The sequence below is a fragment of the Panulirus ornatus genome, chromosome 7, assembly GCF_036320965.1.
Source record: "Panulirus ornatus isolate Po-2019 chromosome 7, ASM3632096v1, whole genome shotgun sequence".
In the NCBI taxonomy this organism is placed as follows: Eukaryota; Metazoa; Arthropoda; class Malacostraca; order Decapoda; family Palinuridae; genus Panulirus; species Panulirus ornatus.
In genome coordinates this window covers 4,562,022-4,850,379 of record NC_092230.1, presented here as the reverse complement: position 1 = coordinate 4,850,379, position 288,358 = coordinate 4,562,022, and the positions used below count along the sequence as shown (strand labels likewise).

At 39.3% G+C, this 288,358-nt stretch overlaps 7 protein-coding genes and 1 pseudogene across 28 annotated transcripts in view; 5 read left to right on the top strand and 3 right to left on the bottom strand.

Moving 5' to 3' along the window:
• The window catches only part of LOC139749653 (uncharacterized), a 913,398-nt gene extending 903,589 nt beyond the window's left edge, over positions 1–9,809 (top strand). Inside the window, exons 24-25 of the mRNA XM_071663824.1 lie at positions 1,404–1,541; positions 6,961–9,809. Of these exons, the coding sequence (XP_071519925.1) occupies positions 1,404–1,541; positions 6,961–8,145 (1,323 nt within the window). The 3' untranslated portion in view covers positions 8,146–9,809. The remainder of the gene's footprint in view (positions 1–1,403; positions 1,542–6,960) is intronic.
• Positions 9,810–46,618: 36,809 nt separating this feature from the next.
• On the top strand, positions 46,619–53,656 carry LOC139749390 (centromere protein S-like). 2 transcript variants are annotated; one of them, XM_071663194.1, is made up of 4 exons: positions 46,619–46,698; positions 48,879–49,036; positions 49,837–49,903; positions 52,810–53,656. In XM_071663194.1, exons 1-4 carry the CDS (start codon positions 46,660–46,662, stop codon positions 52,924–52,926), a joined length of 381 nt encoding a protein of 126 aa, XP_071519295.1. In that variant the 5' UTR covers positions 46,619–46,659; the 3' UTR covers positions 52,927–53,656. The 2 variants fall into 2 exon arrangements, with proteins under 2 accessions (XP_071519295.1, XP_071519294.1); XM_071663193.1 differs by lacking the exon at positions 46,619–46,698 and adding an exon at positions 46,702–46,831.
• Positions 53,657–55,552: 1,896 nt separating this feature from the next.
• On the top strand, positions 55,553–181,633 carry Prp39 (pre-mRNA processing factor 39). Of its 13 annotated transcripts, none has more exons than XM_071663169.1 (17): positions 55,744–56,173; positions 57,549–57,627; positions 59,143–59,376; positions 60,867–61,103; positions 125,205–125,365; positions 128,532–128,744; positions 129,198–129,323; positions 130,432–130,580; positions 135,112–135,237; positions 139,447–139,621; positions 144,510–144,779; positions 151,128–151,260; positions 159,674–159,891; positions 165,474–165,533; positions 166,184–166,365; positions 170,283–170,414; positions 172,208–181,633. In XM_071663169.1, the coding sequence occupies exons 3-17, from the start codon at positions 59,163–59,165 to the stop codon at positions 172,470–172,472; spliced, it is 2,661 nt and encodes an 886-aa protein (XP_071519270.1). In that variant the 5' UTR covers positions 55,744–56,173; positions 57,549–57,627; positions 59,143–59,162; the 3' UTR covers positions 172,473–181,633. The 13 variants fall into 13 exon arrangements, with proteins under 13 accessions (XP_071519273.1, XP_071519277.1, XP_071519270.1 ...); XM_071663170.1 differs by lacking the exon at positions 55,744–56,173 and adding an exon at positions 56,525–56,831; XM_071663172.1 differs by lacking the exons at positions 55,744–56,173; positions 57,549–57,627 and adding an exon at positions 55,553–55,571.
• On the bottom strand, positions 69,308–87,266 carry LOC139749388 (uncharacterized). The gene is made up of 4 exons (XM_071663189.1): positions 87,204–87,266; positions 76,740–77,648; positions 74,913–75,028; positions 69,308–69,689 (listed from the first exon to the last, which is right to left on the bottom strand). Exons 1-4 carry the CDS (start codon positions 87,219–87,221, stop codon positions 69,542–69,544), a joined length of 1,191 nt encoding a protein of 396 aa, XP_071519290.1. The 5' UTR covers positions 87,222–87,266; the 3' UTR covers positions 69,308–69,541.
• On the top strand, positions 87,532–108,067 carry LOC139749389 (uncharacterized). 2 transcript variants are annotated; one of them, XM_071663191.1, is made up of 3 exons: positions 87,532–87,606; positions 106,936–107,086; positions 107,319–108,067. In XM_071663191.1, the coding sequence occupies exons 1-3, from the start codon at positions 87,564–87,566 to the stop codon at positions 107,611–107,613; spliced, it is 489 nt and encodes a 162-aa protein (XP_071519292.1). In that variant the 5' UTR covers positions 87,532–87,563; the 3' UTR covers positions 107,614–108,067. The 2 variants fall into 2 exon arrangements, with proteins under 2 accessions (XP_071519292.1, XP_071519291.1); XM_071663190.1 differs by lacking the exon at positions 87,532–87,606 and adding an exon at positions 106,181–106,684.
• LOC139749352 (putative nuclease HARBI1) lies at positions 108,775–109,924 on the bottom strand (annotated as a pseudogene).
• Positions 181,634–191,441: 9,808 nt separating the features above from the next.
• Positions 191,442–247,724, top strand: Marf (Mitochondrial assembly regulatory factor). 8 transcript variants are annotated; one of them, XM_071663181.1, is made up of 18 exons: positions 191,510–191,543; positions 196,802–196,822; positions 197,047–197,081; positions 203,828–204,120; positions 204,833–204,942; positions 207,256–207,366; positions 210,112–210,414; positions 212,570–212,677; positions 216,706–216,726; positions 225,447–225,600; positions 228,172–228,310; positions 230,852–231,029; positions 232,883–233,090; positions 234,603–234,724; positions 240,406–240,507; positions 242,318–242,467; positions 243,396–243,592; positions 245,100–247,724. In XM_071663181.1, exons 4-18 carry the CDS (start codon positions 203,847–203,849, stop codon positions 245,302–245,304), a joined length of 2,382 nt encoding a protein of 793 aa, XP_071519282.1. In that variant the 5' UTR covers positions 191,510–191,543; positions 196,802–196,822; positions 197,047–197,081; positions 203,828–203,846; the 3' UTR covers positions 245,305–247,724. The 8 variants fall into 8 exon arrangements, with proteins under 8 accessions (XP_071519285.1, XP_071519289.1, XP_071519282.1 ...); XM_071663186.1 differs by lacking the exon at positions 216,706–216,726 and having other exon boundaries at positions 191,513–191,543; positions 245,100–247,723; XM_071663183.1 differs by lacking the exon at positions 197,047–197,081 and having other exon boundaries at positions 191,518–191,543.
• Positions 247,725–262,550: 14,826 nt separating this feature from the next.
• Mlh1 (DNA mismatch repair ATPase Mlh1) overlaps positions 262,551–288,358 on the bottom strand; it is a 39,310-nt gene continuing 13,502 nt past the window's right edge. Inside the window, exons 5-13 of the mRNA XM_071663165.1 lie at positions 286,207–286,483; positions 281,724–281,950; positions 277,335–277,492; positions 274,131–274,214; positions 273,758–273,931; positions 270,680–270,743; positions 266,988–267,186; positions 265,364–265,518; positions 262,551–262,923 (exon numbers count right to left, since the gene is read on the bottom strand). Of these exons, the coding sequence (XP_071519266.1) occupies positions 262,771–262,923; positions 265,364–265,518; positions 266,988–267,186; positions 270,680–270,743; positions 273,758–273,931; positions 274,131–274,214; positions 277,335–277,492; positions 281,724–281,950; positions 286,207–286,483 (1,491 nt within the window). The 3' untranslated portion in view covers positions 262,551–262,770. The remainder of the gene's footprint in view (positions 262,924–265,363; positions 265,519–266,987; positions 267,187–270,679; positions 270,744–273,757; positions 273,932–274,130; positions 274,215–277,334; positions 277,493–281,723; positions 281,951–286,206; positions 286,484–288,358) is intronic.

Below are 288,358 nucleotides of genomic sequence, written 5' to 3'. Positions count from 1 at the left end.
TCTTGTTTTATTGTGGAATCTGAGGGAATTTCTTATGGAGCAGTCAGATTTTTTGTGATGATTGGATTAAGACTGGGGTAGCATGATTGGGATCTTTGATTTTTTTTATCATACAATGATGGATATGCCAATAAAGGAAGGGGATATAAAATTCAGGGTATTTATGTGGTTGATTATTTGAAAATTAGTTGAAACTGCTGTAGAAATTTGCAGAACTCATGAAAACCTCACCCAGCATCCCAATGGAGCCCAAATTTACCATATTCTTAATTTTATTTGCAATATTGTGATTCTTTTGATTCTGTGTTTATAATCAGTTGCTGTAGGATTGTATTCTGAGAGATTTTGCTCCTCTAACTAGATCCAGCCATCTCCAGCAAATACAGTAAGTGAACAAACCTCTCAGTAACTCTGTATCATCATACCTAAAGAAGCACAAACATATGGTTGAGAGTGTACATAGAAGAGCAACAAAAATTGTGCCTTTAAGAAAATTGAGCTGCAAGGTTGTCCACCATGGAGAGGAGAGGAGAGAGAGAGAGAGAGAGAGAGAGAGAGAGAGAGAGAGAGAGAGAGAGAGAGGGAGAGGGAGGGTGGGGCAGGCCTGAGACAAGCCTTAAAGTTTCCAAAGCATCTGGATGATAGTGATAGGGAATAGTTCTTCAGTATAGGGAATAATTCTTTAGTAGATGGAGCTCCACAGTAACCAGGGGCCATAAGAAAAAGCTGGGTAACAAGCTTGTGAGAAAGAATGTTAATGACTGGACTAGTGGTAGGGTGGTGGATGATTGGAATAAAGTAACTAGTGAGATAATGAATGCTGGCAATTTACAAAGGTGTTATTAAAATGGTACTTGATGGTTTAGAAAGTCAGGAAACAGGGCCCAACAGGTGTCATACTCTCTCCCCTAAGTCTACAAATAAGTAATTACAAGTCCTAAACCATCTTGTAATTTTTGAACAGTATCAAAAAGAAGTACAGTTTGATTGCTAGGGGGGATTAAGTGAGGTTTTCATTTCTATAACTGTTTCACTTTCGCAATATTTTAACAGAACATTTTCTTTGATTTACATAGCCCCCACTACAATTGACATTTATTATCAGGATAAAGAGAGATATCCCAATCACACCACAATTTGTAATTTATTCTCCACAATAAGTCTTTCATTGCATAAGAAATTTTATGGGATTCCATTGTAAATAAGGTTGCAGCACTAAAGTAAACATTTATTATAATCATTTTAATTAGTATCATTACATTATACTATGATTTTTTTTTCTGTACTTGAGGTTATGTATTCAAACGTGAATGTGTCCCCCATCCTTGCATTTTCTGCCATTTACGTGCCCCTTGATGTCCTCGTCATGACCTTTGGTGACCTGTCCATGACATCCTGTGAAGGCGAGTGTGGGGGGCGATGTCAGTGTCACTGAAAGCAGCCAAGTCAACGGAAGCACAGCCAGGTGTCCAACGATTATCAGATCGTCATCGTCTGATGCCAGCAGCGATGGCTCAGATGATGATGAGCCACTCTTTATGGTAGGTGAAAAAAGACAAAAAAAATCAGGTATTTAGAATGTTAAGTATCTTATTATCACTTTATTAGAGTTTACACATAATTCAGGATACACTTTGTTGGTAAACAGCAACACTGTGTATATTTTAATCTTTTTGTGTGATATTAGATTTTATGAATGGCACAGTGTAATATTAGATTTCACAAATAGCTGCCTGCACTGATACACAGTTAATATGAGCACAATAAGATTTGATTTCTGTAGGTTCCCTGTCTGTCTTTGTGTATGAAGAGGATATGGCCATAAGTAACACTGTGTTTATATTTAACCTTTAACTCCTTACTTTGGTTTCCTCTCCAACCAGTAAAAAAAAGAATAACCAGAATTATATTTCATCCTTTCCTTTCACTCTGGCAATGTGTATTAGTTTTGTAGATGTTTCAGTACAACATGCTATAAGATGCTGGAGTAAGACTTGAGTGTCAGGTGAGTTGCCACTGCACATGTTTCATCATTTATTTTACCCATGCCAGAAAACTTAATGTGGATTATTTCTATGTTTCATCTTGTATTATAGATCTTTTTCTGTTATAATCAGTGTATTTCATTGATGATATTTTTCATAACAGCAAAATTCTGAACTTGTAAAATTACCATCCACACCAGTCTTATGCAGTGTTGTCAAGATCAGGTGAGTGCTGAGAGTAATGCCTTAATTTTTGCTAGAAATTCCTTCATCTGCCTTTATCTTAGTAAACTTCCAGTGCTGGAAGAGTCAGTATCCATTATCTCACTTTCCACACACCGAAAGATACATCTCCATCATCAAGTAATTTAGCTATCTCTCTAGAGGAATTAAGGAGTTAAAGGAGGAATTTTACTGGAACAGAAAGAAAACATGATATAGAAAAGTATGAATGTCAGGATAGGATGTTATAGAAGAAATAGGCTATATTAGAGATTATTTCAGAGAAAGTTATGACAAAGGAATGCATTACTGGAAAGTTGGTGAGTACATGAAAGAACAGAATTGCAAGCACTGTTATGAGACATTGGTAATTACACAAGGTGGTGCAAACCAACCCCTTTTTCTATAATACTGTGTATGATACGGTTGCAGTTGCTGTGGCCTCAGGAAGTGATGATAGCATTTGGCTTAGGGTGGTGTGTGTGTGTGTGTGTGTGTACATACATACTCAGGAGTAAAGACAATGTGCATATATGAAGGTTTAAGAGTTGAGGAACACGAGTGTAAAAACCTCTCCCTGTAACACAAATAGTTATCACAGCATGGTGATTTTTAAATACATGCACAAGAAACATTAAATGACTTCATAGTATGAAATTCATTCTTAAAAAATAAAGCTGATTCCATGATTTTTTAGGCATGATTTTTAGTTTAGAATTTGGTGTCCTTTACCTACCCTCATAATTCAGGATTATTTGAAAGTTAATTACATTACAAAAAGAGAATACCTGTAAGAGTACATTTAGGCCACAGACATCCTTTTGAGAATGTGTAGAAGTTTAGAGTGCATCAAAAGTGCAGTTCAAGATGTTGCTGGAGAGAGGCAGAATGCTAAGAGAATGGTAAAGGGCAAACATAGCACAGTACCTATCTATAAGAAGTGAGACCAGGGACAGGCACTGAACTGTAGACCAGCCTCACTGATAAATGTGGTCTGTAGAGTTATGGGTAAGATAATTAAAGATAAAATGGATGACTTACCATAAAAGAGAAATTACCCTCTGGGAGACAGCAGTTTTAGAGAAAGGGGTCACATTTAACAAACCTCTCAGATTTCTAAAAGAGAATAAGTTCTATGTAGACAAAAGGGAAGGCTGGGTAGTTTTTTGTATCTGGATGGACAGAAAGCATTTGATGCAACCACATGGGAGGCTTATTAGGAAACTGGATCACTAGGCAGGAATAATGGGAACACTTTCTTGATGGATAGATTATCTACATGGAAAGAAACAAAACATGCATGCAAGAGGAGCCTTTTCAAAATGGACCAAGGTCACCATTGGAGTGCCACAGGGTTCTGTTCTGGGACTGTTATTCTTGATTTATGTAAGTGACTTGTCTAAAGATATGGACTTCCACCTGAATATTTTTACAAATGATGCAAAGGTCATTAGGAGTGTGAAAAGGGTGGATGATTTCATCAAGTTAAAAGGGAATCTTGAGAAATTCCAAAGTTTTTCTGCTACATGGTTGATGAAATTCAACCCAAGCAAATGTAAAGTTATGAGGATGATACAAATTGAAAGATGGCCTCAATATTTTTTTATTAGTTATATAGCAAGAAATAAGCATCAAAATTCTGTGTAAGGACTTGGGAGTCAACATTCATCCTAACATGATATCAGAGTCCCACATTAGGTGAACATTTAAGGAAACCAACTGACTGATGGCAGGTATTTGAATAGCTTTCAAATGAATGGATAAGGGAGTAGATAGCAAGCCATTCGTATCCCACATAAGGCCAGAACTAGAATATGTTTCACAAGTTTGGTCACCACACATAAAGAAAGACAAAGAGCTAATAGAAAAGGTGCAGAAGAGGACAGTGAAGATGATAGCAAAATTAAGAGAGCTAATTTACAGGGAAAGGCTAGAAACTTTATTTTTGCCCACATCGGAAGAGTGAGGGGTGACCTGATCACCTTATAATTTTTTGAACTAGGTTGATGAGGTAAAGGGTGAAGTTTTTCAGATGTAGGTTTAGGACCACCAGAAGCCATAGCATGAAATTGAGAAAGAAACTAGGTGAAAAATGCAAAGAAGTTCTGTTATAAGAGTGATGGATTTATGGACTCCTGTTTCTTTTCTATGCCTCTGCTTAGAGTAATTGACTGCTTTGTTCTTCCTTATCATAAAATGAATTATTTTATTTAACAAACTGTATGAGTCATGAAAATATTTTGTTAGTAACAGCATTTGGAAATTTGTATAGAAATATTTGGTTACATGTGGTTAGCATCCTTTGTTACATTTCCCTGTGCTGCCATTTAGGCTCTTCAGGCACATGTCCTGAAAAACTTATTAGTCGAGAGAGAGAGAGAGAGAGAGAGAGAGAGAGAGAGAGAGAGAGAGAGAGAGAGAGAGAGAGATAAGTAAAGCAGGGAAGCCAAAAGATGGGAGCTTAAAAATGATACTCTTATACCACATACTGTCAAAAGCTACATAGGATTCCCAAAAAGCATTCAGGGATAATGACCAGACATTAGTAAGATGAGAAAGAATATCACCAGTGGATCTTGCCTTATGAAAGCCATACTTGTGGTCAGAGAGAAGACTGTGAGATTCAAGACATCTAAGGGTATGGGAGTTGAGGAAGGATTCAAAGACCTTAGAAATGGTAGATGTCAAGGCAACAGGACAGTAGTTAAAGGAGTTAGAATGGTCACCTTTCTCAGGGATGGGATGTGCCAACGCATTCTTCCAAGAAGGAAAAGTTCTTGTTTTAAAACAGAGATGAAAAAAAAGAGCAAGCACTGGTGCAAGTTCAGAGGCACACTCTTTCAATACACAGGCATGAATGCCATCATGACCATAAGGCTTGCTTGTGTCCAGAGAAAGAAGCGGTTTTTGTACAGTTTGAAAAGAGATTATGGAAAGGGGCATAGGATGGTAAGAGGAGCATCAGTGGATGAAGGAATGTTAGAGTCATTGAGGATGGAGTCAGATGAGATATAGGAACCAAAGAGAGTTGTTTTGCTTATGGGAGAGACAGCTATGGTACCACAATAACAGATAAGTGAAGGAAAGATAGAGTGACAGAAGTTGTTAGCCATGCCCTAAGCTAAAAACCAGGAAGACCTATCAGTGGATGACAAGGAGAGGTTATCACATTTCCTTTGACTAAAGGAATGCTTTGCCTCATGGCTGACATACTTGCAATGATTACATGCAATGATTAATGCTGAATGGGAGTCTGTATGTAAAGAAGCTTTTCTTAAGTCAGTATTACATCTTTTAGTTTTAAGTTTTATTCCATTTGTTGTGATAGTTGTAGTATTGTGTAGTGCACATAAATCTTTGTGATTTATATTGTTTGATATATGAAAAGTTTTGAAAACTTGTATGAGGTCTCTGCAAAGACTACACTTAGTAGAGAAGATGATGTTATCCTTTCAATCTGTCTTCATATGTCAGGTTTCTAAAAGTTGGAATCAGTTTGTTGCCCATCTTTGTACTTATTCTAGCTTTGCATTTATCTGTACAGTATTTTAATTTGGGAACCACAATTGAATATTCAAGGTGTGATTTTACAAGGGCGTTAGAATAGATCAGCATTTTTTCTGGTGTCTTTTAGTTGATGTTCTTAGCTGTCAAACCTAGCATCTGGTTTCCTTATTTAGTTGCTGCTGGACACTGTTTAGTATACTTCACGTTGTCACTAACAACAAATCCTAGGACTTGAATATATTTTAAGGCTATAAGGAACTTTAAACAAAGGGAATATGGTGTGCAGTAGAGGTAACATTGATAGCGTTTTTTAGGGCCTTGGAAAACTTCACCTGTACATCATATAGGAACAATTTTTGACTCGTAATTCAGGGGGTAATATAGAAAAATCTTGTATCCCTCCCTCTCCTCCTAGTGAGCCTCATGCCACCCCATCTCACTCCAATGCCACTTCAAGCCCTCATCACAACATCTGGTAACTATTTTTTTTTTTCAGATATCAAATAGATTACTGGATGATAGAGTATGATGTATTGTTCTTAAGCAATACCATGTATATTCCATACTTAAGAGTTAGATATGGAATAGGTTTGCTCGGGAATATAACTCATAAATTTACAGTGCCCTGAAATGCAACAGATTTTCCAGAAACTTAACCTTGTAAACCAGGTGATACCTGTTGAGAATAAGGGCTGTGTTAGGATTTTTACCAAAGCAGGAGGACAGAAGCAAGAGAGCATCAATATAGGTTAAAGTAAAGAGAAACTATAAGATAGAGAAATTAGAAAATGACAGTATCATTGCTGGAGAATGTGTAGCAGACCACCAAGGAATTTACAGTGTAAATGTAAAAGAAGATACCATTGTGGAACAAGAGATCCTTAAGTTTCCTCCCATTATTAAGGGGCATGTGAGGCATACTGGTCTCCTCCATATGATTATGTTGTAGTATTTATCAGTTGCCTTGAGAATTCCTGTCAAGTCATTGACACATAAGAGTGTGTAGATGATTAGTGATCAATATGATTGGAAATTGTGCATGAACCATCGTTATAAGAACAAAAAAATGTGTAGAAATACAAATAAGTAGCTAAAAGGAATTCCAGCACACTGTGGGTTGTCAGAAACTCCATTGGAATCAGTGTCAGAAACCACTTTAATCATTTATAACTCAGAAAACTCATTAGAATCAGTGTCAAAAAAAAAAAAAACATTTACCATTTCTAATTCAGTTTTTCTTCTGCAGAGATGCAACTCCATTGAGTCCATCATCCACCAGTCACCAGAAGGATCTCCAGAAGGTAGACATGCTTCACTGGGGACACGCCGGTCATGGCCACAGCAGGTGTCGGTAGAACAGTTCTCAGTTCAGCAGAATCGTCTAGCAAGATCTCTTGAAGACTCTCGTGTCCGTGCTGACATCACATTAGATGTTGGGTCATCAACTGATGATGACATTTGTTCCTTTTCTTCAGATGATGATCATGTTATATATGGAAATGTAGGAATCAGTGCCACAGAAAGTGATCCAAATGATCTTGAAGATCAGTTGTCTGATGATATATTTCCTATTGAAGATGAAGATGATATTGATGAAGATGACTGTGATGCAGAGTGTGGTGAAAGTGGAGAGGCAGAGTTAAACTCCCAGGACTGGGAGGTTCAGTTGTTAGCAAGACAGTTAGCAGAGGATCAGCGTGGTTTTGCTCGAAAGGTAGACAGAGACATTGCTGAGGGCCGTTTAGATTCAGCTCTAGCAGAACTCCATGAGGCCTTAGCAACTGACAATTTAGGTCCACTTACAGAGGATGATCTCGTTAGACTAGAAAAGGCTGTGAGACGTGAACGTGAGAAACTACGTAGATATGCACGAATGTATAGCTTAGATGAAAGGCCACTTCTTGAGGATCAGTTCACATCTTTATACCGCAGTCGATCTCAATTACTGATAAATCGTAGCTCAGAACTGTGTCGTGCTGGGCCTGCCCAGCGCCGCCTTTCATCACTGCTGGATCAGCTTACTAAAATGACCCCTGCAGAACAGTTCCTATTGGACCGTTTGGTATACACCACAGACCGCAAGCGCAAACTCTCCCGCCAACGATCCTTATGTGATGAGCACCTTGCCTCATATGGCTCTGCTCGGGTACCAATTAACAATAGAGCAAGACTGTCTATGGCAAACCGTCGTTCACTGAGTGTTTGCTCTCCTCCTCCTGATGCTGCTCCCCCAGCTCCCTTGAGAGAGACTACCCTATCAACTCCTGGGCCAGTGAGGGAGCGTGGGCCTGAGGGTGAGAGTGGTCCACCTACAGTGTCAGCCATGTTAGTGTCATTACAGCGTTCAGTTGCTGCTATTCGAGGACGTAGTTCTAGCAGCAACCAAAGCTCACATAAAGAAGGGACTCCTCTTTTACAGCCACCCAGGTAACATTACTGTAGCAATATCATGGTCACTTGGCCTTTCATCCAGAGTAATAACAAACAGAAAGCAATAGCAGTATAAACATGCCTGTCTTCTGCTGCTGCTATAAAATATCTTGACAGTTTCCTATGAATATCAATTTACTTGACTAAACTAGCAAAGCAAAGCATCTCTATCAAAGCATTTCTTATATCTTTTGGTCCCAAATTAGTCCGTTAGTCCATCTGAATGGACAGTAACCATGAAACCATATTTTTTCATGTTTTCATAAAGCCAGCTGTAGCAATTAGGAGTATGCTGTTGCTGGTTATACTTAATAACATTGATGCTGCTTGTATGCAGCTGTTTGCTTAGGTAGATTATCGTTTCTTGGAAACAGGGAAAACATATTCAAGTACAGACAGATGGGTAGAATTGAGATTTTACCCTAGTTATGCAAAGTGCAAGGCATCTCTTATTGTAAAAGTTTTCCTTAGCTTTTTTTTTCTTCTCTCTTGCATGTATTTGTATTCATACCAGTTTCCAATTGAAATTAGATGATTCAGATAAAAGTACCATAAATTTGCGATCTTTTCTCTTTGTTATAAACTTTTGGAATTTCACATGATTGTTCATGCATTATCGAGAGTATTCCAGTTGTAAGAACTAGCTGATATCTGTAAGTGAATATGGATCCACACTGGTTGTGCAGTTTTTTAATTTTTTATATCATGTATCTTCATTTGTGGCCAAAAATTGTCCCGACTGTATATATTTTGGCCTTGAGGAAACATAATTAAATCCAGTGAACAAAAGTATGTTGTATAGTGTAAGACCAGTTGTGCCTGCCTTCAAACGATTATCTAACCTACAACTGTGCCAGCCTCATCAGCTTCCTGGTTTTTTGCACTCTTAGCTTGCATTATATATTTAAAAGTCTGTATTCACATACCATAAACTCTTATAAAGATCCAATACAATGGATTATGAGAGAAAGGCTCGCGAAACAAGTTTGCATCTCCGTTTCGAAATTTAACTTATAGTAAGAATCCATTTCATCCTCCTTAGAAACATTTTGATATTGTACAAGAATCTTAGTTCTTCCTAGTTAATTTTACTATAGATGCCAAATATTGCATTGATGCACCTTAAAGGCTTATATATATATATATATATATATATATATATATATATGCTGAAGCCAGTAGCTTTACACTTAAAATTACTGTAATAAACACAATGATAGGTGAAATGCTATACACTGCAAAAATTACTCGAATCATGTCAGTAATTATCATACTAACCTTTGATGTGTTGCTGCAGACACATTGTACTGTATGGGTTTTGAAAAATGTTGCATGGGTTTTGTAACATAAAGTTGCATATGATAAATATGGCATCATAACATTATGCAGATGGGCACACACAAGAATTCACTGTAAATAACTGCATATATTGTAAATATGACTCATAGAATCATTATATTTCCTAACTTATCCACGATGAAATTTTTGTAATTGAAATGTATGTATTCATATTCACAAATAGTCTTAGCTTTGCATAATTTTTTCATTTACAAATTGTCAAATGTACATTCACTAACCTGCATTGTGGTTAACAGGGAAAGTAACTTGTATTCATTAAAACATTTTGTAATGCACCTCATAATAAATCCATTTTACCTTTCTCTATTATAAGTTTATGTACATGAATTAGGATGTTTATATTTATATATTTTGGCATTTTTATCACATACATACACAAACACACATCAGTAAGACGTGATTGATAAAGATCAGCATAGCTAGATGAAGTTTGGAAAACCACAAAAAGCTTAATCATGATTATCATCATGTAAGAGACTAGTTACAGGAATTTACAAGTGAAGGGTTCTTGATGGTTATTTAGGTACTCAGCCTACTGGCAGAGCATCAGATTTTATGAATTATTTGGAGAATTAAAGGACTGAGCCTTTCAAATTTAGTGGGGTTCCTGAGGACCAAGGTTTATCAAAAGATTTAAAAAAGTATTTTAGGTCTCACCTAATGTAGAATATCAAAAGTTAAAGAAAAATAACATTCTGGTAAATTAACTGTATTTGTTGCTGTACAGACATTTGGATTTGATATACATCCCATATCATACCCTCTCCATCAGGGTTTATGGGTAACTAACTTTTTAGGAATAGGATTGTTTCCAAGTGTTAAGTGTAGTTACTTCTGATTTAAGGTATCTCTACATACTCATAAAGCAAGCCATCCAGTTTAATGATGACAGGAAAAGGCAATCCATAAATGTATGGATAGGTCCCCCCACAGGTATAGACTCATTCCCCCTTCTTGTTATGTTGGTAATTGAAACTAAAGGATTCTGTCCAGTGAGAATTATAGTTGCTCTTGATATGAAGCACCTTTGCATACTGATGAGTATAACTTCTACTTTAAATGATGAAAGGAAGAGGCAACCTGTACAAGTATGGATATGGTTCCCTCGGGGAAACCCATACAAGTATGGTCTTGATCCTTTAAAAGTTAAGGAGGCAAATAATCTTTTAGGTAATATTAAATCGTACTTATATAGGGGATAGGAGAGAAAGAATACTTCCCACACATTCCCTCTGTGACATAGAAGGCGACTAAAGGGAGCAAGAGCGGGGGGCTAGAAACCCCTCCCTTCCTTGTATTTAACTTTCTATAACTTTCTAAAAGGGGAAACAGAAGACATCAATAATGATATATTTGATAAAATATTTACAAGTCTCTTCACTTGAAAATTCTAGTTTATATGTTAGAGAAGGTCCAGCAGAAGTCATTGAATATAGAGAGCTGATGTATAGTAATTTAAGTTTTTAAATTGAATTAGTGATGTTGAAAGTGGACAGGTCTCGGGAATTCGCAAAAATGCAATAAACAAGTTAGAAAAGTTTTGATGGACTTCTACAGTAAGAGAGCAGTGGATGAAAACAATTAGTTGGGTAACTATGAATGCAAATATTATTAAAAGTTATTAAGATCTAATACCAGACAGAAAAATTTATGATTGGACTGCCTGAGCATGGAGCAACCACTTCCTAACTTTACCTATAGATTATTGCATACTATCATGCCTATCACTAGTACATATAAGACACATATGCTGCATAGTATGAGGATAGAAGTGAAACAGATGCATATGAGGGCAGATAGATTATTGTCACTAGAACTGTGTGGTAGATGGAATGTGGTCAGTTAAAAACCATCCAGGATGCTGAGTGATTAAGAATAAGTGAAACTAAGGGACTGGAGGATTAGTGGAAGCTACTTAGGGCAGCAGTATTTCGATGTACAAGTGAAATGCATGACATGCAGGAGGTGGGTTGGGGAAGTACAAGAAAGGGTAGCTTGGTTGAATCTTATGTGGATCAGTTCTTCAAGAAGTCTGGATAGTGATAACGGTAATATATTGATATGAAGGGGAATTAGATGATCACCGTTTCCCACGTCAGAGAGGTAGCACCCAGAAACAGACAAAGAAAGACCCATCCACACATATACACACATATATACATACATCCACATACACATACATATACAAATATACATATACACATATACATACATATAAACAGATGTATACATATATATAACTGTGTACATATTCATACATGCTTGCCTCCATCCATTCCCAGTGCTGCCACGCCCCACAAGAAACAGCATCACCATCCCCTGTGTCAGTGAGGTAGCACCAGGAAAACAGAAAAAAAAGGCCACATTTACTCACACAGACTCTAGCTGTCATGTGTAATGCACTGAAACCACAGCTCCATTTCAGCATCCAGGCCCACAGACCTTTCCTTGGTTTATCCCAGACATTTCACATGCCCTAGTTCAGTCCATTGACAACTTGTTGACCCTGGTATACCACATCATTCCAGTTCACTCTATTCCTTGTACACCTCTCACCCTCCTGCATGTTTAGGCCCCACTCACTCGAAATCTGTTTCACTCCAACCTTCCACCTCCAATTTGGTTTCCCACTTCTCCTTGTTCCCTCCACCTCTGACACATATATCCTCTTTGTCAACCTTTCTTCACTCATTCTCTCCATATCTCCAAACCATTTCAACACATCTTCTGCTGCTTTCTCAGCCATACTCTTTTTGTTACATCTCTCTTACCCTTTCATTACTTACTTGATCAAACCCCCTCACACCAGCTGAAATGATGTGGGATTGCAGTTAGATTTTCCAAGAAGGGGGTCATTGTGCTGTTGATTGGCCAGGTAGGGTTTTCAGTGTATGCTTGGCTCATGGGAAGGTGCTTGCATAGTGACATACAAAGATTAAGGGAACAAAAGTGAATGTTTGACCTACAGAGATAAGTTTGTTGAGTGTACTTGGTAAGATGTATGGGAGAGTGGTCATTGAGAAGGTGGTGGCACGCACATGACATCAGATTGGGAAGTGTTAGAGGATGTGTGGATCAGACATTAGGTTTGAAGAATTTGTGTGATGAGGATTTGTATGTGGCATTTATGGATCTGGAGAAAGCACATGAAAGGGTCGATAATACTGTTTGTGAAGGATTCTTATATGTTGTTGGAGGAAAGCTACTAGAAAGCTACTAGATTGGTTGGTGTTTTGGTCAGAGTGAGTTTGTCCATTCTGGGTGACTGGAGGGTGTAAGCTGGAATTGTGTCTCTGAGGTTAAACAAGTGATTGAAGAATTCTATACAGAAGCAAGCATTTGGCTCTGGGTTAACTGAGTTCTGATAGTGTAATGTAGTACTGCATGTGTGCATGTGCATTTATATATGCACATTTGCCTCACACCCTAAGGAGGTAGTGTCTGGAACAAAAGAACAATGGACTCACTCGCACTCGCCCAATTTCTAGTTGCCATGCATAATGACCCAAAACCATAGCCTGTTATTCATTAAGCCCCACTTTTTCCCTTGATAGCTTCATAACTCTTGGTTCAGCCAGTACATACATCTTCCCCTTGAATGTTCATCCCTGATACTCCATGGCCTCCTTCATTCCATCCATCCATTGCCTTCTTAATCTCCTTCCTACCCCTTGCTTCCTCTACTTCTGACACAAAGATCCTCTTAATCAGTCATTCTTTGCCTATCATTTCTGTATGTGTGACCCATTTCAGCACATCCTTGCCAACCATATCGGTAACACTTCATTCACTATAACACTGTCATAGTCCCAGTGATCACTTCTCCTCATGCCATATATTATTCTACAACATTTGTATCCACCCATCCAGACTCCAACTGCATATAAGAATATCCTAAGCCTGACATCCCCATTAACTAAGTTTTATTAATGTCAGCACATGGAAAAGCATACATCATCATTGAGAACCTTCTTACTCCAAATAAGCCCACATTACTGTGCTCCCATTTGAAACAGTCTCAGAGTTAGAATGGCCCAATAAATGGGGTCAAGGGGTTGCTAATTCAGGTGGGAAATTGCATTAGTTGATGACTGAGATTGGTAAAGTGTGTGGAAGAAGAAAACTGAGGCTAAATGTGAATAAGAGCAAGGTTATTAGGTACAGTAAGGATGAGGGACAAGTCAATTGGGAGGTAAGTTTGAATGGAGAAAAACTGGAGGAAGGGAAGTGTTTTAGATATCTGGGAGTGGATTTGGCAGCAGATGGAACCATGGAAGCGGAAGTGAATCATACGGTGGGGGAGGGGGCGAAAGTTCTGGGAGTGTTGAAAAATGTATGGAAGTCGAGAACGTTATCTTGGAAAGCAAAAATGGGTATGTTTGAAGGAATAGTGGTTCCAACAATGTTATATGATTGCGAGGCGTGGGCTATAGATAGAGTTGTGCGGAGGAGGGTGGATGTGCTGGAAATGAGATGTTTGAGGACAATATGTAGTGTGAGGTGGTTTGATCGAGTAAGTAATGATAGGGTGAGAGAGATGTGTGGTAATAAAAAGAGTGTGGTTGAGAGAGCAGAAGAGGGTGTTTTGAAATGATTTGGTCACATGGAGAGAATGAGTGAGGAAAGATTGACAAAGAAGATATATATGTCAGAGGTGGATGGAACGAGGATAAGTGGGAGACAAATTGGAGGTGGAAAGTTGGAGTGAAAAAGATTCTGAGTGATTGGGGCCGGAACATGCAGGAGGGTAAAAGGCGTGCAAGGAATAGAATGAATTGGAACAATGTGGAATACTGGGGTTGACGTGCTGTCAGTGGATTGAACCAGGGCACGTGAAGCATCTGTGGTAAAGCATGGAAAGTTTTGTGGGGCCTGGATGTGGAAAGGGAGCTGTGGTTTTGGTGCATTACACATGACAGTTAGAGACTGAGTGTGAACAAATGTGGCCTTTCTTGTCTTTTCCTAGCGCTACCTCACACGTGCGCGGGGGGAGGGGGGTGGTGCCATTTCATGTGTGGCAGGGTGGTGATGGGAATGGATGAAGGCAGCAAGTAGAATATGTACATGTGTATATATGTATATGTCTGTGTATATATATGTATGTATATGTTGAAATGAAGAGGTATGTATATGTGCTTGTGTGGGCGTTTATGTATATATATGAGTATGTGGGTGAGTTGGGCTATTCTTTCATTTTCTTTTTTCATACTATTTGCCATTTCCCACATTAGCGAGGGAGCATTAAGAACAGAGGACTGAGCTTTTGAGGGAAATCCCCACTTGGCCTCCTTCTCTATTCCTTCTTTTGGAAAATTGAAAAACGAGAGGGGAGGACTTCCAGCCCCCCTGCACCCTCCTGTTTTAGTTGCCTTCTATAACACGCTGGGAATATGTGGGAAGTATTCTTTCTCCCCTGTCCCCAGGGATATATATATATATATATATATATATATATATATATATATATATATATATATTTTTAAACTATTCGCCATTTTCCGCGTTAGCGAGGTAGCGTTAAGAACGGAGGACTGGGCCTTTTTTGGAATATCCTCACCTGGCCCCCTCTGTTCCTTCTTTTGGAAAATTAAAAAAAAAAAAAAGAGAGGGGAGGATTTCCAGCCCCCCGCTCCCTCCCCAATTAGTCGCCTTCTACGACACGCAGGGAATATGTGGGAAGTATTCTTAATCCCCTATCCCCAGGGATAATATATATATATATATATATATATATATATATATATATATATATATATATATATATATATATATATATTTTTTTTTTTTTTTTTTTATACCTCGTGGTGATGTGAGAAAGAGATGGAGTGAGTATTTTGAAGGTTTGTTGAATGCGTTTGATGATAGAGTGGCAGATATAGGGTGTTTTGGTCGAGATGGTGTGCAGAGTGAGAGGGTTAGGGAAAATGATTTGGTAAACAGAGAAGAGGTAGTAAAAGCTTTGCGGAAGATGAAATCCAGCAAGGCAGCAGGTTTGGATGGTATTGCAGTGGAATTTATTAAAAAAGGGGATGACTGTATTATTGACTGGTTGGTAAGGTTATTTAATGTATGTATGACTCATGGTGAGGTGCCTGAGGATTGGCGGAATGCGTGCATAGTGCCATTGTACATAGGCAAAGGGGATAAGAGTGAGTGCTCAAATTACAGAGGTATAAGTTTGTTGAGTATTCCTGGTAAATTATATGGGAGGGTATTGATTGAGAGGGTGAAGGCATGTACAGAGCATCAGATTGGGGAAGAGCAGTGTGGTTTCAGAAGTGGTAGAGGATGTGTGGATCAGGTGTTTGCTTTGAAGAATGTATGTGAGAAATACTTAGAAAAGCAAATGGATTTGTATGTAGCATTTATGGATCTGGAGAAGGCATATGATAGAGTTGATAGAGATGCTCTGTGGAAGGTATTGAGAATATATGGTGTGGGAGGCAAGTTGTTAGAAGCAGTGAAAAGTTTTTATCGAGGATGTAAGGCATGTGTACGTGTAGGAAGAGAGGAAAGTGATTAGTTCTCAGTGAATGTAGGTTTGTGGCAGGGGTGTGTGATGTCTCCATGGTTGTTTAATTTGTTTATGGATGGGGTTGTTAGGGAGGTGAATGCAAGAGTTTTGGAAAGAGGGGCAAGCATAAAGTCTGTTGGGGATAAGAGAGCTTGGGAAGTGAGTCAGTTGTTCGCTGATGATACAGCGCTGGTGGCTGATTCATGTGAGAAACTGCAGAAGCTGGTGACTGAGTTTGGTAAAGTGTGTGAAAGAAGAAAGTTAAGAGTAAATGTGAATAAGAGCAAGGTTATTAGGTACAGTAGGGTTGAGGGTCAAGTCAATTGGGAGGTAAGTTTGAATGGAGAAAAACTGGAGGAAGTAAAGTGTTTTAGATATCTGGGAGTGGATCTGGCAGCGGATGGAACCATGGAAGCGGAAGTGAATCATAGGGTGGGGGAGGGGCTGAAAATCCTGGGAGCCTTGAAGAATGTGTGGAAGTCGAGAACATTATCTCGGAAAGCAAAAATGGATGTGTTTGAAGGAATAGTGGTTCCAACAATGTTGTATGGTTGCGAAGCGTGGGCTATGGATAGAGTTGTGTGCAGGAGGATGGATGTGCTGGAAATGAGATGTTTGAGGACAATGTGTGGTGTGAGGTGGTTTGATCGAGTAAGTAACATAAGGGTAAGAGAGATGTGTGGAAACAAAAAGAGCGTGGTTGAGAGAGCAGAAGAGGGTGTTTTGAAATTGTTTGGGCACATGGAGAGAATGAGTGAGGAAAGATTGACCAAGAGGATATATGTGTCAGTGGTGGAGGGAACGAGGAGAAGTGGGAGACCAAATTGGAGGTGGAAAGATGGAGTGAAAAAGATTTTGTGTGATCGGGGCCTGAACATGCAGGAGGGTGAAAGGAGGGCAAGGAATAGAGTGAATTGGAGCGATGTGGTATACCGGGGTTGATGTGCTGTCAGTGGATTGAATCAAGGCATGTGAAGCGTCTGGGGTAAGCCATGGAAAGCTGTGTAGGTATGTATATTTGCGTGTGTGGACGTATGTATATACATGTGTATGGGGGTGGGTTGGGCCATTTCTTTCGTCTGTTTCCTTGCGCTACGTCGCAAACGCAGGAGACAGCGACAAAGCAAAAAAAAAAAAAATATATATATATATATATATATATATATATATATATATATATATATATATATATATATATATATATATTTATATATTTATTTATTATACTTTGTCGCTGTCTCCCGCGTTTGCGAGGTAGCGCAAGGAAACAGACGAAATGAAATGGCCCAACCCCCCCCATACACATGTATATACATACGTCCACACACGCAAATATACATACCTACACAGCTTTCCATGGCTTACCCCAGACGCTTCACATGCCTTGATTCAATCCACTGACAGCACATCAACCCCGGTATACCACATCGCTCCAATTCACTCTATTCCTTGCCCTCCTTTCACCCTCCTGCATGTTCAGGCCCCGATCACACAAAATCTTTTTCACTCCATCTTTCCACCTCCAATTTGGTCTCCCTCTTCTCCTTGTTCCCTCCACCTCCGACACATATATTCTCTTGGTCAATCTTTCCTCACTCATCCTCTCCATGTGCCCAAACCACTTCAAAACACCCTCTTCTGCTCTCTCAACCACGCTCTTTTTATTTCCACACATCTCTCTTACCCTTACGTTACTCACTCGATCAAACCACCTCACACCACACATTGTCCTCAAACATCTCATTTCCAGCACATCCATCCTCCTGCGCACAACTCTATCCATAGCCCACGCCTCGCAACCATACAACATTGTTGGAACCACTATTCCTTCATACATACCCATTTTTGCTTTCCGAGATAATGTTCTCGACTTCCACACATTCTTCAAGGCCCCCAGAATTTTCGCCCCCTCCCCCACCCTATGATCCACTTCCGCTTCCATGGTTCCATCCGCTGCCAGATCCACTCCCAGATATCTAGAACACTTCACTTCCTCCAGTTTTTCTCCATTCAAACTCACCTCCCAATTGACTTGACCCTCAACCCTACTGTACCTAATAACCTTGCTCTTATTCACATTTACTCTTAACTTTCTTCTTCCACACACTTTTCCAAACTCAGTCACCAGCTTCTGCAGTTTCTCACATGAATCAGCCACCAGCGCTGTATCATCAGCGAACAACAACTGACTCACTTCCCAAGCTCTCTCATCCCCAACAGACTTCATACTTGCCCCTCTTTCCAAAACTCTTGCATTTACCTCCCTAACAACCCCATCCATAAACAAATTAAACAACCATGGAGACATCACACACCCCTGCCGCAAACCTACATTCACTGAGAACCAATCACTTTCCTCATATCAGTGGAATATTTCATTCTAGTCACACCTGATATCCATTCTCTACTCATGTATTTCACTTTTTTTAAGTAGTGTACTTTTTTTTCACTGTGGTTCCTTATCTTCTAACACCAAATCTGCTTCATTAGAAATTTCAACAGCTTGCACTTTCCTAGCATACACAGTGCTATAGATAGAATGTGAATTCATTTAAAAGTTCTTAACACCAGAAGTTGCTCAGAGGTACTCAAAACATCGTTTATTGGTCATGCAGTCCCCATTCCTTTCCAAACAATCATTTAGCATCAGGATTTATGACATCAATAGTGGTACACACAGTATTTATAAAACAAGAGTGTTCATATTGTGCTCAGAAAGCAGTAGCAGATCTTTCAGTATTCACACCACCATCAGACAAATTAAATGTGCATGTAACACCATCAGTTGTTAACACAAAGCTCACATCATCATCATCAGTGGCTTGCACTTTGTTTATTATGTTATTATTTGTCTAAAATGGTTAGAGCAATAGGTAGAAGTAGTAGGTAGGAATATTAGGCAAGAGAACTAGATAGAAGTAGTCAATAGAAACATTAGGAGCTTATGCAAACAGTGCACAAGAGTTCTGTTCATATCGTGCTACATCATGTATGGTTCATGCCGTACTCACATCAACACCTCTGGGTAACACAGTACTCCTTATATTACTAGTGGTTTGTAGAGTGCTCAGGACACCACCACAGGACCTCATATAGATTAGGATACCACCAGTGGCTAACACATTGCTCACACCAGTCTTTACGGTTATCACAACTACATTATGGGATTATACAATAATTATATCATGACACCACCATCAGTAATGTTTTTTGCTTAGTGGCTTGTAAGTTAAGCATTGATGGCCACATATTTAATTGTAAAACAAATCGTGTAAAATCACTTGCAATGTTGGAATAACATGTAAACCATTTTTGTGTCTTTTAATCATTGTTTTTTAGAAACTAAGCTCTTTGTTATAAACATATATTACTTGTGAATGTATGTCAGAGATAATCATGTTTGTTTGTGGATGAAGTTGATTATCGACTTTGGATATATTCCAAACACCTTCTCCCATAATAAATTCCAGTATAATAAACTCATCATCAACAAATATACACATAGAGATACTTGTCTCTTATTCTCTTGCTTTGTCTTTCATCATTTTTGGGTTTCCACTCATTTTTTTTTTTTTTTTTTTTTTATACTTTGTCGCTGTCTCCCGCGTTTGCGAGGTAGCGCAAGGAAACAGACGAAAGAAATGGCCCAACCCCCCCCCCCATACACATGTATATACATACGTCCACACACGCAAATATACATACCTACACAGCTTTCCATGGTTTACCCCAGACGCTTCACATGCCTTGATTCAATCCACTGACAGCACGTCAACCCCGGTATACCACATCGCTCCAATTCACTCTATTCCTTGCCCTCCTTTCATCCTCCTGCATGTTCAGGCCCCGATCACACAAAATCTTTTTCACTCCATCTTTCCACCTCCAATTTGGTCTCCCTCTTCTCCTTGCTCCCTCCACCTCCGACACATACATCCTCTTGGTCAATCTTTCCTCACTCATCCTCTCCATGTGCCCAAACCACTTCAAAACACCCTCTTCTGCTCTCTCAACCACGCTCTTTTTATTTCCACACATCTCTCTTACCCTTACGTTACTCACTCGATCAAACCACCTCACACCACACATTGTCCTCAAACATCTCATTTCCAGCACATCCATCCTCCTGCGCACAACTCTATCCATAGCCCACGCCTCGCAACCATACAACATTGTTGGAACCACTATTCCTTCAAACATACCCATTTTTGCTTTCCGAGATAATGTTCTCGACTTCCACACATTCTTCAAGGCCCCCAGAATTTTCGCCCCCTCCCCCACCCTATGATCCACTTCCGCTTCCATGGTTCCATCCGCTGCCAGATCCACTCCCAGATATCTAGAACACTTCACTTCCTCCAGTTTTTCTCCATTCAAACTCACCTCCCAATTGACTTGACCCTCAACCCTACTGTACCTAATAACCTTGCTCTTATTCACATTTACTCTTAACTTTCTTCTTCCACACACTTTACCAAACTCAGTCACCAGCTTCTGCAGTTTCTCACATGAATCAGCCCCCAGCGCTGTATCATCAGCGAACAACAACTGACTCACTTCCCAAGCTCTCTCATCCCCAACAGACTTCATACTTGCCCCTCTTTCCAAAACTCTTGCATTTACCTCCCTAACAACCCCATCCATAAACAAATTAAACAACCATGGAGACATCACACACCCCTGCCGCAAACCTACATTCACTGAGAACCAATCACTTTCCTCATATCAGTGGAATATTTCATTCTAGTCACACTTGATATCCATTCTCTACTCATGTATTTCACTTTTTTTAAGTAGTGTACTTTTTTTTCACTGTGGTTCCTTATCTTCTAACACCAAATCTGCTTCATTAGAAATTTCAACAGCTTGCACTTTCCTAGCATACACAGTGCTATAGATAGAATGTGAATTCATTTAAAAGTTCTTAACACCAGAAGTTGCTCAGAGGTACTCAAAACATCGTTTATTGGTCATGCAGTCCCCATTCCTTTCCAAACAATCATTTAGCATCAGGATTTATGACATCAATAGTGGTACACACAGTATTTATAAAACAAGAGTGTTCATATTGTGCTCAGAAAGCAGTAGCAGATCTTTCAGTATTCACACCACCATCAGACAAATTAAATGTGCATGTAACACCATCAGTTGTTAACACAAAGCTCACATCATCATCATCAGTGGCTTGCACTTTGTTTATTATGTTATTATTTGTCTAAAATGGTTAGAGCAATAGGTAGAAGTAGTAGGTAGGAACATTAGGCAAGAGAACTAGATAGAAGTAGTCAATAGAAACATTAGGAGCTTATGCAAACAGTGCACAAGAGTTCTGTTCATATCGTGCTACATCATGTATGGTTCATGCCGTACTCACATCACCACCTCTGGGTAACACAGTACTCCTTATATTACTAGTGGTTTGTAGAGTGCTCAGGACACCACCACAGGACCTCATATAGATTAGGATACCACCAGTGGCTAACACATTGCTCACAACCAGTCTTTACGGTTATCACAACTACATTATGGGATTATACATTAATTATATCATGACACCACCATCAGTAATGTTTTTGCATTAGTGGCTTGTACAGCTATAAGCATTGGATGGCCACATATTTAATTGTAAACAACGTGTAAATCACTTGCAATGTTGGGAATAACATGTAAACCATTTTGTCTTTAAACATTGTTCAAATCTCTGGTCCTTTGAGAAACATTGTATGGACTACTGATGATTTTAACAGCATGTTAGCCACAGATGATAAGCACTGTGTGAGGTACTACTGTATTAGCATTGTTTTATATTAATCATATTGTAATAAGTATGCAAGTAATTTAGAAACCTCTGCTTATATGAGCAACCCATGATCCACTGGAGGTATTATAGACCATGCAAACCACTTTTGCTTTGTCAGTTACTATATGTGAAGGGGTGTGTGATGTCACCATGGCTGTCAAATTTTTTTATGATTGAGGTGGTGAGGGAGGTAAATGCAAGAGACTTGGAGAAAGGGGTGGGTATGCACTTTGTCGGGAGTGAGAGGGCCTGGGAAGTGAGCCAATTTTTGTTTATTGGTGACTCAGCACTGCTGGTAGGTTCTAGTGAAAAACTGCAGAAGCTAACATCTGAGTTAGGATGGGTGTGTGAAAAAAAGGAGGTTGAGATTAGATGTGAATAAATGCAAGGTTATTAGATTTAGCAGAGCAGAGAGGCAGGTAAGTTGGGGTGTGAGTTGATTGAAGAAAAATTGAAGGAAGCGAAGTGTTTTAGATACCTTTGAGTGGATATGGCAATGAATGAGACCATGCAAGCAGAGATAAATCATTGGATGGGTGGGGAGTGCAAAGGTTCTGGAATCACAAAAATGTGTGGAAAGAGAAGTCACTATTGGGAAGGGTGAAAATGGGAATATTTAAAAGTATAGTAGTCCCAGCAATGATATATGGATGTAAGGCATGGGCTATGGATGAAAATGTACATAAGATGGTGGGTGTTGAAAATTAAATGTTTGAGGATGATAAGTGGTGTGAGTGGTAATGAAAGGGCAAGAGAGATGTGCAGTAATAAAAAGAGTGTGGTTGAGAGAGCAGAAGAAGATTTGCTGCAATGGTATGGACATAAGGAAAGAATGAGTGAGAAAAGGTCGATAAAGAGGATATATGTTTCGTAAGTGGAGACAACAGGGAGACTCCATTGGAGATGGAAGGATGGAGTGAAAAACATTTTGAGGAATTGGGGCCCAAGCATGCCAGAGGGTGAAATGCATGCATGGGATAGAGTGAACTGGAGTGATGTAGTATATGCATTTTGAATTGCTATCAGTAGACTAAAGTAGGTCATGTTAAACTGCTGAGGGAACCATGGAAAAGTCTGTGGGACCTGGTTGTGGATAAGGAACTGTGGTATCAGTGCATTACACATGAAAGCTGGAGAATGGATGTGAGCAAGTGAGGCCTTTTCTTCATCTGTTCCTAGTGCTCTTCACTAGAATGAGAAGTGGAAGGCAAATATGAAAGAAAATAGGAAGAAAGTTGAACCCCTTTAATAGTATTCTTAGCACTGTGAGATCCAAGGTTATGGATACTGTGATCCACTTGATGGTAATGTGAGCACTGCAGGAGCTACTGGAAGTGTTGCAGTTTCTGTGTAAGGGAATCTACTTGACAACTTTGTTTGAGAAAGTGGTGGTGCTGTGATTGTTGCAAGAGAGTGAACCACATATGAGCATTCTGTCACCTGTTAGAAGTGTGAGTAGTATGAGCCATTGGTGGTGGTGTGAGTAGTGTGAGCCACAGAAAGTAGTGAGAGAGTAATATGTAAGACACAAATGGTATCATGGGCTTGAACAGTGAATTAAGCAGTCACTGGTGTCTTTGTAGGGTCAGTATCAGCCACAGGTTTATTATGAATATTGTTTGATATTAGCTAGTGATGGTGTTGAGAACTTTTTTATTATTTTGTTTCCATTTTTACTTCTCTTTGGAGCACTTCATGATTCATTAAGCAGTGACTGCACCGCTCTTCCTGACCTACCCTTCCACATCTAGTTGCTAATAGTTACTTTCACCATTCTTAACCCTTTAGGTGCTATGGATATCAGGCTACTGGTATGTAACTGGGTGCTGTGAATGCCATCCTACAAATTTAATATTGAACTTTGCATGCATCATAGGCCTTATTGGCAAGCCAAACAAAGAATGAGTTATCAGAACTGCCTGGAAGCCTCAGAAACCCATTAGTACCTACAGTGCGTGGTCAGGTGCCTTTTCAAGGGACTCGTGTCTGTGGCACCCACCACCGTGCCCACACTGCCCTTATTTAGGATTGGCCAGTCTGGTAAATAATGTATGTTTTTCTAAGCCAGGTATGCTTGACTGTTAATTTATAAGAAAATGATAATGGTTTTGATAGTTTTTCTTTTTTTGCACCTATTCATTCAACCCTCTAACATTCATAAATTTTATCCTTACCCTAAACATGGTTGGAGTAACAGATAGATAGAAATTAGTAGATATGAACATTAGACAGGTGCTTTAAGTAGAAGTAGTAGGTAAGAGCATTGTCTAGGAGCATTAGGTAGAAGTAGTACGTTGTAGCATTAAGCAGGATTTTAGGTAGATGCATTAGGTAGTAGTTGGTAAGAACACTAGGTAGGAGACTGAAAATACTGCACTAAAGTTGCCCTATGCCAGTGGCCTGTTGAGGGTGAGGCACTAAAGGCTATGAAGTGACACTGGAGTTTAACAGATATAGAGAATCCTTTGCAGAGGCCACCCCCTTGAAGGAGTTCCCATAAGGAACGGGTATTAGAGATGTAGTTAGATTTTTTCCCTCTTTTAAAGATGTTTTTATCCTTACAGAATAATAAAACACAATTTGAAATTAAACTTATCCTTGTCATACCCAAGGAGGGGCTACTACTCCAATGCTTTCAGAGATAAGAATATACAGTGTTGCTAAACTTATCCTTGTCATACCCAAGGAGGGGCTACTACTACAATGCTTTCAGAGATAAGAATATACAGTGTTGCTAACATGGATGGCTTAGTATATATTTTTTCTACATTTCATATTGATCAAAGGATTGCCATTTTGTTTTTATTCCTTCATAAGCAAAGTAATAAATAAATGTGCTTTATTGGTAACATTTGATAATATGCTGTATGTATATCAGCAGAAATTCGCAAGTGTAGCAACATTGGCTCAAATGTGTTCTGTCCTCCCCCATCATGTCTGCAGTTAATTGAATGTCAATGTCGTGTGCAAATATTTGGCAATAATACATGCCTCACTCTTTGCCCCATCCCAGAATGTAGCTTTGAAATTGTGGATGTTGATCATGTGGTGAAAATCTTTGTGAATATTAAAGTTTTAAAATGTGAACTTTTTGAGGTTTATAGAATTGGCCAGTTCACTCAAAAATGATTTTCCTAAACTAGAAATGGTCAGTTTTTAATTCAAAAGAAAAGATATGTTTTTATTAAATTTTTTATCTGCCTTTTCATAACTAAAGAAATGATTTTACTGTTTTTGTCACACTGAGACAGGCAGAGAAAATCAGTTACTCATTGTAAAATGGTTAAAGCTTCAGTTGTTGGTAATTGTAAAATGGTTAAAGCTTCAGTTGCTGGTATGCCTTTTAACACTGCCTCTGACATTATGGTTTTATTCTTGTCTTGATTCAAGAACATAAATTCAGAAGCTCACTTAATCAATCTTTTTCCAGGTAATCAAATTTCAGTGATTCTTGTTTCTCTAGTACAATCACCTTCTACTTTAGATGTTATTTTAGATTTCCATGTGATGCATAAGATGCATACCTCCATTGCTAACTTTGCCACTTTTACTGCATCATCTTATCAAGAAACATCTCTGACTTCCTACAATCTTTAATTCTACAGCTGTTCTTTTAATAATTACTTAAATGTATTGCTAACATTTAAGCTTATACAGTAACAGACACAGGAACAAATGTATATCCTTTTCTTACTCCTGCTATTTTTTTTAACTATACCTTGTCCCATAGTCATTTTTTATTTTCTTTTATCGTAAGTGTTTTTGTTCAAAGTAATTAATACATTCACATTTTATTTGATTTCAGTTATTTCATTAAATGAATTAGTGAATCTCAGGGTGACTATAAAAAAAGTTTTTACTTAAACCTTTGAAATCAAAGAAACTGATGTATATGCATTCAAATTTAGCTGAATTACTCCTGTGCAGAGAACAGACTCTCTCTGTATTACCAGTAATGCTATGATCTGGTTACACATCCTCACTCTACAACTGAGTAGCATCTTTCCATCTTCCTGTTTCTGTGGGTATCAACACAGGACTGACCAGTTTTAAGCATACTATAGTTGGTGATACCCAACATGCACAGGCTGACATGTTGGTCTGCTAATTTAGGAATTGAGGATGTTACGCCTGAAGTATGATATTGATAAAAGCTTTTATTTGATTTAAGCAGATTCTATAAGATTTGTCTAGTTCAGTTTATGCATGATCAATAAAGTTTTTATTCAGTTTATACATTTATTTATGTGGAGTTATGACATTTATTTTGTTTCATATCTATTAAAGTTGTTCTGCAATATTGTAAATCATGAAGTTATCCATAACAGGAATGTTAAGTCAGTAAAATCTTCATTTTTTTAAGGAATTTAGCAAACTTCCAAAGTTTTTTAAGTTATCATATCTCTAACAAAAATCTATTTTTGGTGAGGAAAATGCACATAATCGGGGTTACCAGCTTAGAATTTTGATGATTACTTGTTTTTCATTTTTCATAGTTATTTTGATTTATGTCCTTAAGAGGAAGTGCCTAGCTTATTGTTGAATGCGATCCATTACTACTCTATTTTCAAAGGAGTGAATGTACCTAACATTAAATCCAAAATTTTCAAACTTCTGCTGCTTTTTTGAATAGTTCATGCATTCACAATTACTGTTACCTAGATAAGGAGAGATCATACTATCTTTCATAACAAACTCACACGAATCACTCGCTTCCGTCCACCTTTTATGACTCCTTGGTCTTGATGTCTCTGAAAGCTTTGGCTAAGTCTTGGACAAATATGGCTGTGGGATAACTATCACTTAGTCTACTGAGCCTTCACCCCTGTACATAGATTCATCCATACATCAAAATGGGTAGAATTCCTTTTCTCTTTTTTTTAAAGATATTTAAGACCATCTATACATGATATATAATAGCCTGTCTCTGATATTGAAAGCTTTGTTTTGAAAGACTAAACACTAACTTTGTGCTTCTTTTGGGGGAAATAATGCAATGATATTTAAGTGTTATTGAGTGATAGCATTGAGTTGTTGCAAGTTTCTAAGGAATCAAGGAAATATCATATAGAAGTATATGATAGATTATGCTTATAAGATTAACTTCTACCCAAAGCAAACAGCACTCTCCGCACTGGAATACATAAGATCGAAAATGCTATCACTCCTGTACTTCATGTTACTTAAAGAATCATCTTGCCTATATATCTGATACAAGCCTGCTTTCATGCTATGTTTAGAGAAAGATGCCACATGCAAAACTTTTTTCCCAACATTAGTCATAAAAGATTTGCACACACTGTTGAACATCCAACTTCATTGTTTGAGATTTTATTCTTAGAGTTTAATATTACCAATATCATCACTTATAGAATATTTAAGTAAACTACTTAAACCTGTTGAAATGATTATAGCATAGAATAGAAAAATGAAAAATGGGTAATACAATTGTGTTGACTTTGACATTTCATAAATAACACCAGGTTCCACTAAATTTTTTGTGGTTGACTTCAAGAAGCCTTTATCAGAACTTTTATGTGAGGCAGATGTAAAATATGGATCTTCGATAACTAAATTCTGGTTAACCAGGCCTTAGATAATGAGGCTTCGGTTTTACAAAATTGTAGTAATATCAAACTAGTCTGTTCAAAACCTATTTTCATGGCACTGCAATATGGACTGAAAGACATGAGGGGAGTAAGGTAATAACTTGGAAGGAAGGTTTATGACATCTTTATATTAGTAAGGCTATTTTTTTATTGCACTTCCATTTTTTCTAACTACATGAAATATATATACTATTAATGATAATAATAAAATGATATCGAGGCTGTAAGGCATGTGTACGAGTAGGAAGAGGAAAGTGATTGGTTCTCATTGAATATTGGCGGCAGGGGTGTGTGATGTCTCCATGGTTGTTTAATTTGTTTATGGATGGGGTTGTTAGGGAGGTGAATGCAAGAGTTTTGGAAAGATAGGCAAGAATGAAGTCTGTTGTGAATGACAGAGCTTGGGAAGTGAGTCAGTTGTTGTTCGCTGATGATACAGCGCTAGTGGCTGATTCATGTGAGAAACTGCAGAAGCTGGTGACTGAGTTTGGTAAAGTGTGTGAAAGAAGAAAGTTAAGAGTAAATGTGAATAAGAGCAAGGTAATTAGGTACAGTAGGGTTGAGGGTCAAGTCAGTTGGGAGGTAAGTTTGAATGGAGAAAAACTGGAGGAAGTAAAGTGTTTTAGATATCTGGGAGTGGATCTGGCAGCGGATGGAACCATGGAAGCGGAAGCGGATCATAGGGTGGGGGAGAGGGCGAAAATCCTGGGAGCCTTGAAGAATGTGTGGAAGTCGAGAACATTATCTCGGAAAGCAAAAATGGGTATGTTTGAAGGAATAGTGGTTCCAACAATGTTGTATGATTGCGAGGCGTGGGCTATGGATAGAGTTGTGCGCAAGAGGATGGATGTGCTGGAAATGAGATGTCTGAGGACAATGTGTGGTGTGAGGTGGTTTGATCGAGTAAGTAACATAAGGGTAAGAGAGATGTGTGGAAATAAAAAGAGCGTGGTTGAGAGAGCAGAAGAGGGTGTTTTGAAATGGTTTGGACACATGGAGAGAATGAGTGAGGAAAGATTGACCAAGAGGATATATGTGTCGGAGGTGGAGGGAATGAGAAGTGGGAGACCAAATTGGAGGTGGAAAGATGGAGTGAAAAAGATTTTGTGTGATCAGGGTCTGAACATGCAGGAGGGTGAAAGGAGGGCAAGGAATAGAGTGAATTGGATCGATGTGGTATACCGGGGTTGACGTGCTGTCAGTGGATTGAATCAGGGCATGTGAAGCGTCTGGGGTAAACCATGGAAAGCTGTGTAGGTATGTATATTTGCGTGTGTGGACGTATGTATATACATGTGTATGGGGGTGGGTTGGGCCATTTCTTTCGTCTGTTTCCTTGCGCTACCTCACAAACGCGGGAGACAGCGACTAAGCAAAAAAAGAAAAAAAAAAATATATTTATCTTTATCATACTTTGTTGCTGTCTCCTGCATTAGCGAAGTAGCACAAGGAAACAGTCGAAAGAATGGCCCAACCAATGCACATGCACATGTATATACATACACATCCACACACGCACAAATACATACCTATACATTTCAACGTATACAAATATATACCTTCACAGACATATACATATATACACGTACATAATTCATACTTGCTGCCTTTATTCATTACCTTCACTACCCCGCCACACATGAAATAACACCCCCCCTTCCCCCCTCCCCCTGCGTGCAAGGTAGCGCTAGGAAAAGACAACAAAGGCCACATTCGTTTACACTTAGTCTCTAGCTGTCATGTATAATACACTGAAGCCACAGCTCTCTTTCCACATCCAGGCCCCACAGAACTTTCCGTGGTTTACCCCAGACGCTTCACATGCCCTGGTTCAATCCATTGACAGCACGTCGACCCTGCTATACCGCTATTCATTCTATTCCTTGCCCTCCTTTCACCCTCCTGCATGTTCAGGCCTCGATCACTCAAAATCTTTTTCACTCCATCCTTCCACCTCCAAATTGGTCTCCCACTTCTCCTCGTTCCCTCCACCTCCGACACATATATCCTCTTGGTCAATCTTTCCTCACTCATTCTCTCCATGTGCCCAAACCACTTCAAAACACCCTCTTCTGCTCTCTCAACCACGCTCTTTTTATTTCCACACATCTCTCTTACCCTTACATTACTTACTCGATCAAACCACCTCACACCACACATTGTCCTCAAACATCTCATTTCCAGCACATCCATCCTCCTGCGCACAACTCTATCCATAGCCCACGCCTTGCAACCATACAACATTGTTGGAACCACTATTCCTTCAAACATACCCATTTTTGCTTTCCGAGATAATGTTCTCGACTTCCACACATTCCTATTATTTTGCTTTGTCGCTGTATCCCAAGTCTGCGAGGTAGCGCAAGGAAACAGACGAAAGAAATGGCCCAACCCACCCCCATACACATGTATATACATACACGTCCACACATGCAAATATACATACCCATACATCTCAATGTACACATATATATACACACACAGACATATACATATATACACATGTACATAATTCACACTGCCTTTATTCATTCCCATCGCCACCTTGCCACACATTGAATAACATCCCCCTCCCCCCTCATGTGTGCAAGGTAGTGCAAGGAAAAGACAACAAAGGCCCCATTCGTTCACACTCAGTCTCTAGCTGTCATGTAATAATGCCCGAACCCACAGCTCCCTTTCCACATCCAGGCCCCACAGAACTTTCCATGGTTTACCCCAGACGCTTCACATGCCCTGATTCAATCCATTGACAGCACATCTACCCCAGTATACCACATCAATCCAATTCACTCTATTCCTTGCCCGCCTTTCACCCTCCTGCATGTTCAGGCCCCGATCACTCAAAATCTTTTTCACTCCATCTTTCCACCTCCAATTTGGTCTCCAACTTCTCCTCATTCCCTCCACCTCCGACACATATATCCTCTTGGTCAATCTTTCCTCACTCATTCTCTCCATGTGCCCCAACCATTTCAAAACACTCTCTTCTGCTCTCTCAACCACGCTCTTTTTATTTCCACACATCTCTCGTACCCTTACATTACTTACACCACATATTGTCCTCAGACATCTCATTTCCAGCACGTCCACCCTCCTGCGCACAACTCTATCCATAGCCCACGCCTCACAACCATACAACATTGTTGGAACCACTATTCCTTCAGACATACCCATTTTTGCTTTCCGAGATAATGTTCTCGACTTCCACACATTCTTCAAGGCTCCCAGGATTTTCGCCCCCTCCCCCACCCTATGATTCACTTCCACTTCCATGGTTCCATCCGCTGCCAGATCCACTCCCAGATATCTTAAACACTTTACTTCCTCCAGTTCTTCTCCTTTCAAACTTACCTCCCAACTGACTTGACCCTCAACCCTACTGTACCTAATAACCTTGCTCTTATTCACATTTACTCTTAACTTTCTTCTTTCACACACTTTACCAAACTCAGTCACCAGCTTCTGCAGTTTCTCACATGAATCAGCCACCAGCGCTGTATCATCAGTGAACAACAACTGACTCACTTCCCAAGCTCTCTCATCCACAACAGACTTCATACTTGCCCCTCTTTCCAAAACTCTTGCACTCACCTCCCTAACAACCCATCCATAAACAAATTAAACAACCATGGAGACATCACACACCCCTGCTGCAAACCTACATTCACTGAGAACCAATCACTTTCCTCTCTTCCTACACGTACACATGCCTTACATCCTCGATAAAAACTTTTCACTGCTTCTAACAACTTGCCTTCCACACCATATATTCTTAGTACCTTCTACAGAGCATCTCTATCAACTCTATCATATGCCTTCTCCAGATCCATAAATGCTACATACAAATCCATTTGCTTTTCTAAGTATTTCTCACATACATTCTTCAAAGCAAACACCTGATCCACACATCCTCTACCACTTCTGAAACCACACTGCTCTTCCCCAATCTGATGCTCTGTACATGCCTTCACCCTCTCAATCAATACCCTCCCATATAATTTACCAGGAATACTCAACAAACTTATACCTCTGTAATTTGAGCACTCACTCTTATCCCCTTTGCCTTTGTAAAATATATATATATATATATATATATATATATATATATATATATATATATATATATATATATATATATATATATATGCGAGGTAGCGCAATGAAACAGACGAAAGAAATGGCCCAACCCACCCCCATACACTTGTATATACATACGTCCACACACGCAAATATACATACCTACACAGCTTTCCATGGTTTACCCCAGACGCTTCACATGCCTTGATTCAATCCACTGACAGCACGTCAACCCCGGTATACCACATCGCTCCAATTCACTCTATTCCTTGCCCTCCTTTCACCCTCCTGCATGTTCAGGCCCCGATCACACAAAATCTTTTTCACTCCATCTTTCCACCTCCAATTTGGTCTCCCTCTTCTCCTCATTCCCTCCACCTCCGACACATATATCCTCTTGGTCAATCTTTCCTCACTCATTCTCTCCATGTGACCAAACCATTTCAAAACACCCTCTTCTGCTCTCTCAACCACGCTCTTTTTATTTCCACACATCTCTCTTACCCTTATGTTACTTACTCGATCAAACCACCTCACACCACACATTGTCCTCAAACATCTCATTTCCAGCACATCCATCCTCCTGCGCACAACTCTATCCATAGTCCACGCCTCGCAACCATACAACATTGTTGGAACCACTATTCCTTCAAACATACCCATTTTTGCTTTCCGAGATAATGTTCTAGACTTCCACACATTCTTCAAGGCTCCCAGAATTTTCGCCCCCTCCCCCACCCTATGATCCACTTCCACTTCCATGTTTCCATCCGCTGCCAGATCCACTCCCAGATATCTAAAACACTTCACTTCCTCCAGTTTTTCTCCATTCAAACTCACCTCCCAATTGACTTGATCCTCAACCCTACTGTACCTAATAACCTTGCTCTTATTCACATTTACTCTTAACTTTCTTCTTTCACACACTTTACCAAACTCAGTCACCAGCTTCTGCAGTTTCTCACATGAATCAGCCACCAGCGCTGTATCATCAGCGAACAACAACTGACTCACTTCCCAAGCTCTCTCATCCCAACAGACTTCATCCTTGCCCCTCTTTCCAAAACTCTTGCATTCACCTCCCTAACAACCCCATCCATAAACAAATTAAACAACCATGGAGACATCACACACCCCTGCCGCAAACCTACATTCACTGAGAACCAATCACTTTCCTCTCTTCCTACACGTACACATGCCTTACATCCTCGATAAAAACTTTTCACTGCTTCTAACAACTTTCCTCCCACACCATATATTCTTAATACCTTCCACAGAGCATCTCTATCAACTCTATCATATGCCTTCTCCAGATCCATAAATGCTACATACAAATCCATTTGCTTTTCTAAGTATTTCTCACATACATTCTTCAAAGCAAACACCTGATCCACACATCCTCTACCAAGGCAGCAGGTTTGGATGGTATTGCAGTGGAATTTATTAAAAAAGGGGGTGACTGTATTGTTGACTGGTTGGTAAGGTTATTTAATGTATGTATGACTCATGGTGAGGTGCCTGAGGATTGGCGGAATGCGTGCATAGTGCCATTGTACAAAGGCAAAGGGGATAAGAGTGAGTGCTCAAATTACAGAGGTATAAGTTTGTTGAGTATTCCTGGTAAATTATATGGGAGGGTATTGATTGAGAGGGTGAAGGCATGTACAGAGCATCAGATTGGGGAAGAGCAGTGTGGTTTCAGAAGTGGTAGATATATATATATATATATATATATATATATATATATATATATATATATATATATATATATATATATTTTTTTTTTTTTCGAAAAGAAGGAACAGAGGGGGCCAGGTGAGGATATTCCAAAAAAGGCCCAGTCCTCTGTTCCTAAGGCTACCTCGCTAATGAGGGAAATGGCAAATAGTTTAAAAGAAAAGAAAAATATATATATATGTGTGTGTGTGTGTGTATTTTTGATCGACGTTTCCCATGTCAGCAAGGTAGCGCTAGGAAACAGACGAAGAAAGACCCATCCACTCATACATACATACACATACATATACATATATACACTTGTACATATTCATACTCACCTTCATCCATCCCTGGCGTCACCCCACCCCACAAGAAACAACTTTGCCATCCCCTGCGCATTGGTGTAAACATGCTCATCATGACCAAAATTCCTGAACCTTGAAATCCCAGTACACAGCATGAGATTGAAGTGACAGCACAGTTATGCCAATTATGAATGTTGTTGTAAAATGAATGGTTTACCAGTTCTGATTATCCCATGATTTTGTTATGCCCCCAGTATCTAAGGTGTAATGAAAATTCCATAGCCTTCTTTTTTGTAAGCAGTCTTTTTTTATAATCATATTTGTATTTAAATCAAATGAACTAAATAGTATGTGTAGTTCATATCATTTAACAAATCACTATGATTGCTTAAGTATGTTGTATGTACTTCAATATGATTTTGCCTATTGATATGAGTTGAATATTATAAACTTTCTTAGATTTTGGTGTATTATTGCAGGTTTGCAATGGTGGTGATATTACTGCATTAGGAGATAATTATAAGCATACCAGTTAGGCATTATGTTGACATTGTATCAATGATGCAGTGATGATTATGTTACTTCATGTGATTCTCAGTAATCATTTCATATGTGATTCTCAGTAATCATTTTGTATGTGATTCTCAATAAATACCAGATCCTGTTGAAACTTATAAATTCTCAGTGATTTTTGTTAAATAAGATCTCTGTAAATATTCTTGTAGGGACAGGTTCTAAAATTCAAGCAGTTCTACATTTTTTGCTGTGAATTTTGGGATGTAGCTCTTCTCAGGTTATGTTGTGGGTCATACCATACTTCCTTACTGAAAACAGTAAATCAGCAGGGTAGAAATCAAAATACAGCTAATATTGATTTTGTTTTTGTTTTTGTTTGTTTTTCTAAATATTTAGGGTAAGGATTGTATGATTTGATACAGACGTACTGTACCTGCATCTATTAGTCAGCCAATAGTATCTCCTTGCTTTTCCTTAATAGATTGTTAATATGATAAAGATTAATATCCTTATGCACAACAGTTTGTAAGGAAGGACGGAAACAGGTTACAGATGTCAGATATATTGTGGGTAATGATCCTGAGTTTTGTGAAAAGGAGTTTTAGTAAATGTACTTTCAATCACTGTAATGGGAAAAAGGTAATCGAGTAAACAGTCAACAAGAATTTTTTACTTGAAGAAACAGATCTCATTTATACCTGGCTTTTATTGCAGTATTCATTTATGCTCTATACCAAGCAGTGTTCATCTTTATTTTTCATGTCTGTTTTTATGTACCAAAGTCTTATTAATCTGCAGCAGACAATATGTAACAATCATTTCCATACACTGTCTCAAAATTATACTGAGTAGGCAATAGGAACTTTTTTTGACAGTCCTGTTTGCATTTGTTCATCTGTGTTATGTTACTATTTTCCTTAACACTTGCTGTTTTTTGTGTTTAGATTTTGCAGCCCCAGCTTCATTGCTACTTTGCTACCCTCACTCCACAGCAGGGAAAAATATTCTAATAATAAGAGGATATTTCCTATTCAGGAGATTGTAGTGCAGAACCTTAAGTGCTCAGTTACTCAAAGGAGTAACTGATAGAAAGTTTTACATATTTTATTTGTAGCTTAATGTGCACTTTTTTGTGTTTTCAGTACTGATTTTTGTGGAAGAGCTGGTGGTCCATGCAGAAATTTTTAATAAAATTTCATAAGTACTGTGAATAGCTTAATGAAGTTTGTATGCATCTCCTTGTGACATGAACTGAATCAGCAATTAAAGTACCATTTCCCACTGTAAAGCAGGATATCCAGTCAAAAGTTTTGTTTCATAGTTTCTTAGCAACTGAAAATTTACCCCATGAAACTCCTACATATAAGAAAACATGGCATGCAGATGCTCACCTTTTTTTTTGGCATGGTTTTGTGCTGTATAGCAGGTCACCTTTGTAGAGTATTTTCCACATGATTTCTCTAAAATTTTGTTTAGTAGTCTGTGATACTTCATTGTCCACTGCAATTGTCCAAGAAGAATTTTGTTCCCTTGATTTATCAAGGACTGTTGGTGCTAACCACTTGAAATTTACTAGCATGATAACTTTGTGATGCAGTTGTGCATATTCGTGTTTCTGACATTGAACGAGTGGTACTTTGTTAAATCTTATCTGCACAGTTCTTACAAAACTGTGAGGAATGATTGGGTGAAAATTTCACATTATGTGGTGATATATATATATATATATATATATATATATATATATATATATATATATATATATATATATATATATATATATATTATATACATACCTTTGATTCTCTAATTTCTCACTTTTTATCATAAATATGTGCAGAGCCCTGTTTGCTCAGATTTTTGCGTGATATGTGGTGATTTGCACCATTTCTTGATTTACTGCATTGTGAACCACACAGTATCTTTTCTAAACAGTATGGAAATAATTTACTTTAAAAATATCTTCATGGGAATAGCATATCTAATTTATCAATTTTGTTTTATGAAGTGAAGAGAAATGCAGCATAAATTATATTTTTCAAACTTGTAGATTGTCCCTCTTGTAATGTTTTACTTTTGCTGTCATGCTTTAGATAAATTAGTGGATTCAGTCAGAGTCAGTACTGTACCACATTTATTCAGGCAAGGCAAGGAGACTGAAATCAAGAGGTTATAAAAGTATGTTATTCTATAATAAGTCCCTGTATTGGATTATTATTTTTTGTGAATGTAAATATTATTATTGTTATCATATAGTTCTGAGATAGATATAGGGTGGTTTGAAAATTACAGTATAAATAACTTTATAATTCTTTTTTATATTGTGTGCATCCTATGTAAGTTCAGGATATTACATATAAATGACCAGCATTCTTAAACCAAACACATTCAGAAGGCACTCTGTACGTAACTACCATTGGAAGGCTATTGTGAGAATGCAACTAAAAAAGTCGAGACATATTCTTATTCTGTAAATTGCCTTGGACAACATATAACATAGCCAACAAACATCAGCCAGAATTGCATTGCAAAAAATTTCCAGTTGCTAGACATTGGCACTGACTAAGCAATCGAAATTTAACTATTGCCAGTACATAGTAAATGCAATTTGGTAAACCATTATTATATCATTGAATATTAGTCAGCATAATCATTATGTACTATTGATACACGAAATAATTTGTGTAAAAATTTTTTGGTAATTCCAAGGAAAACTTCAAATGTAACTTCATTAGTAGGCAGAAGTATCCAAATTCGTTGCATGTTGATGGCATACTTACTCTTAAACAGCCTACATAGATTTATTCCAAGTCTAGTAAAAGATATTGCTCAGGTTTAGCAAATAACAGTGCTGTGTATTACACTAGCATATTATACCTAAGAGAAAATTATGTGCCACTGAAGGAAATTGAATCTCACTTTCTTAGTCTTAACCACATAGTCTGCCGAAATTGATTTTGCAGAAGCCTCTAAAATTATTTCTTTTGTTTACTCATTTCTTCCCTCTCATCCTCACTGAAAAGGTATTATTGTGCCTTACTTGACTCATAGGTATTCATCACACAGACTGCAGCTCATGGTATTGTTTGTAAATGTGACACACACAGTGATACTGAACCAACAGTGATGTTCAGTATAGCTCTGTTGTTAAGATGATTATTTTGAACCGTATTGGACATCTGTCTGTTGCTTATCATTTGCTGAATGTGTCACACTTCATTGACCTTGTTCCGAGCCTTTCAAAAATGTGAAATATTTTACCTTTGTCACTTTAATAATATGTCTGTTTTGGATTATTATTGTTGTTTGTTGGAACATTTTAGAAGACTGAAAAGTGGACAAGGTTTTGTATGTTGCCCTTTAATGATGTACTGAACGGGTAAGTTTGATAATGTACAAATATATATATATCTATATATATATATCTATATATATATATATAATATGAAATTATCTTGTAGTTTTGATTAACCTACACTTTCATTAACTTTTGTGCATTAGAAATGGATTGAATACTATAGAAAATTAGTATGCCTAACAAAGTCTCATTAATACTGATTTATAGTCATACTTTTGAAATATTTTGTTCAAAACCTGTAGTTTTATATTACTTCTTCAGTTTATAATTTTGGCTGTGACAGTAAATGGGTAGATGGTTGGTGGTGATGGAGATTACTGAGCCAAGGTTAGTAATGGTAGGAAGGAATAGAGTTGGTAGTTCTTCTGTTAGTGAAGATGGATAAGAAATAGTGTTGGGGGATACCCAATAGTAATTGTGGTACAGTAGTCAAAACAGTAGGAGATTCTGGGTATACAGGCATTAGTGGTATACCAAAGCCTCAACATAAGATAGGCTTTTCTTGCTAGACAACTTATCTTGAAATCATTTGAAGCACTTGTTCAAAAATTCTTAATCTAACCCCTGTGTATAGCCTATATCTGAAACGGCTTACCATCAACTTACCACACTGTCATCATGCAATTTATTCAACATTTAAACACTAAAAATGATGATGAGAGTTTATGCTGCTGCCAGTTTGGGATGAAGTGATATGAGGGTTACTGGACGGGAGGTCTTTACATCAACCCCTGAACAATCATATTCAACAATTGTTGTCATGCAGATGGTTTTTTTTTTTTTTTTTTGCTTTGTCGCTGTCTCCCGCGTTTGCGAGGTAGCGCAAGGAAACAGACGAAAGAAATGGCCCAACCCACCCCCATACACATGCCTTGATTCAATCCACTGACAGCACGTCAACCCCGGTATACCACATCGCTCCAATTCACTCTATTCTTTGCCCTCCTTTCACCCTCCTGCATGTTCAGGCCCGATCACACAAAATCTTTTTCACTCCATCTTTCCACCTCCAATTTGGTCTCCCTCTTCTCCTCGTTCCCTCCACCTCCGACACATATATCCTCTTGGTCAATCTTTCCTCTCTCATTCTCTCCATGTGACCAAACCATTTTAAAACACCCTCTTCTGCTCTCTCAACCACGCTCTTTTTATTTCCACACATCTCTCTTACCCTTACGTTACTTACTCGATCAAACCACCTCACACCACACATTGTCCTCAAACATCTCATTTCCAGCACATCCATCCTCCTGCGCACAACTCTATCCATAGTCCACGCCTCGCAACCATACAACATTGTTGGAACCACTATTCCTTCAAACATACCCATTTTTGCTTTCCGAGATAATGTTCTAGACTTCCACACATTCTTCAAGGCTCCCAGAATTTTCGCCCCCTCCCCCACCCTATGATCCACTTCTGCTTCCATGGTTCCATCCGCTGCCAGATCCACTCCCAGATATCTAAAACACTTCACTTCCTCCAGTTTTTCTCCATTCAAACTCACCTCCCAATTGAATTGACCCTCAACCCTACTGTACCTAATAACCTTGCTCTTATTCACATTTACTCTTAACTTTCTTCTTTCACACACTTTACCAAACTCAGTCACCAGCTTCTGCAGTTTCTCACATGAATCAGCCACCAGCGCTGTATCATCAGCGAACAACAACTGACTCACTTCCCAAGCTCTCTCATCCCCAACAGACTTCATACTTGCCCCTCTTTCCAAAACTCTTGCATTCACCTCCCTAACAACCCCATCCATAAACAAATTAAACAACCATGGAGACATCACACACCCCTGCCGCAAACCTACATTCACTGAGAACCAATCACTTTCCTCTCTTCCTACACGTACACATGCCTTACATCCTCGATAAAAACTTTTCACTGCTTCTAACAACTTGCCTCCCACACCATATATTCTTAATACCTTCCACAGAGCATCTCTATCAACTCTATCATATGCCTTCTCCAGATCCATAAATGCTACATACAAATCAATTTGCTTTTCTAAGTATTTCTCACATACATTCTTCAAAGCAAACACCTGATCCACACATCCTCTACCACTTCTGAAACCACACTGCTCTTCCCCAATCTGATGCTCTGTACATGCCTTCACCCTCTCAATCAATGCCCTCCCATATAATTTGCCAGGAATACTCAACAAACTTATACCTCTGTAATTTGAGCACTCACTCTTATCCCCTTTGCCTTTGTACAATGGCACTATGCACGCATTCCGCCAATCCTCAGGCACCTCACCATGAGTCATACATACATTAAATAACCTTACCAACCAGTCAACAATACAGTCACCCCCTTTTTTAATGAATTCCACTGCAATACCATCCAAACCTGCTGCCTTGCCGGCTTTCATCTTCCGCAAAGCTTTTACTACCTCTTCTCTGTTTACCAACTCATTTTCCCTAACCCTCGCACTTTGCACACCACCTCGACCAAAACACCCTATATCTGCCACTCTATCATCAAACACATTCAACAAACCTTCAAAATACTCACTCCATCTCCTTCTCACATCACCACTACTTGTTACACCTCCCCATTTGCGCCCTTCACTGAAGTTCCCATTTGCTCCCTTGTCTTACGCACTTTATTTACCTCCTTCCAGAACATGGTATTTACTAAAAAATATTGAGAGCTTAAAGAGGCAATGGGATGGATAAGGGATAGGCTAGTTCAAATTGCCTCTGGATATGATCCAGCTATTGTTTCAACTGGAGATAAAGTTTTCCAGTCTTTAGAAGAAGCTGACCAAGGATTAGCAATGTAGTATGTTTCTGTCTTTATCTGTATGCTAGTCATTTTGTTTCACAAAATGGGAACAGATGAATCTTGTGAATCTTTGTTCCATGGTTTTCAGTGTATATTAGGTTAAAGGCAGGAAGCCTCCTAATAACACTCCAAATACCTTTAGTGAATTCTCCTCAACCACTGAAAAAAAAAAATCATAAACACATATACAAGACAGAACGTCACTTGGAGAGTAAAAATGGGTATGTTTGAAGGAATAGTAGTTTCAACAATATTATATAGTTGTGAGGCATGGGCTATAGATGGGGTTGTATGGAGGAGGGTGGATGTGTGGCTGTGTTGGAAATTAAATGTCTGTAAGGACAATATGTGGTGTGAGGTGGTTTGATTAAATGAAAGGGTAAGAGATGTGTGGTAGTAAAAAAATGGTTTGGACATTTGGAGAGAATGAGTGAGAAAAGGTTGACAAAGAGGATATGTGTCAGAGGTGGAACAAGGAGAAGCAGGAGACCCAATTGGAGGTGGAAGGACGGAGAAAAAGATTTTTAGCAATTGTGGCCTGAACATGCAGGAGAGTGAGAGATGTGCAAGGAATAGAGTGAATTAGAACGATTTGGTATACCAGGGTTGATGTGCTGTCAATAAACTGAATGAGGGTGTGTGAAACATCTGTGGTAAACCATGGAAAGGTACATTATACAAGACAGCCAGAGACTGAGTGTGAACAAATGTGGCCTTTTTATCTGTTTCCTTGGTGCTACCTTGCTGACACAGGGGGTGGTGATGCTGTTTCCTATTGGGTGGGGTGGCACTGGGAATGGATGAAGGCAAGCGAGTATGATTACATACCTGTGTGTTTATGAATGTGGTTGTGTATGTATATGTTGATGTGTATATATATGTATATGTATGTGTATGAGCATGCATGTATATAGATGAGTGGATGGGTCTTTCTTTTTCTCTTTCCTGGCACTACCTTGCTGATGGGAGAGAGCAATTAAGTGTAATGATGATAATAATAGTAATAACAACAATAATAATGATATATAAGATATATTTATATCCAGTCAGAACACTACAAGTTATAACATGTATAGAAAAATAACATGGTAGAGTCTGAGCTACCAGGTACAAACACTTGAGATGTACTGGTCTCAAAACTTAGTCAATAAATGATGTGGTAGATTGAATTTTTTTTTTTTGCCTCTCTACACCAAGGCATGTAGTAGTGAGCCAGCACTTTAGTAGTTGTCAAGTTGTGCTCCTATGAGCCAGGTAACTTTTTTTCTTTTTTCTTTTTTTTACCTACATGTGAACTACTTGCATACTGTCCATAAATATACAATCTCTCCTTGTCATACATAACACTTGACTCGCACAGCTCATTCTTCGTACCTCTAGATTTTCCTGCAGCAAGTACCATGCACTAGCCCTGCATTTTGGCAAAATAAGAGGTAGTAACACTTAAGCAGGAGCATTAGGTAGAAACATCAGTAGAAGTAGAAGGTAGGAACATTAGACATGAGCATTAGGTAGAAGTAGTGTGTAGAAACATTAAGTATGAGCCTCTGCAAATGCTGTACTAGTTTTACCCTCTGCCAGTGGCCTGTTAAGGGTGAGGCACGAAAGGGTAAAAAGTGGTACTGGAGTTCACAGTTAATGGAGAGACTACTGCTGTGGTCACCCCCTTGAAGTTTCAGGTGGGAACAGGTGGTAGAGATATAGAATAGAATAATAAAATAAAACATCTGTTCACTAAGTTCTTACCTAAATGCATAAATTGATGAATATTTAGATACTCGTATAAATATAGAAGATAGGCCACAGATATACATGGATGAGGAATGATGGAAGAGAAGAGCAAAAGGCTATCATTGACTATGTGACAGTGGATGAAAGATTGAGAAAGGCTGTGCTGGATGCTAGAGCCATGAAAGGATTCTTTGGAGACTCTGACCATTTCACAGTTTTTGTGGGGATGAGGATCAGAGAGAAGTGGATATATGGTGTAAGGAAGAATGGAGAAGTAAAAGTGTTGGCAAGCAAGAAGATGAATCAGGAAAAATACAGGGAGGATTATGAAAGGAAGATAACTGAAAGCTTAGATGAAAGTGCAGTGAATGTAGGAATGCAGTCATGTGTAAATGAGGTGTTTAGAATACTTAGAGAAATACTAGTAAAGGTTGTAGAATCAGTAGTTGGATACAAGGTGTTGAGATACAGGAATAAGACGGAACAATGCATAGTGAACAGAGGAGATTAGAAATACTGTGGAAGAGAAGAAAAAGGGATGTGGTAGGGGAAAATTTTGGAAGAAAGTTAAGTGAAAAGTTTTGGGATAATAAGAAACTATACTGGAAGGAGATGAAAAAGGAGAGGTGGATGTAGGAGTGGAAATGTTGATGTGAAAAGTAATGGAAACAGAAGGTTGTGCCAAAGGATTGGGTGAAAGCTTTTATTGTTCTTTTGTTCAGAGGAAAAGGTACGAAGGATGTATGTAAAAATTATACAGAAATAAGCCTGTGAAGTATACTGGGAAAAGTGTATGCAAGAATATTAACTGAAGAGCAAAGGGGCTTCAGGAAAGTTAGGGGATGTGTAGATCAGAATTTTTGTAATAAAGATGGCTGTGGAAAAGTATACAGCGAAAAGTAAGAAGTTGTATGCAGCTTTTATAGATCTGGAAAAAGCGTATGACAGTCAAGTGAAATGCTTTGAGGGATGTGTTAAGGATATACGGTACAGGGGAAAAACTGTTGGACAGTTAAAAGCCTTCTATAGAGGAGTAAATGTGTGTGTAAGAGTGGACGAAGAGCTCAGCACACGTTTTGGGATACGTGTTGGTGTGAGGCAGGGCTGTGTGATGTCACTGTGGCTTTTTAATACATAGATGGATAAAGTGATAAAGAGAGATGAAAGCAAAGCTGAGGAAAAGGGATGCAAAGATGGAGTGTGGCAGTGAGATATGGTGGCTAGTAGCATGCCTGTTTGTGGAGAGTGAAGAGGAGTTGCAGAAGGTTGTAAGTGTGTTTTATGATGTAAGTGGGGGATTGAAAGTAAATGCAAGTAAAAGTAAAGTAATGGTGTTTGAAAGGGAACAGAGTGAAAGTATTGATTTTGTAAAACCATATAGAGTGTAATACAAAAGTTTACTAATTTGTACTGTGGATATGGAAGGGAAAAGACTGGAAGAAGTGAGGTAATTTAAGGATTTGGCAGCTGTCTTGGGTAAGTGTTGTGATATGGAAGGAGAGGGAAGGGAGAGAGCAGTACAGGGTACAAGGATCAATGGGGTACCTTATTAGAATAATGAAGGTTAGAGGTGTAAGTATGGAAGTGAAGAGATGATTATGGGACAGCATAGTCCTCCTAACCCTGACCTATGCAGCCTAAATATGTATGCAGAATGAGGCACAGAGGTCAAGAATCCCAGAGTGAGGAAATGGGCTATTTGAGAAGAGAATGTGACATGACCAGATGGAATTAAGAAAGAAAAGAAAGGGTATATGAGAGACATGGTATGGTAAGAAATGCAAAAGGAATGAATAGTGGAGTGGTAGAATGGGTAAAATATAATACTTTGAAGTGGTTTGGCCATGTGGAAAGAATGCAAGATTGGGAGTTTACAAGGAGAGTGTATGATAGCACAATTAAAGGGGTTGGTGTGAGTGGAAGACCACCTGTGACATGGGCAAATAGGAGGAGGAATACTAAAGGGAGAGAAACAGAGGAAGAATGCATGGAATGGTGTATGTGAGGGAGGCATGTAAGGACAAGGATAAGTGGAGACACTTTTGCTGTGGCCACCCCTTGATGGGAGTTCTCAGAGGGAACGGGTGTCGGAGATATAGAAAGACAGATAGATGAAAGAATCATGTAACAAGTGGTATAGGCCTTGATTTACCCAACAAGGATAAAGACTTAGGGAGAAAATGTATTTCTTTTTAACGTGTAGCTGTAATTGCTACAAGCCAAGGTGTGATATGTGTTCTAGGAGATTGTGATTACCAATTTGAGTGCTATGCAGAGAAAGCTTTACATATGCATTGCCCCATTTCTTCACCTTGTATGTATGTACTGTTGTATCTTTCCTCCTGTGTAAACACACACACCTCAGCTAAAGCCAGGTACCCCTTTATCAACCAAACCTGAAGGAACTCCTGGATTTAATGTAGGCTGGCTGCCATGTCTAGGATTCGAACCCATGTAGATAAGACCTTGAACTGACCTATGCTAATCATGGAGGCTGTAAGCATTTTGTAACACTTGGTTTTATGACCAAATTTAAACAAATTTACCATAAGAGTTTCTTCCATTCAAATTGCCTCTGAACTGTAGGCCTGCACCTACAGTTGGGTAGTGACCACTTCCTACCCTAATTGTTATAATGTCCCTGACTGATAATAAGAGAATGACATAACTTGCATGATGATCTATCTAGTAGTTAATGCATACATAAAGAAAATTATTTTAGTCATTATCAATCTTGGTCCACACTTGCTACAGATATTATGTTGAGTGAAGTTGGACTAAGATCCAAATGGGCCTAGATCAATGGAATCCCAGTTTTATTAAGTTATTAAAAAGGTTACACAAAGTTACATAGTTCGTTCAACTGCTACATGTGTTAACAGTTCTGTTAATGAAATAGAAAACTACCTAGCTTCATTAGAGTGAAAAATGTCATTTCTAGCCGTATAAGAAAACTACCTAGCTTCATTAGAATGAAAAATGTCATTTCTAGCCGTATATAGTCGCTGAGTGATGGACTTTGATGATTTGAAAATTTTGCAGTAGGTAACATGGATTAATTCATTTAAGTTGAATAAGTTTAGGTACTGTAGTGAACACTCATGGAGGTTATTTCTCACTCTGAAACCTATTGAAGTGGACTATATCACTCCAAGTAAGGATTTAACATGTAAAGAAAATAATATTTCTATCATGAAGTTTGCCTTTAAAAATTTTCAACATGCAATCTAAGCTGGATCATGACAATTACAATTCCAACTTCGCTCATGAAACTAAATACAAACGTTTCTGATATTTCTTCAAACATTGTTTGCATCCATTCTTATACAATTACCAACAAATATTCTGCTCTGCAACAGACTCAGTTGTCCAATGGGACATCGTTTTCTGGTGATACTGATGTCACATTTATATTCCCAAGCTGGAAATATTAATGATTGTGTTGAAAATACTGAGGTAAAGAATGCATTTTGGGGGCAGTTTTGATGGTGTTTGCAAGACAGGAGGACGATATCGTGGGACGGAGAAATAGAAGTCATAAAAGTTTTTGCATTGTGTTAATGGTGGTATAGTCACAGATGGTTTAGAGGTCGTGACATTGAGAGAGTATCTTGATGGAGGTGATGATGTGAAATTGAGACCATAAATTAGACAATTGATTTGAGCCATATTGAGCCTGGGATTGGAGCTCGGTTCATGACGTTAATTGAAATCTTTCGAACCAAGATTTCATGAACATAATCAGAACATCGGAGTGAACGCCAATTCTCTCTTCATTATAGAGCAAAGACTAAAACACTGAGATTCCAGCCAATCCTACTTCATTTACACCATTACGAGAGCCAAACACTATCAGAAGCTATAAGTACAACATTATGGCGGTAGACAAGATGCTTAATCTCAGGAGAGGAGAAATCTTCCCATGCTAGATTTTTTTTTTTTTTTTTACTAAAACCATTATCCCATGAAAATAGTTTACCTCGTGTGCCTCATGGCTATTACCAGACATAAATCATTTGAAACGCATATTGACCATGTCCTTAACTAGTCACTAATATATATATATATATATATATATATATATATATATATATATATATATATATATATATATATGACTATGCGGAGGCTCAAACCGACATTCTAAGTACCAGCCAGTCAGCAAGCTTCGAGCCTTGTTCGAAACCAGGGCTGACAGAGGCGATGTAGACCTAACCCCAAGAGGTTCGAATCACTGGCCTGAAACTGCGCCATACAGTTCAGAAGGGGAATGTCCGACTGTTCCGCCGAAATAGCTCTCTCTCTCTCTCTCTCTCTCTCTCTCTCTCTCTCTCTCTCTCTCTCTCTCTCTGTATATAATGTGTGAGTGGAATGGAGATACCACCTTAAAATTTACTGAAGAACGCAGGTGAAAAGTAGTGTAATTTTTTTTCCTGGTTGTATAGAGTAAAAATATCATGCTATACTTTACTATATTAAATCCTCCTCCACATAATGACGAGGAAACGGGCGTTAATATATTACAGTCATCTACGGGGAATCGTCCTTCGTGAAAAAAAAGAAAATAAATCGTGGAATATATATATATATATATATATATATATATATATATATATATATATATATATATATATATATATATATCGGTAGTATAATTTCCTGCATGACCATGTGACATGAGGTTTGCCAGGAGGTGCGACTCATACCAACAACAGCTGACGGATGGCGGCAGACGATGCTCGGGAGTTGAATCACCTTCAGGTTAGTTTCATCTAGTTTTCTTTTTTTCCCATATATGAGAGAAGTTAGAGTCGCTTTCAACTGCCTTGTTTTGCATGGTGATTTTTCCTCTTGTGATGTTGGGTGGTCAGGAACAAGAGGAACAGTATGCATCGTGAGTAATTACAGGGTTTGTTATGAAGACTATTACTGTGGCTGGTGTGATACCTCTCATGCACTACTAATGTTAATAGAGTTATCTACCTCTCATGCACTACTGTGTTAATAGAGTTATCTACCTCTCATGCACTAGTATGTTAATAGAGTTATCTACCTCTCACGTACTACTATGTTATAGAGTTATCTACCTCTCATGCACTATGTTAATAGAGTTATCCTACTCTCATGCACTATTAATGTTAATAGATTTATCGACCTCTCATGCACTGCTATGTTAATAGATTTATCGACCTTTTTCCACCTAGAGGAAATTTTATTGCACGTTTAATGGTAGTCGTCCAGAATTAGAGATGTATATTTGTCGTATGTAGAGGAGTAGCTTTTGGTCAGAATTTGCATTAGTCGGTATAGCCTTAAAAGAATGATCTTCCAAAGGTAGTCAGACTGTGACAAGTTAAGATAGGTTAAAGAAATAAGTAAGATTGTCTTCAGTTGGAAACGAGTGAGGTGCTGAAGATCTGAGTGTGTTTGGAACTAGTTTTTTTATTTTTCTACTTTGATGATGGTAAATTCTACGTGCATTATCATGAGAACCGCATGAAAAATGTTTTCATATACTTCATGTGCTCTCCTTGAAGAAATATATAGACTTTATATGTATTTTGGCAGAATAGATAAGATAAGGTGACGGTGGTCATGAAGTTGAGAAAATAAAACCCCGAAATATACCAGATGAACACTGCATGCGTTTAGAATGGCCTAAGCTGTGTTCTAATGAGCTAAATAGAATAGTGTTGGGTCATCCTAAGCAACAAACACCACTATATACCACAGAGTTCATATTATAATAAAAATGTATATGGTTGATTGACACGTCAGCCCCTGCTGACAGTCTGTACCTTGCCTAAGGATTGGTTATGGTAAGACAAGTTTGGTTTGGTTATACTGTCAGGTTAGGTTGGGTTACATTTACTCTAGTGTCTGTGAAAGGCTAGATAGAAATAGTTGGAATTGGGCAAATCATCAGTATGAAAGTCTAGATAGAAATAGTTGGAATTGGGCAAATCATCAGTATGAAAGTCTAGATAGAAATAGTTGGAATTGGGCAAATCATCAGTAAAATTTCATAACGAACTATTGCTAGGGTTGAAAGTGTCTGGTATCCCTGATAGAACAGCGTTAGGTCTTTCCAAAGTACAAACAGTATCAAATACCATATGATAAATGTCATGATATAACTAATGACACATCTTCAGAAGCAATAAGTGGGAGGCATCAGTAAGCAGGTGGGGTTAGTGCTATTATTAAAAGAGCCGAGCATCACTAGGAAAAACGTATCAGCACCAGGAAGTGACCACTTATCATCATCTTGGTAATATTGTACATTCTCTCTTAAAGTTTGTTCATTTTCCCAGGATAAGTTAAGGCCTATATCACCTGTGTCTATTGTTTTCTCTTTCTTATGTGATGTTCATTCATTGCTTAAGAGAAATTGTCTTTCACTGTATGTGGAAAGCACCCATTTTTCAGAGACTAGGAAGTATGGCCTTGTCCATCAGGGGGACTAGAAAAGAAATACATGAAATGCATACAGAAAATCGATGAGCCATTGATATAAACATAAAGTGTATTGGATGTCTTGGTTTCCTACAGTATTAAAGGTGCATTCTGCCAAATACACTGTGATCATCTTGAATTTTGGTGATATTTGTAAATTAGGGATACTTAAGTTTGGTAACAGTCTATTTAAGCTCCATGTTGAAAATTTATTGTTATTAAGACAAAGTTTATGAATACATGTTAGGGGAACTTAGATTAATGTAAAAGTAGGTAACAGACATGTAAAAAAATTCACAGAACCTGTCAAGATTTGATGTTACATACTCTCTTGAAGTATGTATGACATACTCATAAGAATGTACCATCAAGATGGCCAGAATATGTTTGATATCCCAGCAGTAGGTTGTTGATACCTCTGGTTTGTGTAAGTGTAAATGAGTTCATGATATTCCATTTATATTAATACCTGGTAATATTTCCAGACTCTGAAGGCTGCAATACACTACACTGTAGGCAAGACCTGTGAGGAGATTGGCAATGAGGTGGGATTGTCATTTACCAAACATGTTATTGCCACTCTCTCAGAAATTACCTCCAAACAGCTTGAAACATATAGTGCTGATCTTGAAGCATTCTCAAAGTAGGTGTCAAGTGACTCAGGAGTATATTGTATGTTTCGTGTATTTTCTGAAAGTTTATGTTATTGTGGTTTTGTGAATATGGAACTGTAGCAGTTTTTTCAGGAATTGAATTATACCTCCCAAACTAAAAGGCACTCGTAAGCAGTTGCAATTTTAGTGGCATGTGCTGACGTTGAAAAGAAGGGTTTTACGTATTGGTACTTTAAGTATGAAAGGCCAAAAAGTTGAAAAGGGGTGATAGATCTAAAACTGGAGGGTTATACTCTTCATTTATTCACTGATACACTGACATAACTAATTGTAGTTGAGGTGAACTGGGTGAATTACATTCTTGCTACAAAGAGGAAGAGTAGATGCATTGGATATATGTTAAATGTGGATACATGAAGATTCATAGTTGAATTAGGACTGCTGGTTCGGTTAAGGTTCACGATTACTGATGAAACATGAATTCTAAGCGCCCAGAGATTTTATGCTGCAGAATGTCTCTTGCTTATGAACAGTTATAGTATGCAGTATGGAAAAGATGCTGAGAAGTAAGTATATATGGTAGTTCCAGAACCCCAGAAGTTTTGTCCTGCAGAATGTCCCTTGCTTATACACTTATAGTGTGGCCAGTGGAAAAGATGCTGAGGAGTATGTACATTTGGTAGTTATTTGTCAATGGATAGAAAATTTTAGAATGAAATGGGAGTTTGAATGGTTTTATCAGATAATGTGGGCTTTTTCCAGGGGCCAAATGATACAAAAGAGTATTCTTTATGATTTATTATAAGAAACAATGGTCTCTGATTTACAGTCATGCCCGTCGAGCAGTCATCAATGCAGATGATGTGAAGCTTCTTGTTCGTCGAAACACCCAACTGGTAATGCATTAATTATTTCTAGTATTTTGGATTACAGTAGCTGATAGTTTTGAAATTTCAGTAACTTGTATAAGATATATCACATTAGGTAGTAGTTAGTAGGAAGATTAGGTAGGAGCCTCTGCAAACACTTTGCTAGACTTTCCCTCTGCCAGTGGCTTGTTAAGGGTGAGGCACTAAAGGTTAAGAACTGGCACAGAACTGCATACTTGCCCCTCTATCTCCAAGACTCTTGCACTTACCTCCCTCACCACCCCATCAAATAAAGAAATTAAACAAACATGGTGACATCAGACACCCATGCCACAGACTTACCTTCACTGAGAACTATTCACTCTCCTCTCTCACTACTCGTACACACACCTTATACACTTGATGAAAACTTTTCAGTGTTTCTAGCTGCTTAACTCCGACACCACATATTCATTAGACCTTCCACAAAGCATCTCTATCAATTCCATCAAGTGCCTTCTCCCAGTCCATAAATGCCACATACAGATCCATCTGTTTTTCAAAGTATTTCTCACACATTTTTCAAAGCAAACACTTGATTCACACATTCTCTACCACTTTTGGAAGCACACTGCTCTTCCCCAGTCTAATTTCTCACACATTTTTCAAAGCAAACACTTGATTCACACATCCTCTACCACTTTTGGAAGCACACTGCTCTTCCCCAGTCTAATGTTTTGTACATTCTTCACCCTCTTAATCAATACCCTTTCATACAACTTCCCAGGCATACTCAACAGACTTGTACCTCAGTAGTTTGAACATTCACCTTTATCCCCTTCACCTTTACACAGTGGCACCTTACATGCACTCTTCCAATCCTTAGGCACTTCACCATGATCCATGCATACATTGAATATCCTTTCCACCCAATCAACAACACAGTCACCTCTTTTCATAATAGATTCATCTGCAGTCCCATCCACACCTGGTGCCATGCCACATTTCATCCTCCGGAAGGCTTTCACCACCTCTTCTCTCTCCACCAAACCACTCCATGGTTTTCTCAATTCACATACTACCCCAACCTAAACTCCCTACCTCTGCCACCTTATCATCATCACACATTCAATAGTCCTTTATAATACTCACTCCATCTCCTCCTTACTTCATCACTGCCTGTTACTACTTCCCCATTTGCCCCCATCACTGATGTTTCCATTTGTTTTCTTGTTTTTCTTATACTGTTAACCTCCATCCAAAATATCTTCCCTGAAGTTTTCTGATAGTTGCTCACCCCAACTCTCACTTGTCTACTTTTTCAACCTCTGCACCTTCCTCTTGATCTCCTGCAATTCTTTTATACATCTCCCAATCATTTGTACTCCTTCCCTGTAAAGTACTGCCCATATTCCTCTCTTTTTTTCTTCCACGAGCAACTTTACTTCATTATCCTATCACTCACTACCCTTTGTAACTTGCCAGCCCCTGCCTTATGCATGCCACATGCTTCTTTCTCATTTGCCAGCATTGCTTCCCTATATACCTCCTATTCCTCACCCACTCTTTCTCTCCTGGTCTTTCTTCACATAAGTCTCTCTTCCAAGCTCATCTATTTTCACCACTTTCTTCTCACCCATAGCATTTTCTACTTAACGAAAACCTCTACAAATTGCCACCCTTGCTTCCTTAAAGTAATTATTGGACTACACCAGCTGCTCCTTTCAACATATTCATGTCCAAAAGTCTCTATTTTGCATGCCTATCACTTATTATGTAATCTAGTAATGCCTACCAACCAACCATCTTTCCTACTCTTTCCTATGCTTTTTCAGCGCACAACTCCACATGCTCCTTACCATTTCTGTTCGCTTTACTGCATACTTCATACCATCCAATTATACTCTTAACTGCTACATTACTCACCTTTGCATTTAAGTCAACCATCACTAATACCTGGTCTCTTGCATTAAATTTGCTGACACACTCACTGAGTTGGTCTCAATTGCCTTTCATGGTCTTCCTTTTCCTGGCCAGGTGCTTCAACACAAATAATCACTGATCTCTCACAATTTACTTTCATGTTCACCTACATCAGTCTGGAGCTCACTTCTTTACACTGTTTTGCACACTCCCACAACTTCTGCCATCCCACCAACCCAATTTTTCTCATAAGACATTTTCAAGCCATTCTTCCCCTTTACTCTTAGTTCTGTTTCACTCAGAGCCAGAACATTCAGGTTCTTTTCCTCAAACTTATAACCCATCTGTCCTTTTCTCTCATCTTGGTTACATCTATACACATTGACACCCCAACCTAATCCTTCAAGGAGGATAAGCACTCTGTGCTTAGCTCCTTCTGTTCCATCTTTTATATACTTATTTTCAACTTTATTTCTTGTATTGGTTTAGTGCCTTGGAAGTAATATATTTGAAAATAACTGATGTTTTAGTATGATATGGATACCCAAAGCTTGTAACTGCAGCTCATAGTTGGGGATTGATTAGAGGTAGTTGCAAGGTGCTGCTTTTTTAAGGTTTTCCTTCCATGTTTCAGCTGATTTGGGTATGAATTGGGACCAACTATTTCAAACTAGTATTTGCAGTAAAAGTTTCAAGTAAATCATAAGAGAGGAAATTTATGATAACATCAAGAAGCAAATATCCACTCAGGGATAGTTTGGAGTTTGAAATTTATGATAACATCAAGAAGCAAATATCCACTAAGGGATAGTTTAGAGTTTGATGCGAGATACATCATTAAATGGGTTTTATTAAATGTTGCATAAGAAAGAATGATAGAGTTAAAGAAATGTCTATTTAGTCTCTTAGAAGTGTTTCCTTTGCCAGCTGACACCAACTTAATGTCATGCATATTTTGAGTTATGTATATTGTACATGACATTGGGAAGGCCATCATATTTTCTAATGTAAATACAATTGTTCTTTTGTAGGCTGCCCATATCAAAGAACTAGCAGAGAACTTGGAAGAAGCTGGAGGGAAGGAACGCAAAAAAAGAGGAAGAAAAGCGAAGAGTAAACCACCTGAAGAAGTAGAAGTAATTGATTGATCCTGGCCCAAAAGAATGAGAATTAACCAAACCAATTAAGTTTCAAATCTAACTCATTGTAATGTTACCACTTATGTGGCAGCCACTATCATATGTTATTTCCTTAAGTGACAGGGGGCAATATCAGATGATGTGATGAGTTTTCCTGCATCAATTTAGATATCCAGCTGCCTTAACATCCAATTAGAAAGCTATAAAAATCTCTTCCATCACCAGGGAAAAAGTCTGCTTACAGTAACCCTGCAATCACCATTGTAGATGCACATCCATAATCTTGGTAAGTCATGTGTCCAGTGAACCAGGAGCTTTATTGTTTTTTGGTTGACCTAAGGGATGAAGAAAAACATTATCGTATACATCTGCTGGTAAGGAAAATGAACAAAAGGGAATTGTGGATAAATGAGTGATAGAGTAGTTTTAGTAGAAATAAGGAAGAGTGGGGACAACATAGGGCCTGACCACCTGTGTCTTCACCATTCTTGCTCTTTGCCTTTTTTAAGTCATATGGAACAGATACATTACAACTGTGATGGAGGACTGGTAATAGATGATAATAAAGAACTAGAATATTTCTTTGCATATTTTGTAAGTTATTTACAGGGTAGAAAGTAGTGTATCATGTAGTGTCTGTAATCTAATTTTTCTGCATATGTTCATATTTTTCACTTTTTCACCACCATCATTTTGCCTGTGTAAGAAATAAAAGGAAGAGTGTGATACATACAAACAAGACTTTTATTTCTTTCCTTCCTTATCTTTACATGAAGAAGGATCATCTAATATGTGCTGGGTATACTCAACCTTCTCCCACTAATATGTAGTATGCTTAGTGTATTACACATAACAACTATAGAATGGCTGTGAGCAGCTGAGGCCTTTTCTTCATCTGTTCTCAGCACTGCCTCATAAATGCTGTAAAGAGTGAAGAAACATGATAGAAAATATCCACATTATTCACCACCAGTGCTCTACTTGTGTAAGAAATAAGTATAGTGTGATTCTGAGTAAGAAAGAAAAATACAGTACTAACATGTCCTCCTCTTTTATCTTGAGCTGTCACATGTGTCAGCCACACCTTCTCCTGCTCACTCAACACTCCACCGGGGGAACACAAAGATAGCTGTATCACTTTTTGTATATATTTTTTTTTATTTTGCATGTCAGTCTTATCAGTGGATAATTGCATGTCAGTCTATCATTTGTTAGTTGATAAACTTTCTTCCCACTTTGTAAATTCTTAAGACCTTCCACAAAGCATCTCTATCAGCCCTATCATATGATTTCTCCCTATCCATAAATCCCACATACGAATATAGGTTTTTCTAAGTATTTCTTACAAACACCTGACTTCTGAAACCACACTGCTCCTCCACAGTCTAATGTTCTGTACATGCCTCTGTACATACTCCCCCATACAACTTATCAAGTATATTTCAACAAACATATGTAGTTTGAACACACCTATATCCCCCTTGCCTTCTATGCTGGCACCATACGTGCATTTTGTCAATCCTCAGGCACTGCACCACGATACATACATCCACTGAATATCCTTATCAACCAATCAACATCACAGTCATCCCTTCTTAATAATTTCAACTGCAATACCATCCACTTCAGCTTCCTCACCACATTTCATCTTGCACAAGGCTTTCAGCAACTCTTCTCTCTTTACCAGACCACCCTCCATAACACTCACTTCCCATACCCTGCTACTCTTTTATCAAAAACATTTAACAGTCCTTCAAAATGCACATTCCAACTCATCCTCATTTCATCGGTTACCTTTTATCACTGCTCATTTTTCCTCCTTCTGATGTTCCCATTTGTTCTCTCGTCTTTCACAAATTATTAACCTCCTAAGACATCTTATTCTCTTTGGAATTTATTGATACTCACCCTAACTCTTATTTGCCCTCTTTTTCAACCCATGTTCCTTCCTCTTGACATTCTGCTGCTTTCTGTTATACATTCTCCTATCATTTGCACTTCACTGTAAGCACCGCCCAAATGAATTTATTTCTTTCACCAGCAACTTTTGTTCTAAATCCCAGCCATCACTACCATTTCTAATCTGTTCACCTTATCCCATCACTCGCTACCATTTCTAATCTGCCCACCTCCCACCTTTTGCTTGCCGTATGGTTCTCTTGCACATGCCAGCACTGCTTCCCTAAATTCCTCCTATTCCTCATCCACTCCGCTTACTTCATTTACCCTCGCTTTTTGCCATTCTACGGTCAATCTTTGCTAGTATTTCTTCACACAAGTCACTTTTCCAAGCTCACTTACTCTCGCCATTCCTACCCAACATTGTTTCCCCTTTTTCGGAAACCTCTACTTACCTTGACTCTCGCCTCCACGAGATAGCAATCAGACTTCCCTCCAGCTGCCCCTGTCAGCATATTTTCTCCCAAAAGTCTCTATTTAGCACGCCTATCAATTAATATATAATCCAGTAATGCCTGCTGACCATCTCTTCTACTCATATGTGTATACTTGTTTATATCTCTCTTTCTAGACTCCAAATATTGACTGAAAGCTTTCAGTAATTGTGCCTAATTGCCTAGTGCCATTTTACCAAGTTGTGGTTCACAGAAGTTGAGGTAGCTCGTTGTCCTGTCTCCGTATCTACTTTCATATAGGTAAGTGAGTGTGTGGTGTGTGTTTTAAAGGAAGCATGTAAAGGTTATAGTTGATATTTCAGTTTTCTGTTTTCATATTGTAAATGCCAGAAAGACATGATCAAGAGAATTACCAGCAGGTCTTCTAAAAATTCTCGTATTGTGCACAATGACGTCACCCGCAGTGGTTCAGTCTGCTTCAGTTGAAAACCCCCCGCGCGAGTTCTCTTCTGACTATATACCTTCGCAGAAATTTCTCGCATTATCGTGCTTTCTCATTGTGCAGAAAAACACAAGCTAAAAGGTGCAACATAGATTACGATAGATTTTCAAACGAGAAGTGAGAGGGTGAAATGTGTTACATTTTGCAAAAGGGGACATTTTTAACTTGACCACCTCTTTCACGTGCAAGTCGCCATTTTGAAACAACTGCATGCGAACGAAACCTCAAGTATGAGCTGTTTTGTAAACCAGAGCCTCCTTCAATGAAGAAAAAAATTAAACCTGGACCAGTACCAAAACCCTACTCTCCTGCTTCAGATGATCGCTCAGCAGCCCTAGAAGCTCCAGTGCTTGGCTTATAAGCCTAAATTTTATCTTCCAGTTCGATGCTGCTTCAGATGGTGAGTGCTTCAAGAGCCATGCTTGCTCAGTTAGACATGCAGCACATGGCTTCCTGGCCGAGGGTCTGAGTCAAAGAGTATAGAGCAAAGAGAGGAAGGCTTTAAAAACAGTAAGTCATATTTGGTGTTTGGCTACTTGACCAATGTTGTAAAAATACGCATCCTTCAAAGGTGCGGTACCATCGTCTGTTCTATATGCCATATCCCTTAAACACTTGTAAGGTAATATATTTAGGAAATGAATATTTTTTGTTATGACGAATATTAATTGCATGTTATTAAGAAAATCTAGGTTTGTAGGGTGAAATGTTTGAATATATAAATATTTCGATGTATGATCCCCTTCAACCTTAGTTATACTCTTGGGTCAAAGTGTGTGAGGATCGGTCAGCTCTCTTAACCTCTCACCATTGCAAAACTTGTTTGAAAAGATTAGTGTGTGATGGGCCAGTGTTTGGCAATCATCTGTGGATTACTGCCATGACTACACTGTGTTGTGTTCCAGTGCAAGTCGCCATTCATTTCCTCAAGATGAACATATTAAGAAATTAAGAAAAGTTATCTGTGAGGAGGGATCAGTGGAGCCTAAGTGTATACTGAGGGATAGTTTTGTACGTCAGCAAATTTCGTTGAATTTAATGAAGTTATCCAACTTAAGGTAATGATTTGAGACAAACAAGCGTTTTTTTTAATTTGATCAGATAACCATCATATGTTAAACGCCTCAGAAGTATTGTAGGTTCTGGTATTAGTGAATTTCCTTATCAGAGGCATACTTCACTTAACTGTGCTATCATTCCTTTGGTATAGAAGGTAAACATATGGTTCACATGACTGTAAAGATGAGAAGCTGACCTGTGTGGGACATATCAAGTATTCTTTTGAGCTGGCCCAATATTTGCAAAACTGGGAAAATGTTAGAGCGCATAGTTGCATCCTGTGGAATGCAGAAATAATAAAGAAAAATATGCATTTCTAGGTTGTATGAGCAATTTTTTTTTATAGCTTCATTGGAGTGTGTGTGGAATTTTGATCGTTTACTCCCTGCAGAAGTTGAAATGTTTTTATAGATTATATATCTTTTTGAATATTCATTCGTAAGGTAAGCGATATAAATCAGAGTTCTTTTAGAAAATACAGCCATTGATTGCATTTAACTAATTTTGTAACTTTTTTGTGGGGGTAACTAAAAGTAACCCAAAATAAATCGCATGGGAGCAGTCATTCTACACTGAAGACCCCCTAGGGGTCCAGGAGGGGAGCCCTCAGCTATGGAAGGTTTTGGCTTGTCGGAGGTCTAGGGACATATCCCCGAGTTAGGAATCCTCATGCGTTAACTTGGATGAGGTAAGGTTCATTAGGACATATATTTCAGAAATGAGTGATTTGCGAGAGAAGTGTGGGTCATAATTGTTTGAATCATCCTACACATCAGGAAAACATATTGCTCACAGGTATGTCTTTGTCGGTTGGGAACTGTAAAATCACATAATTTTTCTTTTCACAGCTTTTTAGAGGCTGGTCACTTATGTAATAAAAGAACCCAGTAGATGTCTGATATGTTCATTTACTGTTTGCTATACATGACAAAAATTTGCTTTTTATGTGTACTTTTAAAGCCCTTCGTATTTACAGAAACTTAAAGTTGATGGAGGTAGAGTTGCTGTACTTAAAATTCTTCACTCGCTATCAACTCTACACATAATAAGGACTATTTATATTTTTTTTTCTTTTTTTGGTACTTAAGAAATAGCTGGGGAACTGATCTGGGTAGAGCACTATGGCAAAATGATAGTTTTTCTTTGGGTATGAATATTTTTGTGTTTCATATTCTGTGTTTTTCTTCCAGCCCATGTGAACACAACTTTGGGTGTTGGGATGATATACAAAATTTTGGTGTATTTTGGCTAATTTTATTGCTGACATCTACCCCTCTTTTACCACTTTTATGGCATTTAATTGCATCAAACTTAGCACTTAAGTTTATAAATTTTCTCTGTTTGAAGCCATAGATTTTATTCTCATGTTTATAAAACTATAGACAGGAGATAACAGAGCAAATGAAGTAGTAGGTGAGTCTAATCACAACTGCATTAATGATTAAACAAAACAGAAATTGGTGGGAAAGCACTATGCATCCTAATTTCGTAGTAGATAGGTTAGATAGCATATTTTGTAGAGAGTGTACGTAGCTATATTTACAGCTTGATAAAGAAATACTGTTAACAGTGTTTTATTATATGAATTTCTGTATTTTATGCATGCAGGTATTTCTTCTAAGCATAAAGCGAATGATGTAAATTGTGCTACTCCAAGGAAGCCAAGGAAAATGTGTTAAGAGCAGTATATGGAATTATTCAAATGCCCTGCACACGTTGATAGTGCATCAGCAGTTAGGGGGTAATTTGGTGTTAGTGAATCAACAGTATGAACCATATTGAGAAATGAGGTGATTTTTTTGTGCTTTGTAGGATACAGAAGCCCAGTGCTGAGCACTAGGTTGATGTGCTGCCGTCATTTTGTACAGTTTTATTTTTTCAATTTTGTACGTGATATCCATATATTTTTTCCGGATATACATGATTTTTTGGGGGATATAAGATGCAGATTTTTAATATTGAAGTACTCATAATAGGACTTGAGGTATGCCACTCAAGGATCTCTCCCCCTAACCCCAATTTTCTCATAGGGCTAGTACCTCACCAACCACAGTTTTGCCAACCAGTGGGTTAAAAAAATTCAGTTGGCAAGGTAGTAATCATTTGATCTAGCATCCACATCTTTTAGAAGGCAGTCCTTCAGTTTCAGTTTTGTTTGAATTTTCATTTAAAGTCTGTTCAGATTATTATTCCATTGCCTAGAAATGATAGTTGACAACACGAGTACCGGACCATGAATAAGCATTTTGATGTAAGCTTTCTGTGTGCAGCACACGTGTGGAAATCTTAAGAAATTCCTTTTCATTTCAGAAACATTTGAAAACAAAAGTATGGATGAAGTGAATGAAAAGATGTATAGGTTGGAGAGTGAAATTGAAGTTAAGCAGGAGAAAGATGAAAATATTGTGGAAATGTGTGAAGAAATAGAAATTAAAGAAGAAGTTGAGATGAATAAATTTGGTTATACTGAACAGAATGCTGAAAATGTGAAGAGATTGGTGAAGACTGAAGAGGCAGAACAAAAGTCATGTGGAGGTAACATAGGTAAGCTTTCTTAGACATACATCCATAAGTAGTTTTGAAAGCCAGATAAGTTACGTTCTTCACCAGGTTATGATAACTTTTTTTTTCGTTGGAGGGGTCCAGTGACAGACAAAAGTCCACATCAAGGCCAAATCTTGATTGAAATATAGGGAAGATTATGGGAAAAAGAAGAGACAAATGAAAGTATTTCTGAATTTTGGAGGAAGTGAAAAACCTGTCTTTTAAACTGTTCCAGGTCACATTTATTGGGAAAGGCATGAGAAAGTAGAGTTCCAAAGCTTCAAGATGTAGGGAAAGAAATGGTAATCAGAACAGCCTACCCATGTGTTGCCATCAGCCACACAATAATCATGTAACACAGCAGCTTGTTGAGTATCGTTTCATCCAGCTAGTGGTGGGGGCACACAAGGAGCCAATTCACTGGAGCAAATACCATAGTAATACTTATAGAAGAGGGAAAGGAAACCAACACTGTAGCTTAGGACAAGAGGGTCAAGTTTTGAAGTTAGCTTGGGAGAGCTTGTAAGTTGAACTGCTTTTGACTTAACTCTGTCAAGTAAGGATGTAGAGCAAGAACCACCCCAGATGTGAGAGCAGTACTTCAGACAAGGATGAATCAGTCCTTTGCAGAAATGGAGCAACTGTTCAGAAGGAAAGAAATTAAGACATCTAAAAAGGGGCTTTCAGTTTTTAAGAGGCAGGCTTAGCTATTTTAGTAATGTGGAGTTTCCAAGGAAGAGTGGATGTTAAGTTACAGTAGAGTTGTTCTTTGAGTCAAGAGGTGTAATTACAGAACAGTCAAAAGGGAGACGAGAGTTGTGAGTAGTTTTTGACAAAGAGATGGGTAGAAAGTGGGTGTAGGCATTAAACTAAACCAGATTTGTCTATCCTACAAAGATGTCCTGTCCAAGTTCGAGTTTATTGAGGAAGTTGTGTCAAGCTGAGATGTATATGGAGTGAGAGAAGGAGCAGAATTGAAGGATGTTGATGAATGCAGTGATGTGCTGCCATCGTTATGTCAATTTTATGTCTTTATTTCTTTTTTTTTCAGTGTTACATCATATTCATATACTTTTGTAGAATAAACCTGGGGTGATTTTTCTGAGGTATAAGATGCAGATTTTTTATTTTGAAGTGCTCTTAATAGAACTCGAGGTATGTTTCTCAAGGGATTTTCGCCTAACCTCCAATTTCTCATAAGGCTAGTCCCTTACCAACCACAGTTTTATTGAACCACAGGGTTTAGAAAAAGAAATTGGTTGGCGATGTACTGATCATTTGATCTAGATTCCATTTCTTACCTTGTAGAAAGCAGTTCTTCAGTTTCAGTTTTGTTTGATTTTTCATTTAAGCTCTGTTCATATCATTATTCCGTTGCCTAGAAATGATTGTTGACAACATAAGTAGCAGACCATGATTAAATGTTTTTGATGTGAGCCTTCTGTGTGCAGTACACTTGTGAAATATTAAGAAATTCCTTTTCATTTCAGAAACATATGAAAACAAAAATATGGATGAAGTGAATGAAAATATGTATAGATTGGAGAGTGAAATTAAAGTTAAGCAAGAGAAAGATGAAAACATTGTGGAAATGTATGAAGAAATAGAAATTAAAGAAGAAGTTGAGATGAATGAATTAAAGGATTTTTTTGAACAAAATGCTGAAAATGTGAAGAGATCAGTGATAACTGGAGAGGCAGAACAAAAGTTGAGTGGAGCTAACACAGGTAAGCTTTCTTAAGACATATATCCATAAGTAGTTTTGTAAGCGAGGTAAGTCAAGTGAGCTTTAGAGTAGTATGTTATTCTTCAACGGGGTATGTTGATTTTTTTTTTTTTTTTTTTTTTTTTTTTTTGAAGGGTCCAGTGATGGACAAAAATCCACATCAAGGCCAAATCTTAATTGAATTATAGGGAAGATTATGAAAAGGAGTAAGAAGAGACAAGGGAAAGTATTTATGAATTTTGGAATAAGTGAAAAACCTGTCTTTTCAGATGTACCAGGTCATAGTTATTGGAAAAGACATGAGAAAGTAGTGTTCCAAAGCTTCAAGATTTAGGGAAAGAAATTGTAATCAAAATGGCCCACTCATGTTTTGCCATCGGCCTCACAGAGATCATTAAACTTAAAAACATTTTGTGCAGCCAAGAGTTGGCATGAGTACTTATGTGAAGAAGATAAGTTAGGTTTGAGTAGTTGTATGGTGCTTGTAAGAAGATCGCAGGACTAGCCTGGTAGTCCTGTTTTGATGATACAGAAAGTAAGCCCAGCTATTCTAACATGGAGAGTAAGATGGCTCTAGGCACACCTTTTTAATGCTCCTTATCCTGGTAGTACCATCATGGGTGGCTGCTGTCAACAGTGTACTACCTCATGGATTGCTCCAAGGTCAGGATATTCCTTGAGTTAGCTTAGGTATTGGGAGGGGCCAATACACTATCACTTGAGCCCTCCATCTTACTGGTAGCAGAGTCATACAAGAAAGTGTAGTCTGAGGAGTATACCTTAAATTTGCAGGGGTCATGGGAGAGGCCATTACTCTTCTACCTGAGCCGTCCATCTCGCTGGCAGCAGACTTCAAAAGTATATTTACAGTTAATTTGCGTCTTGGTATTAGACCATGCCCACCGGAAAGTTCCATCTCTACACAGTACTTTAATCTTTTAGTTTAGACAGTGAGCCAATATAACCGTTAAAAGCATGCTTACATGTTGACAGAGGGATGATATTTATATTTGAATGTGTACATGTTTATATATATGTATATGTCTGTGTGTGTATATGTGTATATGTTGATATGTATATGTATGTGTGTAAATGGGCATATTTAGGCATTTCTGTATACATATGTGTATATGAGTGGATGGGCCATTCTTCGTCTGTTTCTTGGTGCTACCTTGCTGACATGGGAAACAGCAATTAAGTATAATAATGAATGAATATATATATATTTGTCGTTGAGAGAGCAGAAGAGGGTGTTTTGAAATGGTTTGGTCACATGGAGAGAATGAGTGAGGAAAGATTGACCAAGAGGATATATGTGTCAGAGGTGGAGGGAACGAATAGAAGTGGGAGACCAAATTGGAGATGGAAAGCTGGAGTGAAAAAGATTTTGAGTGATCAGGGCCTGAACATGCAGGATGGTGAAAGGCGTGCAAGGAATAGAGTGAATTGGAACGATGTGGTATACCGGGGTGGACGTACTGTCAATCGATTGAACCAGGGCATGTGAAGCGTCTGGGGTAAACCTTGGAAAGTTCTGTGGGGCCTGGATGTGGAAAGGGAGCTGTGGTTTCGGTGCATTACACATGACAGCTAGACTGAGTGTGAATGAATTTGGCCTTTTTTTGTCTTTTCCTAGCGGTACCTTGCAGGGGGAATGCTATTTCATGTGTGGTGGGGTGGCAACGGGAATGGATGAAGGCAGCAAGCATGAATATGTACATGTGTATATATTTATATGTCTTTGTATGTATATATATTTATGTATATGTTGAAATGTATATGTGTGTGTGTGGGCATTTATGTATATACATGTGTATGTGGGTGGGTTGGGCCATTCTTTTGTCTGTTTCCTAGCACTATTTCGCTTATGCAGGAGACGGCGATTTAGTATGATATACATGTATGATTGTATCTCCTCCACAAGTCCTATTTCATCTCTACTCTTCAAATTTCTTCATTTACCACAGAATCAAACTTGAGCAATACATGTTGTATTTCAAGTGGTGTATTCTAATGATATTTTCAATATCGTTGCTGATGTGTGAGATGATAAAAGCTGGTAAAGAGGCTAAACCAGGTCCCAAAATTTAGTAGTGAAACATGAATCAGTCCCAAAAGCTAGTAATGAAGCTAAACCAGTCCCAAAAGTTAGTAATGAGGCAAAACTTGTTCCTTTCATCCTGGTTAATTCACTGACATGCTTGAATAGGAAATTTTCATATACTAATTTAAAGAACTTGTGTCTCCATGATTCCATGTCACCATGATTATCCAGATCCTGCCAGTCTGTTATGAAATTAAAATCTCCCCTTCTCTGTATATTACCTTCTTTGAGAAGTGCATGTTTTACTCCTTCACATACCATCCTGATTGTTCCTTCGTTGTTGTCATTGTTAATTTCTTGATTATTAAATTTCTTTGGAGGATTATGTATCATCAGCATATGTGAGTGTGTGTGTTTAAAAGGCAAGGAATTTGGTGCACGAGAAAGTTGAAACTGCATAAGAGAGAGTCCATGAGAAAGTTAAGGAATCAGTGAAACACCTGAGGTGCTCCAAGTGGATCAACACATGTGGGTACATATGATACTGCATTAGTTTAAGCATATTAAATTGGTTCTGTGTTATTCTTAATTTTCAACCTCCTCTGTGAAAAAAAGAGTATCAGTTAACATAGGACTTTAAGACTGCATTCACACCAAATGAGTTGAGTCACATAGAGTCTTGACTCTACATTACTCGCCAATTAAGGGGACATTATGTTTTAAGTGATTTTACAGCAACCTTTCACACCACGGGAGAGGTGGTGGTGTAAGAGAGGAGATATGGAGGGAATGCAACAAGAGACAGCAGATGGCAAGCTGTACTCTGCGCAAATGGTTTCTGCCTAACTGTATAGAGGAACAAGTGCTCTCGAGATCGGCTCCGATACAACTTGGAAGTGGTAAACACCTGTTTGGTGAGACTAGGAGAATTATGTGAAAATCTACTGGACAAAATGAACGTATTATGTTGTGAAGTGAGTAATGTACTGTTATCTTCATGGCTTCTGGAAAGACTAGATAGTGAACATGTGGAACAAAGTGGTAGATTGAAATGAAAACAAAAATATTTGTGTGAAGCTAGCAAGTGGAACAAAACAGGAACACACGAATTGGTGAGAAATTTATCGGACAGACAGCTAATGGGGACAGAAATTCAAGCACTTTCACTCGGTCTAAGGTTTGACATTGGAGTCAGCAGAACAGGATATAGTGAATAATTAAATAGAAACTGTAAGTGGTCTACAGATGTGGATAAAGATTTTGTGTAGGGAATATCCATGTGTTATCAAGCTCTAGCTAAGAAAGAATGGAAGATCCGCAAAGCTCTGCGTGACCTAAGCAAAAAGAGCAATATTGTGATCATAAGTGCTGTTAAAGGAGGCAGTGTGATAGTGTTGAACAAATGTGATTATGTAAGTAAGATTTTGGATCTACTGAGCGACAACAGAACATACAAAGAAAGACTGGATGGATACACAAAAAGTGAGGCAGATAAGTTCACAGGAAAGCATTAAGAAAATCAGAGAAAGATAAATAGTTGCTTAATCTATTGGAAGAGGCACCAAGACTGCCCTGAAAGAATGGCCTACCTAAATTGCAAAGTATATAGCACCAAAATTTACAATATTGTACAGCATTGTCTAGAAAGAGAAAGATAGAAAGAGAGAGAGAGAGAGACTTAAATAGCCAGTGTTTACTATTCTGTTAATGAGTCATTCTAATAACACTATTTATAGACTAACATTGTGTCATTTTCTTGCAGAGGCCATAGTGCAAAATGCTGAGTTAGGAAGTGGACATTGCAAAATGCTGAGTCAGTCAGTGCAATGCAGCCTGCCAGTACAATACGATGTGCCAGCCATTGCAACAGCTGCAGATTTTGAGGTGCTTCAATTTCAGCTTCGGCAAGTGACAGCTGAAAGGGATGCCCTTCATACAGAAAATGTTAAGAGAAAAATGGAGTGCGTCACTCACGTTCAGGAGATTGCAAAACTTTGTGACAGCTTGCGATGTGCTACAGATGCAGCAAATACTAACTGGAATAATCTAAGATCTTGTCTGTCAGACTCACAATTAGTACATGCCTTGGATGGAAAACCTGTGAAATGGTGGAGTGAAGAAGATATTAGTCGAGCACTGACTCTGAGGAGCTTAAGTCATAAAACATACAGATTCCTTAGAGAAAAGTGGCAACTTCCTCTTCCATCAACTTCAGTGTTGAACCACTGGATAGCAAAGCTTGAGTTGGAGCCAGGCATTTTATTGTCTGTTATCAATCTATTGAAATGTAAATCAGAGACCATGACAGAGCAAGAACGTGTCTGTGTATTATCATTTGACAAATGTAACCTTTCCAAGCAGTGGTCTTATGACAAAGCAAGTGACAAAATATATGGGCCTCACAAAAGTGTGCAGTTTGTTATGTTGCGCGGTGTATTTGCACCATGGAAACAAATAATATTTTACGAGTTTGACTGTCCCATGACAAAGAAAATTCTTTTTGATTTGATCGTTAGAGTTGAGGCAGCTGGTTTTCCTGTTGTGGCAACTGTTAATGATCTTAGGCCAACCAATGTAAGACTATGGAACACTCTGGATGTGTCCCCTGAAAAGTCATCTTTCACAAACCCAGCTGATAAGGAAAGACAAATTTATGCATTTACAGATGTACGTCATCTTTTGAAATTAATAAGGAATAATTTTCTTGATTATGGTTTTAAGATGGCAGATGGGAAGTTAGTCAACAGTGAGTGTGTCAGAGAACTGATAGCAAGAACAGATGATTTAAAAGTGACACATCGCCTGTCACAAAAGCATATCCATGTCCAAGGGGCAAACAGAATGAATGTAAAATTAGCTGCTCATCTGCTCTCAGAAGCAACTGGAAAATCTCTGAAATATTTTGGAGAAAGAGGTCTGCTCCATTCCAAGGACTGGGATAGTACAAGTGATTTCATTTTACTAACTGATGCATGGTTTGATCTTTTCAATGCAATATTGAGGTGTGACAGAAAAGAAACTAGAAATGCATATGGAACTAATTTGGAAAAACAAAACTTAATATTAAGTAGAATGATAGAAACCGTACAGTCAATGAATGTTTGTGGTAATCAGAACAAGTTCCAGTTCCAAGAGGGATTACTCATATCATCCCATTCCTTGCCCAAATTGTTTGAGATGCTGAGAGACAAATATGGTATTTCATTTTTAATAACTTACAGACTCAACCAGGTTGGTTTAGAACACTTTTTTGGCAGCATTAGGAAGATGGGAGGATTATGTGATTACCCAAACCCAGTGTCTGTAAAGCACAGGCTTAGGGTACATCTCCTAGGTGCAGAGAACTCCATCACTGGGGACAATAGTAAGTCAGAGGCTTGCGGTGGAAACTCTCTGTCAGAAATCTCATATACCAACAAGGAAGCAAATGCAATGACAGATAAAGAAAAACTCCAGAAAGAACTTAATATTTCTGCTATGCTGTTTTCATCATTATCTAATGGAGATCTTGAACAAGAGAGCAATGATGAAGATTAATTTAGCAACTTGCCCACCTAGACACCTGGAAGATATGATTGAAGAAGAAGGTAAAGTATTTTTGGGTGGATACAGAGCCTATAAATTTCCAAAACATAATCTTGGATGCAAAGTTCGAAAAGCAGAGAAACAATCAACTCTGTTGGAAACATTGAGCTGGAAAAAATCAGGCCTCATGCGACATAATGCCGAGTTCTTGAAAAAGTATGGGTACTAGGATATCTCTTCAGGAGTTATCATGGGGAAAACACCTTGAAACCTGGCAAGGGAGCTATTAAAAAGTTTTCCCAGGACATATTTTGGTATGTAGATCTGCCTGGTGATGTGGTCTCTTTTTATGGACGATGTTGTACTTTCTGTTGAACAGAAATATGACTGCATTCCAGAAAACATACAAAAAAATGCATCGTTCAACTCGCTAAATATTGTTATAACTGTACATTGATATATTTATTCTTAAGAATGATGATGTTTTTGAAATGAATGAAATATGCTCTTCATTATTTGTTTTATAACTGAGCAAACAAATACTGCATTTCAGAAAACATACAAAAAAATGCATCATTCAACCCGCTGAATATTATGTTATAATTCTTTAGAATGATGATGTTTTTTAAATGAATGAATTATGCTCTTCATTATTTGTTTTATAAATGAGCAAACAAATAAGTGTCTGGGAAGGCAAGGAAACTGAGGAAAGGTGTCTATACTGTGAGGAAAGGTGTAGAAAGTGTGAGCAAAGTGTAGATGAATCTATATTTTCATTAGCCCTGTACCAGCACGTTTTCTTTGTTTAGAGCCAGTGACGTAACATGCAGGCTCCAACCACATGCATATGGGTCAACTTTGTATATATAGGCTTAGATATCCCATATCATTATATAACTGATAAAATTATATATAAATCATGCATGGAGGGAAAGTAAAATGCTCAGGGGAACAGCCACTTGGCAGGCGGGAATATCAATCATCTCAGCACATCACCAGCCAGCTGATGTCATCTCGCAACTGTTGACAGTTGTCAGCACTGTGGTAACTACCAATTATATAAGGATATAAGGTACATACTCTTTGCTGGGTACCCATTTCCAAGTAATTTAAAAGTATGTATAAGTAAAAAAAAACGTGTATCTCTAATATATACAATTCAGTAACTGACAGTGTTTACATTTAGAGCAAACAATATGATGGTAATTTTTCCTCCTCTCAGTGACCTGCCACACATGACATAGAGGCCTGTTTTAGTAGATGAAGATTTTGGAAGAGAGTCATGTAAAACATTTTAGGAAAATATGATTTTGTAGTGGAAGGAAATAAAGAAAGAAAGAAAGAGGTGGATGTATGACTGGAAATGTAAATGTAAGAAATAAGGAAGGAGAGTTGTTGAATCAAAAGGAAGCAGTGATAGAAAAATAGACAGAGTTAATTAAAGAACTGATGAATGTAGGAGATGATGAGGCAGTAGTTGTTACATGAATGTTTATGGAGGATGAAAGGAAGAGATTAAAGGTAGGAAAGGCACCAGAAGTGAGTGGAATATTGGCTGAAATGTTGAAGTATGGAGAAGAAAGTATGATAGAGTGTTTGTGTTTGATGTAATTTGGTTTGGATGCAGATGGTTGTGCCTGAGGGTTAGGTGAAAGCTATTCTTGTTCCTTTTATTCAAGGAAATAAGATGCCAGGAATGTATGTAACATTTATAGGGGAGTAAGTCCGTTGAATATAACAGGAAGAGTCTATGCTAGAGTGTTCATTGACAGAGATGGAGAGGACTGTATGGAGAAAAAGTGAGGAGCAAGGGGGTTATAGGAAAAGCAGGGGATTTTTGGATCTGATTTTTATGGTCAGATTAATTGTGAAAGAATATCTTGCTAAAGGTAGGAAGCTGTATGCAGCTTTTATGGATAAGGAGAAAGTGTATGATAGAGATGAGAGGAATGCCTCATAAGTTGTTTTAAAGATACATAGGGTAGGAGAACACTTTTTAGTTGCTTTGACGAAGATATTTGATGTTTGTTAAATTGTAAATTTAAAGTGCCCTGAATCAATGATACAGATAGAGGTTTGGGTGATTTTTTATTACCTTAATGTATAAAAGACAGGTTCCAGCCCTGTACAGATTAACAATGAAATATATAAAATAATGAGATAAACAGTATTGTTAGAAGTTGAATTAAATTATTTGATAACAATGAATGCTTAGTGATATTAGCATACTCAGAAATGATGAATTCTAAGTTATATAAAAATTATATTTGCATGTGTTGAAGGAAGCCCTCCAAAATGTAAACCAAAACTGATGGCAGTGGGTGAGGTTTTAGTGTTGGGTGGGAGGATAACATATAGTGATGAACATTATACAGAATTTTCTTTTCAAAGGATTAGCCTGGGAGCACTTTTGTCAAGTACAAACTGTTTTAGCTTTCTTTGTCCAGATGAATTTTGTGTGGGTTTTAAATAGAATTAAAATATGATCCAAAATTATTCCTAAAACTGTTTCCCACCAGTCACACTGGATTGACTAGACACTCATATGCTGCAACTGTTGACCACCAACCACCACAAATGTGCTGGGTATGACTGATATGTAGATGATTGATGGGTATGAAATTATCATGGTACACGATTCTCTCATGGCAGAGAATACCACACAGTACTGCATGAGAAATTTTATAGTACAAAAAAAAGGCAGCCCTGCATTGTATTATACGAAGATGGCTGTGGCAAATTTGTGGAAAAAATATGCTTTTTCACATTTTTGGTGTTTTTTCCAATCTTAATTACTTACACAGTTATTGAGAAGTGGTATTGATGGCCATGGTTGCTGAGGCAAATTAGAATAAGGCTGTAGCAGTATCCTAATGTGGGACATCTGCAGAGAAGCCATACTCAGGGTGGGCAGAATAGTTAACTACTTGAAGTTTACCATCTTTATCATAAAAACCGTAGCGGCCATGGACCTGGCCATTTCCGTCCCTCTCTTCATATCGGAACTGCCGGTTGTAACTGAAAAGAAAAGTAACGCATGAGTAACCTGTAATCTTGTATTGAGTTAAGGTATCATCTAAAGATCTTTGCAGAAACTTTTTTCAGTTCACCATATTACAAAAGTATCTCTCCAGAACATTGTCTCAGTTTAGGATAAGGTATACCAAGATCATAAATGATAGCTTTCAGGAACATGAAGAAACTTGAATATGAATTCAACTAAGGCAAGTTGTACTTCTCAAATCCATAGCTCTGTGGTCTGGCAACTCCCATGATTCTTCATGTTTTGAATCTGCCGCCATTAGTTATTAGTTTGTGGATCTGCCACCAGGGTGGCACTGTTAGCAGCACTAAGGGGTGAAAACCTGTTTACACTGCAGTCAAGCTAATGAAGAGTCCTGCTAATTTCTTAAATTCAGCTGTATTTTAGCCTTTCAGGATGTCATCCAAGAGACCAAGAAGTACAGAGAATGGTGCTAGTGCTAATAAGCATAAGCATAAATCATTAATCATACTTGAATAGGTATAAGGGAGTGACCCTTTATGGTTACATTTGATAGTACTAAGGCAAGTTCAGAAACTTAAAGGCAAGGTGGAATTCAGTGGGATATTCAAAAAATGTGATCAATGCAGAGGATAAAAGCAAATAATATTGTCAGAAGACAAAATACTGGAGATATCAAATGAGGACAAAGCAGCACTGCAGAGAGAGCAGGGTTTTAGGTGATGATAATGTCATATGGAAAACAATGTATTCAAATATTAATAGATTGATAATTAATGATAATGAGCTGGAATTGAAGGATCGCATACGGGAAAGTGCACTTGATATTGTAGAAATCGTGGAAACAAAGCTTACTAGAGAGATAAGATCTCACCTGTTTTGCATAAAAGGGTACATGCTGGAAAGGAGGGAAAAAGAGGCACAAGATTATCCCTAATGATAAATGATTGCTTTTAGTTTGAAGAAATAGTGGTGGATGGCTCATTCAGAGTAACTACAAGGAAGAAGTTTACAGTGGTATTAATATTATGCAAGCCTCCAAAGAACTGCAATAGTCCAGAACAAATATATAGTGGTGACAATGAAAGAACAATCAGGGTGGTACTTGAAGTAGTAAAATGCTCACATCTAAGAGATGGTAAAATACTGATAATGTGGGATTTCAGTTGTAAGGAGACAGATTGTGGGAATTTGGATTCTCATGGAGACAGGGAGTTTAGAAAGTTTTTATGAGTGTTAAAGGAAAATTTTTGTTACCAACATGTCAGTAAGCACACTATTGTGAGAACAACTGATACTCTTTCATTGCTAGATCTGTTCACACTTGCTAGCATGGATATCATACATGATACACCAGTTAAGGTAAGACAAGATATGAATAGGAGATATAATTGTGGAAACTACACAAATCTCAATAATTTTTTATTATAACATAGATTGAGATATGGAGTTTGGAAGCTTGGAATCAGAGCCTTGTGGTGAGAGGTTCTGTGAAATTTACAATGGATAGAAACATAGGTACCTCAAATGATAAGGGAATTGTAAGAAAGGTGAAGGAATGGTTTAGAAAAATATGTAAAAAAGTGAAGATGCTTTGAGATGTGCAATGAGTAGAGTACGATTAGAAATGAGAAACAAAGAAATTTTGGAAAAAATGTTATGGGCAAGGCAAGAAAAAATCCCAAATCCTTAAATTCATCAGGAGTCATTTGTCAATTAAAGAGTAACTAATCAGACAAATGAATTCACAGGGCCAAATTTTAGAGGATAATATAAGGATATGTGAGGAACTGAATGACAAGTCTGAAAGTGTGCTTACAACAGAAGAGACTGTAGACCTAACACAGTGAGATGGAAGTTTTAGAAATTGAGATATCTAGCAAAGGTATTACGAGAATACCAAAATGCCTTGATCTATACAAGGCTCTTGGTCCTGTTGAAATTTCACCTAAGTGCATAAGATATTAGCAGTTACGATAGACAAACCACTTGAAACACTGCTCAAGATGTCACTGGAGAGGTACAAAGAGCCAAGGGAATGGAAAAAGGCAAAAATCATGCCTATCTATAAGAGAGAGAGAGGAACAGAAGGCAAACTGTAGACCAGTCTCACTCATTGTTAAGGTTCTGAAAAAGATTTTTAGAAAGTGGATGACTTTCTACTGAGGAGAATGTACCTAAGTGAGAAAGAGCATGGTTTTAGGGAAAGGTATCATGTGTAACATACCTCTCAGAGTTTTATGAGAGAGCAAGCTCATTCTTAGATGAAGGAAAAGGCTAGGAGGACCATTTCTATCTAGACTGCTAGAATGCATTTGACTGCCACATGAGAGGCTGGTTAAGAAAATGGATAACCAGGCAGAGGTAAAGGGAAACTCCTTTGATGGATAGATGATTTCAGTGGAAGGGAGCTCAGGATGCATGAAAGGAGAGCCTTCTACAAATGAGTTGAGGTGACCAGTGGAGTGCCATAAGGTTCTGTTCTGAGACCATCATTCTTCTTGATCAGTGTACGTAACTTTCCTGAAGGGATGGACTCATACCTGATTAAGTTTCCAGTTGATGAAAAGGTCATGGGGGAAATGCAAAATAAAGAGGATCACACCAACTCATAAGGGGACCTAAACAGTCTAAAGTTGGTTGACGACATGTGATTTGAACAAATTTAAAGTAATGAGAATGGAACAATGGAAGAAGGCCTTAAAGTGATTAGTGTGAGACATAAAATATGGTTTAGGATTTTGTGTGTGTGAAGGACATGAGAGTCGACATCTTCCCTAACCTGTCACCAAGAATCCCACATTAGAAGTTTAGTTAAGGAGACAAACTGTGTAGTGACAACCAGTAGAATGGCATTCAAGTATATAGATAAGGACATATTTAGCAAGCTGTTCATATATTACATAAGGCCAAGACTAGAATATACTTTGAAGTTTGTTCATTCCACCTACAGGAGCCCAAAGAGCTAATAAAGAAGGTCCTGAAAAGGAGGGCAACAAAATTATACCAGACTTAAGAAAGCCAAGATGCAAGAAAGTACTTGAGGCTTTACATTTGTACACCTTAGAAGAGAGGAGGATGACCTTATCACAGCCATTAAGTTTTTAAAAGATATCGATAACATAATAGTAAACAGAGATGTAAAGATAGAGCAACCAGAGGATACAACATGAAGTAAAGCAAGAATAGGATAACTGAGGACATGGTTAATGGAGACAGCATACATTTATTTAAGTTGTATGATAGTAGAGGATGTTCATAATATGATGCCCTGGAAGTGTAAAACTTGCTTCCCTTATGGTACAAATAGTTAATTACAAATATGTAATTAAGTCTCCATCTACAAATATGTAATTAAATCTCCATCTACCAAACCAAGATCATGGTCAAGCAAATCAGTCTTGTTTCCAACTCTCTCCCATTCTTGATCAATGTGCAACGGAGAAAGTCATGTCTGTGAATGTGCTGATAGGGGCAGCTGGTAAGATGTGTGATCATTGTTTGGTGGAGGTGAAGGTTTATAGTGGGTTTGGGAAAAGAGGAAATTAAATGGGTTGGAGGAAAAAAAAGCTTGTGAGAAGAGGTATTAGGAGAGATTGAGTGAAGATGACAAAAGGTGAAGAAATGAAACTAGGAGAGTGGGTGAGGAATGGTAGGTGTTAATGTTTACATGTGTGAGAGAAATGTGTGGCATGCAGGTGGGAGATGAACATGTAAGGAAGGGTAGTGAGTGGTGGGATGAGGAAGTTAAATTGCTAGTTAAAGAGAAAAATGTATGAGCATTATTTGCAGGGAAGGAGTGCAAATGATTAGTGGAGATGTACTAGAGAAAGCACCTGCATGTCAAGAGATAGGAAAAGGGGCTTGAAATAGAAGTAAAATGAGCAAGTATGAGCATACTTCAGGGAGATTTTTTTTTTTTTAAGGAGGTTAATTGGGTGAAAAATTATATATAATGAATGAGGAAAGATTGACAAAGAGGATATATGCGTCAGAGGTGGAGTGAATGAGGAGAAGTGGGAGACCAAATTGGAGGTGGAAGGATGCAGTGAAAAAGATTTTTAGTGATCGGGGACTTAACATACAGGAGGGTGAAAGGCGTGCAAGGAATAGAGTGAATTGGAATGATGTGGTATACCAGGGTCGATGTGTTGTCAATGGATTGAACCAGAGCATGTGAAGCATCTAGGGTAAACTATGGAAAGTTTTGCAGGGCCTGGATGTGGAAATGGAGCTGTGGCCTCAGGGCATTACACATGACAGCTAGAGACTGGGTTTGAATGAATGTGGCATTTGTTTTCTTTTCCTAGCACTACCTCGCACGCATGCAGGGGGAGGTGGGTGCTGTTTCCTGTGTGGCAGGATGGCGACGGGAATGGACGAAGGCAGCAGGTATGAATATGTACATGTGTATCTTTGTATATGTCTGTGAATGTTTATGTACTTATACATTGAAATGTATAGGTATGTATATGTGCGTGTGTGGGTGTTTATGTATATGCATGAGTGTGGGTGGGTTGGGCTATTCTTTCAGCTGTTTCCTTGCGCTACCTCTGATGTGGGAGACAGCGACTAAGTATAATAAATAAAAGGGGAGGGAGCGGGAGGCTGAAAATCCTCCCCTCCTGTTTTTAATTTTCCTAAAGAAGGAACAGAGAAGGGAACCAAGTGAGGATATTCCCCCTAAGATTCAGTCCTTTGTTCTTAATGCTGCTTCACTAATGTGGAAAATGGCGAATATGCATGAAAAAATTTCATATGTGCTATTTCCTGTGTTGTATGGAATTTAATCTGGAATTGAAACTGGGACACCTTAAATGGACCTGAAACTGAGATGCCTTATGACATGGAGTGACAGTTTTACAAGGCCTGTAAAGGGACTTTATGAAGTGGAATGGTAACCATGTGAAACCTGAAGCTGGCAAAGCATAGGCTCATGAATCTGGTGATCAATAGTTACTGAAGCAGAGACTGACTAGGATCCCCTAGATGGCTGATGTTTTAAATAGTTACCACAGAGGGAGGGAGGGAGAGGGATTTACCCTACCAGAAAGGGAGGGACTCGCCTTACTTGAGAGGAGGGGCTTGTCCTACTTGAGAGGGAGGGACTTGTCCTACTTGAGAGGGAGGGACTTGTCCTACTTGAGAGGGAGGGACTTGTCCTACTTGAGAGGGAGGGACTTGCCCTACCAGAGAGGGAGGGACTTACCTTACCATAAAGAGAGGGTGGTACTTACCCTTTGCCTGTGTCATAGCCAAAGCGGTAGGAGTGGGGGCCTTGCTGGCCATGGATCTGAAAAGCCAACCGACCATCGCCTTTGCCATTTTCGACCTCAGAGGCATCTGCTACAAACTGTAGGATATTCACAATATTTGCCTTCAGCATTCAGAATATACATACTTACAATAAAAAGTATATTACATATTTTCAGAAAGAAGCATTCACTTTCCCTTTACATTTCCTTCTAAGTTTGCTTCAACATTTGCATGATGAAATTATGAATCTTTCCCCTTGAATTTTTTCCATGATTATTTATGATCTTTTTGTATCAGAAATATGTAGCATTCATAGCAGCTTAGAAATGTGCTTATATTGTAACAATGTGGCAGCTTTAGGTAACTGTATTACATGATGATGTTTGAGACATAGCAGAGCATCAGCAGGCAAGAATCTCGCTCAATGCATGGGAAGGTAACAACAGCAAAAAAAAATTTCTAGTACATTGAAAATTGCAGCCATAAACAAAAGTCATCAAAGTGAGACATTTAACTGGAATATATGAAGGGGGTTTAGATATAAAGAAGTACAGAGGGAAGAGGAGGAAAACACTCCAAAAGTTCAGGAGAAAGTGGAAAACCTACCTTTTAGAAAAAGGAACAGCTCGTAGTTGATATGAAAGATGTTATCAGGTATGTGGTTCCAAAACTTAGCAGTGTAAGAGGAGAGAGATACATCCTAGTGGCCTACCCCTGAGATGCTAATGGCTGCACACAGCTCACATACTGACGTAAAAAATCCAAAACTTGAGTTTTGTCTCATTCAGGTTTAAAAAGGGCAAGAAAGCATTTGGCATGATATGTGAAGACCCATCAGCGTAGAACAGAGAGAGATAATTGTCAGGCAGTTATGAAGCTAGTAAATTCCTTGTTTTGAGTAAAGATGAAAAGGAAATATAATTTAACACAACTAGAAAATTACTTTTAGACTATAGGTGGCTCTGACCTCTGTGTACTAATACCAAAGCCCATCTTATGTACCAGTCAGCATCACTAGACTTGTCAAAGTGACCACTATATTTGAAGGAATGGTTTGTATTGTGTCAAATAGGTAGGAAACAGATGAGATAATATCCAAAGATACCGTGAGGCAAAATTGTCAGTGAAGAATGACCATGCTGCTGAATGATTTCTGTGTCCAACTGCAGACTAGTTCTGCAGGTAGCAGAACATGGAGGATCGTATACATGCTAATTTAGCAAGTTTCCATGACTGGTAGAAGGGGAGGTATTAAAGTGAAGCTTTCCTTCTAAACATATGTAACAGTTGGACGATATGGGCTGTAAAGTCTGTTAGTCCAAGAGCAGATACATCATGATTACCCTCTAACTGTATGGTGTCAAACTTAAGACTTAACCTATCAGATAAGACAGGCACTGTGAGCTCAATATAGTGCCTCTCCTCATTGAGTATGTAGGTTGAGGGTGCAAGAGGTATGTTTTGAAAATGAAGAGTTTGTTATAAATTCATATCTAGATGGGAATAAATGGTACTATTTTTTTGTATAAGATTACTGATTAGTCCATGAGCATTGATACATTGCCATATCCCCTTGATGTATCCTCAGACAAGTGTGCAAATCTGTTAACCAAGAAATACAGAAATCTTGTGCAGGTTGGATACCTTTTAATTTGTTTGGTCTGTGGTGGAAATTACAACCTGGGCAGCAAGCAAGAGTAAGGGTATGTGTAGATCCCAGAGGATACATTGTGAGAGGAAGAACAGAATATAAGCCTCCACTTGTGCACAGATATTTAGGCTTGAAGGAACACTGTGACCATACTAACCTGTTCTCCATTAGCATCCAAGTGGCTCCCATGGACTACCTGTCGCTTCTCCTTCACAAGCTCCTCATCCTGCATCTTCTGTTTCACCTTTGGCACAAAGTTGTTGAAGGCTGGTTGCTGGTACTCTTTCTTGATTGGTTCTTCATATTCTTGTTTCTTCTGATGTTGTGGCTCATTAGTTTCATACTTAGGATGTTCTTCATACTCCAGGAACTCGTACTTTTGTTGTTCTTCATACTGTGGAATTTTTTCATACTGTGATAGGTCATCATACTGAAGGACCTCTTCCTCAACCTGTGGTAGTTCCTCATAATGTGGGGTGTCTTCAAACTGTGGATTATATTCTTCTTGGAAATGAAGTGGCATTTCTTGTGGCGGGAGGTCACTGTGGAAGGGGGGGCGTTCCTGTTGGTAATCCTCATTTTCCTGTGAAGGGAGTCTTTCCTGGTAAAGCAGTGGTTCCTCCTCATACACCACTGGCTCGTTCACAATTATGATGGGTTCTGATTCATAGTTTGGCCTGGGAGCATACTCCTGATCTTCGAGGATGGGTTGCCCCTGGTAGACCACAGGTGCCTCCTGCTGGTACTGCAGGTGTGGTCTAAACTGTGGCTGAGGTCTGAACTGCTGCTGTTGTGGGATTTGTGGTTGGTAGACATCAGGAGCTGTCAGTTGGTAGTCTGGGGCCCTTGGAAATGCCAGATGAGGAGGCCTGGGTCGGGGACGGGGTTGGCCAGAGAAACGGGGAAGAGGGACACGGCGTGGCAAGGGACCATCCACACGGGAGGACACGACCTTATCTGATCGTGGCTGCGTCTTTGGGATTTCTACAAAGTCGTAGTAATCATATACTGAGGGAGAGCGAGGCCTAGGCCTCACAGGGCTTCCAGCCACCACACTCACACACACCTGTAAAAGAGACATAGGGTTCAGTCCCTGCACTCCTAACTTGATGCTTTCCAAAAGACAATGTAGTTCCGTGAGAATCTTTACAAGTTTCTTGAGTGTTTTGACTTGAACCTTTGGGTATGTTTAATAAACTTAGAAGAGTGATCAGCTCAACCAATGAGTATAGTTGCATCATTTATGTTTACTGAGCTCATTCCTAGTGATGTGTTTAGTTGATGCCTGAGTATGTAGACTTGGTCCCCTCATTATAATAATTGAACCTTTAACTAGATCGTATTCCACAAACATCAATCCCTGAACCCAGTGAGTGTAATATCTCAACCCTTAAAAGAAAGAGAATCCATCATTAAACCAAGTCATCATACCTGCAGGTTATAAATTGTCTAGCCACACATTAGCAATTCTTTGTGTGGCCACACATTTTATCCGTAACTTCAATATATGGCCACTTCTTAACTGTATGGCCACACTTATCACTCATGACGATGATCATAGCTTTTACCTGTAACGAAAGTTTACAGCCACACTTGTGCTCATTGTGCTGCCAGACATATGTACTCCATGAGAACAACACCCTCACATTGGGGTGGATGAGGTCTTGGACGCAACTGTTAAGAGGTGCAGGTGCATGGCACTTACAGATATTGATACTCAATTAAACAGTACTCACAGATGTTAACACGCAGCTACACAATGTCCTTACAGATGTTAATATGCAGTTACATACACAGTGCTTTCAGACTTTAACATGCAGGTACACACAATCCTCACAGGCACAGGTACACACAGTGATCACAGATGTTAACATGCGGGTGCACATGAAGTTCACAGATGTTAATATACAGGTATTTAGATTTTAACAGGTACCCACGGTGCTCAGATGTTAACATGCAGTTTCACTCATTGCCCAGAGGTGTTAATAGTTGCATGTATATACCGTACTCACAGATGTTAAATTCAGGTACATACACGATACTCGTGTTAACTGATGCAGTGAACACGAAGCTCACACATGTTAACATGCAGATACACATGGTACTGCAGATGTTAACATGAATGCCATACGGTGTTCACAGATTTTAACACGCAAGTCACCATGGTGCAAAAGCAGTCAGTCAGCTGTAGATCAAGTAAACTTGTAGGACAAATTAGTTTCTTAAGTTTAGTTAGAGTTTAGGCTAGGACTGTATTCAGTACAGTTTAAATTTGAGGAAATGACTTCTGAGTTTATGACGTGTATGTTGGGTTAGATGTCAGGTAAAGTCTTAAGCTATGTTGCAGAGGCAAGAAATAGGTTAGCCTTGTCGGCAACAGGGGATGGCCACACCGGACCAGCTGCCCGACATTTAGAAAGTGATTTTTTCCCGTTCTGTGCTTTGCAGGTGTCTTGTGTTGGCTGGCCATCAGACACTAGGGGGGTTGGGGGGGGGAAAGCTGGGGGGATGACTCGACCGAGAGAAATTAAGAAGCGACAGCTGCAGATCTCACTACACATCTCTAGTGAAACTTAGACCACGTGTTTGAACCAAGGTGTGTGTGTGTGGCGAAGGGTAATTACTGTGGAAATACCGGTGATGCCTGGGAGGTGCCAGACCCCACCTGCACCCCGTCTTGTAACAGATGCTGTGGATTTGTGAATTAATTCGCCGATAACCATGGGTATTTGTCCAAAAAGTCAGTTGCTATACAGTTTCCGGATACATTAATTGGTTTCTGTTTATCTTGCTTTACTACTTCACGAACGCGTTCAAGTGTAATCATGGATTATCACTTCATCATTAGGTAACACGGTTGCTGGATCATCATGTATAAACGAAAACGGATTTTGATTTTCATTTTTGCTTAACATTGAAAATACATTATGCCTTTTGTTTTTAGCATCAATATATATATATATATATATATATATATATATATATATATATATATATATATATATATATATATATCCTGGGGATAGGGGAGAAAGAATACTTCCTACGTATTCCCTGCGTGTCGTAGAAGGCAACTAAAAGGGGAGGAAGCGGGGGGCTGGAAATCCTCCCCTCTCGTTTTTGATTATCCAAAAGAAGGAACAGAGAAGGGGGCCAAGTGAGGATATTCCCTCAAAGGCTTAGTCCTCTGTTCGTAACAATTCCTCGCTAACGCGGGAAATGGCGAATAGTATATATATATATATATATATATATATATATATATATATATATATATATTACAGAGGTATAAGTTTGTTGAGTATTCCTGGTAAATTATATGGGAGAGTATTGATTGAGAGGGTGAAGGCATGTACAGAGCATCAGATTGGGGAAGAGCAGTGTGGTTTCAGAAGTGGTAGAGGATGTGTGGATCAGGTGTTTGCTTTGAAGAATGTATGTGAGAAATACTTAGAAAAGCAAATGGATTTGTATGTAGCATTTATGGATCTGGAGAAGGCATACGATAGAGTTGATAGAGATGCTCTGTGGAAGGTATTAAGAATATATGGTGTGGGAGGAAAGTTGTTAGAAGCAGTGAAAAGTTTTTATCGAGGATGTAAGGCATGTGTACGTGTAGGAAGAGAGGAAAGTGATTGGTTCTCAGTGAATGTAGGTTTGCGGCAGGGGTGTGTGATGTCTCCATGGTTGTTTAATTTGTTTATGGATGGGGTTGTTAGGGAGGTGAATGCAAGAGTTTTGGAAAGAGGGGCAAGTATGAAGTCTGTTGGGGATGAGAGAGCTTGGGAAGTGAGTCAGTTGTTGTTCGCTGATGATACAGCGCTGGTGGCTGATTCATGTGAGAAACTGCAGAAGCTGGTGACTGAGTTTGGAAAAGTGTGTGGAAGAAGAAAGTTAAGAGTAAATGTGAATAAGAGCAAGGTTATTAGGTACAGTAGGGTTGAGGGTCAAGTCAATTGGGAGGTGAGTTTGAATGGAGAAAAACTAGAGGAAGTGAAGTGTTTTAGATATCTGGGAGTGGATCTGGCAGCGGATGGAACCATGGAAGCGGAAGTGGATCATAGGGTGGGGGAGGGGGCGAAAATCCTGGGGGCCTTGAAGAATGTGTGGAAGTCAAGAACATTATCTCGGAAAGCAAAAATGGGTATGTTTGAAGGAATAGTGGTTCCAACAATGTTGTATGGTTGCGAGGCGTGGGCTATGGATAGAGTTGTGCGCAGGAGGATGGATGTGCTGGAAATGAGATGTTTGAGGACAATGTGTGGTGTGAGGTGGTTTGATCGAGTGAGTAACGTAAGGGTAAGAGAGATGTGTGGAAATAAAAAGAGCGTGGTTGAGAGAGCAGAAGAGGGTGTTTTGAAGTGGTTTGGGCACATGGAGAGGATGAGTGAGGAAAGATTGACCAAGAGGATATATGTGTCGGAGGTGGAGGGAACAAGGAGAAGAGGGAGACCAAATTGGAGGTGGAAAGATGGAGTGAAAAAGATTTTGTGTGATCGGGGCCTGAACATGCAGGAGGGTGAAAGGAGGGCAAGGAATAGAGTGAATTAGAGCGATGTGGTATACCGGGGTTGACGTGCTGTCAGTGGATTGAAGCAGGGCATGTGAAGCGTCTGGGGTAAACCATGGAAAGCTGTGTAGGTATGTATATTTGCGTGTGTGGACGTATGTATATACATGTGTATGGGGGGGGGTTGGGCCATTTCTTTCGTCTGTTTCCTTGCGCTACCTCGCAAACGCGGGAGACAGCGACAAAGTATAATAATAAAATAAAATATATATATATATATATATATATATATATATATATATATATATATATATATGAACTCACCCTTTTGTTACTTCATTGAAACATGTTGAAAACCATTTGAACAACTGGTGTTATTTTTTCTTTCTTTCGGTAGGATTTTACTGAGCTTTTTCAAATCACTGACCCAGTTTATGTGAGAGAGAGAGAGAGAGAGAGAGAGAGCTGGTCTTGGATTATATAGGGTGATCCGTCTGCGTATGGATGAATTGAAAACGCTGCGATGAAATGTAGCGAGAAATTCTACGGCGTACATCTGTTGCGTGTGTCGTTTATAAAACCGGGGGGAGCTTGTCATATGCATCGTACGCAAATGTCGCCATTGCCTTACTGGCCACTTGAGCGCCATCTGCAGCCAGGGGTATGAGCGAGACGCAAGGATGTGTGAAGCGTAGCCATTGGCGGTGTGCTAAAGTTTGAACGTGGCTTTCGTCATGTGTAGGGCGTTCGAAAAGCTCCAAAATACTTCTACATATTACAGTGGTGCTGGACATTGTTGTACATATTACAGTGGTGCTGGACATTGTTGTACATATTACAGTGGTGCTGGACATTGTTGTACATATTACAGTGGTGCTGGACATTGCGTACATATTACACTGGCGGCGGGCAATGCGTACACATCGCAGTGGTGCTGGAGAATGCGAAAAGGGTTTCATCACTCGTTGTAAGGCGTCGGTGTAAGGACAGAAGCCATTGTCGCTGACGCAATGACAGGAGACGACCCCCCCCCCCCTCCCCAGGGGCCAACGGGGATCATCATACGCGAGCGAATGTAGTTGGATTTTTTTTTCTTTTGTAGATGTAGTAGATCGTAGATGAGGTCACATTCCACGTCAGTGACAAGGTTGAATCTTACGTTAGCGACGTTTCGGGCACTGAAAACCCGCTTTATTTCATCCACAAACTTGGAAAGGATGAATTCCAGGGTTAAAAGGGTATATGCAACGCATTTTTTTTTATACTTTGATAATTAAATGTACTAAGAAAAATATGCTTGTTCCGAAAGTTTCATGGAAGTCGGTTCAACTACAGCCGAAATATTGTGGAAAAGATGTTTCACACCTGAACGGTTTTTCTAATCACTCAGTTATACTGATGGCTTCGCTGTGACGTCACTACATCACCGCCATTTTGATTTGAAAAGAAATTGCACTAGGACTTTGCTGCGCTGTGTTTTTTCCATAATTTCAGTGTTCGAACCGTTCTTTCGTATAGGTTTTAGAGTTAATAGCTTTGTAGTGAGTTTAGTTTCGCTGCTTCAGTTTTAGTATAGTGATTTACAGTTCGTATTTGAAATAAATTGCGTCAGCAGTGTTGACGATGGCCCACGACACTCCTGCTGTGGGTTACAGAGGGGGAAGACGATGTGTTGCTGGTGGATACAGCATGATGAAGGCAGACGGCGTCAATTTACACTCATTCCCGTTTGATCGGCCAGCAGTGTCGCGACAGCGGATACATTTCGTCTAGAATTAACGCCCGAAATTGGAGTGGCCCGTCAAAGTACCCAGTGCATTTCACCGAAGATGCCTCCCTAGCCAAGTACCGGATCCTCGAGTCTGTGGGAGTTTCAGTGAAAAGGAGAAGGACTTTGGAGGAGTGTGATGCAGTACCAACTATTCAGACTAAGGACCCACCTCGAACCACCCTAGGGAATCGAAGTAAGCGGGTAACGACAATCCAACTCCCAAAGGAAGCCAGCACCCCAAAGAAGCCAAGGCGGGCATTCATCAAGAGGGGAAACTCAACGGGTATGTACGTTTTTTTTATTTTGGCCATAAGAGAAATTTTGATGACATATTGTATACAATATTCTTCATCGGGTCCGACACAATCTCTGGTCATATAGCTTCAAAAACTACCCTTGTAAGATGCACTTTTCACTTCTAATCTCTGGACTGTATTATATCTAATATATATATATATATATATATATATATATATATATATATATATATATATATATATATATATATACACACAAATTTTGAAGATGTATACTTTTAGATCCGTCCGTGCTTATATTTGAAAAAAGTGGCACTATGGTTGATATATACGGGGGATAAAAATGATTTATTTTCACAGACTACATATAGCTGTTGGACTTCAAATGCACTAGTTAAGTGACTTATCATCTCGGTTGTAATTTGCCAAAAGTGCAATTTCACATTTCAGCCAGAGATTTGAAGAATGAATACTAGCACCTGTATTAAAATTGATTTTCAAAGAGACCTGATGACTGTATTATAATCCTTTTCTCATGTCTTGCTTTGTATATATCGACTAATATATGTATGCTCTTAATTTGTAGATTTTGTTGGGAGTATGATAGTGAGAACAAGGGACTGCAGGAGCCACATTATAATGAACTTTGTTTTGATTCTCATGGACCATCCACGGATGAAATAGTGCTTGATGATGAAGAGGTAAGGCCAAATGAAATGACATGTTTTTCTTAACTGAATTAATATGTCATACTCAAGTGATATAGATGTGATCATGTCTTATTAGAAATACACTGTAGTTCGCTCATAAAGCATATTCTTTTGAAATGGTCACAGATATTGTAAGCTTGATAGAAATACCCGAATATACATTATAATTTATTACATATGAATGGTTGGTGGGTTTATTGCATTTGAACAGTTAGGGGAAAAGCTCATTAGGCAAAAAAAAAAAAAGCCAATCGCTGGATTATATGTTTCAACCATTGATTCACCTAATCAGTCATTAACTGTTGATATAATCATTTCACAACCTAAGATGATCGAAGGTCAATGATGGTGCCATATTATTATCTTTCAATTACGTTTTTGACCTTCGTAACAGTTTCATCATATGGTCATTCTTTTCACAGAGTGTTGATGACCGTCCAGTGCCCACCAAGGAGACAAGGTCACCGGGGTCCCTGCTCTCACTGACTATAATACCCTAGAGAAGATCCCACCATGCCCATACAAAACTGAAGTCTCATGACAAAGGTATACTTCTTTTTCCTCTTACGTCTATGCAAGATTTTAGTGAACATGTACAGTGTATGTTTATACTGTGCAGTGCTGCAAACTCGCAAAATGTGAGATAGTTTCTTTGTGCCGGGAAATTTGTGAGTTCATTAAGAGAATGAATCCCTGTAAACATAATTGTAGTACGCTGATTTGATGACTTGAAAATAATCTTCGTAATTGAAACTGCTACTGTATTGTTCCGTTTCAAGGACTTTTAAACGTGTGAGTTAGTTTGGTATTTTGGAAGTTGAATTTGTAGCTACTTTCAAAAATTGTGTGAGTTGGTAAACAGACAAATTTAGAGCCATGTTGTGTGCTCAAATCAAACACTTAAGTTTACACATTTATGTGATGAACTATCTCCATAAACCTGTAAGTAATGCATGGTTTAATTATGGAGAGGTTGAATGTATGATGCATTTTCAAAAGTTATATTCAGATTTGTTTATGGTGCCGGGCTGGAAACAGCATTAAGGACGAGAGATGTTGGGGTCGCCTGAAATTTTGTGGCAGCTCCTCCCAGCTGGACATCTCCGTTGTCGGTATCCTCAAAAATCGATGAGCCGTAGGATATATATATATATATATATATATATATATATATATATATATATATATATATATATGTATATGAATTTTCGCTAGAGGTCGAGTCGCTGTGTCTTTTGGCCATAACGACTGCCATTATTTGTGCATGTCGTGACGTCATCCCGGCGAGCCTCGTTTTCTGTCATTTCTGTTTTCGGTTGATTGTTTTTTTTCGGACGACTCTTTTCAAGCGGCATAACTCCGTTATTTATGTGCCGATTTCAAAGCGTTTTATTATTCCTCGTTTAGAATTTAACAAAAACAATAAGATGAATTGAAAATTAATCGTCATTGCATATACCCTTTAATGTTTGATGTGGGATGTATTACGACGCGGTTTAATGGCCTTTTTTACATATATTTTTTCCCTGCTGAAAAGATTCATGTTGGTGATGAACGGCTCTTTGCCTAAGACGAGCCTTGGCGATATACTCGTAGAATTACACACACACGGGCCACCGTGGTGAAGTGTTTAGCGTTGCTGACCATGAATCACCTTAAGGCCTTCCGAGGGTCGGGGGCCTACACGGGTGTGTGTGTGTGTGTGTGTGTGTTACCAGACTCCGCCTGCAAGAGGAGGTTACACCGCGAGTGAAAAGTCACCTTTTGTGAGGATGTATCACTGGGTAACACCGGGACTCTTTTCTTATGTAATCCATTTCCCTCCCCCAGATACACATCCCCGGTTGCAAAACCAGATGAATACACCCACCACGTATTTCTTGGTTGATTTCCATGCCCCAGCATCCCTCTTGCCTCGACACTCGTAACTTAGAATCACTCATGAACTCACTGAAACCTCACAACTCCTCATCCTACGTCACCCCAACGCCTAGATTCCCATCGGGTTACCATATCCAGTAACACGTCAGCCACCCGGATCACGGCCACGCGAACTGTACACACACACACACACACACACACACACACACACACACACACACACACACAGCCTCCAAAAACACTTGTACAAATTCCAGGGAAGTAAGAGTGGCCTACCCTCTCACCATACGTTGTGACAGAGCTTCGGTATAAATAGTTTTTTATATCTCGGTCATGCCGTCTCTCACTCCACATCAACAAGGCCTGCACAAAGCAGGTACCACGCCCTTGGTCCAGACGTAGAAAGAAGTGGATCCCAATTTTACCCCCAAAAGGTAGCTTATTGAATAGACAAAAATCACTCCACTAAACACAGAAATCATAGATCGCCTAGAGGCTGACTTCCATCAGGTGTTCCTTCCTCCCTTTGTTTACATCCTCACACACGTAAAAACCCCAGCCTGAGTCTTCAGGGAGCATAACTACACTCTGGCTCCTCCTCCTATTCCTTCTTTTGGAAATGGAAATAAAAGAAGGATGAGGAGGGAGGGTTCCAACCTCCCTCGCTCCCGCCCGTTTGAATCGCCTTTTGCGATTCGCAGGGAAAACATGGTTAGAATATATTTGTGTGCCTGTCTGTGTGTGTGTATGTATGTTAGGCTTTGGGTTTTTTTTTTTAGGCTTTGGTTTTGATATGAAACAGCCAGAGATAAATGTATATGAAAATTAGGCCATTGTTCGTCTGACCCTGACGCGAGACACGTAATCATCTGTCTTCATCTCTCTCTCTCTCTCTCTCTCTCTCTCTCTCTCTCTCTCTCTCTCTCTCTATATATATATATATATATATATATATATATATATATATATATATATACAGAGATGTTCGTTGGGTTTTAGGCTACTGGGTAGTGAAGACGGAAAATGTCTACGAATATTTCTAAATTTTGGTGGCGTTACATAATAAGATTTGGCGCGTAATATGAAACATACGAAAGTTGAGATAGTTCGACCAGGCTTCTATGGTTTTGGCAACTACTGGTAACTTTTAGCTTTAAGGTAATCACCATTATATCGATATGTCTGATATATCTTTTGAATGATATATCAAAACTAGAAAAGTCGTATGGGTAAGAATACGAGAATAGCTTTGCCGTCAGCGAAGAATTTACATCACGTCGTAAGTTCTCTGTATTTTGATGTATTATCTAGATTATTGTTAGCATAGTCTTGCCAGAATTTACTTACGCGAGTCATATCGCAACACACTCCGACGGTAACAAAACTTTCGGGGGGGAAAAAATCTTTTTTGGAAAACACAATATCTCCAATATTTAGGACACCAAGTCGAAATTTCTGATCACTCCGTCACTTAACACATCACGTCACGTACCAGCAAGAAGAGCTTCATGTCGCCAGCGGTACAGCTACGAAGAAATTATCGACCATCTCAAGAAGAGTGTGGCTTATATAGAAAGGAGTTGGGGGAGGCACCGCCCACCGCTCAACCGACGTTGGTGCATACTTGAACGCAACTCTCATTGGCGCCATTGGCTGAATATACCGTCATCTCTCAAGGCATTATTTTCCTGAGATCTGAAGTTAAATAAACGTTTACAGTACCAGAGGATCGTTATTATCGAGTTCTAATGACCAAATTCAGCGCAAGTACTGCTGAATTGTCGTAGGTGGCAGAAGATAGAAAGCAATGAGTAAGCGGAATGGAGTTATTATCGTGCACGAGGCAGCTGTCATGATGGCATCCAGTCCGCCACACATCTCTAGCCCCCACAGTGGTAAGGAGCTACATATTGTTCCACTTATTTTGGTGAATATAGTTTGCTTGGTCTCGGTGTGAATACAGGTTTGCTGCGATAAGTGTATAAGTAGATACGTAAACGAATTTACCCATAGACGCGCATCCGTGGGACCGACATTCATGTGTAGGTAGCGAACACAAGTGAAGAATATATATATATATATATATATATATATATATATATATATATATATATATATATATATATATATATATATATATATATATATATATATATATATATATATATATATATATATATATTATTATATATGTGTGTGTGTGTGTGTGTGTGTATGTATGTATCATCGCTTGACCCCTTCCTTAAAGGGTCATGGTATCCCATGACTTTTTTATCCAGGGATTCTTGCAGGTTTATGGCTGCGTTACATTCAGCTGCAAGGATAGAATAGAGACCTTTTAAGCGTTTTTTTTTTTTTTTTTTTTTTTGCACGAGACTACTGTTTTGTCTTACAACTTCGCCTAAGGCGACTTCAGTTGTGGTGCAACCTTATTGTATTGGAATCTGGCACCATATATATATATATATATATATATATATATATATATATATATATATATATATATATATATATATATATTCATGGTCAGTAGACGAAAATAAGTACAAGCTCGTCAAAGATTGGGGGAGGGCTTGAAGGTTCTGGGATCAATGAAAAATGCGTTTAGATAGAGAACGTCATCTGGGAGAGCAAAAATGGGTTTGCTTAAAAGTATTTTGGTCCTTGTAATAGTACATTGATGGAAGGCTTGGACTATAGAGGAGGCTGTATGGAGGAGGGTGGATGTGTTGAAATAGAAATGTTTAAGGACAATATGTGGTGTGAGGTGGTTTGATCGAGTAAGTAATGAAAGCGTAAGAGAGGTGTGTGGCAGTGAGTATGGTTGAGAGAGTAGAAGAGAGTGTTTTGGAATAGTTTGGACATATGGAAAGAATGAGTGAGGAAAGGTTGACAAAGAGGATATATGTGTCAGAGGTGGAGGGAACGAGGAGAAGCGGGAAGGTGGAAGGATGGAGTGAAAAATACTTTGAGTGATCGGGGCCTGAACATGCAGGATGGAGAGAGACGTGCTAGGAATAGAGTGAATTGGAACAATGAGGTATGCTGGGGTCGACGTGCTGTAAGTGGACTGAAGCGTCCGGGGTTAACCATGGAAAGGTCTGTGGGGCCTGGATGTGGATAGGGAGCTGTGGTTTCGGTGCATTTTACATGACAGCCAGAGAATGAATGAGTGAATGCGGCCTTTGTATGTCTGTTCATAGCGCTACATCGCCAATGCAGGAGACGGCGATCAGGCATGAAAATGAATATATTTTGCCATCATCAGTGTATGCACTGTACATACTCTCAACATCTGTATATGTAGCGTACATATTAAACTTAGGAAGATGGCGGGCCGTCTTGACTGAACATCTCATTTTCGAAGAAAATTGACTGGAGAAAAATGGTGGAACACATGATGTCACGTGACGTTGGAACATGATGTCACGTGACGTTGAAACACATGATGTCACGTGGCGGTGGAACACGTGAAGTCACGTGACGTGACGTGTGTGCGTAAGCTCGGATGACGTCACCCCGTGGATGGCCAGTGAAAGATTGACTTTTAAGATTGTTGTCACTGATCTAGTCAGTTGTGATTGGCAACTGATAAGATACAGTTGTTTCCGGAGGTGTAGGACGCTGGTTAATCATCATTATCTCGTTATCTCCCCTGTGTGATAATCTTTTGATAAACATTCTTTTGATTAAAAAAAAAAATTAAGTTTTCCAAGTGTAAAACCGCTTGATAAACATTCTTTTGATAAGAAAAAAAAAATATCGTTTTCCTCATATTTTACACTTGAGTAGCGAACCTTGTTTTGAATTAATTCAGCTTAGTTTACTGGGTAACGAATGTTGTTGTAGAATTAAGCTAAGCGTTCGCGTACCAGGCAGCCTAGCCAAGACGCCTCGGATCCACACGCTGAAGTGTCAAATGTTGGACAGTTCAAGTACCGAACGGGTTCCCATGCTTGTTAACCCCATCTGTATCCTTGCTGTAGAATTGGGCTGTTAAACACCCTCCTTTACTACATCCCATCCTAACACACACACGCACACACAAGAATCTACTTCAAGATGTCAAGAATTTTCTGTTATTGAAATGAGTGTTGGATGAATGGCATTGAATGACTTAAGGATATTGTTAAAGTAGACGCTGGAGAAGCTTTCCTCGTGTTTTGAATCCCACTCTCCTTTCGTGTGGCCATTAACTCGCTCTCCTAAGTGTAGCAACAAAGACAGAACCAGTGATTTTGACAAGAGGTTCGGTGTTTTCCGATAGGCTGTGAGCAAGTCGACATTTCGATCGAGAGACGACTTATTTCGTCAAGAAAATGATAGTGAACTAAAAGGTGAATAAATTTGTGTTGACTCATGCGTTCATAAGATGGGAAAGATATGAAAATCTTGGAATTATGAAAGCCATTAAGAGCGATGGGTAAATCGTGGGAGTTAAGAAGTACGTATGCTACACGAGATCAACTTGTGCGTGACACAGCAACGAATCAGCGACCATTTCCCTCAGCGTCTGTGACCGTTAGTCGCTCTCCCCAGATTTGTCTCTCCCCTTAAGCTAATTATCCATGTCTCGTTACTTATATAATTATTTCATCCGCATTGGACAGTGGGCTGGCTTGCTTATCGCTCATAGGATCATCGTAAAACAAAATGTCGACGAGACTTTCTTGGAATTTCAGAGACAACAAAGCCGCTGGACACGGACCTGCCGATGGAAAACACAAGCGAAGTTCCAAGTTTCTAAACCTGTTGTACCAGCTTTCCTTCATACCTTGTCTTCCTGCACAGCTTCACATCCTGAACCCCTCCTTTCAAAAGGTTCACATCCTGACCCTTTTTTAAAGGCTCAGAGAGCCTCACCCTCTTTTAAAAGCTCAGATCCTAATCCCCTTTAAAAGATTCGGACTCTCTTCGCCTATAAAGGTTCAGACCGATAGAGCTTTGAAAGTTGAAAAGGTTTACTCTAACATTTATAAAGGTTCAGAATAGACTTAGAGAAAAAAAAAAAAGGCCAAGCGTAAAGATTCAAGTTTTAGCTATTGATAATAGTTCAAAAACTTGCAGGTTATGAACGTAACTTTTTAAGGGACACTTAAATGTTAAAGGCATTCTGGGAATAATGTACAAGCCTTCTCCGAAAGATGTGAACCTTTCCTACGTATAAAGATATGAACTTTGAGTTTCTGTAGTGATCTGAACCCTGACTTGTACAAGGCTGAACAATTGGACACTTGTAAAAGTGTGACACTTGTAGACATTTGAAGCCTAAGTAGATAAGGTGTCTGACCCCCTGGTCTGTTGTTACAGAGGTTCGAACTGTGCCCCATTGTACAGGTTCGACCCCTGACCTCTTGTAGAATCCTGCCCCTTACTAGAGGTTTAACCCCTGACTCCTTGTAGAGTTTTGAACCCTGTCCTTGTAGAGTTGTTCCTCTTGTAGAATTTTGAACCTTAAGCACTTATTGATGTTTGAACCCTGACCTCGTATTCGGTTGTAAATGTCTGAACCCTGACCTCATTCATTTTTGAACCCTTGCCCATTGTGGATGCTTAAACCCTGACCCCTTGTTAATGTTTTGAACCCCCTAACCTCTGGTACAGATGTGAACCTTTGACCTCGATGGGGATGTGACCCCATGACCCTTGGTGGAGGTATGGAAACCAACCCCACCCCCATCCTTCCCTCTTCGACCCCTGTTAGAGAGATGTGACACCCCCCCCTTCCGACCCCAGGTCGAGCTGTGAACCTTTGACCCACCCCCCCTGGTAGAGACGTGACCCCCTTGTGACCCCCTCCACCCACACCCTCCCAGGTGTATATACTTTCTTCTCCCAGTATTGACAGTCTTCCACCTGGGCCTCAAGGTCACTTTCTCTACCCCCCCCCCCCCCCTCCCGCGCGCCAACTTTCTAACGCGTCTCCCAATATTATTACAGCGCGCTCTGCTGGTCTCCCTCCACGCCAGCAGAGCCATAAAAGGGAATACGACACAGAGTGGACGACTGTCAACCTTTCTTGTTGTTGTGGGGGGGGTGGTGTTGAGGAGGGAGGGAGGGGGAGCTAATCACCAGCAGCGCCATCTACTGGTCAGCGCCCCCCCCCCACCCCCACCCCACGGGGAGGGTGCGCCAAAAAGACTTAACTTTCGCTGGAGAGAACACACGAGCCAGTTATTCAGACGACGGGGCGGTGGGCGTGTTGTTGGCCGGTTCACGGGAGTGACGCGTGCACGGCTGGCGCCAGGGATGGGAAGATGAAAGCAGTTGCATGTTTTGTCTCTCTCTCTCTCTCTCTCTCTCTCTCTCTCTCTCTCTCTCTCTCTCTCTCTCTCTCTCTCACGCTTTCGTGTAATGATGATCGGCTGTGACACGCTGAGCACAGCCCCTCAGACGTTATAAGTGTGTGACGCACTGGGGGGGGGGTATTGGGTGAGTCAGTCTCCCCCGGGGGGGGGGGACTATAGAACATGGGAGGCAGACAATAGAACATGGGAAGAAGACAATAGAACATGGGAAGAAGTCAATAGAACTCGGGAAGAAGACATTAGAACATTGGAGGACGCTATAAGATCATGGGAAGATGACAATAGAACATGGGAGGCAGACAATAGAACATGGTAAAAAGATAATAGAATATGGGATGTAAACAGTAAAACATGGAAGCCTCACAGGCTGGTATACGGTGCAGGACAAACCCCACAGGCTGGTGCAGGAGGCAGGACAGACCCCACAGGCTGGTGCAGGAGGCAGGACAAACCCCACAGGCTGGTGCATGAGGCAGGACACACCCCACAAGCTGGTGCATGAGGCAGGACAGACCTCACAGGCTGATACATGAGGCAGGACAGACCCCACAGGCTGGTGCATGAGGCAGGACACACCCCACAGGCTGGTACATGAGGCAGGACAGACCTCACAAGCTGGTGCATGAGGCAGGACAGACCTCACAGGCTGGTGCATGAGGCAGGACAGACCTCACAGGCTGGTGCATGAGGCAGGACAGACCCCACAGGCTGATGCATGAGGCAGGACAGACCCTACAGGCTGGTGCATGAGGTAGGACACACCCCACAAGCTGGTGCATGAGGCAGGACAGACCCCACAGGCTGGTGCATGAGGCAGGACAGACCCTACAGGCTGGAAGAGAAATCCCTGACAGGACCTGGGTGTTTATGAAGGGCCCCCAGGTCAAGGGTCGTACAAGTTGGAAACATTAATGCAGGTCAAGGTTCATGTTCTTTGCCGGAGGTGTGAGGGAAGATCCCGGATCCCACGAGAGACTTTCCAAATGGAGGTAAGAAGGGAGAGGCAGGCTGAGCAGGTGTTGTGGGCCAATCTACGTCAAATGCATCAAGTAATGGACGCTGGTCAGTGATGGTAAACTAAGGGGGAAAAAATAAGAGTCGAAAGTTTTGCGTTACTTTAGTCAGTGGTTCTCTTGGGGGGGAATGGATTTAAGAATATTAAAATGATGTAAATAGTGATAATAATAATAATGATAATAATAATAATGATAATAATAATAATAATAATAATAATAATAATAATAATAATATTGGAGCTGGGGGGCTGGAAATCCTCCCCTCCAATTTTTACTTTTCCGAAAGAAGGGACACAGAAGGGGCCCAAGTGAGGATTTTCCCTCTTAGGCTCAGACCCCTCTTCTTAACGCTACCTCGCTAACGCGGGAAATGGCAAATATGTATAAAAATAATGATAATGATAATGTCAAAGGATCTCTGGGGAAAATGTGATTAAGAACATTGAAATGATATAAAGAAAAAGATGATAATAATGATGTAAAAAAAATAATATTGGTTAACTGCTGAAAATGTTGATAAATCTACTTATTTGTTTGAATGAGAAGTGACGCGTTTGGCAAGGTTGGCAAAAAGAAAACGGGGACACTAAAAATTCATTTATTGTATTATAAATCATCCTTGAGCCGTTCTTTAACATTTCTTGTTGGTCTCCTTCATTTAACAAAAGTCAGGCTTAACTAATTTAGCGTCGGAGGTGTTATGATGGCTTCAAAACCACCAGCAGACACTTGTTGAGCTAGTGTGAGTGATATTAGATTCGAAGAAAATGGGTAAAGAAGCTAGTAATTGGTTCAGTTATCCCTATTCAAGCGTTTTTGTTTGTTTGTTTGTTTTGTTTTAGTTGTTGCGCGGAAGCACTGACTCAGTGTAGCAGTGTTGAGGTGTAGATGGATGTCTTGAACATCTTGACACACACGTACATAACAAGAAACAAACACACATAAACAAAGACACTCTGACACCCATTTAATAAGGCATGACAAGTTATTAGACTAGAGAAATATCAACAGTTTAATATAATCTCCTTTATTGTGTAGATAGATAACATTATTGCTCGCTTATTCATCTATAATCTTAAGCTATTACCACACTGACTACAGGTCACACTACACTGACTACAGGCCACACCACACTGACTACAGGCCACACCACACTGACTACAGGCCAAACCACACTGACTACAGGCCAAACCACACTGACTACAGGCCACACCACACTGACTACAGGCCACACCACACTGACTACAGGCCACACCACACTGACTACAGGCCACACCACACTGACTACAGGCCAAACCACACTTACTACAGGCCACACCACACTGACTACAGGCCACACCACACTGATGAGACATACTAGGATATTGGTTGTATTTATTTGGTCATCCACCCACACACACACACACACACACTGGGTCAAGCGCGCCCTCCTAAAGAGAGAGTTGGTTCATGTGATGTTTTCATGTGATGCGCCTGTGTTGCATGATTCAGTATCTTCTCTTCCCTCACCTCCTCCTCCTCCTGCTTTACCAATGATCTCTGCTGTTTCTCCCCAGCCGAAGATCTTCTTGGTCGTCTACCCTGCCACTCCATGTAGCTCTCCTTCCAGCTAGTGGTGGCCGGAGCCCATCTCCCTCACCGTGGGAGCGCATGACTCGGTTCGAACCCCCTGTCCCCCTAAATGAAGTGGGAGCGGTTCGAACCCCCTGTCCCCTAAATGAAGTGGGAGCGGTTCGAACCCCCTGTCCCCTAAATGAAGTGGGAGCGGTTCGAACCCCCCTGTCCCCTACATGAAGTGGGAGCGGTTCGAACCCCCTGTCCCCTAAATGAAGTGGGAGCGGTTCGAACCCCCCTGTCCCCTACATGAAGTGGGAGCGGTTCGAACCCCCCTGTCCCCTAAATGAAGTGGGAGCGGTTCGAACCCCCCTGTCCCCTAAATGAAGTGGGAGCGGTTCGAACCCCCTGTCCCCCTAAATGAAAAACAAGGAGACTGTTGAGAGCCGTGTGTCCGTGGCTCCCTCCCCCCTTGGTTCTCACTCCTACTGTCGCCAAAGACTTGCCGTCACTTTCCTCAACTCTCACTTTCCTAACTGTCAGACTCCCACACACTCTTCCTCCACTCATCGTCGCCAGCCTAGCTCTCTCGCCAGGCGACGTGGGCCGCTGTTAGTGTGTGTGTGTGTGTGTGTGTCTATTATCTGTCATCCACTAAATGCTGCCACATTACTCACCTTCGCATTCAAATCACCCCGTCACAAAACACTCACTCCCGTGCACCAAAACTGCTGACACACTCGCTCACCTGCTCCCGAAAAACACTTTCCCTTCGTGATCTATCTACCTCGTAACCAGGTGAATGAATACTGTATATCACCCATCTCTCTCGCCATCCACTTGTCATTTTTACCCACATCAATCTAGATTTTACTTACACTCTTATCACAGTCAACGCAGCTGTTCATCCTCCCCTTTTTAGGGCTGGTTTATGAATGTGTCCCTGAGATGAGGTGTGGGTGCGTGTTAATTACCTACCTACACTGTACGGGGAGGGGGGAGTGTGCACCCGTGGGGCCACATCTCTTGGACGTTTTCTACTATCATTCCACTACTAGATTTATGTATGGTGTCTAAATTAACCATGTCCTCGGTCACCTTATTCCTATTCATCCACTATTATACTATAAAAGTACTTCTTTCCATCTTTTTAAACACGTTTTGTTTATATATAATTACTTGTTATGTCTTCTGGTTGTTCTGTATTTCTCAAAGAACTGTTCATTGTCCACGTCATATTAATGTTTCAAAATACTTCAAATTTGTGATCAAGTCACCTCTCGTTCTTCTCTCCTTCCAGGTGAGCAAATTCAAAACCACTCCCCGTAACTCATCCCCCCCCTTTAATACTGGTCCCGTTTTTTATGCTGCCTTCCTTCTGGACCTTCTCTATCATCTCTATCTCCTCCTTCAGGTGCGATGATGACCAAACTTGAGAAAAAATATATTCCAGTTTCGACCTTATGTGTAGGACGTGAACAACTTGCTCTGTGTGTGTGTGTGTGTGTGTGTGTGTGTGTGTGTGTGTGTGTGTGTGTGAAGACATAGATGGAGAGAGATTTAATACATAGGGCAACACAAGTGTAGTGCTCTCTCTCTCTCTCTCTCTCTCTCTCTCTCTCTCTCTCTCTCTCTCTCTCTCTCTCTCTCTCTCTCTCTCTCTCTCTCTCTCTCCCACAACCCCCATGATACACTAATAGTAATGACAACACTGCACGGGCGTGGGACACTCACCCGCCCACACCTGTCTCCACCCAGCCATATAACCAGGGAACCCACCAGCTTTCATCGTGAGTGTTGTGGAACCAGACTGTGGTGTGCAGCAATGACCACCAGACCTGCCCTCTCCACCACAGCTTCATCTCGGCGCTACTGTTTGATGCCACAGCTTTCTACACCACTCACACCATCTCCCAGCTGGGTCACAACAACTGTGGTTAGCTTGGTTACATCATCTGTGGTCAGCTGGGTCACACAGCAACTGTGGTCAGCTAGGTCAAAACTCCTGTGGTCAGCTGGGGCACAACTCCTGTGGTCAACTGGGGCACAACTCCTGTGGTCAACTGGGTGGGTCACAGCTCCTGTGGTCAGCTGGGTGGGTCACAACTCCTGTGGTCAGCTGGGTGGGTCACAACTCCTGTGGTCAGCTGGGTGGGTCACAGCTCCTGTGGTCAGCTGGGTGGGTCACAGCTCCTGTGGTCAGCTGGGTGGGTCACAACTCCTGTGGTCAGCTGGGTGGGTCACAACTCCTGTGGTCAGCTGGGTGGGTCACAGCTCCTGTGGTCAGCTGGGTGGGTCACAGCTCCTGTGGTCAGCTGGGTGGGTCACAACTCCTGTGGTCAGCTGGGTGGGTCACAGCTCCTGTGGTCAGCTGGGTGGGTCACAGCTCCTGTGGTCAGCTGGGTGGGTCACAACTCCTGTGGTCAGCTGGGTGGGTCACAGCTCCTGTGGTCAGCTGGGTGGGTCACAACTCCTGTGGTCAGCTGGGTGGGTCACAACTCCTGTGGTCAGCTGGGTGGGTCACAACTCCTGTGGTCAGCTGGGTAGGTCACAACTCCTGTGGTCAGCTGGGTAGGTCACAACAGTGGTCAGCTGGGTGGGTCACAACTGTGGTCAGCTGGGTAGGTCACAACTCCTGTGGTCAGCTGGGTGGGTCACAACTCCTGTGGTCAGCTGGGTGGGTCACAACAGTGGTCAGCTGGGTGGGTCACAACTCCTGTGGTCAGCTGGGTGGGTCACAACTCCTGTGGTCAGCTGGGTAGGTCACAACAGTGGTCAGCTGGGTGGGTCACAACCAGTGGTCAGCTGGGTGGGTCACAACTCCTGTGGTCAGCTGGGTGGGTCACAACTCCTGTGGTCAGCTGGGTGGGTCACAACTCCTGTGGTCAGCTGGGTGGGTCACAACTCCAGTGGTCAGATGGGTCACAACCCGTGGCTCCCTTGTACACTAAGGCGACCGCAATTCCAACACAGGCCTCACCACTCACCACTTCATTGGTAAAGTTGTTTAAATTTGTATATCTTCCTTCACAATCAAATATGTTTGTGGTCTGGTGTTATGGTTTTTCGTTGTTATGACGTGTTTCATGGTGTTATTGTTTGTTTATTGGTGTTTTTCATGACGTATTTCATGTTGTTATGCTCTGGAGTTTGGTGTATATAATTTGGCATACGTTATGGTGTAATGTTTACCGTTAAATTGTTATGCTGAGTGTTGGATCATGGTTTCCTGACTACACTGTCTCGTCTCGTAACCTTGAAATGTCTAGGCATGTCGGCCCTTGGGGTGTAGTTAGTTAGTTAAGTAAAAACAAACCTTGAATTTCGTTATTTCCGAGCAAATCCAATTGTCATTCAAGATGTCCCACTTTGGCTGGTTTTATTCTGCTTTAAGATTTTAGAAAACCTTCGTAACTGTCGGTGATTCTGTAAGAATTTCACTCGTTGTTGGAAAGAAAGTCCAAAGTTTTGAGCGGCAATTATAACGGTCGGTCGCGTACGCCATCTGTGGCGTGGGTGTTTTCACGCGGTCATCGTACATGGCCGATCACAGTTGTTGTACCTCCCGCCAGCGGTTTCACATGGGTCTATCGCGGTACGGTCAGTAGCCCTCACAGCTCGGGACGATAGATGGGCAGATTAACGCTTTCTTTCGTGTGACGAAATGTTATTCAAAGAGTGTGTACTATTTTTTGCTCTCTCTCTCTCTCTCTCTCTCTCTCTCTCTCTCTCTCTCTCTCTCTCTCTCTCTCTCTAACAACCCGACCGTTTTGGATATCTTAAAACACGTCAACCCGTACAACTAGTCAACCCTGCCCCGATTTTTTACCTTGCAACACAACCCCACCCGTATTGTTACCTTACAACACAACTCTACCCCTGTTTTTACCTTACAATACAACCCTGCCCCTATGGTTACCTTACAACACAATCTTACCCCTGTGGTTACCTTACAGCACAACCCTACCCCCATGGTTCCCTTACAACACAACCCTACCCCCATGGTTACCTTACAACACAACCCTTCCCCTGAGGTTACCTCACAGCACAAGGTGAAAGAAAGCATTAAGAAAAAAAAATAGTTTAGAAAGTTTCACAGTGATCTGGTGTATTATATGTGTGTCATGTGATGAGTTCTTGAATTTCTAGTAGTAAAAAAAAAACAAGTTTAGGAAAAAAATAAAATCAGTGAAGAAGAGCTGCCAAGAATGTTGTGATAACTGGGGGAAAATTTACAATGGAAAGCTTTTCCTGCGTTAGCGAAGTAGCGCCAGCAAACAGACGAAGAAAAACCCATCCACTCGTCTACACACATATATACATACACGCTCATACACATACATATACATATCAACATATATACATGCACATACACAGCCATATGCATATATACACATGTACATATTCATACTCGCTTGCCTTCATCCATTCCTGGCGTCATCCCACCCCACGGGAAATAGCCTCGCCACCCCATCGCCATTATTGAAGGTATAGTACGCCATATTAGCCCACCGAACAATTCTAGGAAGACTACCGTAATGATAGGCTCCAGGCGACCACACAGGCCGGCCCTAAGTCAACACTTTCACTCCCATCCTTCCCTGTTAGGACAACATTACACCATCCGCCTGAGGTAACTGATATATTTCTTCTTCTTTTTTTTCTAATCCGTGAGCCGTTACGGTCACGGAGCTGCAGTGAATGACGCAACGGATATCCATTCGTGTTTATTCTTTGTCGTATTCAGGAAGAATCAATCCTCTTGTGTTGATCATATGATCAAATTCATCGGGTTTCGTCAATTGTGATTAAGAATAATCTACGCTGGTTACATATCGCTTCGATATGAATAACTGTTAGTCACTGATATAAAGTTAACAATTGGTAGCATCAAACTAGACATATTTAGATTATAAGATGTGTGTCTTAAGATTTCATGTGGGACTGCTGTAGTCGGCTGACGATGCAGTGAAACTTGGAACTAAAATTAAAGTCTTGCCCGAGGTGATTGAAGCAGGCGACGACCAACCAGGCTCGCCCGAGCTCCAGCTGTGCATTTACGAACAAAAATGGATCACCTCTTTTACTTCAACTTGGTCGCGAGAGAGTGGCATTTTTAGAATGTGATGTCCTGTAACGTGAAGTCCTTTTACATTCACACTTACACAAATCAGATTTACACCATGACGGGCAAGATTATCAATTTCCCAATGCGTGGGGAGGATTGGGGGAGGAGACAAGATTAAATCTGTTGATTACGGTGAAGAAGTGAAAACCACAAGTCGTTACGCCGTTAATTCGCGTCATTTATAATGGAAAGTGTAAAGTGCTTCAGACAAGTTACAACGAGATGTTACGCAGAGAAAAATCGCTACTGAAAGTTTATAAATACGCCTTTTATTATGTTCATGTGTGTGAATGTGATTATACGTATTTAAGCACATACATGTAAATATATTGTAATGCATAAACACATGCGCGCTATCAAAAAAGCCACAGGGTTCAAGTTAGACATGTCGATTGTAAGACTCAAAACTACACACGATAAAAATTTAATGCAAAGGTGTTATCATAGACCGTGTACTTCCGATGATGATATATATAATGTCTACATTAAACTAAGGATTGTCATGTTGGACAGCAATTTGTAATCAAATCAAAGCGTTGTTGATCACGATGGGTGTGTTAGGGGGACTTCTCTCGCCCATCTACTTGATAGCTATATATCATAATGGATGTTTACAAGGTGCATCAATATTCAAGACATAAGGGTAATGATTTATCTCTGGTTCGAACAGGAAAAAGAGAATTTAGTCACGTACTTTTACCGTTAAGTGGAAGACGGCGACAAAAGTATGATAAAAAAAAAAAGAATAACTTTTGCCGCGCGTTTGTCTGTGGTCGTCGCATGATGTGGTATAGCCTACTGTTCTCTCATCCCCTCGCCTACCTAACCAGCTTAACCTAGTTATCACGACGCTGGCAAATTTTGATTTCCTTAGATGATGATGATGTATGACCTTGTGTGAACTGTTTGGCTGACTCTGGTGGGCTTTGACTTATAGAGGCAAGATGGACTATTTTAAGAGAAAATCTGTAGCCTGTGGGACGTGTTTTCGTTTCTTTAATCCTGGATGAACTTTTGCTCCGATTCTTGTCGTGAAGGCAACCTAATTTCTCACCAGTCGAGTGGGGAAAGTGACGTTTCTCTATTGAGAGAAATTAACATTAAAGTTATTGATAGGTTACAAATGCGTAGTTATAATTTGCATTCCTACGGGCGCACCGCGTCCGTACCAGTCCTGTCCACCAGTATGGCTTCACAGCCAACATCAACAACTGGGATTCTTAATACTCTGGGGTTCTCGTGAACTGTGGCCAAAAATGCCCATTTCTGTCGGGATGATTAATTATGTTGTGGGACCACCTCGGTCTTCCTCGAATGGACGAAGTTGGTGAAAACTAGGAGGGGATTTTCCGTTCCTGTAACGGGCGATAACTGGCGGCGGGGAGAGTGAAGGAGGAGGAGGAGGAGGGAGGGCTAGGCGGTGGCCGGACACCCCCAGCCAGGATCAGCGAACTTACGACCGTTCAAACTGGTTGTTGTTCGGATTGATATTCCTTCGCCAGCCTCTCTGCTTCCAGCTTTGTATCTCATTATGATGCGAAGAAAGTCACTGGGACTGTAAGGAACGAGTACTTTTATAAATTCGTTAAGATAAAAGGAAAATTGGGCGAAATTTACGGGAGTGCGAATGATGTAACTAGCGTCCCGTAGCCTAAAACGGTGTTTGAGGGAAATTAAATCGATTTTTACAGGTTTAACAGCGGTATGGTTGCCTGGTGGCGCTGTCACATGATCCTTTTTCAGCACTGGTTCCCGACCCCACAGTACGGGTACCGCTAGAAGTAAGCGAAAGCCGCCCACTTGGTACCTGGTGTTAAACGTTTCAGTTGAACCGGAAAATTAGCTGTGAATACGATGCAGTTTCAAGTTACGGGGCAATAGACATTATTTTTTTTTCCATTTGTTCTTCAGTTGAGTAATGGTGTAAACGTAAGACTTATTCATGTTTAGAGTTTCAGACTGTTAAAGAGTTTAGATTTAAGGTGGTACACAGTGGAGGGGACTCGGGTCATTGGTATGCCACTGGGAAAGTATGGGAACTACTGCTTCAGGGACCTTCAGTGGAACACATGATGCTGTCACTTGGGTCACTGTAATACCTATTTGTGCAGGGGGGGGGGGTGGTTAGACTGTACGTCATCATAGGCTGTAACGCCAATGACTGTACCAGTCATCATAGGCTGTAACGCCAATGACTGTACTAGTCATCATAGGCTGTAACGCCAATGACTGTACCAGTCATCATAGGCTGTAACGCCAATGACTGTACCACTCATCATAGGCTGTAACACCAATGACTGTACCAGTCATCATAGGCTGTAACGCCAATAAGACTGTACCAGTCATCATAGGCTGTGTACGTCATGATTGTACCAGTATGCATCATAGGCTGTCGTTAGACTGTGTAACAGTCATCACCCTAGTTACCATACCAGTCATCATTAGCAGAATGATGGTTCGTTGGTGGACTTTAATCACGTCGCCTCCCAGGGTCACTAAGGTCGTAAGCGTCAAGTTATAACAACCAACCGATATATCGTAATCACCTGAAGGTCAGTATGATTGTAAGACCAAATATACACTGACCAGGGCAGAGTTATTGGATGCGCCAGTCACCAGCTGTCTCGTTCTGCTTAGAATACATGAATAGATTATAGAAATCATTGATTATTAACGAAAAGAATGAAAAAAAAAAATATTACGATTTTGCAACGCCAGAGATTTCATTTTCTCGTGACATATGAGGTTGTTTACATGAGCAATGTATACACAGTGGAGGATCGTTCTCCACTTCCCACATCTCCGGGACTAATGTCATCATGTCCGCACCTCACGGCTGAGTAAATGTTTTGTGCGATGGAGAGAAAGTGTTTCTATGCCGCCAAACATGTCTGGTGTAGCAGGGAGAGGTGGAACAGAGCCCTGGGGTACAAACACTGTACTACGCCAACCTCAGCTTCTTTCGCTCCGTACCATCCCATTGCCTCTCATAGTTTCATCGTGCTATTATTGTTTTTTACTTTAGCTTTCTATTACTCTCTTATTTCTGTTGATTTTCTTGCTTCGTTTTGATTATCAAGGGTTATAAACGTCTCAGTGAATTTTCATTTTTCGACAAAACCGTTCAGTTCACGAAAATTTTTGTCCAGTTTTTCTTTTCCCCAGTGAAATGTGGTAATAGGAAAATGGCTTAAGATTTTCAAGCGAGGTTTGTATTGTTAATTACTACGTAGAGAATTGCCATTATGTTAGAACAGAAATGAATGACGTACTCGTTGGAGCGTATTATATATATATATATATATATATATATATATATATATATATATATATATAAGATGCGCTCCAACGAATAAGTTTGGAGGGTAGCAATTTTGCAGTAATCTTTGCCGAAGGACATATCTGTTATTTTCATTATTTGACTTAGGTGTTCATACAGAATAAAAAAAAATCACATTTTTTCAACTGATTATTCATGTTATTCAGCTTCAAATCACCGTTACATGAACATTCCATGCCAAATTTAATGATATTGTTTCTTGAATAAGCACATGAGAATTTTCTGTATAGCCAAACTTTGTAATACGAACCATTTCAACAAAAATCAATAAAGTAATGCCGGTACGTAAGATACTCTTTTTGGTGACAGTTTTGAAAAGCTTTGTGCTCTGAATATTTACACTGCAGACATCTAGACATAAAAAAAAGTATATGACCATAGATGTAGGAGACAGTTATCTTACAAGAATAGCAGATCTTGTTGCCATATATGCAAGACCCCATTTGCATCTCCTGACGAAGTATTCTAACAGGTACCGCAGTAATCAGCGAATATGTCAGAGTTCCTCCAGTATATTAGTGTGAGATTATATCTAGTCCAAGACCCGGGCTGCTGCTTGAATAGATTATATGAATATCATCTCAGCCGGAACTTATGTGTCCGTCGCCCTGCACTCCGTTTTGGACAGGTATCAGAAGGCATTAGGTGTGGTCATCTCTGTTGATAAGACACGCCTCGAAGATGGAAATACTGCATATTTTCATACCAGTGAATACGAGAGGGATCACTGGGGAACAGAGCCGTGTCGGTAGTCCAGGTTCACACACGGAAGGTGTATATGGCAGGACGCAGTTTTAAGGCAGCACAGTTTATTCACTAGGAAATAACTAGGGTTAGGATTTTAAATTTCCATGGGCTACTTTCTACGTCCCTGTCAAAATGAATCGGTACAAAGGAGACCATGAATGAACAAATTTAACAAATAGTTATTCAGAAACTTGCATACCAATCCCCAGACCAATTCTTTTCAACCCAAAGACCAAATTGCTTGTGATCGATACAGAAATTAAGGAGGTAGTCACACCTGCTATGGAAACCTTGAATATCCATGAGCAAACGCTGCTTACGCTGTCATGTCTGCTCTTAACAACCACGGGAATGACTGGCTGTGGTCGGTGCTGTGTCATAAGCCAGCAGGGATGGTAGCTAACTATATTAGGAGCCAGTGCATCTTACTAAAGCTATTGAACGTGTGAAATTGTTCCCTCTGGCTTCTTATGGCGTAGTTCCCACCGTATTTATGAATGTAAGACGCATGTAACTGCAGCTCAGTTGGATGGCGTCAGCGGTCAACGGAAGAGTGAAAAGGCCTGACGTAAATCATGCAACATTTGATGACAGGAGTAAGTAATCACTTGGACTTCCTTTCATGCCATACTGTTGACGGATCGAAATGCTCACCTTTCACTGTTTCCCAATAGGAGCGGTGGCCGAAATTAAGCTTGTAGAGGAGAGAGGGGTTGGCAACGTCACGGCAGATGGGAGGGGTTGATTGAAGAGAGGTGATATTTGGCGAGAGAGAGAGAGAGAGAAGAGAGAGAGAGAGAGAGAGAGAGAGAGAGAGAGAGAGAGAGAGAGAGAGAGAGAGAGGTGGAAGAAGAGTGAAGAAACAGCTTGTACATATGGCATGGCTGCCCACAGGCAAGGTGATATCACCATAAGCTTTTGGGAAGCTGGACCCATCGCCTACTTCCAGACCTTAGCCTGGACTCCTCTTGGGCCCATCGCCTGCTTCCAGACCCTAGCCTAGACTTCTCATGGGCCCATCGCCTGCTTCCAGACCCTAGCCTGGACTTTTCTGGGGTCCGTCGCGTGCTTCCAGATCTTGGTGTTTCCACTCTTTAAATATTCTTCATGTTAGTTTGGTTGTTGGGGGAAAATTGTTTACAAATCTAATGCTTCAAAGATCCTTTTTCTCAAGATTACTTATGAAGATTGTACTAGGATGTGGGTAAATAAGGGGAATGTAGTTAAAATTATTCAAATGTTAACAAGGTCGATTGATATACACTAAAGTAGGTCAAAAATGACTGGATACCACGTCAGTTTGGGCTTCAGTTTTGGTGACACGTTCTCAGAGTCAAAAGAAAGCGGAACTGGCACGTCAGATCGGTTCGAGTGGAAAGTGGGCAAGTTTCTTTGTTGATCGGCTGGAGGGCACCACTGTCTCCCATAACGTAACGTCACGTGACGCGCTAATATTGCTGATACTGTGGCCAGTGTCTAGCTGGTGGTGATGTGGCCAGCGTCCAGGTAGTAGTAATGTGGCCAACGTTTAGGTAGTGGCAGTATGGCTGGCGTTCAGGTAGTGGTAGTATGGCCAGCGTTCAGGTAGTGGCAGTATGGCCAGCGTTCAGGTAGTGGCAGTATGGCAAGCGTTCAGGTAGTGGCAGTGTGGCCAACGTTCAGGTTGTGTCAGTGTGGCCAGCGTTCAGGTAGCGGCAGTATGACCAGCATTCTGGTAGTGGCAGTGTGGCCAGCGTTCAGGTAGTGGCAGTGTGGCCAGCGTTCAAGTAGCGGCAGTATGGCCAGCGTTCAGGTAGTGGCAGTATGACCAGCGTTCAGGTAGTGGCAGTATGGCCAGCGTTCAGGTAGTGGCAGTATGGCCAGCGTTCAGGTAGTGGCAGTGTGGCCAGCGTTCAGGTAGTTGCAGTATGGCCAGCGTTCAGGTAGTGGTAGTATGACCAGCATTCTGGTAGTGGCAGTGTGGCCAGCGTTCAGGTAGCGGCAGTATGGCCAGCGTTCAGGTAGCGGCAGTATGGCCAGCGTTCAGGTAGCGGCAGTATGGCCAGCGTTCAGGTAGCGGCAGTATGGCCAGCGTTCAGGTAGTGGCAGTATGGCCAGCGTTCAGATAGTGGCATATGGCCAGCGTTCAGGTAGTGGCAGTATGGCCAGCGTTCGGGTAGTGGCAGTATGGCCAGCGTTCGGGTAGCGGCAGTATGGCCAGCGTTCAGGTAGTGGCAGTATGGCCAGCGTTCAGGTAGTGGCAGTATGGCCAGCTGAACGGCAGTGGCAGTATGGCCAGCAAAACTTGAGCATAAGATTAAAGAAGTATGAAATGCAGTTTGGGTCAAAATATTGGTTTATTTTTTATTTTGAATGATAGAACTATGTCTTATGATAACGTTTCTGTCAGGAAAAATATAATCTATCACGCAAAATACTGAGGTTGGAAGTGAATAGAAAAGATTTGTATAACTTTTTTCCAACTGTTGTCACTGAATGGCGACTATATGTACACGATCCGAGACGTAAGGCTCATCCAAGAGAGACGCACTTCATTTTAAGACCAACCAAGCTATTATTGCATCATTTTTCTTCATAATAATGACATCTGCTGTTTCCATGAGAGAAAGACATTCAAAGTGGACTGAGGCCGAAGCCTTATGGTTAATTAATCTGGTCAAACAACATAAAAAAAAAGATTGTACGTGATAAAGTCTCTGATGGGGTTACGTCCAGAACTAAAGTGGACACGTGGCAGAGCATTACACAGCAGCAGATAAATGCAAAAGCTTTCCCCTGTGTGTCAATAAATGTGGAACAGGTTCAGAAGAGGTATCACAACATTATTAGTCTCAGGCAAGAATAGGATTGCTACTCAGAAGAGACTCTTCTGTAAAACAGGTAGGTAACTTATGAAACTATACCCGTTTTGTAGATGGCTTGAGGGTCACGCTTTCCAAAGTGGAGGACCTAGGTCTCTCTTTATGGAGCAAAAATGGAAATAAGACAAGTTTCGTAGCTTTCATGGTCTCAATCTGCAATAGGCTAGGCCTAAGCTAAGCCATATGAAAAACTTAACATAGGGTAGACTAAGTTACTGCCTATATACAATGCTTGTGCACTTTTCTTCATCACAGTTTGTAATTTTACAGGTGGTGGTCCATCAGGCGGAAAGCCTTTGCTTAATTCTCTGTCAGATGCAGTGGCAGATATTCTTGGTCCTGAGAGCCCGAGCATCATCGGAATTTCAGGGCTGACCTGCTACGATTCTGTGACTGATGATTCCTTTGAGGATACCACTAGGTTAGCCTCCTGGATATATCATATTTTCTCTGTTCACCCTAAGTAACCATTTGTGCTGCTGAAATTTGTATGTACATGTGAATCTTTCCATATTACTAGGCTAGTCAAGATTTTATTACTCAGAAAGTATTGAAAGTTAAGAAATCAAATGGTTACAGTTTAGTTCAAATTACAGCCAGAGTGTTAAACTTGTGTTCTACAGTTAACCTGGATTCATTTCTATCTCTCACAGGACATGCACCATTATGACACCTCCTCCTCAGTCCTCACAAGAATCCCAGCCATCAGCTTCAATGCTGATCCATAGGCCTACGTCTGTAGACTGGGGGCAACCTATGACCAAAAAAGCAATAGACCTAAAAATTACAGAACTGCAAAGTAATATTGAATTTCATAATGCACAAATGGAAGTTGCCAGAGCTCAAGTGGAAGCTGCCAGAGCACAAATGGAGCTGCAGAAAACTAAAATTGAATTGGCGAAAGAGCAACTTCAGAAATACCATGAGATGAAGGAAGAGTGCACATAAAATATCATCAAGGTCCAGCTGAATGTTATTGCAATATTTTTTTGCTTCTGCCTGATATATGACAACTTTAATCTCTTCTGCGGTCTATGAAGCATATAGCATTTTTGAATCAAATCTGATATGTTCTGATTGTTTTGGTTTAGTTTCATATTTACCCCATTCCATTAGTATGGAATAGTGTATGACATTTAGATTTGCAATTTCTTGGCTTTGTGACCTTTAACGTCAACAATGGTGCTTCTTTTCATGTTATTTTTAGTTAGATTATCACAGTTTCATATAATTACATTGGTATAGTTTCATCTAAGTATGTACTTTATATATGTCATTTAATTTAATGGTGCTCCAGTACAAGTTAGGCTATGAAAAACTTCCAAGTGTGATAATTTAGCAGAACTAATGAGTAGTCTATGAAATATTTGAAAATAAATTTTTGCCTTCAGGTTTAGTGTATTTACGTAGTTTCATTTACCTTGCATTTCCTCCTCCATAAAATGAAAAACCACTTATGTTTGTCATTAATCTATATTACCCCTCCAGTATTCCTGTTTATGTGCTTTTCTGATGATACATCATCCAGTATAACCACCCTGAGGTCCTTGTCTTCTTTTACCTTCTTCAGAATTGATTTGCTTCTAATCCTTTCAGAGAACTTAGGGACATACCTATGAACACCTTCCATATACATCATCAAAAACTTGATACTTTTTTGAATACCTTGCAGTACATCCGTCTAACTCCAGTTGATGCCACCAAAGCATTTGAGACCCATGAAATTGGCTCTTAGTTGTATCTACTATGTAAGTTTCATTCCCCACTTTGGACCTTCCGCTGTTACCTCCCATGGTCACTCTTCCCCATTGGACACAAGTACTCTGTTTAGTATCTTGTCAAGAGCCTTGGTGAAAACCTAGTCTAAACTTAATGGTTTTTAACCACCTCTGATTGTGTTCTCTTGCTGACTTAACATATCATTCAACGCCCAACCATCAACTTGTAACCCAAAGAAGTCTCATTAGTTCCTGTATCTATTCCTTCCCAATCTACTTCCTTGTAGTCAAAATTCCCAACAAATAGTAGTCTATTTTTTCTTTGAAACAAACTTTTTAACTCCTCCAAGGAATCACTTGTAATTTACTGATACTCTTTTCTCTCCAAATCCTAGTGTGTGGACAAGTTGATGTATTTCTTTGCTGGAAATAAGTGTTTACAGAGTCAGCTGTTTGATTTTCCAGGTAGAAAAACCATTTATGAAAATCTACAGATTGTTATGACAAAGGTAAGGTATGGTTTTAAAACATCTGAAGAGTTTGTATGATGTCTTATTAAAATGAGAAATATACTCTGCATAATATTAGTTATCATAGTGAAATTCCGCCAGCAATATACATTCTTCACTTAAGTTTTTAATCTGATAAAGTATGCATGGTACTAAATCACTTTTCTGCCTTGAAGTGTAAATTGGCAAAGTAGTCTGTAACGCAGACCTTCTTGAGGTCCATCTGGGTATGTGATTTAAGTGTACTGCTTTATCCAAATTATATCCAAGTAGAATGTTGAGGTCACTTTCATCTGGAAGGTGTGAATTTCTCTCTTTACATATGAGAACAGCACAGGCCATGAGTATTTGACAGACTTTTTTGGCTTGACCCTGACTTCTCCATGCAAAACATGCCATCTTCGTTTCAGCTGACCAATCCCCCTTTCCACAATACACCTAGTTTTCCTGTGTGCCCTGTAATACAAGAAACGTATTATACACAAATCTGAGTTTGGATTTACATCTAGGCTAATAATCTAGCTTTTCTCATAATCCAGAAATCTCCTTTTGCACCCTGGATTAGATTAGGCCAATTTTGGATTGTGGAAGAAGTTGCAAGGGATATGAAACGAAGCCTGTTTCTTCTATAACCTATGTGGATATGTACATAATGCTGATATTTTGTTTCACGTAAACAACCAGCAAAGCGTTTTATGTTATAAGCTGTCTGAGCACCATCTTCAGGTCGTAGGTAAGGGGTCAAAAGCTAACGCTTACAAGGGTAACCACTACCACCAATAAGATGACAATTTGTTGGTACATGATGGCTTTCAAATATTCTCAGGCCACTTTGTTGAAGAATTCTCGAATCATGTGTTGATCCTGGCCAGTTTGCAACGATGTTAATTATTTTGTACTTGCATCAAAAACTGTGTTAATACTATGGTAATTTTTCCTACTTACATAATGTCCTTAATTCACTGAAGATGCCACTGTTCTTCTATGATTGCCATCTATAGCACCCACAACAGGAAAGCCCGCAATTTGCATAAATTAATCTTGTTTGTATCTCATAATTTGCATAAATTAATCTTGCTTTGTTTGTATCTCATTAATATCTGTGGGAAACAATGAAACGCCGGACAATGTCTGGGGAGCTTAGAGCTTGCAAAGTCTGTGCAATAACCCTACTTACAGTAGGTTGTGTTGGTCCAGAATCATCACCACTGCACAGCTGCATTTTGTCCAGTAACGAGATAACGTAAGGTTATTATCAATTTCAGTTCTGGCGATATAGCCATGTTCCTTGCTGTAGGACTTCCTATCTTATTTCTCACTAAATCTGTGACAAACTGTATTCCTGCGAGATCAAGTCGATATCTTTTGATAAGTTCCGCATCATCAAACACACTCAGAACATCATTACAGGCCCTAAAAGTTTTAGTTGAACAAGTCTCTCTTGTCGTACAGCCATATTTGCATTGCTAAGCAAATTCTTAACTGCTTAGGAGTCCTCCCGAGGTTTCTTAAACTTGTCGTCTACTTAGCAAATACTTAAGCGTAAGGAGCTTTCAGAAACATGCTTAGCAAATTCTTAAAGTTAAGTAAAATTCTTTGGGGTTAAGCATTCCAAGTTTTCTGCATACGGCCCTAGGACTCTATGGCTGTAAGAAATGGAGATATTCACATCTCCATTTTGGTATACTATATAAACTTGATTTTGATATATAGAAGTGAATATACAAGATTGGGTTTGAATGTTGAAAATGTGTATTGGGCCACCTAATTGGGAACAAATAAGATGTATTTACTTCCATCATGATCCACCCCAACTATAAATTTGTAGATGCGATGTTTGAAGTGTCTTTAACGATCTTCCTTTGCGCCTGTACGGTCTATGCTCAGTGGCTGGTCATAGATCATTGGCCTCGGTAGTGTGTGGCGTGTAAAGACTGTTGACAGACACCAGTGGCGGCTACCACACCCTCCACAAACACCTGTAACGGTTCGAAAAGTGAAAATAGTTTGCTCAAGATGGGGACGGCCCGGTCCACGCCTGGCTGAGCATGTAGTACAGGAACGGACCGGCCGCGCGCTCACCTCCCGACAACAGCATCTTCTAAAATTCTTCGTCATTGTCCATTTTGATAATTACTCAGCGGGATATGAGTTACACTGCCATGATTGTTTTATATGATCATTTGGTTGAGAATCGAAGAGCGATGGAGAGGTTAAGAGACACGATCCACGTCGTTAGGAGAAAGTATAGCCCTTGGCAAGTTTGAAAGCTGGGTAGCCTGGTGAGAAAATCATCTGGGGTAAAGGATGTGTGGGGTGAATTGTCCTCAGGGGGTTTGGGTGGGGTGGCCACTGTGTAGTGGGGCTGGGATACCCACTGTGTGGTTGGGGCTGGTATGGCCACTGTGTGGTAGGGCTGGGATAGCCACTGCGTGGTGGTGTGGGCACTATATAGTTCGGCCTACTGAATTAGGGTTGGGATGGCCACTACTTATTGGGGCTGGGATGTTGGGGATGGTGCTTCTCGGGTGATAGAGAGGGACTGAGAGAATGGGTGCGGAAACACAAAGGAACAGTACTCCATTGAGCAAATACACAGGAATGAGTTGGTACATGTTGGGCAAAGATGGGCAGGAGCCCTGCAGTGTAGGTGTAGGAGGTGAGGCAGGAACCTGTGAGGTGCGTGGTGCCAAGTCTTCATAGAGCTTATATCGGAAGGAAACGAGGTGTGTGCCGCTCTCCTGAATTATTGGAAGGCTGCTATCTGTGCGGAAGCTGCTGTAAGACTCGTAGTTCAACCTATTTCTTGAGATGAACGGTGGCGATGTCCTACGCGAGTCGTGCTGGTGATGGCCGTGGGAGATGGAGGCCACAGAGACCTGTCAGTGAGGTGAAAGACAGGAGGAGTCACATGGTGGAGTGCTACTGGTGCGAGTGGGCATCCCAAGTGCTCATAGAGTCTAAGGGTCACTTGGCCACGACTTCAGGCACCGGAGCGGTGCACTTGCCTGTCTGTGGCAAGTCGATGACTGACTCGCCTTCGTTGACGTACGGGTATATAAGAGCCAGTCAGGTCAGGTCACGTAGGCGGCCGCTGGTGGTTTTTATAAGCCTGTGTGTTAGCTGGCGTGACGAGAGCAAGGGTTGACGTGAGGGAGGGGGGAATCCAAGATCGCTGATAGAATGGAGAGGATTAGAAGGCGAGGCTACTGTCGTTAAAAGTTGCAGGCTCTGACTTTACTTTTTTATGTTGGTGACCCCTGGTGAGGCCAGTGGGCTGCCAAGTTCATTACTGCTGATTCCCATAGGGATGAAGAGGTCACACATCATAGCTTAAAGTGTGAGTCGCCTGATGGAAGTAAGGAGACATTGGTATAATATTGCTTCACAGGAAAGAGACATAATGGTTTTATGTCCAGCTGTGCTTCCTCACTTAGCTCTTACAAGATTTTGTCAAAATACAAGGCTAGCGCGTAAGGCTCACTGCAGGGAAATCTTGGGTTATGAGGAACACGTAAGTTATGTTTGATCAAGAGGTATGTGTGATTACTATTTGTGTGTTACGGGGAGAGAGTTTTACAGTTGTGTTGCCCCGTCTCTTACATTTGTATATGTGTACCGTGTTTATATTCCTGTGTATTTATACGTATATAGGATATTGTATGCTTGTAACCTGAAAACCAGCAACCCACGTATAGGGAAGGGAAAAAAAAGTTCCCGATACACAAACGGGTCGATGGTTGCCTACCTCGTACGAAAGAATCTTTTTATTCACATGATTTTAACAGATTTGGTTTGCCTGTGTGTGTGTATACGCAGATCAGATAAATCACTAACAGCATAGGGTGAAAGGGATATATATGTATATATATAGGGGTAGGTGGAGGCAAGTGTAGAGCACACACTGGGTACAGGTGGGTCCAAGTGGGTACGAGTGTTGCACCTCGCACAATTGTGCCCGGGGTTGATCAGGGGTCTACACCAGCCATTTACTAAAATTTCCTTTGAAACGTTAATGTAAATGTCCCTCAGATGTTTCTCATTTCTCCAGGCATCTCAGTGAATACAGTACTTTCGTATATGCTTGTCTGATAACGTCTTGGAAATTATCACTTATATTATTCCTCGCTTCAAGATAGGCTTTTATGGTCATATGTCTCATGCCTTCTGTCTGCTGCCATGCATATATTGTCATGCTGTACACATTTTCCTACATATTTGTAGGCTATACATATTTGGTTCTGTCAACCTCTCGTGATAATTATTGAATAAAATTCTATCAATATTTTGAAATCATCTCTAGATAGGTTTGTTTAACTGTTGGCCAAACAATGCTGCAATATTTAACCTTATGTCTAATATACAGGTTCAACATTTTGATCACTAGTGTTTTATATCTCGTTGTGAAAGTTCTCATTACCTTACCATTGATTATTTGGCTGGAGAACACTATAGTATTATTAAGTTTATATTATCATTATGAATTCTTGATTTTTATATACGTTCACTCCTTGATTTTTATATACGTTCACTCCTAGATCTTTGATAATGTCTCCAGATTCAGTTTTTTCTGTGTTGGACTTGTTAAGGATTTTATTCCATTTTGTGAACAGTACTTCCCTGTCACTCGCAATCCACTGTATTGTGTCATGGTAGAAATTTGAATGGTATAGTCCTCTAACATCTTCCACTACAGGTTTATGATTGTCGTCTAGATTAAGTCTAAAGTGTTGCTGTTTCTTGTTGGTTTCATTAGGACTTGAATTAAATCAAATGTCACAAATATTTGTTAAGTTTTTTGGTTGTTCTCTTCCATCTGCCCTAACATTATTTGATATCTTAGATATACATACGCGTCCAAAATCTACTCCTTTATTTCCTCATGGGATAAAACTGAATTTATAGTTTCCCGACCACAATAATATTGGCTCCAGTTTATCTATGCCTCACCAGTTCATCAGAATCACAGTAAATTCTTGCACTCTGGTCTTAAGGGGTTTGTATGTCGCTGTATTTATTGTGTTAATTGGCTGGTATGTTTACCGTTAGTCCCATGAGTATGTCCAGTCTAGGCCTGGTAGACGGATCGAAAGGTTTTTGTTAAATGGACGCTTGTAATTCCCTTCTTACAGTGCATAAGAGTGCAAAGAGTTTGCCTCTTCCCCTCAACCAGCCGTTATAATATTTCTTTGCAATTTGGGCCATGTGAACTGAATAATTCTTGGTGTAGTGATAGGCTACAAGGTACGTATAGAGGCTACTTGGTATTACATCAGTCTATCTAAATTTACTTCCACCGTTTTCATACTTTTTTTTTCGTCTTTTCAGTTGCAGGTGATGATATAGCTTTCTTACGAAGAAAGTGTTTGAATCATCCAGATTCTTTCTGCTATATTTGTGGAGATTACTTATTCCTGAAACAGAGAAAATCCATTTCTGATTTTGTGAAAAGGGGCATACTGAAGCTATTTCAAAATACAACTAGGCGACCTAGGTAAGACATGGGCTCCACACATTGCTTGTAAGACTTGTGTTGGGTATCAGCGGTAGTGGACTAATGACAAGAGGAAATGTCTGAAGTTTGGCATGCCAGTGGTCTGGAGAGAACAGAGGAACCACTGTAATGGCTGTTATTTCTGTCTGGTTAACATAGAGGGTAATGATGGACGTCATGGGAGTACATAGACGTATCCTGACCTAGACATGGCAAAACGACCTGTTGCACACTCAGAATACCTGTCCCATCATTTACTCATCTGGAAGAGCTCCCTGAAGAAGATGAATCTTCTACTGCTGTAGACAGTAGTCGTGGGCAAAGTAACAGTGATTTTGAAGGCACCTCATCAGTAACAGAAGTTTTTACTTAGCCGGAGCTCAAATGACCTCATTAAGGAGCTAAGTCGAGATCTCAAAGAGATCAGCAGAATTGTTGGCGTCTATCAGAAAAGAACGTACTGCAAACGGGAACTAGAATCACTTACTAGAGCAATAGAGAAATGGATTTACTGCCCACCTTTTCGGAGGAAAATGATTTCGTTTCTTTACCCAGATGTTCAAGGCTTGCTGATGAAAATGGGTATATCAAAATATGTACCAAGTGAGTGGCGGTTATTCATAGATAGTTCTAAGCGAAGCTTAAAATGTGTGCTTCTACACAATGGTAACAGATATGGATCAATCTCACTTGGTTCTAAGCTAACTGAACAGCAGGAAACAATCGCCCTAGTCTTACAGAAGATATCATACCACCATCATCAATGGCTAATCTGTGTGGATCTTAAGATGGTGACTTTTCTCCTGGGCCAGCAAAGTGGATCCACTAATTATTCCTGCTTTATGCTCTGGGATAGTAAAGCTGAGGATGAGCACTGGGTGAAAAACAATGACCTCTGAGAGAAAACATGTTGGTTGGAGAAAAGAATGTAATCGCAGAACTCTTGGTTGACAGAGATGAGGTCATTTTACCACCACTGCACATCATACTAGGTTTAATTAAACAGTTTGTGAAGGCTTTGAGCAAAGAAGGACACTCTGCTTTGACTATATATGCAGAAAATGTCCAGCGCTGAGCATGGAGAAGCTAAAGACCGGTATCTTCGACGGGTCGCAAATCATGGAACTCATGAATTACCCACATTTCCAAGATTCAGTGAACAATGCTGAGGCAGATGCATGGTCCACGTTCACTATGATTGTGAGGAATTTTCTTGGGAACCATAAAGTATATATTTACTCTGAACTAGTGGAGAACCTGCTCTCTTCTTTCCGTCAACTTGCTGTAAAAATGAGCATCAAAGTGCATTACCTCGACACCCACTTGCATCGTTTGCCAGACAACCTTGATGACCTATGTGAGGAACAGAGTGAACCATTCCACCTAGATTTAAGAACCATAGAAGGAAGATATATGGGATATTGGGATACCCATATGATGGCGGATCACCTGCTGGACATTCAACGTAATTGTCCTGGGTCAGCTCACCGTAAGAAGTCTTTGAAGCGAAGCTTTCATGAGATGTCCGAGTAAATGAACATTGTATCATTGATAACTTTCTATGCCTGTTTCACCATTATCTGATTCCATGGATGTAATTTAATCGTAAATAAACAAGTTCTACTTGTATGAAGCCATTTTATTTATCAGAAAGGCAACAATTTTGATTTGTAGTCATCAATGCTTGTATGTATAGCAATTAGGGGTATATGTCGATAACCAGAGCTGATAAAGAAAAACTGATGGCATATTTAGATTCAACGACCAAAATTTACCTAAAATTACGTATAATATCTCAGACACCTAAATTGTGTGTTCCCCTGTTATTAAATTATCTGTGATATTGATGAATATTATATTTATCGGGTAGTAACCTTCATGATAGAGTAATGTATTGCACAGTAGTAGATGACTATTTATTGTTAAATTTCCATATTGACCTTTGAAGTGTACGTCTTTTTTTAATACCTACTTGACATGTAGTGGTACCATCTTTGATTGTGCTTTATACACTACTTTTCCTCCAAAATTATATATTTGATATTAGTTTTCAGATCTGTTGTCTTCAATAATAGCCGTATGTTAGTAATCGTCATATTAGCTAACTAGCTCTTAGCTTAGGGTACATGAAATACATGGGACTAAATTTACAGGACAGGAAATGATAAAGTTGGATGGCTAATTTAAGAATAGTTTCGTGATTTTGGCAATCACAATACATATACAGAAATATCACATAGAGTATGGGTAAAGTGAACATAGATAGACAGAAGGGTGATAGACTGGACTGAGATGTCACAGGGACCGTTATTGTAAGTATAAACATTACGGTATATTAGGATTTGTTCAAAAGTCAAGAGTCCTAATGGAGTTTTAGAGCACTTTAGATTTATGGTGGATGATATATACAAAATATAGTGTGATACTGACTATTTCCCTAACGTTTTTCTCTTTTCGACTAAAAGTTTATATAGTAGATTCTTTGTCTCAGCTTTTTTGTCTGTCAATCGGTAATTCTCCCATGATTCTTCTCATATTTTCTTTATAAGGATACTGTAATATATATTACTTTGTCTGCTCTTCCTTGTATTCTGGCCACCACGGTAATATATGTTGTAAATCTTCCAGTTTAGCTCCACACCCGTTGCATTTTGTATCCCCATCTTTAAACACTATTTTCTAAAGATTACAAATTTTGTCCTAGACTTTTATAGATATGTGGATGATGGTCTATTATCGTATATTCTCTCCTTTTTGATGTCTCTTCCATGGTCCACACATTATCAGATTTGTCTTTCCATATTTTCGCACCATTTCTTTGTATCCCATACTTTCACTTTACGTCACATTCTTCCTTTGACTTTTTTTTAACCTTCCATATTCTATTCTTTTTTTTTTCTATGTGGTACTTGGTTGTTTCTATTCCTTTTTTTTTTTTTTGGTAGGACTTGATCTTTCTTTTCCTTCTTTTTCTTTTTTTCTTTAGCCCATGGTCTTTTCCATCCATTGCTCCGCCCCACACTGTTTGAATTTCTTCCGTTACTTTTATATCAGTTTATTTCAATATGTCTTCTGTAATTCAGGCTTCCATATTTTTTTTTTTTTTTTGCTTCTCTGGCATATTTCTTAGGTGCCCAAGTATCTGTTCCAGTCCTCCATGACCCCGTCTTCTAGCTTCTGCAATTGAAACTGCAAGTCAGGGGATAAAAACACTTTAGTAATTTAGTTAGGCATATTTCCAGTAATATTGTTTCTAGTACCATTAATTTCAGTGAATTAAAATAAGCTTCTCTAAGGAAAAAGACTTTAACTTACAAGGGATCAATATATTTCTCACTTGTTTTGCGTTCGTTTTCCTAGTGGAGTCGCCATTTTCCTTGGAGTCAATCGTTTAAGTGTAAGTTCAAGAAGGTGACCTTTAAATCTCTCTGCAGGTAATATGGCACACTATTTCCTAGGTAGCAATAAATCTAAGAGAACACAGTTTCATTCAGATATGTGTAACAAGTCATCATAAGAATTGGGGAAGAAATATAGAAGGAAAACTTCAGTTTGACTGATCAGTTTGCCATTGTTGGATGCTGTAAGAAAACAACACTGCTGTAGTGTGTTTGATCTTTGTGCTTTGAATGGTAGAATAAATGAAGTGAAGATTGTAGGAATTGAGGTTTCCCCCGTCCATTGTCCGGAAGTAAACCCCTGGCATGTGACTGAACATTAATATTTATGACCAAAATAACGTGATTGTCACCGGCGTCAGACAAGAGATTTATATATCCAGAAGCTGGTTAATGGTTTGCTCGCCCTGGCTAGAAGTGGATAAGTGCCTGTGAACGGACGTACATTTCTCGGAAAGATATTTATTTTCATGCTGAATGAACAACAGGCCAGACTCATTTGCTGGTGAGCACGGTAGGGAAACTAAGGTTGGCTTGCTTCACCGGAACTTTCAGAAATATTTACCCTCTCCTCGTGTTAGTTTATTAATCAGTTCTGGGTAAATGGATCATTTTGGATGTCTACTTAGGAACCGGGGTATTGGGTGGGGTTAATGAGAAAGAGTAATAATTTGCGATTGAAATGAAGGTGAGAAGCATTCAGAAGGCGTCAAAAACAGTGTCATCTACACCAACCCTAACCTAACCCAATCTAAAAATTGTTGGATGGCCGAACCGGTAATGATGCCCAATTTTGTGATGCTAGAAGTAAGAAAATTGTCTCTGGGGGAAAAACTTACATATTTTACGGGTGCATAACCTCTACCCCAATTCTGATGTATGCGAACACCACAAAGTAGGGAGGGCCTTGAAGATCAGGGAAAATGTGGGATTAGATTATGGATGTAACGAGTTAGTATTGTGTCAGTTTAGCTACGCATTGTTATTAGCTTCGGGAAGTGACTGTTGTTGGTAGATTTCAAGAATACAGATGTGCATTGTCTGTTTGATTGAATTTAATGAAATTATTACCAATCCAATTTTTTGACTGTGTGGAGTTGATATAGAGTGGAATTTTAGGTGTAGCACTTCCATCAGTTTTCAGTTTTCTAAAAGTGGGCAGGGCTGTGAAGTATAGGGAAATTATGGGGTAAAGATATTCAAAATAAACAGTTGAGAATTTTAGATAAAGCAGTCAAAACTTTCTTCATTCTAGCAAATAGTAAATGAAAAGTAAAGACACTTATGGCATCCTGCAGATGATTGATAAAGAACATTCACCTGACGTTTGGTGTCTATAAAGCTTTATTCCTTTCGTATATTGATATAAATTGATCGAAGGGGTAATACAATAAGAAATTTGCCTGTAGAGAGTAGAAATGCTATTTTCCTTTATTATCTTTACATTTGGCAGAATTCTGCCATGTTTAGTAATTTGTCAGTCCAAGTGAATCCAAGTATTGCATAGGTGCTGAGTGGGTTCAGACGTTGGTAGATTCAGGGATTAACTTTATGCTTGTGAGATCTTGCTTGGGTGGGGGTGATTCCCATATTTCTGAAGACATCTGAACTCTGTGGCGATCTTCCAAACGAAGATCAGATTAGTGAAGTACATGTTTTGATAAAATTATTTCACAAATGATATAACACAAGACATTTGAAGTGTTCAGATAGGCAGCCTATCTGTGTTTTTAACTCTATAGGTATTTTATTTATTTCTAATTCCTCATTTTCCTTTTTGACCCAGTTAGTAACAGTTTTGATATTGAGATTGGTTTTAAGAGTGAAAAAGGAGAATTCTACAATCTTAAATCACACTCACGGGCAGAAATGAATCTGTGAGGGTAGAACACAAATCATGTGTTTATAAATTTTGTTTGTATTCTTGAATTTTCCCATTTATATTTAGGGTGTATTATACTTTGTTTTTTGCCTACTTGTTTGCTTACCATCTTTGTTCTAGTTAGTGGTGAAGTTGGTGTAAGATAGCTGGGGGCATTAAACTTGCAATGCCGCTTTTGGTATCCCTTCATGGGGAGATTTCCTGACTTTCACATATGATCTCTGTGGATCTTTTATCTATGCCATGTTTTTGTCGTAGAGTGGAACTTGAAAAGTAACTCGGGTCATGTCCCATTTATGTACAATCTTGAATGCTTCATTCAGGTCACATCCTAGATGTCTCATCTCTGATGTCACAAGATTGGTCTTTGTCAGCTTTTCCTTGAAACTTTTTTTCTGTAAGTCACCTTGTCATTTTTATAAGCCTCCTTTAGGCATTTTCTTTATTATTCATGTCTCCCAAATTGAGTGGATGCCATTCCTTTCCACAGTATTCTGAATGTTGATGAACAAGAGACTTAGGGACTTTATTAACTTATATCTACCTGTCCTCAAATTTTCTCATACTGTCCAACACTTTTTTTTCCCTTACAGTACTGACAGTATGTATTTTAACACCAAGGTACTTTTGTCTGTCAGCTCTTGAAAATTCCACTTTGCCTAGTACATATGTATTTCTGTTATTCCCTTGCCTTATGTGAACATTTGCCTGTATGCACACTGAAGAGTATCATCGTCTTTACACCATGGGTACGGCTTGCTGTAAGTCTTGTTGCAAGATATTTATGTTGTTGTGTAGCTACCTTTCCAAAATTTATGGTGTCTCCAAATTTAGATATTTGTACCACAGTACCATTATTGGTATTTGTATATTTGTATGTAGCACAAATATAGTGGTCCTGAGACCAAACCTTGAAGCATACCACTTTTTTACCTTCAGTCAGTATGGCTTCTCCCCCTTATTACTATTCTGCTTCCCATTTTTCACCCACAGTTGTATCAACCTGTGATACTGACTTGTATCACGAGCCCATAGACTCTCTTGATCAGGCATACATGGACTGTTCTGAAGATCTTGTAAGAGTCCAGATGTATTACACGTACAGGGTAGCATTCATCAGCATAGTTTGTCATCCTTTGCCAAAACTCAAGAGATTTATGAGGCATGATCCCCATTTGAGAACCCATGTTGGTATTCCATAATTAGCCTGATATCTGAAGATTCCTCATTCTGGAATCCTTAATCAATAGTTGCATAATTTCAAAATTCATGAAAATAAACTATTTGGTGAATAATTATGAACCAGACTTGTATAACCTTTCTTAAATCTTCTTTTCTTTCATATTTGTTTGCTGTTTACCACATTAGCAAGGTAGCACCAGGAACAAAGAAGAGCTTCATTCGCTCACCTCCATTCTCTAGTTTTCTTGTGTAATGCACTGAAACCACAGCCCCCTATCCACAACCCACAAACTTTTCCATGTATTCCCCAAGCTGCTTCACATGCCATGTTAAGTCAGTTGACTGCACATAGGCTCCCTGTACATCACATCACTCCAGTTCACTCTATCTCATGCTTTTCTTCCACCGTTCTGTATGTTCAAGGCCTCAGTAACTCAAAATCCTTCCACTCCATTCTTCCATTTCCAATATGGTTTTCCCCCTTTCTCCTTGACCCCTATACTTCTGATGCATGATAAACTCTTTTAACATCTCACTCATTCTCATCATGGTGAAATGTTTTCCGCACGCCAGTCTTGCGAAGAATCTCTAGTACAAATGTTTTTCCTGAAAATATCATTCAGTAGTACTGTTCCTCACAGTCTCATGAGAATGGCTGGGTAGACTGCATTATTTCTTGGGTATTTTTCAGGCTTCATTTCTTTCATTTACTTTCATTGCTTGAATACATTTAAGTTTGTCTTAAGAAATAAATCACATCTAGGTTTAGGCAAGGGGTGTCTCATAACCAGGTGATGTTGCTAGGGAAGGTATTGAAGTAGCCTTTTGTGTGGCATAACTGCCTGACTGGGAATTTTAAGACCCAGCATCATTGGTAATATAGTGATCATACTATTGTTGTAGTTTTGCACATCATTTTCTTGTACTTTTGTAGTATTGTCATGCTCTATTTATATTTATTATACTTTGTCGCTGTCTCCCGCGTCTACGAGGTATCGCAAGGATACAGACAAAAGAATGGCCCAACCGACCCGCATACACGTGTATATACATACATGTTCTGTTAGAAGTAAAACATGTTTATCTCTATCACAAAAGTGTGCATTTTGGATTTAAGGTATGCATCTCAAGGGTCACTCTTATAACTTGCCATTTCCTGTAATTTGTAACCCCATTCTTAAATTTCAATGCAGGGTTTCCCTTTGAAATTTTGCTGGCTTGTGAATGAGTAGTTTTATTTATATTAATAGATGTTATGTATAGTGCTAGATTACAGGAACTGGTCTGAAAAATGTAAAATGCTACTGCTTCAAGGAGGTAACCCACTCCACCATGGGAAAAATTCCATGGGAGATCCGTGCTCTGGTATAAGTTGTAGTTTGGAATCCGTGCCCTATAGTTAATGAAGCCTCATATGTATTTTAAGAAAGGCTACAGAAACTATGTACTTCAGGAGTTTCATGGATTTGGGTGCCTTATGACTTTTGTAGCTATTTTAAGTGGGACTAAAACTGCTGTTTCACAGGCAGTTCACCATTACTTTTGTGACCACTTACCTGGGCCCTTTGGAAATTAAGGCCAAAATGTGACATTTACAGTTATATAATGGAACATATGAGGAGTATTTTCAAGATAATACATATTTACTCTGTTACAGTAGACTCCCAATAAAATGGCACCCTCATCGACCTGATAATGTCAATTAAACAAGTTTTCCAAATATGAGAGAGGATTGGAACTTACAGTAGGGAAATACTGAAAAATGATGCGAGATGCTGTATGTAAAACAGAGTAAGAGAATTGTGTATTGCCTTAATTGAAAATGTATGGGAGCTCCTTGATTAATGTATTACATGCATTTCTAAAAAGTGCACTAAAATAAAGACTTATTCAGACTTTCCCGAAGGATATTTCAGGTCCATTTTTTTTCATGTATGTTCCATGCATTGCTTGAATACATTTAAGATTGTCTTAAGAAATATATCACATCACATTTATCGATAGGACATTATTACTTTAATATCATATAAACATGTCCAGTTTCAAGTGAACACTGGAAGAGTGAAGAGAGCTCAGGAGGACCATGCCATTGCAATTTGTTAAAATAAAATCCAAGGAAATGCTATGGCATGAGAAATGGGGGTGTTTCTGTAAAAGTGGCAAAGATGGTTTAAAAAATGGTAATTTTTTTGTAAAATTGAAAGGTTGTAAAAATGGTTTGGAAGCTGTATTCCCCCTTCTTTAATATTTAATATTTAATATTTTACTCGAAGAAAATTTGGAAATTGGTGACCAAAATAATCATGAGATTCGCACCTTACTTCGTAAATAAGATTACTGTAGTCATAATTGTACGTGAGTTTAGATCAACAAAGTATGATGAAAACGTAGTCAACACATTGCTTATGTAAACCGGATCACGCTTTAGATGGAAATACAACTGAAAACTGTTATGTAACCTGTAAAATAAAAATCGAGGACATCTTTAACAAAAGATAACGTTTACTGAGTTTAGAGTAAGTGATAATTTGGCAGCTTTTACGTAACTGAATCGTGGATGTATTTTCCATTCATCCTTTATGCAAAGGTTTCACGCCATTATGTTTTGTGGATGATAAACGATGTTTCTGGCTGTGAAGTTGCCGTCACTATCCTTCCCGAGACCCCAGGCGGCCCGGTATCGCCGGTAATATACCTCCCTGGTCGGCGGCTGCCTATTTATTGCCTCCAGGAAGAAAGGACCAGAGAGAAAGTAGTACATAATTACGACATTTTACCGCGATGGCAGGGTTAACGCCTACCATTCACCGTTGTGTTGAGTCACTGTTTCGTGCGTCTCTCTCCGTACCTTACCACTTGCTTGTATAATATGTATTCTTAGGCATCCCTGGGGATAGGGGAGAAAGAATACTTCCCAAGTATTCCCTGCGTGTCGTAGAAGGCGACTAAAAGGGGAGGGAGCGGGTGGCTGGAAATCCTCCCCTCTCGTTTTTTTCAATTTTCCAAAAGAAGGAACAGAGAAGGGGGCCAGGTGAGGATGTTCCCTCAAAGGCCCATTCCTCTGTTCTTAACGCTACCTCGCTGACGTGGGAAATGGCGAATAGTACGAAAGAAAAAAAGAAGATTTGTCTTTAATTTGTTCATATGTCCTATTGATTGTCTTGAAATTTCATTTCTGTACCATGCCAGGAGAGTAGAAAATTTGTGCCAAAGTTTATGTGAAATCAGTTTGATGTGTTTGGTTGATGTTTCACATGCTGAAGAGCTTAGAGAATATAGGCACTGGTCTTACCATACTGTGTAAACATGGCATTTATATGAATGGAAACACTGTGTTGTTAGATTAATTATCATTTTAGTCAATCCATTTTATGCTTTTTTTTTTTTTTTTCCCCAAAAGAAGGAACAGAGAAGGGGGCCAGGTGAGGATATTCCCTCAAACGCCCAGTCCTCTGTTCTTAATGCTACCTTGCTAATGCGGGAAATGGCGAATAGAATGAAAGAAAAAAGACATACATAGTAAAAGAGATAGATGTACTTAGTAGTTTTTAACATGCAGCATACTATGATTCCTTAAACAAGATGAGTGTCATGGTCATTTTGACTTCTTTTGTAACTGATGTGTAATATTTTTGTGCCAGAAAATCTGCTTGTCCATTTGATAGATTTCATCACTATGCTTCTCCTTTTGTAAGGTGTCTTTATTTGATTAACTCACAATTAGTGCATTTAGTATAAGCTGCTTGTCTTTTTGAAATATCTCATAATTAGATAATCTCACAAGTATTACAATAGTCTCTATGTCTTAATTTATTTGTAGTTTGTATTAAGTTGAGTTTTGGTAGATAGCTGTTTTAGGTATTTCCAATAAGGAAAAAATTTACTGATACCCTTCTCTTATTAACTTAGTATGTTTTTTAATGAAGATTAAAAGGAAGTGCATTTACCCAGTACAAAGTTTGATCGAAATGACTGTTATGTCTGTCTCATTAGAGTAGTACCACTTTTTCTTTCCTTTGACAAATGCAATTCAGTAGTGAATTGTTTACCTTTCCCATTTAGCCTTGTACACCCAGATGGCTTTATCTGTTGGACATAGCTTTGGCTATAAGATGGATCCTGTATTGGTCACATTTCTCTATAATGAATAGGTATATCATCATCGATGTCTGTTTCCTATCAGTTGATAAGTAACCCTATGTAAACGTATTATACTACTTCTTGGTAATTTGAATGAAGATAACTCTTTTTAAGGGGTTGCACTTAATAGTGGTAGTATTAATTCCATTGTTTTGGAAACTTACGTATGTTAGTAGCAATAACATGTTTAATATACTTTTATTTTTTCTCCAACAGAATATCACATTAAGAAAATGGAGTCACAGACTGGTGTACAAATGCCAGGGTCTCCACTTTTGAGTGAGATGATCAGGGAGGAAATCCTGGATGGAGAGATACCAACAGAGCCATCAGTAGAATGCCCTGAATTAAGTTTGAATAGTGACAAGACCTCTATGGTACACACCCATTGTTTTTTGTTTTCTTTATTTCAATAAGTAATTTGCTAAAGGTATTTGATATAGATATTCAGTAATAATATCAATAAGAAAGGTGAAGTTATACTGATACAGGAGTAGAATTTAAGAAGTCAGTGAAAGCTCAGATGAGAGTAAATGTTTTTCGTGTGTGTGCAAGTAGTTTGCAGGTGGAAAGGCTTATTCTTAATCCTAACTTTTTAACTATCTTTAACTATTTTGTTTTTAGAGTCAGTCCTGAAAAATGTCATATGACCATGAAAAGATAAAATTATTATTATCTTTTTTATTATAGGGTTTCCACATATCCTTGAAAAATCTTTAAATGTTTTATGTAGATTTAAAGCCTTGAAAATGTATGGTTTTGAGATATAAAAGGCCTTAATTTTATTGTCAAAGTTTCCTTTATGTTTTACATCACCAGCCAAGGGAGATTACATATGTGTACTGTTCTTACCATTCTCTGGTCAGTTGGGGATAGAGGATTTGTTAGTTGTAGAAAAAAACTATTTAGATTTGTACTAGTATTGGAAAGTTGAAGCATTTAACACCATGGGACTTAAAAATCCCCGTACATCAACATAATGACACTGTTGCTACCACCCAGAAAGACCCATTGATTCACCTCCCCCCAACATGTTGAAGGTTCCAGTCATGGGCAAAAGTTTACTTCAAGGCTGGGTGTTAACTGAAGTATAAAGAGGTTAATAAAAGGAAACACAAGAAGAGACAAGGATAAGTATTTATGATTTTTGGAGGAAGTGAAAAAAATCTTTTAAAAAGTGCTAGGTCATAGTTATTGGGAAAGACATGTAACAGAAGAGACTTCCAAAGCTTTGAGGTGTCAGAAAAGAAACAGTTACCATAACAGCCCACCTTTGAATTGCCAACTGCCAGGCAGTTACCATGCGATGCAGCGGCTTGATTGATATTGCTAGGTCTTTCTGTTGGTGGGAGCACACAAGCAGCCAGCTCTTGGGAGCAAAAGCCTACAGAAGAGGGAAAGTGAAGCAACATTTTGGCATAGGGTAAGTGGGTCAAGTTTTGGATTTAGCTAGGGAGAGTTGATAAGGTGGACCGCTTTAGACTCCACTCTGTCAAGTAAGGATGCTATAGTAGAACCACCCCAGATGTGAGAGCAGTACTCATTGCATGGCAGATCAATCATTTTTATGAATGGAGCAACTTTTCGGAAGAATAGAAATATCGACAGTTGAACAGGACTCCCAGTTTCTTAGAGGCAGACTTAGCTTTTTCCGCAATGTAGGGTTTCCAAAATTGTGTGCATGTTAAGGTAATACCAGGTATGCTCATTGAGTCAAGAGATGGAATTACAGACCTGTTGAAGGAGAGAGGAAAGTTGTGAAGAATTTCCCATAGAGAGATGGGCATAAACAGGATGTTGGAGGAATTAAAGTTAACCAGATTTTTTCTGCCCCTCTGAAAAATCTTGTTCATCTGAGTTTATGGAGGAAGTTGTGTTGAAACAAGATGCAGAATTAATTAGAGAGGAAGGAGCAGAATCAAAGGATGTAGAGGAATGCAGTTGATTCGTCACTGTATGAGTGCATTTGGTTGTTTTTAGAAGAAAGAAAATTGTTGATAGAAAGGAGAAAAAGTTTAGGAGACAGGACAGAACCATGAGGGACAGTGGAGAAAGGGGTAAGAAGCTGAACCAACAATAACTACAGAGATGGGTCAGCTGCAGAAGAAACTAGACACAAGAAAGCAAAGTGAGGGAGGGAACCTTAGAGATTGTACCCTAATGCCAAATCTTGTCAGATGTCTGGATATGTCAAGGGCAACCACATAAGATTCCCCAAAATCTTTCAGAGATGATGACCAGACAGTAGTAAGATAGGAAAGAATATCACTAGTGGATCTCGCCTTACGTGAGTCACACTGGGATCAGTGAGAAGACTATGAGATTCAAGATGTCTGAGGTTATGCGAGTTGAGGAGATATTCAAAGACTGGAAATGGTACATGTCAAAGCAACATCATGATAGTTGGAGTTAGAACAGTCACTCTTCATATGGATGAGATGTACCAACACGTTTCCAAGAAGAAAGAGTTTGTTTATTTAAACAAACAGAACAGATAGGCAAGCACAGTTGCATGTTCAGAGTCACGCTTTTTCAGTACATGGGAATGGATGCCATGAAGTCCGTAGGTTTTGCTTGTGTCCAGAGAGAGAAGTGCTTTTCGGGAATTTTGAAGAGAGATCATGGTGAGGGACATAGGATTAGTAAGTGGAGCATCAGGGGGTGAAGGAATGAGAAGGTCATCCACTGTAAAGTTAGTGGAGAAACAAGAACTAGAGAGTGTTTCTTAGTCTTTGGGAGAGACTGCTATAGTACTGTGAGAACGGAAAAGTAAGGGAGAGTGACAGATGTTGTTAGCAATGCCTGTAGCTGAAAACCAGATAGACCTATTAGTTGATGAAAAGGAGAGGTTAATGAGCTTTCTTTGAATAAAGGAAAGCTTTGCCTCATGGCTAACGTACTAGTGATAATTACAAGTAATGATAAATGCTGAATGGGAGTCTGAGGCAGGAAAGTTTTTCCAATTTTGATATGCCTGATTGGCCTCAGGTCAGGAAAGGGTAGCCTATGAATTGGAGGCAGAAGAGATAGATGTTTCCATTTCTGCAACATTAACCTCTGCTGTGTGTTTAGTGGAGACGGAAGCATCACAATACGAGATATTAATTTGCTCATGGAAAGTCGGAAAAAATTTTCCATAAATTATTCCAGTCAGTTTTGTTGAGGTGCCATTATTTACATTCGGAAAGGGCTGCTAGAGGTGGAGATGGCTCTAAAAGAGATACACTTATGAGAGTGTGATCAGATGAACCAATTGGGGGCGAGATTATGTAGCTACATCATAAGAGGTTAGATGTGAAAAACAGATCCAGAGTATTTGGAGAATGGTCACAGAAGTCAGGAATATGGATGGGGTGGGCGAGAATTAATTCTTGATAATTGAAAATGGAGAACATGAGGGCCTCAATTGCACAAAAATGTTGATATTTTTCCAATAATAAAGCAAGTTTTGTGTGCATTCATACTGTTGAAACATGTTTCCATTTCTTGAATGCTGAAGAGAATAAAAGTTTGTTAAATAGATGTTACCAATGTAATTTTCAGGTAAAGGAGGAGGATATAGGAGAGGGAAATGTTTTGAAGCGCCCATCAAGTGCAAGCCCATCAGAGGATGAGCCAGCATCAAAAAAACGTTCTAATGAGGTAGACAAGCTGTGGAAAAATGTTCATGATAATCCAAATGACTTTCAAGCTTGGACATTATTACTGCAGCATATTGACCAAGTGGTGAGTGCAGCAGAAGGCTTTGAATTGAAGGTAATATTTTTTTCTGTTGGCCATGGTTAGAGTTTTTCATGAGATCTTAATGGAGTTTTTTTGAAATTAACTGTACCTGGACTGTGCCCTGGTTTGAATGTTTAGGGCATGATATATTAAAGATAACTTTTTGGTTTACTTTTGAAATAGTGAATTGTGTTGCATTATGAATAACATTTGTTGTTGAAACAAAATAGTGATTGACACACAAAACATGATTGGAAATATTTTTTTGATAATAGCCCATTCTTTGAAAAACCGTGCACAGGCCTCATTTGTCCAGATATTTACCTGCCAAATATGGTGATAAATGTAAATTCTTTTATTGCTTCAGCATTTTGTTTTGAATTTATTGTAAACATAGGATAATTGATTTGATAGTCACTGGAAAAATATTTAAAGATATGCATTCTTTTAACCTTTTCAGTATGAACATTTTTCTTTTGTTTTCAGAGTGACTTGGAATCTGGCAGAGAGGCCTATGATGGGTTCTTTGAGCGATACCCTTACTGTTATGGTTACTGGAAGAAATTTGCTGATTTAGAGAGACGCAAGGGTACTAAGGAAACAACTTGTAAGGTGAGTCCATCTTCTATCAGCTGAAGCATAATGATGATCATGTGATGTTAAAACTGAACACAATTATAACCTGTTTCTCTTACAGTGATCTTAATGGTAGGTATTGCTTTAGCCTTTGAATCCAAACTAAATGATGGAAATCAACAATAATGGAGGAAAATGTTTGCATGCTTGGGTTCATTGGGATATGTGATATTTACCTACAAACTTATTAACCAAATGCATATTCTCTTTCAGAGAAAAATACAGAGCAAGGGTTTGTCTTGATGTGTATGGAATACAAATATTGTTAGTTTTATAATTTTCTGCACATAAACTGTTTTGGTTTGTCAAAAATTGATATATGTATTGGGTATATTTCTGACTGCTTTTAAGACATGTGTAAAATGGAATAAAACACAGCTGCAAACATTGTGTTGAGGATTGTTGCACAGTCTGTGTGAGGTTTGAGTGCACTTAATTTACTCTTGGCGTTATCTGACGAAGCGGCAGGGGTGTCGCGTCCCTCTCTCACTCAGTCATCTTGGTGTCTTCACGCAGAGTAGCAGTGCAGCGCCCCAGGGTAACAACAGTAGGTACTCCCTCAATATACCGGCCCTCACTACCCACGGGCACCACTACCAGGGTTCCTCAAGGTGCATCAGCAGAATGTGCTTACTCTATGTAGGGCAAGTCCTAGCATTGTATTAGATACCCCCTACTGTCATGTATTTACAACCAAAATAAGTACTTACCTTTGGATTACCTTTGAGAGATGGCACAAAAATGAAATTCTGGTATGCCTAGTGGAACCCTGTTGAGTGCTTCATGCCTATTCGTGTGGGACGTGGGTCAGATGATGAACTATATGCCAACAGTCTGTTGATTTGATGATACATTTAGAAGGCATGACTACCTGGTGTCTATAAGCTCTGGTTGGGGATCTTGTAACCTTTCAGCCATAGCAGAATTTGCCATAGATTTTGTAAGTTTATTAATGTGTAAGGTTATGTTTTGGTTTGTGGATATACAGGATCCTCTTTTTGGTGTAAGCAGAGTAGGCCAGAGAGTCAGGCATCAGTTCTTTAGCTGCACATTTATACTAAAGTGGTCTCTTTAATGGCAACAGGTATTTAACCGAGGGTTGGAGGCTATCCGATTGAGTGTTGACTTGTGGCTCCATTACATGGAGTACATCACCACACAGTTTCCTGACAATGAAGCCTTTGTACGTCAAGAGTTTGAACGAGCAATTGAAACTTGTGGGCTGGAGTTCAAGTGAGTACATTTTAGGAATTAAGGAAAGTTTTCCAACAGTTGGTTAATTGTTGTAGAACAAAAGAAGAATTTTCTCCTTGGAAACAAGTATGAAAGAAAAGGGAGGCCCTCATGGAGTGATATCTGATGGTGACATTGTTTGATTTTCGAGAATTAGGGTACAGATTCTTCAAACAACACTGGTGCTATGCACAGGTGATATATTTGAAAAGAAAAAAAATTTTCAGTAAAACATGCTGATACATTGTTGATAATTTGATACGTAAGGTTTTTCAGTCATAATGTCTTATAATGATGCCCAAAGTGTCAGAAATTTTTACCCTGCAATCACTGGGAAAATTGTTTAGAATCAGCTTCCACCAGTACCAGTAAGAAAAATATACACTCCTCATGTCCTTTTGAGTAAAGAAGGAAATATAATCACTTTACACAGACATCAAATGGTCAAAAAAGATCAATAAATGATGAAAAACAAAATCTTTTCTTTCATACTTGTTCACTATATCCCATGTTAGTGAGATAGCATCAGGAAGAGACAAAGCAAAGGCCTCATTTGCTCACATTCTTACTCTAGTTGTAATGTGTAATGCAGTGAAACTACTTACTTTTATTCACAGCCAGGCCCCACAGACCTCTCTGTGGTTTCCCCGGGCCGCTTCATGTATCTTGGTTCAGTCCATTAGCATGCTGCTACCTATGTATGCACCACATTGCTCCAGTTCACTCTATCCCATGCACTCTTTTCAACCTCCTGTATGTTCAGGCCGTCAGTCTTTAAAATCTTTTTACTTCATCCTTCCATTTCCCTATTTTTCCCTATTTTATAATTCTTACCAAAGAAAAAGATATGAATACTTTATACAGACACAAAATAGTTAAAAAAAATCAGTAAACATTATGGAAAAAATCTTTTCCTTCTTGCTCATTATTTCCCATGCTAGTGAGGCAGTCAGGAAGAGACAAAAAAGAAAGGCCTCATTCCCTCACTTCTCTTCTGTAGCTTTCATGTGTAAGGCATTGAAATCACAGCCTTCTCCCTACAACCAGGCCCCACAGACCTCTCTCTGGTTTCCCCAGGCTGGTTAATGTTACCTGGTTCAGTCCATTGATAGCATGCTTTCCCCTGTATATGCACCTTATTGCTCCAGTTCACTCTGTCCCATGCACTCCCATCAACCTCCTGCATGTTCAGCTCCTGAGCTATTAAAATCTTTTTTGCTTCATTCTTGGGCCTTCAGTGTGTTTTCTCCCTACCTGGCCTTTCTACTTCTGACACATATATCCTCTTTGTCAACATCTCCCTTCTCATTCTCTCTGAATGCCCAAACTGTATTAGCACACCTCCTTCAGTTCTCTCAGTTATGCTTGTCTTACTACCCTTTCATTACTTATTCAAACCACCTCACACCACATGTTCTCAAAATTTTCATTTCCAGTCAAACCACCTTACACTACACACCACTCTCTCACCATCCACTTTCAGTTTTACCCACATCAGTCTAGAATTTACTTACATCCTGTCACAACTCCCACAGCTTATGCTTCAGTAGTGCTACTCCTTTAGCTCTTGTCCTCTCACTAACCTCTGCCTCACTGGTAATCTGTCTTCAAAAACATAATCTCTCCTTGTCATTTTTAGCACTTTACAACACTTAACTCACACAGCTTATTCTTTGTAACTCTAGATTTTCCTGTGGTGAGCACTATGTGCTAGCCCTATCTTTTGGTAAAATGGTAGGAGCATTAGATAGAAGTAGTAGGCAGGGACATGTACACAGGAGCATTTGGTAGGAGTAGTAGTAGTGGTAGGTAAGAGCATGAGATCGAATTAGTCATCGGGAGCATTAGGTAGGAGTCTCTCCAAACACTGCGCAAGAGTTGCCCTCTGCCAGTGGCCTGCTTTTGAGGGTGAGGCATTAAAAGTTAAGAAGTGGCTCTGGCGTTCTTTAGTTATGGAGACTCTGTTGTCATGGCCACCCCTTTGAGGGAGTTCCAGTTGGAACAAGCATCAGAGATATAGATGGATTGATAGATTCTTCCTCACTCCTTGAGCTTTTTTTTCACTTGGAACCAGAACATCAAGGTTTCTTTCCTGAAACGTAAAACTTTTCTCTTCTCATCTTGGTTACATCCACTCACAACCAACCAGAGCTTTCAAAGAGGATGAACTCTCCTATCTTGGCTGATTCTGTTTTATCTATTAGAAATCAAAATACAAGAAGGGAGTGTTTCCAACCCCCTACTCTCACCCCATTTAGTCACCCCCTGCAACATGTAAGGAATATGAAGGTGGAAATATTCCCTAGCCTGAGCTTAGAGCCCAGTTTGTCAACTAACCCCTAGGGGTTGATGAAAAGCTGGGCTGACTGTGGACCAACTTCCGCAACCAGGATTTGAACCTATGCACTCAACCCTGGGCAGCTTGTGAATGTGTCATGGTCAGGAAAGCTAATCCCTTTACCATGAAGATTCATATGCTGCATTGCCCACTCCCGGGTATCTTAAACACTTCATTTTCTCCTCTTAAACTGACCTCAACAAACATGTCTCTGCCCACCTAAGCCTGATGACTGTGATTTTATTTACATTTATCATCATACCCCCTTCACTTACTTAACCAAACTTCTGCAGTTACTCACTCAGATCTGCCATCAGCTAACAAATTACTCACTTTCCAGGCCTAATTATCTACATTTATCTATCTATCTATATGTCTGTGTATCTATCTACCTACCTACTGACCCACCTGTTTCTCATGCCATACACTCTAGAAAACACGTCTTACTGCTTCTCACTGTAACTTTCATCTCATACCAATATTCATAAGACTTTCCATAAGGCATCTCTGTCATCCCTATCATATGCTTTCTCTTGATCCATAAATGCCACATACAAATTCTTCTGTTTCTCTTCAGTATTTTACACACATTCTTCAAAGCAAACACCTGATCCACATACCCTCCACTGCCCACCTTCAGCATGCTACTTTCTTCTTTCTCACATACCAAACACTTCTCATTCCTCTCTTACTCCCTTGGCTTTGTTTAATGTCACTTTTTTCTGTTCTACACTCATATCTTCTTCTATTACCTTGTGCAGTTCTCTTTTCCAAGGTCTCTTACTCTCACCACCCCCCTTTTCACCTATATTATTTCCTCATTTCCAAAAACCTTTACAATTCTTTACCTTTACCTGGTAACGATTGGATATCTCACCAGCTGCCTCTCTCTCATTCAAGTCTCTCTTTTGCATGTTTATGAGTATGTAATTCAGTAATGCCCACATACCATCTTTCTTACTTACTTATGTATTTTTACTATATGTATGATATGTGATCCAGGACCAATTTCTTCAAAAGTCCTGATGTTATCTAGAACCTTTTTAAAGGCTCTTCCTGCCCAAGGTTGTATACTTTCACCAGGGTAGTGTAAACTCATTTGGAGTTGGAAGTTCTTTGAGAAGACTGTACTCCCATGATACAGCCTTATTTGGAGTGACTTTTAACTTATGTTGTAACCTCCAGTAGATGGAGTCCAGCAGCACTACCTGTATTTATGTATGTCCATTTAAACCAGGTATTCCTAATCAATTGTCCGTTTTCAGTACAGAACTCCTTAAACCAGGTATTCACAATCACTTGTCTGTTTTTAACACAGAACTCCACAAGCTGTTATCCATTTCCATTCACTGTACTGAGTACCTCCATACCTCTATATTATACCTTCAACTGCTGTATTAACACCTTTCATATTTAAAAGCACCTGTCACTAATACCTGGTCTCTTGCATCAGAATTATTGGCACACTTATTAGCTTCCAAATCACTTGCCACTCATCATTGTCTTTCTCATGACCTAGGGCATAAGCACTAATAATCACCCATCTCTGGCAATCCACTTTCGTTCTTACCCACATTCACTCCCATACACTTTTCACATATAACAGAAGTGCTATCCATTCCTTGGCTGTTGCCCATCATGCTAACCCGTGACTTTACTTGTAAGATATTTCCAGACCATTCTTGTCCCTTACCCTTGAGCTTTGCTTCACACAGAGCTATAACATACAGGTTTCTTTCCTTAAATTAATTAGTTGTATCTCCTTTCTTCTCATCTTTGTTGCATCTACAGACATTCAGACACCCCAGACTGAGCCTTGGAAGATGTGCACTCATTGTTTGGCTCTTACTGTTCCATCTTACAGAAATTGAAATACAAGAAAGGGAGACTTTCAGTCCCCTACTCTATCCCCCGTTAGTTGCTTTCTATAAGACGGAATATTTTTTGTAAAATTTTGTCTCTCTTACCCTAGGGATATACCCTAGTAAGTACAAGACTATAGAGTTATGTACCATTGTATGCATAATGTTTTCTCTATGTTGTGTTTTAGTGCATGACCCATATATTGATTTGGGAAGTACATTGCAGGAATATTGATTTTCTTTTAATGTTTAGTAGCTAATGGGTATGGTTTAAATACAGACATTTATTACATTTAGAAATACCTTTTCCTATTTTTTGTATCTTTATCAGGTCAGACAAATTGTGGGAAGCATACATTGCATGGGAAAGTGCTGGGAAGAGGTGGAAAAATGTAACACTTCTATATGAAAGACTACTGGCAACTCCTACAAGCAAATACATGCAGCACTGGCAAAAGTAAGTAATTTTGTTATTTTCCATGGAAGAACTGCTTCAGTATTTTATTTCTTGAATAGTTACTAGGTAGTAGTTAGACAGCTACTGATCAGGGAGGTATATTACCAGCACTACCCTTTTCAGTAACAAGAATTCATTACGGCTCTGGAGTGAGCCAGCACTTGAGCGATTGTTATGTTGCACTCCTCTAACCCAGGTGGCTATCTTTTCTTTCGGCCTTGCCCTAGCATGGATTGCCAGCATTCTGTTCACAAACATGCAGTCTCGTCACATAACACTTGACTACTTAATTCACACAACTCATTTTTTATAACTAGATTTTCTTGCAGTGAGCACTATTCACTAGCCTTGCCTTTTGACAAAATGGTAGGAGCAATAGATAGCATTAGTTGATGGAAGCATTTGGTAGGAACATTAGGTTGAAGTAGAAGGTTGGAACATTAAATAGAAGTAGTAATAGGAATATTCGGTAGGAGTTTGTGAAAACACTGCACCAGAGTTGCCCCATGCCAGTAGGCTGTTAAGGGTGAGGCACTGAAGCCTAAGAAGTGGTATTTGAGTTCACCAGTTATCAAGACTTTTGCCACAGGCACCCCCATGAGGGAGTTCCAGAAGGGGATGGGTATAAGGGATATAGGTAGATAGTTGTATAAAGGGGGGATAAAGGTGTGTTCAAAACGTAGAGGTACAAGTTTTTTAAGCGTACCTGGTAAGTTGTATGGGAGGGTAGTGACTGAGAGGGTGAAGGCATGTACAGTAATTGGATTAGGGAGGAGCATTGTGGTTTCAGGAGTGGTAGAGGATGTGTGGATCAGGTGTTTACTTTAAAGAATGTTTTTCAAAAATACTTAGAGAGGTGGATGGATTTGTATGTGGTACATATGGATCTGGATAAAGCACATGTTAGTGTTTATAGATTGCCTTGTGAAAGGTCTTAAGAATATATGGTGTATGAGGAAAGCTGTTAGAAACAATGAGAAGATTTTATCAAGGGTGTAAGGCATGTGTATAAGTAGGAAGAGAGGAGAGTGAATGGTTCCAAGTGAAAGTTGTTCTACAGCAGGGGTGTTCGATGTTACCATGGTTGTTTATTTTGTCTGCAGCATGGGTGTTTGATGTTACCATGGTTGTTTAATTTGCTTACACCTTCCTGCAAGTTCATGTTCTGAGCAACCAAAATCTTTTTCACTCCATCCTTTCATCTCCAGTTTTGTCTTCCTTTCTCCTTTTCCCCTATACTTCTGATAATTATATCCTCATTGTTAAACTCCCCTCTCATGCTCTCTGTATGTCCAAAGCATGTCAACACATGAAATACAGTTCTCTCAGCCGTACTCTTTTTCTATATTATTACTTACTCTGTCATTACTTACTCAATTAACCCTCCTCGCACCACATAGTGTCTTCATACATTTAATTTCCAGTGCATCCACCCTCCCTGTGCATTCTCAAATATATCCCATGCTTGGCATCCATACAACATGGGTGGGACAACTATACCTGTATGCATGCCCATTTTCACCCTCTAAGATAGTGACCTCTTTTTACATTCCTAATGCTCCTAGAACCTTTAACCAACCACCCACCCTGTGATGCACCTCTGCTTCCATTATTCCATTCACTGCCATGTCCACCCCTTGGTATCAAAAACACAGAACTTTCTCTAGTTTTTCTTGATTCAAACACACACCATCTAACCTCATTCTCTCAAATGCTAAACATAATAACCTTCCGTTTATTCACATTAACTCTCAGATTCCTTCTTTCACACTCATCCAGACTCAGACACCAGATTTGCAGTTTCTCACTCAAATCTGTCATCATCAAACCCCATCTGATTCACTTTCCAGGCTGCTTCCCCTTGCAGAGTGCATCTCTCTCTCTCTCTCTCTCTCTCTCTCTCTCTCTCTCTCTCTCTCTCTCTCTCTCTCTCTCTCTCTCTCTCTCTCCTCTCTCTCCTCTCTCTCTCCTCTCTCTCTCCTCTCTCTCTCTCTCCTCTCTCTCTCTCTCCTCTCTCTCTCTCTCTCTCCCTCTCTCTCTCTCTCTCTCTCTCTCTCTCTCTCTCTCTCTCTCTCTCTCTCTCTCTCTCTCTCTCTCTCTCACTACTTCCATAAACAAATTAAACCCATGGTGATATCATTCACCCCCTGCCGCATACCAGCCTTCACAAAGGTGCTGCACACGTCCCATTTTTCTATATTTTTATTGGTTTATCAGATGTGAAATCTCTTCATGAGAGGTTTTCATAGAACATAACCCACTCTTAAAGCAGGGGATGGGTGTATTACAGTTTCTGAATTATTTGATATATTAAGAAAAATACTCATCTAACCAGAAATTTTTATCCAAAATTGATTGTTCCGCAAGCATTTTGGATAACAGAGGTTTTACCATAGGATATAATCCAGTAATGTCCATGTCCCTCATTTCCTACTTAGCTATATATACTTAAGTGTGGCCCTTTTTAAACTAGGTATTCCCAGTTGCACGTAACTCAAAAAGCTGTTCACCATTTCCATTCACCCTACTGGATACTAAACTCACAACAATGAAGGGGCATTAAGTAACTTCACCTTTATAGATAACAGGTTTATTGGATTTAGGCAGCCAGTTGGCTGAAAATACACAATTGAAGTTTTACAGAATTGGGAGGTCATGACAGTTATTAGTTAATTGAACATGTAAAAGCATAAGATTTGGGTGAGCTGGATATTTCCACACTTTGGACAAGTATTTGGTTGAGGTATATTTAGATAGTCAGGGTGGTAGATATATGGGGATGTTTATGGAGTAGATAGTATGGTTTAAACATTATGAAATTGATTGAATAGTGAGAGATGAACAGTTACAGTAACACATTCGTTGACATAACACATAGCTTAACTAACAGAAAACTGAGCTGTTCACTTGCTTAGCGGTGCACTTTGTTCATAGACTGTTAATGAAGTTCACAATGGTTGGTATAGGACTTTTCATGCACCAAGCTGTCCAAGCTCTGATTGGAACAAGTCGATTGTGGTGATGAACTATGGTCAATGATGGAGGGGTGTTGGGTGGGAGGTATCTGTGACAGGTGTATCAGCAGTTTATTGCCAAACTGCCACATGAGCTGCTGGTGTTGGTCAGAGAAGATGGACAGGTGCAGTGAGATGAAGGATTCTTGGTAGGTGGTGTAAGAAGATCCTCGGATGATTCTGCTTGCACTTTTACTTCACTCTGTCTAGCTGATCTTTCTGTGTATCTGTTAGTAAGGAGGACCAGGCTTGGGAGGTGTATGATAGTTTAGGTAAAATGAAGATGTTATAGACAACCCAACGCTCAGTTGGTGAGAAGGATGTGATCAATATGTCTGCAATAGTGGGATACCCTGCTTGATGCCAAGTGCCCTGTAAATGACATGACCACTTTGGAAGTTGAAACACACTCCAGAGATATACCAAGGAGAAGAAAACTCAGAAGGTAAGAGGAACGTTTTGCAGGAGCTGATAAAGAATTGCAGACCTTCTAAAGAAGCAACAGCTCACCCTACAAAGTAAAGAAAACTTTTCAAATGAATTATGGTATATAAACCTCACACTCGAAGTGTCTTGTTAAACTCGGCATTAGAATGAAGAGGAAAAAAGCCGTTACTGAAATAAGAAACAGTTTAAACCACTTTTACTCATATGCATTACCCATCAAACATTAACAGGCACCTCTAACACCCTTCTCAACACACATCATCCAAAGATTAAACCAACCAAATGCACACTATCCAAAGGAACAATGTCACTTTCATATCTTCGATCAAGCCAGCTCTCATCACTACAGCTTACAAGCGCCTAATAGATCCTACCTTCCCTCTGAAGACATAAAACACATAATCCTTGACTCCCCATTATTAGCAATAGACTTTTCAGGGGATGTGATAAACCACCTGAATACCCAGGAATCATTTGAAAGAATCGAAGTATTGCAATAACAAGAAACATACTTTTAATACCTAGTTTTGTTGACTGTTCCTATTGCTCTTTTGATGAATAAATTTGCTGTTCTCTCTATATCACTGATGCCCGTTCCTTCTCAGAACTCCCCTTGAGGGGGCATGCAAAAGTTTCCATTTATTCTTGTCTTTACATGCCCTCCTCAAATACACTGTTCCGTGCATTCGTCCACCATTTCTCTCCGTAGAGTATTCTTCCATTCTATTTCTTATTTACCGTTTTTTAGGTTCCAAGATCACGTGAAGAAACACTTGCCTAGTGAGGTTATTGGAGTAGATGAATTCCTTAGTTTGCGTCGTGAAGTGCTGGCAGAACTGAACAAGTCGGACACAGAGACACCAGATGAAGCACCTCCAGGTGTTGAGGCTGCCCCAGGAGATGAGCAAGTTGGGACAAATGTGGTATGTATTCTTAATTCATTTACTTTAAGAAATAAAAGTGGGGTAAGGTTGACTAAGTTATAAGGATGAGGTGATTGGGAGAAAATGCTAGGAAAAATCATGGATGAAGTGTTCTTTTATTGTTGTTGGTAATACAAGTTAAAGGGGTCACATTGTGGAAGATAGTGCAAAAGCATTTTCCCTCCTCCTCGATAACTGCATTTGCCCATTTAGTTAGGTAGTTGGGATATGTCTCCAAAGGTTTGAGAGGTATCAGGTTAGCACATTATAGAAATTGCTGCCAGTTATGGTTTGATGTAAAGAAAAAGTTGTATGTTGCCTTGATGTGCTGGATGCATATCATTTGAAGATGTCTTACTCTGATACATTCAGAGTGTGATATTTGGTGCTCAACGTCTTCATGGGTATTTTGTTTTAGAGAATTACAGTTCATTTTGATTATTGATTCATTTCTTGGACTCTATGACCCCACATTACCTTAGGGAATGACAGTTATCCCTTTTCAGCTTTCCTTGACCTGCTCCTGTTTGTATGCTGGGGCAACTCGTATTCATTTTACTCATGTGAATTTTGAAATGCAAAGTGCCTTTGCTTTGCAAATGTGACAACCTTTCTGGCATGCAGAAATGTTCAATATTGCTTTGGTCACTACTGTTAGCTCTTACTTTATGTAGCTGGTGAATGAAAAATTTAGGAAAGTTGATGTATACTGTCTTGCATTGAATGAGGGTGAAGATGCACGTAATGAAAATGGAATAGGGAGAAATGAAGGTTTGCTCTGTAAAGGAGCAACTACAACTGACTCCCCGAAATCCAATAATGCTTTCCTAAATATTTCCCATTCCTCACGTACTGCCCTGACTGTGTTTACTCTCATCTTTTGTCATTTTACACTCAATCTCCCCTGCTATTCCTTCACACATGTTTGTTTTCTAAGCACACGTTCCCCACTCTCTTTCTCCTCAGTCATAATGTTTCTTCTTGTCCAAAAATCTTCATCTTTGCCCACACCCCTACAAGGTACTGGTCAGGAGAGGTGTGGTAGTATGAAGAATGTGGTTGAGGGTGTGCTGATATGGTTTGGACATATGGAGAAAATGATTGTGGGGAGGTTAACCAACAAGAATATATGTGTTCAAAGTAGAGGGGACAAGGAGAAGAGGAGAGTAAATTGGAGATGTAAGGGTTGTGAAAAATATTTTGAGTGGCTAGGGCCTGAATATGCAGGAGAGTGAAAGGCATTCATGGAATTGAACCAGAGCATATAAAGCAGCAAGGAAAAACTTGGAAAAGTCTGTGGGGCCTGGTTGTGGATAGGGGACTATGGTTTCAGTGCATTATATATGACTGCTAGAGTATGGATGTGAGAGAATAAAGCTTTTTCTCCATCTTCTCTTTGTGCCAACATAGGAAGTACTGAATTAGTATGAAAAGAAATAATGTCTTTTGACATTGTAAGGTTGAATTTATTTCTTAACCCGGAAATCCAGAATTTTGGGGTTGGAAAGGATAACTTAGTGGCACATTAAGAGGTTAATATCAAGCCACTCATTATTTTGCAGGAGAGTGTTATAATACCAATGTGCTCTTAAAATTCAGGTGTCTCATTTACTATTATTATTCCGAAATCTTTAACATAACTTCCCTTTCTGGTTCCTGTATGGCATTTGTATGTAGATGCTGGAATATTGTTCATTTTTCCTCATCTTGTTCAAAATTCTTTCCTTTAAATTCTGTTATTTTCTAACACCCATTTTGTTTACAGTAATCATTGTACCTTGCATTTTTCTAGTCTTTATTTTATAGAGCCGAGTAGGGGGTGACTTGGCCACAAGCCTTAAATTTTTCCTTCACGTTGCTGGTGTAGACAGGGAGCAGTTATGGAAAAGGTTTAAGGATTGAATAAGTGAGGTACATAACATGAAATGAAGCATGAAACATCAAAAAAGATGTAAAGAAGTTCTTTTATGGTATGAGAGGGGTAGATGAAGGGAGTAACTGAATGAGGTTATGGTAATTGCAGTGTACAAGAGTTGAAAAAGGTTCTGGGATTGCAGAGAATGTTAAAAAAATGTATCCTCCTCCTGTAGTATGTAGTACAAAAAGGTGATTACGCTCACTCACCCTCAGATATCATAGACCTTTAATGCTTGGGACAAAGAGGTCTTCAGAGAGTCAATTTTAAAATTTCCTTTGCCTTTTAGAATTATTTCAGTCTTTTGTCACCATTGTTCACTTTAAAACCTATCTGTTATGTTGCTCCTCTGTTAATATGGACTGGTAGAGGCTGTTACCCACTGGTCTTTGTGAGTACCACATTTGGTCACTGTGGTGTGCAATAAATTTCTACATTGAATGGTCCATACCATTTTAATGGCTGCAGGCCATTTCTCTTATCATACAGTACAAAGAGGCAATTGCACACATACATGCACCTTCATGCATTGTAGATTCTAAATGCTTGGGACTGGCAGGTCTGTAGAAATTCATTCTTACAGGAAAGTTGACATGCCTGTTTGGGGCACTTGGGTCTCCTATCCCCACTGTTTGGTCTGAAACCAATCTTTCATGTTTCTTCTCTGCTCATTCAGGCTGTTGCCCATAGTTCTGTGTAAGTACCACATTTAGCTAGTTTGGTACACTTTTTAAATTAAGATGAACAATCCATAATATTTTGATGGTTGTAGATGATATATTAAACAATGATAGGCCTGGATGTTTTTCTGTTTTTTCATATTTTCTTTTTTACGCTTTTCAGCTTCACTAATGATATTTTTTAGTCATCTTTGCCAGTCGTGCTTATAGGACATCAGTCTTTCTCACATTCCTTTCATCCTTATTTTGAGATATGTCAGTAGCTTTTTAAGTGAGCACTTTATATTTAACCTTTAGTTTTCTTTTCTGAACATTGAGCTGTTTTTCCAGTATTCAGCTAATAATTTTTTTTTTCTTTTGCTGTTTAGCAGATTTGGAGACAATAAAGTGCAGTTGTTTAACGTTGTGTAGCATGTGCTAAAGATCTGATTATTTTCCCAGAATTACTTTATTTCCTTTATGCTAGGAAGTATACAAAATTACAAAAAAAATGGCTGACTAATTGGGAAATTTGCAAATTTATTTACCAAGGAGGTATATTACCAGTAATACCCAGGTATCAGGAGTGTGACATCTGCTTAGTGAGCCAGCACTTCAGTTATCAAGTTGCACTCTTCTGACCCATGCACCTCTTTTCTTTCTGCCCCACTAACACATGGACCACTGGTATTCTGCTCACAAACATACAATCTATCCTTGTCATAGGTAACACTTGACTCGCACAGCTCATTCTTTATAACTCTGGATTTTCCTACAATGAGCACTGTGTGCTAGCTCTGCCTTTTGACAGAATAGTAGGAGCAGTAAATAGTAGTAGAAGGTAAGAACATTTAGGTAGAAATATTGGGTAGTAGTAGTTAGAAGGAGCATTAGATAGAAATAGTCAGTAGGAACATTTAGGTCGGTAACCTCAGCAAACACTGAACTAGAGTTGCCCTCTGCCAGTGGCCCGTTAAGGGTGAGTTGCTGAAGGCTAAAATGCAGCACTGGAGTTCCATTAAGAACAGGTGTCAGAGATATCGGTAGATAGATAAAGTATGCTCTTAAGACGATTTGAAGATTTTCATATATTTTCATTAGTATGCTCTTAAGACGATTTGTAGATTTTTATATATTTTCGTTAAAGTGAAAAGTTATCAATATCATAAATGCTTTCATACATTTGTTAGCATAGCTCTATATACTTTTGATTTCAGAGACCCCGACAGCATTTCTCGGCTTTTGCCATTAAGATTTGGCTTGTAAATTTGAAGTTGGTATCTTTCATTTCATCAGACTACTACCCCATACAGAATAGAATGGCACATACAAAACCTAAACACTTTATTCATCATACATGTCCACATCATATGTGTTGCTCTATGTTGGTGATTGATGGAGAACAAATTCAAAATATTAGATAAACTCACTTAAGTAAGCAGTTATAAGTTTCTTGTACTGAAAAATGTTTCGTAATTTTTTTCTTTTAGAGAAAGCGCAAGGAAAAAACTAGAAAAAAAGAAATTTGATGTCTGTGGTCTAGTGTGGAGGTTAGATACGTGAGTTAGCTGTTAGGATGTGAATAGGATTGTTACCAAAGGATGAAAATGCAGTTATTATATGTTGATTGAAAGGATTAGTTTTTGATGTTTCATAACATTTTGCAGAATAGAGTATAAGCCTATTGGATTGCAGTACAGTGGTTGGTACATATCAGCTGATTTTGCATGGATACCATGGCCCAGTACAGTGAATGAAACTCAGACAGTTTAATAGGAAAGCATTGTTTTGTATAACTTAAGCTGACTGGCATTGCTGTGTCATACCTGTATTCTTCCTTGAGGGTCTTTCCTTTTTAATTTCCACTCCTTCAGAGACCTAACATATCCCATATAGTTAATGGATCATTCATTCCAGAAGAAAAATTGGAAATGTCAAGGTGAATTGGCACTTTTCCTACCCAAACCTTTTGATGACATGAGTCTCATTTACAAGCTTAATTCATTCTTGTTAAGTCTTGTATCAGTAAGACAAATACTAAATTTACTGTCTCCAGTTATGATAATTTCCTATATTCCAGGTAGAGTGAGCTTAACAGAAAGGATTGGCCTTGAAGAGATCCATAATCATGGTAAATTATAGATAATACACATGCCTCGATCTCAGTTTTGTTATGAATAAAAGTTTGATATTTAAATCAAGAAATACAGATTTGACTCACAGAAGAACCCATGTGGATGTTACCATCTTTTATACATGAAAGACTCACACAGACAAATCACATTGGAAATATTATTTTGTACCTTTATTTTAGGATGAAGAAACAAAAGCCCTACAAAAGAGCATCATAGCAGCACGTCAGAAAATTCATGATGTCAATGTGATTGAAGTCAAGGCACTTTGGAGTTACGAAGATGCTATCAAGAGACCATACTTCCATGTCAAGCCATTAGAGAAGAGTCAGTTAACTGCATGGAGAAATTATTTGGATTATGAAATCAAGCAAATGAATGCAGCTAGGATAAGAGTATTGTTTGAGAGGTGCCTCATTGCTTGTGCCTTTTATGAGGAATTTTGGATGAGGGTAAGTCATATGTTTGTGTTGAAAGGCAAGGAAAGTTTAAGAATGCATTGATAATTTAGATATAAAGGTCAAGAAAATTTACTTTAGGTAAATAATTGTTGAATTATTTGTATTTAATCTCTGAATTTGTAATTGTAAATTGTTCAGATTACTTGGAGACATAGATATTCTCTTCTTTTTAAATAAGCTAGACACATTTTAAAGACAATTGAAAGATGATTACCATGTTTTACTCCAGGTTATTTGAAGTTATTTGGCCATGTTGACCTGTGAATTCACATGATTGGAAAAAGTTATGGATAGGCTTCTCTTTCTCATTTAATTTTTCTTTGTGTATTTTTCCCCTTTCGTTAGTGACTATTCCTTTTCCACCTGAGCAAAGAAGTATCGGGAACTGAATGTTGGTGGAAAATTGTGGTGTTGCTCTTGTTTATTTTTATTTTAGATATCTGGGAGTGGATCTGCAGCGGATGGAACCATGGAAGCGGAAGTGGATCATATGGTGGGGGAGGGGGCGAAATCCTGGGAGCCTTAAAGAATGTGTGGAAGTCGAGAACATTATCTCGGAAAGCAAAAATGGGTATGTTTGAAGGAATAGTGGTTCCAACGATGTTGTATGGTTGCGAGGCGTGGGCTATGGATAGAGTTGTGCGCAGGAGGATGGATGTGCTGGAAATGAGATGTTTGAGGACAATGTGTGGTGTGAGGTGGTTTGATAGAGTAAGTAATGTAAGGGTAAGAGAGATGTGTGGAAATAAAAAGTGTGGTTGAGAGAGCAGAAGAGGGTGTTGTGAAATGGTTTGGGCACATGGAGAGAATGAGTGAGGAAAGATTGACCAAGAGGATATATGTGTCGGAGGTGGAGGGAACGAGGAGAAGTGGGAGACCAAATTGGAGGTGGAAAGATGGAGTGAAAAAGATTTTGAGTGATCGTTGCCTGAACATGCAGGAGGGTGAAAGGAGGGCAAGGAATAGAGTGAATTGGATCGATGTGGTATACCGGGGTTGACGTGCTGTCAGTGGAATGAATCAGGGCATGTGAAGCGTCTGGGGTAAATCATGGAAAGCTGTGTAGGTATGTATATTTGCGTGTGTGGACGTATGTATATACATGTGTATGGGGGTGGGTTGGGCCATTTCTTTCGTCTGTTTCCTTGCACTACCTCGCAAACGCGGGAGACAGCGACAAAGAAAAAAAAATATATTATATTTAACCACAGCTCCCTTTCCATATCCAGGCCCCACAAAACTTCCCATGGTTTACCCCAGACACTTCACATGCCCTGGTTCAATCCATTGACAGCACGTCGACCCCGGTATACCACATCATTCCAATTCATTATAGTCCTTGCACACCTTTCACCCTCCTGCATGTTCAGGCCCCGATCGCTCAAAATCTTTTTCACTCCATCCTTTTACCTCCAAGTTGGTCTCCCACTTCTTGTTCCCTCCACCTTTGACACATATATCCTCTTTGTCAATCTTTCCTCACTCATTCTCTCCATGTGACCAAACCATTTCAATACATCCTCTTCTGCCCTTTCAACCACACTCTTTTTATTCCCACACATCTCTCTCACCCTTTCATTACTTACTCGATCAAACCACCTCACACCACGTATTTTCCTCAAACACCTCATTTCCAACACATCCACCCTCCTCCGCTCAACCCTGTTTATAGTCCATGCCTCACATCCATATAACATTGTTGGAACCACTGTTCCTTCAAACATACCCATTTTTGCTTTCCGAGATATTGTTTTTGCCTTCCACACATTATTCGACGCTCCCAAAACTTTGGCCCCCTCCCCCACCCTGTGACTAACTTCCACTTCCATGGTTCCGTCCGCTGCCAGATCCACTTCCAGATGTCTGTAAGACTTCACATCCTCCAGTTTTTCTCCATTCAAACTTACCTCCCAATTGACTTGTCCCTCAACCCTACTGTACCTAATAACCTTGCTCTTATTCACATTAACTCTCAACTTTCTTCTTTCTCACACTTTACCAAACTCAGTCACAAGCTTTTGCAGTTTCTCACCTGAATCAGCCACCAGTGCTGTATCATCAACGAACAACAACTGACTCTCTTTCCAAGCCCTGTCATCCACAACAGACTGCATACTTGCCCTTCTCCCCAAAACTCTTGCATTCACCTCCCTAACAACCCCTTCCATAAATAAATTAAACAACCATGGAGACATCATGCACCCCTGCCGCAAACCGACATTTACTGAGAACCAATCACTTTCTTCTCTTCCTACTTGTACACATGCCTTACATCCTCGATAAAAACTTTTCACGCTTTTAGCAACTTTCCTCCCACACCATATACTCTTAATACTTTCCATAGAGCATCTCTATCAACTCTATCATATGCGTTCTTCAGATCCATAAGTGCTAAATGCAAATCCATTTGTTTTTCTAAGTATTTCTCATTCTTCAAAGCAAACACCTGATCCACACATGCTCTACCACTTCTGAAACCACACTGCTCTTCCCCAATCTGATGCTCTGTACATGCCATCACCCTCTCAATCAGTATCCTCCCATATGATTTCCCAGGAATACTCAACAAACTTATTCCTCTGTAATTTGCCTTTGTACAATGGCACTATGCATGCATTCCACCAATCCTCAGGCACTTCACCATGAGCCATACATACATTGAATATACTCACCAACCAGTCCACAACACAGTCACCCTCTTTTTTTATTAAATTCCTCTGCAATACCATCCAAACCTGCCACCTTGCCGGCTTTCATCTTCTGCAAATCTTTCACTACCTCTTCTCTGTTTACCAAATCATTCACCCTGACCCTCTCACTTCGCACACCACCTTGACCAAAACACCCTATATCTGCCACTGTATCATCAAACACATTCAACAAATCTTCAAAATACTCAATCTCATCTCCTTTTATATATAGATATGGGTATATGAGTGGATGGGCCATTCTTTTGTCTGTTTCCTGGCACTACCTCGTTGATGCATGAACAGTGATCAAGTATGATAAAAATTATGATAAATACAAAAGGTGATTTTCAGCCAGTAATTCCTGCCTTAGTATCCTTCTGTGACCCATATGAAATGCTCAGGTGGTATCCTGTCTTCCCTTTTCTTGATGAGGCTTGTGCTGGACTCTATGCTGGCCAACTCCATTGGTCACGACCATGGATTATAAAGTGTTATGATGCGTGGATTGTTGTGCATAGTATGTAGGGCAGTTGAGCAATAAGTGATTATCATCTTTATAGTAATTGCATTGTGGGCATGAAGGGTTTTTGGATATATTTAAATGGTGTTTATAATGTTAAAGTATTGGGTGATATCTGACTTAGATGAGAGAGTATGACTTCTGTTTGGCTAGAAAGAGTGGTTTTATTTTGGCTTTATTGTCTGGTGGATTGGAGTTTGTTTAGTGGTCGGTTTTTTAATGTTTGTCAGGTTATTTCAGGGTATATGTTTCATCAGTCTTCTGTTTGTTTGGAATGGAATTTGTGTGTTGGGCAGCTGAAATGTGAAGCACTGGAGAAATATTGTATTTAAATTTTTAATGCATGCTCGCCATTTCCCACATTAGTGAGGTAGCTCAAGAACAGGCAAAGTAAGGCCTTATTCTCTTACATCCATTTTTTATCTGCTATGTAATGCACTGAAAAAGAGCTGTCTATCCACTACGAGGCTCCACAGACATATGCCATATTTCACTCCTGTGACACCATGTCACTGAATATATAAATTCACTTTCTCACTTGCACGCCTTTCATCCTCCTGCATGTTCAGGCACTGACATCAAGATTTTTTCATTTTGTCCATCCATTATAGTTTGTTCTTCCCCTTTTCCTTGTCCCCTCAACTTCTGACACATAAGTCATCTTTGTACACCTCGCTTCACATATCCTCTCTATTTGTTCAGACATTTCAACACACCCTCTTCAGTTCTCTCTGTGATATTTATCTTATTACCAAGCTTCTCATATCTTTTTATTATTTACTCGATCAAATCATCTCACCACATATAGTCCTAAAACACTTCATTCCAGCACAAATTGTCATCTTTAGCCCATCCTTCTCACCCATACAATATTATTGGAACTAATGTGCCTTCTGCTGTATTCATTTTTGCCTTCCCATATAACAACCAACCTCTCTTTTGACACATTCCTCAGTGCTCCAAGAACCTTTACCTCCTTACCCACCTGGTGATTCACTTCTGCTTTCCTATTGTACCCCGTTCCTGCCTTGTCCAGTTTCAGGTATCTAAAACAGATTTCCACTTTGTTACCACACCTCTCTTTTATGTCACTTGATAAAACCACCTCACACCACACATTTTCTGCAAACATTTCATTTCCAGTGCATCCATAAGCATATTTTCAAATGTAGCCCATGCCTTGCATCTATACATTATTGTTAGGATTACTAACCTTCACCTTACCCATTTTTTGCCCTCCCAGATAACAACCTCTCTTCCCCACATGCCTCAGTGCTCCCAGAACCTTCACTTCTATTTCCATGGTTCCATTCACTGCCATGTCCACTCTCAGGTATCAAAAACATTTTACTCCATCCAGATTTTCTCCACTCATACTCATACCCCAACTAACATGTCCCTTTTCCCTGCTAAACCTAATAACTGCTTTTATTCACATGTACTCTGAATTTCCTCCTTTCATGCATTCTCCCAGATTCTGACACCAGCTTCTACAATTTCTCTCACAAATCTGCAACTAGTGCTTTGTCATCAGCAAACAACAACTGACTTGCTTTCCAGGCCCCCTCACCCCCTACAGACAGCTTACCCACCTTTCTCTCCAAGACCCTTGCATTTACCTCCTTCACCATTCCATCCATAAACAAATTATTGTGAAACCATACACCCCTGCTGCTGACCTACCTTCAGTGGAACAACTCGCCCTCCTCTCTACCTAAATGCACACTTGCCTTACACATGATTAAAACTTCTCAATGCTTCAGATGGATTTCCTACCATGCCATATATTCATAAGACATTCCACAAGGTATCTCTGTCATCTTGTAGGTATTAGATGGTAGTCAGCCAGTGACCAGGGAGGTATATTACCAATATTACCCATCTGGGTATTGGGAGGGTTAATGACGGCTGCTGAATGGGTCAACACTTCGTGGTTGTCAAGTTGCACTCCTCTGACACAGGTAGCTGTCTTCTTTCTGCCACACCCTTACATGGACTATTGGCATTCTGTCCACAAACATACAATCTTTCTTTGTTATACATAACACTTGACAGGACTGAACTCACACAGCTCATTCTTCATGACTAAATTTTTCTTGAGCACTATGTGCTTCCCCTGCCTTTTGGCAAAATGATAGGAGCAGTAGATAGAGTTAGTAGGTAGGAACATAAAGCAGGAGCATTAGGTAATGGCAGTCTGTAGGAGCTTCTGCAAACACTTCATTAGAGTTGCCCTCTGCCATTGGCCTGTAAATGGTAAGGCAGTGAAGGTTAAAATGTGGTGCTGGATTTCACTGGTTATGGAAAGTATTGTTGTGGCCACCACTTTAAGGGGTTTCCAGGAGGGAACAGACATCAGAGATTTAGATATATAGATAAATCTGTGTCATCTGTTTCATATGCTTTCTCCAGGTCCATAAATGTCTCACACAAATCCTTCTGTTGCATCAAGTATTTCTAACACACATTGTTGAAAGCATCCAATTGACCCATGCACCCTTTACTGCTCCTGTAACCACATTGTTCCTCCCCAGTCTGATGATGTGTACATGCCTTCTCCCTCACAATTACCACGCTCTTTTATGGCTAACTAGGTACACTCAACAAACTTACACCATTGTAGTTTGAACACTTACCTTTGTGTACCCCTTGCCTTTATACAGTGGCACCTTACATGTGGTATGACTAGATGGAATGAAGCTAGTAATGAGGGGATGTATGAGAGACCTCATAAGGCAGTGAATGCAAAGAAAACAAATTGTGGAGTGGGTGAAATGTATTACTTTGAGGTGTTTTGGGCATGTGGAAAGAATGCAAGATGGGGAGTTTACAAGAAGAGTGTATGATAGTATAATGAAAGGGGTTGATGTTAGAGGAAGACCATCAGTAACAAAGGGAATTAGAGTGGAAGAGTACTGGAAGGAGAGAATTAGGGAAGAATACGTGGGATGGTGCACGCATAGGAGCCATGTAAGGATGGGTAAGTGGAGATACTTTTGCTATGGCCACCCTTCTTGATGGGAGTTCATGAAGGAAGCATAAACATGCATTATAGATAGTTAGAAACATATGTTTTTGTAAACACAAATATTATTGATGGATTTGTTAATCTGCTTACTCTACTTTCAGTATATCCGGTACTTAGAAGAAGCAGTAGCAGGAGATGCAGAAATACGATCAGTCTACCAGAGAGCATGCATCATCCATTTAAGGGAAAAGTTTCGTCCTCATCTATCTTGGGCAGCATTTGAAGAAGAAAAAGGTAAAGAATTTGTTTTCAGTATCAGAATCAGGAATTTAATGATGGATTTCATATATCTGTAGATTTGCATTGCTAAATTTGTAATGGAACTGGAAGTTAATTTTCTAAATTATTGATTAGATCACAACTGCAAGTTTCATCTCCTGTAAACCCCAGTTTTTTCCCCTTCATTCGTGTTCACTTTGTCCCATGTAATTGAGGTAGAACCAGGAACCAAGGGAAAAAAAAAGACCTCATTTGCTCATATTCATTCTTTAGCTGTCGCATGATTTATGCACTGAAACCAGGTTCCACATACTTTTCATATGCCCTTCCAGCATAGCATGTTATCTCCTGTAAATACATCACTCTTTGCTCTCTCTCCCTTACCCTCCTTGCACCCTTCTGCATTTTCAGGCTTGGAGCTTTCAAAACATCTTTCACCCGACCCCTCCACCTCATCTTTGGTTAGTCCTTTTTCCTTGTTCCTTCAATTGATATGTTTACTCTCTTAGATATCCTTTCCCCACTTATTGCCTTCATAAGTCCAAACTGTTTCAGCATGCTCTCTTCAGCATTCTCATACATTCTGGTTAGTTTTTTTTTTTTTTTTTTTTTTTTTTTTTTTTTTTTTTCTCGCTGTCTCCCGCGTTTGCGAGGTAGCGCAAGGAAACAGACGAAAGAAATGGCCCAACCCACCCCCATACACATGTATATACATACGTCCACACACGCAAATATACATACCTACACAGCTTTCCATGGTTTACCCCAGACGCTTCACATGCCTTGATTCAATCCACTGACAGCACGTCAACCCCGGTATATCACATCGCTCCAATTCACTCTATTCCTTGCCCTCCTTTCACCCTCCTGCATGTTCAGGCCCCGATCACACAAAATCTTTTTCACTCCATCTTTCCACCTCCAATTTGGTCTCCCTCTTCTCCTCGTTCCCTCCACCTCCGACACATATATTCTCTTGGTCAATCTTTCCTCACTCATTCTCTCCATGTGCCCGAACCATTTCAAAACACCCTCTTCTGCTCTCTCAACCATGCTCTTTTTATTTCCACACATCTCTCTTACCCTTACGTTACTTACTCGATCAAACCACCTCACACCACACATTGTCCTCAAACATCTCATTTCCAGCACATCCATCCTCCTGCGCACAACTCTATTCTGGTTAGTGTATGCAATAAAGGCATATAAGGACAGGGATAAATGGAAACACTTGCAGTGGCCACCCTTTGATGGGAGTTCCTGGAGGGAACATCCATCAGAGATATAGGTAGATAGATAGACTCTTACTACCATGCTTTGTTTTTACATTATCATTTCTTATTTGATCATTCTTCCCTACATTACATATTGTCCTGAAACATTTTATATCCATAACATTCATCCTATTCCATTCATTTTTTGGTTCCCATGTTTTGCTGTACTGTACCACGTTTATTGCATCAAGAACTGTTGGCTCACGCACTTAGCTGCTTCCAGAAAACTTGCCCCACTTCATCATCCTAATTATTATTATTTTTGTTTTTACATACTTGATTGCTGTTTAGGCATTAGCGAGGTAGCACTTTTCTGCATTAGCGAGGTAGCACCAAGAATTGATATTTCTATTATTTTTATTAATAGTTGTAGTAGTGTTTTTATCTTTTAAACTATTCGCCATTTCCCGCGTCAGCGAGGTAGCGTTAGGAACAGAGGACTGGGCCTTTTTGGAATATCCTCACCTGGCCCCCTCTGTTCCTTCTTTTGATTACTGCTCCTTGCTTTAGCAAGTTAGTGCCAGGAACAGATGAAAAAAGGTTGCATTCACTCATATCCATTTTGTCATATGTAAAGCACCAAAACCACAGCTCCCAGTCCACAACTGGCACCCAACAGACCTTTCCATGGTTTACCCCGCCTGCTTCACATTCCTTGGTTCAGTCCATTGGCAGCACATTGACCCTCTCTCCAATAGTCTTGTATTTACCTCCTTCACCACCCAATTCATAAAGAAATCAAACAGCCTTTCTGATACACCCCTGCCACAGACCCACCTTTATTTGGAACTGTTCACTCTTCTCTCTTTTTACTTATACACATGACCTGCACCCTTGATAAAAATGTCTCTGCTTCTGTCAGATATGCTTCCTTACCTTATACTCTTAAGATCTTTCACAACTCATCCCTATGAAACCTACCGTATGCTTTCTTCAGATCTTTAAATGTCACTTACAGATCCAACTTGTTTCTAAATTTTTCTCACACTTCTTTAAAGTTAGAGCAAACACCTGTTTCACACATCCTCCACCACTTCTGAAACCACACACTGTTTCTCCCCAAAATGATGTTCTGTACATGCCTTCATGCTCTCAATTACTACTCTCCCATACAACTTACCAGGTACACTTAACAAACTTATACCTCAATAGTTTGAACACTCAACTTTTTCCCATGTCTTTATACAGTGGTATGCTTCATACATTCCCCCAGTCCTCTGGCACCTCACCATAGTCCATACAAACATTGAAAAGCCGAACTAGTCAGCAGCACAATCACTTCCTTCCATAAGAAATTCAACAGCAGTGCCATCCACTTCAGCTGTCTTGCCACATTCCATCTTGCATACATCCTTCACCACCTCTTTTCTTCCAGACCTCTTTCCATGACTCTTTTACTTTGCATACCAACTCATCCCAAGCACCCTGCCACCCTATCATCAAACGCATTCAACATCCTTCAAAATGCACACACCATCACCTCACTTCATCGCTACCTGTTACCACTTTCTCATTTGCCCCTTACACCAATGCAATGAGTGGTGATGACTCATCAGCAAATTGGGATTAGTGTTTGTAACCCTCTTGTATTATTTAATGCATTGAATTGTGCTGCATTTTTCAGCTTTGCCAAAGGTGACTTTTCAATCACAGTATACCCACAGTCAAGTGGAGTCTGGTAATGCATATATATATGTCTTTTCTTTTCTTTTAAACTATTCGCCATTTCCTGCGTTAGCGAGGTAGCGTTAAGAACAGAGGACTGGGCCTTTGTGGGATATCCTCACCTGGCCCCCCTCTGTTCCTCCTTTTGGAAAATTGAAAAAAAAACGAGAGGGGAGGATTTCCAGCCCCCCGCTCCCTCCCCTTTTAGTCACCTTCTACGACACGCAGGGAATACGTGGGAAGTATTCTTAATTCCAAAAGAAGGAACAGAGGGGGCCAGGTGAGGATATTCCAAAAAAGGCCCAGTCGTCTGTTCTTAACGCTACCTCACTAATGCGGGAAATGGCGAATAGTTTAAAAGAAAAGAAAGAAAGATATACCTGTATTAAAAAGAATGTGGTTCAGAGAGCAGAAGAGGGTGTTTTGAAATGGTTTGGTCGCATGGAGAGAATGAGTGAGGAAATATTGACAAAAAGGATATGTGTGTCAGAGGTGGATGGAATGAGGAGAAGTGGGAGACCAAATTGGAGGTGGAAAGATGGAAGGAAAAAGATTTTGAGTGATCGGGGCCTGAACATGCAGGAGGATGAAAGGTGTGCAAGGAATAGAGTGAATTGGAATGATGTGGTATACCGGGTTTGACATGCTGTCAATGGATTGAACCAGGGCATGTGAAGTGTCTGGGGTAAACCGTGGAAAGTTTTGTGGGGCCTGGATGTGGAAAGGGAGCTGTGTTTTTGGTGCATTATACATGAGAGCTAGAGACTGAGTGTGAACGAATGTGGCCTTTGTTGTCTTTTCCTTGCGCTGCCTCGAGCGCATGCTTGGGGGAGGGGGTTGTCTTCTCATGTGTGGTGGAGTTGCGACGGGAATGAATAGAAGCTGCAAGTATGAATTATTTACATGTGTAAATAATTGTTGACTGGTTGGTAAGGTTATTTAATGTATGTATGACTCATGGTGAGGTGCCTGAGGATTGGCGGAATGCGTGCATAGTGCCATTGTACAAAGGCAAAGGGGATAAGAGTGAGTGCTCAAATTACAGAGGTATAAGTTTGTTGAGTATTCCTGGTAAATTATATGGGAGGGTATTGATCGAGAGGGTGAAGGCATGTACAGAGCATCAGATTGGGGAAGAGCAGTGCGGTTTCAGAAGTGGTAGAGGATGTGTGGATCAGGTGTTTGCTTTGAAGAATGTATGTGAGAAATACTTAGAAAAGCAAATGGATTTGTATGTAGCATTTATGGATCTGGAGAAGGCATATGATAGAGTTGATAGAGATGCTCTGTGGAAGGTATTAAGAATATATGGTGTGGGAGGCAAGTTGTTAGAAGCAGTGAAAAGTTTTTATCGAGGATGTAAGGCATGTGTACGTGTAGGAAGAGAGGAAAGTGATTGGTTCTCAGTGAATGTAGGTTTGCGGCAGGGGTGTGTGATGTCTCCATGGTTGTTTAATTTGTTTATGGATGGGGTTGTAAGGGAGGTAAATGCAAGAGTCCTGGAAAGAGGGGCAAGTATGAAGTATGTTGGGGATGAGAGAGCTTGGGAAGTGAGTCAGTTGTTGTTCGCTGATGATACAGCGCTGGTGGCTGATTCATGTGAGAAACTGCAGAAGCTGGTGACTGAGTTTGGTAAAGTGTGTGGAAGAAGAAAGTTGAGAGTAAATGTGAATAAGAGCAAGGTTATTAGGTACAGTAGGGGTGAGGGTCAAGTCAATTGGGAGGTGAGTTTGAATGGAGAAAAACTGGAGGAAGTGAAGTGTTTTAGATATCTGGGAGTGGATCTGTCAGCGGATGGAACCATGGAAGCGGAAGTGGATCATAGGGTGGGGGAGGGGGCGAAAATTTTGGGAGCCTTGAAAAATGTGTGGAAGTCGAGAACATTATCTCGGAAAGCGAAAATGGGTATGTTTGAGGGAATAGTGGTTCCAACAATGTTGTATGGTTGCGAGGCGTGGGCTATGGATAGAGATGTGCGCAGGAGGATGGATGTGCTGGAAATGAGATGTTTGAGGACAATGTGTGGTGTGAGGTGGTTTGATCGAGTAAGTAACGTAAGGGTAAGAGAGATGTGTGGAAATAAAAAGAGCGTGGTTGAGAGAGCAGAAGAGGGTGTTTTGAAATGGTTTGGGCACATGGAGAGAATGAGTGAGGAGAGATTGACCAAGAGGATATATGTGTCGGAGGTGGAGGGAACGAGGAGAAGAGGGAGACCAAATTGGAGGTGGAAAGATGGAGTGAAAAAGATTTTGTGTGATCGGGGCCTGAACATGCAGGAGGGTGAAAGGAGGGCAAGGAATAGAGTGAATTGGAGTCATGTGGTATACAGGGGTTGACGTGCTGTCAGTGGATTGAATCAAGGCATGTGAAGCGTCTGGGGTAAACCATGGAAAGCTGTGTAGGTATGTATATTTGCGAGTGTGGACGTGTGTATGTACATGTGTATGGGGGGGGGGCCATTTCTTTCGTCTGTTTCCTTGCGCTACCTCGCAAACGCGGGAGACAGCGACAAAGTATAAAAGAAAAGAAAGAAAAAAAAAAGATGTATGTATATGTCTGTGTATGTAGGTATATGTATACATTGAAATGTATAGCGGTGTATATGTGCGTGTGTGGACGTGTATGTATATGCATGTGTCTGTGGGTGGGTTTGGCCATTGTTTCGTCTGTTTCCTTGCCCCACCTTGCTAATGTAGGAGAGCGACAAAGTATGTTAAATAAAAAATGTCGATAAAATATCCTGTTACCTTTACCAATCTGAACCAGAAGCCCCTTCCTTCTATGAAGCTTCCTTTTATGGGGCTCCTGCAGCTTTGACATTGCACTACAGATCGTAGCTGGAAAATTATAGACTTTATTGAAGACAAGGTTTTCAATGAGATTGCGCTCCTTTCATTCTTTGACAATGATGCATCTAAGTCAAGGATGACGTCACAGATGTTAATACATCCTCATACAGGCATAGTCCAGTAACAGGAAACATTAGGTAGAAGTAGTAGGTAGGGGATAAGAGTGAGTGCTCAAATTACAGAGGTATAAGTTTGTTGAGTATTCCTGGTAAATTATATGGGAGGATATTGATTGAGAGGGTGAAGGCATGTACAGAGCATCAGATTGGGGAAGAGCAGTGTGGTTTCAGAAGTGGTAGAGGATGTGTGGATCAGGTGTTTGCTTTGAAGAATGTATGTGAGAAATACTTAGAAAAGCAAATGGATTTGTATGTAGCATTTATGGATCTGGAGAAGGCATATGATAGAGTTGATAGAGATGCTCTGTGGAAGGTATTAAGAATATATGGTGTGGGAGGCAAGTTGTTAGAAGCAGTGAAAAGTTTTTATCGAGGATGTAAGGCATGTGTACGTGTAGGAAGAGAGGAAAGTGATTGGTTCTCAGTGAATGTAGGTTTGCGGCAGGGGTGTGTGATGTCTCCATGGTTGTTTGATTTGTTTATGGATGGGGTTGTTAGGGAGGTGAATGCAAGAGTTTTGGAAAGAGGGGCAAGTATGAAGTCTGTTGGGGATGAGAGAGCTTGGGAAGTGAGTCAGTTGTTGTTCGCTGATGATACAGCGCTAGTGGCTGATTCATGTGAGAAACTGCAGAAGCTGGTGACTGAGTTTGGTAAAGTGTGTGAAAGAAGAAAGTTAAGAGTAAATGTGAATAAGAGCAAGGTTATTAGGTACAGTAGGGTTGAGAGTCAAGTCAATTGGGAGGTGAGTTTGAATGGAGAAAATCTGGAGGAAGTGAAGTGTTTTAGATATCTGGGAGTGGATCTGGCAGCGGGTGGAACCATGGAAGCGGAAGTGGATCATAGGGTGGGGGAGGGGGCGAAAATTCTGGGAGCCTTGAAGAATGTGTGGAAGTCGAGAACATTATCTCGGAAAGCAAAAATGGCTATGTTTGAAGGACTAGTGGTTCCAACAATGTTGTATGGTTGCGAGACGTGGGCTATGGATAGAGTTGTGCGCAGGAGGATGGATGTGCTGGAAATGAGATGTTTGAGGACAATATGTGGTGTGAGGTGGTTTGATCGAGTAAGTAACGTAAGGGTAAGAGAGATGTGTGGAAATAAAAAGAGCGTGGTTGAGAGAGCAGAAGAGGGTGTTTTGAAATGGTTCGGGCACATGGAGAGAATGAGTAAGGAAAGATTGACCAAGAGGATATATGTGTCGGAGGTGGAGGGAACGAGGAGAAGAGGGAGACCAAATTGGAGGTGGAAAGATGGAGTGAAAAAGATTTTGAGTGATCGGGGCCTGAACATGCAGGAGGGTGAAAGGAGGGCAAGGAATAGAGTGAATTGGAGCGATGTGGTATACCGGGGTTGACGTGCTGTCAGTGGATTGAATCAAGGCATGTGAAGCGTCTGGGGTAAACCATGGAAAGCTGTGTAGGTATGTATATTTGCGTGTGTGGACGTATGTATATACATGTGTATGGGGGTGGGTTGGGCCATTTCTTTCGTCTGTTTCCTTGCGCTACCTCGCAAACGCGGGAGACAGAAAAAAAAAAAAAAAAAGTAGTTAGGAACATTAAGCAGGAGCATTAGGTATAAGTGGTCTTTAGGAATATTGTGTAGAAGCCTCTGTAAACAATGTGTTAAAGGCGCCCTCTGCCATTGGCCTATTAAGGATGAGGCACTAAAAGCTAAGGAGCAGCACTTGAGGTCACTAGTTATGGAAACTCCATTGTTGTGGTCAGGCTCTTGAGAGAGTTCCGGTAAGAACATACATCAGAGATATAGATACAGAATAGTACTTTATGAATTATTTACACTTAAATTTTATGAATATTATGGCTGATATCCTAAATGTAAAATCTGATATCCATTGCTACATCAGGTTTTTCACCTTGGTCAGTTGCATTCTAGATTTAGGGGGGTTCTGTATCTGATTTTTCATTCTTACCTTATTTATGTACAAGAACTGGTGTAGCTGAACTGGCTGATGGATTTATCACCCAGTTGTACTTCTGTAGCATTCATCCAGGTTAGGTTTAGTTAGTTTTATATAAATTTGATATTGCTACTACCCCTTCACAGTGCCAAAAAGTTTTTTATTTGAAGATGACCCACACATCCTTAATCTTGAAAAATTTCCTGTTGCAACCTGTAATTTTATCAGAGTTCCTGTCAACTGGAAGTAACTGGCCAAACCCAGTTCAAGTATACTGTAAATCTGTTAACCCTATCATGCACTTTTTCAGATCCATGAATACCAGTTACAGGATACTGTCTTGTCTCTTAAGTATTTTTTTCTTTTAATTCTTGGACTCTAACATTAGGTCCACACATGCTCTACATCTCTTGAAACCAATCTGCTTCTTCGTCAGTTGTGTGCTTGCTAGTGTCAATTATAAGATAAGAAAAGTTAGAAGGGTTTATTTGACAAAGAGCTCTTCAGAGCTGGTAACTATTTTACAGTCTGTTGCTTGCCCACCTTCAGCGCAAGTATAACTTTGGTGACGTCTCCTCATAATTGCTCATCATGATTTAGGTAACAGTGACCGTGCTCTGGAAATACTTGAAGATGTCCAAGCTCGAGTGCCTGGTAGTTTGGAAGCATGGATGCAAGCTGCTGGGGTGGAGAGGCGTCGAGGGAACCTTGAGGCAGCAAAGGAAATATTTCTTCGTTGCCTTCAGCAGTGTCAAGAGCGGGAAGATAAAAATGCTTATTCGCATGTGGCTTTGAAGTTTGCCAGATTCCACACATTAGTAAGTTCATCCTCTCTCTCTCTCACCTGTCATTTTCATGTATTTTTTATATATATTTATTTTGCTTTGTCGCTGTCTCTGCATTTGCAAGGTAGCGCAAGGAAACAGACGAAAGAAATGGCCAAACCCACCCCCATACACATGTATATACATACATGTCCACACACGCAAATATACATACCCATACATCTCAATGTACACATATATATACTCACACAGACACATACATATATACACATGCACACAATTCACACTGTCTGCCTTTATTCATTCCCATTGCCACCTCGCCACACAGTGAATAACATCCCCTTCCCCCCTCATGTGTGCAAGGCAGCGCTAGGAAAAGACAACAAAGGCCCCATTCGTTCACACTCAGTCTCTAGCTGTCATGCAGTAATGCCCGAAACCACAGCTCCCTTTCCACATCCAGGCCCCACAGAACTTTCCATGGTTTACCCCAGACGCTTCACATGCCCTGATTCAATCCATTGACAGCACGTCGACCCCGGTATACCACATCCAATTCACTCAATTCCTTGCCCGCCTTTCACCCTCCTGCATGTTCAGGCCCCGATCACTCAAAATCTTTTTCACTCCATCTTTCCACCTCCAATTTGGTCTCCCACTTCTCCTCGTTCCCTCCACCTCCGACACATATATCCTCTTGGTCAATCTCTCCTCACTCATTCTCTCCACGTGCCCAAACCATTTCAAAACACCCTCTTCTGCTCTCTCAACCACACTCCTTTTATTTCCCCACATCTCTCTTACCCTTGCATTACTTACTCGATCAAACCACCTCACACCACATAATGTCCTCAAACATCTCATTTCCAGCACATCCACCCTCCTGCGCACAACTCTATCCATAGCCCACGCCTCGCAACCATACAACATTGTTGGAACCACTATTCCTTCAAACATACCCATTTTTGCTTTCGGAGATAATTTTCTCGACTTCCACACATTCTTCAAGGCTCCCAGGATTTTCACCCCCTCCCCCACCCTATGATTCACTTCCACTTCCATGGTTCCATCCGCTGCCAGATCCACTCCCAGATATCTAAAACACTTTACTTCCTCCAGTTTTTCTCCATTCAAACTTACCTCCCAATTGACATGACCCTCAACCCTACTGTACCTAATAACCTTGCTCTAATTCACATTTAATCTTAACTTTCTTCTTTCACACACTTTACCAAACTCAGTCACCAGCTTCTGCAGTTTCTCACATGAATCATCTACCAGTGCTGTATCATCAGCGAACAACAACTGACTCACTTCCCAAGCTCTCTCATCCCCAACAGACTTCATACTTGCCCCTCTTTCCAAAACTCTTGCATTCACCTCCCTAACAACCCCATCCATTAACAAATTAAACAACCATGGAGACATCACACACCCCTGCCGCAAACCTACATTCACCGAGAACCAGTCACTTTCCTCTCTTCCTTCACGTACACATGCCTTACATCCTCGATAAAAACTTTTCACTGCTTCCAACAACTTGCCTCTCACACCATATATTCTTAGTACCTTCCACAGAACATCTCTGTCAACTCTATCATATGCCTTCTCCAGATCCATAAATGCTACATACAAATCCATTTGCTTTTCTAAGTATTTCTCACATACATTCTTCAAAGCAAACATCTGATCCACACATCCTCTGCCACTTCTGAGACCACACTGCTCTTCCCCAATCTGATGCTCTGTACATGCCTCCACCCTCTCAATCAATACCCTCCCATATAATTTACCAGGAATTTTTGATTCTGTTATTTTTAATATATTTAGAGTTAAATTTATTTCCATTTCAACTTGTTATAAGTGTTCATTTTACTCTTGCTGGTAGTTTGGTGGCAATCTTTTCTGTGCTGATATGATCAGTGTCTTATGATAGCCCAAAAGTTCTAGTGGGTCTGGGGCTTTAGATGTTCCTAGATATGATTCCTTATGATTTGTATGTTTGAAGTAAATTTTACCCTTATTAGGTAGCATTTATGGATCTGGAGAAGGCATATGATAGAGTTGATAGAGATGCTCTGTGGAAGGTATTAAGAATATATGGTGTGGGAGGCAAGTTGTTAGAAGCAGTGAAAAGTTTTTATCGAGGATGTAAGGCATGTGTACGTGTAGGAAGAGAGGAAAGTGATTGGTTCTCAGTGAATGTAGGTTTGCGGCAGGGGTGTGTGATGTCTCCATGGTTGTTTAATTTGTTTATGGATGGGGTTGTTAGGGAGGTAAATGCAAGAGTTTTGGAAAGAGGGGCAAGTATGAAGTCTGTTGGGGATGAGAGAGCTTGGGAAGTGAGTCAGTTGTTGTTCGCTGATGATACAGCGCTGGTGGCTGATTCATATGAGAAACTGCAGAAGCTGGTGACTGAGTTTGGTAAAGTGTGTGAAAGAAGAAAGTTAAGAGTAAATGTGAATAAGAGCAAGGTTATTAGGTACAGTAGGGTTGAGGGTCAAGTCAATTGGGAGGTAAGTTTGAATGGAGAAAAACTGGAGGAAGTAAAGTGCTTTAGATATCTGGGAGTGGATCTGGCAGCAGATGGAATCATAGAAGCGGAAGTGGATCATAGGGTGGGGGAGGGGGCGAAAATCCTGGGAGCCTTGAAGAATGTGTGGAAGTCGAGAACATTATCTCCGAAAGCAAAAATGGGTATGTTTGAAGGAATAGTGGTTCCAACAATGTTGTATGGTTGCGAGGCGTGGGCTATGGATAGAGTTGTGCGCAGGAGGATGGATGTGCTGGAAATGAGATGTTTGAGGACAATGTGTGGTGTGAGAGGGTTAGGGAAAATGATTTGGTAAACAGAGAAGAGGTAGTAAAAGCTTTGCGGAAGATGAAAGCCGGCAAGGCAGCAGGTTTGGATGGTATTGCAGTGGAATTTATTAAAAAAGGGGGTGACTGTATTGTTGACTGGTTGGTAAGGTTATTTAATGTATGTATGACTCATGGTGAGGTGCCTGAGGATTGGCGGAATGCGTGCATAGTGCCATTGTACAAAGGCAAAGGGGATAAGAGTGAGTGCTCAAATTACAGAGGTATAAGTTTGTTGAGTATTCCTGGTAAATTATATGGGAGGGTATTGATTGAGAGGGTGAAGGCATGTACAGAGCATCAGATTGGGGAAGAGCAGTGCGGTTTCAGAAGTGGTAGAGGATGTGTGGATCAGGTGTTTGCTTTGAAGAATGTATGTGAGAAATACTTAGAAAAGCAAATGGATTTGTATGTAGCATTTGTGGATCTGGAGAGGGCATATGATGGAGTTGATAGAGATGCTCTGTGGAAGGTATTAAGGGTATATGGTGTGGGAGGAGGGTTGTTAGAAGCAGTGAAAAGTTTTTATCGAGGATGTAAGGCATGTGTACGTGTAGGAAGAGAGGAAAGTGATTGGTTCTCAGTGAATGTAGGTTTGCGGCGGGGATGTGTGATGTCTCCATGGTTGTTTAATTTGTTTGTGGATGGGGTTGTGAGGGAGGTGAATGCAAGAGTCCTGGAAAGAGGGGCAAGTATGAAGTCTGTTGGGGATGGGAGAGCTTGGGAAGTGGGTCAGTTGTTGTTCGCTGATGATGCAGCGCTGGTGGCTGATTCATGTGAGAAACTGCAGAAGCTGGTGACTGAGTTTGGTAAAGTGTGTGGAAGAAGAAAGTTGAGAGTAAATGTGAATAAGAGCAAGGTTATTAGGTACAGTAGGGGTGAGGGTCAAGTCAATTGGGAGGTGAGTTTGAATGGAGAAAAACTGGAGGAAGTGAAGTGTTTTAGATATCTGGGAGTGGATCTGTCAGCGGATGGAACCATGGAAGCGGAAGTGGATCGTAGGGTGGGGGAGGGGGCGAAAATTTTGGGAGCCTTGAAAAATGTGTGGAAGTCGAGAACATTATCTCGGAAAGCAAGGGTGGGTATGTTTGAGGGAATGGTGGTTCCAACAATGTTGTATGGTTGCGAGGCGTGGGCTATGGATAGAGATGTGCGCAGGAGGATGGATGTGCTGGAAATGAGATGTTTGAGGACAATGTGTGGTGTGAGGTGGTTTGATCGAGTAAGTAACGTGAGGGTAAGAGAGATGTGTGGAAATAAAAAGAGCGTGGTTGGGAGAGCGGAAGAGGGTGTTTTGAAGTGGTTTGGGCGCATGGAGAGAATGAGTGAGGAGAGATTGACCAAGAGGATATATGTGTCGGAGGTGGAGGGAACGAGGAGAAGTGGGAGACCAAATTTTAGGTGGAAAGATGGAGTGAAAAAGATTTTGTGTGATCAGGGCCTGAACATGCAGGAGGGTGAAAGGAGGGCAAGGAATAGAGTGAATTGGATCGATGTGGTATACCGGGGTTGACGTGCTGTCAATGGATTGAATCAGGGCATGTGAAGCGTCTGGGGTAAACCATGGAAAGCTGTGTAGGTATGTATATTTGCGTGTGTGGACGTATGTCTGTTTCCTTGCGCTACTTCGCAAACGCGGGAGATAGCGACAAAGCAAAAAAAAAAAAAATATTAGAAAATTGTTTTCTCTCCAGTGTCAGTATGTTCCTTTGATTAAGGTAGATATCTCTTACCCTCCTGTCTTCCCAATATCTATGACTTGGCAAATTTTAAGAGAGGCTTTTCACATCCTCCAGATTTTGTATAGACTTTCCTGTGTCTCTTGTTTTTCCCTTTCATAATCCTCTCTGTATTGCAATTAAGGCCCAGCTTTGATGCAGACTTTTGTTTGCCTCGCTAACATGTGGACTAGTGGCATTGTGTCCACAAATGCACAATCTTTCCTTGTCATACATAACACTTGACAGAACTTAAACAGCTCATTCTTCATAACATTAGTTTTTCCTGCAGTGAGCACTATGTGCTAGCCCTGCTTTTTGGCATAGTGGTAGGAGCAATAGATATAAGTAGTAGATAGGAACATTTAGGCTAGAGCATTAGGTAGAGGTTAGTTGGTAAAAGCATTAGATAGAAGTAGTCAGTAGGAACATCAGGTAGGATGGAAATAAATGTTTGAAAAATTAAATTTTTCCTCAAATCTGCCACAATGCTAGAATTTAGTATTGACATAGTTATATCCAAATTTTCAAATGTTTACACAAAAGGTAACTCTTGAAATTGGCCTTATGCGGGAAGCCCCTCTAAAATGGTGTATATGGAGGCAGATCACCTCTGTGCAGATGTGTACTTAATACATGCACTCATCCCATTAGGGAAACTCGCATAGTTTTTATGAGAGTGGGACATTGGAGCTCTTCCACAAAGATTCATGTGCTAAAGAACTGGCCCATTCATCATCATAGAATTGCTCAGTAACAAGGAGTGTTTGCATAATATATGAACAGCCATATCACGCAATGTACATCCATCAGAGAAACCTGAACTGGTTGCCATGGGAGTGGGAGCACCTATTTGTTCACAGGGCGAGAGAGATTGAACATCGTGTATTTTGTACGTTTTATTGTCTGCCTATCTTGATTTTTACTGGTCTTAGTAATAGAATAAAATGGAATTGGTTCTTTGAACTTTTTCATAATTCTTTTTGGTGGCTTTCTTGTGTCAGCAAAGAATGAAATTGTAATTTTTTTTGTTTACAGTTCTGTGGGAACCCTGAAAAGGCAGTTGAAATTCTTAAAGAGGCTCATGAATATAATAAGGTAAGGCCATGTATTTGTGTCACATATAATGCATAACCTTTATTATATTGAAAAGGGTAACCTGAAAAACTATGTCAAATTAAACTGCATGTTATCACAAAATTCTCGTAATGTGTTGATATTTGGTGAAAAGTATTTTAAGACCTAAAATTTGATAGTTATAGATAGGTAAGTAAACTCATATATAGTGATTGAAGTGATTTTTGTTTGATGCAATATGGGTTAATTTGATAGTTACATATATATCTTACAGTGACATAGTGAGATGATCAAGAATTTGATTTGGTAAGAATTTTAAAGAATAATTGGGATGAAGGTAGAGTGGATTATAACTAATAGCATGAGTGGATAAGGACAAGAGAGACTTTACAATGGTGGGTCTCAAACTTTTTTGAGGCATTCATACATCTCAGGGACAAACAAGAATGTACAAGTACAGTTATAGAAGGAGTGTTAGGCATGGTATACCCTTTTCCCATTTGGAATCATCGATATGGTAGGCCTTAAATTGAGTGAAATGTTAGTATTTGTTTTTTAGCATGTTATTGTTAATCATCTTAGTGTACCTCATTGTTATGCATAAAAACATGTTTGTAGAAGCAGGTGAATGTGGTTTATCTTTTTCTAATTTTGTCATTCTTTTCCATCAGGAAAATTCCAATGTTTTGCTTGCATTGGTAGACCAAGTTCTCATCTGTCAGCCACCAAGATTTCAAGAAGCAACACAAGCACTTAAAGAAGGCATAGAGTACTGCCAGCAGCCAGGAAGCAGACTCATGTTTGCTCATAGATTATTTCATTTTATGTCTGAGTGTGGCCAGGACACAAACAGGTGAGAGACTGGTACTTCTGAAAGCACACTGCTCCTCCCCAATCTGATACTCTGTACAGCCTTCACCCTCTCAGTCAATACCCTCCCATACAATTTGCCAGGTATACTCAACAAACTTATACCTCATTAGGTTTGAACACTCACCTATACCTGCATTCTGCCAATCCTCAGGCTTTTCACCATGATCCATACATACATTGAATGTCCTTACCAACCAATCAACAACACAGTCACTCCCTTTCATAATAAATTCAGTTGCAACACCATGTTCTCCCACTGCCTTCCCAAATTTCATCTTCCAAAAGGCTTTCATCACCTCTTCTTTCTTCACCAAACCCTCTCTCCATGATTCTAACACTTTGCATACCACCCTGACCCAAACACCCTACATTTGCCACTCTGTTATCAAACACATATAACAATTCTTCAAAATACTCACTCCATCTCCTCTCCTTCTCTACCTCTTATCACTTCCCCTATTGCCACCTTCACCGATGTTTCTATCTATTCTCGTGTCTTTTATTTTATTTACCTCCTTCCAAAACATCTTTTTCATTCCCCCTAAAGTTTAATGGTACTCTCTCACCCCAACTCTCATTTGCCCTCTTTCTCAACCTCTGCATCTTCCTCACGATCCCCTTCTGCTCTCTCTTATACATCTCACAACCAATTGTTTGCCCTCCTTTCCTGTAAGTGACACCAGTCTTTTCTCTTTCAGTAGCAGCTTTACTTCTTCATCCCACCTTTCACATGCTGCATGCATCTTTTGTACATGCCATCACTGCTTCCCTAAATACGACCCATTCCTCATCCACTCCCCTCACTTCATTTACTCCCACCTATTGCCATTCTACCCTCAATCTTTCCAGGGATTTCTTCACACAAGTCTCCATTCCAAGCTCCCTTACTCGCTCCACTGTGTTCTCCCCGACACTGTTTCCTCCATTTTAAAAACCTTTACAAATCTTCACCGTACCTTGTCAAGATAGTGATTAGTGATCAGACCCCACGAGCTGCCTCTTTTAGCTTATTTATATCCAAAAGAGAGTAAGTGAGGAAAGGTTGACTATGTGTCAGAAGTGGAAGTAACAAGGAGAGCTGGGGGACCAAATTGGAGATGGAAGGATGGAGTGAAAAAGATTTTGAACAATCAGTGACAACATGCAGGAGGGTGAAAGGCATTCACTGAATAGAATGAATTGGAATGATGTGGTATACTGGTGTCAATGTGTTTTCAGTGGATCGAACTAGGGCACATGAAATGTTTGGGGTAAACTATGGAGAGATTTGTGGGGCCTGTATAGGGAGCCAAGGTTTTGGTGCATTACACATGCTAGCTAGAGACTGAATGTTGGGAATGAATGTGGCCTTTCTGTCCATTTTCCTTGTGCTACCTTGCTGCCATGGAGGGTGGCAATGCTGTTTCCTGTAGTGCAGGATGGCATTGAGAATGGATGAAGGCAAGCAATTGTGAATATGTACATGTGCATCTATGTAAATACACAGGTTTGTTGAATGTGTTTGATGATAGAGTGGCAGATATAGGGTGTTTTGGTTGAGGTGGTGTCCAAAGTGTGAGGGTTAGGGAGAATGATTTGGTAAACAGAGAAGAGGTAGTAAAAGCTTTTTGGAAGATGAAAGCCGGCAAGGCAGCGGATTTGGATGGTATTGCAGTGGAATTTATTAAGAAAGGGGGTGACTGTATTGTTGACTGGTTGGTAAGGTTATTTAATGTATGACTCATGGTGAGGTGCCTGAGGATTGGCAGAATGCTTGCATAGTGCCATTGTACAAACGCAAAGGGGATAAAAGTGAGTGCTCAAATTACAGAGGTATAAGTTTTATCCCTGGGGATAGGGGATGAAGAATACTTCCCACGTATTCCCTGCGTGTCGTAGAAGGCGACTAAAAGGGGAGGGAGCAGGAGGCTGGAAATCCTCCCCTCTCGTTTTTTTTTTTTCTTTTTTTTAATTTTCCAAAAGAAGGAACAGAGGGGGGCCAGGTGAGGATATTCCACAAAGGCCCAGTCCTCTGTTCTTAACGCTACCTTGCTAATGCGGGAAATGGCGGATAGTTTAAAAGAAAAAGAAAGAAGTTTGTTGAGTATTTCTGGCAGATTTTATGGGAGGGTATTGATTTAGAGGGTGAAGACATGTACAGAGCATCAGATTGGGGAAGAGCAGTGTTGTTTCAGAAGTGGTAGAGGATGTGTGGATCAGGTGTTTGCTTTGAAGAATGTATGTGAGAAATACTTAGAAAAGCAAATGGATTTGTATGTAGCATTTATGGATCTGGAGAAGGCATGTGATAGAGTTGATAGAGATGCTCTGTGGAAGGTATTAAGAATATATGGAGTGGGAAGCAAGTTGTTGGAAGGAATGAAAAGTTTTTATCGAGGATGTAAGGCATGTGTACGTGTAGGAAGAGAGTGAAGTGATTGGTTCTCAGTGAATGTAGGTTTGCTGCAGGGGTGCGTAATGTCTCCATGGTTGTTTAATTTGTTTATGGATGTGGTTGTTTGGGAGGTGAATGCAAGAGTTTTGGAAAGAGGGGCAGTTATGCAGTCTGTTATGGATGAGAGAGCTTTTTAAGTGAGTCATTTGTTCGCTGATGATACAGCACTGGTGGCTGATTCGGGTGAGAAACTGCAGAAGCTGGTGACTGAGTTTGGTAAAGTATGTGAAAGAAGAAAGCTGAGAGTAAATGTGAATAAGAGCAAGGTTATTAGGTACAGTAGGGTTGAGGGACAAGTCAGTTGGGAGGTAAGTTTGAATGGAGAAAAACTGGAGGAAGTAAAGTGTTTAAGATATCTGGGAGTGGATTTGGCAGCGGATGGAACTATGGAGGGTGAAAGGCATGCAAGGAACAGAGTGAATTGGAATGATGTGGTATACCAGGGTTGACGTGCTGTCAATGGATTGAACCAGGGCGTGTGAAGCGTCTGGGGTAAACCATGGAAAGTTCTGTGGGGCCTGGATGTGGAAAGGGAGCTGTGGTTTCGTGCATTATTACATAACAGCTGGAGACTGTGTGTGAATGAATGTGGCCTTTGTTGTCTTTTCCTAGCGCTACCTCACGCATATGAGGGGGAAGGGGGTTGTTATTTCATGTGTGGCGATGGGAATGAATGAAGGCAGACAGTATGAATTATGTACATGTGTATATATGTATATGTCTATGTGTGTATATATATGTAGACGTTGAGATGTATAGGTATGAATATTTGTGTGTGTGGATGTGTATTTATATACATGTGTATGTGGGTGGGTTGGGCCATTCTTTCGTCCGTTTCCTTGCACTACCTAGCTAATGTGGGAGACAGTGACAAAGCAAAATAGATAATTAAATAAATATATATATCTTTCTTTTCTTTCTTTCATACTATTTGCCATTTCCCACATTAGTGAGGTAGCATTAAGAACAGAGGACTGGGCCTTTGAGGGAATATCCTCACCTGGCCCCCTTCTCTGTTCCTTCTTTTGGAAAATTGAAAAAAACGAGAGGGGAGGATTTCCAGCCACCTGCTCCCTCCCCTTTTAGTCGCCTTCTACAACACGCAGGGAATACGTGGGAAGTATTCTTTCTCCCCCAGCAAGGTAGTGTTGGGAACAAGTAATTTAGAATTCAAGTAGAAATCCTATAATGGCCTTTCTTAGCCTTCTTTTCGAAAGTATTGATAAGGGTGGGATGGATATCCAGACCCCTCCCCTCACCCTCTAAATTATCTTTGACTCACAGGAGATGCATGGATGATATTCTCCGCCGTGTCGTCGGGGGATTTATATGAAAGCCGTATTGTTTTTGTATATTTTTGTTTTTTCTTTAGTTCAGAGTACCCATTATCTGTATATGCAGCATTTATTGTATTTGCAATGGATGTTTATCTTCTGTGTATGTAGCATTTATTGTATTTGCAGTGTGAGTGAAGGTCTGAGGATTTTGCGTCAGGTTCAAGAAGAAATGCGACAAATGGACTCTGCGTTGGCAGAGATTGACACAGGCAGCAACACTAGCAAACAAGGAGAAGTAGCTGGTGGTGGCATTGCTGTGTAAGTAATTTTTTATTCTTATAAGAGATATAGCTTCATCATTTTGGTTAACACATATCTGTGATGCAGTGTGCTAAATTGATGGTAACTGATGTGGTGTCAAAGGTGTGTGATTTAGTGAAAGAGCACACCTTTTCCAAGTTTTTTTGTATTATGTTTTATTTTAGAGTGTGTTGGATAAAGAACTGTTTGTTCTATATATGCCACTGCTTGTGTTTGATAAAACATGGTGTAGCATGTAAATGGTCATGTGTTTAGTGGAATAAGAACAGTTCCAAGGTTCCATTCATTGCCATGTCCACTTCCAGGTATCTAAAGTTCTTCATGTCCTCCAAGTTTTCTCCATTCAGACTTACATCCAAAATAACAAGTCCTCAACCTTGCTAATGCTGATGACCTTACTTTTATTCACATTTACTCTCAACTTCATTCTTTTACACACACTTCTAAACTCAGTCACCACTATCTCCAGTTTCTCACCAGAATTGATCACCAGTACTGTATCATCAGCAAACAACTGACAGTTCCCATGCCCTCTCATCCCCCACATTCTGCATACTGATTCCTCTCTCCAAAACTCCTGAATTTACCTCTCTCACAAACCTCATCCATAAACAAACTGAGCAACCATGGTGACATCACCAACTCCTGCTGCAGATCAACCTTCACTTTGAACCATTTACTTCGTCTCTTTCTACACGTACTCATGTCCTACATCCTTCAGAAGAACTTTTCTCTGCTTGTAGCTGCTTTCTTCCCATGCCGTATATACTTACACCTTCCACAAGGTATCTTTATCCACCTTATCACATGCTTTCTCCAGATCTATAAATGCCACACAGAAATATATTTGTTTCTCTTAAGCTTTTCCAACATCTGATCCACACATCCTCTCCCTCTTTGAAACAACACTGATCTTCCCCAATCTGATGGCTTATACATGTTTTCACCCTCTCTATCACTATCCTACCATTCAACATACCAGGTATACTCAACAAACTTACACCTCTGCAGTTTATTCCCCTTTCCTTTATACAGTGCCACTATGCATTCATTTTGCAAATCCTCAGGAACCTTGCCATGATCCCTACAAACATTAGAAATCCTTACCACCCAGTCAATCCCTTTCTTAATTCATTTGTAATACCATCCACTCCAGCCACCTTGCCACATTTCATTTTGTATAATGCTTTCACCACCTCTTCTCTCTTCACCAGACACATGTAGCAGTCCTTCAAAATACTCAGTTCACATCCTCTCCACTTCATCACTACCAGTTATTACTTTCCCTTTTGCCCCTTCCACTGATGTTCCCTTTTGTTCTCTTTTTTTCTTTTAACATTATTCACCTTCTTTGTTCGATATTTCCTGCATTAGGAAAGTAGCATCAGGAACAGTTGAAGAAAAGACATCTTTAATTCACATCTATTCTTTAGCTGTTGAGTGTAATGCATCAAAACTGTAGCTCCTTATCCACAGCTGGTCCCCACAGACCTTTCTACAGTTTATCCCTGCTTCTTCTTATGCCCAGATTCAACCCATTAACAGCATGTCATCCCCTGTATACTACATTACTCCAATTCCCTCTTTTTAATGCATGCTTTTCAATCACCTGCATGTTCTTGCCCCTGAGTATTCAAAATCTTTTTCACTCCATCCTGTCCTCTCCAGTTGGTGACTCCCTAGGGTTTAGGGGTTGCATAACAAGCTAACAAGCTTTATTTTTTTTTTTTATTTTAAGAAATCTTTGAAAAGATAAGATATGCTGCTTTAACACTGCATTTCTTTTTCAGGGTTGAATCACGTAGAGAAAAACGTAGCAGTCAGGAGAAGTCTAGCCCAGGACCCATGAATGGTACCACAAATACCACAAACCAAGCAATGGTTGCTAACTACCAAGGTTACCAGCAGTCAGGATATGGAGGTTATAACCAAGGCTATACTCATGGTTATGGTGCATCTCATTACCAAGGATGGGGATATCCCACACAGCAGGGAGGCTATGGATATGGCCAGCAGGGTTGGGGAACATATGGTAATTATTATGGTCAGAGATAAAAATGAAATGGACATGTTATTTCATGTTTTATTTTTTCAGCTGATTGATTCGTACATATTTAAATTGTTGCTGCAGTTATATGTACTTTCAGCAATTGTATGAAGTATTTTGTTAAAATCTTAAATGACTGCAGGTATTAAATTACCTTCTTATAGTTCATGTTGATTCATCATCTGAACGTTTATATTTCATTTTCCTCTTGACGTAATTCATACAATGATACTGGTGTTTGTGGGTGCATGGAGTAGTGCATTATGTTTTGAAGTTTGTAATATTGAATTGTTTGAATGCAAACAACAGACTACAGAGCCAGAAGGCTTAGGTACTGAATATGTTGCATTAAAAGGCAATAAGGAGTGGTTGTGTTTGTCAGCTTCTGTATACTGTTGAAAGAATTTTGCAGCTTGTTTTGTGGAAATGTGTCCACACCAGATGTCAGGGGAAACGTCTTAGATATGTTGTTCTATTTTTAATGAATTCTCTGTGACTAAATATAAAATTTATTTTTGTACATGGTTATTAGCACATGAAAGCTGCACATTTGATGGGTCTTGTATTCCATGTTTTTCATAAATGAATGAGATACTGTAACTGAAAGTATTTGTATTGAAAGGAAAATTTATGATTTAAGTTATGTAAACATCAGAAACCTCTTATGAATATGTAGTATTGGAAGGGGAGTGCTTTTCCAGTTTCTTAAAATTTTGAGTAGAGTATTAAATATTTCCGTTCCATCCCCTTTTATGCACAACGTTTTTTAGAAAGAAATTTTTTCTCTTCATAATGTTAACAAAGCAGCAAAGTACGTTAGTGAGGCTGGTGGCAAAACAACATTAAGAGATGACTTTAGTATCCTGTGTTTGTGTATGTTAGCATTTGCAAGATAGGTAAGTGAATGTTTTGTGAGTAAAAGTTATGAATTATTTTAATAGTGTGAGTGGCATTACATGCCAGTGTCTGCCTGGGGCCAAAGTGTTCATTAATTTAAGGTAGCACTTTGTGTTGCATGTCAGTAAATTTGTCAATTAGCAATTCAATTTTCTAGGGTTCAGTTTGTTTTGATGAGTGTAATTGTGTATTTACCTTGGATTCAGCAAATAACGGGGATATATCAATCCATTACTTGATATTTTAATTTAAATTAGGCAGTATATTACTTGTTTGTTTGCAGTCTTTATGAACAAGGTAGGTGGCATTAAAATGAATTTTTAATCCTGTTATTTTTTTTTTCATTATCACAGTATCCCTTGTTAGCGAGGTAGTACCAGAAACAGATGAAGAAGGGCCACATTGGCGCACATTCATTCTCTAGCTTTCATGTACTACCCAAAAACCTCAGCTGCCTATCCACAACTAGTTCCCACAGACCTTTCCGTGGTTTATTATTAGTATTATTGCAGATTGTCTCCAACTTATGTGGGGTTACGTTCCAGTAAACCCATTGCAAGTTGAACATACCATAAGTCAAAAATATGTTTAATACTCTTAATACAGTTGTTTACACTTGTGATCCTGTGGCTGACTGGAAGCTGTGGCTCGCTGCCACTGTGCAGCATATCACTGGCCCAGGAAAAGATGAAAATTCAAAGTACGGTTTCTATTGAATTCTTATCACATCATCATAGAGTAGGAAAATCGTAAGTTGGGCACTATCTGCATTATCATCATTATTTTTAAGGTGATAGAAATTCCTGGAGGGAATGGGCATCAGAAAAAGATGTAGATAGTTGGTAAGCTGTATGGGATAGTGGTGATTGAGATGATAGTGGTATGCACAGAACATCAGATTATGCAGGATCAGTTTGGCTTTAGGCTTTGGTAAGAGGATGTATGGATCAGGTGTTTGTTGTGAAGAATCTGTGAGAAATATTAAAAGAAATAAGTATTTTGTCTTTTAGACATGACAGCTAGAGAGTGGATATGAGCAAATAAGGCCATTTCTTCCTCTGGTTATCTCAGGAAATGGCAGATATGTATGAGAGAGAGAAATAAGGATATGTCTTTGGCATTTACGGATCTGGAGAAAGCTTATGATAACGTTCATAGAGGTGCTATGTGGAAGTTGTCACGAATAAGTGATGTGGGAGAAAAGTTGTGGGAAGTAGTGAAGAGTCTTTTGCAAGAGAGTAAAGTGTTAGTAGAAAGAGGTGTGTGGTTTTAAGTGAAGCAGTTTGTAGTGGGAGTGTGATGTTTCCATGTATGTTTGATTTGTTTATGGATTGGTTGTAGAGGGATGTGAGTTCAAGGCTCTTGGAGAGGACAGGTTTGTAGTCTATTGAAGGTGGGGAGTTGGATGGTTAGTCAGTTGTTTGCACAAGACTGGTGGTAGATTCAAGTGAGAAACTGCAGAAGCTTGGTCTCTAATTCTAGGAGTGTCTGAAAGGATAATGATGAGCAGAATGAGGATAATTGATTAGCAGGTTATCAGGTTTAGCAGTGGAAAGACAGTTTATTTGGAGTGTGAGTTTGAATGGAGAAAATCAGGAGGGAGTAGGGTGGACTTAGCAGCAAATGGAAGCTAAAGGAAGCCGAAGCCATAGGATGGGTAAGGGAGCAAGATCATGGATGTATTGAGGAATATGTAGAAAGAGGGGTAACTGTCAGGATAAAGTTGGGCAAGTTTGATTCTAGTAGTTCCAGCAGAATTTTGTTGATGCAAAGCATGGACCCTAGATAAGCATGAACATAAGATAGCTTATTTGGAAATTACATGTTTGAGGATAATATGTGGTGTGAGGAAGATTGAATAAGAAATGATAAGAGTAAGAGAGAGGTTAAGTTGTTAGGGAAGTATGTATGCGACAACTGAAGGGGGTGTGCTTAAATTATTTAGAAATTTGGAAATGAAGGAAGAAACTGAGGAGGAGGTGGAAGATTGAAGAGGCTTGGAGTTTTTATGGCATAAACAGGCAGGAGAGAGTGAGGCATTCATAGAATAGAGCAGTGTGGTATATAGGAGACAATGGGTTGTCACTGGGATGAATCAGGGCATATGAAGCAGCCAGGGGGAATCACGGAAATATCTATAAGGCATGGTTGTGGATGGGGGATCAGGCTTTAGTGTATTATGCATGACAAGGAGTAAATGTGAGCAAATAAGGCTGTTTGTCATTTCTTAGCACAACCTCACAAACAGTGAATGAGTATGAAAAAGAATATGATTATTTTTATTATCAGCTTGGAAGTATGTTTGAAATACGCTCTGTAACAACTTCAGTTAAGTGTTGAGATGGTTGCTATGTAAGGAGTAAATTTGGTCATGCAAGTAAAACCCTGTTGGATTGATGTAAACCTGGGTTATGTTTCAATGGCTGAGCTGAGTCATGCCTTGTGATAAGTTATTGAGTGTATATTGAACTAGTCATTGCCACCCTGTTCTAAACAGTTGCTTCCATCATGTGTAGGAGGTTATTTCTTGTTAATGAATTAATTACATAGGATGCTTCATAAATTATCACTTGTTAGCATTGTATTTCTTGGACCTTCTCACTACCTGTATTTTAAAAGAATTTATTAGGTGGACATCTGTACAAAGGTCGACAATGCTGTGATTTTAATGTACTGTTTGATACGTAATCTCACATTAGATGAAGATTTTGATTTGAACCTTAGATGAAGTTCTTAACAGTTCATTGTGTAAAATATTCTGTAGTCAGTCCAGCCTAAATGATCCCTCTAATTCTAGAGTGGTGGAAATGGTAGGACTATATTTATCCACTTCTACAATTTGCATAGAAGCAAAATGCACTTGGCTAGGGTTTTATAATTGTAGATTTGTTCAGTGATCATTGATCATTTATTATAAAACAATGTGCAGTCTCAGGAAGGTCTGAACCAAATGTAAATTACAAGGTTGATATTTAAGATATATTGTCAAACATTGATTTTAAAGGGGATAGTAGACTTCTGCTGTTTGCATAAATTTCAGTCTTGGTTGACAAAGACTTGAAAATCATAACTTGTCTTATAAGGAAACCGTACTCAGATCTTGAGAAATAAAAATCAACAGTAGCAGCTGATTAGCATTATTTGTAAATGAAGAAATGTGATTTTTTTTTTTTTGTAATAAACTCTTTACATATAATTTGGGTTTTGGATATTTCAAAAACTGTCACAGGCCAGTGTGAGCCAGTTAGGCGATATTTCTTTCTAGTACAGTACATCACAGTACACTGTGATAGATATGATTGCTTTGTGACTAATGTAATTCCTCCTGGTGTGGAAAAGTAGTATCTTAAAGAAATTGTGTGTAGTGCTCATATCATCCCTGGTTGACTGCATCTTGAATTATATTGATGAGTTTCTAGGTACATATTACTCATCTTGTTTAAATATTTATGAAGCAGGCATCTAGTGAGGAAGTAGGGTTTGCTACAAATTTAGATTTGCCTCAAGCTCTTGCTACAAACCTTACATTACTGTTGTAGCACTTGTTTACTTCACATACAATCTCCAGATTGTGATAAGCAGTTCTGTTTAGGTTATAGTATCTACCTATGATTCCCTGTTTGCCCTCTTGGGTTGGCCATGGCAGTGTCTGGACTGCCATCTCCATATATTTATACTTTACTATTATGCTGTATTCCCTGACATGTTCCTGGTTCCTCAACCATAATTTTCTTTCTCAGAATGTCTTTCTTTATCTCATTCTGTGTCCTCCATCCTATTCTTAAATATTTTTTTTTTCCATTAGCATATATCCTCTGGGTTTTCTCTTGACCCATTTTCCAAAACTATAGTACCTTTAGTTTTCTCTTTTGCCATCTCACATTTTTACACTTACCATTGCTTGTTCCATTCTGTCTGCTAACATGCCAAGAACACTTCATGTACCATGAATTCCAAAACTGTGCACTGCATTCCATACAAGTAGAAGGTTAGGGTTAGCACCACCACCACCATGCCCCTTTCTTTCTTTCTCAAGCCTAGCCTAGCCTGACCCAATCTCGCCTAACCTAACCTGTAACATAGCCAATTATGCAACCCAACCCACCCATCCATTAAGTACTAATTAGCCACTAACTGATGAAAGGCATAAATGAGGGCTGTAACTTTCCCAGTCATGTTATATGGGTAACTTTTAAGTGATAGAGAGAAAAGGCTGTGATAAAAAGCAATAATCTCTGGTGACCTAGTAGGTAGTTGTTGGGAGGCAGCCAGCAACCAAGGAGGTTTATTACCAGCATTATCTGCCTGGGTATTGGGAGGGTTAGTAACGGCTGTGTAGTGAGCCAGTATTTCAGTGGATGTCAAGTTGCACTCCTCTGACCCAGGTAGCTGTGTTCTTTCTGCCTCACCTACATGTGGATAAGTAGCATTCTGTTTCACAATTATATAATATCTTGGTCATGCATAACACCTGACAATACTTTACTCGCACAGCTTATTCTTTGTTACTAGAATTTCATATGGTGAGCACTATGTGCTAGTCCTGACTTTTTGGCAAAACGATAAGAGCAATAGATAGAGGTAGTAGATAGGAACTTTTATGCTGGAGCGTTAGGTAGAAGTAGTAGGTACGAATATTAGGCAGGAGCATTAGGTAGAGGTAATCAGTAGGAACATTAGGTAGGAGCCTCTGTAAACTACTAGAGTTGACCTCTGCCAGTGGTCTGTTAAGGTCGAGGCATAAAGGCTAAGAAGCAGCACGGGAGTTCACTAGTCATGGAGACACTATTGCTGTGGCCACTCCCTTAAGGAAGTTCCAGGTGGGAACAGTCATCAGAGATATAGATGAATAAATATATAGACCTAAGGCTAAGTAAACTGCTCAGAAGCAGTAATAAGAGCAAAGTTCTTAGGTTCATAGGATTTTTGAAGTTTAAGAGCTGGGAAAATCATCCACAATTACCATTCATTGGTGCATCCCCATCTTAAATACTACTTGAAAAAAGGTAGATTGGAGATGGTACAGCATCAAGCTACCAAAATGATTTCCAGGTTAGAGACAATTCCTATGAGGGCTGACTTTTTTTCATACTTGTGCTTGATCACCGTGTCCCGCTTTAGCAAGACAGCTAACTGAATAACATAGATTAGTATAGTTAGGAAAAATGGATAAGAAGTTATCTATTACAAGTTTCAAAATGAATCAAAGATTTCAGTAATCTTGGTCTAGCAAGCTACTTCAGGATTGATTTATCTGATTTCATATGTAGTAATACATACAAATGTTTTCTCTCAAATGAGACACTGTATTTTTTCTTCAGGATTGTTAACATATGGAGCATTTAAGTGGTTGAAAGTGGTTCTATAAATACATTTAAGAATACATAATAAATGTTTTGCTACAAATTTATGATTATAACTATTTGTGACTCCTTAGTGTAATGAACAGTTTGCAGGTTTTTTCTTTGAATCGTCTGTACGTCTTTTTACTCATCACACAAATCTGAGTTTCTGATATCATCCAGTCCTAAGCAGCCCCAAAAGAACCCAGTTGTCAATTGCTGTTTGAATTCCTTTGTATACCTTATGCCTTTGATCAGCCCTCCTCACACCTCATATTACCCTCCAGCATTTCATTTCCAACACATTCGTCCTGTACTGCCCTGTCATCTTGGGCACATCCATACACCACTACCTGGACTAACATACCCATCTCTGCCCTTTTTCCACACATTCCTCAGTGAGCCCTGAACCTTTGGCTTGTTAAATTCAGCTCTCTCTGTTATGTTTCTAATTATGTCCATTCCCAGGTATCAAGAATGTTTCACCTCCCCAGACTCTCCATTCAAAACTTTTGCCTAAACTGACTAATTGTTTTTCTGCTAAACCTGATAACCTTGTTTTTAACTTTTTTCTTTTCACACTCCCAAACTTAGAAACTAACTTCTACTGCTTTTTGCCTGATCTGCCACCAGTGTGGTAGCATCAGACAGAGAAAAAAAAAATGACTCGTCTCCCTGGCCCCTCTTACCCCTTACCCCTAACAGACCACAAATTTGTTCATCTCGCCAAAACCCTAACATACATCACCCCATCAGAGGGCCCACTTTCACCTGGAACAACTTGCTATCCACTCATCCTACTTGCTCACACCCAGTACTCTCTTGATAAAGATCCTCACTGCTTTTGATAGCTTTCCACATATTTATGGAAATATTGTTATGCTGAAAACTTCAGTGAATATGATTCTCATATTTGTATAGATTGGGGGAAGGGCTCTCATTTTAATTTCTTGGAACTACCTAGTATATATGATGATGCTAGACACTGATGAGAAACTTTAAGCAAGTGTATTAGCTACCACATAAGGGTCATTTACATTAATTCAGCACCTTGATTATTTAGGCATGGGAAAGGATTAGATTACTTTTCAACCAAGTTCTTTCTTCTCCAAACTTCAAGAAGAGGGCTAGAACGAGCAGTGTCCTACAAAGGAAGTGAAATTATCTGTATCAGACACTGATTTAGTTGCTTCAGGTTAAAAAGAAATTAACTGAGATATGTTGAAACATCTTCCTGATGCTTTTGTAGGATGTACATTACATCTTTTTAACCTCCTATGTATGTGATATGTTAAAACATTTTCCTTAAGTTTTCATAGAATGTTTATTACATTTGTTTAACCTAATATGGATGTCTAATATACTTCCATGTTGTTGGAAGGTATCCTTTATTCAAATGACTTTCAGAAAAGATTTGCAATGCAGTAGTATTTTTTTATTTAGCAAAGCCTTTGTAATTTGGAAAAGTTACATATTGTACTTTTTTATACTCTTGTGTAGTGTGTACAAGTAGAAAGAGAGGAGAGTGTGTAGTTTACCATGGCTGTTTAATTTGTTTATGGGATGGTGCAGGAGTTAAATGCAAGGACCTTGGAAAGAGGAGCAAAAATGTAGTCTGTAAGGGGTGAGGGAGCACCTGGGAAGCAAGTCATTATTGTTTGCTAATGACACAGCACTGGTGAGAAATTCTAGTGAGAAAAAGTAGAAGTTGGTGAGTGAGTTTGGTAGTGTGTGTGAAAGGAGGAAGTTAAGAGTAACTGAATAAAAGCAAGGTTATTAGGATTAGTAGAGCTGAGGGTCAGGTTAGTTGAGGTGTGAGTTTGAATAGAGAAAATTTAGAAGTGTTTTAGATACCTGGAAATGGACATGGCAGTGAATAGAACCTTAGAAGTAATGGATTAGGTAAGAGGGCATAGTTTCTTGGAGCATTGAGAAATGTGTGGAAAGAAAGTTCATTACCTTGGATGGTGAAAATGGGTATGTTTGAGGATATTGTGGTCCCAGTGATGTATGAATATGAGGCATGGGACTGTTGATAAGGAGGAAGGTGGAGATAGAGGTGAAGTGTTTTGAAGACAATAGTTGGTGTTTGATGGTTTGACCGAGTAAGTAGTAAGAGAGTAAAAGAGGGTTGTAGCAATAAGAGAGAGCTGAAGAGGGGGCACTGAAATGGTTTGGACATATGGAGAGAATGAGTGAGGAGAGGCTGATGAAGACAACATACGTCATGGAAGTTGAGGGGAAAAGGTGGAGACAAACTAGAGATGGGAGGATGGGGTGAAAAATATTTTGAGTGGTCATGCATGGGATAGAGTGAAGAGGAGCAGTGTGGTACAAAGGGAACGAAATGCTGTCGGTGAACTGAATCAGGACATGTGAGGTGGCTGGAGGAAACCATGGAAAGGTTTGTGTGGTTTCAGATTGTTGCACATGACAGCTAGAGAATGGGTGCAGACTGTCTTCAGCTGTTCCTAGCATTACCTTTCTAAGACAGGAAATGGCAGACTGGTATGAGAAAAAGAGGCATATTTTTTTCTATCATTAGAGGCATGTGAGGGGGGCATTGCTAGTCACATGGTGATGACTATTGTAACTACTAGGAGGAAAATATGGTATCATAAGGCACTTCTACAAAATGTGCCTTCAAGTTAGGTTATTAAGATGTATTCAACAGTTTTTGAAAGACAGAAAATTAAAGGTGAGGGTCATAAGAGAGTAATTTTTAGAATTTCTATTGGAAAAACCTGTAACATGGGTCAGCATGTTAGTGTTACCTACTTCATTGCTGTAATTCTTAAAGAAATACACAAGCCCATGGGATGTTGAATTATCCCTTCTTGTTGATGATTTGGCTATCCATTGTAATAATCTGAAGTTGCTGTGAGATGCTGACAAGCTGTTCTTAATAAGATTACTAATTGGGCAAATGACTCTGCTTTTGATTTCTCTTAACAAAAAACTACAGTAATACAGGATTTACAAGATCGAGTAAATGATTAGTATTTTCACTTATGTTACTGAAGGGGATCTCTTTTCACATCAAGAGAAGGCAAAATATATAGGTTTTTTTTTTCTGACTGTGAATTTGGACTCCAAAAATTAAAAACCTTTTATAACTGACAAAATTGCTAAACATTTTGAAGGTATCTTGTTATTCATTAGGAGCAGATTGAAAAACCTTGCTAAGATAATATTATTCATTGTGTAGATTAAAACTGGACTGTGGTTGCAAGATATATGTCAGTCACTAATATCTTGAAAATTGTAATCATTGCACATAACCTTTGCACTAGAATATGCATAGGAACATTCAGGTTCTCCCAAGTTGAAAATCTATGCAAATTTCAGCGAGCTCCCTATGAATTTAAGATTGAAAGAACTTTGTACTTAAATTTATACCTTTTAACTTTCCCAACAAGTATGTTTTTGCTGCTGAGAGGATGGAAATGAAGGTTTTTGATCAACCGAAGCTCTCTAAACCTTTTAATGTAAAGAATAAAAGAATACTGTGAATGAAAGTATGTAGTAATTGGTAGGCAGCCAATGACCAGGGAGGTATATTACCAGTACTACCTGCCTGGGTATTGGGAGGGTTAGTGACTGCTGCATAGTTAGCCAGTACTTCAGCAGTTGTCAAGTTGCACTTCTCTGACCCAGATAGCTATCTTTTCTTTATGCTTCACCCTCACATGGACTACTGGCATTCTGTCATACACACAATCTCTCCTTATACATAACACTTTACAACACTTGAACTCACACAGATCATTCTTCATAACTGAATTTTCCTGTGGTGAGCACTATGCACTAGCCCTGCCTTTTGGCAAAATGGAAGGAACAGTAGATAGAATTTGTAGGTAGGAACATTTAGGTAGGAGAATTAGGTAAAGTAGTAGGCAGGAGCATTAAGTAGAAGTGGTCAGTAGGAATATTTAGTAGAACCCATTGCAAACACCGCTACAGTTGCCCTTTACCAGTGGCCAGTTAAGGGCGAGTCACTAAAGGCTATGAAGCGGCACTGAAGTTCATTAGCTATAGAGAGACTATTATTATGGCCACCCCTTTGAGGGAGTCCTAGTTGGAACAGGCATCAGAGATATAGGTAGAAAATGGCAATGGGAGTGAATAAAGGCAGATGGTGTGAATTGTGTGCATGTGTATATATGTATATGTCTGTGTGTGTATATATATATATGTGTACATTGAGGCATATGATAGAGTTGATAGAGATGCTCTGTGGAAGGTATTAAGAATATATGGTGTGGGAGGCAAGTTGTTAGAAGCAGTGAAAAGTTTTTATCGAGGATGTAAGGCATGTGTACGTGTAGGAAGAGAGGAAAGTGATTGGTTCTCAGTGAATGTAGGTTTGCGGCAGGGGTGTGTGATGTCTCCATGGTTGTTTAATTTGTTTATGGATGGGGTTGTAAAGGAGGTAAATGCAAGAGTCCTGGAAAGAGGGGCAAGTATGAAGTCTGTTGGGGATGAGAGAGCTTGGGAAGTGAGTCAATTGTTGTTCGCTGATGATACAGCGCTGGTGGCTGATTCATGTGAGAAACTGCAGAAGCTGGTGACTGAGTTTGGTAAAGTGTGTGGAAGAAGAAAGTTGAGAGTAAATGTGAATAAGAGCAAGGTTATTAGGTACAGTAGGGGTGAGGGTCAAGTCAATTGGGAGGTGAGTTTGAATGGAGAAAAACTGGAGGAAGTGAAGTGTTTTAGATATCTGGGAGTGGATCTGTCAGCGGATGGAACCATGGAAGCGGAAGTGGATCATAGGGTGGGGGAGGGGGCGAAAATTTTGGGAGCCTTGAAAAATGTGTGGAAGTCGAGAACATTATCTCGGAAAGCAAAAATGGGTATGTTTGAGGGAATAGTGGTTCCAACAATGCTGTATGGTTGCGAGGCGTGGGCTATGGATAGAGATGTGCGCAGGAGGATGGATGTGCTGGAAATGAGATGTTTGAGGACAATGTGTGGTGTGAGGTGGTTTGATCGAGTAAGTAACGTAAGGGTAAGAGAGATGTGTGGAAATAAAAAGAGCGTGGTCGAGAGAGCAGAAGAGGGTGTTTTGAAATGGTTTGGGCACATGGAGAGAATGAGTGAGGAGAGATTGACCAAGAGGATATATGTGTCGGAGGTGGAGGGAACGAGGAGAAGAGGGAGACCAAATTGGAGGTGGAAAGATGGAGTGAAAAAGATTTTGTGTGATCGGGGCCTGAACATGCAGGAGGGTGAAAGGAGGGCAAGAAATAGAGTGAATTGGAGTCATGTGGTATACAGGGGTTGACGTGCTGTCAGTGGATTGAAGCAAGGCATGTGAAGCGTCTGGGGTAAACCATGGAAAGCTGTGTAGGTATGTATATTTGCGTGTGTGGACGTGTGTATGTACATGTGTATGGGGGGGGGGTTGGGCCATTTCTTTCGTCTGTTTCCTTGCGCTACCTCGCAAACGCGGGAGACAGCGACAAAGTATAAAAAAAAAAAAAAAAAAAAAAAGTGTACATTGAGATGTATGGGTATGTATATTTGCGTGTGGGGACGTTTATGTATATACATGTGTATGGGGGTGGGTTGGGCCATTTCTTTCGTCTGTTTCCTTGCGCTACCTTGCAAATGTGGGAGACAGCGACAAAGCAAAATAATAATAATATTAAGATGAAGGTATAATGGGCTTGTTCAAAATATAGGTTTTTCTGGTCTCCTTCCAGGATGAATCCTGAGACCAAACTTTGTGGAGACAGGAGGAAATCAAGAAGCAACTTTGATTGCAGTAATGATAAGTAACCCCATGAGCATGATTTTGCAAAAAAGAATAAATGATATGTGCTGATAGCTCAAAAGGTGGAGAATGTTTAGGCTTGGCTTTTTTTTCTTTTTTTTTATAAGAATCTATAGCAGACCTGTATGATATTAAAGCTGCACTTGAATCAAGTGAACAATGTCCTCAAATTTACAGTCTACTCCAGTTTCCGGAATGTTTTTCAAGCCATATCACACTATGTTGCAATGCATTTATAATTCAAAAAGTCCAACATTGAATTGTAAGATTCCATTCAAAGCATTAGTGTAGAATAATTGTGCTGGTGTCCTGAACATGCTAGTTCAGATGTAATGGGGCTAAAGGTGCTCTATCAATCTATCTACCTGGTATACCTTGAGCAGAATAAGGAGTTGTGTAGAAAAGGCAAGCTAGAAAGAACGTAAATACCAAAAAATAGATAAACTATGCAGGATAGTGTTAAAGAAAGGCATTTTTCAACAGGAATTACCATTCTGAGATTTTTTAGGATTACATTGACCTATGATCAAATGAAGTATGTGACACTGGTAATTGTAGTGTCACCATGGAACATGTATTAAAGTAATGCCATAAATCTCAGGGTCAAATATGAATTAGAAAAGGTGAAGAAATAGAATTATCTATATATAATATCTGTAAACTAACAGATGAACTTTAAAAAGCCAAAATATATAACTATAGATGCTTTAAAGTTTATAGATATATTGATAAGGATGCCAAAATGCATAGTTCTCTGTAAATAGTTGTAAGATTTTGTGTATTTTATTTCAAGGAAAAAAGCACTTTAACAATTAGATTCTAGTGTTTTACAAATTCCACCAAATCAACTACCAAGATCAGAGTATCTTGTACAAAACACCATAACGTAGATTGTTTTAGTGTAAGGCTGGTGGATAGATGGAAGATCCTAAAATGATTAGGACTCTTTCCCCATACATGGATTTTTTTCTTTGGTAATGCATATGTATGTAAATAGCAAAGGCCCGATATGATTTTGAACTTAGAATATATTTTTGTTGATTATTGTACTGTAAGAAGAGTAATATTTAGATGACCCAAGCATTAAAGGGACCATTTTCTTCCATAAATTTTCAAATAAGTAACTTCATACCCATATTCTTGCTTCAGTTATTGTGTTGCGCCAGGTCAGGTCAGAGAGCAAAGCAACATGACCAACATCTGGGTGACCCAGCGAATCGGGGTGAGGCTGATGAACAAACAAACCATCGTTGTTGCCCCTCCCATTCGTCGAATTCCGTGGCAGGTCATCAGTCATTAGCCTAATTCAGGCGTCAGTTATTAGTGAAATTGATGTAATTCACCGAAACCTTTAAAAGCTGAGTACTTTATCAGAAAACATCAAACCCGATATAAGTTTTCTTTTTGGCACAGCCCAACTACCGGTTCGGTCTTCAAACTAGTGTTTGATATATAACCATTTGCTACCGACCTCTGCCTACAGCTATTTGCAGGTCACCGAGGTCAGCAAGCAGCAGTAAGACGTGAGGCGAGCACGGAACAACACAGCTGCTGTTGGATATATATCATCAAATCCTAAAGATTTTACCTCACAGGAAATCCATAACGGAAGTGACTTCGAACAGTGTAACTAGGAATATTCAGTTCCATTTCATTTGACACAAAGTGATATAAAGAGATGAGTCATTAGTGTGTGACTTCACGTGACTGGGTCATGTGTTGTTGCAACATCCAGTCTTGTTTTAGTCAGGTCACAATGTTAGTTATGAGAGCAAATGGAGATATCAATTCTTCCAGTGTTTAATTACTGTCACTCACAACATATATGTTACTCATCTACCATAGTAATGATCCATGCCTTGAAATGGTGAAAAAAATATGTGAAGTGAGAATGACCGGAAGTATTGATAATTATAAGCAATTTGTAGAGAAAAAGATGAAATTACTGTTGTTTTATGAATAATGTGTTGACACTATTATTCCGTACAGCTATGGTAAATGGCGTATGGGCAATACAGTCTATAGTAATATATTCATACCTGAAAATGGTGTGATTACCTGAAAAAATGTGATTAATTATCTGATAATCTGGCCACTCATGACAACATATTTACTTGACTTGATCACGTTTCATGGAAGTTCAGGGAAAGTGACGGGACGAGTGAGGGACACTCATAAATTAGTTCAAAGTCCCGCTATGCCAAGGGAATTTTAATGGATGTGAAATGCTCAGCTTTTAAATGAACTTAAATGTCTCGCGCCATCAAAACTACTATAGACACATATACTGTAGCATTGCATGGAAGATTAATCTGCTGGATTGTATGTAAGTATTCGTAAATATCAAAGATACGTTATGATCTTAAATCATGAATGATTTTGGTTGGTTATGGTAGGATGAGTAACATAAGGCTAAGTTCTAGTCTTTTGAATAACCGGTCATTTTCGTATATTAAGTTTCAAGTAAGTTCATAATAACATTCTTATTGAGAATGTATATATATTTATCTGAGTTTTTCTCTCAAAAAGTCATTACGACCTCTCCTCATTGAACTATAAATCAGTCTGCCATAATCAACGAAACAATATGAAAATAAGTTTGGTTTATTTAAAAAAAGATTTTATATAATATTGCCGTTTAATTTTCATTTTAGTCATTACTCCTTAATACTTGACTATAAATTGATCATAACAATGTCTAATATGTAACTATCTCTTACTCTAGTGCATAACTTATTCTAAATCATAGAAAATTAATTTCACAAGGTTTAAATTATTTTTATTAATTTGTTTAAATTATTAACAACTACACATCGAGTTGTTAACCCTTTGTAATTGCCCTGTTGTCTTAGCCTTCCCTGAGGTAATGTTATTGTGATCGCCACAAGTGAATGCATGTTTAAGTAAGCTGTTGGCAGCAGCAGCCCACGATAGTACTACCATCTTGGCTGAGAAGCATTAAAATTGTGCCCGGAACCATCTTCCATCATGTCTCATCAATGCGGGACGACCGGGCTAGTCCAACCATCTCCTTACAAACACAATACACCTATTTAGTATTACAGAAAGTGGGGGACAATATGGAGCCATATGCATCTATAATACAAATTGACCAATTTAGGGTGGAATTATTCACTTGTTTTAAAGAAAAAGAAATCGGCAATCATCGCTTAACAGAAGTATTTCAGTTGATTTTACGTCCCTCTCAAATTAATTACGATAAATGTGCTAAATTTCGAAGCTCAAGATTTTGTCGATGAATTATACATTTTAACCAAACCAGTTTGAAAGTTGACGATATCCTGAAATCCAGTTTTTATTGTGGGAGGAGAAACCTTCCAGTGTAAAGCAAGATGGTTTGAATGGTAATCACAGCGTAGTGTACGTCACGTTATTATGCTGATAATATAGATATATATATATATATATATATACAAACTTCTAACAGCCAGACGAGAGAGAGAGAGAGAGAGAGAGAGAGAGAGAGAGAGAGAGAGAGAGAGAGAGAGAGAGAGAGAGAGAGAGAGAGAGAGAGAGAGAGAGAGAGAGAGAGAGGAGGGTACGTCTGGGCACCTGGCGGGCCTCACTGGATCTAAAGTAACCCGGAGAATGTCAATTTGCCTCGTATGTTATTCACTTCATGGTTGCTTCACCTTACCAGGTCCCGTCACTTGTCCTAAATACACAAGATTCCCGCCAGAACAGACAATAGCGTACTAGCTTTACTCCTACCTTAGGCCCACCTACACTTTACATATACTAGTCATCCTTCTCCCCCTCGACGCAGACACATATTATTCAATTATGGCTATAATTTCAAAATAGTGCTGGATCACGTCTTTTTATTCTAGGTCGCCCAACCAGTCTACCAGCCCAGTCGGCCCCCTCTATCCTAGGATTGCAACAGACCCGCTAGATTGAAATTGACTTCAACTCGACGCCATATTACATCTGTAACAGCAACCATTTAAGTGTTTTAGTGGTCAAAATAGCTGCCCACGAGAAAAAAATATTATGATACCAAGACTCATTTGACGTTTCCCGCCTTATTAAGTAATTAACGTTGAGAACAGATGAATAATGGCCTCATTTGCTCACATCGACTCTCTAGCTGTCATGTTTAATGCGCTAAAAACATAAGCCCGGCACATTCAGCCAAGCCCAATAGATCATTCCCAGGTTTCCCCAGACCGTATTATACGTCCTGGGGCAGTCCGCTGATAGCACGTTACCCCCAGTATACCACATTAATCTAGTTAGTATGTCGAATGCACGCATCTCACCCTCCTGAATGTTTAAGTCTCCCCAGCTCCACTGTTTGCCAGCTCATAGGGGTTTTCTCCCGAGTCTACCACCAGAGCCATGTCATCTGCAAACAGCAGCTGATTCACTCTCCTAATCTCCCCCTCTACCCCAATCCCTGAAAAACCGTAGACCCGCCCACCTCTCCAATACCAAAGCATTCGCCTCCCTCACCACACTACCTATAAACAAATTAAATAACCAAAATGACATCACACACCCTTGACGCAGACCCACCTTGACTTGGAACCACTCACCTTCTTCCCTTCCTACTAGCACATGCGCAATACTTTCCCTTTTAAAACTCCATACTGCCTCTAGTAACTTTCTTTCCACATTATGTATTCGTAACGCCTTCCAATTGGTTTTCCCTGTCAACATTCCCATACCCTTTCTTCATGTCCATAAAGGACAAACAGAAATTCCTCTGTTTCTCCAAATATATCTCACACAGATTTCAGAGCAAACCCATGTCCTCCTCTATCACACCCGAAGCTGTATCAGTCCTTTCCAATCTACTACTTAGTACATTCCATCAACCTTTCAGTCACCACACTCTCATACACCATATCACGTACACACAACAGATATATACCTCTGTAATTCGAATACTTATTGATCTCCTTTCTCCTAGAATAAGGGCATTATCCATGCGTTCTCTCATCCCTCGGGAGCCTCACCTTGGGCCACTCATACACTGCAAAACCTGACTAACCAATCAATGGTATGCACAACATCACAGCACTCTTTGACCCTCGGTCCAGCCTGGTGGACGTGGCCAGCTACCTGAGTGCTGTAGGAACATCCATCAAAGGGGATACCAGGGCAGGAATAAAAGATGTTTGTATGTGTGATTAGGAATTTGTGCAGTAAGGGAAAGGAGTTTTATATAAAAACTCATGGTGCCCCATCTCGAATGTTTCTATCATATACCCTTTTAAATGTTTGAATTTTCTCTAAATCTACCATGTCTTCATTAATTTCATTCCATTCTTTCATCATTCTTATACTATGAAAATATTTATTTGTATTTCCTTTAACAAGTTCCTTGCTTAATATCATCATGTCAGCTGGTTGTTCTATATTCATGTCATTCGAATAATTTTTCAATGTTTTGGCTGTCTGCATCATCAATCTTCTTTAAAAAACTTTTGGGTTTTAGCCAGATCAGTTCTCACTCTCATCTCTTCTAAGATGGGAAACTTCAAGGCCATAAGCCTTTTCATCATTGTACGAAATTTGTTGATATCCTTTTCCTTATGCTTCTTAAGGTGAAGTGACCAAACTTGAGAAGAGGATGCTAGTTTTGCCCTTATATAAGATGTGAACATCATGAATAATTCCTTATCTACTATATTTAATGCACTTCAGATATTTGTTCGCAGACAGTTTCCTTAATTACATTCCTAAGGTGTGACAAGCAACAATTTAGGGATGTGTCACCTCCCAATTCCTCCCTTACACATATTCCTTGGTGTACATCCTACTAGAATATATTCATACCGAGGACTTTAAAGGCAACATGGTGTATGCCTGAAGGTATATAGTATAGGCCTGACGGTGTGACATGGTTGCGCGTCTGAGACAAAATATGGTGTTAGGAGTGTTGATTGTGCAAGAAATGACATTGTAAAAGCCAGGTGTGGCAGTGAGTGCTGGTTGACAAAGAACTGACCAGTGTGTGCTAAAATGACTTGGAGATATGGAGAGGATGAGTGAAGAGAGGCAGATAAAGAGGCTCTATTTTGCTACAGAAGTGGAGGGAATGGGAGGTAATGGAAACTGAGAAGGAAATGGAAGGGTTAAGTGAATGGGCTTTGAAAGTGGCAGAGCCTGAAACAGGCAGGAGAGTGAGAGGCGTGCATGGAATAGAGCTTATTGGATCAATGAGGTGTGGGTAGGGGTGGGAGGGGTGACTTCTGACAATGGGCTAAACCAAGGGAGATGAAGTGTTCGGGGAAAAACCACGAAAATGGTGTGTGGGGCCTTGCTTTGATTGGTGAGTTTCTGGTTTTGGTTCATTATGCATGAGTGAATACCTATCTATCTATCTATCTATCTATCTATCTATCTATATATATATATATATATATATATATATATATATATATATATATATATATATATATATATATATATATATATATATATATATCATACTTTTTATTGGCTATGAGCTTGAATGTCAAAAAGAGCCAATGATAAATTCATAATTAAACAGAAAGTAGCAAGCTATCATCTATTATCTCAACTTAGTGGAGTTCCTGATTATTGATCAGATAATGTAAGTATATTTTCTAAGAAATAATCATGCTCATTTCTTAGTCTGATGAAACCGGTTCCATCGGAAAACTTCTAAGTCGAAGTTCCGGCCATAGTAGACCACTTGAGGTGCATTTCTGGCCTAAATCGGGCGAGTGACGGTAAAATAAGACCTGGAATAGGGAGAGTAGCCGGACCCGGCTGAGTAAGGGGCAGACACACGACCGGGTTAAAAATGCCGGTCGTGTACAATTGCCGTCTGTTTATTATGTGAGCCTCATAATATGAAGTACTCATTTTTGAAGTCCCATAATTCGTGTCTTATTATAGAATGCATATAAATATTTTATTCATCACTAATTGATAAGGAAGGGAATGATTGGAATCGTTATTAATGTAAAAATTCGAGAGATTGTTATTATATGTGTGGATGGTTTTGTCCTGGTGCGCCGCCATGATCATATGTTTTCGTCTGGTCGTCATCTACTGAGGAACGTACGGTCTGTACTGGGCAACTCTTTTTATATCCCTGCCGTTTATTGCTTCACTAAATGAGCTGTATTGTAGAGCAAATGTTTCTATAGTAAGTGGGGAATCAGGAGGGAGAGTAGACAGGAAAGTATACTTGTGTTAGATCTGGTTAGTCGTGGGATCTCGTAGATTAAGATGTCTTGTTGTCCTTATTTAGCTTAATAAATGCAGAAACATAAGAGGAAACTTGGACATATAAGACGTTTGTGTAACCTTAGGAACTGTAGGTGTGTTAGGTAAGGAGACCCCAGTGCGACGGTCAATACCAGTTCGTTCCGTGACATTTAAATTTTTGCTTTTTTGTTGTTGTTGGTACGTCCCTCCTTTAGGGAGTTGTTATAAATCCGAAACTAAAATAGTAGTTTATTGTTACAGTGCTTACGTCAGTCATGCAACGCAGCAGTTTCATTTTCAGAGTTGTTTGGTCCAGTGCCAATATCATACAGTAGTGGTCCATACAGGGCTTCTTGTGGCCATAGGCTCATGTGTTCCATTCAGGTCCTCTTATGACTCTAGGCTCCTGTGGTCCATACAAGTCCTCTTATGGCTACAGGCTCATGTGGTCCATACAGGTCCTCTTATAGCGATAGGCTCATGTGTTCCGTATTGGTCCTCCTGTGGCGAAAGGCTCATGTGGTTTGTACAGGTCCTATCGTGACTATAGGCACATATGGCCCTTGATATCAGATCTTTGCCCTTACCGCTACATACACTCATAAGCACTCGTCATAGGATGATGGGTATTTTTATGTCGGGGTATATATTTCACTGGGTGTATTAGGTCAAAATGTATCTAGCCTTGTTTGCAAAGTTTTTGAATTTTGTGCCTGTACTACCTCTTTCAGGTGGTATCCTTTAACTCTGTATATATATCTGAAATATAAAAGGAATGCTGTAGTCAGTGAATTTCTTCATTTTTATCACCAGTTTATTATTTTTGATGAATTTGCTTTGCAATCACCAACTCAGTGCTGCGACACAATATCATGTGGTGTCTGAGAGATGGGTCTTTATTAAACGAAAAACACTTTCACATGAATAGAAAGACTGTTTTATAAGAAAAGTAAAACAATCAAGAAACAAGTGATATTGATCTCACTTTACCCAGGGAGAAAAACTGTGTGATGTACGAAACCTACTCAACACAAACTAATAATGGTTACCAGGATAGTAGTTAGCGCAACACTAGTTTTGACGTTTCTCATCAGAAGGCATCCAGTTCTTTTTACCTGAGCTTAAACCTTGTGTGCAACTGATGGTTCATAATTGAATACCTGTGTTTTACATGTTGTCAGCTTTCAAGATATTGAAAGACACATTGCTATATACTTTTATTATGATGTTTATTGTATGGTTTAAATAGTTTCATTATTTAGGGAGACCTCTTTTGGGAGATTATTTCATTATAAACGTTTAATGCTTTATGTTAAATGATTATTTCTTTATGCTCAGCCTTGAGTGCTTCTCGTAAATCTGATATTGTTTGTGCTATAACAGTTTCAAAAGGTTATTTTTGTTGGAGAGATTAAGGCACTCTCCTCCAGTTTCCGTGTTTATTTCTTCCCTCCTCACAAACAGTATGGATATAAGCAAGCCCCCCTTTCATGAGCGCACATGTAAACAATTGACATTGAAAGTAAATGAATACTGTTGTTGCAGTAATAATGATAACGAATTATTCCTTAAACATTTATTTTGTTGAATGTAGCACTATGTTTCCATTTAAGAAAGAGCTTGAAGACTTAATCAGTTGGAAACATATACATACTCAAAAAAGTATAAACTAAACGGTATCATCTGATAAAGGAGTTTTTGGATGAAACACTTGCAAGGGTTTAGGCTAAATAACTCATTCAGCTTTCCTTCCCAGTGAGAAGCATAAGTTATCTTTGGCAGCCTTAAACCCTCTGACAGTAAGAGGCTTTTCTAACTTGCCATTGAATGACCTGGCTGGCATTCTTTTCCAATATAAGCCAGGTTCATCCACACCAAATGTTAGTTAAAGTATGTAACCTCCATCCTCAACAATTTGTCTAGTTGTTGGGACGTGAATAGTATTTTGCCATGACATAATGATAAAATCCTTAATTATTACAAAAAATTTTAAGATGCCCTGACATTTTATTGTTCATGGAAAAGATTATGAATTAGATATGAAGTTAGAAAAAATTCTTTTCAAGTATATCATAGGTATGATTTTTTTTTTTTTATATATTATTATTATACTTTGTCATAGGTATGAATCCTTACATAATTTGAGCCTGTATTTCACTTCCAAACTGCCTTAGGTGAAACATTGTAATTAGAGCCATTGCAACTTGGTGATATGTGTTACTTGATATTTTATAATGTTAAGGGGAAGGAACATTCTACTATATATGTGGATTAGCTCACACATTTTGAACCTATGCTTTTGCATTCATCAAATCATGTTGGAGTATGCTAAAAATTTATTAATTCACATTTTACTTGCATTGATCATTATCTTGTGGAGGCTAAGGTGAAGATTTGTATGGGTTTTCAGAAAAGAAGAGTGAATGTTGGGGTGAAGAGGGTGGTGAGAGTAAGTGAGCTTGGGAAGGAGACTTGTGTGAGGAAGTACCAGGAGAGACTGAGTACAGAATGGAAAAAGGTGAGAACAATGGAAGTAAGGGGAGTAGGGGAGGAATGGGATGTATTTAGGGAATCAGTGATGGATTGCGCAAAAGATGCTTGTGGCATGAGAAGAGTGGGAGGTGGGTTGATTAGAAAGGGTAGTGAGTGGTGGGATGAAGAAGTAAGAGTATTAGTGAAAGAGAAGAGAGAGGCATTTGGACGATTTTTGCATGGAAAAATTGCAATTGAGTGGGAGACATATAAAAGAGACAGGAGGTCAAGAGAAAGGTGCAAGAGGTGAAAAAAAGGGCAAATGAGAGTTGGGGTGAGAGAGTATCATTAAATTTTAGGGAGAATAAAAAGATGTTCTGGAAGGAGGTAAATAAAGTGCGTAAGACAAGGGAGCAAATGGGAACTTCAGTGAAGGGCGCAAATGGGGAGGTGATAACAAGTAGTGGTGATGTGAGAAGGAGATTGAGTGAGTATTTTGAAGGTTTGTTGAATGTGTTTGATGATAGAGTGGCAGATATAGGGTGTTTTGGTCGAGGTGGTGTGCAAAGTGAGAGGGTTAGGGAAAATGATTTGGTAAACAGAGAAGAGGTAGTAAAAGCTTTGCGGAAGATGAAAGCCAGCAAGGCAGCAGGTTTGGATGGTATTGCAGTGGAATTTATTAAAAAAGGGGGTGACTGTATTGTTGACTGGTTGGTAAGGTTATTTAATGTATGTATGACTCATGGTGAGGTGCCTGAGGATTGGCGGAATGCGTGCATAGTGCCATTGTACAAAGGCAAAGGGGATAAGAGTGAGTGCTCAAATTACAGAGGTATAAGTTTGTTGAGTATTCCTGGTAAATTATATGGGAGGGTATTGGTTGAGAGGGTGAAGGCATGTACAGAGCATCAGATTGGAGAAGAGCAGTGTGGTTTCAGAAGTGGTAGAGGATGTGTGGATCAGGTGTTTGCTTTGAAGAATGTATGTGAGAAATACTTAGAAAAGCAAATGGATTTGTATGTAGCATTTATGGATCTGGAGAAGGCATATGGAGAGTTGATAGAGATGCTCTGTGGAAGGTATTAAGAATATATGGTGTGGGAGGCAAGTTGTTAGAAGCAGTGAAAAGTTTTTATCGAGGATGTAAGGCATGTGTACGTGTAGGAAGAGAGGAAAGTGATTGGTTCTCAGTGAATGTAGGTTTGCGGCAGGGGTGTGTGATGTCTCCATGGTTGTTTAATTTGTTTATGGATGGGGTTGTTAGGGAGGTGAATGCAAGAGTTTTGGAAAGAGGGGCAAGTATGAAGTCTGTTGGGGATGAGAGAGCTTGGGAAGTGAGTCAGTTGTTGTTCGCTGATGATACAGCGCTGGTGGCTGATTCATGTGAGAAACTGCAGAAGCTGGTGACTGAGTTTGGTAAAGTGTGTGGAAGAAGAAAGTTAAGAGTGAATGTGAATAAGAGCAAGGTTATTAGGTACAGTAGGGTTGAGGGTCAAGTCAATTGGGAGGTGAGTTTGAATGGAGAAAAACTGGAGGAAGTGAAGTGTTTTAGATATCTGGGAGTGGATCTGGCAGCGGATGGAACCATGGAAGCGGAAGTGGATCATAGGGTGGGGGAGGGGGCGAAAATTCTGGGAGCCTTGAAGAATGTGTGGAAGTCGAGAACATTATCTCGGAAAGCAAAAATGGGTTTGCTTGAAGGAATAGTGGTTTCAACAATGTTGTATGGTTGCGAAGCGTGGGCTATGGATAGAGTTGTGCGCAGGAGGATGGATGTGCTGGAAATGAGATGTTTGAGGACAATGTGTGGTGTGAGGTTGTTTGATCGAGTAAGTAACGTAAGGGTAAGAGAGATGTGTGGAAATAAAAAGAGTGTGGTTGAGAGAGCAGAAGAGGGTGTTTTGAAATGGTTTGGGCACATGGAGAGAATGAGTGAGGAAAGATTGACCAAGAGGATATATGTGTCGGAGGTGGAGGGAACGAGGAGAAGAGGGAGACCAAATTGGAGGTGGAAAGATGGAGTGAAAAAGATTTTGTGTGATCGGGGCCTGAACATGCAGGAGGGTGAAAGGAGGGCAAGGAATAGAGTGAATTGGAGCGATGTGGTATACCGGGGTTGACGTGCTGTCAGTGGATTGAATCAAGGCATGTGAAGCGTCTGGGGTAAACCATGGAAAGCTGTGTAGGTATGTATATTTGCGTGTGTGGACGTATGTATATACATGTGTATGGGGGTGGGTTGGGCCATTTCTTTCGTCTGTTTCCTTGCGCTACCTCGCAAACGCGGGAGACAGCGACAAAGCAAAAAAAAAAAAAAAAAAAACTTGCATTGTATCCCTTGGTGAACGGACACTTCATATGACTCTTTGATTTGTATACAAATTTGAAGCAGAGGCAGTTTGCAAAAATTGTGAATTAGGAAAAGTAATGTATTGTGAAGTAGTGAAGAATGTACATTTCAGTATTATATGTTCCTGCTCATATGATGTTTACTTTCTTCATGATATTTTTATGATCATAATCACTGGATATGGCTTTTAATTGTTTTAGAAGGCTTTATGTTTTTAATGTCTATATAGGAACATAGTTTTATGTGTATGAAAATATTTAAGTGCTTAATTTTGCTTTCCTCCTTCCATAGCTGCCCTCGGCAGTTAAACTGGTAAGTAGAATTATGTTTGTGATATTTCTTTTCACAGTTTTTGTAAATATTGGCATGCTCTCTAGTTTTCATATTAACTCAATAGGATCTCTTCCACTGATAGCAATTCAAAAGAATGAAATTTTTCTTTTTCACTTATGTAACATTTAGTTAGTATGACTGCAATAGCATTTGAGTGTTGCTCTACTAAACACATTATTACTAATGCTTGATACTATTTACAGCTGCTCTTCAGGACAGAATGCATCCTAAACACCAGGTATGAAGTCTATACTTACTCCCAATGCATAACTTGGATATGTCTAATCATGTACTTGCTGTTGCTGTCTTTCTTGGTACAGTACGTCTTCATTTACATCTGATGACTTATATTTTATTCTTAAGCCCCCAGTGATGAAACTTATGGTTCCATACAGCATTTATGAAAAATTAGCTCATAACATGACTAGAACATTTATAATAATTTGAAATTTTCTTAGGTTGTGGCAATTTATGCATGGCCTGAGAATCTTTACTCGCTTCTTTGCTTCTGGTTCCCCATCCACTACCCAACTCACTTAAGGAAGGAGGAGGATTTTGATCTTAAAATATTTTTTCAAAGAGATAGCAACCCATCATATTCTTTGATGTATAACATTGGTGGATGATCAGTAATCAGAAATGCCTCAGTGTAAGACTTGGATGTTTTGCTTTCTGTCTAACTCAAAACACTAATATCCACTTGAACTATATCTTGAAACAGGTGTTAAAGACCTTCTTTTATCGGGTTTGTAATTATGAGCTAATCCAAAGGATTCAGTCAGACAGTTGCAAAATAAGTTTCAAAATTCAGTCACTGTTATAGCTCTTTTCAATCCCCATGAATTTTCCACACCACCTGAATATGGTTTGAGTATAGTTTCGTTTAGTATCCATTGTACTTTCTTTTCAGTCAAAGACAAGTGTGTTTTTTTTTGGCAGTTCCTGCTCACTGAGAAGGTTCAGACATTGTGCTGTGTGTAATTTCTAGAGTCTGAAATGTAATTTCTAGAGTTTGAAATGTGGTAGGCATTTTAAGAACTATAACAGATGAAGTTAGGTATTCATGATTTCTGTTGTTTTTACTTTAAAACTGTATTTCTATTGTTCCAGTTTTTCAGTTGGATTATCAGAATGAATTTTGAATATGTTTGGAGCATAATGGGGTTATCACTCACAGCAAAGCATGGTCATTTATAGTTAAGCATTTAAAATGACCCTTCTTAACCTAAAGATATATGTGCATGAATGAATACACTGAAATTTAAAAGGTATGAGTGATACAGCAACATGTTATGTGAAAAAGGATCATGTGTTGTGCCTGTGGCCACCAATGCTCTCATTAACTTTTTATTTTTCCCTTTTGGTTGTAGTTTTGTTTCTGTTTTTCATCTTATTTACTTCGAGCACAAATTTATTTTGATGGGGTCAATGTAATGAAGTTCCTGCTTGGCCAAAATTGAAAATGTGTTTCAAAAGGAATTTTTTTGCAATTGCAATTGACAAACAAATTATTTTTTTTGTCATTGACCATATTCTTTATCTTTAACTATATAAAGGAGCAGCTTTGTTTTTGAATTATGAATATTTAAAGGAAAAACTAAAAAGTCTATCAGCCCACTTCCTTTAGTTTTACAGAGGATGTGTGATCAGGAACTCCTTTTTTAAAGGACTTGGTTTAGGTAAGGGCATCTAGTTGTGTTGGACTGATTCATGTATAATCTGTGACCTGTTAAGGGTGAGGCACTAAAGGCTAAGAAATGGCACTGGAGTTCTTTAGTTATGGAGACTGTTGGCATGGCTACCCATTTAAGGGAGTTCCAGTTGGAACAGGCATCAGAGATATAGATGGATAGATCTATGAATAGCAAATGAATTTAGGTGATAGTGCACCAAGAATATTGAAAATTTGTTTTCCTGAAAATCAAAAACTTCCAAACTTTGTGTTCAAGCACATTCAAGATTACTGTTGGCTTGGACCATGAAGGCCAGAGTTAGCCAATGTGCTTGCCATGTCCTGCTGTCGCCCACACCACTGTGTATTTGTTGTTTGCACTGTCTGAATTTAGGGCAGTAAAGCTCCCTACTTTTTTAAGTTGTATGTCAGGCATCATCTTAAATTATATGCTATAATGCCATCCAGAAGCATTCAAGAGATAGTAGTGCATGTAATGTGGAGAGGAAGCATATTGTTCTTAACATTATGCAGAAATTAGAAAACCTTACAAAAAATAGATAAGGATGGATCACTGCATCACTCAATGCTGATGATAACGGAATCATATATGAAACCAAAAGATGGTGTGAAAAGCTTTAAAAGGCTGCACAAAAAGTAAAACTATAAGGGCATTGCTAGTTGAAGACCACTATGAAGCTAAGTTGGCTAACTTTGACAGATTTACATCAGGACCTCTTTTATGTGAAAAGGTCTAAGCATTTCATCAGAGATAAGAAACTGGTGAATTTTGTGACTTAACAGCTGGGTGTTTGCATAAATTGTGTCATGACATTCATTACTGCAGTACATGTGATGAGAATCTCTTGGTAGACAATCAAACCACGGAAAAGTACTGTATGGTGATAAGTTTCAAAGTTACTGAAAGATGAAAATCTTATTCCTAACAGATCTTCAGTATGGATGAGACCAAACTCCTCCGGCATTGTTTTTCAAGAAACGCACTTGTTACAACATATGAAAATTCAGCGTTTGGCATGACGGAAACAAATGAGAGTGACTGTGCTTGCATTTGCAAAAATGGTTGGCTCACACAAGTGTAATTAGTGTTTGGTAGGCAAGAGTGCTCATCCTTGTGTCCAGAGAGGAATCAGGATGTTGCCCATGATTTACAGAATTAATTAACAGTCCTAGATCACCAAGCAACTGACCACAGTGTGGTTTTGCTCTTCTAGAACTTTAACTTTAAACACTCAAAAAGTGCAACTTCATCCCTTTATCTACGCCCATGACCTGTGCATGATACTGCTGATTCACAGCTTATCTTTGATGACCCTCAATGCACATTTGCACCAGCTTGTACAGTGGATGAAATCAAATACAAGACCTGCCTTCTACCTCAGCCTCAGCTGTGCCTAATATCACCCCAGCACCTCGACTTTTATTTGCTGCCAACCTCTTCCACAACATAATTCTTTATAGGAGTTGAAACAAGGAAGGATCATCGGTAAGAACTGTACAGTATTTTCAGTGAATATGCAATAAATGACATATGTTTAGATATTTACATATACTACAAGGCACTTGACATACAGAACCTTCTGTAGGTATACAGAATACACTTAAGTTTATGCTATGTTTAGACTACACTTTGTGACCCATTTTTCTAAAATTTGTAAAAATCTAAAATCTTCATTGTGCTTTGGTCTCAGAGGTTATGGATTCTGACATTCTTTTTGTACTCCTAAACATGAAATGTGATCACAAAGCTCATTAGTTGATTTTGTGAATTTTCATGGTGGTAGCTTGCTGTGGATACAAATGTTGCAAGGTCTCATCTGTTTCAGAAGAGCATACTTAATATAGTAATTCATGTACTTACACAGTAGCTGTCTTCCAGTACAGTGTTGTCCAGGTTCACTGCACACATTATATCACCATGGTGGTGCTGACTTCCATTCTTTCCAAAATACTTACCTGTATATCTCTCAAAACTTTCATTTGAGAATGTTTGCAACACCAACATGTGTTACTTGAATAGTGTCCTCACTGCTTTACACTAGAGATAGGAATAGCAGTTCAGTACTCCCACATAACATATCTTTGTTAACATTGTTTTCTTTAAGTGTATGCTTTAGAACTGAGTAATGCTTTTCAGATCTGTTATATCAGAAGTTTTTGTTTCTGAGTTTATGTGCATGATTAGATAATGATGATTAGGTATTTACTGGTAGGCAGGCACAGAAGAGGGAGATACTGCTGTATTGCCTGGGTGTCTGAAGGAGTAGCGACAGCAGCACATTGAGTCACCAGTGCAGTGGCTGTCATGTTCAGCTCTTTGGCCCAGGTTGATGTCTGAGTTATACACACATGAGTAGCTGGAACTCTATCCACAAACACAAACTCTCTTTCCATATCATACATATTACTTGACAGTACCTAATTCTAATGATTCCCTATCGTAACTCACAATTTACTTTGTCTTTTGAAGAATGAGAGGAAACAGTCTACCCACTTATCTCCTGCATGTCGTAAGAGTGATAGAAACACTTCCCTCCTTGTATGGTATTCTTGTTCTCCAGAAACAGGAACAAAGGAAACAGCAAAATGAGGATTTCTCGTGGGAGGCTAAGGCTGGGGTGTTTGAACGTATTAGGATTCAACCAGCAGGGGGAAGAAGGGAGAGATAGGTACCATGTTTGATAAGAGGAACTTAGATGTTTTGTCTACAAGTGAAACTGAGTGAGGAGCAATTGGGTAGACTGGTTTAGTAAATTTTTGGGGTTAAGATCTGTGGATATAGTATGAGGGGTTTTGTTCTGGGACCATTACTCCTTTTGATTTATGAATCTGTTTGCAGATGATGCAAAGGTCATGAAGGGAGTGAAACGAATGGAAGATTGCATCATGTTATGATGGGACCTTGACTGAGTCAAAGCTTAGTCTGATATGGTACTTGGTTAATGAGGTGGGCCACATTGAAAAAAGACCTTGATATGAATATCATTTGCAGAAAAGAAACTGCAGGATTATGAGCAGCATATGTAGAGCACTCTGAGCCAATTATCACTTAGTTTCTTGTGCTTCTTCACTTGAAACATACATGTGCATGTTTGATCTCTTTCTCATCTCATTCATCATTTTAAAGAAGATTTTGAAATATCTGTCTCTACCAGTAATGTCTGGAACTTTGTTGTCATAAACACTTAATAAATGATATTGCCACATATTGTGTATTTGCAGACATCCTGGGTTATTTTTTAATCAGTTGTTTCTATACCAAAGGCCAAATGAATCCATCATAAATATGAGAAATAGATGAATGAAATGGAGGGCCCAGTTGAATTTTATTCTGTGACAATGAAATAGGCAAAAAATTAGATAGTTAAGCCCTTGGCTGTCCTTTTCAATAGATCACTTGCTACAGGAAGAGTTCCAGTTAGATGGCAGATTGCCAATGTACTACAGATATTCAAAAAAGATTATAAGTCACTGCCTGAAAATTATTATCCACTTAGCTTAATTTCTGTAGTTGGATCATGTATGGAAACCATCATTTAAGATAGAATTGTAAACCATCTAGAGGACCATTACGTAGTGAATGACTGTCAGCATGGTTTTAGACAAAATCTGTATATCTTTTATGATATAATCAACAAGTATGATGAAAGTATGTCAAATGAATGTTAGTATTGATAAGTGCAGTTTTACATATCTGTAGGAAAAACAAAAAAGGCAATCTACAGTATGAATTCTATTGAACTGCAAAAGGTAAGTAAGGAAAAAAAGCTTGGAGGCAATAATCCCTTGATTTAAAACTAAGGAAGCAATGCACAGAAGCAGTGAAAAGAACAAACAAAATTCGTAGGCTCATAGTTAGGGCCTTCAAATTTAAGTCCAGAGAAATCATCCTTACTCTTTTCAATTCATTGGTTCATTGCCATAATATTATGTTCAGTTTTGGGTCCCTACCTAAAAAGAGATATAGATAGAATAGAGAGTGCATTGTTGAGTTACCAAGATGATTCCCGAGTTGAGAAAAATCCTATGAGAGCAGATTAAACTACTTTGCAAATAGTAGGTTAAGAGGTGATCTAATTCTAATACAAGTATTCAAACTTATCAAAGGCCTTGATGATCTTGATTTGTCATGTTACTTAAGATTTGATTCTTCTGATTTCACTTGCAGTAAAAGATACAAACTTGTGGGCAAACGTTGTACTGAAGTACTTTTTCTTCAGCAGGATTGTTAACATATTGGATTTGTCACATAAATTGGTTGAAAGCAGAGCTATAGATATGCATAAGAAAAGACTTGATATTTCACCTCAATTCCATTACTTACATAATTAGCTCCTTAAGTCTCATTAACAATTTGAAAGTTATTCCCTCTGAATTATTTTTATAAAATCTAACTTTTACCACACTAATCTGAGTATTTGATATTTTCTGTTATCATGAATGGCCTTGAAAGGACCCAATGGTCTGTATTACTTTGCATTCCTTTGTACCCCTTTGAGGACAATATGTGGGGTGAGGTGGTTTGATCTAGTAAGTCATAAAAGGGTAAGAGAGAGGTGTAATAAAAAGAGTGTGTTTGAGAGCTGAAGAGGATGTGCTGAAATGGTATGGATGTATAGAGAGAATGTGTAAGGAAAGGTTGACAGAGAGGATATATATGTAAGAAATGGAGGGAGCAAGAAGGGGGAGACCAAATTGGAGATGGAAGGATGTGTGAAAAAGATTTCGAGTGATCAGGTCCTGAACATGCAGGAGGGTGTATGGCATGCATGGAAAAAACTAAATTGGAACATTTTGGTAAACAGATGTCGACATGCTGTCAGTGGACTAGACAAGGGCGTGTATAGTGGTTGGGGTAAACCATGGAAAGATCTGTGGTGTCTGCTTGTGGATAGGGAGTTATGGTTTTGGTACTTTACATATGACAAGTAGAGAATGGATGTGAGCGAATGAGGCCTTTCATCGTCTGTTTCTGGTGCTACCTCGCTAATGTCGGAAGGCAATAAAGTATGAAAATAAAAAATATTTGCTAGGAAGGGGACAAAGAGCTTCATTTTCGATTCTTGTGAACATTGCTATTACTTGTTGGTGTTTAAGGTACTGTAGGTACCTTAAGCTTACCTTAAATAGAGGCAGTTTGCAGATAATGGCGTTATTTTTTTGAAGAAATAATAAAACTAGAAAATAGAAACATACATACATATATCTTGTGGGCACCAATGAATCATTTGTATTTTCCTTCATTTTCTTATTTTTAGTTAGATATTTTATTTTGTTTTATTTTTTTTCAGTTGAGGGTGTTGGTGTACCATGTCAAGTGTGCTTAACCGGTCGACTTCAATGATGAATGGTGGAGAAATGTACTTTGGGGGGACAGCCGCAGTGGGTGGGAGTGGAGATGGTGGTGGGGGGGGTGGTGGTATGACCTTACGTGAATCATTAGTAGGAGTAATAGGAGCACGGCACCTGAGGGAGTCACCCACCTCCTCACCCCTGCAGATATTTGTGCGAGCCAAGAAGAAGATCAATGATATTTATCAAGAGATTGAGGAATACGTTGTTGAGACCACCCTCTTCCTCGAAGGTTTGTAAAGTATCACTTCACTTCCTCATCATGGAAGTAATTTCAGTTAATGACTATTTGTAATATCATTGGTTTTATATTATGTTAAAGGATGTCTTACAATTTCATTAATTTGCAAACAAATGTGGTATAATGAGTTATGCAATTATATATGGTGTACAGGATAATGTGAAGATTTGCAGTTCAGATGCATATTCATGATCTGGTCAAGGGGAAGGGGATGGGGGGACAAATTATGAACTTGCCAAGATAATGGTGAAAAGTTTAGAATTAGGGGTTTGTTTGTTTACATTGTGTTAGAGAAAGTAGCACTTTTCAAGATTTTGTTGATAATGGTCAAATTCTCAGAAATGGATATATCTAGTGTATAGAAGCAAGTTTATTATATGTTTGACAACCATCTTTTAATTGAACTTATGATACTAGATAACACAAAACAGCTGAATACAACAATCTAGGGAGTTGTGTTCATTGAAACAAATCGATATGCTCTTGCATGTAGAGAAAATTTTTATTTTAAAGTTGTCACCACCTTTGGAAGTTGGTGAAAATGACATGGTTGTTTAACTGGTCAGAATAATTGTAAAAATATATAATATATATATCATCATTATTGAGCAAGTTTATTTTTATATCATAGTCCCCCCCTTCCCCTCTGAATTTGCCCACTAATGAAATGTATCGGTATCACAATCTCTTTTGATGCATCCAGGTGTGCATAATGACAAGGGGCTTATTGGAGAAAAAGACCTTCAAGATTTCAAGTCCTACAGTGCTAGAGTTGCTGGCATCAAGGAGGTACTGGCCAGAGACCACATGAAGGTTAGTAGATGTTGTAGTGGAGGTCAGATTTCCCACTGACTCTAGATATTGAAAGGTTGACCTCTAGTATTGTGTTTTGAGATGGAAGGGATATGTTAAATTTTCTGTATTAGAATAGCTGAAGATTGGATATTGATCACATCATTACATAGAGTAAGGGAAGTGAAACAACAGAATGAGGGAACATGTATGCAAGGATGGTGGATGGTGATATGCACTAGATAGTAATCATGGACATATTCTTGGAATGTGCTATCCTTACCATCTTCCTTTAATTGCTTACTTAATGAATACTCTCTGCAGTCCCCACTTAACCATTCTCCTTCAGTCATCTGTATACATTGCTATTACTTGTAGTAAGAAGGCATCCTTGTATATATATATTTATAAATGTAAACATCTTATTGTTGCAGAAGCAGTGAGGAGTTTTTCTTAAGAGAGTAAGGCATGTGTGCAATTATTGAAGAGGAGGGTGAGTGATTAAAGCTGGGGATGGGCCTGTGACAAGAGTTTGTGATGTTATCGTGGCTGTTTTATTTACTTCAGGATGGGGTGAAGAGGGAGGTAAATTCAAGGGAGAGAGGAGCAGGTTTGCAGTCTGTTAGGAAAGGGGGTCTGAGAGGTTAATAAGTTGTTGTTTATTGACAATATGGTGTTAGTAGCAGATTTTGTGTGAGAATCAGGTGAAAGGAGTAAGTTGAAAGTAAGTAAATGTGAGTAAAAGCAAGGTTATTAGGTTTAGCATTGGAAATAGGCTGGTTGGTTGTGGTTTGAGTTTTAATAGACACACCTTAGAGAAAGTGAAGTGCTTTAGATACCTTGGAGTGGATATGGCAGCAAATGAAACAATGGAAGTGGAGGTGAATTACAGGGTGGGTGATGGAGCAAAGGCTCAGGGAGCATTGAGAAATGTGTTGAAAGGGGGATCACTTTGGGAGGGTGAAAGTGTGTATAGATGAAGTTCTTTGGAGGTGAAGTTCTTTGTGGTGTGAGGGGGTTTGATCAGGTAAGTAATGATTGGGTAAGAGGCAAGTTGAGTAATAAGAAGAGCATGATTGAGAGATTTAAAATGGGTGCTGAAATTGTTTGCATATATGGAGGAATGAGTGAGGAAAGGTTGAAAAGGAGGATGTATGTGTTGGAAGTGGATGGGACAGTGAGAAGGGGGAGACCAAATTGGAAATGGAAGGATAGAGTGAATAAGATTATGTGTAGTCAGGTCCTGAATGTGATGGAGGGTGACAGACATGCACAGGATAGAATTGTAGCAGTATGATGTACAGGGGGAAATATTCTGTCTGTGCATTGAATAAGGGCATATGAAGCAGCTTGGATAAACCACAGAAGTCTTTGAATGAGGGGCTGTGGTTTTGGTGTTTTATACATGACCGCTAAAGAATGGATGTAAGCAAATTAGGCCTTTTTCTTCATTTGTTTCTGATGCTCCCTTGCTAACATGGGAAATGGTAAATGAGAAAGTTAGGATGGTGAGATAGGTGAACTGATGGGTCTTAGAGGAGCATGGCAGAGTTATACTCTGTCAGGTGTTCGGACACTTTGGAGGTGAGTCAGTTACTGTTTGCGAATTAGTAATTTCCAGGTGCTTATGGCAGATTCTGGTGAGAAACTGCAGAAGCTGGTAGAGTGTTTGAAAGGAGAGAGTTGAGAACTGATGAATATTTCAATGGAGAGCCACAAATGACATTATTTGTGCCTCCTTAGTTACTTGAAATGTTTAACAGTATCTTGTCCTTGAAAATCTGTCTTTCTACTCTTACCAAACTGATCTGTGAGCTTCAAATCTCTTCCATTATCACTAAAACCCTCGAAAAGACCCTGTGGTCTGTTGCTGTTTGAATTCCTTTGTCTCTTGTTACTATTTGAATTCCTTTGTTGTTGCTATTTGAATTCCTTTTTATCTTTGCCCTCACAAACAGTGACTTCTCTTCCCATGCATTCCTGAATATGCATATGACCTTAGCACCCTCATCCACCCCTTTTGCTTGCTTCTGCTCCTGTGGTTTTACCTGCTGCCATGTCAGTCTCAGGTATCTGAAACACAACATATCCTCCAGTTTCTCTCCAATCAAACTCTCACTCACGGATTTACTTATCTCCTCTGCAATGTGCTGTTAGTGGATTGTATTAGGACATGGGAAGCAGTGAAGGGAAACCATGGCCTAATCTTTAGGGCTTTAGTTTTGATGCAGTATGCATGAAAGTTAGAGTGTGGATGTGGGCAATTGAGGCAGTTGTTTGTCTGTTCCTGGCACTACTGAACTACATCATTGTAAGTTTTATTTTCTTTATTAGGTGGCTTTTTTTGGACGTACATCTAATGGCAAGAGTACCGTCATCAATGCCATGATGGGTGACAAGATCCTACCATCAGGTATTGGGCACACAACTAACTGCTTTTTACAGGTTAGTCATTTATATTTTTTGACAAATATTGTTGATTTGAATTTTCCTTGAAAATTTGTTCATTCACCTATTCCTTCATAATGTAGTAGATACATTGGATTTAATGCTGTCGCTGGACTGAATCAGGGTATATGCAGCAGCCAGGGAAAACCATGGAAAGGTCTTTAGGGTTTGGTTGTGGATGGGGGCTGTGCTTTCATTGCATTACACATGACAGCTTGAAAATGGGCATCAGTGAATAAGGCCATTTTTTCTTCAGTTCCTGGTGCAGCTTCTTTAATGCAAGAAAAGATGAATTGAAAAAATATTTTTGATTATTTATTATGCTTGATCATTGTTTCATGCATTAGTGAGGTAGTGCCAGAAAACAGACAAAGAAAAACCCATCCACTCATATACACACACATATACATACACTCACATATATGTACATATATACGTATCAACATATAAACATACATATGAACACACATACATATACACCCATGTACATATTCTCATTGCTCACCCTCGTCAGTTCCTGGTGCCACCCTACCCAACTAGTAACAGGTAACACTAGGAAACTGACAAAAATAAGGTCACACATGCTCACTCTCTTTCTCTAGCTGTCACGTGTAATGCACTGAAACTACAACTCTCTATCTACATCCAGACCCCACAGACTTTTCCATGGTTTACCCCAGACATTTCACATGCACTGCATAATACAAATCACTCAGTAAGAAAACAGCTTAGTGCAAAAAAACTTTAAAACCCTTAAATAGCAGGCATGGTGAAAGAAAAAATAGCAGTGTATGTAAAAGAAATTATGAAATGATAGATTAGCATTCAGAAGTAAAAAAACACACACAAAATTACATGAATACCTATGTATTAGTCTCGTCTTGTGCTGAGGGAGTGGCAGAGGGGTCCCTGTTGATGACACGTGACAAATCCCAATATGTGAGATGTTTCTTTCTTTCTATTGAACTTGTATTCACACTGTACTCATATATCATACACAGGGAAAGTGCTGATGGTGAGTAACATGAGTATATTTAGCAATATTATACTTTACAAATTAAAATCAGTGTGGGGAGAGAGAATGACCATCAAATGTTGGGAGAATGTTAAAGGTTTTGTTTCCTTTATAATGTTAAACACAGTACCACCCACTTATCTTATTTTATATACAGGCATAGCACTAATGGTGACTGACATGAGCATTTTTGGAAATATTACACTTTTCACAACAAAAATAATTATGAGGACAGTGAGTGGCTGAATATGTTTGCAAATGATGCAAAAGTCATGGGGTAAGTGAAAAGCAAGGATGATTGCATCAGCTTACAGGGAGACCTCAAAAGACTCCAAAGTTGGTTTTATACATTTTTGACGGTATTGAGCATGAGCAAATGTAAAGTAGTGAGGATGGGGCTAAGTGAAAAAAACCTCGATAAGATTGTCATCCAGCAGATGATAAGCTTCAGGATTCTGCATGTATGATCATGGTGAGGTGCTTGAGAATTGACAGAATGCATGTGTATTGCCACTGTATAAAGGCAAAGGGAGTGAAGGTAAGTGTTCATACTACAAAGGTTTAATTTTTTTGGGTGTATATGGTAAGTTTACAGCAGAATAGTGATTGAGAAGGTGAAGGCATGTACAGAGCATCAGACTTGGGAGGAACAATGTGGGTTCTGAAGGGCTAGGGGATGTATGGATCAGGTTTTTGGTTTTAAAGAATGTGTGAGAAATTCTTGTGAGAAACTGCAGAAGTTGTTGACTGAGTTTGGGAGAGTGTGTGAAAGGAGGAAGTTGAGTGTAAATGTGAATAAAAGCAAGGCTATTAGGTTTAGCAGGGCAGAGAAACAAGTAAGTTTGGGTGTGAGTTTGAATGAAGAAAATATGGAGGAAATGAAGTGCTTTGATTTTCAGGGATTGAACACGGAAACAAATGGAATCATAGAAGTGGAAGTGAGTAATAGGGTTGGTGAGGGGTGAAGGTTGTGGGAGAACTGAAGAATGTATAGAAAGTGGTCTGTTTTGGAGGGCAAAAGTGCCACTGTCTGAAGGTATAGTATTCCTAACAATGTTGTATGGTTGCAAGGCACGGGCTGTAGGGGGATGTGTAGAGAAGGTAGATGTTTTGGAAATGAAAGGTTCAAGGATAGTATGTGTACCTGAGTAGAGTAATTGTGAATTTGCCACAGATAATGAAGGAGGGAAAATATTAAAGGCATCTACTTCTTCATCCCACCTTCTCTGTAGAAGGACCTCAACCATTCTGTTTAACTATAGAGAAGAAAAGTAAGTAGAAAGACTGCAAAATTTGGTGAAATGAATGGAAAAACACATTTAATTGAGGGCAAGGGTCTTAGGAGGGTTTGGGACTGCAAATTCCTGAGCCTTCTTTCTCACTTGCGGCTGACAAATGGATGTTGAGATTCTTCTCACTCTAGAATACCGGATACTAGGTGTCATAAGCATGTTGGACTTCTCCATGTTTGTAATTGATAATCTGCTAGGGGAAAAAAGAGAGGAACAGAAAGAATGTGAAGGTAAAAAGTAAATGAGAACATAATAAGTGTATGTTGCTTGTAAGATGTTAAGACTATCCTGGTAGCTTAGTTTTATTGGGACATAATATAAGACCAACAGCTCTGACTGAGAGGGTGTGAGGTGTTTATTAACACTCTTAAGTCAGGAGAGTAGAACTAACTTACCTTGCTCATAGTATTTTTTTTCTTCACTCTTTCTGACTAGGTGGAAGGTGTAGATGGCAATGAACCTTACTTCACCACTGAGGGATCCACAGAGAAGCAGAATATAAAAGGCATTGGCCAACTGGCTCATGCTCTTTGCAACAACAGACTTCTTGGGGACTCTACACTGGTGCGCATCCACTGGCCAAAAAGTCGTTGTCCACTCCTTAGAGATGACGTTGTTCTTGTTGATTCTCCTGGTATAGATGTTTCAGTTAGTCTGGATGATTGGATTGACAAGCATTGCCTGGATGCTGATGTCTTCGTATTGGTTGCAAACTCAGAATCTACTTTGATGAACACTGTAAGTTTTTACATTCTCTGTATTACTGTAATCCCTGTTTGTACTGTATTGGTGAAAAAGAGTTGTACACTTGTAGGACCTAATCTAATGAACATTCTCTGCCATCATATTTATTGAGTTATTCATCATTCATTTTTATTCTCTTCATTCATCATTCTCAAACTATGAAAGTAGTTTTATTTACATCTTTTTTTTCAGCTAGATTTTTTTGCATAACTTCATGTAATGTCCTGGTTGCTCTATCTTTAAATCTCCAAAAGAAGTCTTCCCCATCTGGGTCATTGAAGTGTATTAAAAAAGTAAAGATAATCAGGTAATCCCTCACTCTTCTCTCTTCCAAAGTGGGCATATTTACAGCCTACAGCCTTTCTTCAGATCTTCTCTGTTAGCTCTTTGGCCTTCTTTGGCTTTGTCCCATTCTTATTACTTTATACTTGCTTAGGTTAAACATCAGCCATAATTGTAGTCTGTTTAGGTCCCCTTGTAAATTGGTGCAATCCTTCTTGCTTTTCACTTCGCTCATGACTTTTTGCATCATCTGCAAACATATTCAGTTAAGAGATTATACTCTCAGGCAATTAATTCACTTACATCAAGAAGAGTAATGGTCCTAGAACAACCTTATGGCACTCCACTGGTCACCTCCACCTATCTGGAGAAGGCTACTCTGACATGCATCTTTCCCTACCTGAGATAAATATTTTGTCCATCAAAGGAGTTTTCCCCTTCATTCTAGCCTGATGATCCAGATTCTTAATCTGTCTTCCATGAGGAACAGTATTGAATGCTTTCTAGCTGTCCAGATATGAAAAATCCCTCCAGCCTTTCCTTTGGTCTAAGACAGAGCTTACTCTGGCATAGAAATCTGTGAGATTGGTACACCTGTCCTTTCCCTGAAATCATGCTCTGTCTCTCATAGGTAATTTCTTCTCCTTAGAGAGTCATACATTTGCTTTTTATTTGTCTTTTTCAGGACCTTACAGACCACACTTGTCATTGAGACCTGTATGTATTTCATTGCCTTTTCCCAGTCTCATTTTTTAGAAATAGGTATGACATTTTCCATTTCCTTTCCTGTGGCTCTCTGCCCCTCTCCAGTGATATCTTGATAATTATTACATGAAGTTCATGTAGCGTATTTGCAAAGATCTTCAGCACATTTGGTGAAATTTCATCTGGACCATATTCCTTGTGAGTGTTAAGACCTTTTAGTCTTCTGTTAAAGTCTTTTCTCTATATCTCAATGTTTTCTGAAACCTTCTTCCAATGCCATTTCACTGATGCTGGGGCTGTAATGTCTTCCGCTGTGAAAACAAGTCTGAACTTATTCAGTTCGTTTCATGTGCTTGCATTATTCTAAACAATTCTTCCACCTGAATTCCTTTACCTGATAAGCTGGTCTTTAAATGACAATCTATCCTCATGAATTCATGGAAAAGTTTTAGATTTTCATCTGACTTCTCCATGAAATTCTTTTCCTTGAAATAACTGCAGTGGTAATATGGAGATTAAATCCAAATAAACCCACAGGAAACAGAAAGAGAGAGATGCCAAACTTTCATCTGTTTCTCAAGACATCTTCAGGGAGTCTTCAGTTGCCCTGAAGATGTCTTTAGAAACAGATGAAAACTTTGCATTTCTGTCTTTGTTTCAATTGGGTTTATTTGGAATATTCTTTACAAAATGTTTTGTTCCTCTTACCTTATTCTGTCATATACCTTCCTTCCTTTCCTTTCCTTTACCTTGCAGATGCTTTTTGGCTGGAGTGCCCTTTTATACTTTTGTCACTTAACGTCTCAAATCTCCATTTCATTATCACATCTTTTATGAAGCCAGTCTTTCTTCTCTCTGGCACTTAACATTTCAAAGCTCCTTTGCATTTTGGCATTTGTTATTAAATCATTCTTTCTTCTTTCATAACATTCCCTCTGTATTTGGAGCTAGAGGTACCACTTTTCCTACTAAGTTTGTGAATTTCATAGAACCTTTCATCACAAAGCCTGTGTGTTCAGTTGCACTTAATTTTGTTTAGAGATAGGTTGTTATAAGCATTTAGATAGAAAGACTGAATATGCATGAACCACGACTTTTGATTGTTACAAATCACCTGTTAAAGATATTTCTGGAAGGGCTAATTTGATGTTTCTTCTTTCAGGAGAAAAACTTCTTCCATAAAGTTTCTGAAAAACTTTCAAAGCCCAATATATTCATCCTTCAGAACAGATGGGACATGGCTGCATCAGAACCTGAATTTTTAAATGAGGTTTGTTATGATGTTATCATTTATTGTTATATTACTGTAGATTATGCTTTGAAAGATACTGAACAATTGTAAAGTATATAAGCTTATACATATTTAGAGATAATTAGACTAGAAGGCTCGTGACTAGCGTGGGAAATGGTGATCAAGTATGACTCTTGATATGGGCATAGCATAGTACAGACTTACATTGTTGTGCACAAGGAATGCATACTTGGAAAAATACATGCACACCAAATCCACTTATGGTGAATCAAATAGTTTATGGGAAAATAGGGAGGTTTTCAAACTCCTTTCAAAGTTCTCCTTTTTTCACTTCTGTCACAAAAAAGTGAACTCTAGTTTTGTAGAAACTACATATATATGGAGCCTTTGCATGGATCTTACCTGGTTTAAAGGCATCTTTTTCTGATTTTGATATTCCAAGATTGCCAATTTTTTCCCCATTTCCCTTAGCCAATGGATTTTTCATGTTTTTTTGTCTGAGCATTTAGTAAGTGTGGATGAGCCACATCATTTTTAGTTCTTTTTAATTGTATGTATGCAGGTAGGCAGCATACTTGGTCTTGAGATGTATGGTGATATTAGGTTAGTCTTTAGTGTTAACTTTACTTTGTATTTTGTTTTCAGTGGGTCTTACAGTTGAGTCAGGACCACTGCAAGAAAAGGATCCTGGGGTAGTTGTATAATGATAATGTTAATGATAATGATGATAATAATAATAGTAATAATGATAACAAGGATGATAGAAATATTATGTAGTGTCTTCAAAAAAACCTTGTCTGCCCCAAACATATTTTCAAAGGTGTTACATGGCCAAGGTATATTGAGGGTACAAGTTTATGACACTCTCATGGTGAAATCATTACACATCTGGTTGTTTAGACTAATGTTTTTAACAATGTGAGCACCAGAAACCTGCCTTAGTTCCCCTGAGGCTATCTTTAGGGAAGGATGTTCTTTCGTGTTCCTCCAGGCTGACACTTGATTTGGAAATTTTGCTTCTGTGTACTGTATTTTTTTCACTAGTGCTTCAAGATGGTTGGCTTTTACCTTTCTAGGGAGAAAGGCCAAATTTTCACCCAGAAGCAAGAAAATATTATACACTTGAGATTTCTAGGTGCACTAGGTACTCTAGATGTGCAATCAGGTAGCTGCTTGCCAGCTTTTTTGGACGAACTGGCAGCTTCATCCCATCACCAAATCCAATCCCTTGTCACCCAAGGAAGACTTCTAGATCTACAGATAGTCTCATAAGAAGAATTGAAGCAACCCTTCATTTCAGCTGCTGGACTCAAGAAAAGCCATCCAAAACTTCTAGAAATCGTCTGTCAAAGAACCATTCAGCATTGCATGCTAAAGAACCTTCTTATTCCCTCCTCAAGCCAGCTCCCAGACCCCTGCTTATAAAGGAAAAGAAACACAAAGACTTGCATTTGGAAAGAAATACAAGGACTGCAGTGAGTAGCTGTGGAATAGGGTGATGCTTCAAATACATACAGTTGAGGCAGGGTAGGGTGAGGAGACCAAAGGGTGCCAGCTGGTATGACTCTCATTTACAGTGAAGATAGGGTTGATCTGGGATTGCTTTAGTGGTTCAGTGGGCAGGGTAGGGTTGTATGTCTTACCTAAAAACACATCAATGAATGGAGAGCAGTACATTGAGGTGCTTTAGCACCATCTGCTTCCTTAGGATCATAGATGTAATCATTTGAATAGTGCCTCCAGCTGTAATGCTTTAAAGGTTATGAATTGGTTACCAAATAAAGATTTCAATTGCTGGAGTGGCCTGGGAACTCTGCAGACCTTAACCCAGTTGAGAACTACTGGAACCAGATGAAAGTCCATCCTGTTTCTTGCAGTACTTCATCAGTGCCTTGCCTCATTCAGGAGATCAAGACCCTATGGAGCCAAAACATTGACCTAGAATACTTCAGGAACAAGTCAATTCCATGCCTGGGATTTTTGCAGACTCTTCTTGCCTCAGGATTCCCTTCCACCTGTACGAGACTCCTGCAGCACTCAGGAAGCCAGCCACATCCTGTGGTTGGGACCACATTTCATAAAGTTTAGTGATGTTGGGTGTGCATCTGTGTGAGAAAGTGCAGTGGCACTTCAATACATAGTATGTGCTTAGTGTCTTTATTCAAGTAGTTGTGCCATGGGTTTGAAGGTTCTTGCAATATGTTGAAATAGTGTTTGTGGTGGTATAGGGATGGGTGATATCTAGAGTGCAGCCAGGAAAGTGTGATTTGTGTTTATCTGGGGAGTTGGTATCAGTTGGATTTTGGTCTGGTGGGGTGAAGTTTAGAATTGAGTTGGGAGAGAAGTTGTTTCATGCTTGTTGAGACATTTCTATGTGTATTTTTATCAGTGTTACATTTGTTGTGGGTGGGGTGTGTGTAGCGGATGCTGAAGTGTCAGGTAGGGGAAGGCTTTTTATTTCTGTTTTTGGGTTGGTGGTTAGTTATGATGTGATGTATATGAGAGGGGTTTATTCCTGTTGCAAAGAATTGAGTGCTAATCCTTTTGAGGTAGGATTTTATTAGGAGGATTTTGTATTGTGGGTATCTTTGTTTGTTTGTGTGGTACTTTTGTGTTGATCTTATTGGTGTGGGAGGTGAATGTTGTGTGTGCTGAATGTGATGGTTAGGGTGGTTAGTGTTTTATTGAGATGGAGTTATTGGCCTTTCAAGGTGATGAGAGGGTACAGGTTGGATTCATTTTTGCATAGGGGTATACTGAAGACTAATGCTGACACTCTACTCTGGGTGAGCCAGTATTGTAATTATATGAAGCAGTGTTGTATGTTTCTGTTGCTTTTGTATTAACAAGGTGCTGTCATTTGATCGTATGATCATTTGCAAATGAAATGATTTTCACACTTTGATAGAAGGTCATAGAGGAAGAGGTTGAAGAGGGTTGAAGAAAGAAGTGCTCCTTAGAGACTTCCAGTTTAGAGTGTACCACTTCTGTTTACTGAATTTATGCATAAAGGATATTTTAGTTAGGATGCTACTGTTGGTCTTGCTGATCTAGGCACAAAGATATTTAAAGCATGCAGAAAGGAGACAAACTATATTGGCTTTCATTTTTTTTCTAGTTGATTTAATGTAACTTTTTTGTCCTTGTATTGTTTATGATCTGAAATGTTTAAATTGTAATTCAACAGGAATTAACAGTTAATGGTCGCAATGTTTCTTTACTGAGTAGATGGTGGACCAAATAGAACAGAGATATTGCTACACAAAAAGTCTTTCATGTGATTTAAGTTTAGGTGTGGGATCAAAGGTTGTGGGGGGGTGGGTACAAAGCCATGTCCTGGGGCATAAATGTTTCAGTCATACTTGTTTTTAGAAGTATAATGTTGCCAAACCCATGCATCCACACGTTCCTACAGAGAAGAGGACTCTAAGTAGACGATGTTTCAGAATTTTCTGTTTCTGCTCCATGGTTGAGTACATATATATATGTAAATCAAGAAAAGCTTTAATTCAAGGGATAACCGATATTGGTTTTGATTAAACTGTGGTGTTGGCTTTCTGTAGTACCTGAGAGTATGTTAGAATTATGATATATGGGTTAATTACATTACTAGTGTTCTTATGACATATCTCATTTTAGAAATGTATCTTTGAAAATTGTATCATTTACTTAATCTAAAGAATGTATGTGGGTCCCTGGCTGGCTATGAGCATGTCAGATTGGTAGGGTTTTGTTTAATCATCAATCCATAAATTGGAATATGTTGCAGCAGTTGTTCAGTATGCCCTCTGACTAGATGATTTTATGTGTCATTTGTTTGAAGAAGTGGCAACCTCTCTGTTATATTGATTTTTATCTGCTTGAATATCCATATACCTTTTCTGACAGTTTGATCTTGTGTCTTTGAAGAAATATGTCATTGTGAAAATATCCCAGTTTCTTGCTGCTTAAGTGGGTGATTTAAATGTGGAGACTGGGAATTCTAAATAATGACATTCATTTTGAATATGGAATCTTACTAATCTCTGATTTATTGGATATCATAGCCAAACACAGGGCTGTGTGAGGTAAGCTAGCTCATGTTTGTCTTTGTCATCTGCAAAAAAATTCATGATTTATCTCTGCAATTGTTATATATTTTTCTTTCTTGTTGCATGATCATTTTTTTCCTTTCATGCAATTTAACTGATAATGTTAGATTTTGTTTGCTTGTATTTTGTCTGTTATGTGAATGTTTGTAAAACTGAACTTTTTTATTTCGGAAATTCAGTTTCTTAGCATATGTGAATGTATATGACTTCACAAGAACACTCATTACTGTCAAGTACCTTACTGAAGTACTGAAAATCATATGAACTTGAGTGTTTGTTATTGTTATTATTATTGTGTGTATGGCACTACCATCTTGCATATGGTATATTTGTAATATTGCGTATACTTTGTTTTTTATTGTAAATGGGTTGGCTCCTCAAACTTTTCCCTTATATTGCAGTCAATACATGCATACTAAACACCAGTATGAATGCTTGAAAGAGTTGTTTAGGAATTCTGCATATAGGTTTGGTTGAGGGGAGGGGTTTCCCTGGTAGAGGGAAGAAGCAGATGTAGGTAAAAAGGCAGGGAAGTATTTACAAAATTAAGAGGTGTTGGTATTATGCCTCTTTGAGAATGGAAAGAAGACATATATAATGAAAAGTAATGGGTAGTAAGAGTAGAAACTTTGGAAATATACTGTAATTCAAGGTCAAATGTAGCTTGGGAATACAGTATACCATCAAGCACCAACAATGATGTGAATGTGATGGGTGGAAAGAACCAATCATTGGAAGCAAGGTTAATTGTTTTCTTCCCTGATAGTATTACCCTCGTTGAATGGTCATGTAACCAGTTTGAAAACATTGTCTATTTCAAGAATATATCTTCTAAGAGAATTCAGAGTTGTTTGAGAGAGATATAATTTTAAGTACTAGGATCTTTAATGTGATCATTTTAGATCATATTGTGATTTTGCACCTTCTGCATTTTAGTCTTGTAGTTTTGCTGTGGTACTTCTTGCTTTTATGTATATCTACACTATGAATTGCACAGTAATTGAAGACTGTTTTACAAGAGTAAATGAAGGTTGCCATGTCTTAGAAATTAGAAGAGTTTTTATTTTAAGAAATGGATGTGAGTGAATGATGTCTTTCTTTTTTTGTTCCTGACACTACCTCACTTCTGCTGGAAATGGGGAACAATTATGAAAGAGAAAAAGTATTTTTTGAAGTCCAAGAGTAGATACTAGAATAGTATAGCAGGGAAGAAAGTGGCAAAAGTTAAGATGAATTTAGAATTAGGAGAAGTGAATGTTAAGTTGAATAGTGTTATAGGACATTAGGGGTTTGGAGAAAGTGCAAAAAGCCAAAACATATGAAGTTAGATATTTGTCATATATACATTATGAGCACTTGAAACATTGTTGGCCTTTATGAAGAATACAAAACTCTCAACACTAGTTCTTACTGTAGTGTGCATTAATATCCACATCTCACATTCCCTGTTCTTCGGCTGGTTGACTTTCCCACCCGCATAGAATCCAGGAGCTTTGGCATGCTTCATGCTAGCACAAGTTAAACCTATATCTTTTTTGATAAAATACATTCCTTGGGAAGTGAGTCAGTTGTTGTTCGCTGATGATACAGCGCTGGTGGCGGATTCATGTGAGAAACTGCAGAAGCTGGTGATGGAGTTTGGTAAAGTGTGTGGAAGAAGAAAGTTAAGAGTAAATGTGAATAAGAGCAAGGTTATTAGGTACAGTAGGGTTGAGGGTCAAGTCAATTGGGAGGTGAGTTTGAATGGTGAAAAACTGGAGGAAGTGAAGTGTTTTAGATATCTGGGAGTGGATCTGTCAGCGGATGGAACCATGGAAGCGGAAGTGGATCATAGGGTGGGGGAGGGGGCGAAAATTTTGGGAGCCTTGAAAAATGTGTGGAAGTCGAGAACATTATCCCGGAAAGCAAAAATGGGTATGTTTGAAGGAATAGTAGTTCCAACAATGTTGTATGGTTGCGAGGCGTGGGCTATGGATAGAGTTGTGCGCAGGAGGATGGATGTGCTGGAAATGAGATGTTTGAGGATAATGTGTGGTGTGAGGTGGTTTGATCGAGTAAGTAACGTAAGGGTAAGAGAGATGTGTGGAAATAAAAAGAGCGTGGTTGAGAGAGCAGAAGAGGGTGTTTTAAAATGGTTTGGGCACATGGAGAGAATGAGTGGGGAAAGATTGACCAAGAGGATATATGTGTCGGAGGTGGAGGGAACGAGGAGAAGAGGGAGACCAAATTGGAGGTGGAAAGATGGAGTGAAAAAGATTTTGTGTGATCGGGGCCTGAACATGCAGGAGGGTGAAAGGAGGGCAAGGAATAGAGTGAATTGGAGCGATGTGGTATACAGGGGTTGACGTGCTGTCAGTGGATTGAATCAAGGCATGTGAAGCGTCCGGGGTAAACCATGGAAAGCTGTGTAGGTATGTATATTTGTGTGTGTGGACGTGTGTATGTACATGTGTATGGGGGGGGTTGGGCCATTTCTTTCGTCTGTTTCCTTGCGCTACCTCGCAAACGCGGGAGACAGCGACAAAGTATAAAAAAAAAAAAAAAAAAAAAAAAAAAACATTCCTTTCTTATTGAGATGGATTTTTTTTTTACCGAATTAACCTGAAAGTTTATCTAGAAGTTCTTTGGTATATATATATATATATATCCCTGGGGATAGGGGATTAAGAATACTTCCCACGTATTCCCTGCGTGTCGTAGAAGGCGACTAAAAGGGGAGGGGGCGGGGGGCTGGAAATCCTCCCCTCTCGTTTTTTTTTTTTTTTTTTTTTTAATTTTCCAAAAGGAGGAACAGAGGGGGGCCAGGTGAGGATATCCCACAAAGGCCCAGTCCTCTGTTCTTAACGCTACCTCGCTAACGCGGGAAATGGCGAATAGTTTAAAAGAAAGAAAGTATAAAAAAAATATATATATATATATATATATATATATATATATATATATATATATATATATATATATATATATATATATAAGTAGGAGAGATGGCCAGAGAGCGTTATTGGATTACGTGTTAATTGACAGGCGTGCGAAAGAGAGACTTTTGGATGTTAATGTGCTGAGAGGTGCAACTGGAGGGATGTCTGATCATTATCTTGTGGAGGCTAAGGTGAAGATTTGTATGGGTTTTCAGAAAAGAAGAGTGAATGTTGGGGTGAAGAGGGTGGTGAGAGTAAGTGAGCTTGAGAAGGAGACCTGTGTGAGGAAGTACCAGGAGAGACTGAGTACAGAATGGAAAAAGGTGAGAACAATGGAAGTAAGGGGAGTGGGGGAGGAATGGGATGTATTTAGGGAATCAGTGATGGATTGCGCAAAAGATGCTTGTGGCATGAGAAGAGTGGGAGGTGGGTTGATTAGAAAGGGTAGTGAGTGGTGGGATGAAGAAGTAAGAGTATTAGTGAAAGAGAAGAGAGAGGCATTTGGACGATTTTTTTAGGGAAAAAATGCAATTGAGTGGGAGATGTATAAAAGAAAGAGACAGGAGGTCAAGAGAAAGGTGCAAGAGGTGAAAAAAAGGGCAAATGAGAGTTGGGGTGAGAGAGTATCATTAAATTTTAGGGAGAATAAAAAGATGTTCTGGAAGGAGGTAAATAAAGTGCGTAAGACAAGGGAGCAAATGGGAACTTCGGTGAAGGGCGCAAGTGGGGAGGTGATAACAAGTAGTGGTGATGTGAGAAGGAGATTGAGTGAGTATTTTGAAGGTTTGTTGAATGTGTTTGATGATAGAGTGGCAGATATAGGGTGTTTTGGTCGAGGTGGTGTGCAAAGTGAGAGGGTTAGGGAAAATGATTTGGTAAACAGAGAAGAGGTAGTGAAAGCTTTGCGGAAGATGAAAGCCGGCAAGGCAGCAGGTTTGGATGGTATTGCAGTGGAATTTATTAAAAAAGGGGGTGACTGTATTGTTGACTGGTTGGTAAGGTTATTTAATGTATGTATGACTCATGGTGAGGTGCCTGAGGATTGGCGGAATGCGTGCATAGTGCCATTGTACAAAGGCAAAGGGGATAAGAGTGAGTGCTGAAATTACAGAGGTATAAGTTTGTTGAGTATTCCTGGTAAATTATATGGGAGGGTATTGATTGAGAGGGTGAAGGCATGTACAGAGCATCAGATTGGGGAAGAGCAGTGTGGTTTCAGAAGTGGTAGAGGATGTGTGGATCAGGTGTTTGCTTTGAAGAATGTATGTGAGAAATACTTAGAAAAGCAAATGGATTTGTATGTAGCATTTATGGATCTGGAGAAGGCATATGATAGAGTTGATAGAGATGCTCTGTGGAAGGTATTAAGAATATATGGTGTGGGAGGAAAGTTGTTAGAAGCAGTGAAAAGTTTTTATCGAGGATGTAAGGCATGTGTACGTGTAGGAAGAGAGGAAAGTGATTGGTTCTCAGTGAATGTAGGTTTGCGGCAGGGGTGTATGATGTCTCCATGGTTGTTTAATTTGTTTATGGATGGGGTTGTTAGGGAGGTAAATGCAAGAGTTTTGGAAAGAGGGGCAAGTATGAAGTCTGTTGGGGATGAGAGAGCTTGGGAAGTGAGTCAGTTGTTGTTCGCTGATGATACAGCGCTGGTGGCTGATTCATGTGAGAAACTGCAGAAGCTGGTGACTGAGTTTGGAAAAGTGTGTGGAAGAAGAAAGTTAAGAGTAAATGTGAATAAGAGCAAGGTTATTAGGTACAGTAGGGTTGAGGGTCAAGTCAATTGGGAGATGAGTTTGAATGGAGAAAAACTGGAGGAAGTGAAGTGTTTTAGATATCTGGGAGTGGATCTGGCAGCGGATGGAACCATGGAAGCGGAAGTGGATCATAGGGTGGGGGAGGGGGCGAAAATTCTGGGGGCCTTGAAGAATGTGTGGAAGTCGAGAACATTATCTCGGAAAGCAAAAATGGGTATGTTTGAAGGAATAGTGGTTCCAACAATGTTGTATGGTTGCGAGGCGTAGGCTATGGATAGAGTGGTGCGCAGGAGGATGGATGTGCTGGATATGAGATGTTTGAGGACAATGTGTGGTGTGAGGTGGTTTGATGGAGTGAGTAACGTAAGGGTAAGAGAGATGTGTGGAAATAAAAAGAGCGTGGTTGAGAGAGCAGAAGAGGGTGTTTTGAAGTGGTTTGGGCACATGGAGAGAATGAGTGAGGAAAGATTGACCAAGAGGATATATGTGTCGGAGGTGGAGGGAACGAGGAGAAGAGGGAGACCAAATTGGAGGTGGAAAGATGGAGTGAAAAAGATTTTGTGTGATCGGGGCCTGAACATGCAGGAGGGTGAAAGGAGGGCAAGGAATAGAGTGAATTGGAGCAATGTGGTATACCGGGGTTGACGTGCTGTCAGTGGATTGAATCAAGGCATGTGAAGCGTCTGGGGTAAACCATGGAAAGCTGTGTAGGTATGTATATTTGCGTGTGTGGACGTATGTATATACATGTGTATGGGGGGGGGTTGGGCGGGCTATTTCTTTCGTCTGTTTCCTTGCGCTACCTCGCAAACGCGGGAGACAGCGACAAAGTATAATAATAATGATAATATATATATATATATATATATATATATATATATATATATATATATATATATATATATATATATATATATATATTTTTTTTTTTTTCTTCATACTATTCGCCATTTCCCACGTTAGCAAGGTAGCGTTAAGAACAGAGGACTGAGCCTTTGAGGGAATATCCTCACTTGGCCCCCTCGTCTGTTCCTTCATTAGGAAAACTAAAAATGGAAGGAGGGGCAAGTATGAAGTCTGTTGTGGATGAGAGAGCTTGGGAAGTGAGTCAGTTGTTGTTCGCTGATGATACAGCGCTGGTGGCTGATTCATGTGAGAAACTGCAGAAGCTGGTGACTGACTTTGGTAAAGTGTGTGAAAGAAGAAAGTTAAGAGTAAATGTGAATAAGAGCAAGGTTATTAGGTACAGTAGGGTTGAGGGTCAAGTCAATTGGGAGGTAAGTTTGAATGGAGAAAAACTGAAGGAAGTAAAGTGTTTTAGATATCTGGGAGTGGATCTGGCAGCAGATGGAACCATGGAAGCGGAAGTGAATCATAGGGTGGGGGAGGGGGCAAAAATCCTGGGAGCCTTGAAGAATGTGTGGAAGTCGAGAACATTATCTCGGAAAGCAAAAATGGGTATGTTTGAAGGAATAGTGGTTCCAACAATGTTGTATGGTTGCGAGGCGTGGGCTATGGATAGAGTTGTGCGCAGGAGGGTGGATGTGCTGGAAATGAGATGTTTGAGGACAATGTGTGGTGTGAGGTGGTTTGATCGAGTAAGTAATGTAAGGGTATGAGAGATGTGTGGAAATAAAAAGAGCGTGGTTGAGAGAGCAGAAGAGGGTGTTTTGAAATGGTTTGGGCACATGGAGAGAATGAGTGAGGAAAGAATGACCAAGAGGATATATGTGTCGGAGGTGGAGGGAATGAGGAGAAGTGGGAGACCAAATTGGTGGTGGAAAGATGGAGTGAAAAAGATTTTGTGTGATCGGGGCCTGAACATGCAGGAGGGTGAAAGGCGGGCAAGGAATAGAGTGAATTGGATCGATGTGGTATACCGGGGTTGACGTGCTGTCAGTGGATTGAATCAGGGCATGTGAAGCGTATGGGGTAAACCATGGAAAGTTGTGTGGGGCCTGGATGTGGAAAGGGAGCTGTGGTTTCGGGCATTATGGCGTGACAGCTGGAGACTGAGTGTGAACGAATGGGGCCTTTGTTGTCTTTTCCTAGTGCTACCTCGCACACATGAGGGGGGAGGGGGATGGTATTCCATGTGTGGCGAGGTGGCGATGGGAATGAATAGGGGCAGACAGTGTGAATTGTGTGCATGGGTATATATGTATGTGTCTGTGTGTGTATATATATGTGTACATTGAGATGTATAGGTATGTATATTTGTGTGTGTGGGCGTGTGTGTGTGTGCATTGTGTATGGGGGTGGGTTGGGACATTTCTTTCGTCTGTTTCCTTGTGCTACCTCGCAAACGCGGGAGACCGACAAAGCAAAAAAAAAAAAAAGAAAAGAAAAAAAAATCAGAAATAAATATTTCTTTCTGAAATCATGTTAAAAAAACTGAAAAGTATTTTGTAATGAGCTTTCATAAAAATTTACGACTACAGTAGTTAAAGAAACAACTATCACATTGTCCTTAAATTTTATTAGAATTAAAGCATAAAGATATGATGACAAAGAATGTATAAACCATCCACTGTGGTTCTTGAAGTCTCATCTAATCACTCACCTGTAGCACCCATCATGGTTATAAGTCCATAGGAAAATTATTTTGCTATGTTAAGGTCATTTAACATCCTTGGTATAACTTTATGGTATGACTGTTTTTGATGTACAGTACCATGCTCAGTACAACAATCGTACTGTAATTTTTGGCTTCCATTTGCTGCCTCTTGTGAGAAAGGCTTTTGTCCTTCAGGAATCTCAACAGTTGAATGTTTACAGTTTTTGAATGTCCTATACACCTAGTGTAAATGCTGTAGGATTATCAACCATTGTCCTAATATTCACTAGTATATAAAAAAAAATTAAGATGTAACACTGATGTAATGGTGCTAAAAACATGATAAGAAATACTGATTCAAGCCTTGAAAGCTCTGGGTCAACTTAAAAGATGAAATTGGAAAGAGATGCAGGCATAACAATGGGTGTCCAGCCTTTAATAGTGTGAATGATGTATGAAGGCCATTGATACACAGTAATTTAACTGGCATGCATTACTTCATCCACTTGTTTGTGTATCAAAATCTGAGTGAGGTGAATTTGATATGAAAGCCCTAAGAATGTCAACTTAACCCAAGACTTGCTTTCCTTCTTTTAAGGAGGGAATAGTGTGTATGGAAACATATGATAAGCTATTGAAAGAATGTGATTGCCAGGTTACCAACAAATAACAGAGAGGGGAAGGGTTGAGTTTTGCAGCCCATGAAAGCTTGAAGAAGACAGATAAAGGTCAGTAAGTGCAAATGGTTTAATAAATTTTTCAAGATAGGTAGAGAAAAGACATTATGAATGGTATTTCATGAATTTAATAATCCCCTTAATAGGAGGCTGGACATGATCCTAGCCTGTTTATTTTCAAGAAATATATTTAATGCTTAAGGGAAATCAACTCATTGAGAAAAGGATTTTCATCCTTCAAGATTTACATTTCTAGCATGACAGCTTTATGAAAAAGATGGCCAGTAAGTAGATATAAGTACTTGGAAGGGGTTACTCATTCAGAAGTAAGGAGGTAAAAATTTTGTGAGTGTATGGATGAAAACCAACTGTTTGGTAATTAACTCATTATGCTATTTTGCACATTATTAGTAATTGATTAAATGGGACACCTCTGCCTTTTGTAAAAAAGAATTTCATGTGTTAGCTTATATGTAAATGCTTGTAGAGCATGAACTCGGGCACCAAGAATCGTAGATTAGTTAATTTCTTTCACATATGGGAATTGGTACCTTATGGAGCTTGGCACTGAACACTACAGTATTAGAATAGATGAATATTTTGTATTTTAAGAGAAACTGTTGCAACTTTTTTATGCTGAATATGTTTGTCATTTAGACTTATTTAATGCTATTATTGCAAATTAACCTAAGCATAGAAATCTTTTTGAGAGGATTATTGATATATAATTTGTGTAGATAATTAAGATTTTAGGATAAAATTAATAACAAGACATTTGAATTTTTAGGTGCAAAAACAGCACTTGGAGCGCACTTTATCTTTTTTGGTGGATGAACTGAAAGTTGTTCAGGGTCCACAAGCAGAGCAACGTGTTTTTTTTGTATCTGCCAAAGAAGCTCTTCAGCAACGTCTCAATGAAGCTAAGGGTCGTCCAAACAATAGTAAGCATCACATTGTGCATTTTACAGACATACTGGGTAATATGTCCATGACTTAGTTAAGTGGGAAGATAACATCATGAATTGTGTAGATTTTAATAGAAAACTCTAGATTAGATTTAGGAAAGCTTTCCTACTCACTTTATCACATGTCTTTGCAAAATCCATGATGTGAGTAAAACTGTCTTGTTAGTTCTTCCTCAGTGTGCTTAGAAGACCCATTAGTAACTTTTTTCAACTGTGCAAAAAAGAAATGAACTTATTCTGATTCAGTAAGAAGTGTACAAAAAAAAAATGAAAACCATTGTTACTTAAAAGGCAAATAAAGGAGGCAGGAGCAGGTTACTGGAAACCCTCCCCTTCTTGTATTTCAGTTTGTAAAGGATGGAACAGAAGAAGGAGCCAAGCAGGGAGTACTTATCCTCCTTGAGGGCATAGGCTGGGGTTTCAAAATGTGTGGATATAAACAAAGCAATAAGAAAGGAGAGATAGGTAGTATGAGGGAAAAAACCTTAACATTTTGGCTCTGAGTGAAACAAAGTTCAAGGGTAAAGGGGAAGAATGTTTTGGAAATGTCTTGGGAGTTAAGTCTGGGGTTGGTGAGAGGACAAGAGCCAAGGGAGGAGTAGCACTACTGCTCAAGCAGGAATTGTGGAAGTGTTTGAAATAGTTTGATGGAGTGAACACTGCATTGTTGTCGGTAAAAGTGAAAGTGGATGGCGAGGGATGGGTGATGATTAGTGCTTATGCTCCTGTTCATGAGATGATGATGTTGCAGTGTAGAAGTTACTGGACTGAATTGTAGGTTGCAATTGCTGAATAGGTAGTTAGGGAGGAATGAAGAGCATGTTCGTCACTTGAAGGTATGAGGGATCTTAGAGATTGTGACAAAGTTATGGGTCAGAGCTTGAGTGAGAAACAGTTTCTTATTCTTCAAAACTCAGCTCTGTAGCTTCTTTCATATCACTGTTTCTGTAGATTGCATTAAGGTCTTTATCAGTGCACATGGAAATTTAAAGTGCAGCTATTTTCCTCTTTATTATGAGTAAACCTGTCAGTATGTGGTTATTTTTGGCATGAGTGTACTTTGTTTTGGCAGGGAAAACCTTTTCTTTCTCATTTCTTGTGTGGCTGCACTCTTTTTACAGTTGTTAGAGCCAACCTCACCCCATTTTTCTCACATTCAGTGTTTCTTTGAAATTAACTGAACTGATCACAGGTATCTTGCAAGTTAACACTAGACTCTGCAGTTGTAAGTGGCATGCTGTTGATTTCACCTGGGTTATAGAATTTTTAACATGCTCTTCCTAATGTCCTATAACACTATCCTGTACCAGTATGCAGTTTAGCTCAATTTTGTGACCCACAGAAGTCACACAAAATAGAATGAACTCCTTTTAAAGAAAGCTTTCAAAGACTAATTTTTTGTTTATTCATATTTTATATGTTATAGTTTGTCACTGTCTCCCGCGTTAGCGATGTAGCGCAAGGAAACAGATGAGAGAATGGCCCAACCTGCCCACATACACATGTATATACACACATGCCCATGTATGCACATATACATACCTATACATTTCAGTGTATTCATACATATACATATATACACATGTACATATTAATACTTACTGCCCTCATCCATTCCGGTCACCACCCTGCCACACATGGAAAAGACAACTAAGGCCGCATTCGTTCACGCTCACTCTCTAGCTGTCATGTATAATGCACTGAAACCACAGCTAACTTTCCACATCCAGGCCCCACAAAACTTTCCATGGTTTACCCCAGACACTTCACATGCCCTGGTTCAATCCATTGACAGCACATCAACCTTGGTATACCACATCGTTCCAATTCACTCTATTCCTTGCACGCCTTTCACCCTCCTGTATGTTCAGGCCCCAATCACTCAAAATCTTCTTCACTCTATCCTTCCACCTCCAATTTGGTCTCTCCTTTCTCCTCGTTCCCTCCACCTCTAACACATTTATCCTCTTTGTCAACCTTTCCTCACTCATTCTCTCCATGTGACCAAATCATTACAATACACCCTCTTCTGCTCTCTCAACCACCTTCTTTTTATTACTACACATCTCTCTTACCCTTTCATTTCTTACTCAATCAAACCACCTCACACCACATACTGTCCTCAAACATCTCATTTCCAACATATACACCCTCCTCTGCACAATGCTTTGCAACCATATAACGATATTACATTGTTGGAACCACTATTCCTTCAAACATACCCATTTTGGCTCTCCAAGATAGCGTTCTTGCCTTTTACACATTCTTCAATGCTCCCAAAACCTTTGCCCCCTCCCCCACCTTGTGACTCACTTCTGCTTCCATGGTTCCATCCGCTGCTAAATCCACTCCCAGATATCTAAAACACTTCACTTCCTCCAGTTTCTCTCCATTCATACTTACCTCCCAATTTACTTGTCCTTCAATCCTATTGAACTTAATAACCTTGCTCTTATTCACATTTACTCTCAGCTTTTTTGATGACTATGTATTTATATGTAAGTTTAAGCTGGTGTAATCACTAACTGTATATTTGGATTCTTTCAGCTTCCGAGTTTCCAGAAGGATTTACAAGTCGTTATTTTGAATTCCAAGACTTTGAACGTAAATTTGAAGAATGCATTTCTAAAACTGCAGTAATCACCAAATTTGAGCAACACACACAACGTGGAAAAACTATTGCTGGGTAAAGAACTTTTAAGTTTTCTTCAAAATGCGGCATAGATCTCTGAAACACAAGATGATTATTCTGCAGTGTTATGTCAGAGGTGATGATATATGTAAATCATGATTGATGTAAAGTTTTTAAAGGTTATTAAGAAAGGAGGAAGATAAGAGGGATACAGTAAAACATTACATGGATCCAAGAATGAATGGTTGAACTTAGATGTTGAAGAGATGGAAAGAGGTAGTGTGTAGATGCTTTCGTCTTTGGTGTTACCTGGTAGAAGATAATTTACCAAAGAATCTGACTGATTAATTGATTGCACCTTTGTAAAAACTCGTGTTATATTGACGGAAAGTAGAAATTTTCAAGTTGTAAGGACAGACTGCAGCAGCAACAGCTTCTTTATTAAGATTAATTTTGCATAAAGTATTGTTATGTAATGTAGTACAGAATGATACAGGAGTGTTCAACCCTTCTTCACCCTCTGTGTGATTTACATTCATCAGCACCTCACTATATTACTATTTCACATGCCAATCAGCAGAGTTTTTCATGAGAAAGATTTTCTCATTCCTTTTATTATTAAAATATCGTAGTTTTCATTTAGTTTTTTATCAGAAAAGTAAAAAAAAAAAAAAAAAAAGTGTGATTATAGCATGTTTTATGTTAGGGAAATTATTAGGAGGAATGCACAGTGTATGATAGTAGTCATTGGGAAAGTTTAGTTCTCTTAATGGAAATTCAATTTAAAAGGAAAGAATTTTTTGGGACAGAATCCTTCCATAAATCAAGGAACAGGTATACAGGCAAGTGCTGTTTTCATATTAGCTACCTGCACATTTCCATAAATCAGACAGTCTCTGCTAAAATGGTGAGTATACCTGGTATGCACAATGTGAGGATACTTTGTGACTGTTTTACAGATCCACAAGTTCAATTAAATTGCCAATATTGGCCAGCAACTAGGCTAGTGTTTGGAGCTTCCTAGATTCTTTTTCTGTGCAATTAGGCAACAGTCTCAGACAATCAGAATTTGCTTTGTATATTTTCAAATTGTGATTTTTGCATGATGTATACTTGTTCAATATATTTTTAATTTTTTACGTGAGTCCAAGACATACCTGCATGAATGAGTTGGGAATAGGGAAAGCTCCTTGCTCATTCCTTATAAGCCCTATATTACTTTTTATACTGTATGTGATTGTTATTTGGTAAATTTTTTTTCTCTATCTCCTGCCATATAAGCCATGCTTCTTTCTAGAAAAATGGCCCCCAAAATTATGCTGCATCTTGTATCTAGACTTAGGGGAATGTGGTCGCCTGAACTAAAGTAAAACCTTAAACTACCCCATTTGACCCACTGGTACACAGATGTTCTTAGGATTAAATGTATATGATTATAGATTATTGCTGGGGTAGGGGTGAAAGAATTATGCCACTTTTCCATGCATGTCATAAAAGGAACTGAAGGGGGTGGGAGCAGGAGGTTGAAAACCATCCCCTTGTATTTCAGTTTCTAAAAGACGGAACAGAAGGAGGAGCCAAGCATGGAGTGCTTATCATCCTCAGTGGCTCAGGCTGGGATGTATGCATGTGTAAACATTACCTAGATGAGAAGAGAGGAAAGATAGGAAGTATGTTTGAGGAAAGAAACCTGGATGTTATGGCTCTAAGTGAAACAGCTCAAGGGTAAAGGGGAAGAATGGTTTAGAAATATCTAAGAGTATAGTCAGGGGTTACTTAGAGGACAAGGGCTAAGGGAGGCGTAGCACTACTCCTAAAGCAGCTGTAGGAGTGTTTGAAGGAGTGTAAGGAAGTAAGTTCTAGACTGATGTAGGTTAAAATGAAAGTGAACTGGAAGAGATGGTTGATTGTTAGTGCTTATGCACTTGGCCATGAGAAGAAAGATCAGGAGAGGCAAGTGTTTTGGGAGTAGCTGAGTGGGTGTGTCAGCAGTTTTGATGTAAGAGACTGGGTGTCAACAATGGGTGATTAGAATGCAAAGGTGAGTAATGTTGCTGTTGAGGGAATAAGTGGGTGCATGGGGTATTTAGTATTATGAATGAAAATGGTGAACTGCTTGTAGAGCTGTGTGCTGAAATGGACTGGTGACTGGGAGTACCTGGTTTAAAAAGATAGACATGCACGAGTGTGCGAGTGTGAATAGGATAGATGGTCACTGATCACATATTAATTGATCGGCATGTAAAAGAAAGAGTGTTGGATATAGATGTACTGAGAGTGACTGCTTGTAGGATGTTTGATCATTGTGTTGTGGAGGCAAGGATGAAGATTTTTAGAGGTTTTTGAAAGAGACGGAACAATATCAGTGAGAAGGGAGTGGTGTGTGTGAGTAAATGAAGCAAGGAGGTTGAGTGAGGAATGGGAGATACTTAAGGAAGTGAGAGTTGCATTTGGCATGTGCAAGATGGGACATAGGCAGATTAGAAAGGGTGGTAAGTGGTGGGATGAAGTAAAGTTGCCATTGGAAGAGAAAAGTTTTTTATACCTCCAACTATTTGCTGTATTTGATAAACTGATTATTTTTGTTTGGAACAGGGAGATTGGACAGAATGTTGGGAAATTGATGGAGAAAGCCTGGCAGGAGCGGGAGCAGAAGATGCAGGAAAGGCAAGCACTTTGGTCTCGACTGGACCACACAGAAAAGGAACTCCATGATGTCACAACACAGATGAAAGAAAAAATATGCTCTATTGTTGAGGATGTTGAAAGGAGAGTAAGTGTAAAAGACCAGTTAAAAATTCTGTTGATATTTATTAGTTTTAATGCTTAAAACATTAGAAATTGTATGTCACAGGCTATATTGCTGAAGTTTGAGTGTATTGGCATTTAGCTTTTGTATGTTTTGTTGGCAAACAGGGCTTTAAAGAATTAATCCTCTGTATTCCTTATCAGAGTAGTGCCATGTCAACAGTGGAAGTCCAGAATGTTTTTTCTTGAGAAATAATGAATTCTGTAAAGTTTGAACAAAAATTGCCCCTCAGTTTATGTGGATTCCAAAGATCTGTTGCCTGACAATTCTGCTTGCCAGTTCTTTTGGATATTCAGCTGTGTAAGAACATTTTGATATGCTTTTTGAGAATGGCTACCCTATTAATCTTGCTTGAATATGATAAATTGTATCATTATAATCCCATGTTAATATTGATTTATGAATTCATTCTTACTCACTGGTGTTAACAGAAAATATTGTTGGATATTAACACGTTGTGTATGTTCTGGTATTTTAGCTAAATATTTGATCACGGAGCATCCCTGTGGAGAGATGGCATGTAGATAGTTTAGTGGTGCCATCATTCTTTCATGGATGGTCCCTTTCACCTCTCTACACATGCCATCATTCTCAAGGAGATAAGCTGTGGCCATTTGGAAGTTTTGTCCCTTTTCCCTATGAGTTTAAAACAAATGACCCAGTCTCTAGTGCTGTCGTCCATCTATAGTTGGGAAGTATAATTCTATTGATCATTTTGGAGGCTCACCCAAGTCTTTTGGTTGAAGCATATGCTTATCTTTGGTAGTGTACTAATTGTAGATATTTGTTATTCATTTGGTTGTAAGAAATAAGGCTGAATTTTTGTTGTTGTTGAAGTCCTAAGATGGGAATCTGTTAGCCCTATATTTTATAATTATTTTGCTTTGTCGCTGTCTCCCGCGTTAGCGAGGTAGCGCAAGGAAACAGACAAAAGAATGGCCTAACCCACCCACATACACATGTATATACATACACATCCACACACACATATATACATACCTATACATCTCAATGTATACATACATATACACACACAGACATATACATATATACACATGTACATAATTCATACTGTCTGCCTTTATTCATTGCCATTGCCACCTCGCCACACATGGAATAACAACCCCCTCCCCCCTCATGTGTGCAAGGTAGCGCTATATATGCCACAAATAAAACATGACACACATAATGTAGAATTACATTTGGTGTGTATTACTTTTTTGTGCATGTGTGTGTGTGCAATTACCTATTTGTACTGTGTTTCTCATGAAATTTTGTACATGGTTCTCCTCAGTAGGTTCTTACTAATGAATGAATTTATACTCTACATATTCAGAAATATGCAGCACAAAGTTAGTGAAATAAATGGGTCCCCATCTCTCAAACTTTCTCTTCTACTATACAACTTTTAAGTATTCTGTATACTCTTTACAATTACAGTCTCAAAGCTTAGTTTATTCAATTCATCCTCTACACTACTGTCTCAATATTTTGCATGATAGGGACCAAGAAATTAGAGGAAAGAGCCAAATGAGCAACTTTTATCGTCTAAGGCTCATTCATCTATTCTGGATGCTACCTTGCTCATGCGGGAAATGTCAAACATACATGAAAGAAAAGAAGTATAACAGCATTACGTGGCAAGTCTGAACTGCTGGATATTGTCTATCCTTATCTTCTATGTGGTGATGGATTAAAGTAATTGTGACCAGAAGGGCATTTAAGCTGAACTTGTTGGAAATACTGAGTTATATGAGTTCTTAGATAAGTAGGGATTGTATTTGTACTTCTTTTATATATGAATACTTATCACACAGGTATCTAATGCCCTGAATGAAGAAATTCGTCGTTTATCAGTCTTGGTTGATGAGTTCAATGAGCCATTTCACCCTGACCCACTAGTTCTGAATGTCTATAAGAAGACTCTTCATGCCCACGTGGAGTCAGGATTGGGTTCCAACCTTCGAGCAAGACTTTCTTCAGCCTTGGCACTAAACATTGAAAGTAGTCAGGCAGAAATGACAAGTAAGCTCTCTAATTGGATTATCAAACCGTCTGTACCTATTTTTGAAATTTTTTAATAAGACAGGGTTTTATGCATCTTCTGAGAAGTATATTTCACACTTCACAATGCAAATTTTGATAGAATGGCAATATTTTTTAGAGTAGGGAGATATTTTTTGTGAAAGAGGCTCAAAGGGGAGATTGTTGCAAATTTCAAATTGATTAGAGGGAAATTAAACAGAATGTGTCCAGACTAAGTTAGTTGTAAGATATGACATCGTAGGTTTAGGCAGAAAGAATACTTTTAAGAAAAAGAATTGAATGTGAAGGACGTGAAAAAAGATATCAATATAAGAGTAAAAATTTGAGACTGGGAATACCATTAAGAAGATTGGGAAATATTTATAGTTTATAGGGAGTTATATGATAGGTGTTATGAATGGTTGAAGCTGTTGGATAGAGTGCAAAAGAGTAGCAGTGCATTGCTGAAAAGTTTTCCTGCAAAGTTTTGTGTGAACTTGGAATAGTGATAGGGTGTCTATAGAAAAGGGAAAATTCTATGAAATATCAGTCTGTGTGGTTATATGTTTCAAATTGTCATTGTAGGGTAGTTCATGCAGAGTCCAAAAATACAGTGCCTATGAAACAGTTCAACATAATTACAATGGCTGGCTGAATTATTCATGCATGGTTCATGTGGCTGATGGGAAATTTTTGATGACTAATTTATTTTTTCTTGGGTAGAAGTGAAAGGAAGATTAGAAGATAAAAGAGTAAAACAAATAGCTTGTATTTTTTTGTATTTACAAGGCTGGATTGATGGCAGCTGTAGATAGTTGTAGGGAGGTCCAGGGAGTGTGCACAGGCAGGATTTCCCTCCCTACATTTGTAACGGGATTGTAGTGAGAGCCAGGGAGAATCTCAGTCAGTGAAGACCTCCGGGAGCTCACGTGTTGATAAAGGATCTATGTTGGTATGCTTGGAAGTTTTTTAGCGGGAGGAGTTCCAGTGAAGCGAAGAGTGTATAACTTTATGAATGAGAAGTTATATTCAGAAAGGCTGTATTATCATCAGCAGTTGCTAAAGAGGGCTCCTTCAATGAAGACCTTTTTACTTCATATCAGCATATCTAACCTTGCTCCCACAGGAAATGCAACCTTGAATTTATAGCAGCACCATAAAAGTGGTCCTAAGATCCTAGATGCATAAAGAGTGTGTGCCAAACATCTTACGACTACTTCCCAAGGTATGCTAGTGGATGAGGATATTTATGAGCGAACTCTAAGGCATCATGTACTTATTGTACCCAATTTAGATAGGAACAGAGGTGAACATGATTGCTTGATGTGACATCAGTATGGTGAAGTGCTTAACATTCTAATGTTAGTCTGTCATTACCCACATTTTTTTTGTGTGTAATTCATATTTGATGTTCACTGCACACCTGTGCACTTTATTTTCTTACATTTCTTTCAGTCCTCTACTCTATGAATTATACTCAGTATCTAACTATTCTGGGGTTTCCTCCTTCAGATCGAATGCTTGCTCTCCTTGGGAATGAGAGACGTGAGTTGGCATCCACAATGTTACCCCGAAGGGAACCTTTTGAGATTCTGTACCGCCTCAATTGTGAGAATCTCTGTGCAGATTTTCAGGTAGTTATGCCTTTTATTTTTTTATGTTACCTGCCTAGCATAGCAAACACTTTTTCAGTGGTCTTTGTCGTTGTCTGTCCACCTTTCCGTCATCTGTCTTTCTGTCATTGAGTCACAACTTTAAGTTACGATTTAACTTTGGTCATAACTTTGTACAACTGTTTTCCATCATCAGAAGAATTGAGTAACAGAGAACTTGTACGTACAGTGTGAATTAGTTATACCTCATGTAACACACTGGCATTTTGATAATGCATATTGTCACAAAAAGATTTCAATCATATCCACTGTAAAGAATCAGCAGAATTTATTTTTGTGTCATTTGGTGTATCAGATGAAGAGTAAGTACTGTACACTGAAATACCTGAAATATTGTAAAAAACAAATGAAATGTGCTTTACAATTTCACCATATTATATGCAATATTTTTAAGAGCATTATTATAACTGTACTGACCTTGCTGGTGGTGTGTAATTATATTCCATTTATTATGGTTAGAGAATGATTTACAAACATAGATATGCAAAGAATAGGTATTAAACTACCAGAAACACCATGTATATAATATTACAGTTAGAAGTGGCACTGAAGTTCATTAGTTCTAAAGACTCTATTGCTGTAGCCACCTCCTTGAGGAAGTTCCAGAAGGGAACTGGTGTCAGAGATTTAGATGGATAAATAGTGTACATGATGTAATAGAGTGATCATTTATGAACAAATACTTCTAAAACCAAAAGATAGATTGTAGTTTTTATGCAGCCACCAACCAGGGAGGTATATTACCAGCACTACTTGCATGGGTATTGGGAGGGTTAGTGATGGGTGCATAGTGGGCCAACACTTCAGTGGTTGTCAAGTTGCATTCCTTTGACCCAGGTTGCGTTTTATTTTCTTTCTACCTCACCGACATGTGGAATGCTGGTATTCTGTCCACAGTCATACAATCTCTCCTTGTCACACATAAAACTTGACAGCACTTATCTCACACAACTTGTTCTTCATAACCCTAGATTTTCCTGCAGTGAGCACTGTGTGCTATCCCTGCTTTTTGGCAAAATACTAGAAACAATAGATAGAAGTAGTAGGTAGAAACGTTTGACAAGAACATTAGGTAGAAGTAGTAGTGATGAGAATTTGGTAGAAACATGTGGTAGAAGTAGTAGGTTGGAACATAAGGCAGGAACATTAGGTAGACACTTTGGGTAGAAGTGTTTAGTAGGAATATTAGGTAGGAGTTTCTGAAAACACTGTGCCAGAGTTTTCGCTACCATTGGCCTGTTAAGGTTGAGGCTAAAGGCTAAGAAGTGGCACTGTAGTTCAGCAGTTATGGAGACTTTTGCCATGGCTACCCCCTTGAGGAGTTATAAATGGCAATGGGCATCAGAAATACAGGTAGACAGAATGACCAGAAACATCACTAGATGCCAGAATGACCAGAAACATCACTAGATGCCACTGCACTATGTCTTCATCTTGAGGATAACAGCCAGGCCCCCAAAGCATTAGAAAAGTTTAACATCTAATATATCCTAGCTAATAAGATTAAAAGAAAAAGACCTTTAGAAATGAAATTTAATGCAAATGCAGTTGTTTTTAATATTTTCCAAGCAATATTTCCACCCATTCTTGTTTCACTTCCAATAACTGGTTGATTCGCAGATAATACATGAAACACCACAGCACATGTGGGGATTGCTTTACCAGCCTCTTCCATCATCTGTCTGTCATCCATCTATCCATCTCTGGGAGTCACTCTTTAACCTGTAAATTAAATGTGATCATGAATTATAAGTTCAAATCAGATACTATGAAGCTTTATACAACTCTGTTCCATCATGCATAGAATTAGATGGCATAAGACCCAAAACTCTTTTGTGAATTTTGTCAGAGTTATGCCCATTTGAAAAGGCTTAATAGGCTCATAACTTGAGAAAAAATTGAATTTCACCCTGGAACTCAATTTAGGTGCTTTATTACCCTTCCATGTTTAACTCCCAATAATTATTATGCAGTAAAGGCATGACAAGTGTCCATGAATGACCATTGCAGATACTTAGGGATCACTTGGTATATTGTTTTCTTTGTATGTGTGTTATCCTTCCATCTGTCCTTTAATAGGAGCTGCACTTTAACAAGCAACAAAATCTTGGTCATAACTTAGAAAGTCAAAATTAGATACTTGTGAAACTTAAAGCTGTTGTTTCCCATCATCTAAAAATATTATCAGCATAAAGCTCGTACTTCTGGTTTTGATTTTGCCTGAGTTATGCTCCCTTTGAAATGGCTTAATCTGGTTCACAACTTGAACTCATACTCATACTGTATATGTTGTTGATATGGCAAACAGCATTTCCAACTACTTTGTTCCAGTTGTGTGGCACTGCAAGTAACACAAATGTTCAATGGAACATCCTTCTAGGTAAGTCATCTGCTTAGCTTAACAGACACGTTAGGATTATGTTGGTTATTGTCTTCACCTGTCACACCATCCATACATCATTTGTCCATTCTTTGTCTATCATTGGGAATTACATTAATCTGCAATATAACCTTGGTGATAACTTTAAAAGTTTAACCCTTAAATGTGTTGGGTCATCATATGATGAATTGCATATCAGGAACTGTGAGTCATCATATGAGAGCTAGTTTTGCAGAAGCTAGGTGTCTTTTGGTCTTGGAGACTACCAATCTAGCATAATTCTGGTATAGATATGTATGTAAACAAGTGTTGATATACTGTATGCAAATTTTTGTAAAAGTATGTGTAAATATGTGTAACTAGTGACTATAATTACCGATTAGTCATTGGGAGAATATGGGTTACAAGTCTCATCCCCCTCCATTGCCACTGCTAAAGTAATTGAACACTATCATTAGGGTAATCTCTCTGCCTTATAAGTTGTGTTATCTCACTTCTTCGTACATATCCTCTATGTTATCTTGTATTTATTTTACAAATAGTGATGAGTCAATATTGAATTTGTATCAAAGTCTCACCCCCCACCACTTGTCTTCCACTTCCTCCTTGCTTTTATCATCACAGTGGTGTATCTAGTGTATAGCAGGTAGGGCAGGTGCCTCAGGCATCACTTGAAGGGGGGGCGCCACTCAACAGGTTTGCTTTTTGATATGTGTTACCCGATTGACATGTTTAATGGTTTGGTTTTGTGAGATAGAAAAAGAAACTTGCCTTCTTTTCAACTATAGTAATATTTTGCTACTATCAGTTGCATTACCGCTTCAACATTACAGTTTTGATCAAATAAGTCTTTAAGTCTTTAAGAGTTTGTATTAAGTTTGACCTAACTCTTCAGCAGTTTATGATTATACTGTATATATTTTTGGATGGTATTGCAATGGAATTTATTAAAAAAGGGGGTGACTGTATTATTGACTGGTTGGTAAGGTTATTTAATGTATGTATGACTCATGGTGAGGTGCTTGAGGATTGGGGGAATGCGTGCATAGTGCCATTGTACAAAGGCAAAGGGGATAAGAGTGAGTGCTCAAATTACAGAGGTATAAGTTTGTTGAGTATTCCTGGTAAATTATATGGGAGGGTATTGATTGAGAGGGTGAATGCATATACAGAGCATCAGATTGGGGAAGAGCAGTGTGGTTTCAGAAGTGGTAGAGGATGTGTGGATCAGGTGTTTGCTTTGAAGAATGTATGTGAGAAATACTTAGAAAAGCAAATGGATTTGTATGTAGCATTTATGGATCTGGAGAAGGCATATGATAGAGTTGATAGAGATGCTCTGTGGAAGGTATTAAGAATATATGGTGTGGGAGGCAAGTTGTTAGAAGCAGTGAAAAGTTTTTATCGAGGATGTAAGGCATGTGTATGTGTAGGAAGAGAGGAAAGTGATTGGTTCTCAGTGAATGTAGGTTAGCGGCAGGGGTGTATGATGTCTCCATGGTTGTTTAATTTGTTTATGGATGGGGTTGTTAGGGAGGTGAATGCAAGAGTTTTGGAAAGAGGGGCAAGTATGAAGTCTGTTGGAGATGAGAGAGCTTGGGAAGTGAGTCAGTTGTTGTTCGCTGATGATACAGCGCTGGTGGCTGATTCATGTGAGAAACTGCAGAAGCTGGTGACTGAGTTTGGTAAAGTGTGTGAAAGAAGAAAGTTAAGAGTAAATGTGAATAAGAGCAAGGTAATTAGGTACAGTAGGGGTGAGGGTCAAGTCAATTGGGGGGTAAGTTTGAATGGAGAAAAACTGGAGGAAGTAGTGTTTTAGATATCTGGGAGTGGATCTGGCAGCGGATGGAGCCATGGAAGCGGAAGTGGATCATAGGGTGGGGGAGGAGGCGAAAATCCTGGGAGCCTTGAAGAATGTGTGGAAGTCGAGAACATTATCTCGGAAAGCAAAAATGGGTATGTTTGAAGGAATAGTGGTTCCAACAATTTTGTATGGTTGCGCGGTGTGGGCTATGGATAGAGTTGTGCGCAGGAGGATGGATGTGCTGGAAATGAGATGTTTGAGGACAATGTGTGGTGTGAGGTGGTTTGATTGAGTAAGTAACGTAAAGGTAAGAGAGATGTGTGGAAATAAAAAGAGCGTGGTTGAGAGAGCAGAAGAGGGTGTTTTGAAATGGTTTGGGCACATGGAGAGAATGAGTGAGGAAAGATTGACCAAGAGGATATATGTGTCGGAGGTGGAGGGAACGAGGAGAAGTAGGAGACCAAATTGGAGGTGGAAAGATGGAGTGAAAAAGATTTTGTGTGATCGGGGCCTGAACATGCAGGAGGGTGAAAGGAGGGCAAGGAATAGAGTGAATTGGAGCGATGTGGTATACCGGGGTTGATGTGCTGTCAGTGGATTGAATCAGGGCATATGAAGCGTCTGGGGTAAACCATGGAAAGCTGTGTAGGTATGTATATTTGCGTGTGTGGATGTATGTATATACATGTGTATGGGGGTGGGTTGGGCCATTTCTTTCGTCAGTTTCCTTGCGCTACCTCGCAAACGCGGGAGACAGCGGCAAAAAAAAAAAAAAGGAAGAAAAAAAAAATTTATATACATCCACTGTATGTACATTTTTAATCGAGCCAGGGGCACAGTTTCAGTGCTTGCCATAGACACTATTTCCCTTATATACGCCCCTGCTTCATCAGTACTTGCCAGGGTTTAACTTTAGCACTATGCTATGGCCATGTGTTATGGTAGCTCTTTTTTTTTGTGTATTTTTAAAGTTTATAATGGAAAATAGAAATTACAAAGATCTAATTTTTTTTTTGTCCATGTCTTGAGCAGTTTTTTTGAAGTCACCTGGCATTTGAGAGTTAAATCAGATAATCATGAAGTTTTATAAAGTTTCCCAATTTCTTGATATCTGAATGGAATATTACCTATAACCCATGTTTGGATTTTGCATGAGTTAGGCTATTTATAAGAATGTGTAACTTGGCTTGTAACAGGCTATATAAGAATGTGTAAGTTGTAACTTAACGTGGCTTGTAACTTGAAGAATTCCACCTTCAACTGTGGAACATAGTACAGGTGTTTTTGATATTTTCTTCACAATATTTTTGCACAAGTAATCCATGGGACATCCCTCTAATTTAATCTTTGTCTTGTTTGTTTTGTCCATGTATGATTAAGTGGATTTTAAGTGTGCTTTATATCCACTTTCCATTTAGGCAGTAAGTTTCTTATATTGGGTATGTTTGTTTATTATAGGAGGACATAGAGTTCAAGTTTTCCTTGGGATTAGTGTCGCTGGTTCAGCGAGTACTTGGAAAAGCAAGCAGCCGCATCGTGAATCATAGGCACAAGGAAAATGTAAGGCTTAGATTGTGTATTGTTTGTAACATTGTTTATTTGTTGAGAAATCAAAATAATGTATGATATTATATTATCTTGATATATGAAACATTACAGTATATATTTTGCATCTTTAGAGTTAGATATTCATTGAAGAAATTTATTCAAGCATATTGGTCATTACAGTTGAATGGTCATTACATTCAATTGTTATCAGATTATCTGACTGCAGGATTGCTGGAAGTGTCAACTTAGGAACTCTAATACTGGTATGACTGTGAAAGTAGTGAAAACAGTGACTGTTTATTTTGGTCCCCAGAAACTGGTAATGTAATAACTGTTGAATTTTAACAGGATTTTTTTTTTCTGTAATTGACAACAGACTTAAGAGACACTTGAGTGTGCATTGTCTTTATGGTAGTCGATGCAAGCCCCATGAAACCATAAGTCAGACAACATAAAAGAGCGGGTTCCTCCTCAGTAATAAGCTTTCAGACCATTACATGTCACAAGCAGTTTGCAAATAGTTAGCCCCATCCCACTGGGAGCACCATGTTCAACTGTAGTAGTTTGTTCTTGAGTTGGTTCATTTGTCTTATTTGTTCATAAACATCCCTGGCATAGTAGAGAAGACTTGTTGCTTGAAGTGTATAGTATATTTACAAGTAAGACTCTGTCAGTCTCATTATATGTTTTCAGTGTTGAATTGTTTAAGGGAATGCCTCATAGTACTCCAGAAAGAAGTTTTCACCTTTCCAAGCTTCACAAAATTTGTGAGCATGATATTTTTATGTAAATGTTACAGGTATCTCATATATCTATATACACATGTACATATTCATACTTGCTTGCCTTCTTCATTCATTCCTGGTGCCACCCCACCCAACAGGAAACAGCATCACCACCTAGTGCATCAACAAGGTAGCACCTGGAAAACAGACCATAAAGGCCACATTTGTTCACGCTCAGTCTCTAGCTGTCATGTGTAATGCACTGAAACCACAGCTTCCTATCCACATCCAGGCCCCACAGACCTTTCCATGTTTTACCTTAGAGGTTTCACATGCCCTGGTTTAGCCAATCATTGACAGCACATCAACCTTGGTATACCACATTGTTCCAATTCTCATTATTCCTTGCATGCCTCTCACCCTTCTGCATGTTCAGGCTCCGATCGTTCAAAATCTTTTTCACTCCATCCTTCCACCTCCAATTTGGTCTCCTGCTTCTCTTTGTTCCCTCCACCTCTGACACATATATCCTCTTTGTCATTGTCAACCTTTGCTTATTCATTCTCTCCATATGTCCAAACCATTTCAACACACCCTCTTCTGCTCCCTCAACCATACTCTTTTCATGACCTCACATCTCTCTTACCCTTTTATTACTTACTCGAGCAAACTACCTCACACTACATATCGTCCTCAAACATTTCATTTCCAACACATCCACCCTCCTTCATGCAACCCTATCTATAGCCCATGCCTCTCAACCATATGATATTGTTGGAACTACTATTACTTCAAACATATCTATTTTTGCTTTCTGAGTTAATGTTCTCTCTTTCCACACATTCCTCATCACTTCCAGAACTTTTGCCCCCTCCCCCACCCTATGACTCACTGCCACTTCCATGGTTCCATTTGCTGTTAAGTCCTCGCCCAGATATTTTTCTCCATTCAAACTTGCAATCCCAACTAACTTCTACTACCATGCTAAGCCTAATAACCTTGCTCTTAATCACATTCTCTCTCAGATTTTTATTTACAGTTCAAAAGCATTTGCATTGCTTATAGTGTATGAGTGTGTCATCACATATATTTTGCAGATTCCACGGAGTGTTCCAATGACTCCACTTACACCAAGCAATGAACCTCAGTTTGGCTTACCTCAGGATGACTGGTCTATTATCAGTCGCTTTGCTGTTGCCAGCATAGGTTCTCAAGGCACCATGGGCTTGGCCCTTGCATTAGGCTTGGTAAGTCTTATAGAATATTGTTGGCTGAAGACTTTTCCCCTCTGTGTTAGAAATAATATATTAGCTTTCTATATGTTTTATTATCATTCCCAGTGTTCATGATTTATGATTTTAGTTGCATTTGATATCATACCTCTTGAGTGATGCTTCTTTTTTGCCCCCTTCTATTCAGTCTCCTGACACATGTCTTTTTGTTCACCTTATTTAAGTAGACTTTGCAGAGCTCTTAAGCTGCCCACCTTTTGTCTCATTGTCATGAATTTTTAGATGTGCATTTAAATGTTTTTTGTTTGAAATGATGTATTTTTATTTATTCCTATCTATGTGACAGAGCAGCATTCAGACATTTAAGGCATTTAAGAATGGATGGTAAATACAAATTCCTAACCAGATGTATTGCAACTTAGTTAAGTTTTATAGAACCTGCAGTAATTCTTTGAAAAGTTTTTATAGAATTCTTCATATGATGATGGTGATTTTTAAGTGAAGTAGTTGATATCTGCTTAAGTTAAAAGCTATATGGAAATGGATTAGGCTATTAGCAATGTTTCTATAGGTAATGAAACTCCATGTATTTATTCCAACTGAGTGCTTAAAAACACACCCTCCAACTATATTCAGTACATCCTAGATTCATATAACTGTCTATTCAAGATCCTTCCAGCAAAAAATCCATTTTAGCTATTTCAACTGCAGTTTCATTATAAGATATTAAGTTTTTTTTTTTTTTTTTCTCCCACGTTTGCGAGGTAGTGCAAGGAAACAGACAAAAGAAATGGCCCAACCCACCCCCATACACATGTATATACATACACGTCCACACACGCAAATATATTAAAAGTATACAAGCAAATATAAACATTTATGTACATATCCAATCTTAATTTGTAGATATTGATATGTACGTTCCATTTTTACCCATGTACAGATGTTCAAAACAGTTGGTTGGCGCTTGATTGTGCTGACTGGAGGTGTATATGGTGTCCTTTATGCTTATGAGCGTCTCACATGGACTAACAAAGCAAAAGAACGTGTGTTCAAGAAGCAGTATGTTGATCATGCTACACGCAAGTTACGACTAATTGTGGATCTTACTTCTCACAACTGCTCTCACCAGGTTCAGCAGTAAGTAGTAGTTTTAGTTGCAGATGTTGAGCTTATCATTTATTTATTCTGCATCTCATATCTGTGTCCAGGAAGTCTGTTTTCAATTCCATGGAGTAGATTAGGTATGTAGAGTCCTTCAGTTCAGTTATACATATAGTCAGCCCCACATGCATTGTCTTAAAGTGAAGCGTAATCTGTACTCATATAAGTTTGTCCTACTTTTTCATTGTGCACATTAATCGTACAAGTAAAGCTTAAAGTTCCTTTCACGTTACCACCATACCTGAATTGCTTGCATTGTGTCCAATCTTAGATACTTTATTTGATATATTCTTTTGAGATACCTCTAGCACTAAAGTCTACCTATCCTTTCAACTCTTGACTGAGTGAAAATACATGATATTACTGGAACATCCGCTCTGTCTTGGAAACCCCACATTATAGAGATAGCTTACCCTGCCTCTGAGAAACTGGAAGTACTGTTTAGATGTCAAAATTTCTTTTCTTTTGAAGTTTCTCCATTTATACAAAGGATTGATCTGGCCTTATATGGAGTACTGCTCTAACATCTGGCACAGTTTTAACTTTGCATCCTCTCTTAACAGAGTTGAGTCAAAAGTGATCTAACTAATAAACTCTCCATGGCTAACTTATTTGACCCACTTGCCCTATGCTGCGATGTTGGTTCATTTTCCCTCTTTTGTGGGTATTACTTTGGTTTTTCTCCCAAGAGCTGGCTGCTTGTGTGCCCCCACCACTAAATAGACCAAGTATTGCTTAGAGAACTGTTGCATTACATGATTCATGTGTGACTGTTGGTAACTCAGGGATGGGCCATTTTGATAAGTTTCTTTCCGTGCACCTCAAAGCTTTGAAACTTTCTACCCTGCCATGTCTTTCCCATTAAGCATGACCTGGCTCTTTTTAAGAGATAGGTTTTTCACATCCTCTAAAGTTTGTAATGCTTTCACTTTTGTTTATTTTTTCATTTCATAATCCTTTCTGTATTTCATGTAAGGCCTAGTCTTGATGTGGACTTTTGTGCATGACTAGGGTCTCCAACTCAAAAAAGAAAACTGTGCTGCCCACATTCTGACCACATCTGCTAAGAAATGAGGTGTATGATAGATGGGATGTAGCAGGGAATGCAAAGTGAATGAGTTATGAAGTGGTAGAGTGGGTGAAACGTAGTACTTTGAGGTGGTGTAGGCATGTGGAAAGAATGCGAGATGGGGAGTTTACAAGGAGAGTGTATGATTTTACAATTAAAGGGGTTGGTATGAGAGGAAGACCACATGTGACATAGGGAAATAGAGTGGGGGATTACTCTAGGTAGACAACAGTGGAAGGATGCATGAAATAATGTATATGAGGGAGGCATGTAAGGACTGGGATAAGTGGAGATCCTTTTGCTGTGGTCAACCCCTTGATGGGAGTTCCCAGAGGGAAGGGGCATCAGAGACGTAGATGGATACACATGTTAAAGATGGGACATCAGTTAAATTTGATATGCTTCTTTTTTCAGGGAGCTCAGTGGCACATTTGCTCGTCTTTGCCGTTTGGTTGATGAGAGTACCAGTGAGATGCAGCGAGATGTACGTTCTCTAGAACGGGAGGTTCAGCAGTTAGAAGATACCACATCAACAGCGAAGAAGCTACGCAATAAAGCTCATTATCTAGTCAATGAATTGGATATATTCCAGCAGACATACTTATCTTCAGATGAGTAAAATATTATATGAATTATGAACCATTAGCAGGAATTGTAATAATGTTATCTAATTTTGTAAACTTGCCATGATTAATTCACTAACTTTTTATAGTTATCTTTATCTTCAGGGGATATATAAGTTGGGTCCATTTTACATATTACCTTAACTGTCTTCAAGGCTTCATTTCCCAAAGGTAGCATGAGATTATGGTTTTGCGACCTTGGCCTTAGTGAGAAAATGTAAGTTATACATGATCTCTTGAGTAAGTGCCTGAATCATTTTGGAGTCAGGAAATGAATCTTTGAATGCTACTGTTGTATGTTTGTAGTTAAAAGTAACATTTAAGAAATAAGTTATTATGAGATAGGTGCTGTGCTTGATATGTATAGTACATGTTCTGTGGGTAAAGAAAGTTGCCAATACCTGAATTTTGTAAGATAGAAGAAAACGGATGACACAGATGACTCTTGATAATTTATCTCTGGGTGGGTGTCCTGTTTAGTGGTTTATAGATCAGAATACATACTACTAGTGTATCTTTTAAGGAGGATTGAAGGATTAAAACTTCAAGAGAATATTGTAATATATGGGAAATTCAGATCATTTTAACTTAAGTTTTGAGATGCTATATTGATATAAGAACGAAGTCACAGAAGCCCTGCCCTGATTAAGTCTGCTTTTTAATGAGTATCTCCTTGCAAAGAATTTTTAGACTTCTCATATACCTATGATACTGCACATTATAATTATTATCATTGTAGAAGATAATAATTTGATAGAGATTTGACTTGTTCAGCAATGCAAAATGATGTCTCATATACTATATTGTAGTGTGAGTTTCAGGCTGAACGGAGGAAAGATTATCTGGTGCTGAGACATGTAGAGAAAAAAGCTCTGAAGTCTGAAATTGTTGTTGTTTATAGGGTTTGATGAGTCCCATTAACCTCCAAAGGACAGAATCAATAGAATTTAGTTGAGTTTCCAGGACAAGTTTTATCAGAAAATTTGAATATCAAGAAAAGATAAAAAAGAAAAGTATTAGAATAATTATAATTTTTGCTGAAGAAGACGTTTCATTTTGGTGTGCTATGTGTACTTGGCTTATCACTGGTTTGGTGACATTTGTCAACACTTCCCTTACTCTCTCTTATCTGCTGCCACCAATGTAAAACTAATATGCTGTAGGACTTCTCCTAGTGCTGACAATTCAACATCCACCTAATCATTGGCACTGTCCTTAGTGCCCAGAAAGGCTGTCACTAATTTGTTTGAGACACACTGGGAGCATCTTCTAAGTTCGTTCCTTTCTCCATCATGTTATATGGGTAACTGATACTAGGATTCTCACCTTGGTGTAATTGTAGTTGCTTGTGACATGAGGCATTTCTGCATAACAATAAAGAACCTTCAAAAATGATGGAAGGGAAAGGCATCCCAACAACGTTGGCCTTACAGTCCCATTGTGGTACATGGCTAACTGACATACTAGGATTTTTTCTAGTACTAATTTTGCCATCATGTGACATAAGGAATCTCTTTATACTGATAAGGTGCACCTTCTGATATGAATTTCAATGAGGATGGCTGTAAAAGTATGGCTTGAGTCCCTGAAGAGTAAACATAAATTTCCCTTTTTTTTATGAGTTCATTGTATTCGGTCATAGATTGCAATATGAAAAGCGTTTTCCCACAACTGGAGTGGTCTGTTTAACTTACAAGATACTGCTTAGTTGCATTCTTTATCATTATGTAGATAAAGTAATGGCTGAACTTGAATTGCTTGTATTTTGAATGTAATATAACATATCCATCTCATACTGAAATCACTTTGATTAGTACATTTTATGAGGAAAAGATGTTTTCAGAAATACATTCTTGAAAACTCTAATTGAAGAACACAATTGAGGGAAATATCTTTGGGAGGTAGGGAAAGGGATTTAGTAAGGAAGGTCACCTTCTGTCACCTTCACTAACAACAACTTGCTTGATATGCTATAAAGTTGTAAAGTAAACATTATGTACCTGGATCTGAATATATAATGAAGGATTTGTTGTGTGTGGCTGGCAGAAAATATTTCGGCAAATCCCAGTGAATTGTGCACGGTCTCATGATGTAGTTTTAGCATCAGTCCCATCATATATTATCTGTTCCTGGTATAAGTACATATGATATACATGCAGATGTTTAAAAGTTCTGCTTGATGGTTCATTTATTAAACACTCAGATGGTGTTTCTTGTTGGGCAGGGTAGTGCCAGGAATTGGATAAAGGCAAGCAAGTATGAATATGTACATGTGTATATATGTCTGTGTATGTGTATTTATATGTGCATATGTATATGCGTGTGTATTGGCATTAATGTATATATTGTATATTCCTATGAGTCCACAGGGAAAATGAAACACGAAAAGTTCCCAAGTGCACTTTCGTGTAATAATCACATCATCAGGGGAGACACAAGAGAGGAATATAACAGTCAGTTGATATACATCGAAGAGACGAAGCTAGGACGCCATTTGGTAAACATGGCATCCAAATGACATCCTAGCTTCGTCTCTTCGATGTATATCAACTGACTGTTATATTCCTCTCTTGTGTCTCCCCTGATGATGTGATTATTACACGAAAGTGCACTTGGGAACTTTTCGTGTTTCATTTTCCCCGTGGACTCATAGGAATATCTTGATCACGCGCAAAATTGTGATCCTTTCCAATATGTGTATATGAGTGGATCGGTCATTCTTCTGTTTTCTGGCACTAGCTCATGGACTCTGGAAACGGCAATTAAGTATAATGATGAATAAATATATATATATATATATATATTCATACATATTCGCCATATCCCATGTTAGTGAGGTAGTGTCAAGAACAGATGGCTGAGCCTCAGATCTGCTACTAGTGCTGTATCATATAGTTATGGAAAGGACCTTCATACTGTGCTCCACTAGAGGTAATGGGAGGTCATGTAGGAAGAGATTGAAAGGGGTTTGAGAAAAAACTGCTCCCTGGGAACTCCATTTTAGTGCCTACTGGAAGTGACTCTGGCTTGGCAGCCTGCTTTTGAATTGGCCAACCACAGTTTTTCATTGTTATGGAGGATTACATGAAGTCTTTTGTGTGAGTGTTTTGGGATGGACGGGAGTATTGGTTGTTTGAAACCATCTAGGATATGTTGTGTGAGGTCTGTGTGCAGTTTGATAATAGAATGGTTGAGTGTGAAGCAATGTTGTGGTGAGAGTGGAAGGTTTGGTTGAATCTGTTCTGGATTATTTTTTTAAAGGTTGAGTTTGAAAGAGAAGTATTATAGTCCAGTAGGAGAAGGGAGAGTTGTGTTGTTTTAGGACTTTTACTATTTGGTAAGCTTCCAGGTGTTGGAAATTTTGCTGTGTAACCAGATTGGGCCAGATTGTGTTGTCTGGAAGTTTAAATTTTGTCAGGACCTGTTGCTAGAGAGATCTTTAAGGTTTTAACTCTGATGCATCTGTCAAGGTGGGTGAGCTGTTGGTTCTTTGTAAATTTTGTGAAGGTCTTTTATTACTTTCCTGCTTACTTTGTGGCTGATTTTTGTGTTATGTTTCATGAGTATGTTTGTATGTTTGTTCTAGATTGGTATGGGAATTGTGGATCTTCTTCATTGTGCCCCAGAGTTGGTTGCTGTGGGTTTTCGGCTCATTGTACAAAGTAAGGGGTGCCTGTGTGTGGTTTTGGTGCATTACACAGGACTGCTAGAGACTGAGTGCAAACAAAAGTTTCCTTATTTTTTCTTTTCTTGGCCCTACCTTGCTGATGCAGAGGTTGGCGATGCTGTTTCCTATGGGGCAGGGTGGTGCCGGGAATGGATGAAGGCAAGGAAGTATGAATGAATGTGTATGTATATATATGTTGATATGTATATTTATGTATATGGGCATTCATGTATATATGTATGTGTTTATGAGTGGATGGACCATTCTTTGTCTGTTTCCTGGCATTACCTCGCTGATGCTGGAAATGGCGATCAAGTATAATAAATAAATGAATATATATTTATAGATACAGATTTTCCACTCGGAGTATTAGATGTTTTTCCAGAAGGTACTGCTTCAAGCAAAACAACTCTTAAGTGAACCACATATTCACAGACTTACATAAGTTGAGGTATGTTCCAGGGTCAAATATTTTGACTTAACATATTACTTTGAAATTGGCACTTAATTATTCCATGCCTGTTTTGCACTGCTATTGTACTGTGTTAGCTATACAGTAACTGTAGTAAAATAGTAAGAATGTAGAATATTAAAAGAATAGATAGTTTGTTTAAGGGTGGTTATAGGTTGTGGTATTGGCTGGAATTGCATAAAGATTTGTACATGATGTGTGGCACATCATACAAACACTACTATATGCACATTTACAAAAGAAGGCTGAAAAACCTGTACATGAAGGTTTGATGGTAAAATATGATGGAGCCATACATCAGCACTGGGACAAGTACTCCTCCTTGAGAGCTTCTTGTGCACTTTACATAAGTCCCTTGTCAACCACAGAAGTTATGTTCCTGGAAGACCCCGTGGTTAGCAAAACCATGGTTGTCACAATACAAGGCCTATAGGAAATGGGGAGCAAGTGCCTCATGAAAGACTTACCTTAAAATTTCTGTAATGAATGCTGGAACGTTAAAAGTGCGCATGTTATACTTCAAAGACAATATGCATATTCTATAATAGTTTAAGAGAATTATGTACAAAACAGAAAAGTAATAATATGATGGCATTGTGTTACCCCTAATGCCTTGCCTCCAGTACCACTTCCAAGCAGCCAGTCATTGGTGCCACACAAAAGACTGCCTATGCTCTTCCTAGTTGTGACACTCCTTTGGTGGTCTGCTTGGCTTGGCTATAAGCAGCCTGTGACCATGTGATTCTCACTCAATATATGGAAAAAAATTTGGTGGTGCTGTGGAAAACTGTGGATGCTCAAAAATTTATGTTGTTTGGTAAAATGGTACTCATTATTCTAAGTTTGAAAACTCCAAACTGTGTTTGACAAGACTGTGGTAGGCAAGGGACCTCTGTACAGATATATTTTTCCCATTTGCCAAAGTTTTCAGTGCACTCCTAATTTTTTCTTTCTTGCATGACTCTGCTTTCAGTTCATCATTTATCCTTCCATCCTTACTAACTTTTCTCCCAAATCTGTAGACTTATCCACAACTTCACTATCTTCATGATGCTTTCTTAATCAGGTCTTTAAGATATTTTCCTCAACTTGCTTGCACTAGTGTTACCAGCCCTCCCCCAGATTTTTCTTATATACCACCAGTCCTTACCTTTCTTCTGCTTTTATTCACGTACATTCAGATCATATTGTTATTCTCCTCCAAATTTTGATTAATATTTCTTCAAAGATCCTCAATTGCTTTTATTTGATTATATTTTATATTTAACTCTTTTGTTCAGGGCTTCATATTCTACAATCTTTGTTCTATATTCATCACTGAAAAAGAGCAGTGAATTACATAAAGCAGCTACTTCAAATGAGATCATTTACTGTTTTAACTAAATCAGTGCCCAACTTAACCACTTTAAAACAAAAATGATTTAAGCAGGGATTACCTGTATATATATTAATGTGTGTGTGTGTGTGTGTGTGTGTGAATCTGTATATATGTAAATATGATATGTATGTGTGACTTTGTGTTGTTATACATTTGCATTTATATATTTTATATGTTTTTGAATATAAATACAGGTCCTTATTACCTGTGAGCCCTCCTCAAGCCACCATACTTCCTGGAAACCTGTTCACTCATACATTGTCTTTTCATAATAAAAAGAAAATGGAAGTTCCCCCATTGCAAATGAAATTCAAATAACCAAGTATCTCGTAGCTTCTTCTGTTAGCTTTCTAGTTTTAGAATAGTATATTGAGTTCCAGATGAAGTTAGAATTTGATTTGTTAGCTTCTTTTGAAAATCTTTGCATTTTATTTGGATAATCGGCTTACTACGAGTTCTTTAGCCTTTATCTACAACCGACATGTTCCCAGTGGAACCCTCTAGATGACGGTATTTTTAGATTTTCAAAAATCAAAATTATATTCATATTAGTCTTATCAATTAATGAAAAAGGTCAAGAAGATTGAGAAAAAGAATAATGAAATATTATAGGTTAACCATATTTATTGCTGTACAGACATTCAGATTTGGCATGCCATGCATGCTCGGCTTATCACATTTCTTGACTTTTGTAGACTCATCTACCTTCATCTCTTCCCCACTACCACCTATGGATTACTAATATGCAAAGGACTTTTCCCAGTGCAAACAGGTCAACATTCACTTAATCATTTTCATTGTAAGTAGTACCCCAATGACTGTCTCATATTGGCGTGTGTTGTACTGAGCTTTGTTGCCAGGGCCATACCAACAAAGTGCACCTTCAGCTTTAAATATTTGGCACACAGACAAAATTGCAAACCCCAGGTAATCACTAGCAACTGTCAAAATGGACTCCATGGTAGTTATCGTTAATGTGTATGTGCCAGTGGTGTATTACAGGCTTTATTACCAAAACTGTAAATCTTTACTTTTGTACAGCTTATAACCATTATGTGTTTTATGGAATCAAGTTGAAGGTTGCCATTGAATTAGTGGTTTGTATGTATATATTGGATATGATTCAATGTATGGAATTTCTAGTCAATTATACACATAAATTTGCTGACACTGTATATAAATAATAATTCATTTTTTTGGCCTTAATACTATAAACTTATTCATCTTCCGTTTATCTTAAATTTTACTGTATCATGCATTAATTTATGAATCATCTTTATGTACTTGCTTCATGCTGAGAAAAAAGGAAACATTTAAATTCAGTTCTTCCACAGAAAATAGTGTATAATTATTTTTCATGAAATAGCTACACTGTGTAGTATATTGATATTACTAAATGTATCTAATATATATAATTTTTTCTTACAAAAAGAATAGCTTGCAGTTTTTTTTTTTAGTTTATTAGTACTGTTATGGATTGTAAAATTAGGTTGTATCTTTGGAATGAGTTTTTCCAATTATTATGGCTGGGAGCACATATTGTTCAGATTGTGTGTACTTACTTGCATGCATGGATGTTGAACTTCTCTTTAAGTTTTGGATAAATTTTTTTTCAGCCAGTATTAAAGGAGAAGAAAAAACTTGCCAAGGGGCTACATTTTTTATTACTTGTAGTGCAATATAACTGATGGTATGATGCTTATCCTGAATTTCATGCTTCACTAGCTGGTTGACTTTTTTTTCTGTCCTTAAGGTCTACTGGATGAGAAAGCCATATACATGACCACATATGTAATTAATATTGTTGAGAAATTATTCCACTGTGAGTAGTGTGTGTTGTGTGTGGTAATCTTCTGACAGGTTTTAATGTACATACTTTTTTGCTGAGAATACCTTTGCATTTAGATAATGATTTCATTTAGTATATAGTATCACATTTTCATGTGTGAAATGTACAGACTGTTGTATTGTAAATATTGTAAACTGCCAGATATTATATGGATAATATAGAGAATTTGCCATCCTCTGCATTTTGTTTAAATGATACTCCTTTTTAACTATATAAAGCTGTTGAGAATTATTGAATGCTGACAGTGGCATGGAGGAAGTACATGAGTATGCAGCTTATATTAGGAAGAAACTTTATTTTTTGTATTTACATATTATCTATATATTTCATATTATTATCTGGAAGCAAAGAGAAACTCTAAAAAAGTGATTTTTTATAGACCTTATATACAGGATACAGTTCTCCAATAAAACAAAACACGATCATGTTTTTCATGGAGATTTATTTATAAAAAGTTGAGAAAGTACGATTGTAAAGATTTTTTTTTGTGACAGGGTTCTCTATAGACTTATATATTAACCTCCACTTTATCGTCACTCAATTATAGCGAGTCGGGAAGCTTTGCCCTTGATCTTCTGACTTCCGTTAAGACATAGCTGTCAAAACCTCTTGAGAAATTATCAATGAAATTTAGTCAAACAATTATTACTGTCACAGCACAACAGAAACTGATAATATAAATTGCCAAATAGAATACAGTTTTGCAATGTTTCACTAATGACACCTCTTATTAAACTACATATCTTTTCTGCATTCTTAGTTTCCAAGTTAGGAAGAACAAACTTCTGAAGAAGCATTTCCTGGAGGTGAAACACTCGGTATCATTTCAGAAGGGACTGGTCAGTTCTTGAACTTCCATTGTTACAATTTATTTCATACATGTGCTACAGACACCTGTATTTACCCATTATCCAGCTGTGACGTACAGGATCTGCTATATCTGGTCTTACATTACTCTAGCACCATAGTAATGAGGTCTGTAACATGGCTTTACAAGTGCCATGGTGTCTGAAAGGTCTTCACTTGAAAGGAGAATTGTTGCCTGTCAGTGTTTAGGTTAAGCCAATATATCTCAGTTTGGTTCCTGCTTTGCTTTCCTTTCTCTCCATAGATGATGGGCAACTCACAAGTAAGGTGCAATTGGGGGTGACACTTTATTCTGGGGAAGGTCATGGACAGCACTGACATACTGTAACAGCTTTTTGAAGGCAGAATGTTTGTCATAAACACTGCACTGGTGATGTCACACTCAGGAAGAGATACTCATCATGGTAGATATGGATAACATCTTTCTTGGGTTTTCAAAAATCCATGTACACATGAATGTAGCATTCATCTGAAAGGCTTCATGAATATCCAACATATTTGTAGGCCTTAGCAACTAGGCTGACTTTAATACAAAAGTATAGCAGTATCAGTCATATCAGTATCGTCAAAATTAAGAAAAGTCTACAATGTATTTGAGAGATCAGTGGCATGCTCTATTGGATTTGTGTGTCATGTCTGTAAAAGACTAATGATATCAGTGCTCAAAATTTCATTTTGGAGGAATCTCAGATCTTCAGATATGACCTCTACCTCCTAGGTGATAGACTATTAACGGTAATAATGAACCACTCGGTGTAACATTATGGCAACTACATTATTAATCATTATATTAAGCACTCCTGTCATCAAAATACATCACCACATATTCCCAGCTTTTTAGAATTATCAAGAAAAAAGTTTACAATTTTTGGGTGTGGGCCGTTACATTGTCTGGGCTCCAGCTTCAATTAATCATAATAGTTTAATATTCTATTTTCACACATACAACTGATACATCACGAATGGTTAAGTTAGCCATATCCACCTCTAGTTAGCTTTGTAGTGACCCTAGGTCACCTTAATGACGTCGCCCATTAATTGGGTGACAGACTGTGACCTCACCTGACCAAATAACCCTTGGAAGAATGTTTTGTTGGCCAATCCTATACATCTGCACCTACAGTATTAATCCTTGACACACTCGACACCGGCGGTAGTAGATGAAAAGCTGCCACAATCATTATAGATAACCCCTCTCTTTCCATAAGAAGCGCCGCTCTTATGGACTTCAAGTCAACCACCAGTAGAAAGGTCAGAAGTGTGCGACATTCCGCTTCAACATCTCTAATTCTAGTTCCCTTTGAGAGTAGCTATCCCTCACAGACATGACCTCACCGCTTCTTAAATATCCGAGTATCCGCAGCAAGGCAGTTGACTCACCACTGGACAAGTGTACCACTTCGGTACCTGAAGTCTTGGCGATGGAACTCCGACTCGATGGAACTCCGACTCGAGCTGCCCTTTGGCGTCTCCATCATTAGGTGTCCCAAAGGAACTCCAGCCGCCCTTATCTCCCAGACAAGTTTCATTGTGGTGCCTCATCGACATCCACCTTTGATAGGAATCGCATGGGACATCGCCCGTCAAGAGCAACAGCTATATAACAACAAGGGACCTACATGCACGCCCGCGGCACTCCTGCATCCATAGCGCCTCTCCAGGAACCTCCTACAACCCAAGCACTGTTCGGCAGCCGCCGCACATTCCAGGAGCCGCGATACAGGCCGCACAAACTTCCTACAGGAGCTCCATGTTGACTTGGGAGCCTGGCATTTCTTCCTCATGTTCCTGGATTCATGTGACGCCTCGTACCATCACAGGACCCCAGCCAAGCCTGTCGTCAGGTATTACTCGACCTACCTTGCTTTACCTCTTCTTCCCCGTTAATCCTGCTGCTCCGGCAGCCCATTGCCCTCTGTTACCTCACCCTCTATATCCCACCCTTCGTCAGCCATACAAACAAGTGGTCATGTGAGCTGCTCGTTCCGTTACAACCGTCCAATCAGCAGCATTTACTCCCCTGTGACGTCATTGTGCCGCCAACTGCCCCGCATGTTGACCACCTCATAACTCGCTGGGTCTCCGGGCGAGCTGGACGTCTCATTATAGCTTGTGACCGTTGCCATATTACATCATTTTGTCATACAGCTTTTGGTAAAGGTGTTTGGAAATGCCTGAAATCTTCCATCAGTTTTCCCCAAGTTTACTATGTCGGCTGGTCGTTGCCATAGACACAGCTCAGGGGAACCAGCAGTTTCCAAGGGTAGTTCATCAACTCTACCGTTTCTAGGGTAAGTACCCTAAAGAGATATGTATAGATTTATATGTAATGTGTTTACATGTATATGCTTAAGCTATATGATTTTCACTAATATTTGTAGATAGTGTGGGTACGAGATTATTCATTGATAAAAATTCCCCAAGACTAAGCCTGACCCAAGTTCTTGCACAGAGCGACCAGTATCACTGTGCTCTGTATATATATATATATATATATATATATATATATATATATATATATATATATATATATATATATATATATTGTGTAAAATACCATTAATGGCTCCAGCACCCTAAACAAGTGAGTGACCAATTTCCTTGTGCCATCTTAATTTGTTACGTTAGCTTCTTGGCGGGTGTGATGAATATACAGTGGTTATATGATTATATTGATGCGTATTTACATGAACTTTCTTATGAATATAAGATAAAAAAAAAAAAGGCGTTGGTTTTTGTGAAATATGACATCCACGACGAAGCATTTTCAGAAGTACCCATTAGTCTGGCCTCGCATTGTTAGCCCTAATTTTACATTGTAATAATAGATTGCTAGCACCATATTTTGTCATTTGCCATTATAAATATTACATTGATTTAATATTTCACCGGAAATTAGTATAAAGTGGGGCTACCATAATTATTAGGATATTCATCTGGCATTCAAAGCGACCAACCCAACCGAAACAAACATATTTTCCATTTCGAAATTCATTAGAATCATTCGGGATATTATTTACTATTTCATTGTAAATACATACAGGTGAATTATCATTAGTTTTGGAATTTAAAGTGTTTTTCTGATGGTTGTTGATGTGTTTTGGTTGTGTTTTTCTGACCATCTTCATTTCTACTTCATATCACAAGCTTTTGAGATATCTACATCCATTTATCCATCAGTAATAGGGCTACCCCCTGTTGACACAAGGTTTTTGGATGGAGAAAATTACAAAAAAAATGAGTGATTTGCTTTAGAAATGAAGGTCAGAGTTGTTCCAAAGACAATCAAATACCATCAGAAAACCAATTTCAACTAAAGCTAACAAAACTTTGCCGAGTCTCTGAAACGTTATGAAAAATCCCTTTGATTAACGAGCAAGACTCCAATATTGTCTCACTCTAAAACTTGAATTCAGTGTCCCTGAGAGAATCTTAATGTAGATTTTTACGCGAATGAAATATTAATTTTCCGTGGATGGTTAAAGACCCGTGAATAACAAAATTTCATAACCATTCACATCCGTTACGCAACCGATTTTTGGTATATGTATACTGTCAATGGATTGAACCAGGGCATGTGAAGCGTCTGGGGTAAACCATGGAAAGTTCTGTGGGGCCTGGATGTGGAAAGGGAGCTGTGGTTTCGGTGCATTATTACATGACAGCTAGAGACTGTGTGTCTTTTCCTAGCGCTACCTCGCACTTATGAGGGGGAAGGGGGTTGTAATTCCATGTGTGGCGAGGTGGCGATGGGAATGAATAAAGGCAGACAGTATGAATTATGTACATGTGTATATATGTATATGTCGGTGTGTGTATATATATGTATACGTTGAGATGTATAGGTATGTATTGGTGCGTGTGTGGACGTGTATGTATATACATGTGTATGTGGGTGGGTTGGGCCATTCTTTCGTCTGATTCCTTGCGCTACCTCGCTAACGTGGTTTCATTGCATTTCATATGACGGCTCGACTGTTTCTTGGCGCTACCTCGCTGGCGCGAGGGGCGATGACCAGATGTTGGGGAGAAGAGAATGTGTTATATTTCTTTACCTTTGATTCGTGCATTTTTGCTCTATGTCATGGGGCGGTGTGGCGTCTGAAATGGATGAAGGCGAGAAAGTAGGAATATATATATATATATATATATATATATATATATATATATATATATATATATATATATATATATATATATTTTTTTTTTTTTTCATACTATTCGCCATTTCCCGCGATAGCGAGGTAGCGTTAAGAACAGAGGACTGGGCCTTTGAGGGAATATCCTCACCTGGCCCTCTTCTCTGTTCCTTCTTTTGGGAAAAAAAAAAAAAAAAAACGAGAGGGGAGGATTTCCAGCCCCCCGCTCCCTTCCCTTTTAGTCGCCTTCTACGACACGCAGGGAATACGTGGGAAGTATTCTTTCTCCCCTATCCCCAGGGAAAATATATATATATATATATATATATATATATATATATATATATATATATATATATATATATTTTTTTTTTTTATACTATTCGCCATTTCCCGCGATAGCGAGGTAGCGTTAAGAACAGAGGACTGGGCCTTTGAGGGAATATCCTCACCTGGCCCTCTTCTCTGTTCCTTCTTTTGGGAAAAAAAAAAAAAAAAAAAGAGAGGGGAGGATTTCCAGCCCCCCGCTCCCTTCCCTTTTAGTCGCCTTCTACGACACGCAGGGAATACGTGGCAAGTATTCTTTCTCCCCTATCCCCAGGGAAATATATATATTCAATATATATATTCAATATTATAATTTGTCGCTGTATCCTGCGTTAGCGAGGTAGCGCAGGAAACAGACGAAAGAATGGCCCATACACACGTATATAAATAAACGCCCACACACGCACATATTCATACCTCTACATTTCAACATATAGATACACAGACATATACATATATACACATGTACATATTCATACTTGCTGCCTTTGTCCATTTCGTCGCCACCCCGCCACACATGAAATGACAATCCCCTCCCCCCTGCGCGCACGTGAGGTAGCGCTAGGAAAAGCCAGCAAAGGCCACATTCATTCACACTCAGTCTCTAGCTGTCATGTGTAATGCACTGAAAGCATAGCTCCCTTTCCACATCCACGCCCCAGAGAACTTTCCATGGTTTACCCAAGACGCTTCACATGCCCTGGTTCAATCCATTGACAGCACGTCGACCCCTGTATACCACATCGTTCCACTTCACTCTATGCCTTGCACGCCTTTCACCCTCCTGCATGTTCAGGCCCTAATTGCTCAAAATCTTTTTCATTCCATCCTTCCACCTTCAATTTGGTCTCCCACTTCTCGTTCCCTCCGTCTCTGACACATATATCCTCTTTGTCAATCTTTCCTCATTCATTCTCTCCATATGACCAAACCATTTCAATACACCATCTTCTGCTCTCTCAACCACACTCTTTTTATTACCACACCTCTCTTACCCTTTCATTACTTACTTGATCAAACTACCTCACAACACATACTGTCCTCAAACATTTAATTTCCAATACATCCACTCTCCTCCGCATAACCTCATCTATAGCCCACGCCTCGCAACCATACAACATTGTTGGAACCACTACTCCTTCAAACATACCCCTTCCCCCACCCTGTGACTCACTTCTGCTTCCATGGTTCTATCTGCTGCTAAGTCCACTCCCAGATATCTAAAACACTTCATCTCCTCCAGTTTTTCTCCATTCAAACTTACCTCCCAATTTACTTGTCCCTCAACCCTACTGAATTTAATAACCTTGCTCTTATTCACATTCACTCAACTTTCTCCTTTCACACACTTTTCCAAGCTCGGTCACCAATATTTGCTGTTTCTGACCTGAATCAGCCATTATAAGGAATATATCTATATGTTATTGAGGAAAATACCCATAAAAGTAGTATACCATCCTCCATATTGGCAAATGGCTTGTTGAGTTGACAGGGGAGGGCCCTGGCTGGTGGCATGGATATTTTACAGGTGTGATTTAGTTCAACATATTTTTTTTTTTTTTTTTATACTTTGTCGCTGTCTCCCGCGTTTGCGAGGTAGCGCAAGGAAACAGACGAAAGAAATGGCCCAACCCCCCCCCCCCATACACATGTATATACATACGTCCACACACGCAAATATACATACCTACACAGCTTTCCATGGCTTACCCCAGACGCTTCACATGCCTTGATTCAATCCACTAACAGCACGTCAACCCCGGTATACCACATCGCTCCAATTCACTCTATTCCTTGCCCTCCTTTCACCCTCCTGCATGTTCAGGCCCCGATCACACAAAATCTTTTTCACTCCATCTTTCCACCTCCAATTTGGTCTCCCTCTTCTCCTTGTTCCCTCCACCTCCGACACATATATCCTCTTGGTCAATCTTTCCTCACTCATCCTCTCCATGTGCCCAAACCACTTCAAAACACCCTCTTCTGCTCTCTCAACCACGCTCTTTTTATTTCCACACATCTCTCTTACCCTTACGTTACTCACTCGATCAAACCACCTCACACCACACATTGTCCTCAAACATCTCATTTCCAGCACATCCATCCTCCTGTGCACAACTCTATCCATAGCCCACGCCTCGCAACCATACAACATTGTTGGAACCACTATTCCTTCAAACATACCCATTTTTGCTTTCTGAGATAATGTTCTCGACTTCCACACATTCTTCAAGGCCCCCAGAATTTTCGCCCCCCTCCCCCACCCTATGATCCACTTCCGCTTCCATGGTTCCATCCGCTGCCAGATCCACTCCCAGATATCTAAAACACTTCACTTCCTCCAGTTTTTCTCCATTCAAACTCACCTCCCAATTGACTTGACCCTCAACCCCACTGTACCTAATAACCTTGCTCTTATTCACATTTACTCTTAACTTTCTTCCTCCACACACTTTACCAAACTCAGTCACCAGCTTCTGCAGTTTCTCACATGAATCAGCCACCAGCGCTGTATCATCAGCGAACAACAACTGACTCACTTCCCAAGCTCTCTCATCCCCAACAGACTTCATACTTGCCCCTCTTTCCAAAACTCTTGCATTTACCTCCCTAACAACCCCATCCATAAACAAATTAAACAACCATGGAGACATCACACACCCCTGCCGCAAACCTACATTCACTGAAAACCAATCACTTTCCTCTCTTCCTACACGTACACATGCCTTACATCCTCGATAAAAACTTTTCACTGCTTCTAACAACTTTCCTCCCACACCATATATTCTTAATACCTTCCACAGAGCATCTCTATCAACTGTATCATATGCCTTCTCCAGATCCATAAATGCTACATACAAATCCATTTGCTTTGTATATTAATATAATATATTTAATATATTACGCACTTTTTGGTGTTTCGTTTGATTTTACAATCACATACATTATCTAATCATTATCTTTTTTTCTACATATCCATACCTTTTAAGATACTTGTTACACTTAATTAGTCACTGTCTTCCGCATTAGCGAGGTAGCGCAAGGAAACAGATGAAAGAATGGCCCAACGCACCCACATACACATGTATATACATAAACACCCACACATGAACAAATACATACCTATATATTTCGATGTATACATACATATACATACACAAGCATATATATACATGTACATATTCATACTTGCTGCCTTTATCCCTTCCCATCACCACCACGCCACAAATGAAAAAGCAGCACCCCCCTCCACCATACGCACAAGGTAGCACTAGGAAAAGACAACAAAGGCCACATTCGTTCACACTGTCTCTAGCTGTCATGTGTAATGCACCAAAACCACAGCTTCCCTTACCACATCCAGGCCCCACAAAACTTTCCATGGTTTACCCCAGACGCTTCACATGCCCTGGTTCAATCCATTGACAGCATGTCGATCCTGGTATACCACATCGTTCACTCTATTCCTTGCACGCCTTTCATCCTCCTGTATGTTGAGGCCCTGATTGCTCAAAATCTTTTTCATTCCATCCTTGCACCTCCAATTTGGTGTCCCACTTCTTGTTCCCTCCACCTCTGACACATATATCCTCTTTGTCAATCTTTCCTCACTCATTCTCTCCATGTGACCAAACCATTTCAATAAACCCTCTTCTGCTCTTTCAACAACACTCTTTTAAAATACTATACACAATATATACATGAGTTTGTATGTGGAACTTATGGATCTGGAGAAAGCATATGATAGGATTGATAAAGATGCCTTGTGGAAGGTCTTCAGAATATATGGAGTGGAAAGAAGCCCACTGGAAGCATTGAGAAGTTTTTATCAAGGGTGTAAGGCATGAGTATGGTTAGGAAAAGAGGAGACTGAATGGTTCTAAGTGAAGCTTGGTGTTGGAGAGGGGCGAGTATGCAGTCTGTGAGGGTAAAACAATAGTGAGACTCGTCTGTCCTCATAAGAGGAAGACAAGCAATTTAAAGCAATGGGTGGCTTCCAGAAGGCAGGTTTCAGCCTATTAAGCAGGCCTTCTGAAATGAATATCCAAGTTTAAGGGTCAAGAGCCTTCATTACAATTATGGCAGTGTTCTGTGCTTTTCTTGACTAATCCTTATCAACATTATCATTGCCCATAAATTCCTGTTCTTGGGGTCATCAGTAACTTCCTGTTCCACCCTCCAGACTCCACTATTCACTACTTTCACTCAATCAAGTTTACTTACAATTACGAGCTTCTGCTGTAACACAGACATATTCTATATATCTATTTACAAGACTCAGCAGTGTTTAAGGCTAAAAGGTTAGGTGGTTTAAGAAATTCACCACAGTGTAAGTGTCCATCTATGAAACAGCACAAAGTCTTCTTGGCTTTCTATCAAAATATTGAGGTGATGTACTGGAGCTGATACTATGGATCTTACTTGATATCTTATTAATTTCTTTTAATGTTTTTGTATCGCTATTTTTGCAAAACATCTGAAGCTGCTTTATGTCTGAAATAGAATCCTAATAGTAATAATAAGAGTCAGTGGGTATTAATAATTTTTTGTGGAGGAACATTTTATATATATATGTACATATTAAATATACACCCCTAGTGTCTGAAAATGCAGTAACTTAAATCTTCAAAAAACCTCCCAAGAAATTACCAAAACATTAACTTAAACATTATCATATAGTACAACATATAAAAAAATCTGTATATCAAAGAACAGCAATATCAAACTTTAGCCCTCAGATATAGGATAAGCAAATTCACAAATTAACATCTCTCAAACACTCTGTACAACTCTGTAAGATTAGCAATTTGGAGGAAGGTGGTGTCTTGTGCAAAGTGCTGAGGAGGGAGTAGCATCTTCCTTATAGCTGGGTACACCAAATGCTCAACCTTCCATTGCCATCCTTGTTCACCATCCTGATGAGCAAAAAACATGATTTAGACTGTAGCTGCAGGGAAAGCAAGTGAGCACTATTTTTCTTTTTTACTAATAATTGGACAGGCATTATTTACTGAGTGAGCAAGTGCCCAAAGAAAGAAAAAATTTGAAAAAATTTTCTGCATAACTGTTAACTTTGGGAGCCAAATGCAAGCACCTTCATTTCTATCTCCACAAAAGCTTTCTACTTCATGAAGGATGGTTCATCCTAAAAATTCTTTTAACTTCAAATCTTTGCACAAAAGTAAAAACTAAAATGTATTTAGATTTTTCAAGAGCAGACTCTTCTCACAAAAAATTCATTTAACCTTTTGCGTTTTCATTCTAAAACTTTTTTTAACTAGTCCCTCGTAGCCATTTCTTGCCCCACTCATCATAATGTGTGCTCTTATCTACATCTGCATCCATTTCATATGGTCTCTCCAACTAATGAGAGGAGCCCACTTTTACAAATAAGAGTTCTGAAACTTGACTGATGCTTGCCAAATATGCCTGCAAATTCTAGTATTCAAAGTTAGAGAAGACGCTTGACACATTTGTCAATGAATTATGGATACTGTTTTGAGTATTCTAACACAACACCACTTACATTATGCTTCTACGGCAAAGAAGAAGACTATCAGAATGTAAATAGAATGACACTGTTTAGAGGAGACAAGGTAATGCAAATACAGAGCACTGTTTAGAGGAGACAAGGTAATGCAAATACAGAGGAAGGCTCTAACAATTGTAAAAAGAGCATTAAGTTATCATGAGGGACAGTTATACATGGATATAGCAATTGAAAAATATGGGTGAAATGTAGGTTTTGAAGAATGAAAACCCACTTCTCTAACAAAGCAGAGCCCTATGAGCATCTCAGAGTGTGCATCTGCTTGCAGAAGTGTAAAATACCAGTTTCACCCCTTAAAAGGAACAAATCCATAAGAATTCACCCCTTTAAACCACCATAAAATGTAAGGGATCAGTTTATGCTCAACCACTAAACTAAAGGACCACAAAGTAAAATGTCCTGGCCCATGACATCACAATACAGCTGATGAAGTTGGGCACACTGAGTCCCATACATTCATTCTCTGACTGTTGGTGTTTGCTTCAGGCCTGCTACTAACAAGTAGCACTGAATGGCTATTGCCCTCTAGTTGTATTTTGGGCTGAAAAATTAGTTAATGGTACATAACCTTGCACTAGGCCACTAAATGACTAGTGGGAAATACCTTGGTTTACAGTTTCAGCTAATTATTTACAGAAACTATTATATACAGATAAGAATCAGATCTGTCACTTAAGATACATGACTGCTTTTCAGAAAGCTTACGAAAACTTTCACCTACTCAACCTGGCATCAACAGTGGAGATACAGTTTACTTTACTGTATGCAGAACATCACTGCCCACCATTGTAAGTTGAGAAAACCCTAAAAATCAACTGAAACCCCTAAAGATATGCTGGCATTATATCCTAACAATATTGTGGATACTTCCACTGTTGATATGCTGACTAAAATAGATAAATCTGGGAAAAAATACCAACTTGGCCAACCAAAACAAACTTTATCACCACCATAATGGGGCAAGTAATGCTGAACAGAGCAAGTGCAGTAAGTGGTTGGGATCCAAGCTCTACTACATCACCTGTGCTGTGATGTCATGGGCCCAATTGTTTAGCCCTAAGAAAAGTATCCACCAATCCCACAGGTTTTATGGTTGTCAAAGGATATAAAATTCCCAAGGATGTGCCTCTTTTCTCTCTGGGAAATTTTTAACTTCACTGTAAGCCAGTGTTCTCTAATAAGCTCAAGGGCCTGCCCATAGGTGAAAACGAAGGTAGTGTAGAGACCAATATTGAAATGAAGGTCTTCCCTAATCAGTCTGAACTACAGAAGCTTCACTGTAGTTAGACAATCATATTAAGTTGAATAACTTGCTTACAGGTATTAACAAATGGTGTAACATTCTTTTTCAGTGTCATGTGCATTAAGCTCTTATTACTACTGTAATCCAAAGTATCTAAAATATAACAGTGGCCTAGATCTACATGAGGATACATCTGTGTGGCAATACCATAGGCAATTAATTCGATGGATATCATAAGTGTACTGTAATGCTTAAGCTTTATCTGTCTTCTTCAATAGGAAACATATTTGTCATAAAATCTAAAACTGAAATTCATTCAATATCCACAATATGAACTACTTAACCATTCCCTGCTCTCTAACTACTAAACTTGAAAGTCTTAATATTCCTTACTATTCTACATATTTTCATTTCACTGGAGATCAAGTTCATACAGCTTCTTTGTTCATTCACACACAACTTATTTCAATCAATTTTTCAGTCATACTCTGTTCTTAAATTTTTTTGTTCAATCTTTAAGTTTACCAGAAATTCATAAATACATTAAAATATACAAACATACTTCCTCTTCAGATGCTTGATTTCGTTGAATTGCATAAAACTTTGCTGTTTCCCGGCATAGCGTTTGGAAACAGTCTAGTTCTGTGTCCCATTCCACTTCCGTAGCCAAGCGCAACATGTACATTGGCAAACCCTCCATAGCTGGTACATAGTCATCTGTAAATTACAAAGTACTTATGAAATGTCAAGCATTAAAGAAGAACTGTTTTTCTCTCACAAAGATTCTCTTGACATACTTGAAGAGTAGAAGCACTATTCAGGGTTTGTGCTAAGTTCACACTCTTCCTTATCAATTCTTAATATACTTACCTACCTGTCTCGCCTTGTTCTGTTTATTAACTGCATTCTTGAAATTAGTTTCTTTCCATAGTTTAGTTGGAGTGAGTCTGAATGGAGAGAAACTTGAGATAGTGGCCTGTTTTAATACCTACAAGTGGAAATGGCAACAGACGGAAATATGAAAAATTAATATACCACAGGATGGGTGAAGGAGCAAAGGTTCTGGGTCTGTTGATAAATGTGTGAAAAGAGAAGTCACTGTCTGTGGACAAATATGGTAATTTTGATGTTGTAGTGGTCCCGCTGGTGCTGTATGAATGTGAGTCAAGGGTCTTGAATGCAAATGTATGGAAAAGAAAATGCCTGAGAACAATATGTGGCATAAGACGGTGACCAAGCAAGGAGTGACAATGAGATGAAGGTGTGGTAGTGAGTGAAGCATTTTGTAAAGAGCTCTGCAGTGTGATGAAATGGTTGGAACATCTGGAAACGATGAGTGATGAGAGACTGACCAAGGGGATAAAGGCATCAGAAGTGGAGGTGAATAAGGAGACGGGGAAACTGAGGATGAGATAGAAGGATGGAATGAAAGACACTTTAAGTTATCAGAAGTAAGCATGCAGCAGGGTGTAAGCCATACAACGGATAGAGTGAACTGGAGCGATGTTGTACACAGGACAGAATGCTGTCAACAGACGGGGAAACTGAGGATGAGATAGAAGGATGGAATGAAAGACACTTTAAGTTATCAGAAGTAAGCATGCAGCAGGGTGTAAGCCATACAACGGATAGAGTGAACTGGAGCGATGTTGTACACAGGACAGAATGCTGTCAACAGACGGGGAAACTGAGGATGAGATAGAAGGATGGAATGAAAGACACTTTAAGTTATCAGAAGTAAGCATGCAGCAGGGTGTAAGCCATACAACGGATAGAGTGAACTGGAGCGATGTTGTACACAGGACAGAATGCTGTCAACAGGCTGAACCAGGGCATATGAAATGGCAAGGGGATGTGGTAGAGAATGTATGGATCAAGTGTTTGCTTTGAAGAATGTGCAAGAAATTTAGAGAAAGAGAAGGACCTCTGTGGTGTTCATGGATCTGGATAAAGCATATGACATGGATGAAAAAGAAGTTATGTGGAAAAAGTTGGGAATATATGGTGTGGGAGGAAAGCTGGTAGAAGCAATGAAGAGTTTCTATTAAGAAAGTATGGAATGTATGCAAGTAAGAAGTGAGGAGGGTGAGTGTTATTTGCTAAAGCACTAAATATCACTATTTATGGGATGTATACAAAAGTTTGAGATTTTGATGGACAATTTCCCTGAAATTTTGCATACCAACCTAGTAAGTATGGTAAAGTGCAAATTTTGCCATTGTCATCAATTTGTATGCTGAAGTAGTCATCCAGCATGGGTGCCTTTGACTGCAACAGACTGCTAATATAAGAGGATAAGTCTTCTTTCGTCCCATCTGCCTCTGTCCATCCACTCTCTTCTAGGTCAAGGGCAATCATCGCCAATTCATAGATACTCGCTGGACTCTGTAAATAAAAATATTTTCAAGTTTTTGGGATAAACAATATCTTACAAAATATGTACTAAAACAAGAAATCTAACAACAGATGGGCAGGCCAGAGTGCATGGTCCTACTGCATACATAAGTGGTAGCAAATGATTACTGAGTTACTGTAATTTTGAAATACCAAGCTGACAAATATAAGCACATTTTTTTAATGAAAATACATGATTGGGAAGTGCATTTATACTGAACAAACGATAATTTTTCTAAAAATTCAAGTATGGTCACCAGAAGTACTCATAAACATCTTTAATGGTGCAAAGTGTCAGTTTAATCCATTACATTGATTACAGAAAATAAGTTTGCTGAAAGTGTGCACCTTTGAACTTGCACCTGTGCCTGCTTGTCTGTTCTCTTAGCATTTAGAAACCAGAATTTTTCCTTTCTCTTGGAAGCATGCATTGGTACATTCTGTTCCTGTGATGGGTGATTGTTCTAACCCCTCTAACCATTGTCCTGTTGCTTTGACGTATACCATTTCCAAAGTCTTTGAATCCCTCCTTAACTCCCATATCCTAAGAAATATTGTCTCAGTTTTCTCTCTGATCACCATAAGGTGGGATTCACTGGTGATATTTTCCCCATCATACTTGTCTGGTCATCATCCCTGAAAGATTTTGGGGAAGTCCTATATAGTTGCCCTTGATATAACCAAAGCTTTTGACAAGGTGTGGCATAGGGTTCTTATCTCTACACTTCCCTCTTTGGCTTTCCTCCCTCACTTTGGTCCTTCATATGTATCTTCCTCTGGCTGATCTGTTGACAAATCAGCCTCTCCCCCTTTCTTCATCAACACTGGTGTCCCCTTAAGGTTCTGTTCTGTTACCAACACTTTTTTGCCTTTTTTATCAAAGATTTCCTTTCTTCCACAAATAACCAATTACTGCTCCTTTCACTCCATCTGCATCTTGTCTTGACACAACTTCCTTGGTAAACTTGGACAGGAGATCTCAGAGGGGTACTTGAAATCTGGTTGTTTAATACTTTAGTTGTGTATAATGTACTGGACCAAAGCCTACTATCCACTGCCAAACCCCAAAGACTATTCCAAAGTTAATGTCACCACTTCGTGCCTTGTGCTCAGCCCACTTATCACATAAATCTAATTCTCTCTCATGCAAGCCAATCAACTTTATGAATGTTCAGGCCTCAACAGCCCAAAGGTTTGTCCAAATTATCCTTCCATCTACTTGGTCTCCCTCTCCCCATTGCTCCCTTCAGTATGCAATTGTCTTTCATTGCTCATCATCTCCACTTACTACTTACAAAGTCATTCCTTTCATGACCAGTCCACCTCATATCACATACAGTCCTCAGGCATTTAATACTCTGTGTAACATTTTTTTCCCTGGGTAGTAAGGGTTATTTCCTAATTACTTGTGCATAAAAATTAGAGAGAATCGTTATAATTCCCTTCAAACTTTGCTTTAGTGAACAGGACAGTGATATTTTCAAATTTCCCTATCTCCTATTGGACAACCAGCGAATTTGCACATTTTTATTCCCATAGTCAGAAAAACAACATATAAATCAAAATTAACATGTATTTACATTCCTTTCATGACCAGTCCACCTCATATCACATACAGTCCTCAGGCATTTAATACTCTGTGTAACATTTTTTTCCCTGGGTAGTAAGGGTTATTTCCTAATTACTTGTGCATAAAAATTAGAGAGAATCGTTATAATTCCCTTCAAACTTTGCTTTAGTGAACAGGACAGTGATATTTTCAAATTTCCCTATCTCCTATTGGACAACCAGCGAATTTGCACATTTTTATTCCCATAGTCAGAAAAACAACATATAAATCAAAATTAACATGTATTTACACTAATGTTAAACAAAAGTGACCACATAAGATTTAGAAGTGAGTAGCTTTTCAAGAATTATAATTGTACTGTATATCGCTTTCATGAATCAGACCCCAAATGTAACCTCCTATCATGTTTTCATTATATGTTCCTTGAGAGCAGCACTCAAAGTCCAGTATATCCTGGTGGAAGCACTTGCCTTGCTCCTCTGAATACACCCCCATGTTCTTGAATTTATGAACATGAGCATCAAGGATATGGACTTTGAGGGACATCCTGCAGACCATTTTGCCACAGTACTTCACCATAGTCTCAACCAGCTCCACATAGTTTTCAGTCTTGTGATTGCCCAGGTAGCTGCCTGTGGTAGTGCACCACGGTGTCCCTGCTGTCCCAAAGGCAAAGATAGCAAGGAAACTTGCTAAAACTGCCTTGGAGACCCATAAGGAATGTCACCATTTTGAAGTCTTTGATGACCTCCCTGCTGTACTCATCATACTTCAAGGTGTCTAGCAAGGTCTTAACACTGTTGCATTCTTCTTTGAGGTGCACCGAGTGAGCCAGGGGAAGAGATGGGTTCTTGTTACTGTTATGAAGCAGAATAGCTTTGAGGCTCCTGGACGAGCTGTCAATAAAGAAAAGCCACTCGTTCAGGTTACAGGCAATTCCAATTGCCTTGAAGAGAATGATTACATGTGGCAGACACAGAGCCTATCTTAACAGGTGAAGAAGCTGGAAAAACCTAGGTGATGCTTCTTCTGATCTGTGATTTGCACACTTTCATCCAACAAGTTCCAATGCTTGAACCTAAATGTCAAAAGCTCGGCATTGAACTTTATGAGAACAAGATCTCTGATCAAGTCAATGAGATCTCTTTGATTTGGGTAGTATAGGTTTCTCTCCTCACCTGCAACTCTGAAATTGTAATCTGGATCTACAAAGTCTTCCTCCCCCTCTGACTTGCCAGTCCACTCCTAGATATCTAAAACAGTCCACTTCCTCCAATTTTTCTCCATTCAAACTTACATCCAACTAACTTGTCCCTTAACCCTGCTGACCTAATAACCTTGCTCTTATTCACATTTACCCTCAAGTTTCTCCTTTCACACACACTTCCAAACTTAAGTCACCAACTTGTAAAGTTTCTCACTCGAATCAGCCACCAGTTATACAGGATCAATTGTTATCTGACTGCCTTAAAGTGCCAACACTGTGAACAGCAAGTCACCTTTTGTGAGGCTATATCATCATCATCATCAAAGAACTGAAAGTAGTTGTCTCATTAAGGACTCTCATGCTTTACAGAAATCCTTAATTTACCTGTTCCTGCATGGAGTGCAGCTTTGAATCTACAGCCCTGTATAAGGGGCTCTGGATCCCCTTCTATGGAGTTCTTGCACTACTCAGGAGGCTGGCAATATCCTCTGGGTGGGACCACAATTCAAGAAGTGCGCTGATGATGTATGTTTTTGTGGGGTGAGCAAATGACAAATGGGGAGCAAATGTTCAGTGTCTTCGCTATAAAGTTGCATCTTTGGCATAAGAGGTCTTGTGATATGCTGATTTTGAGTTTGTAACGTTGGAGAAAAGGGAAAGCATAATCATATCAATGAAAACTCAAAATGAGTATAATTATCACTTACTGAGAGTTTCAGGATGCCAAAATTACCAAAGTCATTCAGCAGAATCTGGTAGAACAGTTCTTCACTGTAAAAGAGTAAAAATTAAGAAGAAAAATGTTCTATGAAGATAAATTCAAGAATAAATGATTATTTCTGAATATATAAAGCAAATTAGCCTGATGAACAGAACAATAAAAAATATGGTTAAGGGAATGACTAGTTATCACGTTTATGCAAAACCATGAATGACAACTGATGTGGCATATAATTTTCAATGAGCAGTTATCTATTTATCTATATCTCCAATGCTTTTTCTCTCCAGGAACTCCCATCAAGGGGTGGTCAAAGCAAGAGTGTTTCCCTATATCCCTGTCCTTACATGCCTCCTTCGCATACATCATTCTAGCGTTCTTCCACCATTTTTCTCCCTCCAGTACTCTTCCAACTTAATTGCCCATGTCACAGGTGGTCTTCCTCTCGTACAAACTCCTTTAATTATACCATCATACACTCTCCTTGTAAAATACCAGTTTTGCATTCTTCCCACATGCCACAAACTCCTTTAATTATACTATCATACACTCTCCTTGTAAACTACCAGTTTTGCATTCTTCCCACATGCCCAAACCACCTGAAGGTACTATGTTTCACCTATATTATCACTCCACAATTCAATCCCTTTGCATTTCCTGCCATACCACATCTCTCGTACACCCCTTCATTTCTTTGTTCATTCCATCTAGCCACACCATATGCTCTTCTCAAATACCTCATTTTCACAGCCTGCATTCTTGACCTCTGTGGCTTGTTTATTTCATCTAGTGACATCACATGCTCTTTTCAAATAGCTCATTTCCACAGCCTGGACTCTTGATCTCTGTGACCCATTCCATGTCCATGTTTTGGTTGCATTGGTCAGGGGTGGGAGGACTTTGCTGTCCTTTAATCCTCTCTTCATGTCTGTAATTACATCTCAACCCTTCACTATTCTATTAAAATACTTGACTCTTTTACTCTGTACTGCTCTCTCCCTTATCTCTCCTTCCATATTAACAAACTTATCCTTAAACTTAAATTCTCCTGCCTCTTCCAGTCTTTCTTCACCGATATCCAAAGCACAGATTAATACACTTTCATCTTTCATTCCATATGGTTTTACAAAATCTATACTCCGTTTCCTTTAAAACACCATTACTTTCACTTACATTTATCTTCAATTGCCTATGCTTACACACATCATAAAACACACTTAAAACCTCCTGCAACTCCTCTTCACTCTCAAACAGCACAGTATCATCTGCAAACAACCATGGGGACATCACACACCCCTGCCACAGACCGACCTTCACTGGAAACCAATCACTCTTCTCTCTTCCTACTCGTACACATGCCTTGCATCCTTGGTAAAAACTTTGCACTGCTTCTAGCAGCTTAACTCCCACTCCATATACTCTAAAGACCTTCAACAAAGCATCTCTGTCAACCCTATCATATGCCTTCTTCAGATACATTAATGCTACATACAAATTCATTTGTTTTTCTAAGCATTTCTCACACATTCTTCAAAGAAGGCATGTTGAATGATATAATTGCTAGCTAAACAATATAGTTGTTTAAAGCTTTAAAAGAATTTAAATCTACCAAGCAGAATCTACCACCAAAGATCTTTTTGGGAGGTTTAACTCATAAACTGAATAAGTAGAATTCAGTAAACATCCATCTAGTGCTATACAGCAATTGATTGCTCTGAGTGCTCTGGTATGCTTGGTTTGCAGTTCTATCTGCTTTTGACAAGGTGAAGGATCAGGCAGGTGAAGCATAATTTGGTAAAAGCTCTTGGCCTTTAATTTTTCTGTTGATTTTGTGGAGTTGGGGTGAATGTCTTGTGTGTATCTGACATACGTCAAGCCTAAAATAGCCTGAGTTTTGTTGAGTGCAAGCAGCTCTTAATCAAGGTGGTGGGAGGATTCTGGTTGGATATGTGTCTGTCTGGGATTAAAAGGGAGCCTGAAGACATTCTGTTCTTGGTGAGCAACTGTTCAGTAGCATTTTGGGAGAACGTGAACAGGGTGAGAACATTGGGGGTGACATTGTAGGGACCAGATGGGCAGAGAAAAGAGAAAGAGTATTTTGAAGGAAAGCTGAAAGTGTTAGAGTGGCGGATGTGGAGTGTTCCAGATGAGGCGATAAGTGGACTGAGAAGTCACAGCAGATTTGATCAACCCATCTTACACAACACTGTCCTCAAACATTTCATTTCCTACACATTCATCTTATCCTTTACAAATTTGTCTAAGGCCTTACATCCATACAGCACTGACCTAACTACTACATCACTAAACATATTCATCTTTGCCCTTCAAGACAGTGACCTCTTTCCACAAATTCCTAAATGTGCAAAAGACATTTGCCCTCTCATCCATCCCATGTTTCAATGAAGCTTCCAGTGTTCCACTTGCTGCCATGTCCACTTCCAGTTATCTAATACACTTTCCCAAGTTCCCTCCATCCAAACTCACACTCCAAGTAACCTAACAGTTTTCACTGCTAAACCTACAAATTCTCCTTTTATTCACATTTAGTTTCAACTTTATCCATTTACAAACACTCCCACACTCAGGCACCAGCTTTAGCATCTTCATGATATAGCACTAAGTATTATTCCAAATTTGATAATTTTGTATTTTTCCAATTGTGGTGCTTTTAGATTGAAAAAATTGTTTTTAGCACTATCTATTATCTGCCACTCATAAGTCATCATGTATTTTTACCATCTGTGCATATATGTAACAAAAATCTAAAAATTTCACCACCTCTAAAGGGGTTTCTATATTGTAAGTGTGAAGTTTCTATCATGTACTGTTTTTGTTATTGTGCCACAAGTGCGTCCACAGACAGACAGACAGACTAAGAAGCGACAAAATAATGTTCACCACACTTTACACTTAAGTGGAGAGAAATAAAATCAGCATCATTAATTTATCATTCTTCTTAAGGAAAAGAAACACTGAAAAAAACATATATTCTCCAGCTTTTCTAATCTTTGTCTCATGAAAATTTATATATGAAAAAAAAATATATAAAAAGAGTAGTCATTACCTGAGAGCCAAAGTGTTTGTTAAATAGAGCTTATTAACATGCTGGATGAGTGCATACTCAGGATTAACAGAGCCCACAAATGTCATGTTTTTGACTGTCTCTCTAAGTCCTGTATGGCAGCCATTTTCCACTTGAGATCGTAGGGACAGAACACTTGTCAACTTTATTTCACGTCTGAAAAGGCATGGTACATATTCTAAAATACTGTGCAAAATAAATTTCATTTAACATTTTGAATGTCATTTTTACTGTACCTGCACATACAATCTTAATACAGTACTTTATAGACATCAGCAAACACAATACTCATAAGTTATTTATTATATATGGTGTACTGTATTCTCATTTCAAAACTAATTTGTATCTAACTAACCTATTTTGATCTTCAGGATTACACTTTGCCTGTTTTTCTTCCTGGTCAACTTCATTATCTTCTGGGGTCTTCGTCTCGGTAGGCCTGAAAATATCACACCGTTATTTCTTTGAACAGAAAAATAGAGATATAAACACTAGAGATTCTGCATGGATCATGGAGGGTGTGGAGGGCATTCCCAACTGTATTTTCAAGCAAAGCAAAAAAATACATAAAAGTAATGTAGGTTCTTTCTTTCATACTATTCGCCATTTCCCGCGATAGCGAGGTAGCGTTAAGAACAGAGGACTGGGCCTTTGAGGGAATATCCTCACCTGGCCCCCTAATGTAGGTTCTAAATTGTGAAAAACCGTTTCTTCCAAAGGCAATGTCCCTGTATTCCATAGGAAAATTGGGGATAGGACATTGTAACATTCCTCACCCACTGCTATCATCCTACCTAAGTAGCTGCAGTTTAACTGTTCAGGTCTGCCTTTATCTGATCAGAGACTACCACAGAGATTTGACCTACTGATGTAGTCCAGTCTCACCAGCAAATGACAGATACTGATTGAAAAGTGGTAATAGTTGGTACAGAGAAAGGTTTTTTAAGAAGAGAGAAGATTAAATGAGATAGGGCAAAGAATCCAACTTAAAATGCTCATGGGACACTGTCTTGAAGAGAAAAGGTTATTCAAATTTTGAAAACTACACCTTTCTTTCCTTTGCAGTCTCCTTCAACTGATGGCAATGTTTTAATTTTTCAGCTGATGTAGGATTTCATACCTTTTTCACACATGTCTAAAGTAACCAAACAACATGGCTATAAAAACTTCATGCATCACAATCATCCATAAACTGTCAGAAGGTAATTACAGCATCAGGGCAAGAAATTACAATATTGAAAAAGTATTATTAGAAAAAAATTATTTCTTGTATTACTGTTTATATTTTGGATGAAAATAAGACCATTTTTTTTCTTTTACTTGTGTGAATAATGCTTTATGTATATGTTTTTGATTTACAACATTCATAGAATAATGTGCATGGTCCATTTAAATTTTTTTTTTCTGTGGGCTTATGTTTGGAATAATCCAATCATCATCAGGCTGGCAGCAAAGTGGTGTGGCACTGTCAGCACTGAAATAGAACCATGTGTATGCGTGGCTGGGTATGCAGTTTCCTGCCTTGCAGTCCTCAAGGCATAGACACAGTCTGTATTCATGGAGTGCTACAGTATCATGTGACGCATATGTCTGGCCCTTTGCAACGTGCTGCCAAAGTGTCTTTTAAATTCCAGTACCAGTGACGCTAAGAAGCATAACAGCATCACCACTGAAGTTAAGATATATGTGCTCAAATGTTATGAGGGAGGTGAACAAACAGTTGATATTAAGCATGCCCTTGGACTTGGTGAATATACTTTACGGACCACTCGTAATAGTGCAGAGAAGATCAAGGAGTGTGCCAAGAGAGGATCATAAATTAGCGCATCCCAGACCTCGTTTAACATTACTTTATCTGACCCATATGATCCCCTTCCCCAGTAACATCTCCATTTACCTCTTCCCTCTTAATCAACACCTGCAAAGCAATTCAGGAACAGTTAATGTTGGTGTATGAACTGTTTATTTTCTGCTTTTCTTTATATATTAGAGTTCACTGTACAGCATGTGTACTGACTTAAGATTTCCTAGCATGTGTATTTTTCCTCTAAAATAATATTTGGTAATATTACTAATCTCCAATATTTACACTGTTTGGTAAACACATTTTTGATTTACACAACCATTTTCAAGAACTTTCTTACTGCGTAAATCAAGAGGTGCCTTCTTGATTCGCTCAAGAAAAAAGTACCAATCCAAGTAACCTAGCACAGCTTAACCTTAAATAACATGGCTTGTCTTTTGACTGCCATTGATTGTTCCCCCACAAAGATCATGCAATCAAATTTGATTGCCAAACTTTGAGTTGGTAAGAAATGATTAACTGGACTGAAGTCATCTGCTTTCTAAAGATAACATGGCTTTGGTGGCAGTTTCAAGTAAGAAACTGCAGAAGCTGGTGTATGAGTTATGGAAGGGAGTGTGAAAGGTGCAAATCATGAGTCAGGAATAAAAGTTAGGTAATAAGGTTTAGCAGTGGCAAGAGACAATTCAGTTTGATCTTGAGTTCAAACTGAGAGAAATTGGTGGAGGTGGGGTGTTTCAGATACCTGAGAGAGGATTATGACAGATGAAGTCAACTACAGGATGGGGGAGGGGGCAAGGTCCTGGGTCTGTTGAGGGGTGTGTGGAAAGATAGGTCACTGTCTGTGAGGATACAAAAGGTATGTCTGATGGTATACTACATCTGATGGTGCTTTATGAATGCATGTCAGACCCTTCACTCAGAAGCACAGAATAGGGTGGATATGTTGGAAATAAAATAATTGAAGCCAAAATTAGGTGGGAGAAAAGTCAATAGAGTAAGGAATTACAACATACAAAGCAAGTGTGGTAATAAAAAGAGTGTTTTGAGAGAGCTGAGCAGGTATAGATAAGAAGACTGAATGATGGTATAAAAGATACTTGGCATTACCGGGCCTGATCATGCAGGAAAGTGTCTGGCATGCACATTAAAGAGAGAAATGTAACATTGTAGGATATAAGGTGACTTGCTGTCATCCAGATGAACCAAGACATATGAAGTGGTAAGGGAAGCCACAAAAAAAGATTTTGGGGCTTGGATACGAATAATGGGACTCCAGTTTTAGTATACCATATATGGTAGTTAGAGAGTGAATGTGAGCAAATGAGTGCCATTTCCCCATTTGTTCCTGGCACTACCTCACTAACACAGTTAACTGAGCTAGTTTAAAAAAAAGTCATCTTTCAGTGCATGCCCTACTGAGCTTGATAAAAGCTCACATGAAAACTCACGAAAGCCATTGTATACAAATGAGATGGGTGAAAAGCAGCTATGTTGTTGGGCCCAGGGTGGTGTCATTTCATTAAAAGGATGCTGGAACTTGCTGTGTAGTGAATGGTCATCATTCTTTTTCTATAGCCTGTTGGTAGTTCATCCAACTTGGACATAAAATTTTCCAAATTCATATTGACCAACAAAACAAAGAATGGAAGTGCTTTAAGCAAGTGAAATGCTTCTAAAAGACATGAAGAAAGTAAACCAAATGCAAGGGATGAATCAGAGTTTAACTTCACAATCACTAGAACTTCCACATACTTTGTCAGGAACTTCTCCAGCTTCTGGTCACGAGGGTCTGTACGAACCATCTGATGAGCATATATCTTATCCTTCTTCTCTGGTGCTGCACTAGATCCTCCATTATCATTTGACTTGCTAGACACACCAGGTACTGCATTTGCACCAGGCAGTAATGCCTGCAATGACAGTGAACATTTAAAAAACAATTCCTTTTACATGCATGATTACTGTTGCTAAAACTGTTACCTATTTGTGATGCTTCCCTTGAAGAATGTTTGTGAGAAGTACATGGAGAAACAAAAGGTATGTATGTGGTTTTCTGAAACTGAAGATAGCTCATGATACGGTTGACAGAGATTCTCTGTGGAAGATGCTACCAATATATGGTGTGAGAGAAAAGCTATAAGTAGTAGTGAAGAGTTCTTGTCAAGAAAGTAAGGCATGTGTGCAAGTATGCTGAGAGGTGGGTGAATGGTTCAAGGTAAAGGTGGGTCTGCAGTAGGAGCATGTGATGTCACCATGGCTGTTTAATCTGTTCATGGATGGGGTGGTGAGGGAGGTGAATGCGAGGGTCTTGGAATGAGGAGCAGTTGCATATGCAGACAACTGAAGTTGGGGGGCTAGGGAGGTGAGTCCGTTGCTGTTTGCTGAAGATACAGAGCTGACTGCAGATTTGAGTAAGAACCTGCAGAAACTGGTGGCTGAGTTTGGGAGTGTGTTGTGAAAGGAGAAAGTTGAACTGAATATGAATAAAAGTAAGGTTATGAGATTTAGCAGTGAAGAGAGACAGATTATTTTAAGTGTGAGTTTGAATGGAGAGAAATTGAAGGAAATAGTGTGTTTTAGATACCTGGGACTGGATACAACAGCAAATGAACCACAGGAACTGAAATGAGCCATAGGGTGGGTATGGGGGCAAAGGTCTTAGGTGTACAGGGGAATGCAGAAAGAAAGGTCACTGTCTTTAACGGTAAAGATGGATCTGTTTGATGGTATAATAGTCCCATCGGTGGTGTATAGATGTGAGGTAAGGGTCTTGGGCAAAGATGTAAAGGATAAGGTTAATGTGTTGGAAATAAAATGTTGAGAAAAATATGTAGTGTGAACTGATAAGAAGTCCCAGTAGTGCAAAATAAGTAAAGATGAACAAAGGAATTCAGAAAAAAGGAAATCAAATCTGATTTCACAAATACCGGCAAAAAAGTGATCAGAAATTACAAAGGGAAGGAAAGTGAGTGAATATATTCTCTATGCTCAGTGATATAACACTTAATCCTTTCAACACTCCACATCACAATTATGGCTCAAAATAGGATAGTCCTCCAAGCCACCATTTCCCACCACTGTAAAACTTTCTACAGGACAATGGCAAATTTCCATAACATCAGCCTATCCCTCAAGCCACCCGAGCAAGTAATAGCAGTAAATATATAATTAAAAATAGTAAATTTAAAATATAAGATAGGCAGAAATGTAAATTACCATAAAATATGTATAATAATGTACAACAAAGACTTCCACTTTTCTGACTTCCCAGCAGCATAATCAAGGTACATAGCATTTTTTAATATCAATATAACCTAAGCTTAGAAAATATCAATACCAAAGTGCAAAATTATTAACATTTATATAAAAAAAATCAGTGTGTAACAAATAATAATGATAATGAAGAAATAGCTCTCTGCCCCAGGAATCTCTTCTATCCTTAGAAAGCCAGTCACGTCCACTGGGCAGGACCATAGGTCCTAAAGTGTAGTGGTGAAGTGTGTGATATTTGGAGAATGCAGGGGATCTGAGCATTAAGAGTTTGGTGTCTTCATTTTAGCTGCTGCACTGTGGGCATGTAGGGTCCTGGGATGTGGTGAATCAGTGTTTCAAGTGAGCAGGGATGGGTATTCAGAGTGCAGACATGAAACTGTAACTCATGTTTGTCTGAGAGTATGGTTTTCAAAGGATGTATAACTAATGCAAAGGCGTTTAAGACTAAAGATGGGAAGGCAGCTACCTATATCTCTGATGTCTGTTCCCAACTGGAACTCTCTCAAGGGGGTGGTGATGGTAATAGAGTCTCCATAACTAGTGAACTTCAATGCTGCTGCTCAGTCTTTAGTCCCTCACCCTTAACAGGCCACTGGTAGAAGGCTATTCTAATGCAGTGTTTGCAGAGGCTCCTACCTAATGGTCCTATTTACTACCTCTACCTAATGCTGCTACATAATGTTCCTACCTACTACTACTATCTATTGCTCTATTAATTTTGGCAAAATGCAGGGCTAGTGCATAGTGCTCACTGCAGGAAAATCTAATTACAAAGAATGAATTGTGTAAGTTAAGTGTTGTCAAGTGTTGTGTATGACAAGGGGGGATTGTATGTTTGAGGACAGCATGCCAGAAGTGCACAAGTTGGTGAGGCAGAAAGAAAAGACAGCTATCTAGGTCAGAGGAGTGCAACTTGAAAACCATCAAAGTGCTGGCTCACTGCCAACACATTATTACCTTACAGTTGTGTATTTTATCTCCTTGTACTTTATAGAATAAACATTTTTTTTTTTGAGGTATAACATTTATTTTTGACCCTGAAGTGTTCACTGTAGGACTTACGGTATGTATTTCAAGAGCCAATCTCCTTTGCCACCTATTTTCCATTGGCCCTGTAGCTTGCCAGCCACAGGGTCTTCCAGGAATATAACCCCACTAATTGGCAAGGGATTTCTACATGTTTTGCTAGTGTTACGTTTGCTGGGTCTCTGCGAGCAAAGACTGCTGATGTATTAGGCAGGGATGGGCTTTTATTTCTGCTTGGATTGTTAGATATGAAGGTTTCAGGTGGGAAGGGTCTCATGCTGTTGCAAAATACTGAGTAATGAACATGTTCAGATGGGACTATACTGGGATAATCTGTGTTTCATTGTGCAAGTGTTGAGTATTTGTGGTTGCCATGGAACCAGTGATTGTTCTGAATGTTCTATTTTGTGTGGTTTGCTGCTTTTCTTTGCTTCTGAGAGAGTGGAGGATTCTGGCAGTTGAGGCATAGTTCAAAGTGGAATGGATAAATTGTTTACAAAGGATACTAAGGGGTTCTTTTCTTGTCCAATTTTAGTGCCAGTTAGTGTTGTGAGGCAAGTAAATTTGTGTGTTGCTTTGTGTTGATGTTACTGGAGTGGGGAAAGAATGTCATGTGTATGTTGTACACGATGCTTAGAAAAGCTGATGTTTTGTGTAGAGGGAGTGATTGTCCATTCAAATAACTGTATAGCATGAGCTTGATTCATGTCTGTCTGGGTTTAAGAGTTACTGAAGACTAATGTCGAAATGTAGTCATTCTGTTCTGAGTGAGCTACTGTTATAATTGTGTAATGTTATGCAGCATGTTGTTGTTGCTACTATGGTGGTGTGATATGACTGTGATGTCGTCTGTCCATGAAAGGGCCTTCATGTGGTTTGATAAGAGATAATGGGAGGCTGTGTAGGAAGAGAACGAATAGGGTTTTAGAAAGACCTGCTCCCAGGGAACTTCGCCAAAGAGGTTAAATATTTCAAAAGTGAAGTCACTGTGAGACTCTGGTGGCGACTTGCTATGGAATTGACCAACTACTTTTTGTCATTGTTGTGGAAGGTTGTGTTGTGTATCTTTTCTGTTGGGATGTATCTGGCAACAGTTTCAAGTGCTTTGCTGATGTCTATTGCCACTAGTATTGTTGGGTACAAGGGGTGCGGTTGGTTGAAGCCATCTATGTTGTCTGAGGTCAATGTGTAGAGTGGTGGTGCAATGGTTAAATTTAAAGCCAATGAGTACATGTTATTTGAAAAAAATAATCATTATCTTGACAAACAGAGGGGCTCTGAGCTGTCAGCTGACTGGAGCCAGTCAACAAGTTAGACAGGGAAATCCCTGGTACTGTTCTTTAAGTTGCTCACCACGAATTGCAAACAAATTCCAGATATATGACACTCCACACAACTGTATCAACAGCATGCAGAAAAAATCATCAAGGTACAGTACATTTGATATGCTTAGGATCTGAAGAATTATAAGGTGGTCAACCTGGTGCAGCCTGACAGGTGGTGGAATGATGATAAAATCACAGGGCGAAGGCTGCTAGCTGAAAGGGACAATCCTGAAGATAGTTATTGCTGCAACTGCTGTTTGGGTGGTTTGTATAGGGTGATAGGCCATATCCTCACAATAAGTTGAGGGTTAGAGGCTTCTAATCCCTAGAGATCTATGGAGATTCTCTCAAAGATTGAAGAAAAACCTGACCTTGGAGAGAAATAAGTCAGATTAATACTTGTATATTTCCTTGTTCTATGAAATGGAGTAAGGTTGCTACCTGAAATAATAGGCAAATGCATGAGAATTTCTGAAAATGAAGTAGTATAAATGAACTAATCCAAACAAACACTTGCCTGAGTATAAAATGTTCTGGAAGAATTACATCCTAATAACTTTGATTCCACTGCTTGCTGGATCTTTTCAATAATAGAATCTTCATGTAGGAAATGAACCTCATGTTTTGTAGGATGTACATTGACATCAACATTTTGAGGGTCAATCTCTAGACTCAGGTACAAGAATGGATGACTATTCTTTGGCAAATAAGATGCATATACTGCTTCAATGGCCTTCCTAAGAGCTGAAATATTAAGAAATTTAATGATTAAAAACCAAATAATGTGGATTACTAAAGGACTGTTAACCATGAACCTACCCAATTAGCTTCAGGTAGACACCTATGCACAAACCCAAAATTCACCATTAATAAGAATTGTATGGTCAGGATACATTAATTCCAAATTATCTTTTCTTGATTGCATAAAATATTCAATCGCCAACAATCCTTAACATTAACTTAACCAACAACTTCTGCTCTGCTACTACAAAGGGTTTCCCAAAACAGCCCATGCAGAACTGGCTAGTGGGATGAAAGTCCCATCCCTTCTAGTTTCTGTATTGTCCTGACCCCATTCCCCTCCTGCCAATGACAAAAGTCCATGTGTAAGCCAGGCCTCGAGTGAAGTAAGGTTAAAGAGGGAGAAAAAAAAAAAAAAAAAGGAAGGTTATTTCAAGAATTTAAGAGGAAATGGAAAACCTGCTTTTTCAAAAGTGCCTGATTATCGCTGTTAGGAAAGACAGTGTTTTAAAAAGTTCTAGATCACAGTTGTTAGGAAATACATGAAGGGGCAGAGAGTTTGTTTCAAGGGGTAGGGAAAGAAATACACATAAAAGCAGCCCACCCCTGGCCACACAGCAGTTATGACATCAAACAGTTTGCTGAATAATGTGTGGTATAGCTAACAATAGAGACACTCAGGCAGCCTGAACTAAAGTAATACCAACAGAAGAGGAAAAAACATACCAACACTGCAGCATAAGACAAGTAGGTCAAGTTGTGAGGTTAGACTGGGGAAGTTATGTCAAAATACTGTATACTCAGCTCTATCTAGGAAGTATGTAGAGGTACAAACTTCCTAGAAGTGAAAGAAGTGCTCCACACAAAGACATGAATCAATTATTCAGAGAAGAATTTAAAGGATCTAAACAGGACTCTGATTTCTCTGGGGCAGACCTACCTACCTACTTTTGTAAAGCAAGGTTTCTAAGAGAAGTTAGCTAATGGAAAAGACATGAGAAGGAAGAGAGATCCAAAGCTTCAAGGTGTAAGGAAAGAAAGAGATATCAAAACAGCCATACAGTAATCACGAAAACAGCAGCTTGTTGAGTATTGTGTGGTTTAGCTAATGGTGGGGGCACACAAGCAAATGGCTTTTGGGAGCAAAAACCAAATTAATACCTACAGAAGAGTGAAAATAAACCAACATCTTGGTGTAAGGGAAGTGGGTTAAGTTTTGAAGTTAGCCTAGTTGAGCTTATAAGTCTGATATCTTTCGACTCAACTGGGTCAAGTAGGGATGCAGGCCTTGAACCAATCCAGATGTGAGACCAATGCTCCATACAAGGATGGGTCAATCCTTTATATAAAGGAAGCAACTGTTCAGAAGAAAAGAAATTATGATACCTACACAGGATTCCCATCTTAGATGCAGATTTAGCTTTCTCTCATATGAGGTTTCCAAGATATATCTTACAGTAATACCAAGTATATTCATGGACTCAAGTCGTGGAATTATAGAGGTACTAAAGTTGTGAGGAATTTTTTGATAGAGAGATGGGCAGAAACTTGGTCTTCAGGCATTAAACTTGACAACATTTTTCTAACCCACCGAGATATCCTTTCCAAGTCTGTGTTTACTGAGGAAAGTTGTTAAGATGAGATGTAGATTGAGTAAGAGAAGCAGCAGAATTGAAAGATGTAGAGGAATGTAGTGTTGAGTTGTCGGCACATAAATGCATTAGGTTATTTGTGGAAGAAGGGAAATCACTGATAAAAAGGAGAAAAAGAGTAAGAGCCAGGACAGAACATCCAGAGACAATACAAGTGATAGGGAGAGGGAAAGAGGCTGATCCATCAACAACCATGGAGACAGATCGGTCTGAAAGGAATCTACACAAGAGGGAGCAAAGTGAGGGTGGGAAGCAAAAGATGGAAGCTTACAAATGAGACCCTGATGCCATATGCTATTTAAAAGTATTGGATATATTAAGGGCAGCTACATAAGATTCCCCAAAATCTTTCAGGGATGATGACCAGACATTAGTAAGATAGAAATATTACCAGTGGATCGTTTTATGGAAGTCATACTGGTATCAAAGAGAGGACTGTGAGATTCAAGATGTCTGAGGATATGGGAGTTGACAAGGGATTTAAAGACTTTGGAATGGTAGATGTCAAAGCAACAATACAATAGTTAGAGGGGTTAAAACAGTCAAATGATTCTAAGAAGAAGGAAAAGTTCTGGTTCTTAAAAAGAAATGGAACAGATAAGCAAGCACAGGTACTCTTTCAGTACATAGGGATGGATGCCATCAAGACCATAGTCCTTGCTTGTGTCCAGAGAGAGATGCACTTCTCAGGCAGTTCAAAAAGGTTATGGGAAAGGGCATAGGAGTAGTTAGAGGAGCATTATGGGGTGAAGAAATTTAGTCTATGGGGGAGACAGCTACTGTACCATCAGCATGAAAATGTGAAAGAAAGGGAGAGTGACAGAAGTTGTTAGTGATGCCCATAGATAGAGACTAGGAAGACCTATCAGAGTGGATGATAAGGAGAGGTTATCAACCTTCCTTTGAATAAAGAACACTTTGCCTAATGGATAATGTACTTGCAATATTTACAGGCAGTGATAAATGCTGAATAGGGGTCTGAGGAAGAAGAGTTTTTCCAAGCCCAATATACCTCATCTATCGCCTGAATGGCCTCAAAAAAGGAACGGCTGAACCATGAATCCGAAGAGGGAGAAGGAAGAAGTGCTCCTGTTCTGGCAACAATAACCTCTGGTATGTGTGTGGGGTAGACAGAAGCATCATTATGTAAGAGATAGTAATTTACCCAAGGAAAGTCAGAAAAGAATTTTCGTAAGTTATTCCAGTCAGCTTTGTCGAGGTGACAATATTTATGTTTAGAAGGGGCTTCTGGAGGGGGAGGCTTTGTTAAAATAGATACATTTATGAGTGTGGTAAGATAAACCAAATGAAGGCGAGATGGTGGACTTACAGCATGAAGGATTAAAGGTGAAAAACAGATCCAGAATATTACAAAAGTGGTCACAGGTCAGGAATTCGAGTGGGGTGGGAGATTATGTGCTCTAGATCAATGAGAATGGACAATGTGAGGGCTTCAATCTTTCATCCTTTTAGCTCCAAAGGGACTACCATACCATCAAACATACCCATCTTTGCCCTTAAAGACAGTGACCTCTTCCCACATATTTCCCAGTACACCCAACATCTTCACCCTCACTCACCCTATGACTCATATCAGCTCCTATGCTTCTATTTGCTGCCATTTCCATTCCCAGTTACCTAAAGCAGTCCACTTCCAATTTTTCTCCATTCAAACTCACTCCAAATAACCTCACTTCCTCTGCTAAATCTAATAACCTTGCTTTTATTTACTTTTACTTTAAACTTTCTCCTTTCATACACTCTCAAGCTTGCTTTTATTTACTTTTATTCTCAATTTTCTCCTTACACACACACACACTCTCAAGCTCACAAACCAGCTTCTTCAACTCGCTAACTTGAATCTGCCACCAGCACCATATCAATAGCAAACAAATTACTCACTTGCCAGGCCACCCACCCCTATCAGAATGCATGCCTGCTCCTCTCTTCATTCATCTCCCTCACAGATTAAACAGCCATGTTGATATCACACACCCCTGCCACAGACCCACCCTATCCCTTGCACATCTCTGATCCTTCTGCATACTCAGGCCCTGAACTCTCAAAAGCATCTTTCACTCCATTCTTTCACCTCCTTGTTTTTTCCCTTTCATATACCCCAAGTTCCCTTTTCTGCAGTTCAAGGCTGCACTACAACTAGTAGAAGGAAAAGGATGTACTCTTTTGGAGAGAAGTTCCTTGACAAGATTGTACTCCTTTTTTTCTAACACCAATGATACAAACTCGATTAAGATGACCCCTCTAACTACCCCCGATGAATAAATTCAAAGGCAATGTTCACATCATCCCCATTACATTCTTGACTCTACTGGCCTTTGACCTGATTCTTAAAAGTCAGGTAAAAATATCTACCTTTTTCTAATTAAATGAGCTGATTGTTGGAGAGAAATAAAAACTGCTTCCATGCTTTGGAGAGAAAAACAATAACCACTGGGTTTTACATTCCTTTTCATGAACCTACATACAGGATGTTGTGCACTGCATCTGAATAGAGGTACAAACAAATATTCATGAACTCAGTCTTTGGTTTGAATTAAACGATGAATACCTTGCTACATGTACATTGTGACAAGGAATCTGCCTCACCTGTTGAATCGACCAATCTATGATTAATGAAGAGCAAGAAGATGCACTTCTTTACAGAGTAGTTAGCATTGCTGATATAGCCTTTGACTGAGAACTTTAGGTTTGTGTCTTCACAGGTAAACTCCAACAGCTCTCTTGCCACTGATGGACTATAGATAGTGCGTATGTTATCCACTGCAGTAGAGTTTGGTGGAGTACGTATATCTGTTGCATTGTCCCCCTGCTTCTTAAGTGTGAAGCCGACACGATGATTGTGCACAGCATATCTGCTCACCACCTGAGAAAAAAATTACAAATAAAAACTACTATTTGAAGATTTGTGAATAATGATTTTTTGTTAAATATCACCTAAACCGTCAAAACACCTTAAAATATTATGTTTCACCCACTTTACCACTCTACCATTAATTTCCTTTGCATTCCCTGCCATACCAAATCTCTCATACAACCCTCATTACTTTTTCACATCTAGTCATACCACATATTCCTCTCAGACAACTCATTTCCACATCCTGGATTCTTGAACCATATGACATCCCATGTCCATGTTTCAGCTGCACTGGTCAAGATCGGGAGGAATATGCTGTCCCTTAATTCTTTCTTCGCTTCCAAGTTTACACCTCTACGCTTCATTATTCTATTAAGGAATACAGTGACTCTTCTACCCTGTACAGGTCTCTCCCTTATTTCTCCTTCCATATCACCAAACTTAGCTCCCAATTACTTAAATTCTGTTACCTCTTCCGTCTTTCTCCCCTCTATCTACAACATAGTTAGTAGTTAGTACACTTTCTTCTTTCACTCTGTATGGCTCTGCAAGAAATATGCTTTCACTTTTTTCCTTTCACATCCCATTACTTTACTTTTACTAGCATTTACCTTCAATCACCTATGTTTACATACATCATAAAACACACTACCTTCTGTGAATCCTCTTCACTCTCGGTAGACAACACAGTTTCATCCAAAAAAAAGTTCGTCAAAAGCCACCATACCTCTCCACCACATTCCATTTCTACACCCCTTTTCCCTAGTCTTGCTTTCATCTCTCTTATCACTCCATCCATACATATGTCAAAAAGCCATGGTGAATCACATCCACAGTGATAACAAAACTTTTGCTCATCTCTCCATCTACTCTAACAAATGCATTTGCTCCCCTATAGATAGCTTTTACTTTAACGTAAATATTCATTATATATAGTATAAACCAGGGCATTTGAAGCATCTATGAAAAACCAAGGGAATGTCTGTGAGGCCCAGCTGTGAAGAGGGACCTATGGTTTCCATGCATTACAAATGACAGCTAAAATATGAATGTGAGCAGATGTGGCCTTTGTCTGTTCCTGACGCTACATTACTAACAGGGAAAACTGTGATTATGAAAACAAAGTAATATGTTTTTTTTTTTTTTTTTTTTTTTTTTTTTCATACTTTGTCGCTGTCTCCCGCGTTTGCGAGGTAGCGCAAGGAAACAGACGAAAGAAATGGCCCAACCCCCCCCCCCCCATACACATGTACATACGTCCACACACGCAAATATACATACCTACACAGCCTTCCATGGTTTACCCTAGACGCTTCACATGCCTTGATTCAATCCACTGACAGCACGTCAACCCCTGTATACCACATCGCTCCAATTCACTCTATTCCTTGCCCTCCTTTCACCCTCCTGCATGTTCAGGCCCCGATCACACAAAATCTTTTTCACTCCATCTTTCCACCTCCAATTTGGTCTCCCTCTTCTCCTCGTTCCCTCCACCTCCGACACATATATCCTCTTGGTCAATCTTTCCTCACTCATTCTCTCCATGTGCCCAAACCATTTCAAAACACCCTCTTCTGCTCTCTCAACCACGCTCTTTTTATTTCCACACATCTCTCTTACCCTTACGTTACTTACTCGATCAAACCACCTCACACCACACATTGTCCTCAAACATCTCATTTCCAGCACATCCATCCTCCTGCGCACATCTCTATCCATAGCCCACGCCTCGCAACCATACAACATTGTTGGAACCACTATTCCTTCAAACATACCCATTTTTGCTTTCCGAGATAATGTTCTCGACTTCCACACATTTTTCAAGGCTCCCAAAATTTTCGCCCCCTCCCCCACCCTATGATCCACTTCCGCTTCCATGGT

Bases quoted from the DNA above. Each gene is read 5' to 3' on its own strand.
- LOC139749388 (XM_071663189.1), bottom strand. The intron at 75,029-76,739 runs GTTAGTATGGTC...AATATCCTACAG, and splicing joins TGGATGCTAATGGAGAACAG to TTTGTAGCAGATGCCTCTGA. The intron at 69,690-74,912 runs GTAAGTACCACC...TTTTCTTTTCAG, and splicing joins GGCTATGACACAGGCAAAGG to TTACAACCGGCAGTTCCGAT.
- Marf (XM_071663184.1), top strand. From the start codon at position 203,847: ATGTCAAGTGTGCTTAACCGGTCGACTTCAATGATGAATGGTGGAGAA. The intron at 204,943-207,255 runs GTTAGTAGATGT...TTTCTTTATTAG, and splicing joins TGGCCAGAGACCACATGAAG to GTGGCTTTTTTTGGACGTAC. The intron at 242,468-243,395 runs GTAAGTCTTATA...ACCCATGTACAG, and splicing joins TGGCCCTTGCATTAGGCTTG to ATGTTCAAAACAGTTGGTTG.
- LOC139749389 (XM_071663190.1), top strand. From the start codon at position 106,594: ATGTGGAACAGGTTCAGAAGAGGTATCACAACATTATTAGTCTCAGGC. The intron at 106,685-106,935 runs GTAGGTAACTTA...GTAATTTTACAG, and splicing joins GAGACTCTTCTGTAAAACAG to GTGGTGGTCCATCAGGCGGA. The intron at 107,087-107,318 runs GTTAGCCTCCTG...TATCTCTCACAG, and splicing joins TCCTTTGAGGATACCACTAG to GACATGCACCATTATGACAC.
- Prp39 (XM_071663172.1), top strand. From the start codon at position 59,163: ATGGATGAAGTGAATGAAAAGATGTATAGGTTGGAGAGTGAAATTGAA. The intron at 139,622-144,509 runs GTATGTATTCTT...CCTTTATTTTAG, and splicing joins AGCAAGTTGGGACAAATGTG to GATGAAGAAACAAAAGCCCT. The intron at 170,415-172,207 runs GTAAGTAATTTT...TTTCTTTTTCAG, and splicing joins GCTGGTGGTGGCATTGCTGT to GGTTGAATCACGTAGAGAAA.
- LOC139749390 (XM_071663193.1), top strand. From the start codon at position 46,733: ATGAGAGAAGTTAGAGTCGCTTTCAACTGCCTTGTTTTGCATGGTGAT. The intron at 46,832-48,878 runs GTGAGTAATTAC...TAATATTTCCAG, and splicing joins CAAGAGGAACAGTATGCATC to ACTCTGAAGGCTGCAATACA. The intron at 49,904-52,809 runs GTAATGCATTAA...GTTCTTTTGTAG, and splicing joins TTCGTCGAAACACCCAACTG to GCTGCCCATATCAAAGAACT.